This window comes from Heptranchias perlo, chromosome 15 (genome assembly GCF_035084215.1).
Source record: "Heptranchias perlo isolate sHepPer1 chromosome 15, sHepPer1.hap1, whole genome shotgun sequence".
NCBI lineage: Eukaryota > Metazoa > Chordata > Chondrichthyes > Hexanchiformes > Hexanchidae > Heptranchias > Heptranchias perlo.
This window is the reverse complement of record NC_090339.1, coordinates 44,674,692-44,963,049: the sequence shown is the minus strand read 5'-3', so window position 1 is coordinate 44,963,049 and position 288,358 is coordinate 44,674,692. Positions and strand designations below refer to the sequence as shown.

The 288,358-nt window shown below is 43.0% G+C and overlaps 1 protein-coding gene across 1 annotated transcript; it reads right to left on the bottom strand.

Annotated features, from left to right (window-relative positions):
• Positions 1–60,639: 60,639 nt before the first annotated feature.
• kdrl (kinase insert domain receptor like) lies at positions 60,640–228,567 on the bottom strand. The gene is made up of 30 exons (XM_067997139.1): positions 228,200–228,567; positions 204,720–204,816; positions 182,500–182,720; positions 169,800–169,927; positions 152,569–152,728; positions 150,992–151,131; positions 149,742–149,901; positions 146,202–146,319; positions 137,992–138,167; positions 130,656–130,812; positions 129,643–129,766; positions 122,884–122,992; positions 113,219–113,527; positions 109,082–109,228; positions 105,600–105,731; positions 104,666–104,772; positions 102,763–102,898; positions 101,367–101,471; positions 97,492–97,605; positions 94,913–95,001; positions 94,110–94,275; positions 92,897–92,994; positions 91,191–91,313; positions 90,979–91,090; positions 84,256–84,355; positions 82,793–82,898; positions 75,369–75,505; positions 75,089–75,179; positions 68,893–68,993; positions 60,640–61,597 (listed from the first exon to the last, which is right to left on the bottom strand). The coding sequence occupies exons 1-30, from the start codon at positions 228,267–228,269 to the stop codon at positions 61,384–61,386; spliced, it is 4,047 nt and encodes a 1,348-aa protein (XP_067853240.1). The 5' UTR covers positions 228,270–228,567; the 3' UTR covers positions 60,640–61,383.
• Positions 228,568–288,358: the final 59,791 nt, after the last annotated feature.

Here is a 288,358-nt window from a genome sequence, read left to right as displayed (position 1 = left end):
ATGGATGAGAGTTTCAGCAGCAGATGGGCTGAGACAGAGAGAGAGACAGGTGATATTACAGAGGTGGAAGTAGACGGTCTTGGTGATGGAGTGGATATGTGGTCGGAAGCTCATCTCAGGGTCGAATAGGATGCCAATGTTGCCAACGGCCTGGTTCAGCCTCAGACAGTGGTCAGGGAGAGGGATGAAATTGGTGGCTGGGGAATGGAGTTTGTGGCGGGAACCGAAGACAAAGGCTTCGGTCTTCCCAATATTTAGTTGGAGAAAATTTTTGCTCATCCAGTACTGCATGTTGGACAAGCAACGTGACAAATGAGAGGCAGTGGAGGGGTCGAGAGAGGTGGTGGTGAGGTAGAGCTGGATGTCATCAGCATACATGTGGAACCTGATGTTGTGTTTTCGGATGATGTCACCAAGTGGCAGCGTGTAAATGAGAAATAGGAGGGGGCCAAGGATGGATCCTTGGGTGACTCCAGAGGTAACGGTGTGGGAGCGGGAAGAGAAGCCATTGCAGTTGATTATCTGGCTACGACTAGATAGATAAGAACGGAACCAGGCGAGCGCAGTCCCACCCAGCTGGACGACGGAGGAGAGGCGTTGGAGGAGGATGGTGTGGTCAACCGTGTCAAAGGCTGCAGACAGGTCAAGAAGGATGAGGTGGGATAGCTTACCATGGTCACATTCACATAGGATGTCATTTGTGACTTTGATAAGGGCCGTTTCAGTACTGTGACAGGGGCAGAAACCTGATTGGAGAGATTCAAACACAGTGTTGCGGGAAATCTGGGCATGGATTTGGGAGGCGACAACAACATTCAAGAACTATGGAGACGAAAGGGAGGTTGGAGATGGGGCAGTAGTTTGCAAGGACAGAGGGATCAAAGATGGCTTTTTTGAGGAGGGGGCTGATGACAGCAGATTTGAAGGGGAGATGGACAGTACCAAAGGAGAGGGAACCGTTAATAATGTCAGCTAACATGAGGGTCAGGAAGAGAAGGTGGGTGGTCAGCAGTTTGGTGAGAATAGGGTCGGGGGAGCAGGAGCTGGGTCTCATGGTCAAGATGTGCTCGGAGAGGGCATGAGGGGAGATAGGGGAGAAACTAGAGAAAGATGCGAGTTCAGGGCTAGGGCAAGGGGGAACCTTAGGGGAAGTTTGGCTTGGCGGGCTAGGGGAAGGGGGGAAGCAGCAGAGGCAGCTGAACGGATGGTTTCAAGAAATGAAGTGGCATGTGGGATAAATTAAAAACCACACATACATTTGTTTTTTTAAGCCCGATGATTTGTACTATTTTAAATAGAACCACAACCATGTAATACATTTTGTGGTCAATTAGGACACTGTGGCCATTGATAGGCTTCCGTTTATGTAGATGATTGCATAAGGCCCTAATGTGGTTCAAATGTGGGGTTTTGCTTATTCTGGTCTGTGACTTTCTTTTACCCTTGAATTGTTAATAAAAAAATGGTCCATTGAGACCACTAATTAAATGCTATGACATTCATTTCCTTCTTTACAGAGTACAGGCGGGGGCAAAATTTCTGCAGAACTGCACGTACCCATAGTAATTCTAGGCACTGTTTTAATACTTACATATGCTACCTGGATTTTGGCTAGAAATTGTTTAGAATCATCATAAAAGACCATACAGGTTGTGGGTTCAATCTCCACATCAGGACTCGAGCACACAATCTGAGATAGCAACATTCTAGTGCAATGTTGAGGGAATGCTCTGTTGTCAGAGGTGACGTGCTTTGGATGAGATGTTAAAGGAAGTCTCCATCTGTCAGTTCTGGTGGTTGGGGTGGACATAAATAATTTCATAGCACTCGGCATATTGTTGACATAGATTGATTGCCACATTTACCTACATAACAATCACTGCACTTCAGAAGTAATTGTGATCGAAGTGACGAAGCAAAATAAATGCAAGTATTATTACTATATAAATAACCTGGGTCTCTTTTGGACTTCCAGTGAAAATTGCAATGGTTAGTCAATTGGGTATGGATAAACTGGTACTTCTAATATCTTTGGATGAGGCTGGCATATTTACCAATATTTGAAGATCCCAAGGGTAATTTTAACCTAACCTGCCTGGTGGGAAACCTATGGGATCATTTTGGCCACCCATTTTACACCTGCCTAATTTTACAGGACTGGGGGTAAAACAGGTGGTCGATCTGATCCTGTCAGTTTCCCGCCGGGTGGGCTACGTTAAAATGATCCCCTCAACATCTAAATAGAGGGGAATGATGGGATTAAGCATGGTGCTGTACTATTTTGGGGGCTGGGGAATTTAAAATGATTTCCCCCACACTTGAAAAACAGGACCTATCGGTACGGAGTCAGGTCATGGAGCGAAATTTGAAATTCAGGAGTATCTCTGAAAAACTATGAGTCAGCACTATTCCACACTCATCTCACTGGTCTTTTGGTGGAACTAAAAAATTGTATAGCTATAAAGTAAATGGACATCCTTTAAAAAAATCCTTCTAGTGTTCTCCCATCCTTCATTAAAGACACTGAGGGTAATTTTAACCCCCAAGAACGGGTGGGTTGGGAACAGGTGGGCTGTCATAATAGTAGATATTTGTAATGGGACCGCATCCCGGCTCCAACAAGCCCACTTCTAGGTTTAACCCAGGCAGGTTTGTATGTGTGTGCATAGCAGACATCAGGAAGTCCCGCCCCCACTTAAAGCCGGTGGGCCAATACTTAAAGAGGCAATGTATCTTGTACTTGAGGTACTTAATATTTTGTGTACTGGAAAACTTAAATGAATTTAACCTTACCTGTTCGGGTTTCCTATTGCTTCCGATTCATGTCAGGTGAAAGCAGGCGAGAAGGGCAAGATCCATGAGGTGAGTGCCTTTATTGCCCCCCTTTCTGATGTGCAGCTCCTTTCACTGCTGACAGGCAATCTGGTTGCCTGGTGCAAAACCCGAAAGCTCAAATACTCACCTTCAATTGAGTTGCGATCGAAGATTGCACTCAATTCACTTCCAGGTTCCATAAGAGACCATATGAAATAGAAGCAGGAGTAGGCCATTCGGCCCCTCGATCCTGCTCCGCCATTTAATGAGCTCATGGCTGATCTGATTTTTACCTCAACTCCACTTTCCCGCTCTTTCCCCATATCCTTTGATTCCCTTGCTGATCAAAAATTTGTCTAACTCAGCCTTGAATGTATTCAATGGGCTTGATGTTAGCAGGGCTGCGGGTTCGCGGCGGGGGGGGGGCTATTGGGCGCGTGGGTAACGCACCCGGTGAAATTAGTCTGCCCCCCACGCGATCGCAGCCTAATTGGATTCACTTACCTGGTCTTCTGGGTTCCCCACTGCTGATCTGTGCATCGGGCGGACTGCGCATGCGCAGTAAGCTCTGTCAGCTGGAGGAGCTCTATTTAAAGGGGCAGTCCTCCACTGACAGATGCTGCAACAAATAGAAAAAATTACAGCATGGAGCAGCCCAGGGGGAAGGCTGCTCCCAGTTTAATGATGCCTCACTCCAGTTTCATTAGATGGGGTGAGTAGGAGGGGGAGGACAGAGATCTTCCCCCCGGCGGGCGGGAGGAAGCGGCCTGCCTTTACCACCAGGAAGGCCTGGCTCGAGGTGGCAGAGGAGGTCACCTGCACCACCAACATATCGCCCGACTGCATACAGTGCAGGAGGCGCTCCAATGACCTAAGTAGGTCAGCCAAAGTGAGTACACTTACTCTTTCCCCTACACTCCGTCTGCCACATCACCGCCCCCACCCCACATCTCCTTCTGCACTGCTATCACTACTCACATCACCCCTCATACCCACTCAAAGCTCATCCTCATCTTACCTGCACTTACTCACCTCGCCAGTACTCATCCCGCCACTACCACTCAACCCAATCCTCATACAATCTCATGGCTCTATCTCATACTCACCCTCTCGTGCATCTCTTTCACAGTCAGCCTCACTCAACCTGCCACTACCTGTGCTGCAGCCACAGGGCATGCATCACACATGTGCAGTAGGCAGTGTAAGGCAAACATGTCATGAGCATGAAGGGGATGCACAAGGGTGTTTGAGGGTTTGTCATGGTTTTTACTTATATTGAATTTCTGACCAACTCACATTACATACTATACTGGCACCATTATTGCCACGTCTTTGCGAATCTTGTCTGGTTTGTGCAATAATGCCCTTTCCTGAGGATCACTATGAAGACCCACAACTGATGCCACCCATTGTGTCACTGCAGAGTGGGTGTAGGTGTATTTGCAGGGCTCTTTTGTGCAGACAATTGAGAGACGTCGACAATGTCCCCGGTTGCACCCTGGAAGGATGCGGAGGAGAAGTTGTTGAGGGCAGTGGTGACTTTGACAGCGACAGGTAAGCAGATGGTGCTCGGGCCAGCTGGGAGCAGCTTGGCATGAAGGAGGCTGCAGATGTCCACGACTACATGTCGAGTGACTCTGAGCCTCCGTGTGTGCACTGCTGCTCAGAGAGGTCCAGGAAGCTGAGCCTTGGTCTGTGGACCCTGTGGCGAGGGTAGTGCCCTCTGCGACGCATCTCTCTCTGCAGTTGCCCTCCCTCCTGCTGTGCAGGTGGATGTGTCACAGCACTCTGTTGTGGAGCTCCACGTGTCAGAGGTGGACGGTGAGGCTGGTGAGGCTGGTGATGCTGTTCGCCCTCCGAGGAGGTCATGACTGCAGCTACGGCAGCCCCCATCCGGAAGATGTACATCTGAGGGGGTCCGCAAGGTAGGTACATGTCTCTGGACCCCGGGGTAAGTGTGCAAGTTGGTGAATTTTCTTGTCAGGAGGAGGGTGGTGGAGGCCAAACTTTGTCCCAAGTGACAGAATGGCCTCCTGCAATGAGTGAGGGTCTCCCCCCACACCTGTCAAATGGACCTTTGCAGCTGCCACAGGCTGACAGCTGCAACACGTCCATTTGAACTGGGAGTGTTTCCCCCAGTATGGGAAACAGTCCTAGTTGTCTATAAAATCCCACCCCTCCTCACATATTCACTTAGTCAGGTCAATTAATGACCTGAAATACCTACGTAAATACTTTTAAGTGGCATCCCGCTGGCTTTAATTGCCTGCGGTATTCCCACATGCGGGGACTGCGCGCACGCCGGCGCGTCTGTGGGGAACCCGGAAGTGGGCGGGTTGGAGCCGGGCTCTGGACCCGCTCCCGGATTCCCCTATTTTCGGAGCCCCCCCGCCAGGAACGCACCCGATAGCGGGTGCTAAAATGAAGCCCAATGACTCAGCCTCCACAGCTTTTTGGGGTAAAGAATTCCAAAGATTCACGGCCCTCTGGGAGAAGAAATTCCTCCTCATTTCTGTCTTAAATGGGCGACCCCTTATTCTGAGACTATGCCCCCTAGTTTTAGATTCCCCCATGAGGGGTAACATCCTCTCAGCATCTACCCTATCGAGTCCCCTCAGAATCTTGTATGTTTCAATAAGATCTCCTCTCATTCTTCTAAACTCCAATGAGTATAGACCCAACCTGTTCAATCCTTCCTCATAAGACAACCCTTCCATACCCAGAATCAACCTAGTGAGCCTTCTCTGAACTGCCTCCAATGCAAGTATGTCCTTCCTTAAATAAGGGCACCAGAACTGTACGCAGTACACCAGGTGTGGTCTCACCAGCACCCTGTACAGTTGTAGCATGACTTCCCTGCGTTTATACTCCTTCCCCCGAGAAATAAAGGCCAATATTCCGTTTGACTTTCGGATTACCTGCTGCACCTATATGTTGACTTTTTGTGTTTCATGCACAAGGACACCCAGATCCCTCTGTACCGCAGCATTTTGTAGTATTTCTCCACTCAAATAATATTTTGCTTTTTTATTTTTCCTCCCAAAGTGGATGACTTCACATTTTCCCACATTATATTCCATCTGCCAAATTTTTGCCCATTCGCTTAACCTGTCAATATCCCTTTTCAGACACTTTGGGCCCGATTTTACCAGGGGTGCGGGTTGGCAGCGGGTGGTCAGTCGGGCTCGAGAAAAACGCGCCGTCCGAATTGAGTGCGTTGCGCGCGCGATCGCGGGATGATTGATGTAATTAGCCGGCAGTTACGGGTTCTGCGCTTCTCAGCTGCGTGCCGGCGGCCTGCGCATGCGCATTGACGTCTGAGCGATGGTGGAGCTCTATTTAAAGGGGCAGTCCACCAAAGCCCCTCCAGCCACAACCTACAGTCCATGAAGGATGGAGGAACGCAGGGGTAAGGCTGCTCCCCGATTCACGGACCACGCCCTCCAGGTGCTGCTGGACGGAGTCCGCATGAGGAGGGAGACGCTGTTCCCCACGGATGGAAGGAGGTGCCCTGGCAGTGCCACCAAGAGGGCACGGGAGGAGGTGGCCGCTGAGGTCACAAGCAGGGGCAACACCACCCGTACTTGGATTCAGTGCAGCAAGAGATTCAATGACCTCACCAGGTCCGGGAAAATGAGTACACTAACGCACTCTGCCTCACTCCGTCTTCCACATCACCTCAAACACCTCACAACCCCATCTCCACTGACAGCAATGCGCTCCCGCACCAATCCTCACAGCCACCCAACTATCATCCTCACAGTGCCTGCACATACCCACCGTCCCTGTCCCCACTCGACCACTACCACACACCCCAATGCCCATACAATGGGATGGCCATGTGGCACACGCATCCTCCCATCCATCTGCCACACGCTCAACCCACTCACACCAATGCTTGAAGCGTCTCACATTGTAATCATCACTCAATAACGTTTTTGTGTTTTGCCCTCACAGGAGAAGAGGGGCAGGAACGCACGCGATAGGGCACGCACCGGAGGGGGCCCGCCACACGAGGTGGCTCTGACAGACGCCGAGGTCGAGGCACTGGAGATCAGCCACACGCTGCATTGCCTGTCGGTGGCGGATGGCGAGGCTGGTTCTGTCGAAACGTCCGGTAAGGGAAAGCTGGCACTCATCACTCATGATCGCGAATGATCTTAGCATCACATGGCATATGCCGCAACGCCACATTTGGACACATGCCTGATATTGCTTTCTGTTCTCTTGCAGGGCCGTCTGCGATCGACGTTTCGGTTGAGGGCGATTCCTCAGAGGACATGCCCGTCTTGGAGGGTGCATCGTCACACATGAGCCTTGCATCCACCAGCGCAGATAGACACACCTCGGTGGGTCCCCCCCCTCAGTTAGTTGGGATTTTACATGGTGAGTCACCGCGCACACGTGATCATGAGCAGACCCTGGTGGCAGGGCCAGCCGCGGAGGGTCCGTGTCGGTGGGAGCACTCTTCTCCAGGCTCTGCTCAGCCGGACCCAGATGCTGAACCCAGGGGGCCATCAGTCAAAAGGAGAGTTGTCGAGGGGCACCAGCACATTGCTGAGGTACTGGGAGAGGTGCCACGCGCACTCTCCACAATCGCACGGAGGATGGAGGAGTCCAACTCCTGCATGAGGGGAATGGTGGCACAGGTGCAGGAGGGTATCGCCAAGATAGTGTCGCAGGGACGTGAAGGCATCTCTGAGATAGTGTCGCGGGTAGGTGTGGGAACGTCTGCGGTGGAGGACAGGCTAGCCTCCCTCGAGCGGCACACACAGCTCACCAATGAGTCCATCCAGGCCCTCACAACGGCTGTTCGGATTCAGGGTGAGCAACATTCTGCCGCCATCAACAGGTTGACAGATACATTGGAGGTGGCCTTGCAAGGTCTCACCCACGTCATCCAAACTGCCGTCCAGCAGGGTGGAAGGGGTGATGTGGGCCTTGGCCATGAGAGGGAAGATGGTGAACGGGGAAATGGAAGTGTGGACGCTACTCAAGGCGCCCCCACGTCTCACCCGTTGCCCCCCTCTCAACCAGTGCCCGCAATAGTCCATCCTCTCCAGGTGGCCGAGTCTGCCCCTGCACAGGTGCAGGAGGAGCAGTCTGTGGAGGTGCCCTCATGGGCACCGAAACCCAGGGGGCGTCGGCCCAAAGCATCTACCAGGTCAGGGCACGAACAGGAGCAACCTGCCACCACCTCTGCTGGAGCCACAGGGGTAGCACCACGTAGGGGTACCCGGAAACGAAAGCCTAAAGTTCCGTGAGCACACAGGGATTGCACCAGGGTGTTTGTCTATTTGTTTTTTTAAAATTTCCACTCTTTGAATGTCAACACAAAATAAACTCACTTTTTCTCACCAATGCAGCCACCTCTTGTCCATAATTCTGCGGCTTGTGCAATATGTCCCTTCCGTGCGCCTCATCATGACGACGACCATCCCGTCCCACCCATTGGGCATAATACAGTGGGTGCAGGTGTACAGGCACCACTCTTCTGTGGAGGGAACCTGTATGGACCCTCGTCTGTGCACGTTATGACATGTGAACGCCTCACACAGTGTGATGTTAGGAGAACCGTTGGCATATGAGTGCCTCCCTGGCCTGACGAGCACGCAGGTGAGCCGGTGTTCGGCCCATGGGTCGTTCCTCCTCCTCTCCCTCTTCCTCCTCCTCCTCTTCCTTCTCCTCCTCCTCCTCCTCCTCCTCATTGTCGTCCTCAATGTGGGTGTGCATGGGGCCTCCTCCAGTGGCACCCCTCTCTGTAGTGCCATGTTATGCAGGGCACAGCAGGGCACAGCAGACAACTATAATTTGTCCCACTTGGAGTGGCGTGTATTGGAGCGCTCCCCCGGAACGATCAAGGCACCTGAAGCGCATCTTGAGCACCCCTATAGCCTGCTCAATTGTAGACCTGGTAGCAATGTGGCTGTCATTATATCGACGCTACGGCTCGGTGATGGGGTTCCTCAGAGGTGTCATAAGCCACGTGTGCAGGGGATATCCCTTGTCGCCGAGGAGCCAGCCGTTGCCGGTGTTGGGTGAGTGGAAGAGGGGCGGGACGGTGGACTCCCTGAGGACGAAGGCATTGTGGCAGCGGCCAGGGTATCTGGCACACACGTGTAGGAATCTCTGGCGGTGGTCACAAATGAGCTGGGCGTTCATGGAGTGATACCCTTTCCTGTTGATGAACAGCCCTGGCTCATGTGGAGGTGCCCGTATTGCTATGTGGGTGCAATCGATTACACCCTGCACCCGTGGGAAGCCAGCCACAGCATGGAATCCAACCGCCCTCTCCGTCTGGCTGCGCTCATCCATGGCGAAGTCGAGGCCCTGCGGAACAACCCATCGGTGATCTGCCTTATGCACTTGTGTGCAGACGACTGACAGACCCCGGTGATGTCCCCCGTGGCACCCTGGAAGGATCCGGAGGCGAAGAAGTTGAGGGCAGTGGTGACTTTGACGGCGACGGGTAAGAAGATGCTGCTTGGTCCATCCGGGAGCAGCTCGTCATTAAGGAGGCTGCAGATGTCGGCGACTACCTGGCGAGTGACTCTGAGCCTACGTATGCACTGCTGCTCAGAGAGGTCCATGAAGCTAAGCCTCGGTCTGTAGACCCTGTGCGGAGGGTAGTGCCTCCTGCGACGCATCTCTCTCTGCGGATGCCCTCGATCCTGCTGTGCAGGTGGATGTGCCACAGCACCGTGTTGTGGGGATGCACGCCTCTGAGGCGGACGGCGTGGACTGCGAGGCTGCTGAGGCTGGTCATGCTGTTCGTCCTCCGAGGATGTCAACGCAGCACCCATCTGGCAGGTGTAGGTCTGCGGGGTTGTGCACGCTAGAAAAGTGTGTCCTCGCACAGGGGTTGCAGTTCCACGCCGGTGAATCTTCTTGCTTGGAGGAGGGTGGTGGAGGGCAGGCGTTGCCCAATTTTACGGAGTGTCCTCCTGCATTGGTGAAGGCTCTCCCCCCCCACCTGTGGAATGCACCTTGGCAGCTGCCACAGGCTGCTGGCTGCAACACGTCCGTTGGGAGTGTGAGTGTTTCCCCCAGTATGGGAAACAGTCTCATTTCACCGTAAAATCCCACACTTGTTAAAAAAACAGCTCAATCAGGTCATTTAATGACCTGAAATAGCTAGATAAATACACTCAAGTGGAACCCCACTGGCTTTAATTGCCTGCGGGATTTCCACCAGCAGGGGCTGCGCACGCACCCCCGCACGTCAGCGCGGAACCCGGAAGTGGGCGGGATCGAGGCCCGATCCGGTCCCGCTCCTCGATTTCGGGATTTTAGAGGCCCCCCCCGCCGAGAACGCACCAGAGACCGGGTGCTAAAATCGGGCCCTTTGTGTCCTCATTGCAACTTGCTTTTCCACCTATCTTTGTATCATCAGCAAATTTGGCCACAAGACACTCTGTTCCTTCATCCAAGTCATTGATATATATTGTAAATAGTTGAGGTCCCAGCACTGATCCCTGTGGCACTACATCAGTTACAGATTGCCATTTTGAAAATGACCCTTTTATCCCGACTCTTTGGGCTCAATTTTACCGTCGGGTTTCCTGTGGGTTTCCAGCGGGGGGGGTCCCGAAAATCCCGATATCCAGTCACGTGACCGGATCGCGCCACGATCCCGCCCACTTCCGGGTTCCCCGATGACGTGCGGGGGTGCGTGCGTGGCCCCCGCTGGTGGGAATCCCGCAGGCAATTAAAGCCAGCGGGATGCCACTTGAGTGTATTTATTTTGCTTGTTCAGGTCATTAACTGACCTGATTAAGGGACTGTGTGTGATTTTGGGGAAACATGGGACTGTTTCACACACTGGGGGAAACAGTCCCAGTTGAAGTGGACGTGTTGCAGCCATCAGCCTGTGGCAGCTGCAAAGGTCCATTTGACAGGTTGGGGGGGAGACCCTCACCCATTGCAGGAGGCCGCTCTGTCACTTGGGACAAAGTGTGGCCTCCACCACCCTCCTCCTGACGGCCAAAGTCACCAACCTGCACACTCACCCCGGGATCCGGAGAGATGTGCCTACCTTGCGGACCCCCTCAGATGTACATATTGCGGATGGGGGCCGCCCTAGCTGCAGTCATGACCCCCTCGGAGGGCGAACAGCATCACCAGCCTCGCCATCCACGCCGTCCACCTCTGACACGTGGAGCTCTACAACAGAGTGCTGTGACACATCCACCTGTACAGCAGGAGGGAGGGCTACCGCAGAGAGAGACGCGTCGCAGAGGGCACTACCCTCGCCACAGGGTCCACAGACCGAGGCGCAGCTCCCCGGACCTCTCTGAGCAGCAGTGCACACAGAGGCGCAGATTCACTCGACATGTAGTCGTGGACATCTGCAGCCTCTTTCATGCCGAGCTGCTCCTGGCTGGCCCCAGCACCATCTGCTTACCTGTCGCTGCCAAAGTCACCACTGCCCTCCACAACTTCTCCTCCGCATCCTTCCAGGGTGCAGCCGGGTACACCGCCGATGTCTCTCAGTCGTCTGCGCGGAAGAGCCCTGCAAATACAACTGCACCAACTCTGCAGTAACACAATGGGTGGCATCAGTGCTGGGTCCTCATAGTGATACCCAGGAGCGGGCATTATTGCACACAACAGACATATAATATGTGATGTTTGTTGCTCCGAAATTCAATATAGGTAACACCCATGGCAAACCCTCAGACACCCTTGTGCATCCCCTTCATGCTCACGACACGTTTGCCTTACGCTGCCTACTGCACATATGTGATGCATGCCCTGTGGCTGCAGCACAGGTGGTGGCAGGTTGAGTGAGGCTGGCCGTGAGGGAGATGCACGAGAGGGTGAGTATGGGATAGAGCCATGAGACTGTATGAGGATTGGGTTGCGTGTTAGTGGCGGGGTGAGTACTGGCGAGGTGAGTAGGTGCAGGTAAGATGAGGATGGGGTTTGAGTGGGTATGAGGGGTGATGTGACAGAGTAGTGTTGGCGGTGCCGAAGGAGATGTGGGGTGGGAGCAGTGTTGTGGCAGACGGAGTGTAGGGGAAAGACTACGTGTTCTCACTGTGGCTGACCTACTGTGGTCATTGGAGCGCCTCCTGCACTGTATGCAGGTGGGCGATATGTTGGTGGTGCAGGTGACCCCCTCTGCCACCTCGAGCCAGTCCTTCTTGGTGGCAGAGGCAGGCCGCTTCCTCCCGCCCGCCGGGTGGAAGATCTCTGTCCTCCCCCTGTCCTCCCATTTTAATGATGCCTCACCCCATCTGATGATACCTGGGGTGAGGCATCATTAAAATGGGAGCAGCCTTCCCCCTGGGCTGCTCCATGCTGTAATTTGTTCCATTGGTTGCAGCATCTGTCAGTGGAGGACTGCCCCTTTAACTAGAGAGCCTCCAGCTGACAGATCGTACTGCGCATGTGCAGCCCGCCCGACGCGCAGACCAGCAGCGCGGATCCCGGAGGAGCAGGTAAGTGAATCCAATTAGTGGATTGCCTGCTACAATCGCGCGGGCAACCCACTAATTTCACCGGATGCGGAGGCCACGCACCCAAAACCCAACCCGCCGGAAACCCGCAGGCCTGGTAAAATCAGGCCCTTTGTTTTCTGTTAGTTAGCCAATCCTCTATCCATGCCAGTATATTACCCCCGACACCATGAGCTCTTATCTTGTGCAGTAATCTTTTATGTGGCACCTTATCGAATGCCTTTTGGAAATCCAAATATACTGCATCCATTGGTTCCCCTTTATCCAACCTGCCCGTTACTTCCTCAAAGACCTCTAATAAATTTGTCAGACATGATTTCCCCTTCATAAAACCATGTTGAGTCTCCTTGATTGTATTACGAGTCTCTAAATGTCCTGCTACTACTTCCTTAATAATGGATTCTAGCATTTTCCCAATGATAGATGTTAGGCTATAGTTATCTGCTTTCTATCTCACTCCCTTCTTGAATAGGGGTGTTACGTTTGCGGTTTTCCAATCCGCTGGGACCTTTCCAGAATCTAGTGAATTCTGGAAGATTACAACCAATGCATCCACTATCTCTGTAGCCACTTCCTTTAAGACCCTCAGATGCAAACCATCAGGTCCAGGGTACTTGTCAGCCTTTAGACCCATTAGTTTACCTAGTACTTTTTCTCTAGTGATAGTGATTGTTTTTAGTTCCTCCCTCCCCTTTGCCCCTTGATTTTCTACTGTTATTGGTATGTTATTAGTGTCTTCTACTGTGAGGACAGATACAAAATATCTGTTCAATTCCTCTGCCATTTCCTTGTTTTCCATTATTATTTCCCCAGTCTTATCCTCTAAGGGACCAATGTTTACTTTAGCTACCCTCTTCCTTTTTATATACTTGCAGAAGTTTTCACTGTCAGTTTTTGTATTTCTTGTTAGTTTACTCTCATAATTTATTTTCTCCCCCTTTATTATTTTTTTAGTCATCCTTTGCTGGTTTTTAAAGTTTCCCCAATCTTCGGGCTTACCAGTAATCTTTGCCATGTTGTATGCTTTTTATTTTAACCTGATACCATCCTTGATTTCCTTAGTCTTTCCTCCTCACAGGGGTATATTTTTGTGAGTCATAAAATATCTTCTTAAATGCTTGCCACTGCTTATCCACCATCATACCATCTAATCTCTTTACCCAGTCCATTTTAGCCAATTCTGCCCTCATTCCTTTATAATTGCCCTTATTTAAGTTTAATACAATAGTTTCAGACCCAAATATTTCCCACGTGAATATCTGCGGATGCGTGGGATGCCCAGCTCCAAGTAAAAATCATGCCCACTGACTCATTCTGGGGTACAGTTCTACAGGCACCAATTGTATCCCAGTACCTTACCCAATTGGCCATCCTTCAGGAGACAGGAGAAATTATAATGGGGAATCAGGAAATGGCAGATGCGTTAAACAAATATTTTGTATCTGTCTTCACAGTAGAAGACACAAAAAGCATACCAAAAATAGTGGGGAACCAAGGGATAAATGAGAGTGAGGAACTTAAACAATTAATATCACTAGAGAAAAAGTACTGGACAAATTTATGGGACTAAAAGCTGACAAATCCCCTGGACCTGATGGCCTACATCCTAGGGTTCTAAAAGAGGTGGCTGCAGAGATAGTGGATGCATTGGTTATGATCTTCCAAAATTCTCTAGATTCTGGAAGTCCCAGTGGACTGCAAATGTTACCACGCTATTCAAGAAGGGAGGGAGTGAGAAAACAGGGAACAACAGGCCAGTTAACCTGACATCGGTCGTCGGAAAAATGCTGGAATCCATTATTAAGGAAGTGGTAACAGGGCACTTAGAAAATCATAATATGATTAGGCAGAGTCAACATGGTTTTATGAAAGGGAAATCATGTTTGACAAATTTATTCGAGTTTTTTGAGGATGTAACTAACATGATAGATAAAGGGGAACCAGTGGATGTAGTATATTTGGATTTTCAAAAGGCATTCGATAAGGTGTCACATAAAAGGTTGTTACACAAGGTAAGGGTTCATGGGGTTGTGGTTAATATATTAGCATGGATAGAGGATTGATTAATGGACAGAAACCAGAGAGTAGGGATAAATGGATCATTCTCAGGTTGGCAGGCTGTAACTAATGGGGTGCCACAAGGACCGTTACTTGGGCCTCAGCTATTTAAAATCTATATCAATGACTTAGATGAAGGGACCGAGTGCATTGTATCCACGTTTGCTGATGATACAAAGCTAGGTAGGAAAGTAAGCTGTGAGGAGGGCACAAAGAGTCTGGAAAGGGATATAGACAGATTAAGCGAGTGGGCAAGAAGGTGGGGGCAGATGGAGTATAAGATGAGGAAATGTGAGGTTATTCACTTTGGTAGGAAGAATAGAAAAACAGATTTTTTTTAAATGGTGAAAAACTATTAAATGTTGGTGTTCAGAGAGACTTGGGTGTCCTCGTACAAGAAACACAAAAAGTTGGTATGCAGGCACAGCAGACAATTAGGAAAGCAATTGGCCTTTATTGTAAGGAAGTTAGAGTACAAGAGTAGGGAAGTCTTATTACAGTTGTACAGGGATTTAGTGAGACCTCACCTGGAGAGTACTGTGTACAGTTTTGGTCTCCTTATCTAAGGAAGGATATACTTGCCTCAGAGGCGGTGCAACGAAGGTTCACTAGATTAATTCCTGGGATGAGAGGGTGGTCCTATGAAGAGAGGTTGAGTAGAATGGGACTATATGCTCTAGAGTTTAGAAGAATGAGAGGTGATCTCATTGAAACAAATAAGATTATGAGGGGGCTTGACAGGGTAGATGTTAAGAGATTTGTTCCCTTGGCTGGAGACTCTAGAACCAGGGGGCATAGTCTCAGGTTAAGAGGTTGGCCATTCAAGACTGAGATGAGGAGGAATTTCTTCACGCAGATGGTTGTGAATCTTTAGAATTCTCTACCTCTAGAAGGCTGTGGATGCTGAGTCATTGAATATATTCAAGGCTGAGATAGATAGATTTTTGGACTCTAGGGGAATCAAGGGATATGGGGATTGGGCAGGAAAGTGGATTTGAGGTCGAAGATCAGCCATGATCTAATTGGATGGCGGAGCAGGCTTGAGGAGCCATATGGCCTACTTCTGCTCCTATTTCTTATGTTCCTATGTTCTTATAACAACTAAGCCTGATCCTGTTCTCATCCAACATTCTCACACTTCCCAGGAGGACTCACGGGATAGCGATCAGGGCTTGGCTGATTTTTACCCTACAGAGTCAGAGGGGTCCGAGGCTAAGTGTAGCATCCCTACCATCTGGCTGAGATTAGTTAACTGAACACAGACAAGGGATTGAACTGTGACCTACCTGGTCTGTCTGGTTCAGTTCCACACATCATTTTAAAACAATTTACCTTTATTTATATAGCTTTATTGGTGAGACATGAAAAACATGTCCACAGATCCCAGACCATATAGGTGTTATAATTAATGGTTGTTGCTAGGATACAGCTTTATATTCAGAACAAGTAACACCAAAAAGTCATGAATCACAAAGCTATGAATTAATGAGACTTAAAGTAGTACTCAACAAGCTGTTATACCTAGCGTTGGAAAATGTTTTATTTTAAGTATTACAGGATTTTTTAAATCTCAGGCACTATTTTGCATTGCAAAAATTTATTGTATTGATCACTGGTGTCAGCACAAAGCACTGAGGTCAGACACAAAACAAGTACTTGCAGATTAAAGCTCTCCCTACTCCAACAATGTGCCTTAACCCCAAATTCATTTTCTGACAATTAATTTCTGAATACAGGCAACATCAATGAGGAAAACTATGTAGGGCAGATGAATCTTATTGATATGTGGTTACATCAGGAGATTTGTGTGTATTTGTGTGTGGCCGCTCTTCTGACAGTTACAAAATGACTTTTATAGATACTGCTAATCAAAAGCCAAATTTAATCCACATTGCTCTGTGTACTTAAAGTCGTATAAAAAAGATATAACAGAGAGATGTTTCCTATTTGACACATGAGAAAGCTACGTATCCATCAATCCATTTTTAATGTTTAAATGCTATGCTTATCTATTTCTGCACCTCCAATATTTCACTGTTTGTTTTGGAGCTGGGACCCACATCTTGGAGATTTTGATTTCTGATTGGCTGTAAACTGGTCCCAAATATTAATTTTTCAGCCAACAGAGAACCACAATATTCAAGATTGAATATTGCAACATTGGAGCATGCAAGTCAAAATGATGGCACTTTCCCTAGCTGCTGTCAGGTGTTCCCAGTGATTGTCTCATCAGCAGCCCACTGAACCATGCAATGCCAAAATGAATTATCTCATTGGCAGCACTACATGGGCTAAAAACTTTTGGCAGCATTCCTTGTAAATTAAGCTATAAAAAAGGCAACTTCATATGAAATACTGGATCAATGCACCTCAAAATAATGTATTTATTGATTTTCAACAATCATGGCCACTAGTGTCCACTATGAATAGGAAAATATAATATCTGCCTATAAGCAAAATGGACCCATTAGCTGTCACTTTACAGTATTGTGCATTGCAGGCAGGAAAGGTTTGGTATGATTCACATTATTCTGCCAGTTCACTGCACCTGGTTATCACTGGAATGCGGAAAGTCAGTGGATTTGTTGCCATCTTTAAAATAATAAAATCAACAAAAGAGAGTGGGATAGATTTTACAGTATTGAAAAAGAGATTTTTGCCCGTGGAAAAACTTTACAATGAACACTGACAAAGTAACAGTCAACAGGGTAGAATTTCCTCGGGGGTTATCCACTGCAGTCTGCGCCATAACTTCGTCAGAAGATTGGTAGAAATCCTGCAGGACCGGTGCGAACAGATGTTTCCACTGTATCTGCAGGGTTTCCTCCGATCTTTTTTCGAAGTCATGGCTGGAGGCTGGGAGAACCCTGTGGAAATTCCAGGCAAACCTGTTTTGTTTTGTTCCTGGTGCTTTGAATCAGATGTCTTTTCAGCATTTGACAAAGCTCTGCAACTGGACCCCTGCTGGTACTCTGAGCCCGCAGAAACAGTCGTTCTCAGTGAATGGCAGTTGACACGTGAAGGCCTACAGATAGGATTTGTGGCCTAGAATGACCAGTGCAGTTTAGGTGCCCGTTTGATCCTACTTGACATGCCTTTGTCCATCTTTTTACCACTTCGACCACTTCGACCAAATGCAGCTTGTGCTGAACATCCCAGGGAGTAGGTTGACCTGATTATGACCTTATTAAAAGGGTCCATCGTGAAAGAGGTATGTTTGCAGTCATCAAAGGAAAAGACCAGCCCACATAGTTGACTGCAGATCTTACAAGAAGCTGTTGGGGAGAAATGGCCTCTATCCCAATTCCTGAAAGCATTTAATGAGTATATGCAAAAAGAAAGGACATTGTGATGATATTCTCAAGTTTTGTCTCAATTGCTGGAGCACATCAGCAGGCAGACAGAGGAGGTGGTTCCAAATCTAAGGGCGATTAGGGAGAAACCCAGGTTTCTTTGCTGCGATGAAGTTATCCTCTAGACAGAGGAAGAGGAAAATGTTGATTTGAAAATCAGTCATTACATGGCAGCAATCTGTGGACTGTCATTGACTGAATGCCAAGCCATGGCATGATGCAGTCCCTCTCCCAAAGATGGAGGAGTCTCTTCATGTCCTTTATGGAACACAATTCCCCTCCACTGTTCAGCCTGCTGGTTGTCACTAAGTGGCTGGGAAAGAAGAGGATGAGTGTAAGACAGTATTTGTCACCATTTTGCTTATCCAAGTACACCTGAATGTCATTTGGTTTGTGCAATGTGCTTGCAATTTTCTAGCAGCTGCGCAGAGCACGATGCTTGATTTGATCTCTCAGATCTTGCTCATCTAGAACATTTGAGTAACATGCCTTCAAAGCACATTTTGAATGGGTGCACAGGAAGCTCCCTCATGTGGGATGGAGCTCTTAAAGGGAACAAACGTATAGTAATGATTAAATAAAAGTTGTCCCCTAAAGATGATTGCAAATATGCTTATTAATAAAGTTCCATAAATACTAAAATGACTCCAACAGCACTAAAAAAAATTACTGTAAATATTGCAACAAAAGCACATCAAAAGCCTGTTCCCTTTAAGAGCTCCGTCCCACATGAGGGAGCTTCCTGCGCACCCATTCAAAACGTGCTTTGAAGGCATGTTACTCAAATGTTCTAGATGAGCAAGATCTGAGAGATCAAATCAGGCATCGTGCTCTGCGCAGCTGCTAGAAAATTGCAAGCACATTGCACAAACCAAATGACATCCAGGTGTATTTGGATAAGCGAAATGGTGACAAATACTGTCTTACACTCGTCCTCTTCTTTCCCAGCCACTTAGTGATAACTACTAGCAGGCTGAACAGTGGAGGGGAATTGTGTTCCATAAAGGACATGAAGAGACTCCTCTATCTATGGGAGAGGGACTGCATCATGCCATGAATTGGCATTCAGTCAATGGCAGTCCACAGATTGCTGCCATGTACTGTCTGATTTTCAAATCAACATTTTCCTCTTCCTCTGTCTCGAGGATAACTTCATCACAGCAAAGAAACCTGGGCTTCTCCCTAATCACCCTTAGGTTTGGAACCACCTCCTCTGTCTGCCTACTGATGTGCCCCAGCAATTGAGACAAAACTTGAGAATATCATCACAATGTCCTTTCTTTCTACATATACTCATTAAATGCTTTCAGTAGCTGGGATAGAGGCCATTTCTCTCCAACAGCTTCTTGTAAGATCTGCAGCCAACTATGTGGGCTGGTCTTTTCCTTTGATGACTGCAAACATACCTCTTTCAGTATAGGCCCTTTTAATAAGGTCATAATCAGGTCAACCTACTCCCTGGGATATTTAGCACAAGCTGAGATGGCCTGTTTTACTCCTTGTGAAAGACCTTGACTGAGTGACTATCATTCCTAAAGTTAATGCTGAAAGGATAAATCTTTTGCTCTCGGAATAGATATGTCGGAGTGTGGAGATTCTATCACATGCTGGTTTCCAGCAATGAAGTGACCAGATAGCAACCATTATTTCCTCCTGCTTTTGCTTAAGCTCAGCTAACTGCTGCTACCCTGAATGAAGAGGATCATGCTTTAGAGCAAATCACAGACATTTAGGGTTCCTGTTATCCCTTATCATGGACATGTACCTGTCATTCCATCCCATCCCATATATAGATGGAAGCCTTTCTTTTGGTATTTTTCTTTCAATATCCAAACACATAGGAAGTCTCTCCTTTAATCAGTACAGTATTACTCCAAAGGTCCACATTCAACTACTCCTTCCACCACTGCCCTTCAATTTGGTCCTTGCCTCTACTTCCAGCTCGCTCTGCCTCTTCCAGGATTTTAGCTCCCAAAGCACCATCACTTGATTGACCTTGTAGTCGCTCTCACTCCTATTATTTCACTAGTTATCATCCTCTTAATGACCAGGACCCCACTTCTGGCACCAATTTCTGCCACCTATAGAAACAACTGGAGATCCAAACCATTTTCATGGTCAGATCTCATTAGCATTCCATCGACGAGCCGATCGTGCTATTGGAGCATCTTGCCAATGGAGGGGGTAGGAAATCTGGTGACTCCACCACGGATCCCAGTTGGTACTCGTAATCTAAATGAGAGGGGAGGCAATCATAGGGGAGGGCCGCACGGGGTCCGGTATCGGGGGGGCGGGGGGGGGGGGAGGTTGGTGGAATTAATGCTCCTTCTGGCCCCACAACAATCATTCAAAAACCTTTTATACCTTTTTTTGAGAGTCCTTTTAAGGACCGCCAGGTAGGCCACTCTACATCAAGTACCAATGGGCAGAGTGTGCTCAGTGCACGCTCTGCCCATTGGTACTTCAAAATTACATTGGAGTCCTAATATGTCATAGGACCCCGATTTACATGGGCTAATGTGGTTCCCTCCTGTTTCCACTGGGCACCTGGACCGCCCATTTCAAAGCTCTCACCAAATGGTGCAACTTCCTCATTCTCATCTTAAAATTGACCCTAACTTCCTTGGTACACTGCCAACTACTTTTAATGTAACAAGGGAAATGATAAACTTTCACATGTCAATCCTCCTGGCATAAAATAGCTTTTCCAATAACATATATCTAGGATGGCTTAAGATTCTCCTAACATGATGTCTAATCTGGCAGAAAACTGGAGCTCTTCTCTCTATCTGCAGGCAGGAAATAAGGGAGCCTCCAAACGCTTCCATCATGGAAGCAGTCACTTGAAAATTGACTCCGAGGGAAGTATAATCCAACCAAAGACACATCACCTCGTGACGAAAACCACCCACTGTGCCAGGCTACAGAAGTTATATTCCGCATTTGTTGGCATTTATGCTCCTTGGGAACTAATACAAAGAGACATTAGAAAGGGGAAAGCCATGGTATGCAAATAGTTAAAATGAAAAGCCATGTAGACTTGCTGTGATCTAATATGCATTGGATCTATATATTGATATTCATTACAAATATAGAGCTTTAGTGAAGTGGGGGCTCATGATAATGAGCTACACAATACATTCTGATATTTTTCTCTGCGTTTGCTTAATGCCACATTCCCTTGTCAGTTATTCATTACCTATCAACACAAAGACTAACACCATCTTGGTACAGGTCCAGTGAGGAAGATTAAAGATCAGACAGGGTAGTGAATTTGATGATATAGCACGTTTGCGCAGAGACGGGAAAGCAACACGCAGAGGTGTTAGGGAGAGTACAGATCAGATGCTTCTCACAAGTATGGGGAGAGAATTGGCAGATCTGTTACCTCTGCCCTCTCACACATCTTTTAATACTTGGTTATAAAGTAATATTGGAATTCGCTGGGGCATGTTGCCAAGCCATCCTATGGTGAAAGTATGATATGCAGCATATGAGAGGAAAGGGAAAAAAGTCCTAAAAATTATAAGAGGGAAAAAAATTCCTTGAGCCATCTTGATAATTTAAGTTGAAGAATCAATGAATCAATTCACAGCAAGGGGGAGGGCACTAACATAGGGGTGTGTCTACAGAAGTTGTCTATATGGACTTCCAGAGGCATTAGATAAGGATTCACACAAGAGATTATTAGCAGAAATAAAAGCGCAAGAATTGGACATGGTTGGTAGTTGATTGGAAGGTAAGAGACAGAGAGAAAGGATAAAGGAAATGTACTCTGACCGGATGTAGCAATGGTGTTCACCAGAGATCTGTATTGGAGTCTCAGCTTTTCACCATGTATATCGATGACTTGAATCAAGGAATAGAGAGTTGTATGTCCAAGTTTTCAAATGACACTAAGTTAAGAGGCACAGTAAGTTGTGTAGCTGGGAGCAGGAAGTTGCAAAGGGACATAGACAGATGAGTGGGCAAAACTGTAGCAGATGGAGTTCAATGTGGAGAAATATGAGGTCATCTACTTTGGATTCAAGAAAGACATTGGGCCCGATGTTAGCAGGGCTGCGGGTTCTCGGCGGGGGGGCTATCGGGTGCGTGGGTAACGCGCCCGGTGAAATTAGTCAGTTTCCCGTGCGATTGTAGCAGACAATCCACTAATTGGATCCACTTACCTGCTCCTCCGGGTTCCCCACTGCTGATCTGCGCGTCGGGCGGGCTGCGCATGCACAGTAAGATCTGTCAGCTGGAGGCGCTCTATTTAAAGGGGCAGTCCTCCACTGACAGATGCTGCAACAAATAGCAAAAATTACAGCATGGAGCAGCCCAGGGGGAAGGCTGCTCCCAGTTTAATGATGCCTCACTCCAGGTATCAATGCAAGGGGTGAGGAGGAGGGGGAGGACAGAGATCTTCCTCCCGGCGTGCGGGAGGAAGCGGCCTGCCTCTGCCACCAGGAAGGCCTGGCTCGAGGTGGCAAAGGAGGTCACCAGCGCAACCAACATATCGCCCACCTGCACACAGTGCAGGAAGCGCTCCAACGCTCAGTAGGTCAGCCAAAGTGAGTACACGTAGTCTTTCCCCTACACTCAGTCTGCCACATCACTGCCCCCACCCCACATCTCCTTCAGCACTGCCAACACAACTCTGTCACATCATCCCTCATACCCACTCAAACCTCATCCTCATCTTACCTGCACCTACTCACCTCGCCAGTACTCATCCCGCCACTACCACTCAACCCAATCCTCATACAATCTCATGGCTCTATCTCATACTCACCCTCTCGTGCATCTCTTTCACGGCCAGCCTCACTCAACCTGCCACTACCTGTGCTGCAGCCACAGGGCATGCATCACATATGTGCAGTAGGCAGCGTAAGGCAAACGTGTCGTGAGCATGAAGGGGATGCACAAGGGTGTCTGAGGGTTTGTTATGGGTGTTACTTATATTGAATTTCTGACCAACTCACGTTACATATTATATTGTCACCACTACTGCCATGTCTTCGCGAATCCTGTCTGGTTTGTGCAATAATGCCCTCTCCTGAGGATCACTATGAGGACTCATAACTGATGCCACCCATTGTGTCACTGCAGAGTGGGTGTAGGTGTATTTGCAGGGCTCTTTTGCGCAGATGACTGAGAGACATCGGCGATGTCCCCGGTTGCACCCTGGAAGGATGCGGAGGAGAAGTTGTTGAGGGCAGTGGTGACTTTGACAGCGACAGGTGAGAAGATGGTGCTCGGGCCAGCCAGGAGCAGCTTGGCATGAAGGAGGCTGCAGATGTCCACGACTATATGTCGAGTGACTCTGAGCCTCCGTGTGCACTGCTGCTCAGAGAGGTCCAGGAAGCTGAGCCTCGGTCTGTGGACCCTGTGGCGAGGGTAGTGCCCTCTGCGACGCGTCTCTCTCTGCGGTAGCCCTCCCTCCTGCTATACAGGTGGATGTGTCACAGCACTCTGTTGTAGAGCTCCACGTGTCAGAGGTGGACGGCGTGGATGGCGAGGCTGGTGATGCTGTTCGCCCTCCGAGGACGTCATGACTGCAGCTACGGCAGACCCCAACCGCAAGATGTACATCTGAGGTGGTCCGCGAGGCAGGTACATGTCTCCGGACCCCGGGATAAGTGTGCAGGTTGGTGACTTTGATTGTCAGGAGGAGGGTGGTGGAGGCCAAACTTTGTCCCAAGTGACAGAGTGGCCTCCTGCAATGGGTGAGGGTCTCCCCCCCGCCAACCTGTCAAATGGACCTTTGCAGCTGCCACAGGCTGACAGCTGCAACACGTCCATTTGATCTGGGAGTGTTTCCCCCAGTGTGGGAAACAGTCCCATTCTGGTCTAAAATCCCACATAATCCCTTAATCAGGTCAGTTAATGACCTGAAATACCTAAATAAATACTGTCAAGTGGCATCCCGCTGGCTTTAATTGCCTGCGGGATTCCCACCAGCGGGGGCTGCGCGTGCACGCCGGCGCGTCAGCGGGGAACCTGGAAGTGCGCGGGTTCGGGGCGGGCTCCGGTACCGCGCCGGGATCCTCCGGTTTTCGGAGCCCCCCCGCCAGGAGCGCACCAGATAGCGGGTGCTAAAATAGAGCCCATTATAATTGTTTCTCATGATTTTTTTTTTGCTTGGCTTTCTCATTGAGGTTATTTAAATGACACAAGTGGGCTGTGATATGAATGGCTTAATGTATCATTGAAAATAATGAGGTGGCTTGAAGCATTAATACATTTCATAAGTCACATAGGTGGATGATTCACTACCACTTCATTAAATATGTTGCAAGAAGTAAAATGGGTTTACATGCTAATACATCAGTCAACCTATTGTTAACTGGTTTAAATGACAGATCCCTTTTGTCCAACTGGATTTTCAAAAATTGTCCGTGCAAATAAAAATGAAACATTATTTGGTAAAATCAATGACTGAAGAACAAGCCGGGGCCTCTTATTATTATTCAAATACAGTATTTTACTTTTTATTTCTCATCAATTTTCCTTCTCTCCTGAAAGCATTGACTCGAGTACGGTATGATAATATGGGTCACAGTGACCCTGTGGTTCTTCATTCAAATGGTAATATTCATATGTGAGCCTTGACAATGAGTGTTAGCGTGCTGTTCAACTGCAGAGAGCATTACAGCGAAGCTTGATGCTGTCCTCGCCCAACTCCCACACACATGCACTTCCAGCAGTGGCCATTAGACAGCAGTGGGAACCCTGTCTAAAGCTGGCGTCAGTGGTAATGAGCCAATTGCTCTCTCAAATGTACAATGCTATTTAAATGGTTGTTACAGAAATGAGGTAACTGAACATGAGGTCTAAAAAATAGCTTATGTCTTAATCTATTATTTTATATTTTGAGAATGTTTTAATTATGCTATTTTCATGATTGGCACATTGGAGCAGTGAGATGTACTTTCCATTCAACTGAGCCCCTGGTCTCAATTATACAACTGCGGGAGGTACAGAGTGGAACCAGGCAGCTTCTCATGGGAGAGAGAAAGATCATTTATTTTTATTATTGAGGGATCAAGATAAAAAGCCAAAGTAAACAAGTAAGCACAGGGCACCACCAAGGATGAAAACAGTAAAAAAGAGTAGGTAAATCAGGAAACAGTGATTAGACGAAGCCAAGCTTGGATTTAATTCAAAAGCAAAATACTGCGGATATTGGAAATCTGAAATAAAAACAGAAAATACTGGAAATACTCAGCAAGTCAGGCAGCATCTGTGGAGAAAGAAACAGAGTTAACGTTTCAGGTCGATGACCTTTCATCAGAACTGCAGTTAACTCTGTTTCTTTCTCCACAGATGCTGCCTGACTTGCTGAGTAATTCCAGTATTTTCTGTTTTTTTTTTGAGATTTTAATTGCCTGAGGATTGTAGGAGGAAGGAAAGACCGAGGGGGGTAAGAGACTCTACAGTTTCGAGGTACTGGGAAAGAATGAATTCGATAAGACACTATGATGAATCTTGTTTTCAAGGCAGTGAGGGAGAGCAATAATGGCTGGGCTGCTGTTAAATGCTTCCGGGCAACCCAGATAAAGATTAAAATTGGCAGAGACCAAGGTATTTAAAATAACTCTAGTTTTGTGTTACTTCTTTTGCCTGTCTTCATTTTGAAAAATCCAATATTTTTATTTTAACAGCGTGTATTGATAACATCATCAAGGAATCAGGCTTGCAGGGGTTCTTGTGCTCAGTGGTGTCCTGGAGCTGAATTGTTTTTTTTCAAAAAATATACTTTATTCATAAAATTTGCAACAATACAGTTGTCATATCACATTTCAATCGTACACAATACAGATTATACAATTTGCCGATTACATCAAGTACAGTTCAATGAAAACATTGTACATAATTACAATTGTAAACAATTTTACAACACCAAGTTATAGTCCAACAAATTTATTTTAAATTAAATTCCACAAGCTTTCGGAGGCTTCCTCCTTCGTCGGGCGGATGGTGGAAATGATATTTTCGAATCCTTCGCATTTGAAAAACATAGAACAATGCCTGGTGATTACTGCCCGTTGCCAAGGCAATCACAGTGAGCAGACAGAAAGGTGTCATCTAAAAGGCCACTGAATATCCACATCAAAAAAAAAGAGAGAGAGAGAGAGAGAAGGAAGACAGTCAATGACCCGTTATATTAAAAACAGATAACATTTGTTCGCTGGTGGGGTTACGTGTAGTGTGACATGAACCCAAGATCCCTGTTGAGGCCGTCCTCATGGGTGCGGAACTTGGCTATTAATTTCTGCTCGACGATTTTGCGTTGTCGTGTGTCTCGAAGGCCGCCTTGGAGTATGCTTACCCGAAGGTCGGTGGCTGAATGTCCATGACTGCTGAAGTGTTCCCCGACAGGGAGAGAACCCTCCTGTTTGGCGATTGTTGCGCGGTGTCCGTTCATCCGTTGTCGCAGCGTCTGCATGGTCTCGCCAATGTACCATGCTCTGGGGCATCCTTTCCTGCAACGTATGAGGTAGACAACGTTGGCCGAGTCACAGGAGTATGAACCGTGCACCTGGTGGGTGGTGTCCTCTCGTTTGATGGTGGTATCTGTGTCGATGATCTGGCATGTCTTGCAGAGGTTACCGTGGCAGGGTTGTGTGGTGTCGTGGACGCTGTTCTCCTGAAAGCTGGGTAATTTGCTGCGAACGATGGTTTGTTTGAGATTGGGTGGCTGTTTAAAGGCGAGTAGTGGAGGTGTGGGGATGGCCATAGCGAGGTGTTCGTCATCATTGATGACATGTTGAAGGCTGCGGAGAACATGGCGTAGTTTCTCCGCTCCGGGGAAGTACTGGACGACAAAGGGTACTCTGTTGGTTGCGTCCCGTGTTAGTCTTCTGAGGAGGTCTACGCGATTTTTCGCTGTGGCCCGTCGGAACTGTCGATCGATGAGTCGAGCATCATATCCTGTTCTTACTAGGGCGTCTTTCAGCGTCTGTAGGTGTCCATCGCGTTCCTCCTCGTCTGAGCAGACCCTGTGTATTCGCAGGGCCTGTCCATAGGGGATGGCCTCTTTGACGTGGTTAGGGTGAAAGCTGGAAAAGTGGAGCATCGTGAGGTTGTCCGTGGGCTTGCGGTAGAGTGAGGTGCTGAGGTGCCCGTCTTTGATGGAGATTCGTGTGTCCAAGAAAGAAACTGATTCTGAGGAGTAGTCCATGGTGAGCTTGATGGTGGGATGGAACTTGTTGATGTTATTGTGTAGTCTCTTTAGTGATTCCTCACCGTGGGTCCATAGAAAGAAAATGTCGTCGATGTATCTGGTGTATAGTGTTGGTTGGAGGTCCTGTGCAGTGAAGAAGTCGTGCTCGAACTTGTGCATGAAAATGTTGGCGTATTGGGGTGCGAATTTGGTCCCCATGGCTGTTCCGTGTGTTTGGGTAAAGAACTGGTTATTGAAGGTGAAGACATTGTGATCCAGGATGAAGCGGATGAGTTGTAGGATGGCGTCTGGAGATTGGCTGTTGTTGGTGTTGAGTATATAATTATGAGTACATAATTACAGTTCATGACACTCTAGGGCGCCTCATTGCATTATACTCAATAAAGATTTTTGATTACAGATTCATTACAGGTACATTACAGATTCATTACAGGTACATTACATCAATTTGAATTTTACATTCTGCCCGAGGGGGTTTTTCCCTGATTGCAGCCCCTCGGTATACAATGGCGGGAAGGCTCTAAACGGTTGCCTTGCCCCACAGAGCCTTTGCGGCGGCCGCACCCAGCCTCAGTGCGTCCCTCAGCACGTAGTCCTGGACCTTGGAAGGTGCTAGTCTGCAACACTCGGTCGAGGACAGCTCCGTGCATTGGAAGACCAGCAAGTTTCGGGCAGACCAAAGGGCGTCTTTCACCGAGTTAATGGTCTTCCAGCAGCAGTTGATGTCTGTCTCGGTGTGCGTCCCCGGGAACAGCCTGTAGAGCACAGAGTCCTGTGTTACGGAACTGCTCGGGACGAACCCGGACAGATACCACTGCATCTCTCTCCAGACCTTCTTTGCAAAGGCACATTCCAGAAGAAGATGAGTGATGGTCTCGTCTCCACCGCAGCCTCCTCGGGGACAGCGCGCGGTGGCGCTGAGACTCTGGGAGTGCATGAAGGATCTGACGGGAAGTGCCCCTCTCGCCACCAGCCAAGCTAGGTCTTGGTGCTTGTTTGAAAGCTCTGGCAATGAGGCGTTCTGCCAAATGACATTGACAGTCTGCTCGGGGAACCAACCGACAGGATCCACCATCTCCTTTTCCCTCAGGGTCTCGAGGATGTTGCGTGCGGACCACTTGCTGATCGCCTTGGAGATCAAAAATGGATCGTGTTTGCAGGGACACGATGTGCAAATCTCCAGAGAAAGGGGGAAAAGGCGTGCCCAATGTGGCCCTCATCCTAATGTCCATCTTCGTGTGTGGCTGCATCGAGCTGTGCATAGACCTTCGGTACGCAAACACAAAGTGTCACTACATGCTGAGGTTCTACCTGTCCCCAGTGTAGCAAAGGATAGGCCTGGCCACGCTGCCACGGAACGCTCCATCCAGTTGGACCGTTCCGACGCACCTGTCCTTCATCGAAGAGTTTGTGCAGAAAAACACCTGGAGCTGAATTGTTGCCACGGTACTGAGGAGTTTTTTTTTTATTCGTTCATGGGATTTGGGCGTCGCTGGTGAGGCCGGCATTTATTGCCCATCCCAAATTGCCCTTGAGAAGGTGGTGGTGAGCTGCTTTCTTGAACCGCTGCAGTCCGTGCGGTGAAGGTTCTCTCACAGTGCTGTTCCAGGATTTTGACCCAGTGATGATGAAGGAACGGCAATATATTTCCAAGTCGGGATGGTGTGTGACTTGGAGGGGAACGTGCAGGTGGTGTTATTCCCATGTACCTGCTGATCTTGTCCTTCTAGGTGGTAGAGGTCGCGGGTTTGGGAGGTGCGTCGAAGAAGTCTTGGCGAGTTGCTGCAGTGCATCTTGTGGATGGTACACACTGCAGCCACTGTGCGCCGGTGGTGAAGGGAGTGAATGTTTAGGGTGGTGGATGGGGTGCCAATCAAGCGGGCTGCTTTGTCCTGGATGGTGTTGAGCTTCTTAAGTGTTGTTGGAGCTGCCAGTGGAGTGGAGGTAAGTGGAGAGTATTCCATCACACTCCTAACTTGTGCCTTGTAGATGGTGGAAAGGCTTTGGGGAGTCAGGAGGTGAGTCAGTCGCCGCAGAATACCCAGACTCTGACCTACTCTTGTAGCCACAGTATTTATATGGCTGTTCCAGTTAAGTTTCTGGTCAATGGTGACCCCCAGGATGTTGATGGTGGGGGATTCAGCAATGGTAATGCCGTTGAATGTCAAGGGGAGGTGGTTAGACTCTCTCTTGTTGGAGATGGTGATTGCCTGGCACTTGTGTGGCGCGAATGTTACTTGCCACTTATGAGCCCAAGCCTGGATGTTGTCCAGGTCTTGCTGCATGCGGGCTCGGACTGCTTCATTATTTGAGGGGTTGCGAATGGAACTGAACACTGTGCAATCATCAGCGAACATGCCCATTTCTGACCTTATGATGGAGGGAAGGTCACTGATGAAGCAGCTGAAGATGGTTGGGCCTAGGACACTGCCCTGAGGAACTCCTGCAGCAATGTCCTGGGGCTGAGATGATTGGCCTCCAACAACCACTACCATCTTCCTTTCTGCTAGATATGACTCTAGCCACTGGAGAGTTTTTTCCTGTTATTGGGCAGTTTCTGTTTCTGAAGCAGCCACTAACAACCGGAAAGCTTACTTTGGTACCCACCATTTTGATCACTGTGGAAAGATCATGCTGAACTTTCACGATACGGTTTCCAATTTATTTTTCCCATTTTCTCCCCAGCACTGTTGACTGCCAGCTGGGCTATGATTCCACAGGAGATTACAGCCCTCCAGTAATCTCACCCAAGTGATAATTCCTCATGTGTTAGCCTAAACAGTGAGTGTTGATAGGCTATTCTACCAGTCAGGATATCACGGAGGTGTCCAATCTGTTCTCGCCTGGTGTACTCGCAAGTACACTTTCAGCAAGGATCATTGGATTGCGATCAAGAGCAGTTGTGATTCCAACATCACTTTGGTTGAGAATAGCTAATTTAGCACAGACCAGGAATCAAACCCGGGGTCTCCTGCCACATCCACAGTCCATCATGGGGTGGGGTCTCAATTTTGTTTATTTATCTATTAGTTAATTCTGGACAAATCATTTTCTTCCCCCTTCCCTTTTTCAGACCTTCTTCTGCCATGTACCATTCCTTGAGTGGGTGAAAGAGTAGATGAGAGCTCTATTGATGCGGTTTTGCAGATGATCACTACAGGAGGCATGTGAGAGCAGCCTGATTCACTCTGCAGTATCCCATCTAGCTCTGTAGAGAAGAGCCTGACCTCTGCACTGTGCCTCCCTCTGGGTGCCGTGATTGAGATTGGGAACTGATTGAATGAGGAACTGTGGATTTGCTCCAGTATTCTGCCACAATTTGGCACTGCATGTTCAAACATTGGCATATCACTCCTCTATTAGTTCAATGTATATTTGAATTTTAATTATATTCACATGTGAGGCCAACTAGAGAGTAGGCACTTGTTACAGGGAGGGAGAGAAATGAAATAATAGTCTTCCTTGAACCTGCTCATGAACCTCCTAGTGATCAGTTTATAGTGGGATTGACAGAAATGTGGATGTATATTGGCTGTCTGCTCTCTTGGGCTCAGTTGGTGCTTGGCCCCAAGGAGAGTAAATGGAAAAAAACAGATGGAGTTTACCTCAAAAGAGAAAAGATGGTACTGGTTTACGAGACTTTAGGTAGACAGCCGGTTTTACCGGTCATATACTAATTGCTGTTGCACTTGGTACATTTATGGAAAAAGACGTGGACACGCTTGACGTTTCAGACACAAAGCCCTCTACACAAACAGATAAGGGATTAGAAACATTACAGCAGTTTAATAACTTTTGGAGGGTTGAGCAGGTTTATACAAAAGCTCGCTGCACAGTGATAAGGAGCTTCAGCGCGATGCTGGGCGATAACATTTTCTGGCACACACTGAAGTGAGTACTCTACCGACACAGTAGAACCCCATTCTTAGTTGTTTCTCTACATATTTAATAAAATTTGTAATCATTTTATTGCTGAGAGAAGCTTTGTTTTTTTTAATTATAGGAACATAGCTGTAGAATATCAATAGTCATTTTGCACAACAATCAGAATTTCCTTCATAGTAGTCAGCTCAGAGACCGTGACCTTCTTCACACAAACTTGTTATTGCATGTTGACAAATGGTTTTCTTGTTTTTTTAATGTTTGTTTGACTTACTCATCCAAATATGCGGGAATCTACATAGTACCATCCAATAAAAGTTCTTATTTCACACTGTGCCTCAATGATCGGCTGTTATCATGAGTGGAAAGTTGATATTAGTGCCAAGTTGTCACTAGGATTCAAGTAAAGCCTAATAGTGGTCATATAAAATTTCATAATCGGATAGATTTTGCAAGTCCTGGCACACGACAAGGTATCTCACATGCTGTGAGCAAGGACTCAGAAACTTCCCCTTGTGTCCATTTGGGATGTGAAGAATGCCCAATGATAAATTTTGTCCTAAATTTGGGTTGAGAGAGAATTTGAGCTAGACACCAGATGAAGAACTAATGATTCAATGGTGGTGGTAGTGGTGGGAGCAATTTGAAGTTATGATTTAAGAGTATGACACAAGACGTACACTCGCAAAACATGGAAGTATATTGGCTTACATGGGATTTTTGCCTATAGTACGAATATGCTACATAAGCCAAATGACAACACCAGGGAATGGAGTTCTGGCTTTATAATTCTTGTTGCTTTTTTGCTGTTTTCATGAAATATTTCTGTGCACTGCACAGAACATGAAGAATTCCTTTGGATGAGGCTGTGCAGATAGCACATTTAATTTAATCAAAGCCTTATAATGGTAATGGATTAGCAAAAACTGGCGAGAGCAAGCTCTATTGTTATCGTCTAACACAGTGCAGTGTTCCTTCCTGCATCTGTTAGGAGGTTAGACCAGAAAAAAGACATTTATTTCTGTCATATTTTTGATCAATAAAGATGGAACATTACATGCAGAAAAAAGCAACTATTACCATACCTGTTTTTCAGGCAGGTTGCATTCTTGTAAGCTTGTCAGCGTTTCTTTAAGACCGATGGATCTTGTTGAGAATTGTGATGCTGATACCTGAAAAGTGAATATTCTTGCTTTCTAACAACTTAATGCAGGAAAGAATGGAAGAGTGTAATACCTGTGCCTCTCGAACAGCATATCTAAAAAGCCAGGTCAGGTACATCCGGTGCAGACATAGACAAAAGTACCAGATACAGACACTAAGCAGTTTATTCATAAATGATAGGCCAAGATCTCTGCTGAACTTTTTACCAATATATTCATTCTCGGAATATGGGCATTGCCGGCATTTATTGCCATCCCTAGTTGCCCTTGAGAAGGTGAGGAGGGCCTTCTTCTGGAACCACTGCAGTTCTTGTGGTGAAGGTACTCCTACAATGCAGTTCACAGCGGAATGGTCCGTCCGGTTTTATTCTTCTTATTCTTTTTAGTGGTTTGATATAACTAGGCCACTTCGCGTTGGTGTGGGACTGGAGTCACATATAGGTAGTATTGCCCGGAGTCTCCAGGAATTGAGGACTAATCTCCAGGACACTGCTGTGAGCAACCCAGGAGAAAAATCATAGGGGCAATAAAAATTGTGTTTCAATAAACTTTTCTTTGAACACTTTTGTTTACTAGTCATAAAAATATTGGACATGGGAAAAAAGACTGTTTGTCTGACAGTCAAGAATCATCCAATCAGGTAATGAAGAGTTTATTCACTTTCCGATTGGTGTAGGAAGGCAATGCACAGCACATAGCAGGCGACCAATGGCGAGAATGTGGGGGCAGGGTGGTTGGAGGTCATGTGATTAAACCTCCAGAAATATGTCCAACCAGAGTTGGTAACCCTACCCAGGCTGGGTAAGGATGGCAGATTCCCTTCTTTAAAGGACATTAGAGAACCAGTTGGGTTTTTACAACAATCTGACAGCTTCATGGTCACTTTTACTGATACCAGATTTATTTATTTTAACTGAATCCAAATTCTCAAACTGCCATGGCAGGATTATGAACTCATGTTCTCTGGATTATTAGTCCAGGCCTCTGGATTACTAGTCCAGTAACATAACCACTATGCTACCGTACCCGATATAAATACTGCAGCTACTTTGTGTTGCACTACAGCATGGTATGTTCCTAGTTCCATACTATCCTGGACACCATATATATAAGATCCTATAGACAGAACAGTTACAGAGTAAGGGATAGCTACCATAGAAAGCAAGTAATCAAACCTGGTGTTTCTAGTGAGCAACTCTCAACCTGTGGCTCACATTAGCCTCGCACTTCCTTGTCTCCTAGGTTTTTTTTTTATTCGTTCACGGGATGTGGGCGTCGCTGGCAAGGCCGGCATTTATTGCCCATCCCTAATTGCCCTTGAGAAGGTGGTGGTGAGCCGCCTTCTTGAACCGCTGCAGTCCGTGTGGTGACGGTTCTCCCACAGTGCTGTTAGGAAGGGAGTTCCAGGATTTTTGACCCAGCGACAATGAAGGAACGGCGATATATTTCCAAGTCGGGATGGTGTGTGACTTGGAGGGGAACGTGCAGGTGGTGTTGTTCCCATGCGCCTGCTGCCCTTGTCCTTCTAGGTGGTAGAGGTCGCGGGTTTGGGAGGTGCTGTCGAAGAAGCCTTGGCGAGTTGCTGCAGTGCATCCTGTGGATGGTACACACTGCAGCCACAGTGCGCCGGTGGTGAAGAGAGTGAATGTTAAGGGTGGTGGATGGGGTGCCAATCAAGCGGGCTGCTTTATCTTGGATGGTGTCGAGCTTCTTGCGTGTTGTTGGAGCTGCACTCATCCAGGCAAGTGGAGAGTATTCCATCACACTCCTGACTTGTGCCTTGTAGATGGTGGAAAGGCTTTGGGGAGTCAGGAGGTGAGTCACTCGCCGCAGAATACCCAGCCTCTGACCTGCTCTCGTAGCCACAGTATTTATATGCCCCACACTAGCATGTGCAGGTTGGATGCCAGCTGACAACACAGAGAGTGTGAGCCCGAGCTCCATGTGCAGTTGCTTTTTGTAACCTTCAGGTGTCCAAACAGGGTGCAGTTTGTTCTCATGGTCAAAGGGTTAAAGGTGCACAATAGTTCTAGTCTCGGAAGGCACTGTGGATATATGACACATTTCCCTGGGTTCCTCCATGGTTATCAATACAGATTTGCATGGAATGTTTATTTCAATTTCCTTTTGTATAAATGCTAACCTAGAAAATGTGCAAAAGTTGACCAGCAGCTTTAAAAAAGCTGACAGAGCCCCAAAAAAGCTGATGACTCGATTGACCAATTGCTATTTCCTGGAAATACAATAGACCTACATGAAGTGCTTGCTGTGTGCTAGCCTTCAAACCACTCTATCCATTTTCTGGTCCCGTATGATTCAGGGATTGTGCACAGACCTGGAGTTGACGATTAATCTGTAGCTCCACCAATTAGCATTCGTGTCATCTTCCTGTCCTACCAGTTGCAGGAGCTATAAGGCAATGGTTGTGCATTCGTTGAGTGTTGAGTAACTAGGACTGGCAGCTACGAAAATATGTAGCGTGAAGCACAGTCAAATGGACTACGGATTTGAAACACTAATTGTCAGTATTGCTGGGTCAAGCATTTTCCTGATCCTGCTGCGTTCTCAAGGCAAGTCCTGCGTGTCCGTTACTCCTGTCCTTGCCAATCTCCATTAGCTTGCTGTCCTCCAACATACTCTTTGGTCCTCTGATTTTAACTTGTGTGAGCTAACATGTTTAGGAAGGGGCCCTGGATTCAGCACTCAAGACAAGTGCAGGTTTTGCATTGTCTGTGTCAGGCAGAGCCATCAATATACCACAAGGCTGCACCAGGAACTCACCATCAGAATTATGAGTTTTTAAAGTGACTTATTCATGAAAATATGTGGCAACAAAGCTTTAATTTATTTTTTATAGCTCTCATCGTCATTTTTGAATTTAAAAGGAATAAACTAGCTGTACTTTGATATTTTACAAAGTAAATAACATGGAACTTGTGGTTTTCGAATAAGATTTTCAGATTATAATGGCCTGGCATATTTTGAAGACTGGCAGTGCTGATAACAGTGTCACCCTATGGAAGTGCAATTTTATTTTGGAATGTGTCACATTTATAGAAGATAATTGGTATACATGTTTGTACAATTAACATTTTGAAGACTGCAATCTGTGTTGGTAACACAGAAATAAAGTAAGTTTTTCACAAAATATTCAAAGCATGTAACAAATTAAAATATTCTTGGGTTCAAATTCTATCAAAGCTGTATAATAGTTCCCATTAATAATTTACCTTTCCTAATGTTATATGACAGAAGTTATGTATAAAATTTAAATGTTCAATGAATACTGGGTCACATGAGGCCACAGAGCACTAGCACTCCAATGTGTCACATCATGGAGTGGTAGATGTTATAAATGGAAAGCCATGTGGTGAAGGCTAGACTACTAGGGCTTGGTCTTTCATTGTTTCCGAGCTTTTATTCATAGAGATTCCCCTTACACACACACCACACCCAAGCTCAGCTCGCCTATAAAAAGGATACCAGAGAGTTCACAATTGATACTCACCACCTGAATACAATTAAGATTCATTGATATAAATCATACAATTAACAGTAGGACACTCTGATTCCTGACACAGCAATGGCCTCATTCACAGGTCATCAAGAAAGAAGTGGTGAGTGGAATGTGTACCAGTCATTTCCCTACAATGGTTGTGCTCATAATATGGCCCAGGGACACCTTGTAACCCCCTCACTAATACCTACATATATTGGCAGACATATTGTCACTAGGCCTTCATTCAGCGCATGTTTGGTTGTGGAACGCTACCAGTGCTGGGATTCAGTACTGTTCTCCTCTTGTTGTCCAGTAAGATAGAAGAAGAGAGTATGATCAGGATGTGGTGAATGATGGCCAGCGCATTCCCAGCGCTGACGGGAGGAGGGGGGTGGGGATATGCAGGTTGGACAGTGAGGCACCATGAGGTCTCACCTCCAGAATTGTCCACCATTGTTGCCCAATTTTGGACAGGAATGCAGAGAAGAATCCAGTCCCTTAAATATTCCAAGCTTTTTTTATGTCACGGTCCATGGTTCTCTGGAATGCTTTGCCATCTGAGTGCCTCGTGACTGATGATCATCTAAGAGAGCTGTAACCTTTCAAGGCAGCAGTACAGAAACTCTGTGTAATGTGACTGTCTGAACCTTTTCCCTTATCAGTGCAGTATCAGACCTTTTAGTTGTTGTACTCAACTACATTGTGACATTCCTTGTTAAAAGTCTAAATAAATAAAGACTGGATTAGATCTTGTTCAAGGTTCCATTAAGACATAATTTGAATGCCTCCAGGTCTCAATGCAGCCTGAATTTGCAGAATTGAGTGGCCGGGTGGTCAGGTTAAGGCAGCACTTTACCACTTTTGCCACACAATATTCTCCCTTTGCTTTGCCATTAGTGCATTTCCCCAAACTTCAGCAGAGGATGTACAGGTAAGGAGGATCATCATGCATCATTCAGGCAAGCACCGAAATCAATTGTCAATGTCCATCAACCTGTTTATATATGTTTTGGTTGTGTCAAGATCAGGTTAAACTTGGCTTTATTAATGCTAAGACACTGAGGGAAAGTACAAAATGTATAATGCTGTTAACATTATGTTTGTGGAAGAATTTCACACAGCACAACCTAAACGTGAACCAAAAACTTGTTTACAATGATAGAATTCTATGTAATTCTATCATTGTAAACAAGTTTTTGGTTCATGTTACATTGGCACAGGCAGAATTTGTACCAAGGCATCAAGAAAACAATTAAGCCTTTTGAATTTTGAAAAGTTGAAATTCCTGCCGGCAAAAGTGATTTCACTGAAGGGAACCGGGCAAATGTGGTTGGAAAATTGTGAATTGCTGAACTTGCAGACTCCCCACCCATTTCATGCTGCACACATGGATCCTGACCTGGTTGTCTGCTGGCAATGCTCACTCCCACATAGAATGTATGAGAGCTTCATTTGGTGGCCAAAATTCTATTCAAATCAGGACATAATGGGCTCGATTTTAGGGTCGGGTTTCCTGCGGGTTTCCAGCGGGGGGGCCCCGAAAATCCCGATATGCGGTCACGTGACCGGATTGCGCCGCGATCCCGACCACTTCCGGGTTCCCCGATGATGTGCGGGGCTGCGTGCGTGGCCCCCGCTGGTGGGAATCCCGCAGGCAATTAAAGCCAGCGGGGTTCCACTTGAGAGTACTTACCTTGCTTGTTGAGGTCAGTTAATGAGCTGAATCAGCTGTCAAAAGAGGAAGTGTGGGATTTTACCTGCATCGCAGAGTGTTTCCCACACTGGGGGAAACAGTCTCTCTCCAACCAGGCGTGTTGCAGCCAGCAGCCTGTGGCAGGTGCCAAGGTGCACCCCACGGGGGAGAGCCCTCACCCACGCAGGAGGCCACCGCGTCACATAGGGCAACCCCTGCCCCCCACCACCCCCCGCCAAGCCAGAGGACAGACCGACACGAAACTGCAGCCCCAATCCGAGGAACCAGCCACCTACCCTGCACAACCCCTCAGACCAACACCTGCCAGATGGGTGGTGCGTGGACACCCTCGGAGGACGAACAGCATGACCAGCCCCAGCAGCCTCGCAGTCCACGCCGTCCGCCGCAGAGACGTGGAGCCCCCCAACACGGTGTTGTTGCATGCCCACCTGCACAGCAGGAGGGAGGGCTACCACAGAGAGAGACGCATCGCAGAGGGCACTACCCTCGCCACAGGGTCCACAGACCGAGGCGCAGCTCCCCGGACCTCTCCGAACAGCAGTGCACACGGAGGCGCAGATTCGCTCGACATGTAGTCGTGGAGATCTGCAGGCTCTTTCATGCCGAGCGGCTCCTGGCTGGCCCCAGCACCAACTGCTTACCTGTCACTGTCAAAGTCACCACTGCCCTCCACAACTTCTCCTCCGCATCCTTCCAGGGTGCAGCCGGCTACACCTCGGATGTCTCTCAGTCGTCTGTGCGGAAGAGCCCTGCAAATACACCTGCACCTACTCTGCAGTAACACGATGGGTGGCATCAGTGGTGGGTCCTCATAGTGATACCCAGGAGCGGGCATTATTGGACACAACAGACAGGATTCGCGGAGACATGGCAGTGGTGGTGCCAATATAATGTGTGCTGTTTGTTGCTCTGAAATTCAATATAGGTAACACCCATGGCAAACCCTCCGACACCCTTGTGCACCCCCTTCATGCTCACGAAACATTTGCCTTACGCTGCCGACTGCACATATGTGATGCATGCCCTGTGGCTGCAGCACAGGTGGTGGCAGGTTGAGTGAGGCTGGCCGTGAGGGAGATGCACGAGAGGGTGAGTATGGGATAGAGCCATGAGATTGTATGAGGATTGGGTCGCGTGTTAGTGGCAGGATGAGTACTGGCGAGGTGAGTAGGTGGACGTAAGATGAGGATGGGGTTTGAGTGGGTATGAGGGGTGATGTGACAGAGTAGTGTTGGCGGTGCCGAAGGAGATGTGGGGTTGGGGCAGTGTTGTGGCAGATGGAGTGTAGGGGAAAGACTTCGTGTTCTCACTGTGGCTGACCTACTGAGGTCATTGCAGCGCCTCCTGCACTGTATGCAGGTGTGCGATATGTTGTTTGTGCAGGTGACCCCCTTTGCCACCTCGAGCCAGGCCTTCTTGGTGGCAGAGGCTGGCCGCTTCCTCCCGCCCGCTGGGTGCAAGATCTCTTTCTTCGCCCTCCTCCTCACCCCATCTGATGATACCTGGGGTGAGGCATCATTAAACTGGGAGCAGCCTTCCCCCTGGGCTGCTCCATGCTGCAATTTGTTCCATTGGTTGCAGCATCTGTCAGTGGAGGACTGCCCCTTTAAATAGAGCGCCTCCAGCTGACAGATCGTACTGCGCATGCGCAGCCCGCCCGATGCGCAGACCAGCAGCGCGGACCCCGGAGGAGCAGGTAATTGATTCCTATTAGTGTGTTGCCTGCTACGATCGCGCGGGCAACGCACTAATTTCGCCGAGCGTGTTGACCACGCTCCCGAAACCCAACCCGCCGGAAACCCGCAGGCCTGGTAAAATCGAGCCCAATGAAGCAGCTCAGATTTTCTCGTTTTCTTGCTCATTTTCTGCCCAGGAGTAAACTCACTCATTTAAAATGTGGATTAAAGGCCAGCAAGGTTATTGCCTGTTGGGAAAAGATTCCATTGAAGGACAATTCTTTTCCTGCCATTCTATGACAAAATATGGGATTGGTTTCAATGTTTCCCCATGACAGGAATTCACACAAGAGGTTGAAGAAGAACAATGAAGGCATGCCAGGAAGAGCAGTTGGCAACTGAACTGGCCCACACATGCAGTAAGCCACCATTCATGTCTATAGACCCAGGCCCAGATATTTGCCAATGATGGAGAAGAACTGTTTCCACAAGACCAGATTGAGCAAGGAGGAAGTTGCAGAACTGTATTATTCAAATTGAGGATTTCTGTGAGAAATTTTAGCCATATGATGAAAGTTGGCGATATCTCCAGCATCACACCATTCCCACCAGAATCACTCACAGGCAGGAATTTCTACCTTTTGAATTACTTTGAAAGAGTTCTCTGAATACTTTGGCTTTCTGTTACCCTTTCATTTTCCTCATGCTTTTCATAGATACAATTTTACACATGTTTGGCTGTGGTATTCTGTGAAGTGCCTGCTAACGGGAAGCAATTCAATAGGAATTTTAATCATATAAAATAAGCTTTGGTAAAATAACAGACATCAGTATCATTAAAAAACAACTTAAGGCCAAGAAAGACTCAGTAATCCAAGCCCTTCCAGCAGTTTTTTTTGTAAAGTTTAAGTATAGGGTTGAAACCTTGCAGGCATTTAAAACCAGTGAGCTATGAACAGTTTCTGGAAATTGATTAGTGTCTGGCCACCTGAGCCTTTCAAAACAGAATACAGAAAATGACCAGAATTGTTTTTGTCCATTACTTTTTGACACAATTTTTCTTTATTTGTGGGGCTGTGAAGTAAATCACCAAAATGGCACAAGAGCACTAATTAAGTGGCATTCAACCTTAAATGTAAAGAACGTTGCACTGTAATTTATTGCACTGATTCTTCTGCATGGTTGAAGACATTGTTTGTTTAGTGCTAGGGCTTGGAATCAAATTCTCTAGAGAGCTGCATGATAAATATATAACAGAAACCAGGTAAAATGGGGACTGTTCTAAGTATTTGCCTGTGGAGGACATGTTTCACATCGTGACTAAGGTGAAGAAACAAGATACTGATTAGAGAGATGTTTTTGAGTTATTTTGACTGGAGCATTACTCATAGATTTCAATGGACTGCAACATTACAGCAGTACCCATTGATATTAATAGTCTGGTGTCACAATCGTGACAAACCAAACCAAAAATAAGGATTTGAATATACTTTTTAAAAATTCGTTCATGGGATGTGGGCGTCCCTGGAGAGGCCAGCATTGATTGCCCATCCCTAATTGCCCTTGAGAAGGTGGTGATGAGCCGCCTCCTTGAACCGCTGCAGTCCGTGTGATGAAGGTTCTCCCACAGTGCTGTTAGGTAGGGAGTTGCAGGATTTTGACCCAGCGACGATGAAGGAACGGCGATATATTTCCAAGATGGAATGGTGTGTGACTTGTAGGGGAACGTGCAGGTGGAGTTGTTCTCATGTGCTTGCTGCCCTTGTCCTTCTAGGTGGTAGAGGTCGCGGGTTTGGGAGGTGCTGTTGAAGAAGCCTTGGCGAGTTGCTGCAATGCATTCTGTGCATGGTACACACTGCAGCCACAGTGCGCTAGTGATGGAGGGAGTGAACGTTTAGGGTGATGGATGGGGTACCAATCAAGCGGGCTGCTTTGTCCTGGATGGTGTTGAGCTTCTTGAGTGTTGTTGGAGCTGCACTCATCCAGGCAAGTGGAGAGTATTCCATCACACTCCTCACGTGTAATTGTAGATGGTGGAAAGGCTTTGGGGAGTCAGGGGGTGAGTCACTCGCCGCAGAATACCCAGGCTCTGACCTGCTCTTGTAGCCACAGTATTTATATGGCTGTTCCAGTTAATTTCTGGTCAATGGTGACCCCCAGGATGTTGATGGTGGGGGATTCGGCGATGGTAATGCCGTTGAATGTCAAGGGGAGGTGGTTAGACTCTCTCTTGTTGGAGATGGTCATTGCCTGGCACTTATCTGGCGTGAATGTTACTTGCCACTTATGAGCCCAAGCCTGGATGTTGTCCAGGTCTTGCTGCATGCGGGCTCGGACTGCTTCATTATCTGAGGGGTTGCGAATGGAACTGAACACTGTGTAATCATCAGCGAACTTCCCCATTTCTGACCTTATGATAGAGGGAAGGTCATTGATGAAGCAGCTGAAGATGGTTGGGCCTTGGACACTGCCCTGAGGAACTCCTGCAGCAATGTCCTGGGGCTGAGATGATTGGCCTCCAACAACCACTACCATCTTCCTTTGTGCTAGGTATGACTCCAACCACTGGAAAGCTTTCCCCCTGATTCCCATTGACTTCAATTTTACTAGGGCTCCTTGGTGCCACACTCGGTCAAATGCTGCCTTGATGTCAAGGCCAGTTACTCTCACCTCACTTCTGGAATTCAGCTCTTTTGTCCACGTTTGGACCAAGGCTGTAACGAGGTCTGGAGCCGAGTGGTCCTGGCGGAACCCAAACTGAGCATCGGTGAGCAGGTTATTGGTGAGTAAGTGCCGCTTGACAGCACTGTCGACCGCACCTTCCATCACTTTGCTGATGATTGAGAATAGACTGATGGGGTGGTAATACTACTAGTAGATCTCCTGTGGTGCATATCATGGAAAATCAAATGACTGCTCCCCATGACCCCTGCTGTCATTGCCCTATTTCTCTTCTTTGTGCATGCCCCCATGTCTTCCTCTTTTGCTGCCCTCTTTCACGCCTCTCTTGCTGCCCACTATATTTGCCTCTCTCACTGCCCATCCCCCTCTCACACTGGTTCCTATTCCACTTCTCTCACTGCCTCCTTATTCCCCCTTCTCTTGCTGTCCCCTATGTCCACCTCTCTTGCTGCCCTTATCCTCTGTCTATGAATGCCTCTCTTTTGGGAATCTTTTGGAAGTCAGCAGATTTCTCCTTCGCCTGTTCCAGAATCTGGTTACAGGTAAGAAGACCACATTCACTTTCTGCTATCTCTCTCAAGGCTGATTTTGTGCTACTCTTCAGAGAGGGATGCCACTCTGTTCAAATTGGCTCAACCTTCTTTCCAACAATTCCTACTGCAGGATCTCCAGTGCTGCACCTGGAAGGGTTACATTTGTGACCTTAGTAGCAGTACAGCTTTAAAGCAAACAGAAGCCCTTTAAAAGCTGCTGGCACTAGATAACCTGCCTCTTTGTTTCATGCAGTTTGCTCACAGAGCACTGTGATGTTATGCAAAAGAGCTGACCTTAGATTATAGCAAGTATGAAGCTGACCAAGTTTCAATTGTATAATGTTTATGAAGCCACATACCATCATACTGAATAACAACTGTTTGAAGCATGTGTTTTCTAGGAACACAAAACAGCACATATAGCTTAAAATACAAGATAGATTCTGATCTGGGCCCATTTTCACAGTTTTCAAGCATGCATGTGAACCAAGAGACCCAAGAATTGATGGAAATCAGTCCTTGGGCCTCTTCGGCATCTCCACAGGCAGCTCGCCTGAGCAAAGATGTCAATGCCTCACCGGCAGCTGCCCTCAGCCAAGTCCCCGGAGGGGGGATTGGAGCAGGCTACGGGGAATGGTGGGGGGGTGGAGTGGAGCATTCTCGACCCCTGTAGAATTGGAGGAGCACTCCTGTTCCTTCTGGCCCCACACAATGGTTTTTTTTTAACAATTGTTTTTATTACTTACCTTACTTTGGCAGCTGGAGAGGGAGCGCTGAAGAATCCTGAGTGGGGCAGGCCTGATGCCTGTCCCACTCATCCCCATCGAATTTTGACAGACGTTAACAGACATTAAGCCCTAATTTACATATTTAAAGGGCCTAATGCTGGTTTTAGGCATCCATCTGGGATTCCTAAAAAAAGGTCCCCACGAATTTAGCAATGGGACCAACGCCTGTGCAGATTGAACAAAATTGGTGTATTTTGCACCTGTTTTACACCCAAAAAATGGGTGCAATGCACACCACTATTCACCCCTGCATGTCTAAAAACTGGAATGTATTCCTCCATTTCTAAGTTAATGTTCCTTCTTCTTTAGTTTCCCCTACTCAATCATATACTTATTTCTTAGCAAAAATGTTGAGTGGGTAACTTGCTCCTGGCTTGATCCCTTTGCTGTTCTATTTGAATCTGCCAGGAGATACCTATGTCCCTGGTGAAGTGGTTGCTTCCCTTTCCCTACTAATATCTTGACTGAGATAGGAAACTCACCATAACAGCAAATGCAAGCACAAGCCCATAACCCATCACTAAAGGCACTATCCACAAATAAGCTAATTACTGGGGATGAGTTGATGCAGTGGGTTGGACACTGGCCTTTTATCTCTCCGACCTGATTCACAGGTTACCTTTGTCTGCTAGCTGTAAGGGTCCTGTGTGAAATGAGTTAGGCCAATCTCAATCCAGTTCCTTGTCCATACCATCAGCACAAATCTGTCTCTAATTTGGCACAAATTGATACTAAAATGGAAATATTACTTAGAGATGTCACAGGATGTTCGATATGGAAAATGGAAGAATTTAATAGGAATGTTCTTTTAAGGCTGAGGCATTCTGAAGAGTTTGGGGCAGAGTAGAAAAAGATGTATTCTGCATCTAACTATGCTATACCTGACTGGGGATTGCTTAATGCTGACAGTGGGTGATTGATATGGAATGTATTCCATTTCCCAGCACTAATGTCTCTCGTCTTGATGAGCAAACTATCAGTGCCATCAAACCATTGGAGACTATAGAGTTAATATTTCAGAAATGTACAATGATAAACATTAACTTGTACAATCCTGTAACTCATTGTAATTTGTATTTATTATTTGGTAGCCAGTAGCTCTTTTTTTAGAATCGTATTTATGTTTATAAGGGATATCCAGATTAAATTTAAAGTATTTGTTTAAAAATTAATTCCTGTCCAAGGATGCATTGACAATACAGTAAAGTACAGGAAACAATATGAGCAAAATATAAATCAAAAGGATGTCTTCCTTGACATTCTGGTTTGCCTAGTTGACTATACTGAGATCTCTTAATAAAATGTAATCTTCTGTTTGAGGTTTGTGAGATAAGGTACTAACTGTTTAACATGTTAACAAGGTACAATTTGCACAACAATGTCCCTGCAGACAGAACTGATGCCCGATTATAACTTCACCCAAATGTCAATGAGGAATGTTTGTGGCTTTACATGAGATTGCAGATCATTATAAGGCTCAGGGAAACCCCACTATACTGCTTTCATTGAGTTTCATAAGATTTTTGACCTACTCACCAATGCAGTCCTCATGATGATGCTGGAAGTTAGTCCATGTACACAGCCAAATATTGGATTTTACCTGGGATGCGTACACCTGTTCTAAGATGAGTGTAAGGGTAGATGAGCGACTGAACCTGTCCTTCTTGGAAAAGGATTGAGACTGGGTTTCCACCGTTGCCTGTCCTATTCAATGTCTTCATCAATTATTGTAAACAATTTTACAACACCAAGTTATAGTCCAACAATTTTATTTGAAATTCACAAGCTTTCGGAGGCTTCCTCCTTCCTCAGGTGAATGTTGTGGCCACAACATTCACCTGAGGAAGGAGGAAGCCTCCGAAGGAGAGATTGTGCATTTCATATTGGGCAAACAAAAACCACACTGGGAGATGTAGATTTTCCAGCTTGAACTGGGAACTTTTAACACGGTGATGGGTTTCTGTGTGTGTCAGATGCCTTTCTGACCAAAAAATAAAACAACAAAATGCACAGGACAAGTGCTGTTCAAAATTGAAATAACCATAATTTCTCTAAGCATTAGACAATTGTTGACAACCAAATCTATTAAGCTGTGCCCAGTATATTTCTGCTCAGCATTGCAAGATTTATTAACAGGATAAGATCAGTTAAGTCATTCAATTCCCATTTTGCAAAAAGTGAAATCCAAGAATCTGTTAGTCCTGTGAGAGAGTTCTACTTTTGTCACATGCAGCTGTGATCAGACAGTGGGCGCCTATTGCTTCAGCGCTACACGGCCTCTCCAACATCCAAGATGGTGTCTTGGCTGCGCATACACGTTTCCAGCGTTACGTGCGCCGGACGCCATCTTGGTATAGAAGTTAACGCAGCGCAAATACCGAACTCCGGTAGCATGTAAAGTAAGGAGAAAATGCGTGCAATCAGTGTACAACGCTGATTGAAAGTGATAGACACCATTTTGGTACTTAACGCTCAACTCAACGCACAGTCTTATCCCCGACCATCTGAACATGTCTTAGAGGTCTGGAGGACCCCCCCCCTCCCACCCCACCAGAGCTATTTAAAGGGACCATGCAGGTCACTAGAGCATGCATATTCTCTAGAGTTAGAAGAATGAGAGGTGATCTCATCGAAACATATAAAATTCTAACAAGGCTAGATGCAGGGAGGATGTTCCCGATGGATGGGGAATCCATAACCGGGGTCACATTCTCAGAATATGGAGTATGCCATTTAGAACCGAGATGAGGAGAAATTTCTTCACTCAGAGGGTGGTGAACTCTCTACCACTGAAGGCAGTGGAGGCCAAGTCATTAAATATATTCAAGAAGAAGATAGATATATTTCTTAATGCTAAAGGGATCAAGGGATATGGGGAAAAAGCGGGAACAGGGTACTGAGTTAGACGATCAGCCCTGATCATTTTGATTGGCGGAGCAGGCCCGAAGGGCCGAATGGCCTACTCTTGCTCCTATTTTCTATGATTCTATAAGGTGTTGCTGGTTAGTTGCTGGATTATTGCTTCTGGCTGCTGGTGGAATAGGAAGTGTTTTTTGAAGCTCCCTATACTTACTGAGAGTTTCTAGAGTACATTTGAGAGTGGTTTGGCAGGTACTGCCTTACGGTTCGGAAAGTTACAACCGTGGTAAAACAACATTTCTGGCAATCATGGGTGGTCTGCTAGGGCTCCCATTGGGCATTGAGCAGGACTGGGAGCACGCAGAGAGGCCATGCATAGCAGGTCAAGCTGCGAGGAGAGGGAGGACGAGGAGGCGCAGGGCAATGAGCAGGAAGCCCTATCCAATGAGGGCCTTCTGGGACCAATTTTCTTAGCTCAATATGGCCAAGGAGGATTGCATCTGATGCCTGAGGTTCACCAAGAAAGCCGTGACCGACATCTGTCAACTGGTGTGGCCAACTGCAGCTTTAGAGCAGGGCGAGGACAGCATTGCCTGTGGCAGTGAAGGTCACCGTGGTGCTGAATTTCTACGGCTCAGGATCATTTCAGGCCTCTGCTGGTGACATGTGCAACATCCCCATGGTACAGGGTGCCATTGACTAAACGCACATTGCCCTGCATGCTCCGCATATCATCTCGGCCATCTTTGTCAACCGAAAGGGCTTCCGCTCCCTCAGTGTGCAGCTGGTCTGTGACCACACGCACCGAGTCATGGAGGTCAATGCCCACTATCCTGGGAGCAGTCATGATGCCTTCGTCATGCCGCCATGTGCCAGTTATCCTTCACCCGGCTCGGCTAGTCAAAGGCTGGCTATTGGGTGACAAGGGCTATCTCCTCACGCTGTGGCTCATGACTCCGGTCAGGAATCCACGCACACGTGCACAACAGGCCTATAATGCTGCCACACGCAACTTCGTGGAGCACACTATAGGCCTCCTCAAACAACACTTCCGCTGCCTCGACCAGTCTGGAGGAGCCCTGCAGTACTACTCTGAGCGGGTGGGAAGATTTGTGGCGCTATGTTGCATGCTGCAAAATCTCGCCATCATGAGGGACCAGCCTTTGCCACCAATGATCGGAGAAGACCCTGAGCCAGAGGTGGAGGAGGAGGAGGCTGAGGAGGAAGAGGCTGAGGAGGAGGAGGAGGAGAAAGAGGCTGAGGAGGAGCCGGAAGAGGAAGTGGATGAAGCTGCAAGGGTGCAACAGGGACCACAAACCTTGTCTGCAAGGGCTCTGCGTGCTCACCTGATCTGTGCCTGTTATCAATAATGTCAACTATATCCCCCAACTATATCAACTATATCCCCCAACTAACAAACAGTCCTACACTCCCTACCTTTCTGCTCCCACAAGACAAGATAATCAAATCGCCCTCCATTGCACATTGGTTTCCCCCTCAGCTCATTGCACAAATAAAAACCACCACCAAATGCAAATTCAAAGTCACATTTATCAATGAATAAATTAAATTATGCAAACAGAACAGAACTATTCACCCTTGTGCATTGCCTTAGTGCCTGATGTTCGTGAGCCTTTACCTATCCTAGTGCTCCTACAAGGTGCTTCCCCAGTGGCTGGAGCATGGGTGGTGGGAGGCCGTTGGCCTTCAATGGAGGAACGTGCAAATGGCCTTGGAGGACGACCTTGAGCAGCTCTGGGCCAGGAGGGCCTGGCTTCAGACTGCACCACCTCAGCATGTGCTGCAGCAGTCTAACCTGGCTGGCTGATAGGCAACAAAAAGGGCTTTGGCGGAGTGGCAGACGTGGGAGCAGGAATGCTGTTGTCCAGAGAGAGGACAGCAGGTTCGACTGCCATGGCACCACTGCCACTCTCCCGGGATGGCACCTCAGTAATTCTGGTGATCAGCTGGAGAACGGATTGCTGGAGTGCTGTGATGCCCTGGAAGCCCCGTTCCACTGTGGTCCCCAGAGCCACGTTAGCAGCAGTCTGAGCTTCCATTGCAGCAGCTTGTGCTTCCGTAGCAGGTGCCTGAGCTTGCACTGAAGCAGTCTGAGCAGTAACCATAGCTTGCAGACCTTTGGTGACATTGGTTTGTGCTGCAATGGAAGCCGTGACATTGGCCATCAAACGCTGATCATAGTGGGTTCCACAACTATGCTGATGGAGGTGACCACCCGTTCCATTTTGGAAAGGATGGGTTGCAAGCTCTGCGCTAAGCTCTGTTCCAAGTTGGAGCTGGACTCCTCCATGCCCCTTCTCATTGTATACAGGCTTTCTGGCAGACTTTCCAGTGCCCCAAGCATTTGGTGGTATGCGCCCATCAGCTGTCTTCTGTAGCCTGGCCCACTGAAGTCCTCATATGACTCCTCTGCGGCAGAACTAGTGACCGATCTCGCCCTCCGGCGAGCTGGCACCTGTGGAATCCATTCCCCCCGCCCTGGCTCCTGAGCACTTGTGCCCGGTGTCTCACCACATGCAGATCCCTCCTCTAACCTAGCCTCTACACTACTCGTAGTGTCAGTGAACTGGTGGAAGCAAGTGTCAGATCGAGTGTCCCCCTCCTCCTCCCCCTCCTCCTCCTCCTCCTCAGACGGTGCCGCCACATGTTGTTGGGTATCTGCAATGACAAAGGGAAACAGGTTGAGTTGTGGAGTGGGGAGAGGAGCAAGTAAGACGTGTGTGCTGACAGCATCTGCAGCACGTGAGTCAGAAAAGATTATGGGAGGAGGGAGATGTGGGAAAGGAGAAGGAGCATTAGATATGCAGAGACCCCCTTCATCGGGACCTCCAGCACAGCATGTTGTTACGGCTGCAGCGACGGCCCACCCAATGATCCGAAGCACTGTCTCTTCTGCTGTGGGGGGGCGTGGTTGGGGGTGAAGACGTGTAAGCGTCTCCTTCCACCTTCAGGTCTCCCCTGCTGCCGGCTGTTATGCGCCACCTTCTCCTGCAAGACAGAGGACAGTGTGTCAGTGAGTATCCTGTAAGGTGTGTGGGTGATGTGCCTGTCGTGGTCGAATAGCTGCCAGTGTGTATGACCTGTGAGTGGTGGTTGTGTGGCCTGTAAGTGTGGTACTATGCGCGTGTGAGATGCGGCATGCCAAGTGCAGCATTGCGTATGGATGGGCAGTGTTTGTTGGTGGGTGGGTGATGGGGAGTGTGATGTGTGGAGCAGTGGTGCTGTTGGTAGGATGTACCACTTGACACTTGCATTCACTCACCTTGACCACTCAAATCATTGAACTTCTTTTGGCACTTCACCCACGTGCGTGGTGCCATGCTCCTGGCGTTCACTTCCTGTGCCACAGACTGCCAACACCTGCGGAGCTGCAGTCTGGAGGGCCTCCTGCTACCTCCTGCTACCCTACGGGTACATGTTGGCCCTCCTATCGTCCACCCCTTCCACCAGGGCCTCCAGTGCATCATTAGAGAAGCGTGGAGCCCTCTCTTATGCTGATCCTACCATCCTTGCAGCCATCCTAGTGAACTGTGCATGTCCCATTTAAAATGTGCACCTGCACCTTTAAGAGGTGCAGGCTGCTGATGACGTGCGCTGGGCACGCCCCATTTCCAACTTCCACATTCACTGCTGAGAGGCTGCCTGAAGCTATCAGGCTAATTAGCAGGCAGCACAAAGTTCACGTGTTGCCTGTGTAGGGGCCATCGGGTGGGGGGTAATAGCGCATCATGTTACCCGTGCCCGAAAATGGCCCTTATCAAATTTTTTTCCCCAGTGTTCCTACATACATCATGTTCAACTCACAAATCCATCACATTACATCATCCCAGTTTCCCTAAAGAATTGTGAAATAAGCTGGAAGCAGAAAAAGGGGAACAGATTAAAATCACTTTAACTGGAATTAATAACAGACATGAAATACTGCAGAGAAGTGGAATGCACTGATGCAATGAGAGCAAATCTACCAGTTCTAGCAAATATCTACTGTACATCTGCCATTCATTTTGAGCAAGTGGTGATTTAAAATAACATGTTTCAACAACATTTTTTTAACGGAATGCCATTTTTTGTTACCCGGTTTTGTTCTTGCTCATTGGTGGTTGCGGGTCTATTTTTAATGGGTTCTCATTAACTCTTTTCTTGATTTCTCCATGCCTTGTCCCATTTGTGACCAAGAAAACAGTCAACTTCACCTTAGGCATCCACTCACGAAATCAGCTGTGAGGAAAAGCACAATATTGGCTTGTTCCCTCCCTTTGACACTTCCCCATGGTAGTGCAATTGAGACGGGGCCTGGGTGGGTGTGGGAGATTGTTCCATAGCGTAACACATGTCTCCTCTGACACTAATAGATTAATTTGCCATATGAAGATGAGAATTTTAAATTTGGAAGCATCGGAGGACCGGGACCCAAAATAGGTTGGCGAGGACAGGAGTGATGGGTGAGAGGAACTTGGTACAGGATAGATATGGGCAGTAGAGTTTTGAATGAGCTGAAGATTACAGAGGATGGAGGTTGGGAGGCCAGCCAGGAGCGCATTGGAATAGTGAAGTATGGAGATGACAAAGGTATGAATGATGTTTTCAGCACCAAATGGACGAGGCAGGGGCAGAGGCAGTTGGCGTGGTGGAGGTGGACGTGGGCGATCTTTATGGTGGAGAAAAACCTCAGCTCAGAGTCAAATAGGGTGCTATGGATGCAAATAGTCTTGTTCAGCCTGGGACAGAGGCAGCGGAGGAGGTTGGAATCGGTGGCAGGGGTATGGTGTTTGTGGCGGGGGCCAAAGACAATTTACTTTGGAAATTGTGACTCATCAAAGACTGGATGTTAAACAAGCAGTCCGATGACACAAAGGTTCGGAGGGGTCGCGAGAAATGGTGGCGAGGTAGAGCAAGCTATCATCAGTTTATATGTAGAAGCTGACCTCATGTCTGTAGATGATGTCACCAAGGGGCAACATGTAGATAAGGAAAAGGTGTGGGCTAAGGACAGGTTATTGGGGGACTCTGGAGGGAATGGTGCAGGGGTGAGAAGAGAAGCCATTGGTAGAGATATTCTCACTATGATCAGATAGGTAAGAGTGAAACCAAGTCAGGGGAGTCCCACTGAGCTGGATAATGGAGGGGAGGTATTGGAGGAGGATGGTGTGGTTGACCATATCAAAGGCAGCAAGGAGGTTGAGGAGGACAAGGAGGGACAATGCACCTTTGACACAGTCAGAGAGAATGTCATTCATGACTTTGGTTGGGGCCATTTCAGTGGTATAGGATGGGTGGAAACCTCATTGAAGAAATTCATACTGGAATTTGTGTGAGAGATGTGCATAGATCTGGGAGATGACAACACATTCAATGACTTGGAGAGGAAAGAAAGGTTGGGGATGCGTTGGTAGTTTGCATGGAGATCTGCCGAAACATAGGCAGCGAGCGCGTGGGATATTTTATTCTCCATCTTTCAGCATTTAAAAATAAGTTTAATAAAATGTTTTCCACTCATAAGGTCTCTCCATACCATTGATCACTGCCCACCTACAAAGAGCTGTAAGGAGCTCATTTCCAGGTCATTGCCATTCCAGCTCTGGAGGTGGTCACTGAGAACTACATGAATATGAGTTACTTTTCCTCTGAGTTTCCCTTACTTCATATTGGGAAATTCCTGGTATTTGTTCAATTCTTCCCCAGTGGTATAACTGAGATTTGGAATTCTCCATGTTGTGAATTGTAGGTTGAAGTTTAGATCCAATAATCTGTGGTACAATATGTTGCTGTACACCAACAGGCCACACTCACAGTGCCCTTTTGACATTTCAATTGCTTATTTTACTACAGTTGTCATTTAATAAACTCTAATTTATATGGTTGGCTGCTGACTCTATATTGGACCGCTTCCATCATTATGAATCAGAAAATGAAAGCCCGCAAGTAATAAAATATAATTGAACGACAAATTTAAATTGATAAAGTAACAACGAGATTAAGAGAGGTCGCAATTGGGATATTCTAGTAATTCATTCTGAAAAACAGGGAGGCAAAATGGGAGGTTGGAGCTAGTCCAAAGGGCATGTTAGAAACATATGTTTTTCATTTCCTTTACCAGCTTTCAATGCGAGTCATACATTTTTATTACTTTTTCTCACCAACTTTCTGTGCCAATGGTTTCTTCCTTTTCCTCCTCCTCTCCTGACGATTTTGGGGTAGAAATGCGACAGCGCTTCACCAGTTTTCCGGCATAAAATGGGTGTTAAACCTACCAATTTTGCGGTGGGACGTCCAATGCTAGAAGTGCGCCTGAAATATGCCTGAAATGAGGCAGCTGCCATATTGGTTCAGGTGCTCCTTAAGCATCCCTAGCGGCCACCTGAAATGAACCTTAGGCTGGTTATGATATGTAAATAGAGGTCCTGCTCTTGAATTAGGGCCCTTTTGGGAAATTAGTGCCTGAAAGCATCCGATTTGCTCATTCTTAAGCCCGCCCAGCAAAAAACGTCGGGAACGCATTGGCAGGCTGAAGCAGCAATATTTAAAGGGGTGTTCACTTCCATTAAGGTAAGTATCTGGATAGTTGTCTTAGGCTGCCATTTTTTGCCTGATTTAGTTGAGTAGTGGCAGTTCTAAACAGCGTCTGAAAACCAGGGGAGGGGGGAGGAGCCCTTCCAGCTTTTTTCTACATGCCATTTTTGGAAAGTTGAATTGAGTGTAAGTAACCTGCAGCCACAGTGCATCTCCCCTTTGAGAGATGTAAGTTGCCTTTAAATGATGTCAGGAACGGCCGATTTTCCCACCCCCATTAGGCAAGCTGACAATGAATAGAGCTAGTAGCATGGCAGCCCACTTATTTTATGATAATGAAGGTCCCTCGCCAATTTTGCTTCCTACTTGCACCCACGTGATTGTGTAGCGCCAATTCTGGGCCCAAAAATGGGCCCAGATGAATTTTTACCCCTTTGACTCCTTTCTGGAACATAGCCTTCCAGAACATGAGGCAGAAAGGGTCTGCTGATAAGGTTAGATGAAGTAGGGAGGGAGGAGGCTCATGTGGAGCATTAAAACCGATTTGGACCTGTTGGGCTGAACAGCTTGTTTCTGTGCTGTACATTCTATGTAATTCCTCTTTTTATAGAAAAGTAACCACTGCCAGCAGGGGTTGCTGGATAACAATCAGGGATTAGAACCATGGCCATTACCTTCACTAACACTGGAGAGCTGGGCCAACTGTAGCCCTCCTGTCGCCACCCCATTTGAGATCAGTTAACTCAGATAGGAAGTGGACTCAAAACCTTCCCAATCTGTGTGGCTCAGCTACTCACGGAAGATACTTGTTAAGCCATCAGGGAGCCTATAAGTCACACCTGAGTGCAAGTTTCAGACTTTTAGGAACAGAGAAATAAGTATTTACTTCAGGATCAATAATTAACTGATTTGCTACTGCCACTTGCTATACCTACACCTGTTCAATGCAACTGTACTGATCATGCCATCTGGTGTTTTTATTGGCACCTGGGGGATGAAGCAACTGAAAGTGGGAAGAACTCTGGTGTACTAATAAATTGGGAACTGGAAGACGTGAATTAATACCATGCTAAGAAAAACATGAGTCCATTATGCAATCCTTTGTGCAGAAGCCACTTTGAACATTTGGGTCATCAAATGTTCTTCAGTTGGCCCCGTCATTGCCATGTAAGCATTACTAAGAAGCGCGAGAAACAATAGCTCTACATCTGCTTAACTCAGACCCATGCTACGCATGATGGGGACAAAGGGGTAATTTTAATCTAACTTGCGGGGCGGGTAACCCATGGATCGAATGGTACGCTGGTTTTACACTCCACCCAATATTACTCTCCACTGACTTCAATGGAGTGTAAAATCGGATGGGGTGTAAAACCAGTGTAGCACCCGATCGCATCGTTCCCGACGGGCGGGTTAGGTATCTGATGTTCACAATCATTTCAATAACTTCCCAGTGGCACGTATTAGCACAATGCAATGCTCAGCACAACAATAGAAATGGTTCTAAAGCAAATGATAGATTCTTGCACTTGTGGCTGCACAAAGTACAAACCTTGAAAGTGTATGTAAAGTGTGATATTATAAAGTTTCTGTACAGCATTCCCTATTAGCCATTACATTGAAATTACTTGTGTAGACATTGGCAGGCTCTGGGGCTGCCATTAAATATTCTCTTCTGGTGGAGCTACTTCTTGGTTTAATGGTCTGGAAATTGGATCGTGCCCAAATAAACTGCACGTGCTGAATGAGGCTGGAGGCAGGACCACGGAATTAGGATAGTATCAGTGAGCTGCGGGCGTCAGTCGCAGCCACCTGAGGCAGCTCACCAATCATGGAGGGGGGAGCGCAGGTGAGTATGGAATTGAGGGGGTGGGGGAAGGCAATCTGGAGGAAGGTGAGCTGTGGCCTGCTTCTCCCAGCTCCACATTCAGGTATTGTTAAAAAAGGTACCCGTTTGGTGCTAAACTCTAGCGGTCCCTGCATGTAGACCTGTTCATCCTGAACGCAGTAGGTCTGACATCTGGTCTGCATGGCTCAGTATCACAATACATGGTGCATTTACTTGCTGAGTTATTGAGCACTGTTTCTTCTGAATTAATGAGAACATTAAAAAAGACAGAAACACAAATAATAATGCTATAAATATATGTAAACTTTATTTTTTGTTAATAGCTCCAGAAGAGCTTAGGTTATATGAAATACAGAGGTTTTCCAGTGCATACATTCTTACACAGATAATATATTGACATTCCTTTTTTCTTTCCCATAGAATAAATGGCAGTTCTCTGCTGTTCCTTAAGAGAAAAAAATCATCTAAAATGAGGTGTATGGGCACTTTAAAACAAGTGGTTCTTAGAGAAAGAAGTTGCCTTGACATGAATAGTTATCCATCTTTAATACAATGGATTAGCCTGTCCTGCAAGCATTAGTGTAGAATTCAGAAACAAACCTTTCACTCTGCATCACATTTCAGTTTAAAAGTAAAGATAAACTAAGGTGTAGAAAAGAAACCTGATTTATGGGTTGAGAGCTTCTAACATGTACATCAAGCTTTAGAATAGAGCCGGTGCTCTGTGTAAGGCTTATTCATAATCTGTCAGTAAAATATGTAGGAAAGGAACATTTTAGAGGACTGTTTGAGGCTTCCTTCTGTACAGTCTGAAAATTTGTTATATGGTATATTCTCATTTGTTATTATTTTCTTTGACAATATAATGCTAATTAGAAAAAGAAATTTCTTCTGTGTGCAAGAAGTGAAAGAGAGAACATCCTCACATTCTAATACCTAGGAAACATTCCAGCTTAACAGCTTTCAAAATTCTCATCTCTAACAGAAAGTTGGTATCCAAATGAGATTTCCAACAATCCACTTGACTGCTTCTATATGTTGTCCTATATGTGTAACCAGTTTGTGAGCAATGTATGCATGTGTCTGCGACTATACTGGAGCCGACTTATAACAGGATTTGTAAACCACTACATCATGCTTAACTAATTTGGAAACCGTTCCCTGCTTGAAAAGACCTCACCTGACTCTCGATAAGTATTAGTAGCCAAAATGCCCTTGAATAACTTCACACTACATCTTCTACTTGTAACTGCCATCTCTAACAACTCTCTCAGGGGATATAGGAGAATATTTCAATGACCAACTGGATATAATTCATTAATATTAAAAGTTTAATTTAATTGGTAACAAATGACTTATAATAAATGCATGTTATTAGTGGGAATTTCTAATTTTGAGCAAAGTCTCTGCCCGCTCTCTCCTATACTATACGTTCACTTGTCTGATGCCTGACAGTTCCATTGGGCAGGAGAGAGTCCATGAGAAGGTACCCTGCAAACATAGGAGGAAGTACATCTCACTGCTGCTGTGAAAGGAGAGGTTAATGAATAGCTCACTGGAGTTAGCAGAATAAAGGGAAAACAATAGTTGGAATAAAAAATTAACAGGAATAAAATTGTTCTATTTGAATCTTTTTTTTAAGGATGCTGTACTTGAACACTTCATAGGAATTGTACACAAAGTTGCTTCATTCTTTGTTTGTAGTTATACTATCATGTTTCTAGTGCACAATAATGTGAAGGTGGTAGCATAATTCTTGATTTGATTCAGGAATGCTGTAAAGGCAAGTGATGTGAGATGGCCTCCTGCATGGCCTTTTGCACTGCTTGGGCTTGGCACTTTGGTGGAGTATTACTGTAGTCATATGTGAAGCTGGGTTTAAAAAATGCTCGAGTGCTGCATTTGATCTCCAGCACACTTTTAGGAATTTACTCCAGAGGATTTTTAGTATTACAAGAAAGCAACTTCTGTGGATGCTGTCCTAATGTTAAAAGTCTGGGGGAAGCAGAACTCTGTAAAAGATTTCAGGTTAAATAAATATATGCTGTTGTGTGTATATGTATTAAGTGAAGCTTAATAGAGCAAGAAAAGGGATTTATCTCATCAGGAACAATATTAATACATTGACAATGGCGGAAAAGAATACTATATGAAGCTCTCTTGCATTTACCATATCTCTTGCATTTACCATATCTGTGAGAATTACTCTTATTTTATGCTATAATTTCAGGACACTGGAAAGGACTGAATTGAACATGAGAAATATCTGTGCTGGCAAACTAGACATGCAACTTCGCCACCTTGGCATTGAAACTGACTTTTACATTCTGAATAAACCCTGCACAGACATAAAGACATTCATTCATCGCATTTCAAAACCACATAAGCCTCTTACTTAAATGTTATTTGCTTTTCAAATGTTACTCACTATTAGTTACTTTATGCAAAATAAACAAGTTTCCAGTTAATTGTACATAAACAAAAACAAGCTACAAATAAGTGCAATGGAACGGATAGGATAATCGATGGCTGGCAGTCAGCCGCAGGGCAGGAATCCAATAGAGCGGTCCTGATGACATCGTAACCCAAGATAACAACTCTTGAGTGTTAATGAACATCAGCGGAATTGCAAGTTCAAATTACTGCCTGAAGCTCACTCCCAGATATTTGATATTCTTTATATTATATAGTCTATAGCTTTAGTTTTAAAATAAAAATTTTGAATAAGGAGTTAAGAATAGAAGAAAGCCTGCAACAAGAAAAGGCCATTTGGCCCACCAAGCTCACACCATCCAGAGCCCAAATATGATTATTTTATCATGGTCCTGCACCTCCCCTTTCCTACAACCTTTTAATCCCTACTTTAAGAAATCACAGCCTTGAAAGTATACTGTGTGATAATCATGCGCCAATGCTTAATGGATTTGTTTGATTTTCCTCTGTCCACTATTTTAGCAGCACAATTAATCTATTTATTTTAAATGGATTAACATTTCTGTAAGGTAATAGAGAGAGGAATTTCAGACTAATGCATTTTTGTTAGATAAGGATATCAAGGCATTATGGAACAAAGGCAGGTAAATGGAGTTGAGGTACAGATCAGCCACTATCTAATTGAATGACAGAACAGGCTCGAGGGACTGAATGGCCTACTCCTGTTCCTATGTTCTATTAAACATTCTATGCTATTTTCCTACAATGTAATTTCAAGGCAATGTTCTCCATTCTAAATCCCCTGGAAAAAGAATCATACAGTGCTGTTAATTTCTCTATAACCCTCAATTCTTTGTGGCCATGATGTATGGAAGAGAGGATGTGAATGGGTGATAAAAGTGATGGAGGACTAGAAATTATATGGGATAATGGGATGTTATATACCTTCAATTCTAATATTGCAATACAGAATAACTAGATTTGTGACTATACACTATATAACACAATACTGAATACTTTTTTATACTCGTAACATTCACAGTAGACCCATTGGAATCTGACCTATTTAAATTGTTCATAGGACATTTATGGGATTTACAGCATTCTGGGAGTTGTAGTGGATAATAACCTTTTTTTGCTATTTTCTCCTCACATATTAATGAAAGAACTCCAATTCCGGAGTTCCTATAAATCACTGTAAATTCACAGTAAGCAAAATATTCCCTGTTTTAGGCTACTGCAGCCCTTTTCCACTCAATTAAGCAAAAATAGTCATTCACAATCTGTTACTAAGGGACATCCCTAATATACTTGGAACGGTTTGGACAGTTAATGGCTTATAATTTGCTTCAACGAATGCCTGTGCAAAGTCTAGAGAAAGGGATACAGCAACATAAGATTACCTGAGACCTCTCTCACTCTAATTATTGATATAAAGGCATAGAATGATTACAGCCATAATAATTCCTCAAAGACTTTCTGAATACATCTTTTGGTAATATCCTGACTATAGGCTAGGAAGATGCAAAACATTAATAGCCAGGTTGCTTTATAAAATATATAAATTCGGTGCTAGAAATATTGTAATGTATATGGCTAGTTTTGCTAATATTGAAATTACTTTTTGCTTCAGTAACTCATTTCAAATATATATTTTTGATATTTTATTTTGCTGTTTTATTAAATTCAGCATTGGAATTATGTTAATAACACCAGGTGTAGTTAAATTAGTAAATTTACTTTTTAATAAATACTTGAATTTGTAGAATGTTAGAAGAGAAATAAAACCAATCAGCTCGATAAAGCAACATGTTCAGATTCAAAATGTCTCCTTGAATGAGAAAGCCATGGGGTAATTTTCCTTTAAATAGTTGTTCTGTTCCCCACCCCTCCGAAGAAGAAAACCCAGATACATTTTTATTCTTGCATCAAATATAACAAATATTAAAAGGAAAATAAAAAAAACTTGTGCTTTTTGTGAAAATAGTGCACTTCTGTTATTTAAAGGTTAATGCCCAATAATGACCCTCTCTTAAAGGGGAGTACAACCCAATTCTTTGATTATCCTTACAAAATACTCTCAGATTCTACAGTAATTGAAATTTTATTTTATATCACTGCTGATCAGTCTCACTTCCACTGTTCTAAAGTACTTGAGGTTGTTGTGTTATCCCTGCAAATGGCTATTAGTATTTGTAAAACATATTGTTTTCAGATTATTAAAAACTACTATTTCTGAAGCATTTGACACTTTCATTCTCAGCTTGAGGGATCAATGTTTTCTCCTTTTTAAAACATATAACTACTTTGGTCAACATTTTAAAGCATAATGTGCCTCTACCAGATGGAAATGCACGGTATGACAGTTAAATTGTGCCCCAGTAGGAACTGCCTGATTCTCCACAATAGGATTGGGGGTGTGGGGGCAGGGGGATGGGGGAGGATACAATTGAATTATTGTGCACAACTTGCACTCATCTGCATGAGATTAGAACAAATCAATTCTTATAGAGGGTGTGATAGCAATGCTGTATGTGTTCCACATTGTGCATTGGAGGGTTGGAGGTGAGCCATTGTTAATACTCAAGAACAATATGGATACAGGAGAAACTCCTGGTCTCATCTGTTCTGCATGTAAGGCCTGCACAACATTTCATAAAGATCAAGCATCTGTGGAAAAGAAAATCTTGTTTGAATGCCATTGGCGATTCTTGTTTGGAAAACCACCAGAATGTGATGCATAATGGTGGAGACATCCTCAGATCGACATAATCCTACAGTTTATGCGGCTTCAATTTCCACTGCTTTCATTTAGATTGGAGTAATTGAATTTTAATAATCCAACCGGTGTCTGCTGCTAATGATTACTTTTCAGAACTTTTATAGCAAAAGGTGACTGTTGGAAACAAATTGATTTCTTTTTTGTTGAAGATTTTCACTTTATATTGAAATGAATTAAAATGGGAATTCATCATGCTTGGAGTGGTGTAATGTCATTATCAGTGTGTCTACCCACAACGTTACAGGGGACATTCTAATAGAGTTTGTGCCTAGCAAAAGGTTCTTTCACTGCTTTTCAATTAGCCATCTTCTTATTGTCTTTTTTCCCTTATTTTCTCCTTCATTATCTCCTCAAATGCTCCTCATAGCCACCTCCACCACTGGAGTCAGGCACTCTGTGCCACATACTTCTTTGTTATCACCATCAATCCAATTTTTGTGTACAGCTTGCTAAGCTGTGAACAAATAGAACAAACCAGATGATATATGTTCTCTGCCTCTTCTCTATGAGTGGACCAGTTCACTTCTGCAAGACATATTTCATTTGGAGGCCCAGCTCAAATTCACCTGGTTGAGGCACGCAAGTCCTGGGACTTGAACTCACAACCTGTTTGTCAGGGACCTTGGACGATTAGACACCTCATTTCACACACCTCATCTAGTAATCAGAATTTCACTGAAGCCAGTTTATATGATGATGCTGGTTAAGATACAGTTGGATCTTTTACTTAACAATTAAAAAGCTAAGCAATTGTGAGAAGATACAAAACTAGGACATCTTAACTTCTTATGGGGGTCACAGAATGACATTGATACTGGATCTCTTACTGAATTAACTATTGTAAACAATTTTATAACACCAAGTTATAGTCCAACAAATTTATTTTAAATTTCACAAGCTTTCGGAGGCTTCCTCCTTCCTCAGGTGAATGTTGTGGAAATGAAATCTTCGAATCCTACGCATTTATAAATCACAGAACAATTCCTGGTGATTACTGCCCGTTGCCAAGGCAATCACAGTGAGCAGACAGAGAGGTGTCACCTACAAGGCCACCGAATATACAAACCCCCCAAAAAAAAGAAAAAAAAAGAGAGATAGGCAGAGACATAGAGACATCCGGAAGGAAGACAGCAACTGTCTTCCTTCCGGATGTCTCTATGTCTCTGCCTATCTCTCTCTTTTTTTTTCTTTTTTTTGGGGGGTTTGTATATTCGGTGGCCTTGTAGGTGACACCTCTTCATCTGCTCACTGTGATTGCCTTGGCAACGGGCAGTAATCACCAGGCATTGTTCTGTGATTTATAAATGCGTAGGATTCGAAGATTTCATTTCCACAACATTCACCTGAGGAAGGAGGAAGCCTCCGAAAGCTTGTGAAATTTAAAATAAATTTGTTGGACTATAACTTGGTGTTGTAAAATTGTTTACAATTGTCAACCCCAGTCCATCACCGGCATCTCCACATCATGAATTAACTATGTGAGAGATGAACATCTAGGAAATATATAACATCATCATTTGAACAAGGGAATCAGAACATTCAAGTAGAAAGCAAAATACTGCAGATGCTGGAAATCTGAAACAAAAACAGAAAAGGTTGGAAACACTCAGCAGGTCAGTCAGCATCTGTGGAGAGAACAGACAACTTTATGTTTCAGGTGCTGACCCTTCTTCAGAACAGTTGGTTGGCAAAATGGATGATGGAAATATGCTTTTTACGCAGGAAGAATCAATTTTTCAGCGACATTCCCATGATTCACTGGGATACTTTGGACATGTTCGGAATATTTCACTGTTACAATTTGATTCAATGTCTATATACCACAGCTGTGAGGTCACATGCTACACCCACATCCACTAAGCACTGCAGTAATAATGATACTGTCTGAGGTCGTGCTCAGACCTGGGGCTTTTCAGAAAATTAACTGCAAGTGTATTTTATAGTGAATGAATACTGGGGTTTTAACATAAGTATCTATGGTAGATTTGACACCCATCGTTATATGGCTCTGTCTACATCCCTTCAGCCAAAGAATAGTTCAGTTTACAATATTCAGGATATTGTGCTGTTGTACATTCCTCATTCAGAGGTTGCACTGACAATTGTGGTGCAGTAGCATTCAGAAAAGTCCGTTTATTCACACTGGCGGTGTGGTGTAGCGAACTACAGAATTGTAATCTGGTGGTGGGCTGTGGCATTCCAAAGTCTGATCCATAGGTAACAGCACTGAATCTTCCAGTGCAAAATCCAGGCCTTCATCCTCTGTACCACACACATCAGGCTGGAATGGGTTAGCGTGGTTCTCAGCCTCAGACAATACAGATTCTTTGCTTTTACTCACAGCTCTCATTCTGTTTTAAGGAAAAGAAAATGAAAGAAAAACAATTTATTTTGATTGAATCTTTTTTCCTGAGCATATTGAAGAGAGATAGTGAAGAAAAGATCATTCCAATTTTTTATATAAATTCTAAAAGCAAATGTGATCAAACAAGTAGCATTTTAGGACAGCACGTTCTGTAGAGCACTACAAATGCAGTGACTATATGTAAATAAAAGAACATATAGCACCTTACCACGTTACTCAGAATCACCACATATAAGGATAAATTCTCTGATCTGCGCTCCACAGTAAGAAGTCAAACACAAGGAGAGTATGGTTTGGACAATCAGTGCAACGCTGTTGTGGCCCTACCTCCAATGTACACTTCTTTCAAATACATCGAGGACTGCGGGATCGGTGAATTTATCCTATGATGAATTATTTTCGAATGCAGTGACTGTTATGTAGGCAAACATAGCAGCTATTCTGCATACAGCAAAATCCCATAACAGTGATGACGCGAATGATCAGTTAACCAATTCTAATGGCGTTTGTTGAAGGAGGAATACTCTGTTTAGTTAAAAATTCACTGGTATGCACTGGCAAAAAGATTGACAGATATATGCTAATAAAAAAGACAAGCCAATGAAAGGGTTGATTAGTGCATATTGGTAAATGACACCACAGAGATGGCAGAGCTCCGCTTTTATATTTATCCTGCCAGGGATGCTGTCTTTAGTTGAGACTGGTAATTATTTTGAATAATGCTTTCTCAAAAGTCCAATTATAAAGCTGAAACTAGGAGACCAATGCACTAATGCATTGTACAATGCTGTGCAGCAGTACAAAACAGTAGAAAGATCTGAAGCTCAGCCAAGACACCTGCAGATAGACTCCTAGCATAGGCAAGGTGGCAGTGCAAGAATATTGGAGGGCCCTCATGTATATCCAATTGGCCAGTCCTAGAGTAATACTGGCAAAATCTGAGATTATTCTGTCAGAAATGGTTCATGATAAGGTGTGGAGAGGAAACACCAAAAGAGTGAGCGAAACCTTTACTAGAACTTGAAGCGAGACAATAGCAAAACAAATATACTGTGGATTGTGAATAGGTATAAAAAAAGAGACAGTGAAACTTGCACTATATCCCATCTCTCAAAAACTTCTCAAAGCACTTTGCATTTAGTGAACCATTTTGAAGTGCAGTGACATGTAGAAATATATGGTAACCATTTATGCACAAGAGCCTAGTAATGAGATGATTAACCAGTTAATCCATTTTTGATGGCAATGCTTGAGGGAGGAATGTTGGCCAGGAGAATCCCTTATCTTCTTTAAATAATGCTATGAGATCTTTAACATCCACCAGAACCACTGGAACAAGCCTTGGTTTATGTTTCAGCTGAAAGGCAGCACCTCCCTTAGTACTATACTGGAGTGTCAGCCTAGATTATTTGCTGAAGTCCTGCACTGGGGCTTTGAACTCACAACCTTCTGACTTGAAGTACTATCAATCAAGCCAATCTGTCAATTAACAAGCTGAAAATAGATGCAAAGTAAGTGCCCAGTCAAGTTGTTATGATTAACTATCATGTAGATGATATTACTATTGGAAGCAGCCTTGGCTGTGTCAGAGTTCACATATCTGGCCAAAATCACTGATAGGACAAAACAAGGCCTTTCAGATGTGAACCTTATAAAATATGTTATTGAATTGGCTACATTCCAACGTACATAAGAATCACAAGTACCTTTTGCCAAAACCCTAATAAAATATTCTCTCGGTTAAACTGAAATGAGGAGAAATAGTGACTATTTTCAAACAAAGGGTCATTCATGAAAAGATGACACTTTCTTTCTTTGGCAAGTTGGGTTTTGTTCAAAGTTCTGTTGACTCTCGAAAACTAACTTCTTCTGAATCTCTGTTTTTAATTTTCAGGTATTAAAGTTGTCAAGAGATATAAGGGAAAGCATGAAAGTATCTATGTTGCTTGGAAAATATCCAGATGACTGGAATGTGAGATAAAAGACATGGTATTAGGGATAGTTGACCACACAATGAGAGATTTTGTGAGCCATATAGACTCACAGTCAGTGGTCCAATTGTACTTTGTGCTAACGGCAGGAAATGCTCTCTGGGAAGGGTTGTCCAACACTTAAATTACACTCCTAACCAAAGTTTTACTGTTTTTGACATTTAATATTTTTAATGATATTCTCGCAGCTCATCAGGATGATTAATGTAGCTAAGATTAACCTCCAAGATTAACCTCATGAGTACTACAGTAAAGTTACTGGGGCAAGAAAGTGCAGAATAGTATTTCATTCAATAAAGTAACTCTTTAAGCACTGGTGCCTAGTTGGAGAAAGTGGGGAGTGAACATCGGAGGACATTAAAAAAAATTATATTGAATTAGAGATGGCACTGTGTGAATTAAGGATCTGTATACACTTTCAATTGGTTTTGCAAATAAAAATTGAAAACCAACAAAGCATTCTTCAGAATGCCTGTTGCTTCATTGCTTAATAATTTCTTATGTTGTATAATGTTTATGAATCATTCTTCCCCATCCCATTTCTGTTTGTGAAAATCAAGCTTTGATGAGTGACAGTGAGCTGAAAGTACAGGTCAGAAAAACATTATCAGTGAAAACTAATACATATGTTCACATCACAGTTGCAACAGAACAATGAATGTCTAATATCAGAGGTGCAAAATTTCAGGCCAATGTCTTCCAAGCTCATACGTGAGGATGAACAGTTGAATAGAATATAAGTTATTTAGAAACCACAGAAGAAAAAAATAGATGTCTTAACTGGTGTTTGTCAGACAATATATGATAGTCGATGACATTACAGCCATTATTTTCAAGACAAGGCTGCTGCTATAATATGATTTTCTCCCCATTTATAGATAGCTTTGTTTTAGTGGAAGAATGGCAATTTTCACTTTTAAACTATGCTTGGAAAAATGTGATAAAAGGACACTGCTTCTTAACAAGATTTTATGAACAATAAACATACTTTTAAAGTGAGTCGTTACAATGGCCATTGATTTCTGGGGCCTGGATTCAAATCCAGCCCAAAGCAAAGGAATGAATATCTTCGCTGACTCTAAGGTTCCCACATAAATAAGCTTGGGCAGTTTTAATTTAATTTTTAGTGGGCATGGGCCCATACCACAAAACTACTGCTACTATAGCACCAACTGACAATCTCATTCAGAGTTACCAACAGATGGCTGCTGGGAAATGTAAAAAATGCCACAGTGGTGCAGTATCTGGTGCTTTTCTGAGGTTGGGGCGGAGTAGAGGGAGCTTTGCCATGAATCTAACTGTGCTGTACCTGACCAGGTAGAGCTTGGTACTGAGTGAGTGTGAGGAAACGGTTCCTATTTCCAGCACTAACAATCTTCACTTTGATAAGCATAAAGTTCACAAAAAAAGGGGGCTTTTGCCTCTGCCAGGGAGTTTTGAGACCGGTTTGGTTGTTGAAACTGTTATGAGCTGCTTTATCTGAATGCTTCACTCAGATTCCTCCATAACATCTCCAATCTCCTCCCCTGCCTCAGCTTATCTGCTGCTGGAAACCTCAACCATGCCTTTGTTACCTCTAGACTTAACTATTCTAATGCTCTCCTGACCGACCTCCCATCTTCCACCCTCCATAAACTTGAGTTCATCCAAAACTCTGCTGCCCGTATCTTAATTCGCACCAAGTCCAGTTCACTCATCACCCCTGTGTTCACTGACCCATATTGGCTCCCGGTTGGGTAATGCCTCCATGTTAAAATTCTCATCCTTGTTTTCAAATCCCTCCATGGCCTCGCCCCTCCCTATCTCTGTAACCTCCTCCAGCCCTACCTCCAAGGTCTCAGTGCTCCTCCAATTCTGTTCTCTTGTGCATCCCCGATTTTAATCGCTCCACCATTGGTGGCCGTGCCTTCAACTGCCTAGGCCCTAACCTCTGGAATTCCCTTCCTCAACCTCTTTGCCTCTCCACCTCTCTATCCTCTTTTAAGACGCTTTTGGTCACCTGTCCTAATATCTCCTTATGTGGCTCGGTCTCAAATTTTGCTTGAAAATGCTCCTGTGAAGCCCTTTGGGATATTTTGCTACATTAAAGGCGTTATATAAATGCAAGTTGTTGAAATCTGCCGCAACAAATTCATGCAGCAATAAATGCCTCATCTGCAGGCTAAACCTTTAGAATGCACAATGGTGCTCAACATTAATGAATTAACACTCAATGCTACAGAGTGGGAATGGATACAACTCAGCTCAGTTTTCAATCACCGTGAAAGGTACTTCATTTTGACAAGCTGATGGAAAAGTGGAAGGGGAGAATTATGTTTCGGTGTCTCAGGTAACTCCTAGTGGTAGGCTACAGGAGGAGGTGGTCAAAGCAGATTACCTTGATTAAAGTAAATGGGTTTCACAGTATTTGGTTAAGCTATGGGATCTGCCATATCCTGATCTCATGAAATAACTCTTCCAGATTACTCAGGAGAGATATTAAAAAGGGTTATAAACACTGGTCACAGAATTACTTGAAAAAGGAAATTTTTTTAAAGTAATAAAAAAAGTGGATTATAAAAACACACCAAGGTAAAACTCACCGGGGTAAATATTTACTGGGAGCCAGGAAGAGAGCGAGGCGGGGGGGGTTCCGAATGGGAAGTCCGGAAGTATGGGTTTCCTGGATGTCCTTACAATTTTGATGTAAAGATATCGTTCAATTTTTTTCAGTAGATTTCCCGCTGACAGCCAGCTAGATTGACAGGCTGGCCGTCAGTCAGATGGGAGAGCAGCCAGGGAGCAGATGCCAGGAGGTAAGTCTTAGATCGGGGTCGGGGGAGGGGGTCGTCGGTTATGGGGGTGTCGGAGATCGTGGGGGGTGTCGGAGATCGTGGTGGGGGGGTCGGAGATCGTGGTGGGGGGGTCGGAGATCATGGTCGGGGGTCGAAGATCATGGTCGGGGGTCAGAGATCGTGGTGGGGGCTGTCGGAGATCATGGGGGGGTGACGGAGATCATGGGGGGGTGTCGGAGGTCACGAGGGGGGGTCGGAGATCATGGGGGGAGTCGGAGATTGTGGTGTGGGGGGGGTCGGACATGGGGCGGGGGTTGGCCTATCGTGTGTGTGGGATCGTGGCAGGTAGGCTTATTGGACCTGGAGGAAACACTTCTACTCTTCCTGGCCCACAAACAGTGTAATAAAAGCACTTACCTATTAATCTGGGCTTTCTCGCCTCCTCTTACATGGTGTGAAGCAGAAAGCCCGGGAATCCCGGCCCCCAAGAGTTAAAAATAAAAGAACCTATTAAAATGGAGGCCAGCAGTCTCCTTAAAAGATTTCACTGACCGACCCGCCTCCTAAGAGTGGGTTGGTCACCCACCCCTCGACCCGCCTCCGTTAAAACCGGAAGTGGGCGGGTTTGGGGTCGGGTTTTACATCTTACAATTTTTACCTTCCCAGCCGCCCCCAACCCACCTGTTCGTGGGGTTAAAATTTACCCCATCGTTTCTGTTTGCCTCACAATTGAGGAAGCTGCTGAACAACAGCAGAAATCATGGCTGTTAAAACAGAAACAGGTGCAACAGATTGTTGTTAAACACAAACCTTTAAGTCATTGCGCTAGGTAACACCAATTACAGGCAGCAACAAATCAACAGGAAAGATTAGAGTTCAGTCCAAATGGAACTGAAATATGCATGATGATTTAGTCATAAAATACTGGCTGACTCATTAAATTGTATAGTATTATTGTCATGCCTCAGTCTCACATGTATCCATATTTATTAAAAATTATCAGTAGGCCAATTGCTGCTTTTAGTGAGGAGTAGCACAAACAGGTAAGTGGGAGGCTCGCTAGCATTCATGTAAGTCATGGGGAGAGGGTTGATTTAGGGAGGGTCTTTCATGAGGGAAGGGCTGAGGGAGCCCATAGCAGGGGAGGCCTAAACTTTCCTTGTGGGACCTGGCAGAAGTTAAAAAAACTTACCTTAAATAGCATCTTCTGGTCTCAGATTCTCTTCCCGTTGCCTTCACCTGGCGGGAAAGCTACAGTGGCTTCCCCACTTAGGCCAGAGTTAAAATTGTAGGTGGGTGCTCTTGCCATCTGCTCAGAAGAGCAGGTTAAAGATGGAGGGAACCATGAGGGACATCAGCAAGAAAGTCAATCAGGCAGGTTAAAATCGTCCCTTTGACGTTATCAAGCCAAATGTGTCTCTGTCTTCCTCTCTGTTCTATTCTTGTTAGCAACAATTCACCCTTTGTTGCGATTCTGAAATGAGATATCCATAGTATCTGGCCTTTGCTTGCGGAAATGATCTCAGCAGCTCTCTTTTCTGTTTTGCCATATTGAGCACCTGATAGCTCATCAAGAGCTGCGCCCAACTTCTATGGAACTTTATGTGATATATCCAAACAGATTTTTGTGGCATTTAGCCTACATTGCCAGTGACTTTTCCTTCCCTCTAGGTTTACTTGAGATGCAATTTAATGGCTGGCCAAGACTGCAGGCTGGTTCCTATTTCTGTATATGGCCTCCGACAACCTAATTTTTAAAATCCCTTTTCAGGGATAGATCACCATTGTTGTTGCTAATTCCTCCACCTCACCATTTTAATATTCCATGCACATATTCCGAGTTAGTTTGAGTATCTCTGTGGAGCATTTTATATCAACATTGACCTAAGACAGGGGCAAAATGCTACTTTTGTGCATTAGTGGATGTGCAAGGTCTCACTAGAGCCAAAACCGGAAAGCTTTGGGATGCAAGACAAATAGGGAATTTAAGTGACAGCCTTGGAAAACCAGCAATTGTTTTGATCCCTGAACAGCTGTGATGTCTATAACCTGTTAGTGACTTTAACGCATTTACACTGCTGGAAGGAAGGAGAATGGTCTCATCAGGTGGATGGCTGAAGATCAGGTCCCTGTATAGTAGGTGTATAATGGACTGTATGGCATGTTTGGCACTTTGCCCATCGGGAAAGGTGGTGAGGAGGAGGGTTTAGGAGGAAATCAGATGTGAGCTATAATTCAAAGTACAACTATTTTCAGTGTGTAAATATGTTATCTAACAGTGAATTAGAAAACAATATTAATTTACTTTTGGAGGACTTCCAATTTATTTATATATAATTTTCTGCTTTTTTCTTGCGGTGAATGAATAGAAAGGGGAAGAACATGACTCATAATCTTCCAATAAAGCACCTTTCCAAAACAACAGCCTTGTTTGTTAATGCAGCAAAAGTGTTGATGCATCCTGGCTCTTCCAGAAAGTTCCTTGTAATTAACTTTAAAGAACTGGGTGCACTTACGCTAATGTAATTATTCCAAAAGGGCGGGATCTGGTTTCGAGACGCTTCAGGCACTTCAGTTCATCAGAGGCCAGCACCATTCCACTGTCAGTTTCACCTTCCTGTGGACCATAACAGGTCTAATGAGAGACATACACAGACACAAGGCTGTGCAGTGTGCTGAGAACTGCCAACCTTAACTGGGCTTGTTCTATTCTACTATTTTACTCAAATCTAAACTACAGTAAAATTATTTATTTGGACTCATTCTATGTAAGTAACACTGAGGTAAAAGGTTTAGCCTTGTACTGATATGTTATTTTTTACTCAAATAATAGACCAATAAGCTGAAAAACAAGAGTATGGAAACAATCAATCACATTATCACTCAGCTCGTAGACAATTTGACCTTAAAAAAAAACTTGGATTCAGGATGAGAAAATAATGCACTCACGTCAAACTTTTCTCTCCACTATCATATTGGAGATATTAATTTGTTTAATTTAAGTAAGTTAATGAGTTAATATAGTGGAGAGAGGAATTTAATGCAAATGTGTTGGAATGATAACATTACTCACAGTCATTTCCAGGTCCTAGGGTTTGAGGAATGCTCTTATCAACTATAAACCATGTGCTAACTCTGTGCAGTGTGGACTGAATGTTAAGCTTGTAATGCTGATGGTTTTATTTTGAGAATTTGCATGCATAATTCCCATTGTTGATAGCACTCGGCAGAATAAGTGACCCAAGCCCTGGGCTTTAGACAGTGCCCATGACCTGATTTTCATAAGCCCTGGGAGCTGCCACTGGGATCAGCACAAAGTGTAGGTCTCCAACGGACCCAATAGGGACTGGCACCATACCACATACAAAAACAGAGAGGGCAGTGCTCGTACATGACAGGTCTCCACTTGAGCACCACCTTCGTAGTGCCCTAACCCACCACATATGAACCAGATAAGGTTAGCACCAGTAAATGCATGCTGCTGGTCTGACTGAGTCACAGTAGAGATTATTTCAAATACTTTTTACTATGTTTTATCCTCTGCTGATGAAGGTGGAAAGAATCCCAGTTACGTTATTTATTGCAACCCGTATCAGATTAGGCTCCATCCATTCCTTGATACTATGGCATAAATGCTATTCATGTCAGATTAATTTTTAACCAGTCACTGTTACTATGACATATTTGCTGTTCATAGTAGATTAGGCCCTACCCATTTACTGGTACTGTGACACATTTGGATGGTATTTGTTTTGTAGCATTCTATGTGGATAGCTTTCCTGGAAATTCTGATGTTCTTGAATTCTACTGCTACATCATCTGGGAGATTTGGCAGTAGTTTAAATAAAATGCTTTTGAACAGTTCTATTCTTAAATATAATTTAGTTACAGAAATTCAAATAGGAGCTACTGTTTGTTTTTGCCTTCCTTTTTAAAATTATTTTTCACTCTACTTATTGCCACATACCATCCATTAACAGGATGGACAGACAACACATCCAATGCCACTCTGTAACTTGATGTTCATTTAAGGCACAATGCGGGGGTTAGCTGATTAAAAATGTAATATATGTCAAACTGTATAACTAGTGGAGTCAAATAAGTTACACTGAATGCTAACCAGATCTGTACATATAGAACCCAGAGTGCTATCAAGGGCTACCAAGAGTACCTGGATGTGCTAAACAGCTTTAATTCTGAACTCAAGTTCTGATAGATTTTGTATAGGCAAATGATGAATTGCAAATAGCTCACTCTTTTACTTTTCCCTGCTTCTCTGTGAGAAAGTACCTCACATTTCTGCTTGTGCACTCCCCCTGGTGGCACTGGACAAGATCAGGGACCCAAAGCATTGTTAGAAAACTTGTGACCAACTACCTGTGACACAGTGTATTGGTTCACTAATGCGGCCCACCAGTACTTTTAATTTCCCATGTGCAACATACATGTGCGGACGAGCCAGCAATCAGAGATGAAGGATTATTCTCTAGTGGTACCTGCGTGGTGCAATCAGTTATGTTATGTGTTGGAAAAATAAACAATTTTAGTGTCAAATCCTTTACTAGGTCTCAGCTGTAACTTCTAAAAACAGACACTGGTATTTTAGCTGTGGGAATGTAAAAATAAAAAAGTAAGTTTGGCTATTCTTGTTGTTCCTTTTGTACTTTTATTCTAAAGGAGCTTTATATGGTCTGTGTGTGAACTACTGGTTCACCGTGGACAGCAGTCTGAATTTGTTGTCAAGAAAACCCACTGGACAACAGTAAGGCCGACTTTCATTTAGTCCGACCTCTACTGACTTTTTGTGCAACAGCAGGAATGCATGTTGGAGGCCGATGGCCCCTCCCAGAGCAGGGGCAGGGAAATTGCTTAATGCTTCCATTAACATTAGGGTGGCATGGGATTTTCCTTTGTAAAACTTTTTTGAAAAACACCTATTTTTTTCAGAACTTTACACTGGCTTACATATTGGTGCAGTTATACGTTTTACCTACACAACTTTTACAGAAAGTTATAAAAGTGCATGTATTACCCTGCGTAATATGATGTACGAATGTTTAATGAGCTTGTATAAAATTACATTGCTATTTACTGGAGTTGTGAACTTGTTATTTTAAATGGATTTAATGGACACCTACATTAAAACAGTGGACAAAGTAATTTCATATGAATACATTAAACATATGTACATTAATATTGCACAATGTAATTTCTAGGCGAATGAGTTCATTAACAAAGTTGTACTTGTTGGTGTATAGTGTTACATGTTTCACAAATCAGGATGTTTTGTTGGTGTGGGGATGGGGGAGGGGAGTTTGAGGAGGAGGCTACAGAGGTCATGTTTCCTGTGTGACACATAACTAAGTTGGTGTTTTTGTGCAGGAGGTAGTGTTGTAAACCTTTTCCAGTAATATTTGGGTCAATTGATACCTTTGAAAAGGAACTGGATCAATACCTGTCACGAAAAGGGATTGTGGTTTACAAAGAAATTAATAGATCTATTTCATTTAAATGGAGGTTAAAGAGAGAGCATGGAAATCTTGAGTGAAGTGGAGGGGGGCTGGGAAGTCCATGATTGAGATCCTACATGGACTGTGGAAGGAATGTCCTTGATGAGCCAAATGGCCATTTCTCATTGCAAGCATCATGTTCTTCAAATTTTTTTTTATTCGTTCATGGGATGTGGGCGTCGCTGGCGAGGCTGGCATTTATTGCCCATCCCTAATTGCCCTTGAGAAGGTGGTGGTGAGCCGCCTTCTTGAACCGCTGCAGTCCGTGTGGTGAAGGTTCTCCCACGGTGCTGTTAGGAAGGGAGTTCCAGGATTTTGTCCCAGCGACGGTGAAGGAACGGCGATATATTTCCAAGTCAGGATGGTGTGTGACTTGGAGGGGAACGTGCAGGTGGTGTTGTTCCCACGTACCTGCTGCTCTTGTCCTTCTAAGTGGTAGAGATTGCGGGTCTGGGAGGTGCTGTCGAAGAAGCCTTGGCGAGTTGCTGCAGTGCATTCTATGGATGGTACACACTGCAGCCACTGTGCGCCAGTGGTGAAGGGAGTGAATGTTTAGGGTGATGGATGGGGTGCCAATCAAGCGGGCTGCTTTGTCCTGGATGGTGTTGAGCTTCTTGAGTGTTGTTGGAGCTGCACTCATCCAAGCAAGTGGAGAGTATTCCATCACAATCCTGACTTGTGCCTTGTAGATGGTGGAAAGGCTTTGGGGAGTCAGGAGGTGAGTCACTCGCTGCAGAATACCCAGCCTCTGACAAGCTCTTGTAGCCACAGTATTTATATGGCTGGTCCAGTTAAGTTTCTGGTCAATGGTGACCCCCAGGTTGTTGATGGTGGGGGATTCGGCGATGGTAACACCTTTGAATGTCAAGGGGAGGTGGTTAGACTCTCTCTTGTTGGAGAGGGTCATTGCCTGGCACTTGTCTGGTGCGAATATTACTTGCCACTTATGATCCCAAGCCTGGATGTTGTCCAGGTCTTGCTGCATGTGGGCTCGGACTGCTTCATTATTTGAGGGGTTGCGAATGCAACTGAACACTGTGCAATCATCAGCGAACATGCCCATTTCTGACCATATGATGGAGGGAAGGTTATTGATGAAGCAGCTGAAGATGGTTGGGCCTAGGACACTGTCCTGAGGAACTCCTGCAGCAATGCTCTGGGGCTGAGATGATTGGCCTCCAACAACCACTACCATCTTCCTTTGTGCTAGGTATGACTCCAGCCACTGGAGAGTTTTCCCCCTGATTCCCATTGACTTCAATTTTACTGGGGCTCCTTGGTGCCACACTCGGTCAAATGCTGCCTTGATGTCAAGGGCAGTCACTCTCACCTCACCTCTGGAATTCAGCTCTTTTGTCCATGTTTGGACCAAGGCTGTAATGAGGTCTGGAGCCGAGTGGTCCTGGCGGAACCCAAACTGAGCATCGGTGAGCAGGTTATTGGTGAGTAAGTGCCGCTTTATAGCACTGTCGATGACACCTTCCATCATTTTGCTGATGATTGAGAGTTGACTGATGGAGCGGTAATTGGCCGGATTGGATTTGTCCTGCTTTTTGTGGACAGGACATACCTGGGCAATTTTCCACATTGTCAGGTAGATGCCAGTGTTGTAGCTGTACTGGAACAGGTTGGCTAGAGGCACGGCTAGTTCTGGAGTACAAGTCTTCAGCACTACAGCCAGGATGTTGTCAGGGCCCGTAGCCTTTGCTGTATCCAGTGCACTCAGCCGTTTCTTGATATCAAGTGGAGTGAATCGAATTGGCTTCTGTGATGGTGGGGATATCGGGAGGAGGCCGAGATGGATCATCCACTCGGCACTTTGGCTGAAGATGGTTGCAAACGCTTCAGCCTTGTCTTTTGCATTCACGTGCTGGACTCCACCATCATTGAGGATGGGGATGTTTGCAGAGCGTCCTCCTCTGTTAGTTGTTTAATTGTCCACCACCATTCATGACTGGATGTGGCAGGACTGCAGAGCTTTGATCTGATCCGTTGGTTGTGGAATCGCTTAGCTCTGTCTATAGCATGTTGCTTCCGCTGTTTAGCATGCATGTAGTTCTGAGTTGTAGCTTCACCAGGTTGGCACCTCATTTTTAGGTACGCCTGGTGCTGCTCCTGACATGCTCTTCTACACTCTTCATTGAACCAGGGTTGATCCCCTGGCTTGTTGGTAATGGTAGAGTGAGGAATATGCCGGGCCATGAGGTTACAGATTGTGCTGGAATACAATTCTGCTGCTGATGGCCCACAGCGCCTCATGGATGCCCAGTTTTGAGCTGCTGGATCTGTTCTGAATCTATCCCATTTAGCATGGTGGTAGTGCCACACAACACGTTGGATGGCGTCTTCATTGCAAAGACGGGACTTCGTCTCCACGAGGACTGTGCAGTGGTCACTCCTACCAATACTGTCATGGACAGATGCATTTGCAACAGGTAGATTGGTGAGGATGAGGTCAAGTGAATTTTTCCCTCATGTTGGTTCGCTCACCACCTGCCGCAGACCCAGTCTGGCAGCTATATCCTTCAGGACTCGGCCAGCTCAGTCAGTCGTGGTGCTACCGAGCCACTCTTGGTGACGGACATTGAAGTTGCCCACCCAGAGTAAATTCTGTGCCCTTGCTACCCTCAATGCTTCCTCCAAGTGGTGTTCAACATGGAGGAGGACTGATTCATCAGCTGAGGGAGGGCGGTAGGTGGTAATCAGCAGGAGGTTTCCTTGCTCATGTTTGACCTGATGCCATGAGGTTTCATGGGGTCCAGAGTCAATGTTGAGGACTCCCAGGGCCACTCCCTCCTGACTGTATATCACTGTACCGCCATCTCTGGTCGGTCTGTCCTGCCGGTGGGACAGGACATACCCAGGGATGGTGATGGAAGAGTCTGGGATGTTGGCTGAAAGATATGATTCTGTGAGTATGGCTATGTCAGGCTGTTGATTGACTAGTCTGTGGGACAGCTCTCCCAATTTTGGCACAAGTCCCCAGATGTTAGTGAGGAGGATTTTGCAGGGTCGACTGGGCTTGTTTTGCCTTTGTCGTGTCCGGTGCCTAGTGGTCCGATGCTGGGTGGTCCGTCCGGTTTTATTCTTATTATGACTTTTTTTATCGAGATTTTACAACTGAGTGGCTTCCAAGGCCATTTAGTGTGCAATTTTAGACACCTTTCCAATCTAGATTGACAGGTCCATATTAAATACTTACTTCATGTATCACAGTAGTCTTGTTTTCTACAGGAACCTCATCAAATGTTTTCACACTCAGTGGCCTCTTCTTTGCATTGTTGCAGTTGAGTCTATCAGCAAAAGGGAAAAAGAAAGGCAACTCAGTGTAGGCAGGTTGGTAATTTGGAACAGGACATGACACAATAATACAAACATCAGGGTATTTTTCCAGAACCTTTTACACAGGAAAAGAACTTTGTTTTCTTTTGTACAATTTAACGAGCAATTCTTGATTAGTTTAATAACTAAGGGTGCATTACCCAATGACTCCTGTGCAATTGTAATTAACTTTTGGATTTGATATGTCTTCTGGGGTGAGGCTGGGGTCTGCAGAGGAGATGCCTGAATCACCATCTGTTAGCAACATAGTGTTCAAAGGAATGTAATCCTTTCCATCCTACAATAAAGAAAAGAAAGCAAGTCAGAGAATGAGAATGTGCTCAGTATTCAGCACAGGAGACTGGCCAGCTCAAGCTGCATTGCCTCAGAAATCTTTTTTGTTGATTTTCAAAATTGAATTTTTGAATATTTACATACAGCTATATATTATTAAGCCATTTTTACATTTTGATTGCTTTGTGCTTGCAGGGGGAGAACACTGACATACTAATTTTGAGCCAGAGCTCTGCTGCAAGCAGTGCATTTTTGAGGACTTATGTAATTTGATTTTGATCTTAGCCCCTGGGGTTCAAATGGGCTGGGGTGGGGGTGGGGGGGACAGTGGGGTTCTCCTTCCATTGGGTGGCGTCACTGTCATTGTCTAGTTTGGGCTTATTTCTTGTAGCTGGAGGGAAAGTTTGGGGGAGGAGCTTGTGGCAAGTGAGCCTCCAGGGATGGGCCCTAGTTCTAGGTGGAGAATGAACAACACTTTGCTTCACAATCCTGGATACAATGAAAAAACCACATTTTTTTCATTAGATTAAAAAATAGTGCATTCAGCATTTAAAGGGAACATCTCATCCTTTCAAATGAATTTGTAATTTTTTTCACTTTTTGCAACTACTGTATACACAAATGGCACTCACAATAAAGCTTGGGGACCACTTATGGCCCACCTCTACCTCACCTGTAGCCCTTGGCAGGCTTGTTGCTCTGTGTATTTCTCAGGGGGTGATTTTAACCCCCAAGAACAGGTGGGCTGGGGGCAGGTGGGAGTTGAAAATATTTGGTTTTTGGGTCGCGACCGCAACCCGGCTTTATTTCCGGGTGTAGCTTGGGCGCATAAAAGTACAGGCTTCCCACTGGAAATGTAAAGTCCAAAAATTTTGCAGTTAAAATCACCCCCTCAGTCTCTGTTTACGGCCTGTCTGGCCATGGGCCGTCACCAGAGCCGGGAATTCAGTGGCATTCCCTTACTTTCTCTTGGTGTCCAATGGAAGAAAGCAAATGCATGCAACAGGAGGAGGGACTATTCCAGCATCCACAGAGCAAGTAAAAGGGCTCTATTAAAGTTTAGAATCTGTAAGATTGTTTCTCTTTCTTGTTTGTAAGTTTTTGTGCTTATTAAGGCGAAGGATCTTTGTGCTGGGATCAGACACTTTCCATTTTCCCGGACAGCACTCTGAGGTAAGTTAAAGGGATGGTTAGATCTGAAGTAATGCACCCACCACTCATCTCCAATTCCACAAGAGCACTCCAACAGTTCCACTGTGACATTTTGTTCATTTCCTAAATTAACCATTCTGCTGCTTCTCTAAGAATAAAAGCTTCCGTAGCAATTCATGCCAAATTATTAGAATCAATAATTTTAATAGAGGTTCTAATTTTTATTTTTTTGTGTGGGGAAGTTCCTAGCTTCCATTTGGTAATTACTCAGGTTGGCACATTTGAAGACAGGAACTTATCAAATGGGGAACTGTGGTTTTAGACCCACATCTTATTACTCCATGGTTCAGAATGTTGGAGCATTCCTGAGAGCAGACCACAAGCAAGACAATGTATGGGACTGTGAGCTCTTGTCAAAAAGTTAGCAACACAGTCCCACACAATGGCAACAGATGTACAATGATGATCTTACATTGCTAGCTGCCCTTTTTTGGAATTGTTTATCAAAATGTGAATTTTTACTTTTACATATTTCTGTTGAAAATACTCAGAAAGAGATTTTACTCAAGGATAGAGGGTATCTGCTGAGCCATCACAACACTTGGCTCGGAACCTATTGAAAGGGGTTGAAATCGTGTGTTCTTAGTAACAAAAGTGCGAATGCATACGTATAATATTCCTCTGCCTACTATTTTAATGGAGGCACTAAACCCTTTGAAAACGAATGGAATAATGCCCCTTTTAAATTAGTGGACAAAAGAATTTCATATAGATACCTATTGATGTCGCATATACAATTTCAACCTGTGAGAGGAAACTTGATATATACTTGTGGGCACAGTTTTCCTTTAATAGTAACACTTAGAATACATCTGCCTCTCCCTCTGAACCTCTTTAAATGTGTGCTCAGACTAATTCAAACTGATTTATAAAAATTGCTCTTGTCTTTCTCAGAGGAAAAGAATATAAGAATGTTTCTGATGTTGACAGACCAGTTAAAAAATGATTTACTTTTGGGAGTTGTCTGAGTATAATAAAGTATGAGCTTTTTGTTCTTCATAAATCATTGTTGATGAGGTTGAAAACATGTGGGACACATTCTGCAAGCAAAGCAGGACGTTACGAGTAAACTTTGAAACACAGTTTAAACATTGCTGTGCAGTTCGTGTCTCCGGGATACGCAGTTATGAATCGAGAATCTTGGGAACCATGTGCTCGGCTGCATTTTCTTTTTATAGCAAACTGACTGTATAACATGCAATTCTGCAAATGGGCAACATGATTCTTTAAGGCATGAGAATGCCAACATTTCACATTAGTGGGTTGTGATCTATGTGAGGGCTGTAATGTGTGTGGTGGGAGTAACTACATGTCTTAGACGGTGAATGCAGATATTTTTGCAAGTGTCAACTTTTGTAAAAACTGTTATGCCGCACAGTTTATTGATTTAACTTTTACGAACTGTTACACGCTGGCATATTCGAGCATGTAATTCTGACGTATTCACCAAAGCATGATCTGTGAAAAATAAAAACTTTATTTCTTTTAAAAATTCCCACTTTATATGTAAAAATACAGATTCCCTTTCTTTTTAATTTACTTACTTTCAAAATAAGTTTATCTATCCAGGAATTAACCATGTTAATTTTGTATTTCTATTTCAGTTTGTATTTCTATTGGAATTCTTATTACATGCTGGGCCTTATGCATCAATCAGGATTTTCACAATTTCTATTCATTTACTATGTACAACAGTTGTGCACTGCACTTCTGGATTACTGAACATTTCATCAATTAGGCCAGTTAAGTGGTTATTTAGTTTTAGAGAAGTGTTAAAAGATTAGTATTACAGGTCCATTTGACTAATATTTGGTTGTTCCTACTAATGGAATATTATTTAATGAAATGAGCTGTTGCAAAATCGCAGGCACCTGCCATTTTATTTGCAGGTCAAAAAAAAACATGAGAAAAAAACAATATTATGATTAAAGATTATGCTTGGAGATTTACAATAAATGAAAATCCTTGCTGGTGTGGGACTGAACTTAATGGTTTATCTACTGCAAAGTCATGTAACTTAACTGAATACAGTCATGTTAAAAGAACAGAACCTAAATAATAATAAAGATGAATAATACCAGAAAGGGTTGGGTTTACTACCATGTATACAAGCTTGCAGCAACTGGTGCTAATAAAGATGCTAGAAACATGTGGGAGTTGGACTTCCAATGGAGAGCAACCAACTCAAGTAACTTAAGTGGAGGTGGTGTGAGTTTTTCTAAAAATAAACATAAAGATACTACCATTAGAAAGCAGTTTCTGAAGGGAGCACTGTCACTGGATTTAACAGCTTTCTTTATCATTAACTTCGTTGTTAAATGTAGAATGCAGGGATAGTGTGGTCGCAGTGTATACTAATTCTTAATTTCTGTTGACAAGAATATGCTTACTTTTCAGTGGCTAAAAATGGTGGCATGCAATTGCAGAATTTGAAATTTAAGCAGAGACAATGAAGAGCTTGTTTGTTCCATCCTGCTATTTGTTGCATCTCTTTGAAAAGCCTCTTTCTGGGTCATATTCATTTGGTAGTGCATCTGTGTACTGTGATCTGGTCTCACTGTTTGAAATCCATTCCTGTATTCCAGTCTTCCGGCTTGATGCTGAGCAGCAGTATAATAATGGCAGCGGGTTAATTTTTTTCTGACTTTTCTTTAACTTCTTCTGCAGGCTGGAGGTCCCGCGGACGTCTGAAGCTCCAGTCCCCAACTTCTCCTCCCTGCAACCTTCAACTCCAGGTCCAACACTTCCTCCCTGTGGCCTCTAGCTCTAGGTTTCAGCCTTTCTTTTCCCTATAACTTCTAGGCCCCAATTTTCAAATTTTCCTCAGACCGCCTCCATGTCTTCCAGGCCCGAGCTCACCCCTAGGCCTCCTCCAAATCCCAAGCTCTACCTTCGGCCTTCTCAAGGTCCTGAGCTGTTCCCCTGTACAAGGCCCTCTCTAGGACCTGAGCTGTCCCTCTCCTCCAGTCCCCTATCGGTTTCCCTCTCCCAGGCTCCTCAAAACTTTATTGGGGTTATATTGGATAACCCCCGAAAATGGGCGCTGGGATCGCGTTGTGCGATTAACCCGCACCCGTTCGTTGCGATGCAGGCAGCACGTAATGGCAGGGGTCCCCGATATCGGGAGTGGCTAGCACTATTTAAAGGCAGTCTGCACATCTTAAAGGGGAGCTGCACTATGGCTGCAGGAAGCGGTGGAAGTCAATTGTGAAGTGAATCTGTGCTGCAATATATTGAAGAATGGCTGCGCCTATGACAGAGGGTGCACCAATGTGCTTGGATGATGCACGAAAGGCCTTGGAAGAGGTGGACAGAAGGAGGGGCATCTTATATCCGCAGTGGAGCAGGAGGCCCTCCAGTCATATGCTGAAGAGGCAGTGGGAGGAAGTAGCGGATAAGGTCAATACCAGGAGCATAGCACCAAGAACATGGATGCAGTGCAGGAAGAAGTTCAATGATTTGACACGAGTGGTCAAGGTGAGTGGGTTCAACTGTTAAGTGGCATATCCCACCAAATGCATCACTAGCCGCATCCGCTGTTCCCACATGGAATGGGTCGTCACCTCCATCAGCACACCTGTGGAACCCACCATGATACAGTGTCTGATGACCGATGTCACGGCTTACATTGCGGCACAAACATCTGCCATCAAAGGTCTGACTGCTGCATTCAAAGCTCAGGCTGCTGCTATTGTGGCTCTGGTTCCACTGTTGAATGGAGCTTCCAGGGGGGCACAGCAGTCCAGCAATCTGTTCTCCAGTAGATCACCAGGATTGCTAAGGCGCCACCTCAGGAGAGTAGCAGTGGCGCCATGGAAGGTGAACCTGCTCTCCTCTCTCAGGATGACAGCGTTCCTGCTCCCACCCCTGCCACTCCACCGGTGCCCTTGCTGTTGCCCGTCAGCCAGCCAGGCCAGACTGCTGTAGCCCAGGCCGAGATGATGCAGTCTGAAACCGGGCCCTCCCGGCCCAGAGCTGCTTGAGGTCATCCTCCAAGGCCATCTGCACACTCCTCAATTGAAGGTCAGCAGCCTTTCACCACCCATGCTCCAGCCACTGGGGATGCACCTCATAGGAGCACAAGGATAGGTGAAAGCACATGAACGACAGGCACTAAGGGAATGCACAAGGGTGAATAGTCTCATTTTGTTTGCATAATTTCATGTGTAAATTTATAAATGTGGATTTGAATTTGCATTTGGTGGTGGTTTTTAATTCTGCGATGAGCTGAGGGAGGAACCAATGTGTAATCATAAGGAGGACGAGTTGATGTTCATGTGGGAGAGGAAAAGTAAGGAGTGTAGGACTGTTGGTGAATGGGGAGTTGTCATTGAGGTTACTGGTATCACTCATTAATAATCTGATGACACAGAGCCCTGGCAGACAGGGCCTGTCTGCTTTGTTGTCTCCCTGCCTCTTCCTTCTCTTCCTGCTGCACTTCCTCCTCCTCCTCCAATTCCTCCTCTGTCTCCTCCTCCACCTCTTCCGCCACTTCCTCCTCTTCCTCTGCCTCTGGCTCAGGTTCTCGCCGGACAGGTGGTGGCAAGGGCTGTTCCCTCATAATGGCAAGGTTGTGCATCATGCAGCATACAATGACAAATCTTGATACCCACTCAGCTGAGTACTGCAGGGGTCCTCCAGAGCGGTCCAGGTAGCGGAAGCGTTGCTTGAGGATGCCTATGTGCGCTCGATGATATTCCGTGTGGCAGCATGGCTCTCGTTCTACACCTGCTGTTCACATGTGCACGCGTTCCTGACCGGAGTCACGAGCCATTTCATGAGGGGATAACCATTGTTGCCCAGTAGCCAGCCTTTGTCTTGCCGCGTTGGTTGAAATATAGGCGGAATGTTGGATTGTTGCAGGATGAAGGAATCATGACTGCTGCCAGGGTAGTGGGCATCGACCTGCATGATGTGCTGCGTGAGGTCGCACAACAGCTGCAAATTGAGGGAATGGAATCCCTTTCTGTTCATGAATATGGCCGAGTTCAGATGTGGAGCACGCATGGCAATGTGCGTGCAGTCAATGGTACCCTGCACCATTGGGAAGCCTGCAATGTGAGCAAACCCTCGTGCTCGCTCCTGCTGCTTGTATCTGGCAAGGGGGAATGAGATGAATCTGTTTCTGAGTGCGTACAGAGCCTCGGTGACCTCCCTTATACAGCAGTGCACTGCAAACTGCGAGGTATTGCTTATATCTCCAGCAGCAGCCTGAAAGGAGCCAGAGCCATAAAAATTAAGCACCACGGTTACCTTGACAGCCACAGGCAATGCTGTCCTTGCCCTGCTCTGAGGCTGCAGTTGTGGCTGCAGCAGTTGATAAATCTCAGTCACGACCTCTTTAGTGAACCACAGTCATCCGATGCACTGGTCATCGCTGAAGAGAATTGGTCCCTGAAGACCCTCCTTGGATATGGCCCCTGCTGAGTGCCCTGCTCCTCCTCTTCCTCCTCCTCCTCCTCCTCCCTCTTGCAGCTTGTCCTGCATGATCCCTTTAAATAGCTCTGGTCGGTGGGGGGGGGGGGTGGAGGGAGGTGGGGAGGGGGTGGTCCTTCATGTCGTTTAAGTCCTGTTCAGCTGTGCGAGTTTAAGAGTGGGAGTTCCAAAATGTCACTGGCTGCTTCAAATCAGCGTTGCACACTGATACGCGTCATAATCTCCCTACTTTACATGTTGCTGACAGTTGCTAGGGTAACCACTTTTACAAGGTGGCATCCTGCGCACGTCGCACTGGAAGTGTCCGCGCGCTTCTCGAACGCCATTTTTGGGGTTTAGGTGTCCGTGTAGCACCTACAAAACGGGCGCTACATGGCCCAATTTTGTCCCCTATGTCTTTCCCTATAGTCATAAACATCTTCTTTATAAATGGATTTATTATTTCACCAACTCTAGCACACTCGGGGAGTCTTCCCCCAAGATGCCACTTTCATTGTATAAAACACAGTAAACAGAACCATCACTGGTGGGCTAATAAAAAAATGTACAACTTCTTCTGACATTTCTGCTTTCAGGAATTCTTGTCACTTCCCCACTCTCCCCCCCACCCCCCATATTATCCAAACTGCTGAGGTTCTCCTACCTGCTGAACATTGGCCTGCAAAAGATCTCCCAGCTTTTCCACCAGTTCACTGAAGGTAGGCCTTTCTCCTGACTCTCCTTGCCAGCAATCTAACATTGTTTGATAGCTAAAACAGAAACACAGCAAGAATATTAACTGTCTTGTATAGTGACATGTTAAACTATTTAAAATAGTGCAAGATCTGAGAGAGATCTGAGTTTTTGCAGAAATTTGGGCTTGTTTTCAAGCAGAATCAAGTGCATTTGGGCCTAAACTGGAATGTGTCTGTATTTACCCAGTACAAGCCAGACTTTGTATAGTGTTTTCTGGGTAGGTATTTATGTCTAGTTGTTTGTTTATTGGTAGTTGTTTCTATCTATCTGTGGTAAAATTATGTTTTGGTTATACTGATTTAAAAGTCACACCTGTGGACTCCCATCATGGCATAGTTGGTAAAAGCATTGTGTAACTGAGTCATACAGGGGTGAAAAAATAAATTTACACTTCTAACTTTTACGTTGAATGCCTGAATGACAAAATTGATCTCATACGCAGGATACAGCCCACGATCTGCTGGTCATAAAACCTGTGCAAAGTGCAGTTTACACATCAGGGGGCAGAAATCCTGCAGAACCACTGGAGCTGGTGGAAGTTCGATGGTGCAGAATTTCCACCCACTTCACTCAACCCGTTGATGACCCTGTCCAAAATCCCAGGGACAGGATTGTTGAAATAATTTGGGTGGGTGCCTGTGCCCGTAGTGGTGTAACAGAGGAGCCCACCCCACAGAAATGATGGATCTAGGAGCGGCATTCTGATGCTCTTTGAAGTGCAGCTCAGACAGGCTGAAGGCAAAGAGACCAGAATTTTTAAAAAAAACTTTCAAGGAGCTCTATGGCCCCTTTAGTAATAACAATCAATCCTTCTGGGATTGACTGGCATTTACCTTTTCAGATTCAGGCCCACAATGGCCATCTAGGTCAGCTCTCAGCAGACATTGGTCTCACTGGGCCTACCAAGGGTAATGTTGGATGGAATTCCTGGAGGATAATTGGGAACGCCTCTGACATACCCCTCAAACTGCTGGAGCAGTGTATCAGGAGTGGGCAGAAAAAGAACCCGCCCATTCACCTCGAAGCCCAACTTTATCTTTTATCAATGAGGTGCAAACTTGGTGGATCTGGATTTTGCCGCAAATTCATAGAATCATAGAAATTTACGGCACAGAAGGAGGCCATACGGCCCATCGTGTCTGTGCCCCACTGGAATTATATTTCAGTTGCGCTCTCCCAATTTGTGCAATTTCTAGGCTTAGATTTTATTTAAATTTTATCTCCAGCTTTGCTACATCTATTTGATTCTTCAAAAGCAAACCTAGATGTGATCTACATGTTGGTTTTAATTATTTACGATTGTAATATTAACCAATTGGAACAATTCTCTGAACAAAAAAAATCCCCAAGAGATTAGTAAAGAAATCTTACACTTCTGGTGTGGAATATTCAGGGGGCTTCATCCTTGTTCCTTCTTTTAACCTGTGGCAGAATTCTTCATCTATCTGGACTCCTGGATATGGAGAGGCACCTACACCAGAAGGAATCAAATAAAGATAAAATTTACTTATTTTTCCACCAATTTTCTCCCATTCATTGACTCCACAAGTATTGGGCACCCTCAGGTACCTTGTCCAAATGGCCATTAAGAATGTGTGAGACTTGACAATGACCATCAGCAGACCAGTTGACCATGGTAGACAACGCAGTCAAGCTCAATCCTGTCCTTAACCAACTTTTCCTCCTCACCACCAAAGGTCTGGATCAATTATAGCACTCCCTACCTCTAATTTTATAGAAACTAACTAACTCACCACAGATTGGGGATTGAATCTGGACCATCCTGCTCTGTCAGGCATAGCTACTCAATACCTTAACCAGTTGAACCATCAGGAGAGTCTAATAGCTCCTGTTATATCATCCCACGTGTATGTTATTTTCAGAGTCACTACAGCAAACTGCAAAACAGGATCCATAAGGAAAATTTCAATGGAAGTCATATGGAAATGAAGCAATAGCTACGAGAGTGTCGTTCTCATCATCCCAATCCCTCCAGGGACACATCTAGGAAGTCGATGATGCCTGTCAATACCATTAAAGCGGCTTCATTTTTTTTCTAAAGTTGTAATGTGGCCAATTGCAGAGTGCTTGGGGAGAAAGTAAGAGATTGTGTGGTGATTTTTCTTTCTAATCTGCTATGGAATAAGCAAAAACATTTCAAAGCATTTTAAAAGACTTACAGGAAGCTACAGTAAGTTGTTTACAAACCATCAGAACAGTGAGTTTTAAATGTCGCTGGCTTAGGTTCAATGTGACTTACCTGTGGAAGAATGAAAGGCCCTTATGGTGCCTCCTCTCTCCCACTCCCCCAACCCCAGCACATTTGAACATATGACTGTGCTGATAAATCTCTGCAGAAACTCATTTGTGGAACAAAGTGCATTCAGTCAGTAGACTTATGAAATCATAAAAGTTTACAAAAGAGGGCTCATAGATTCTACATTGTTGTTAGTCACAAACAATATAGATTGTAGGGCAGTGTGGTGACGCTGTAGGATCAGGTAAGAACTTTCCACGTCAATGAGTCACTGTTCTCACTGTTGCTTGACAAGTTGTTAAGCAGAGGTCAGGCACTCCCTCACACAGTATTATCCTGTTATTTGGGGAATTTTTAATGGAATCAATTTACATAATAACCGAAAGAAGTGCAGCATTCTATATTTCTCACCTGCGTCACAAGAAATAAAAATAGTCCAAAAATTGAGGAACTAGATAGTGAGTCATGAGTGTTGGCAACGCAGCTTACAGGGAATGAGAGAAGTGTAAGGCTGTGACATCCATGACTGTTCTCTAACCTTCTTAGTGACTACCATTGGCAGAGGGTTGGCTGCTGTGGGTGTATCATGGACTAGGGAGACTAGCGAGAAAAAAAAAATTACTCGTCACAAAGGTCTTCAGGACTGGCTTGTGTCATATATCGTATTCCCTCTCCCCAATAAATTATAGATTTTATTCTATTCTAGTTTGCCCTTTTTTTTGTCATGTCAAAAAACTCACACAGCAAGATGGGGCAGAGTAGGAGTCTGGATCATGACTTGGGTTTTCTGGCTTGCTTCGTTAAGGATGAAAACCTCAATAACCAATACCTCCACACCACAAAATACAAAAGTAGGTGGAAAAAACAGACTTCTGTTTAAAATATTCTCCCTTGAAATTGGGGTCTTTGATTATTAGCATATGAATACTTAACCTGTTCATATGAAATTCCGTTGTTCATTATTTTGATGGAAGCCCTAATGCCTCTGTTAAAATAATGAACAAAGGAATTAAATACAATGTGTTAAGTATTAAATCAGTAATATTTAAAGATTCCAATTACAAAGAAATTGTCCTTGCATGTTTATTTTACATTTTAGAAATTTCTCAACCACCTGTTTCCAAAACTGGCCACAACCTTAATTGTTTCATTCATCCACCATATGCACCTTATAACAACAATTACACTCCCACTTTACTTCCTGAGACGAATTTTCCGTCTTTTGTATTTCAATATGTTACAGCCAAAGTATGTTACAGAATGAGGGAGTTCAATCAATACTGGATAAGTGGTCAAATGAATATGTTATTAAAATGAGACATTGATTTTCATTTGCGTAACCTATATCAACAGGTAAGGAAATCGAACTACGGGAATCTGAAAACCAATCATATGCCAGCCCTGCTTATATTTATCTAGCACCTCTAATATGGGATGGTAAATCTTGGAACAATAAGGTGTTTGGCTGTTGTGATATTGCTCTTTTGTTAGCCCTACTATCATACAAAAGTGTTTTTTTGATTGTCTTTCTTGCGCTGCCAAATGATGTTTTGATTTGATATTCCCTTTACATTCTATCAGGTGATCTTAGGTAATCACCATTTAAATGGATACCTCTCAACTCCACACACTGCTCTCTCTTATTTACTTTGCTTCCTGCCACCATGCATAGTTAAGACTGAGGACCTAACATTCCCATTGCTAAAAAAAGAGGGAATCTGGTTCCATGTCTGTCTCCGATGTTATGGAATCTTCATAAATTGGGTCATTACTGAGAACTATTAACTGTGGGAGAACTGTGCATCTGTGTTCAATGGCACATTGTTATTGCAAAACCAGCTTGCTATGTGAAAGGTCCATTTTGGTAACACAAACTGAAAACCACAGTCAGTCTGAGGGTTGACAAGGATATTCTGTGATTAGCTACAGAGACTCACAAATGATGTATGTTCAGTCAGCATGAGTGTGTCATAAGTGGATGTGTGCACACTGTTAACACCACCTGCGGATTCGCTCTGTTTTCTGATGGAGGAGGTTATGCTTCGAGTGCAACAAAAGGCATTCAAAAGGCATTTGCATTATAGGACTGCCTCAAGAAGCAGCACTGTAACACTGTCTGTAGCTCCTGGTAGTATTGGCCCACCCTATTTACATTGTTGGATAGACTCCATCGTACTAGAATACAAAAAACAATTGCATGTGTTTTTAAGTTGCTATTTGCAACCTTGTTTTCCAGCTGCTGTAGCTTCTCCAATGACTGGTGTCAGTAGCAGTGCTTTAAGGTAATCGGAGCATCAATATAGCAAAGGGTTCAGAAGTTGGAAATACTTCCTTCCACTACTTTGATCACTAACACTTGTGAATCTTCAGCAACATGGCCTCGGTCCCCAAGTTACATTTTATGAAAATGGAATAAAATTTCCATCAAAAGAGCTGGGAATTAGGCTTCCTACCAAGGTTACTAATAAAATCACTGCTCAGTTATCTGAATGAATAGAGAGAACTTTGTAGTTAATTAGGTAGCTTGGCTATTACTTCATAATTCCATGATTTATTAGGGCAGATTATCCTGTTATTGGACTTGACATGAAAGATTGCCTGGGTGTAGCACATAGAGGAAAATTGGGCAGGAAGATAATGGAGCCTGTCTGATTTTCCATCCATTTTAATTAATGGACAGAAAATTGGGCAGACACAATTACAGATGTGCAATCCTCCACTCCTGAATTTCCTCTGTGCACTATGCCCAGGAAATTCTTTCTGCCAAGTGCAACAAAAGGAAATTCTGCTCCATTCAATCCCTACCTATTTTGTAAAGGTAAGTGTGTTATTCTCCAAACTTATTTTACATAGCATTTCCAGCTGATGTTAACCCCAGGAAAATATTGATTAAGATGAATTTTCACCTACATACATGCTGTGTTTGCACAGTTTTGCCACCATATAGCTGTGATAGAAGCAGTACACAAGAATTTATAGGACCAGGCAAAGACCTTCAGACCGAACAAATCATCCATTCCATCCCTTTCTACAAGACATAATGCTGCGTTCCTTAAGTTTTCATTCTTAATTTAATATACAAGGTGAAAATTGTGGCTAGCGCTTTTATTAAGCCAAGCCAATCCACTCTATTGTGATGTCTGGGGGGAAAGAAAGGTGTTTGTAACCTGTTTATACACTTAATTAGATTTGAAAAGCTGTCCTGTCTGAGGAGCCAATTTGCTGTGGTTCATTCCACATTGTTTATTTTCTCAATGTACCGGCCCTGCCCATGCTCACTGTTCATCATGTAGAGACATTATCCTTTCTCCAATAATGATCTCATTTCACATGAAACTAAATCAAAATATTGGCCGCTCTGTGACACCAATCATTTCACAACATGTAGCAGCCCTGAAGAAACAGAAATATTTTATTGAATTGTAATGCTTAAAACATTTTTATGTCTAGAGAACAATTTTTTTAAAACTTTGCTCACTGAAAGGAGCATCTTACTAACTCTGAGGGATTTTTTAATCTGGGAGGTAGGGAAGCAGCATCAGTTCATTCCACTCATTCAGCTCAAACAATGCCAACTCTGGCCGTTGGGGAAGGATCTTTTGTCGTAAAGGTTGGTAATGACAATGGATGAAAGAAATTCAAAAGATCTCAGTAAACATTCACCGACTGGTGTGAAATTGTGATGAAGTGTGTCATGCAAAACTGGAAGGTAGAAAGATCCAGCTTCGATCCCAGTGTCATGCTGAATTGGCTGACACTAGCTGAGGTAGCACTAAAGGCACTAAATTAGCCTTCAGTGCCTTGAGCAAGAGAAGAGAAAAAAGAGTTAATCAAGGTTCCCACTCTGATTGGAAAGTGATTATGTGTGGATGTTGGGTGAGGGCAGGATTAGGTTTGGACTATAATGGCCTTCCCCATGGTTGAACAGCCTGCTGGCACTCAGTACCGAAGCTCAGAAATGAAGAATAGCAATCACAGTGAGGTGCACAGAAGCAGCTAATGTCCATGGTATTGTACCCCAGCATGCACGAATCATCACCAGGTGAGAAAATGTTTAACAAACTAAGAAATACGAGTACATTCCTGAGTACTGCAGAAATCTGCTACTTCTTTAAAATGAGCTTCGAAAAGAAGATTGCAACAGAGAAACAAATCAAACTGAAATCCCATTGAGATGGAATATCTAAACTACATACGGAATAGATTCAGTTCATAACATTTTCAAATTGCATTCTAAATCAGCAAACAAAATGGGATACATTGGCTTTTGAAAATACAGAAAAAATATACATGATGATTCGAAGCCTGTGAAGAACCAATAACTATAATTGTTAACACTCAGGGCCAGCCGTCAACACAACAAAAAAAACAATCCCTCTATTGTAACACATGAATATCATCAATGTATAAATAAAATCAAGTCTGAACCATTCTTTAAATTTCTGAGCCTTATCTAGTTCGCATGCTTACAATTATGCTTTGAAAATCACCCATTACATTCATTCACCCTGCAATAGCTATAGAAGTAAAAATATTTTCTCTGGCCGTCTTTTAACCTTTGGACAATCAGCGGGTTCAGGGGAATTTCTGTCTTTCTGGGTTGAAGATTTGTTTTAAGTTTACACACTGTGACACTGGTATTGGCATTAATATTATAGATCAAGAATAACTTTATTATCATAAGATTAATCCTAAACTACTAAATTAGAAACCTAACACATAATTGACATAAAATTAAGAAAATGTAAACACTTTATTGTTGCTGGCCTACCATGCATTTTTTCCAGTTGTATTATTTTGTACTCTTTCTGTCCCTTTTCATGTTAACTTTGATTTTACTCTTTACCTATTCTAACCTTGCTTCTTTCCTGTTTAAAATTGATAGGGGTGAAATTGGTCTTTGACGAAAGCACAAAACGGGCGATAGCGAGTTAGCAGCCCGTTTTACACCAAATCCAATTTTGTTTTCCAATGAAGTCAAATTCATCCCCATAACCTTTTATTTACCTCTCTTCCTAAGCTGCTCTGTGCCTACTACCCATTTTGGAAGTGAGAGCAACTTTAAATAAAATAAAAATCCCAGATATTGTAGATTGGTCATGCTAGATACAAGCAGGGAGGGAAGATTTCATTTGTTTGCTGTATGTAAAAGTAGTGGGAAAATTTGTTATATTTGTTATTTCCAGCAAAATTGCGAAAGCGTTCTAAAATAATTCATAGGGAATCTTTCTGCTATGGTTATTATGTCAGTAACACGTAATAACCAGAGGAGATCATCCTCCAGCTCTATTTTTTCAGTTTACATAATGGTGCCATTGCTGTACATTTTCTTAACACTTTTTAAAATCCTTTCTTTCAATTAAAATGCCAGGCACAAATCCTCAATTTAGATTAAGTGAGCAACTCATTTATTGGACTTTGCCATTGACATTTTCGAACCAAAAGTAAAGGCATAAAGATATAACAATGAAGGCACATTTGTTAAAACTGTGGACAACGGAATTTAATACACACCATTAACCTTTGCTATTATCACACAACACAATTTCAATCCAATAGCATTTTTTAGTATAATGAATTAAATATTCTTTGAATCCATGCATTATTAATTCTAATGTATAAGCTGAATCCTTGAAATATAGAGATCTGTATATAATAGAGCTTTGTACACAATATAAAAAGTAACTGAATACATCTTTTGAAGACGGCCTAATAATTTCAAAATTGGCATCTAATCCTGATTTTTGACATGCAGCTTCAGGCAACTTTTGGAGCATAAATGTAAATTCAAAATTACTTCCTGATGTTAATTATTCCTTATTTTTTTCCAGGCTTACCTAAGGAAAATATTTCCCACAACAGCACTCCAAAAGACCAGACATCACTCTGAGTTGTGTAGATTTTGTCAAATATGGATTCTGGTGCCATCCATTTGAGTGGGAGTCGGGCCTGCAAAGATGCACAAGACTGTATCAGTCGCTGGGCAGAATAGCAGAAAGAACTATGAATTCAGTTTCTGCGATAGAAAGGTGGCATACTAGGAACTTACATCTCCTTTTCGCACATAATCTGGGTCTTTGTAAATGTCACGGGCCAGGCCGAAATCACAGATCTTCACAACATTGCTCTCAGACAAGAGGATGTTGCGTGCTGCCAAATCGCGATGGATGCACTGGAATTACAACGAAATATTCAGGAGCTTAGAAACAAAGCCAATTTTATTCTTTTGATTGTGCTTTTTAAAAACAAACACTGACATTTATTTTTCTGTGTTTTGTTATGTTATCTTCTACCCTCACTGAAAGTGCAGGCCAAAAATTCCATTGCGAGGTCTCTGTCAATGTCAATACGTGTGCAATAGTAGTGCGGCTTGCCTCACATGCTGATTTTCCCTTCCTTTGGGGAAATGCCTGGCCTCTGCTTAGTTTCTTTTCTTGGGTGGCCTAGTTGAGATTGAGGACTCTGGTCCGCTGCAGGTCTGTCCGAGGCCCCCCAGGGATTGCCTACCTCCCCGCCCCCCTCCCCCATACGAGGTCCCAACCTCCAACTGTCGGTCAGATCAGGGTGGGAGTTGGCTATTTACCCACCCTCCAGCTGTGCAGCGGCGGGTTAATCGCTTGGCACTCGCAGCTCGCCAGTGACATGTAAATGAGGCCCAGGCCTCAAAATGGCACTCCGCCTAAGCTGCCCGTTCTCCGCCTGCAGTTAAAATTGGCCCTTCCGTGTGGTGAATCTGGAACACAGAATGTAGAACTCCAACATGCCATCCCACTTTGTTAAGATAAATTTGACCAGTGTATCACTGTCTGATGTATGTGTTTATGAAGTCTTGCGTCAGCACCAATAGTAAAAATGCAAATTTCTGCTGAAAGTAAAACCTGGGGGTGACTTTTAACCTCTAAGAATGAGTGGGTTTGGGGGGGGGGTGGACAGTGAAAATGCTAAGTTTATGGAGCCGGACCGCATCCCGGCTCCAACACATCCACTTCTAGGTTTAACCTAGGCAGGTTTTTCTGCGTGTGGAGAGCAGACACCAGGAAGTCACACCCCCCACTTAAAGCCAGCGGGCCGATACTTAAAAGGGAATGTACCTCATTGAGATACTTGAGGTAGTTAATATTTAGTGTATTGGAATAATAAAACAAATTTAACCTCATTTGTTCGAGTTCCCCAATGTCCCCGAATCACGTCAGGTTAAAGCAAGCGGAAAAGGCCAGATCCATGAAGTGAGTGCCTTTATTGCACTGCTTGTGAGCCCAGAGGAGCAGGTATACTTCATCCAAGCCCAACAAGCTCAACTGCCCGACATGATCCCCATGATTGGCCGACCATCCCCCAATAGTGGACTCTCCCCCTGCCTGATGGTGAATACCTCCCGATCCATGATGCTTGCTGACCCCCCCCGATCCCGATGGTGGCTGACCACCCCACCCGATCCCCGATGGTGGCTGATCCCTATAATGTCATCCACATACCCCCTCCACCCTTTCCCAAGCCCGATGATCTCTGTTCCCCCTCCCGTCCCCCTCTTTCATGTGCAGCTCCTCTCACTGCCAACAGGCAGCCAACCTGTCAATCAGGCTGGCTGCCGGGTGCGAAACCCGGAGTGCCATTGATGAGCCCCATTAAGGTCGGGATCACACCCGCCCGCTTACCTTCCAGATTTCGGACCAGGAAATCTTTCCCCCTGCTGCCTTCCTGGCTGGAAGTTAAAATTTACCCCCTGATGTTTGCAAGAATTGAGAATCAACTTACTTTTCTCGAAGCCAAAAACTCCATGCCTTTGGCTACTTGGAAACTATAACAAATCAGGTCTTCCATAGCCAGTGGTCGTTTGTACAGGTCTTCAGCATCTACAAAACAGATCATGAGTCAGTATCAGCTGGATGGGTGTAAATGTATCATAATTACCAATTCTTTGTTTTAAATACATCTTTTCTCCATTACAGTCAGCAGCTCCTACTCTGGATTTGCCCTCTCTGAATTGTTGGGTGGAATTCAAAACATTGGTGGCAGCACTGAAGCAACTGCACATTGTCCATGTGCAGTTGTTCAAAAGTCATGACTGTGACTTTAAAGGAACTGTGCAAATGCAATCTTACACATGTGCAGTTGCTTCCAAGCCGTAGTCATAGGTTTAGGTTTCTGCCTATGGATCTTCCTCAGCCATGTAAAATCCTCATTACTGACCTAAAGAGGTATGTTGAGAGCTTATGCAACTTATGGTTGGAAAAAAATGGCTCTATGTGGCATCCAGCACTAGCACCCAGGCATGTTTGCTGGTAGCAGCACAGAGAGAATTTAAAAGGGTGCAGATACCAGGTGGGTGGGTAGTTAAGATGAAAATCTTCTCTGTCTACCTGCTGTGAAGATTCTATATGAAATGAACTGTTACACAATCCAATGCCTAGTGGACCTGGGTCTACAGCACAAAATTGGCCTTACTCTGCATGTTACTGTGCTGTAGCTGACCTGAGAGTGCTTGATGCTGACACTGGTGCTCGAAATGGAAAAGTGTTCCATACCCAAGCATTGGCTTCCCTCACTTTGATGAGACAAACGATGTTGTTGGAAAAAGTATGCAGCCCTCTAACGATTATCATCTGAGTGAATTTGTGGGACAGTATTATCAGTTTGCAAGCTTATCGGGGCTATTTACTTCTGATAACATTAAGTTTACTGACAATGATAACATGATTATTAATGATAACATAAAGTACACAATGCGATCAGATTTGTCCAAGTGATTCAATAATATTGTAAAGTCCAACAGGATGTTTTGATCCTTTGGCAGGTCTATTTAGAGCCTTTCAGAGGGTCATTTGAGTTTAGTTTAAAAGGAAATACCCCATTCATACAATAAACTACTCTTATTATAGATTTTTAATATTTGTGTTGTTAATGAGAACAATCATGGCAATTAAATTATTCCCAATGTAGTACACACGAGGAAGGAAGATGAACTTACCTTCCTCTTCCTCTTCCGCATCACTGTAACTCTTATCTTCCACAAAGCCCGAACTTGTTGAACTTCCTGTACTCGCCACGCTCTCCAGTCTTCGCTTTGTGCTTTCCATTACGTCGGGGCTCGTCTCATCGACCAAGGTCTCAGGCTGGTTGACATTTTTCTGACACTGGAAATAGCAGACAGCAGGTTTATAATTTACAGAGACCACAGGAAGGCAGGTGCGTGCATTAGGTAGGACCATGCGTGATCAGGGCCAATGGTGAATAGATACCGTCCAGATGTGTAACAGCTGAAATATCCTTATGTGCTGTGACTCTGCTTGACTTCAGTGGATGGTGATATACACAAGACAAGACCTTTAGATTACAGACTGATAATTCAGATGACTAAGATTTTCTTTTTACTATTTTTCCTCCCCTTCTGGTTTGTATGATTCAATACCATTCCAGGTGGTGCATTGTGTTTATGTTTGTGTGTGTGGGCTTTTTAAAAAAAATCAACTTGAAGTATAAGAAGTTTCATTTTGTCTGCGAACTGGTTAATTCATTCAATTAAAATTCCGTTGCAAATTATTTTAATGCAGTTGTTAATCCATTGTATTCCAAACCAGTTAATGACTGCATTAGAATAATGTTGAATGCAAATGAGTTAGCCAGTGTGCTGCTAGATGAAATTATACACCTAAGAGTGTAATAAAAGAAGATGTATTGATTGCAGTTTTTGGGCTGTTAGATAGAACATTACCCCTCAGGTTACAAAAGTAACCTTGAGCATTCAATCATGCTCTCAGCTTTTGGCCTTACCTTGATTAAAATGAAGTCGTTTCTCTTGCTCCTGAGATAGTTGGATAGGTTTCCATACTTGCAATATTCCACAATTACCATCAGAGGGCCTAGTGAAAAACAGATAAATAAAACAACTTTTAGAGAACAGCCAGTGATTGCCTATCCCAAAGGATTTTTTTTTATCTGTACAGCACACTGTGCTTGTTCATACAAGCATGCCAACAAAAGGAGAATTGGATTAAAACTGGTGACTTGACTAAAAAAAGTTAATTTTTACAAAGAATTTATTATTCTTGGAAACATTTCTTCCTTTTAAATTGACAAGTTATGCTTGAGGAAACATCCACAAGAATCTACTATTCATAATGCAGATATTGAGCGATATGTAAGGAAACGCTTTTCAGAGCTCATCAATCAGAATGAGGTATGTACATGTTAGACAATAACTAGTTGGCTGTAGTGACCCACTTCACCATGCAAGTAATAACACTGTGTAACCCTTTTAGTACTTATAGTGATAGTACAAAGAGGTACACCTGATGGGTTCTCTATCTTTGCCAACTTGTCAGTGGTAGGTGCTACTGAAGGTTAGGCACTTCCCGGAGGGCAGAAAGAAAATAATATTGGGCAGCAAGTCACCACCAAAAAGGCCTGTGAGCAGGTGGGTTGGTTGCCTAGTCTGCTGGGAATCAGAGTCGACCTGAAAGAGGGAGTTAAAATCTTTCCTTGTTTTCCCCCGAAGACTTTCCCCCCTCCAACTTTCTCCCCTCTTCTACTGAAGATGCTGAACAATCCTGGGGTATGATTCCACAGGCACTAGTCACCTTCTGGTACCTCCCCATAGTGGGCATTCTTCATGTGTGAGCATAGACATTGAGTGGTGAAAGGCTTTTGTACCATGGGGACATTACAACCAAGACCAATCCTTTCTTCACTTTATGCCGCACACAAGCATTTTCCAGCAGGGATCACTAGATAATGATAAGGTATGGGAACCCTGGCTGATTTTTTTCCTCTTTAGTTTTAGCTCTTTGGCTAGTTGTAGCATTCCTACTGCCACACTGAGATTAGCAAACTCAGCAACGACTGGGGACCAAACCTGGGACCTTCCTGATGTGTGTGGCTCATTTCCACCCTGGGCAGCCTCCTTTTTTTAGAATAAATAGTGAGATATCATTGTTAATTTTTTCAGTTTGTTTATGTAACTTTATCAGTACGGAAACACATTTATTATAGAAAGGGTTGAACATGTAATAAAAATAAATGTTAATTATTGTAATCGACCGCAATTTGATTATTACCCTAAAGTAACCATAAAGAAAACATGAGCTAATCTTAATTTATTTGATTAAAAAAAATTCTCTTGTCCAGATTAATTCAAGTTCCAGACATTGGGGTTTAAATTAGTCAGGGGCCGTTTTCGGGTCCAGACTCGATGCTGTGGAGACAGCATGTGCCTGAAGCAAGAAGCCCGAGGAACGATATAAATTGGTCCTCGGGCCTCACCTGAATGAGCTTGACTCTTCACCGGCAGCTCGCCTCCCTCCCCCACAGGAGAAACCAATTTTGGGCCACCTGTCTCGACAGCGGTGGCCCTCAGGTAAGTTCCGGAAGGAGGATCGGAACAGACAATGGCAGAAGCGCAGCAGGTGGGGGGGGGTGGTGCGATCGCGAGGGAGCACTCCTGTTCCTCCTGGTTCCATAGGAAGGTGCTTTTGAAAATAAAATGTCAAAAAGTTATCTTTGGTTGGCGGCCGTGAGGGCCATTGAAGAATCCTGAGCGAGGCAGGCCCGATTCCTGCCCCGCTCATGAGGTGACCAGTTTTTTAAAGGGTCCTCTAACAGGCCTAAGGTCCCTAATTTACATGTTCAAGGTGCCTCACACCTGCTTATGCATCTATCCGGAATGCCCAAAATATAGGCCTCATGAATTTGGCAGTGGGTCCAACGCCTGCGCAGAATGGGCATAGGCCGTCCCACAGCTAAATGGATCTGCTTTGCATCTATTTTACACCAATTTATATTACATTATCTCTGCTATTCTAGGGTAAACAGAATGATGGAAGATGTGACATATAATACCGAGCCTCGCTTTGAATTATATTCTTAACAAATCAGAACATATATATTGGAGCCAGAGATTCAGAAAGCAATGTTCTGAATCTGAATCTAAAACTTGGATTGTGATTGCCTGATGTGCTCAGGTGTAATTTTTAACTTGGTGAACCACAATTGATTGACTGTCTGTAAGCAGGTCAGGGACATCCTTTATCTGGACGTGCAGCGAAGCAAACAATACAATGCATACAATTGGTTAATTTTTCCTTCACTACAGAAAGCCCTGCATGCCCTTATGTTATCTTATCCTTAATTAGGAAGTGAGGAGCAAGAAGGGAAGCCAGATGTTTGATAAAAAGGGAATAGACTTGTGGAGTACGTTAGCAGGGAAGGCCATAAAAGTATTCGGTATGAATAGGTTCAAGAGACAATTAGAAGTGTTTCTGGAGACAGAAGGGATATTGTGAGAAGGTGGGTGGTTCTGATGATCCATCAAAATTCTTGTGTGGTCTAATAGATGAAGAGTCTTCAGTCCTTACCGCCAGTCTTGGTACAAGCTCCCAGCATGTTCACTACATTCAGATGGTGGCCAATATGTATAAGAATTTTCAGTTCCGACATCAGCGCTTTGCATTCATTAGTGGTAGCCCCCTCTGTTAAAGAGAGAGATTGAAGTGAATTAACACAATAGGAAATGTGTTTGGTCTGTCTACAATGCAGGGTTAAAAAGCCAAGGTTGTGATACTGTTTTTAGAAGGATAACAGAACAATGAAATGATAAGACATTAACTTAAGATTTGGCCATGATCTCATTACTTCTAATAATAAATATCTGACTTACTGTGATAAACAGAATATATGAACATGAAATTCCAATCAATACATTAACAATACAAGAGTAATAAGTTAACAGTGGAATATGGAATGGCCAGAGCATGTTATTTATTTTCTTGTGTAGTAAAAAAAAATTGATGCTTTAGAATCCCTCAATTTTTCCTGCTCCTTGTTCTTTTAGACCGTGTGACACCTGGAGCACAATTTTAAAAGGGAAAAACAGGTGGGTTGGGGGCGGGGTGGCATTCAAAATTGCAACCATTTTGGACTCGCCCCCAACCCGCCTCCAACCTGTCCACTTATGGTTTTCACCGGGGCGGGTGACCAACTCACTCCCAGGAGGCGGGTTGGTGATTAAAACCTATCAAGGAGGCTGTGGGCCTCCATTTTTACAGAGTTTCCAATTTCAACCCCTGGGGACCGGGCCTTCTCTTTAACGCCACATGAAAGAAGGTGAGAAGGCCCGAAACTGACAGGTTGTGGGCCTGGAGGAGCAGGAGTGCTTCCCCCAGGCCCAACAAGCCTAACTGCAGCGACCCCCCCAATGATCGCGGATGCACCCCCCGATCTCCGACCACCCCCAACGATTGCGGACTCCCTTGATCTCCGACCTCCCACCAATAATCGCGAACCGCTGCAATGACCCCTGATTGCCCCCCCCCAACGATCGCAGACTCCCGCAATGACCCCTGATCCCAACAACCTCCCCCATGACTGACCCCCCCCCCACCCCTCCATGACCCCATGCCTACCGGCGACCCCGTGCCCACGTGCCTACCCATGTCCCCCAATCCATGCAAACAAAGACTTACCTGAAGACTTACCTGAACACGTCCTCTCCTTGATTGCTGTCCCGTCCGACTGAGGCCAGCCTGTCAATAAGGCTGGCCTGTCGGACGGCAAAGCGACAAAAAAAATAAGAGTCCTTATGTCAAAATCGTAAGGACGTCCAGGAAACATGTCCGCAATTTGACCCCCCCACCGGCCTTCTTTCCGGCTCGGGGTCAAAATCATGCCCCTAAAGTTAGGGTGGTCGGAGAGTGAGAGGGAAAACCTACTCCCCAGCCTCCGCCCATGATTGTCTTAGCCAGATGCTCATAACCCAGATGACAGTGACCTGGGAATGTTTCATGCTTTGATTTTTTTCCCTATCCTCTATGATGGGATGACTGTCCTCACCACATGGCAGAGTGAATGAGTTAGATACTCTGACTTGCATTGATATACCACCATGCATTGGTGCTGGAAAATTCAGTGTCATTTTGCTGCTGAAAAAAATCCTTATACCAATTTTGAGTTTAGCTAACACTTGAAAGCCAACTTCTTTTTGAGGGACACTCTCTGGTTAATCTGTTAGGTCATATTTTCTCTCCCTGTGAGACAGCTCTTGCCAAATTGGCAAATGAGCTGCCTCCCTTCCATAGAAACTTGGAAGGAAAAGAGATTGAAACTTGAACTGGGCCTTTTACAGGAGTACTGTGCCCTATTGTTGTAACAGTCCATTGAATGTCATATTTACTACTTTGCACAAAACTAAAAACCTCCCAATGAATACACCCTGTTCTGAGAATTATTGACGAGCATCCATAGATTAGAATAACCTATTATAGAAATCTCAACACTGTGGCTTTTATGTTTTATATGTTACATTGTGAAATCTGTGATTCTATGATTAATAATTGATACAAAAATTTTAACTGCAATTTTTATCTATCTGATTTTTAAAACACACGTAAAAAAGGCCAAATTCTCCTGGCAAGTTAAAAAAAAACCCTGTATTTATATAGTGCCTTTCAAAACCATAGGACGTCCAAGTGCTCCACAGCCAATGAATTACTTTTTAGAAGTGTAGTCACTGTTGTAACCTATAACCTTCTGATTCACAGGTGAGAGTGCTACCACTGAGTGAACACAATTAAGTGGTCAAAGGAACTGATATACTAATCTTGGCTCAGTGGCAGCCCTCTCGTTTCCGGGTCAGAAGGTTGTTTTCAAGCCTTACTCTAGGACTTAAGTGTCAACCTGGATTCTGTGCTCAAGTACAGTACTGAGTAAATGCTGAATTGTCAGTGGTGCCATCTTTCAGACGAGATGTTAAACCGAGACCCTATCTATATGTTGAGGTGGATGTCAAAGATCCCATGGCACTTTTTTGAAGAAGAGCAGAGGGTTCTCTCATTGCCCTGCTCAACAATCATCCCTCGACCAACACTACCAAAACAGATTAACTGGTGATTGCTGTTTGTGAGATCTTACTGTGTGCAAATTGGCTGCTGTGCTTGCCTAGGAAACAACAGTGACTCCACTTCAAAAGTAATTTGTTGGCTGTGATGCTTTGGGACATCCTAAGGATGTGAAAAGTTCTATATAAATGCTAATTCTTTCTTCTAAGCCATACAGATGAGAAAGCCTTAAGTTTGATTCCCAGTTGGTGCTGAGTTAGCTAATCTGAGCTGGGGCAGCAGCAGGAGTACTCCATGTGGTTTTGATACCCCTGTCCAGGGAGGAGAAAAATCAGGCAGGGTTCCTGTTTCTAATCGCTATTTCGTAATGACTGTTTCCTTGGAACCAGCAGAAGTCACTGCTCTCAGTGGAGGAGGGGAGAAATCTGGCAATAGAAAATAGATAAGTAGTGGGCAATCAATGAGGATGGACATTGCATCTAATATAAAATACTTTAAGAGCCCCTTTACTTGGCTGGCGGCTTCTAAAAATGCATCATTTATTGATGAATCCTTCTTTTCAGCTTTCGACCATTTCTCTTGCAATGTTCTATCAGCATTGCTAGATATCCTGAAGGACAATTATATAAGTGTAAAGAAGTCCGGGGAATTTCTCTGTTTAAAATAATTAATGTGCCAAACAAAAACGTACAAAATGGAATGGTCCAGAAATGTACCATCTAAAGGCCTTTAATTAGCAGACTGTTAACTGTGGGGGTAAAATTGGACCCGGGCAGGGACACAAAGCAGGTGGTATTGCACCGGTCACCCATTATACGCCCTGCCTGAAACTCAGCTCTGTTGCCTTCAATATAACCGAGTATCAGGTGCGTGCTATAGTGATTCCGCCTATTTTGCGTCCACGGCCAAGTCCAATTTCACTCGTTTCGTATCCCTGGCAGAAAAGACTATTCTTATAACATGATTAAGCAATTCTTTCACAATGATAACAATAATAATAATACAAAAAAAAACTGCCACCTAATTGTAGATGCAACCATGGTGGGGGATGGGAGTGAGATCAGAGGATGACTTGTCCCCCCAAATTTTTATTGCATGGGTTATGTCCCCCCATCTTTCCTCAGCTCCAAATTCTGGAATTACCCTAATTTTATACATGGGGTTGTGCTTCTGTACTTAATGTTGACTGAAAATCGATTGGCATTGTGCATATATATGCCAGCACATTACTTATTTGAGAAGGATACAGTGTGAGACTGGTAGCTGCAATAGCACAACAGCCAGTTAAATACACACAAAATGTCTGTGGTTGGCTGCACAGTACTTCATAGGCAGCTGAATTTAATAACTGTTGCATCTCCACAAAATCCATATTTATTGAGGGTGCAGGAAAGTACCTTTCAGCATTTTCACAGCCACAGTTTTACAAGTTGAAGATTTATCGATCCCGAAAGCAGATGCCTCCACCACTTTACCAAATGCACCAAGTCCCAGAGTTTTGCCTGTGCATTAGACAAAGAGAAACAGGTTCTGTTAATGGCAGATTTTTGATTAGCCTGCACAACTCGTGCCAGCAGAAAGATACAATTCAACATGAAAGATCCGGCAACATGCAAAATGAACCAAGCTTTGTAAAATGTTGGTAAGTTCCTGAAATTGATTAACCACGATAATGGTTCATTTATTAACCGGTCTAAACAATAAAGTATACACATAGAATCATAGAAAGGTTACAGCACGGAAGGAGGCCATTCGGCTCATCGAGTCGATGCCAGCTCTATGCAAGAGGAATCCAGTTAGTCCCATTCCCCCGTCCTATCCCCGTAGCCCTTCAAATTTTTTCCTTTCATGTACTTATCCAGATCTCTTTTGAAGGCCATGATTGAATTTGCCTCCATTGTCTCGTCTTACTGAAGACAGAGTAGAAGCCCGAGAGATGAGGTGAAAGATTGGGGTGGATTTTCCCCCTGAGCGGACTTCGGGCGGTTGACCGTTTTGAGGGGGGCTGGGGGGGCGGTGGGGAAGCCAATGAGGCAGTGGCCCAGGCTGGTTTTGTGCAGCCTGGACGAGCTCCCCAATAAAATAATGATGTACTTAACATTGGGATCTTCTTCGGCCGGGTTGCCAGCTGATACTGATTGCAACGCGCACAGCGCACGTTCTGTACAGTTCATTCCAAAAATCGCAATCAGGTCCTAAGTACATCATCTGCTCTGAGCACTCAAATTGCAGTCACTGCCTCCCGTGCATTGCAAGTAACACAACCAGCAGCTAGTACTGTTTAAGTTTATAATGAGCTGTGTTCACGGGGCCCCTTATTTGGCTGGGTCTCTGGGGATGGGATCCCGCAGGTCTGTGCGTTAATGCGGCCCTGCAATGGATCTTTTTTTATTGAGAAATCTAGATGAAGGACCAAAGCCCACAATTCAGGACAGCACCAAGCTTCAAAACAGTAGGAGGGAAGATGAGCTACAACAAGTTGTGATGCAGGCTTTGGTTTTAAAAGCTTGTTGATTGTAGGATGAAGAAAACGCTAGGGGAACATAAGGAGTTGCACGTTTTGAGGTCCTGGGAAAGAATGAGTTAGAGGAGGAAATGGTGAGCTGAGTCTAGAAGTCAAGGCTGTAACAAATCCAGCTTCTGATACAACTGGGGGAATGTTTTGAAGCAGTGAATTCAGATTGACATTACAACATCAAAACGAAGAAAGGTTTGGTGCCAAGATTAATTCATGCCTTTAGTCATATTATTAGGTCTTGTAAAGTGTCCTATCTGGAAATCTGTTGGACTTACCAAGCCTGAGTCTGTCCCTGGGAAACTCCCATTTACTTCCATCATATGGGAGGTGCTCACACTGCTCATCCAATGGCACTTCATCTGGATCCATTATGATTGACAGATATCCAGTTTTAACATCCACAGAGCTTGGCTGCAAAGATATTATGGGGTATTTGTCAGTTCACACTCTTGCAACTCATTCTTCTGTTACCTTCAAAATACTGCCTGATCAGCTCTCTTGATGGTTTACTGAGTAAAAGCACCATCTAGTGCATTATTGAACCATGCAGATCAGGAAAGTCCCAGGTTTGACCTCTGGCCTGTGCTGGTGGGGGCACCACAAAAGGCCTCGGCACACCTGGGCTAAGGAGGGGAAAAGAAATTAGCCAGGGTTCCCGGCACTGATAATAAACTAGTGAGTCCTGCTGGATGTTTGTGCATCTGTGAATGCTAATGTGATTTCCCCACATGGGTGAATAGGCTGTCAACATCAACTGACATAGATTTTCTGTTGATTTTACAGTGGAACTGAAGCAGGCATGGGCAGGAAATTACCCTCCAATTTTCTGCAGAAAGTAATGGGTGACATGCAATATGTCCACCCATTATCTGGGTTGGTATATTGTAATGACATTCAAATAGCAGAAAAATGTCATCTGATGTATTTTCTGTTATTTGCGTCATGGCAACGCTGCACATCAGGGATTCCTATTTGTTGTGGAATGGGGGGGGCGAAGAAGAGATTTAAACTTAAAGTCCAGAAAACTTGCAATTGATTACAGGGTGAGATTCCTGAAATTTAGATTTTTTTTATTGTCTTCTAATGGCAGCACTAAGGCTGCTGGCAATGTTATGCCATGGCAGGCCTCAGGGGGTCAAACTCCCACACCTCTCAGTCCAGGTGGGCTCCCAGTAGAGGTCGATGGAGCCTGCCAAAAATATTTAACTGAGGCTAGAAAACCTGTAAGGGTTGGGGTATAGCCTTGTGGCGGTTGGAAGGTCAGGCGTGCCAAAAATGAACCCAGCTCCACCAAAGCAGAATATCTGAGTAATTGTTTAGTGGTCAGACAAAAAGAACGACCATTTAGGTGCAGCACCTGAGGGATCCCAGCAACTATAGTAAGAAAGAAAGATTTGCATTTACATAGCGCCTTTCATGACCTCGAGATGTCCCAAAGTGCTTTACAGCCAATTAGGTACTTTTTGAAGTGTAGTCCCTGTTGTACTGTAGGAAACCCGGCAGCCAACGTGTCCACAGCAAAGTTCCACAAACAGCAATGAGATAAATGACCAGATAATCTATTTTAGGTATTGGTTGCGGGATAAATGTTGGCCCAGTCACTGGGCAGAACTCCCCTGCTCTTCTTTGAATGGTGGCATGGGATCTTTTATGTCCACTTGAGAGGGCAGATGGGTCCTCGGTTTGAAGCCCCATCCGAAAGACGGCACCTCCGACAGTGCAGCACTCCTTCAGTACTGCACTGATATATCAGCCTAGATTATGTACTCAAGTAGGACTTGAACCCATGATCTTCTGGCTCAGAGGTGAATGCTACCACTGAGCCAAGGCCGACACCTAGGTTTAAACCATGGAATCAGGTTCCACCCTTTCAGAAATAAGGGAAGAAAAGTAGAAATAAGAACAATTCCGCTTTTATTAAGTACATTGTGTAGAATACTGGTCAGGGCTCACACATCATTAACTAACCAGTGATGTATGTAATGGCCTTGGCAGTGTTTCAGATATTGTAAACAAGAAACTCTGAATGGAGGTGGATGCTTTATAGTCAGTCGGTATGAAGCAATGATGCCTCCAAAGTGGCATCAACTGAACAGTTTTTCCTCATCCAACATTTTGATCCTTTGTTCCATGGTGCAATATAAATTCACTGATCGGAACAATAATTTATAACCTTACCTTCTTAAGTTTACGGATAAATAGGGTGAGCAAAAGCCAGAAGAGTGTGGCTGCTACCCCAGTACAGACCAAGATAATCAACTCCAAGTTGGATTTTTCCTCAGACCCTAAAAAATAAGAAGTTAAAAGACATTAACAAAAAGTGTCATTGTTCATGGAAAAGATTTTAATATTCTCCAGAATTTAGATTGATTTAAAAAGGAATGAAATTTAGCAGTGCTTACAAACACAGCTTATCATTGCACAGATCACTTCTGGTAGGAAAGAAATCATATCGCTGGGTATCATGGCACAAAACTGCCATCAAACTGATTCAGTGATAGCTTCTGGCCTTTGAATGTGTGTGTGCGTACGTGGAGAAAGCAGCTTTACTGCATAACCAATAAACCTTTTTAAGCCAGCCTTCATATTTGCCATGGCAATAGCATATTCTCGGTGCAATACTTGCCACGGCACTAAAAAACACGTTCTTCACAGAAACACAATGCAATGATAGAAGATGGACTGTACCCATTATAACATGGACCATTTGTTTATGGTGACTGAATACATCAAATTCTGTATTTATTGTATGAGATTCTGGGATTTTTACTTGTGTTCTGGTATTAATTTTTGTGTTTTTTACCATCTTTCCATGAAGCTCAGAAAACACTGGCTATATTGTAGGAAAAGGATTGTGATATAAATACTGGGGTATAGGCTAGCATTGATTGGAGAAATGATAGATAAGTGCATGTCTGTCTGTGTGCGTGTGCGTGTGCGTGTGTGTGTCCATGCATGTGTTCATGCACTGAAGCAAAATATGACTTCCCACTTTCCACCATATTAATGAGAATTGTGCGCGGGGTGGGGGAGGGGAGGGACATTTTACTGCCATGGTCCACCATCTACAGTTTCTGTCATAAAGAGGAAGAACTTTCTTATGGATCCATACCTAGAACAGATATATATGCCGAGGTTTCCACAGTTCCCTTCTCATTCGTGGCCTTGCATTTGTATTCTCCTTCATCATCATGTTTGACTCTTTCAATGATCAAAGTTTTGCTTCCTGATTCCAGAAAAATGCCTGGGTTTTGGAAAGAAATCATATATATATATATATAATATTTTAAATATATATTAAATATACTAATATTTAAAGAGGTTTTGCTCCTGCTGGTCTGCAGAAGTGGTAATAAAGTAATCAAAAATAAAATCTTCATTCCTGTTTAAAGTCATGCTACTTGTTTCCATGGCAATATACAGTACAAATGAAAGCTAAGTTATAAATAATTAATGCTCTTTGTTACAGATATTCTGCCCACCTATTGAAATATAATCACCAATCATTTACATTGGCTCTTCTAGATGAAAATCAAGTTATAAAATTGCCAAAAAGGTTTTACCTTAAATTTCTGAATAGACATGAGCCGAGAAATTAGAGCGCTACATTGGCATACAAGTGCCTCATGTGTTCTTATGTCATTGCCCTCTCCATTATTTTAACAGAAGCAGCAACCCATTTATTTTAGATAGGTTAATGTCTCCATAGTTTACAACCCCGGTGTCCTAGTCAACCCTGAGTTGAGCATCCGATGCCAAATCCTCTCCATTACAAAGACTGCCTCCAATTTAAAATTCTCTTCCTTGTGTTTAAATTACTCCATGACCTTGCCCCCTCCCTATCTCTTTAACCTCCTCCAGCACTACAACTCCTGTTCTTCTGACTCCAGCCTCTTGGGCATCTCGCGTTCCCTTCACCCCTTCATTGGCGGCCGTGCCTTCAGCTGCCTAGGCCTCATTCTTCAGAATTCCACCCCTAGACCCATCCTTCCTTTCCATCTTTAAGATTCCTTTTAAAAATCTTCTATTTGATCAACCTTTTGGTCACCCTTCCTCATATCTTCTTTGGCTTGGCATCCATATTTTTGCCTTACACCTCTGTGGGACATTTTTCTATTTTAAAGGCGATATATAAATAAAAATACAGATATAGGAATATCATATGAAAATGCATTAAGCATTTGTATGTTAATATTGCCAACAGTAATTTCTAATCTGTAGTCTATAATGCTTCATTCAAGTGTCAATGGGCACTTGCAGTCCAGAACTGTCACAGATCAGTCCGATTTTCTTAATTTGTACCATTCTTTCTACCAAATTTCTGCCTTTGCCTCCTTTTCTGATGATGATGACTGCTTGTGGGGATACACCTTCTAATGCCTTCCTCAAATGGGCATGATTCATATGTGGATTTTGGCAGTGAGTATTAGGCTATAGGGGACATTACAGCCAGCTCTGATCCTGTTCTCACCTAATGTCTGCACTTCCTCTACTTGTAGCAACAATCGCTGGAGAGCAATCAGGAGTGGGAGTGTGATGTCCTTCACACCCTGTTAACACTCTCTTTCCAGGCTCAAACACAAAATCAGCTAATGTGGTATGAAAAATGGCCACTTTAATGAGGGGATGGCGGTAGTGCATGTGGAACTGTACCTCAGCAAGATTCACCAACTTCAGGAGAGGAGCAGAGAAAAAAACATTTGTAAAAATGGAAGAGTGTGGAAATCTGCCAATCGGCCTTTTTAAAATCTACATTTTAAATCCTGATGCAAAACAGGATATTTTTTGGCAAAGTTGTCAGCATTTGATATTCTGGTAAGGCAATGAAATAACACTGACTCTCCATGCACTCATCTGATTTTATTTTCATTCAATGATGTAAGAAATTTCTTACATTTTTTCTGTCATGATTTATTACACTGTGGAGGCTGCATTACACTTTCATGACATCTTATTAATGTGCTATATAAAAGGAAATTATATGAGGGAAAAGGGTACACGGAGCCGAGGCAGATGGGTAAACCATACTGTGCGTGTGTGATCCAAATGTTTGTTTTTATACGATTCACTGGTGGTGGTGCCAATTATTGTCTTCAAATAAAATCACATTTTGTCTTTAGTTTTTCTGGACAAGGATAGAACCCCAGCGGTAATCAAATAATGTTTGGCATTGATTGCACAGTTTTCCAATCCCTCTCCTCAGTTTTCTCTCTTCCTCTCCTGCATGCTCTGATTCATGCTGGGCTACAATTCCATGGGTGCAGGTATTCTTTATGTTTGAGCCTTTATAGTGAGTGTAGACAGGCAATTTAACTACAGAGGGCCTCATTGCTCAGCCTGATCCTAGTTCTCACCCGATCTCCAAACATGCACACTATTCAGCAGTAATCACTGGAGAGCCACCAAGCACAGGGATCCTGGTTGATTTTTCCTTTCTCTAACCCAGGGCTGCTGAGGAAAATTATTGCATTCCTACTGCAACTCTGGCTGAAATCAGATAACTTGGTATAGACTGGGGAATAAATCTGAAGCCCTCCTGATCGGTATGGCTCAGTACCATAGTAACTTTTTAGTTTGTCTTTGTTTTAAGGCAAGCACCATTAAATCTGGTATGTAAATGGCACTCCTTATTTTATGGTTGCCTATTAGTCAGATTTGTTTATAAGCTTCATGCTAAATGTGCACAAAGGTGTGATTTATATACTTGGAGAATTAGAAGGGTTGTGTTTACTTTGTGCAGTGACTCATTGTAACCACAGCAATTCTCCCCCTAGATTTAATTGTACATAGACAGATAAACAAAAATACAGATAGAAGTTTATACAAAAATGAAGAAAATACAAAAATTGGAAATGAATAGAAATTCGTTGATGGAACTAAATTGGACGAGGATAAGGTATTGGGAATGATAGAACATTTTCTAAGTCTCTCTCAATTTTTATGCACATTGAAACAATAATATGAACAGAATGTGATATCTCTTGCACTAGTATGCATTGAAATTGTGTAAAAATACCATTAATAATGCTTGCATTTGTACAACATCTTTAACATCAAAACATTTCAAAGCTCTTCGCGCAACATGAAGTAGTGACTTGTTACGTAGACACATGGGAATGTTTGTCAAAGTTATTGGTGAACATGACATTAGAATATAAACTATTACCAACAAGACAAATTTCTGAACTATAAACCCTTTAAAGGTTTGCCAAGAAATTTTCTCTATATGTTCCATATGTGAGAGGGTAGTTATTCTCTTGACAGCTGCCCCACATGCCTTAAATACCATTTCCAGATGGACAAAAGCTAGAGATGATAAAAAAAAATTAACAACTAATACTGTTTATGGATACAAGTATATGTATATTTAAAGAATGAGTTTTGAAATCTCCTTTTAATATTTTGTCTGGGGTTTAATTTTTTTTTAAAATTGTGAAACCCAGGTGAAGGATCAAGCCCCACAGTGCAGGATATCACTATATTTGAAAAGAGTAATAGAGAGCATTACCTCTCAGGCTAACTGACATGCCCATCTACTATCCTCATCACCTTGTCCAAAAACATGGAAGAAATAATAAATATCACATAATGTACCTGAAGCTGGTAGAACCTGTTGCTCATTTTTGTACCAGGAGATGCTGGGAGGGGGTCGCCCATTGACATCGCAGTTCAGAATCACAGTACTGCTGCTGTTGACTTCCTGGCTCGTCAGGTTCTTTTGCAGAACTGGGATGGTCTTAGCTGCAATGGGATAGAGAAAATACAACAGATTTTTGTTTGTATATCTATTTGTTATTTTTATTTTTTACGATTGTCTCCTCCTTTCCCTCTCCTGAAGGCAATGACTTCAATGTGATCTCCTGGACAGGTTTCGATCGGCTGAGGGGATGGAGAGGAATTTTCCAGAGTTTTTTCCCGCTTATTGGTCCTGGTTCTTTGCCTCCCCCAGGAGATTACATGGCCACAAGGGGTGGGTGTGGGGGAGGGTTTGCGGGGTTGCGGGAAGGCGTGGATGGGAAGGAAGTGTCTAGTCTTGATGCTCTAGGCGTCATGAGTATGGGACAGGCTTGATAGATCAGCTGGTCTTTTCCTGCCTGTCATTTACATATGTTCTTATGACTCTTGTCGGGTATGGTTTCATGGGAGACAATCCCCTTCTAGTACCTCTCCCAAATGACTATTCTTCAAATGTGGGCCTAGATGGTGAGTGTCATCAAAATATTTCACTACGGAGGGCATCGCAATCCTCAACTGAGTTCCACATACATGCACTTTCCAGCAAGAGTATTTGAATAAAGATCAGGAATTGGAATCCTAGTTGATCATTCCCCTCCTTAGTTCGAAGAGGGATAGTGGTATCAATTGTTGCATCTCCACTGCTTGCCATAAACATATGGGGTGATTCTATGATCTGGCACTTCTTTTAGGGAGTCATTTTTAAAATTTATTTTTTGTTACAATTGAATCCTGACGCACACTTCTGTCGAGAACAGTTCCCCACTGTATTCGGATCACAGAACCACCCCTATTCTTTTAAACATTAGGATAACAGAATTATATAAAATAAAGAAACAAAAAGAATGGAACAATTAATGACCATTGATTATACAGTTTGATTTTTATAACACTGCTTGAGATCCATCCACACAATGAGATAAGCAGATTGAAATATTTCTAAAGAACTCACTATTACCAGGAGGAAGTGGAAATTCCTTCCCTCTAGACCTTGCACTCTAGACCTTGCACTTTTCCAACCTGTCATTCAGCTGTTTTCAAAATAACAAAGTGTTTATATTGCTTCTTGTGTGCTCGTTCAATGGTTCAGCCAATGAAAGGACAGGGTCAATGGAGGGACAGTTAATTCGCAGAAGCAGTAAAACAAACTATAGGTGTAAAGGTGTCAGAATCAGGTGACATTCCCGGAAACCAGTGGCTCATCCTTTGTGAAAGTTCACCAGCCCTATATGTATAATATATGTTCAAAGAGAGATGGGAAAGGCAACCGTTTAGAGCCTTCCCGCCATTGTATAGCAATCAGGGAAAAATCCCCTCGGGCAGAATGTAAAATTTTAATTGATGTAATGTAACTGTAATGAATTTGTAATGAACCTGGAAAGAATCTGTAACGTACCTGTTATCAAAAATGTGTATTGAGTGTATTGCAATGAGGCATCCTAGAGTGTCATGAACTGTAATTATGTCCAATGTGTTTCATTGAACTGTACTTGATGTAACCTGCAAATTGTATAATCTGTATTGTGTACGTTTGGAATGTGATATGAGAACTGTATTGTAGGTATTGCTGCAAATTTTATGAATAAAGTATATTTTTTGAAAAAAAAATATGTTCAAAGAGATGAGAACTTGAGCTTTTTTTTAAACAGGCGGTCTAATCTACAGTCCAGCAGAAAGGATTCCAATAGTGAGTAGGTTCAAATATTTTAGGATTGACCAATAAAAATTCCTCTATTGATGGCTGCTCTGTGCTGAATGTTTCCTCTTTCATATTAGGTGGTAAATGCTTAAACTAATCTTTTGGCCTAAAACTAATATGGATGGAGCACAGCATGAAAATCTAATCAGAGCAGAGCACTAATCATAATTGTCTTTATTAAAGTTGATCTCTAGTAAGGAAATGTTGCTGAATAAGTATAATCGCTCAATGTGAATTCAGCCTGAAACCTAACCATGATAAAATTTAACGATATTTAAAAATTTGTAATACAGCTGGTGTGAAGCCGAAATGTTATAAGGCTACCTCTTTGAGGTCACCTCATGTTGTTTGCCAGAATTCGATGTGTCACCAGATCGGTGACTTCGCTTTCCAGTTATGCTGCCATTTTTACATTGATGTAATATGAAAATTAAATCACATTGACCTAAAAGCTGTAGTATACCTGGGCCATTAAACATAGTTTTACAGCTGTACAGGAATAACAATATCAATAATATTGGGGCTGTTTTCATTAGGAATCACAGGATGATTTTATAGAGGTGGTTAAAATTATGAAGGGATGGGTAGCTAGAAACAGACTGTTTCCAGTGACAGAGGTCTAGAACAAGGGAACATAGGCCCAAGGTTAAATGTAAGTGATTTAGGACAGAGAACAGGAGAGGTTTGTGAGATTGTGGAATACACTACCGGAGTTAGTGAACGAAGCAGAGACCATAGCCAGGAATTTCCTCAGAGCTGCTCCCACTCTGGCACAGTAACTTCACTGGACGTGTGGCAGAAACTCTGTTCACGTGCATAGACAGGGTTTCCCCACACTTCCAGTGAAGTTACGTCGGCAGAGTGGGAGCAGCTTGGAGGAAATTCATGACCTGTGTTAACATTTGAGGGTAGGTTATGTAGATAGGTGAAGGAAGGGGGAATAAAGAGATAAGGGAACAGAGCGGGCATGTGGAATAAGGACTACTGCTCATGTAGAGCATATACTCCAACATGGATTAGCTGGGCTGACGGCCTGTTTCCATGTTGTTATTCCTATGTAATTCTATTTAACAGGTTAGTGACTTTTTTTTGTCAGTTATGCTAACATACTCATCGTATAATACATTCTAACTATGCTATTCCATTTTCCCCCAAAATAAAGCCTCAAAATGTTTTAGCAGTTATGAAATGTAATTGGTTTATATTACTATCTTCAACTTAGCTTCCTTTTATATACAGACAGTTCTGGAAATTGGATGGTGCAGTAGGTTAGATGCTATTCTTTCACTTCAGGTTTCAAATCCAGACCACACTATGGATGAAAGTTTCCTCTGTCTGCTGGTTATAAAGGTCCTGTGTGAAATGAGTTTGGGCAGTCGCAATCCAGTTCTTAGTGGGTATGGGCCTACAGCACAGAATTGTCCTTAATTTGGAACTCATTGACAACCTCATTCCGGGAGGCCACACAATGGCTGGTCACTCTGGTTAAATAGGGTGTGTCCTTCTGAAGTTGGGGCTGTTGCAGCAGAAGAGAGGGAGTTTTACTTTCCATCTGGTCATGTTATAACTAAAGTGGGAATAATTGATGCTGATACTGGGTGCCTGAAATGGGAATTCCATTCCCCAGCATGAACCCCAGCTTGATGAACACTAACCTTAAAAGAAACATTACAAAGTATTTATTTCAGTAACTGTGCAATGCTGGATGTAATGGGTGGAGTTATGTTCAGGTACGATGTAGAATAACCCTACAGTTTAAATAGATAAATGATAAACAACTTAAAAACATCTTCCCTCTTTTAGCTTCAACTTTTCTCCACCAATTTTCTCCCCTGCTGTTCCCCTCCACTGAAGATGTTCACTCTTTGCTGGGATAGGGGCCCAGAAGGGCTGGTAGCTCTCAGAGACCTCATCCATGTGACCATTCTTCATGTATGAGACTAAACAGTGAGTGTCTCTAAACTATCCAACTGGAAGGTGAATCAGAGCTCAACTCAGTTCTTTCCACATCTGACATCCACAGATGTGCCTCCAGCAGGTTATTCCTAAATTGTGATCAAGTTCAGGGACCCTTGACCATTTTCCCTTTCCCCTACCCACAGGCACTCATGTGAATTACAGGCACATCAGCAGAAACCAGGCATCAAACCCAAGACCTCCTTAGTTGGTATGGCACAGCCACTAAAAGCGTAGGCAGCTAAGTCATGGGGGCAGATTTAAAATTGTCTTAATTGGGCCAAAATAAAAACAAACAGTGCATTTAAATAGCTAAAGTTGCTCATGTGGGACACACTTACGTTCTATGTAGACCACAGTGTGTTTCTCGTACTCCTTCTTGTAGGACCTGTTTGTTGCGTTGCACTTGTAAATGCCAGTGTTGCTTTCAGTCACGTTTCTGATACTGAGAAACGATGTGATAGAATAGTTTCCATAAACTTTCTGGGTGAAAAGATTCAGTTTAACCTCTGACGAATTCACCAAGGACTGGTAATACCATGCAACTTTCTTAGTGAAGTACTTTGTAACTCGACAGGTGAGATTTAGGTCGCCTCCCTCAGTTCGAGATTCACTGACATTTGCTTCGAGATGCAAGACATCTGGCAGATCTAATCCAAAACAGACAAAGGCAGTAAACAAAAGTGACACATTAGAATCCTATAGGCCCTTCTGCAAAATATCTTCAGTGATTCTTAACAAGAGGTAGGATTCTCCATGTAATTCGAGTAAAAAGAAACTCATACGCAAAGAACATTTATTTGATGGGACTGCAGTATAATTTGGGCCTGACAGCTGTGTGCCACACTAAACATGTATCAGTCTCAAAATCGATAGTCCTACAACTCTCTTCCATTTGCCAGGAGTTTTATATATGTAAATAATTTGTTTTTCAAAAACATAAAGTTAGAACTTCATTTCAGTGGCCCTTTTAAAAACACAATTATGAAACATTATCAATATTAACTTCCTTTTTAGTTTCTGTTTCTTAGATTGTAAAATATTTGTGTCTGAACACAGAGTGCTGATGAATCAATGCAGGGGAACTGCCTTGGATTAGTTACTGACGTTAAGATTTGTGGGAGTTGATTTAATATCAGTAGATACTGCCAGTAACTCAGGGTGATTCAGCTTTAACTATGCGAAAATGCATAGTTAAAGCTGAATCACCCTGAGTTACTGGCTCCCTCACAGTATTGGGTTTAGCAATTCTTCCATCAGTTCCCAAATGATATCATTAGGATTCACTCTCTGAACAAACAAGTACAGCATCCTTTTCTGCACTTCTTCCACCCTGCACCCTCACTGTGTTGGAATCAAGACTCATCGCGTAGTCTCCTGCTCTGACGTACTCCTTCCCAGGACCACAGAACTGTAGTACTCCTTGCCTGTCTCAGTTTTTATTTTTTCTTAGAATATTCAGATTCATTAAAACTCAAACTTGGAATTGCTTAATCACTACTTCTTAATTTATCTTGTCTTTTTTCGGTGGGATTAAATTTCCTCTGGTTGTGCACTGATTAATGCATTTAGAAAGGAAGAAGGAACTTACATTTATATTTACATTTCCTATATTACAACAATGACTACACTTCAGAAGTACTTCATTGGCTGTAAAGCACTTTGGCATGTCCTGAGTTTGTGAAAGATGCTATGCAAATGCAAGCCTTTCTTTTCTTATATAGCAGCATTCATGACCTCGGAACATCCTAAAGCACTTCACAGCCAAAGAAGTACTTCTGAAGTATAATCACTTGTCATGTAGGGAAATGTGGCAGCCAATTTGTGCACAGCAAGCTCTCACTGACATCAGTGAGATAAATGACAAGATAATCTCTTTTTAGTGATGTTAGTTGAAGGAAAAATATTGGCCAGGACACCGGGACAACTCGCCTGTTGTTCTTAAATTGCTAATAAAGATATATACAAACAAAACACTCCTTACCAGGGACAAAAGATGGGGTCTTTTACGTCCACTTGAGAGGGCAGACGGGCCTCAATTCAACATTTCATCTGAAAGACGGCACTTCCGACAATGCAGCATTCCCTCAGCACTGCACTGAAGTGTCAGCCTAGATTATATGCTCAAATCTCTGGATTGTAGCTTGAAACTATGACCTTCTGCATCAGAGGCAAGAGTGCTGCCACTTAAGCAAGGCTGACAGCTTACATTAAATCTGTGCTCTATTTTAATGCATTCATTAACCATTTTAAAATAGTGTTATGACAATTTTTAACCAGTCGCTACCAGAGGAAATAAAACCTGCAGCTCTTTTCAGCCTTGTGTTCTTCACTATGGGCATTGGTTCTTCACCTTGTACAAGAAATGTCCTAAGAATTGTCTTAAATGTGTCCTTAAAATTTGGTCAGACTGAACACTGAGAAAGGTAACAGCTATTGCTAATTTAACCATAAAGACATATACAAACAAAACACTCCTTACCAGGGACAAAAGATGCGGCAGTTAGATACAGGCAGATATAAGTATGTCACTTAGATGCATATGTTTCCCTGCGATCAAGGGAGGTAAGATTTAAGCCAGGGAGTCCAGATACTGTTGCCAATGCAAAAGATTAATTTATCCATAAGCAGAGGATCCAGGAGGAACCTCCACAGATGGAAGTTCATCATTTTGATGCTTCAGAATGCTAACACCATCCTCCCAGAGGAAGGAGAGACTACCAGTTCATTTGCACCAGCTCATAATATTGATAAGTTATGGAAACATTGCTAATTACAAACATATAGACTTTATTCAATAGACTGGCCATTTAATGCTGTTAATTGTCAGCTATCTAAGGAGTCTAATGCTAAATTAAGCTCAAAATTTATATCAACCGTCGACACTGATTTCAACGGTAAATTTATAATCAGCAAGCAGTTAATGCTGAATTACTTTGAAATGCTGAACTGACTTTGTAACCTCTAATATTTATATTGAAAATTAACCTATCTACTAATTATTTGTATACTCATTGTTTAAATTTAAGTGCTGCTAACTATGATTCTAAGGTTAATAAACAATGGTAAATTCATGACTATGGTCTGATTTCTTCTTTGATAATTGGAAACAAAGGCTTAATTCATTAGCTTGTGCAGATCCTGAAGGAAGATTGGTAGTGTAAATATTAATATAATCTGAACTGGTTGATGTTCACAGTTTGGCAAGCCAAATTTGGGCACCATTAGCCCCTAGGCATAAACTGGGTGGGGTACCAGATGGTTCCTGAACACAGAGTTAAGGTGAAGGGTTCAGGATTTGTCTGGTGCCTTTGCTAAATATTCTTGTCACAGTATATATCTCAGTGTTCTTGCAATCTTGATGTGTTAATAATAAAAAATGCAAATATGAGACCAGAGGAAAAATTACAAAATAATATTAAAGTCAAGTGAGCCCCTGTGAGCAGTTGAGAAGTCACAGTATCTGATTGTAGTGATATCACTGTTGGTAAGGCTGATATGCATAAATGCCTATGGCTTTCTTTTATGACTTTCTCCTTTATTACTTTAAAATGCAAATCCATTGCTGTAGATGTATTAATTGTATAATCATTCTATATGTTGGATGTTGCATTACTGTTATGAATCTTTTCAATAATATCAAACTATCAAAAGAACTTAATCCTTTGGAACACAAGCCCTGAAATTCTGATTGAGTGCCAAGGTGCATCAATTAACTAGGAACCTGAATATGGGACAGAACTTGGTTCTGACAGGATTCTGTCTAGTGCAAAAAGCCCAGAAAATTCCACATGGAGGAAGGGGTAGGGGAACAAGCAAGTCTACCCCAGGAATTCTTTCACATGGCCCCATTAGGCCAAAAGGAACTTTCACTAGCTCTCAGCTGGTAAGAGTTCCAGGTAGGGCCTAGTGAGGGTCCGGGGACTGCACTGGGGAGAGGTAATCCATCCCAGAGGGGATGGTTTACCTCTCCTAATATGGCAATGTGCTCCTGTGGGAGCTTTTTTCTGTCAATCTGGCTGCCTAGCTGGTGGGAAACCCAGAAGCACAAATGCTTACCTACAATTGAATTGCGATCGCAGATTGGGACGCGCTCATTTGACTTTCGGGTTCTCCATGCTAATATCTATGCATGCGCTGGGTTCCTAGCTCCGAGCTAAAATCATGCCCACTGTGTTAAAACCAGAGAAGCCTAAATTTTAATTTATAACATTGCATTATGAAGTTTCTCACTAAAGCTGATAACTTCTCCTCTGGCTGAGCAGAGACATTTGTGGATCAAGTTATTCGAAGCATAGAATCATAAGATGATACAGCACAGAAGGAGGCCATTTGGCTCATCGTGCCTGTGCCAATTCTTTGGAAGAGCTATCCAATTAGCCCCACACCTTTGCACTTTCCTCATAGCCCTGCAAATTTTTCCTCTTCAAGTATTTATCCAATTCCCTTTTGAAAGTTGCTATTGAATCTGCTTCCATCACCCTTTCAGACAGTGCATTCCAGATCATAACAACTTGCTGCATAAATTTTTTTTCCTCATGATGCCTCTAGTTCTTTTGCCAATTACCTTAAACCTGTGTCCTCTGGTTACCAACCCTTCTGTCACTGGAAACAGTTTCTCCCTATTTACTCTATCAAAACCTTTCATGATTGTGAACGCCTCTATCAAATCTCCTCTTGGACACAATACTCTAGCTGCCATCTAACCAATGTTTTATAAAGGTTTAGCATAACTTCCTTGCCTTTGTACTCTATGCCTCTATAGCCAAGGATGACGTATGCTTTTTTAACAGCCTTCTCAACTTGTTCTGCCACCTTCAAAGATTTGTGTACATTCACCCCCAGGTAGCTCTGTTCCTGTACCACCTTTAAAACTGTACCATTTAGTTTATATTGCCTCTCCTCATTCTTCCTACCAAAATGTATCACTTCACACTTCTCTGCGTTAAATTTCATCTGCCATTTGTCTGCCCATTTCACCAATCTGTTTACATCCTCCTGAAGTCTATTACTGTCCTCATTATTTACTACATTTCTGAGTTTCGTGTCATCTGCAAACTTTTAAATTATGCCCTGTATAACCAAGTCCAGGTCATTAATACATATAAATAGGGAATAATTCTTTCAATAGGGCGACTCAATGGGAGTTTCTTAAAGAGATGACAGTGCCCCTTTAAATCAAAGTAACTTTAGTGAAAAAGATTGAGAATCAAGGCAGTTCTTGTGTTCAATTTTCTCTGAAACACACTCTTCCACAAGTATAGATATGTGTTATAATTATCAATATCTGCTGAGCAAAATTCAGTGCAGAGAGGATGAGGGAGCAAGATTTGATTTACGCTTTTTCTCTCGATCTCTGGGTCCATTGTGAGCTGTTCTCCATGCAAGTACTCAGAAAATAGGATACAGCTAAACATGTATCCACTGGTGATACGGTGCCTGTGCAGTATTTAGTGAGATACTTGAGAGCAGACAGGGACCCAAACACAGAGAACATCCAAACTGCAGTGTCCACAGAGGCCAAAACCCCAAGTAGGTCGGTATTTTAGACAATAATTGGGACAAAACTGATAGAAAATTGTACTCAAGTGCTAGAATCCTCAGGGTTGTTTACTGAAATATAACAGGATAGCAGATGAAGCAATGGGTTAGAAATTGCCCCTTCATCCTAGGGATCTTGTTTCCAATCCAACCCAGACTGATGGGATGAAAGTTTCCTTTGTCAGCTGGCTGAAGGATTCCCTGTGAAATGAGCTTGGAGATTCTCAAGTCACAATGGCACAACACAAAACAGCACCTCATTTGGTATTAATTGGTGTTACTTTGGCAATTTCATTCAGCTATGCCACAAGATGTCTATTTTGGGAAATGGAAAAATATCACACTGATACAGTAGGAGGTGCCATGTTGAGGGTAGGACAGAGTAGAGGGAGCTTTACTCTTCATCTAACCATGCCATACCTGACTCATGCGTGCATGATGCTCCCAACTCACCAAAAAGAAGTAGCTGGAAGAACTATAATACAGCCTCCTTTTACCAGGAGAACAAACTGACCATGGTTATGAATTTCTTCACAACTGTTATCAACTGAGAGGAAATGAGTTGAGATACCAGCAAATATACCAGCAGGTAAATATCACCATTGTGGTGTAAAAATAGAATTATAGTTCGACTCAAGAACATTTACTCAACTGTAATATTTGGGGGCAATGTTCCCAGTGGCTCACTGTCCAAAATAATAACTAAGAATATATTTTCTCATGCATATAGTTACTATGGAAAAAATGATTTTATTTATTCGCTGCATACTTTTAGACTGTGTATATATTTAGATTTGAACCCTGAGGCCATAACATTATGCTGGAACAACATGTTTCTATCCAATTCCTCAGTGCATTTTTTTCTTCAAATTCTACTTACTAGTTTATGTAGAGATAATTCAGAAGAGAGAAACAAAGGAATCCTGGCAGGTTAGATGAAAATGGTGTTTCACTCTTCCTTGTGTGTTATTTTTCTTTGCCAATTTTCTCCCCTTAGGTTATGACTTTTCTGGGGGTACAGTTCTAAAGGTGTTAGTAAAACATCCAGGCATGAGCCAAGATAAGCTATCTGATTATGATGACAGCTGAGCCTGATCTCACTTGACCTCCATCTTCTAACATGAGTCACTGCATAGTGATAAGCAATGGGAACTTTGGCTGATTTTTTTTTCTCACTTCACTATCCCTTGGCATGGAAACCATTTGTAGCATCCCAATTGTTTCCCAGCAGAGTTTAGCTAACCCAGTACAGACCAAGAATTGAAACCTGGAACTTTCTGACTTGAATAGCTTAATGATGAGGGTGGCCATGGGTGGGGGAGAACATTGATTCTGTTTGTTTAATTTTTTGGTATGTGGATGTATGAGCGCATAAACATTAATTTTATTGAGTGTTCCTTTTCAGATCTGACAAGGATCTTAAGTTAAGTTACCTAGAAATACCTCCTTAGGAAAATGCTGCCACATATCATATAAAACAGAATAAATCTCAGAACTAACAACTTAAAGTAGATTTTCTCAACTATAGTGCCAGCAATACTTGCTCTTCAAATAATATTTTTGAACAGCGTCCAACAGGATAACAATGGTGCACATCAGCTGAAAAGTCAGTCCTTTATAGGCTTAAAGGGGTTATGTCATAGAATTGTATAATAGGAAATCCCACAAACCCTGAAGACAGTTTTGATTCAATTGAAAATATAATTTTGTGTGTTATTTTAAATTATATGAACAATACATAATCATTATATGGTGGCAGGCATAGGCGTGGACAGGATATACGTGAGTGGGTGAGTGGGTAGGGAGTCTGCCTAAAAAAAACGTACTCCCATCGACCATAACAACTAGGATGATATGCCTGTTTTGATAGTGTGGAAAGTTCTATATGTGGAACGTTCTGTATGTACAGATGTGCTCTGAATGCAGGCATGTTATCACAGAACAGTAACTGTAGTTTTAGTGTTTGTTTCACTGTATCTTAGGATACAGGCCAAAGTGTTGCTTAAGGTCATTATTGACTATAACAAAAGAAAGATGGTATGTGGGAGTCAAATTCAGGCCTGGTAACATTCAGAAAGCAAAATAAACAGTCTTTTGTTAACAGATAATTTAAACAACTGTTAATGTGAATACTCAACGAATACTCAACAAGATGAGAGACATTAATGCTGAGAAACAGAACATTCCTGTTTGAGATACCAAGAAATTTAGGGGTGGTTTTGTATTGTGGGCCTACAGGAACTGGGTTGAAATTGTTCAGACTCAATTCATGAAAGATTCTTCCAGTCAACAGAGCAAGAAGACTTTCATCCCATCAGCCTGGAATGGATTCAAACCCAAATCCCAAAAGAGAAAGAGGAATGTATTGACTCACTATACTACTCATTTCCCAGGGATTATTTAATTTTTAGCTGAACAGTTCTGTGGAGACCTGTATATCCAAATAGAGAAATCTATTCTTCTCTGAAATTTTTTCTCCACAGTCATACTTGTGAACAGCTATATTCATGACTAAGTGGTTTGTGTGACTTTTTTAAAAACTCAGTGTTATGATCGATGTAGTAAAATTAATGCCCAAATAATAATCATGCTATATGCAAAACTATACACTGAACAAATCCACAAATAAAGAGCTTAATCCTCAACAATCTATCACAACATATCACACAACACTACAGAAGCTATCAATACACTGACCAATTGTCTCTGACAACAGTTTCATTAATGACCCTGTTAAAAATTAAACAGCACAATTTGATCTCCCGTGGCATTGCTCAGGGAGTAAAACATTGGTTTGGTGTATATTTGCTAGTGTGCTGGCATATGATGGCACAGGAATAATAGTAAAAAGATATACAAGTTAAATTAAATTACGTCTAGTTGTGCTATAAAAAAAGATATGAAATCTTTAAATTGGAATAGCAGTACGATGAATATTTTCTATATTCTCTGTGTTGAGCAAGAATGAAATCTTTCCAGCAGCCATGCTACAAATAGATCATTCTATAAATGCTTCCTCCAATCTTCTGGCAGAATGGGAAGGCTGGTAAACATGTAAGTGAAAATATCAGTCACTTTGAGGCACAGAGGTGGAATTCCCCCCAGAGCGATTACCGGGAAGCTGGCCAGTAGAATGCAGTGCCAGCTGCCTGGTGTCAGTGATCTGTGTTATGGGGAAAGACTGGAGAGGCTTGGGCTTTTCAACCATGAAACTAGGCATCAGCGAGGTGATCGTAGAGATGTATATAAGATAATAAATGGTATCAAAAATGTAAATTCAGAATATTACATTCAATTAAATTTTGAGAATAGGACTAAAACATATAGATCCGAACTAGTAAAAGGTAATTTTAGGACTGATATTAGGAAATTCTTCTTGATGCAGGGAACGATCAGTATTAAGAAAGAACTTCCCAGTAGAGTGGTGGAAGCAAAAGCCCTGGATGCATCTAAGAAACAGTTGGATGCTGCAATGGGAGGACTGTAGGATGCTTCTGGATGAATGAACTAATATGGGTGGCAAGGTCTTGCCCATTCATAATTATCTTGTGAAGAATAAAACTTACTATCGCATCTATCCCTATCTCAGACCCCAATGCAGCCAAGAGTCAGCTAGGGGTTATTGGACTGAGGGTATCAAAGATTTCAATGCAGCTGCTACATGCTCCATTTATTGCTTCAACAAAGAAAAAGCTTACCTGTTGCAACAATAAAAGGACCACTGGAGTCTGCCACCGAAAAGGTACGTTTCACATTCTTTACTTACCTTATTGTGGAGCCAGGAAGAGCAGGAGTTACCCTTCCGGCTCCACATAAAAACCGTGGGCTGCTTCTAGCTACCGCTCGCTCTCCCTTCCGGATTGCCTCCCCCATATCTAGACTCTTCGAGGCCCGTGGCCAGTTTCAATGCTGGATGATCTTGCTGTCCCCACCTTCCCACCGTGATTGGCCAGCTGCATCTGGGGTCACAACGAGTGCCTGCAACAAGCCTGTAGTATCCTAATAAGCGGACCAATTTGCCATGGCCCTGCCGCCGGCTTCATTGGCGCGTGCACAGCACCGGGCACGATCCAATGTCTAGGTCGAGAAGTTTATAGAAGCTACATTTAGCAGCTTATTTATTATGTACAACTCTACTGGGGGCAAACACTAGGCAAACATACTTGTAACTGTGACTCTCAGAAACCATCAGCTCATTTTAAAACTGACGTTTCCATCTGATGTTTCTGTGTAACCAGCAGTGGAAGAAAGTAATATCTGATTGATTAGTTCTAACAGTTTCCAGTTCTGTCCTTTGACTGATTTGATTGTTGGTCACAGAAAACCTTCAACTGTAGCAAAATAAATAGATTTTTCCTCTGTTGTAAAATACTAACAAGCTGGCAAATAGGTTGAAACACTGATGGTCAGCTTTAATTCTTTACTTTTATCATGCAAAGTCTCCCGATGGCAGACAATTGCTTACCTGTGACGTAGAAGTTAATGTTTCTGTTGTCTACACCAAGTACGTTGGAAGCTACACAATGATAAATCCCCGAGACCTTGGCTTCAGCCACAATCAGAGTGCTCACAGTCTAAGAAAACAGAAAAAGGTTCCATACATTAGCTGAATACAGTAAAACTGCTCTTTTATCTTTTCAAAGTACATAAAATTGGTACAATGTCTTAGGTTAAGGGGAGAAAACGGGACTGCTGGAACCCGACAGTGCTTGACACACTGTTGTGGAATCTTGTGGCTGTTTGGTTTTGGAAACGGGGATCAGCAGTACAGATCTCTCTTTCTCTCATATAAAAAAGAGTTCCCATTTTAGATTATCCAATGACATTGAATGGGAACATGACTGGGCTCAGCTGTTAAGCTCCCTACATTCAAATAGCTTGCCAACACTCACTGACAAGGCTCATGCATGAAGAATGGCCGCTTTGCTGCCAACACCTGTATAACAAGGTAAGGGTCAGGGCCTTCAAAACAGAAAAGGAAAAACCCGGGGGAGAGTGGATGTTGTACCTTCAATATTTGAATACCATCAAGTTTCATTTGAGTATACGAATATACTGAACCACCTCACCATCTGTGCAACATAACTACTTCTAAAGAATCAATTTTCTTTTGTAAAATGAACACCTTGTCAATAGCACATTGATTTCAAGAGAATATCTGCTCAAGTCACTCAATACATTGGCCAAACGCTCAACAGTGCTTGTCTCACAGGAGGACTGAACAAAGACTGCACTTACTCTGTAAGGGGAAATGTTCTCATCAATACTCCTACAGTATTGCATAATTATTTAGAACTCTGTATGGGGAATTGTTCTCATTAAGAGGCTCCTACCATATTGCATAGTTATTTAGAAGTACTTGGACACATGACAACAATAACTTGCATTTATATAATGCCTTTAACACAGTAAAGTGTCCCAAGGCACAAACAGAAGTGTTATGAAACAAAATTTCATACTGAGTCACATAAGGAGATATTAGGACAGGTGATGAGGTAGGTTTTAAAGAATGTCTTAAAGGAGGAGAGAGAGGAGGAAAGGCAGAGGGGTTTATGGAGGGAATTCCAGAGCTTAGGGCCTAGACAGCTGATGGCATGGCCGCCAATGGTGGGGCGAAGGAATTCAGGACAAACATAAACAGGACAAACATCCCTTAAATGGGCCATGTCAAAACTATAAATGTAATAATTTCTGGTAGCTAATAACAAACATTCTGCAGACTCTAAGAACAAAGTTATATAAAATATTTGTAATCTGTTTTTATCAGCTGGTTTAAAATGTGATGAGTGAAGGTCTTTCTCTTTCCCTTTCCTACCTTAGTAGAAAGCACTGTTTGACACTCACATTAAATAGAAGTGGTAGCTGGCAGTGCAGACTGATCCCACGCTAGATGCTGATCCAAATTAAACTGCATTGTGAAAATGGCAAGGATCAGTTTAATTTGGATCTTGTCCAAGTATCGAGAGACAAAACCCTTTTCTGCTGGCTTGCACAAGCTGTATTTTACAGCTGCTCATTAAATGACTCTCTGCAGTCAACACAAAACCTAAGTACTGCAATGTCTCTGAAAGATAATTGATTTTAGACCATCCTCATCTGTCTAGTCATTTTCCAATGTGACCTCCCTTGTTCCTAGAATATAATGAGATCAATATGGCTCCACATCACTGCCACCTCCAAGGAAATAAATGCTCCAGTTGTACTTAATTTCTTTAGCAATAGTAAATCTAAATGGCTAAATAATGATTGCAAAAATTAAACAATAAGATACATGTTACTCTCAAAAGGCACCTATGACCTCATGTGTGATAGCTATTTTTGATTATTCTGACCAGGAGAAATTTAAAAAAATTATTATTAAGAAACTGAGGTGAAGAGCCAAGGTCCATAGTGCAGAACACCATCAACATTGAAAGGTAATGGAAGAGAAGAGGAGATAAATAAAAGAAGTAATGGTTAAACATACATGTCAACTTAGAATACTAACAGAAACTGATTAACGTCTTCAAAACAGCCATAAATATAGGATTATGACATGTAGTGTCACTGAAAATGTAGTGGGACACGACCTTGTCATAAATTATGCTGCAAGTGTACCCAACAGTGCATCACTTGTACAGTGGAAAGCGGTGGCAAAAATTGCAGGGTTTTACCCTCATTTCTTACGGAGAAATTGTGGGCGATTGGTACTCTTTGTTGTTAAATCTGATTATTAAATAGTTTTAAAATTGTTCATAAGCTTGTCTTAGTGACATAGGTGCTCTTTCCCCCCTCCCCAACTAGTTCCGCTAGCACTTTCCTCCCCTCTCATTCATGCTGCCAATCTTTGCCTCCCCTAGTTCACATTGGCCTTGTTCCTCTTCAGTTCACATCAGAATTCTCCTTCCTTTCTAGTTCACAGTGGAACTCTTCTCCCATCCTGTATCCCCATTTCACAATGGCACTCATTCCCCTCACCACCCCTCAGTTCAAGCTTTCATTCCTTTCTCCTTCCTACTAGTTCCCCCTTCTCCTTTGCAGCTGCTAAGTGCATAAGAATGATGTAATTGGACTTGCTAGCTGATTTTATTGCCCCCTCCATTCATACACCTATCTTTCTGGGCAAATTTCTAGCTTTTGCTTATCAATTCATGCAAGCTGCATCCAGGAATTTATTTTCTTTGAAAACTCTTTGGAACTCTGCTGTGGGAATTCCTGATCTTGTAAAAGTATCATGAGAAATCCATCCATTGTAGTATTCCATTCCCCAGAGCAGGAGCAGGCCCACCATCAGGTCGAAGCCGGGAGCAACACTGAGGTGCGGAGCCCGGAGCGATATCCCTTTTCTTCCGCAAACGTAGACAAACAGACACTGACCACAAAATGCTGTTTGTCCACATGTAACTTAGATGGTTGACATGTATGTTTAGTTGATATCCAGTTTGGGTTTAAGAGGATGAAGGGAGGTAAGTTTTGAAGTCCTGGGGAAGAATAAGTTAGAGCAAGAGGCAGTTCTATAAGTCTTGATTTCAACAATGTGAGTTTGGAGGGTAGGGAAAGTGCAAAATGATGTATTTGGAGCTTAGGAGAAAACAGATAGGAAAGTTCACTTAATATTGATGAAAAGCAAGAAAGGTTGGAATGGAGCAATGGAGCAAGGTAAGGGAAGGATCATCTAGCAGATTACAAGCTTTTTCTTGTATCCTGTCCTAGACAACGCTACAGAATGCTACTTTCACACGGTGCATAGCAGTAAGTCATGTATATGCATCTGGCAGAGCTGAAATGCATATGTATACTGTAGAGTTAGTGTATGTTGCACTTCCAACTCCTTGTACACATAGACCATGCATGTTGCTGATTGCAGAAGCTGCTTGCCCACCACAGCAGTGTGGTCAGTATTGTGGAGCTGGTGATGCAGGAATTGTCATTTGAGGGTGCAACAGGGTGTGGGCCTGCTGATGGAAGAGGCAGTATTTGATTAGCATAGATAAAAAGGACAAAGAGAAATATTGGATATCTGAAGTAAAAATTGAAAATTCTGTAAATATACATTCCATCAGCCTCGAAAAGAGGTTAACATTTCAGATGAAATGTCAGAAGTGGTATAAGGTTCCACCCAAATATTAACCATCTTTACCTTTCAGGTGCTGGCCAGCCTGCTGTGCATTTCGTGCAAATTGTGATTTTGATTTATTTAGTATCTCAAAGGGCTTGAGAAGCTACATAAATGTCACGCACATACGGTACAATGCCACATGTTTCCCACATATATCCCTGTGTGTTACTTTTCATATGCTGTGTAGCTAATGGCTTACAAATGTTCCTGGGGCTGTCCAAAATACTTCTGTGACATTTTGAGACTGCTAATACAATGGTCGGTGCCTGTTGTGCTGATTAAAATCAGGCACAGAGTCCTGATGCCTACTGTTTCAGGATATTTGATCATCTTTGTCTTTTGGGATTGAGTTATGTTTAAGTGTAGTGTTTTAAAACAAAATGAATTAACACGGGCTTCAAAAAAAGCCACAGGCTGCAAATATTGAAACTGTGTATTAAAGCCAGATGGGCTATTTTGTGGAATATCATAGCCAACTGTCTATTTCAAACTAATATAATGAGGATCAATTGTTTCATTCCGAACCCATTAGCCAAAATGGCCTCCAATCATTTTTGGAACATTAGGAGATGGTTTCTTTGAACCCACACCCAAGGGGGGAGGAGAGATAGCTGGTATTATTGACAGACCTATGAGCCAATCACTGACAAGGGAGGAAGTCAGCATCACAGCCTGACCTCTGGCTAAGGAGACAGAGAAAAGGGCAAAGGACACATGGGCAGTCATGCTTTAAAAACAAGACTGTCAGATGTAAACCTGAGATATTGATAAAATGCAGCAGGATAATATTTGTAATTAGAAATAGTCAGAAAGAAAGGTAATACCAAAAACAACTAAGTCAGCCCACAAAAGGGACAGGGTGCATAGTTTATTACTTTTTTTTCCATTTTTGAAGAGTGAAGTGAGATTGAGTTAAGTAAGTGGAATTTGCTTTGACTGTATGTTTATTGGCTGTCTGTGAAATGTTCGCATCTAAAGTGTTACAGTCTGCCTATTGAAAAATTTGTGAGTACATGTGAAAGACATGAGGGTGATTTTTAATATCTGTCTGCCTCTTTTCTGGTCGTAAAACGGGTGGTGTGCAGACCGCCCATCTGAAATAGGCGGGAAGCTGCTTAAATATGCCGCGGCCTTTGCCAAACCCCAGGAAATGCAAGGAGAAGGGTGGCAGCAGACTCTGGGGTAGTGGTGGCAAGTTCCCTAGGTCAGTGGATGGAAGGAGAAGGCATGGTAGTCTCCCTCGATAATGGTGCCGGAAACTTAGCTTTGCCCACTCCTGGGCCTTAATAAAAAAAGTTGCTACAATCTTCAGGCACTTGTCCTGCTTCAGCACCACTGCATCTTCCTGGCCCGGCAACGTAGCTCCCCTCTTGGTCGCAGAGGAAACTGGGCTGGGTTCATGGCAGGATCCGGGTGGCCGGAGGAAATCCCATCCCAACCTCTGCCTGGCAGGAGGAAGAAAATCCAGGTCCATTGCCCCATGAAAATCTACCTGGCTTTCATGTTTTGTGGAGCCACAATAGTGCCAGAGCTGGAAAGGTATGTGCAACCCCTCTGTCCATCTCACTAATGGAAGAAAGGCTATAAAAGGGAGATGGCTTGAGGAGATACAAGAGAGAGAAAGGAAACCAGGTAAAATACATTGAAAATATTTACCAACATTAAAATTGATAAAACTATGCTGAGTTACAATTCTGGATGGAACTAAAATAAATGAAGTGGCTAGTAGAAACTTAGCTATTCTGAAGAACTTTCCAATACCTCTTCTGGACAACATAGATTGTTACTTTCCTGGACAAATTAACCACAAATAAGTTAACTAGACACAGTCAGGAATGGTGTTGTCTCTGTTTTCAAATGCTGAAAGATACTGTTTTTGAATTCATCCTGGTTTCCAGTGTTTGAGATCAAAGAACATTTTAGCACTGGCACTCGAGGCCTGTTTTGGATTAGTTCAAAATTTTATTAGAAGAGACAGACAGGAGATTTATCTGCTTTCTCAGAGATGCTGAGGCCTAAGATTCTGCTGCTTTGAGGCATAGAAACACACAGTGCCTCCAAGCTCAAACTTAAACCTTGTGGCGAAGGGAAAGTAGGGTCGGATTGAGCCTTCAGTGCTCTAAATTAAATTGCGTTTGTGGCTAAAGTTTCCTAAGCTAAAAAGGAATAAAAATTGGTTATAGCAGTAAGTTCCAGATTCAGTAACAAAACCCTTAGTACTTCACAACTCCAGGGTGAGAATGTTCCCACTTGACATCTCATAAATAAAATTGTAGGGCTTCATATACACTTACTCTGAACCTTCATAAGTTGAGCCATGGGGTTTTATGTCAGAATTGACTAGACACTTTCCCCCATAAATAAAGCCATAGAATTTTATGCTTACTTTGCTTAGATTTTTCGTAAACCAATCTTTTTCCTGTTTTTCATTATAGCAGCTTGCTTCTACATATCCATACTCCTGATTCCTATCCAAATTGCTTGTGCACTGGAGAAGGACAAGATCAGGCTCAACTTAAGAAAAATGTTCTTGGGATGTGGGCAGTGCTGGCAAGGCTGCATTTATTGCCCGTCCCTAGTTGCCTAGTTCCCTAGTGGTGGGCGATTGTACAACTGAGTGTCTTGCTAGAGGATATTAAGAGTCAACCACATAGTTTGGGACTAGAGTCACCTGTAGGCAAGACTCAGTAGGGGTGGCAGGATCTTTTCCCTGAAGGACATTAATGAACCAGTTTTTACGACAAGCTGGCAACTTTCATGGTTTTCTCTGATGCCAGTCCACAAGTTAACAGATTTATTGCATTCAATTTGACAACTTGCCATGGTGGATTCAAACTCACAGGGGGGTAAATTTCACTCTGGGTGGGGGCGGAAAATTGTGGATCAGCCATTTTATTCAAATTGAAAGGAAAATCATGATCAACCGACGGCTGATCCACAACCTCCCGCACCCAAAGTGAAAATTACCCCCACAACCTCTGGATTCCTAGTTCAGTACCATAACCACTATATTACCACCTTTTCTGTTACATGTCCTGCGCTGTAACATCCTCAGGTTTTGTAGTGTGCAAATTTCAGCAACAACGCTAAACCTATAGTGTAAAAGCACCAAATAAAGATACATACCTTGGTTTTATTCTGAAATAGTTTCACTTTATGAGTAATATTCTCAATTCTGTTGCCTAGGTTTGTGAGAAAGAATGTCTTATTTTCTGAAATGTTCATTTTCATATCACTGTTTGTTTCACACCTGTTAACAGATGACAAGAAATGGTTACAAACAGACCCGGATGGCTTCAAAGGAAGAAAGCATTTGCAATTAATTTATAACATTTTGAGAAAAATGCCCACACTGTTGAGTGAAAATTCACTTTTAAGTTATACTCAAAGAAACATATGTGCTGATGAATGCTCAAAGAAAATAAAAGGCTTTCCCATGTTTGATTTCAGGCTGTTGGACTAGATGCCAGTGAGAGATTAGGCAGGCAATACAAGTCTGAAACCCAGAGGAAATCAGCCACACTACAGTCGGGGAGAAAAGAACAATTGGGTTACTGGGAATGGCTTTCCATGAGGGAGGAAGCCAGACAACAACAGGAAAGTGAATCATGCGTCATTTCACACAGGAAAGCAGCTTCACCTTCTGTTAGGCCAAGATAAGAATGCTCTCAAGGCCCACATAGGTGAAGGCCAGTGCTATCACAATCTTCTTTCTAATGTCACCTTCAGAATAAGACCTTCTACTGCCCCTTGACACATCTATCATGTCAACTAAATAAAGTCGATTGACTATAATGAGGCTCTACGAAAAATTTAATAGCATTGAAGGATTAGAGAGTAAAAGTCAGGCAGGGAAGACCTGTATACTTTATAAACTGTTGACCAGAAAACAAGAACCTTTTCCTTTGACCCAATTTAAGCATAAACTTTTGGACAGGAACAATGAATTCAGAAGCACAATGATATTTATGTATATCTTGTGAAGCGTAAACAGAAATTTGTTTGCTAGTTCCTGAGCCTGTCTGTCAGATTAATTGCCATCCATTTACTCATCCCACCCTTCCCATTTGTACCCTGAGCCATATTTATTGTCATAGGTCAGCATCTGTTGTGGGAAAAGAAGAGGCAATAAGTCTTACGTTGTATGGGACATCCTGATGTTGCAGGGCTGCCATTCCCAGTGAATTTTGGGAATCGGAGTTCCATGAGCAGTGCAGGTGAGATGATGTTTCTTTCCAAGTTGATAAACCCTTTGCCCTGGGAATTCCACTTCCTTTTCATAGATCTGTGGTTTTACTGATTGGTAAAATGGTAGAAAGAGATATTTTAATATTCTAGTGGTAAAAATTACACATTTCTTGAAAGGATTATCATGATTTATGTTACAAATGTGTTTGGGGAACTGTGCAAATAATTGTATTTCCATTCCATTAACAGTGTAATTATTGAAATTGCAGGGACTAGATGCCACCAGCTGAAGTTCCCTCACTCCCTCCAAACTATCTGCTGGCAATTATTGCGGACAGGACATCTCAGGCCCAAATATAACTTGATTCAGTGGAGCTGCTGTGATTTCTTAGCTTCGTGATTTGATTCAACACAAAAAAGAACTGTTCAATGTTCAGATTTTCAAATAGTGCTGTACACAAAAAGACCCTTACTGCTTTGATTTGATGCAACAGATTCTTGCGTATGGAACTAATCCAATAATAAGTCGTTTCAGTGCTTTGTGGTACCTTACCTATGAGTTGTTGTACTACAGAACCAAAGCAATAAATGAGAGTTTTATTTGCAGTGAATGATGGTCAGTTCGAACACACGTCAATGATTATTCGGGTACAATGGGGCTGATTTTTGTTTTCGTTGTTCATTGGGCAGGTGATTGCACCACCTTCTCAATGAATCTCGCTGGAGGACTGAATCATTTTTGTGATAGGGCCTCATTAGAATAATATGGGTGAGCTGCCACTGCTGAACGAACACTGACAGGCAGCTTCTTGATTCACATATATTCTGTGATGCCATTGTACAATTAGGGGTACATATTATGATCATGTTCCTGAATCCAGCCATTCTGGACAGCAGTCTGGGAGATCACTTGGAACATGAGCAATCTCACTATCCCGGAGGACCCACCTCAGTGCTCACTAGGCCTGAAAGGGCCCCCCACTACACAAAGACTATCATGAACACTGCTACCAGCTGTATGGAGATGCATTCCTTCCTCTATGGGGAAGTGCAACCCCACCCACGGAAAACACATCGTTGAAACACGCGTACCATCTGTCAAGTGGAATGAGTGATGTTTGGCCTCAGCCAAGAATCGTGGATTAAAATTGAGTCTAAATTAAAATTTAAAGGGGTGGAGAGAATTAAAGGGGAGTGTCACAAGGAAGGCGGGAGGGGGTGGGAAACGACAAAAATTTAGAATGGTTCTGGAGAGCATTAAAAGGCATTTCAATCCATCGGCAAACCTTTGCCATGGCTGGAGGGCCATGGCCAGGATGAAGGGAAAGGGGCCCATGGTTGCAGGCATCAGTCTGCAGACAAGTGACAGCTGGCAACAAAAAACAACAAACGAAAAGCTACAGGAGGAGCCTGTAAAAGACATAATACACTTGAGTGTGTGTGGGGCTTTTAAATGCAGGTCTGCCCGAGGCATTATCCCCCAGAAAATTTCACTGGTATGCTGGAGACTCAGTGCCCTGGGGCTGAGAATGGCTCGCAGCCCTTCCACCTGCCCCTTTTTAATATGTTAATGAAACTTACATTGGCATTCAGCGGGAGTTTTAGACATCCATCCTCGGCCTGGCTAGAATGTGGAGCATGGCCGTGACTGAGCAAAAATCCGGCGGAACTGAAATCAGGCCAGAAACGAGGCAAAACTTGCCCCCTTGTTACTATAGGGGAGAATTTCCATGGAGGTTCTACCACTCACCCACCATAACTTCGGTTATGTTGTTTATCCAGGGTTTCTGCGGCTCTTCAGCCAAAGTTCGGGGGGATTAGCAGGAGAACCCCCATGGAAATTCACCCCCTATATTTTTGGGCCATGGATTTTCGTATTTAAACAGGAACCTAACAAAGTGATTTTGCTGTCTGTGCTCTGGATGGGTCAGATTTAGTCTCTCGCCAATAATTGATGTTTGGAATTATGGTCTCACCTTCCATTGGCTGGTTTGTTTTGGACAACACTTGTGCTTTCTTGAAGGGACTGTTTAGCACAAGTAGACTACAGAATCTAAGTGTTATAGATAAAGTGCAGCTGCAAACAATCTTTACATATATAACAAGAGATTCGGGCCTATTATTTGCACTTGTGCATGTGTAGAATAGCTTAGAGCACCTTGCAGTTTATAGCTGCTTTTCTTCACTGTATTTTCAGTGTGATTAAGGACAGTGCTGTGTATCTTTAAGGAAATTCCATATTAAAGGATTTGATGTAACCCAGTCTTCTGGCCATAGTTTTAGATGTTTATGTACATGCCAGTGACTAAAAAATGTATTCAATGTTGTAAGAAAACAATCAAATAGTCACAAATGGAGCGGTTTCCACATGTGTACCCAGTGTAAAGCTACTCAACAATCATCTCCATGTGTTTTGCTGCATATTTTCTCTTGTCTGCAGTTCATTATCAAATACTATTTTTATCTGTTTTGGCCCAAACTGAAGTCAGTGAACTTTGCACTCAGGGCACTCTGACCCTGACTCAAAGTCAGGAGAGGTATAGTCTGACTGCAAAGATCATGCGAAGTGCAAAAAAAGAGTCAAAACTCTCCCTTTGGGAACCATCTAAAACAATATTATAGTCACTCTCAGTGGATTTTGCAATATGTTGTGCAATATCATGAACACTATCTGTGTTTCTATGAAATGGAGGTGTTACAAACTGTGTAAAATAGTAGGGAAAATAATTTTATATGAATGTATTAAGTATTCATATGCTAATTTTGCACAGCACAATTTCTACAAAAAATACAACCTACAGCAAAATTCTGCAAGATTTAGGCAATTTTCCATTTATACCCTTCTCCTCTACATTTAGTAATTAGAGACTACAAAATGTCCTGAAATTATGCTGTGCATTACCAACATAGGAATTCTTAATGCGTTTGAAATTCCTCTCTCCGCTATTTTTACCCCATTATTTTAACCTACTAAGAGAGGAATTTCAAACAAAGGTATCAAGAGGTCCAATGTTATCATCTCATGGCATAATTTCAGGACCTCTGCAACTAGTTTTCTTTCATCTATCTTCCTTTTATCCTTTCCTTCACCCCAGCCTGGCTTCTCAGCCCAGCTGAAACAGTTCTCCATAACTTATGGAGCAGTTCCTCTTACACCAAGGAGCACAAACAGAAATTCCAGTTTGTGGAAGGTTTTGTGGTAAGAAACGATGTCATGAATTGTATCCTTCGAAGGGCAGTTCTCATGCAAGCTATCAGATGTGCAATTGCTTGTTTGTTGCTCTGGTGCTGTGGAATCTACCCTGCAGCATAAACAAGACAGCTTCGACAGCACTGGTGCTCAAAAGGATTACAGACGCCCTTCTGCTTCAAACAATTCTTTAACATAATGAGGATGTAAAGCTCCAACTCTGCCTCCAGAGACTGGATTAGTATTTTGCACCGACTCTGTGGTGTCTCTTATCATGTGTAAGATGCACAGACAGTGATTCTCTTTTTGCATTGGTTTTCTTACTGTTTACAAGGTGGTTTACTTGTCTGATGTGAAGGTTTTCCAAGGCTATCCAAAGATGAAAGTTATGTCACATTACTTAAGGCAAAGGGTATTATTGATTTTATTATGCCGATTTATATATTTATGGTATTGGATCTGAGGACATATTAATTGTTGGCAGGTTATCTGTATTAACAGTACTAATTCACTATTATGTGTATTTTATACTGAAGTATTCATTCTATACCATCTATTACATGAGTTCTCCATTCATACAACTCTACATCAAAATTATGTCGATTGTACATAAAGGAAATCAGCAATGCAATATTAAAAATAACATCCTAGAGGCATATCAATTTTGCCTAACCAGATCTATGCTGGGACCTTCTGTGCCTCCTGTTAATATATCTCCAAGCATCAATACTTCTAATTCCAAACTTCAAATCTGACTCTTTTTTGCTTAAACTTGTCACAAAGCAATTGCTTGTCAAAATTTCAAGGGTTTCAATGTAAATTGTTGCTGGCTGATGAGAAATTTGACCGCTCATAAATACACTCACTGAATGTGTATAATCACTTTGTGTCCCCAACTATGAGCAAAGGATCCTAAGAGAAATTATGCAGAGTGGCTTAGCAATTATGTGGACTGCTGATAATTAGCATTGAAAGGACATTCGTACAAGTGAGCTGAAATTGTGCTGTGTGAGAGCTGTAATGAATGTGTTGGTCTCCACTCCTACGGATATGCCACATCCTGAATGGAGCAGGATCTCTTGGCGTAAGGAATCCCTACCCCTGCCTGCATTCCCTTGCCGTCATTTGCCTTGTAAGGGATAGTTGGAGGTGCCACCACTTACAAGGCAAAGAGGAAACTTCCGAAAATGGCGGAAGACCAGCAGAACCCCGAAGAATTTTCGGCCCCTGTATTTCTGGTGGTCAGTAATAAAGAGGTAAGAAGAAGAAACTGCAAATAGTGGAATCTGAAATAAAAATCAAAAATACTGAAAATATACTGCAGATCCATCAGCCCCTGAAAAAAGTTAAGATGACATAATGATACAGATCTAGATCCTTTGTCAGAACTTTACAGTGTCTGTGAAGAAGGGAACTCTATTAGTAAATATCATTAGTTGGAAGTACTGCACAATGAGTTATTCGATTCACCAACTCACACTAAAATATATATATTTGTTGGAGCCGCGGCAGCAGGATGACCCAAGTCAAAGGGTCCTCCTGCTGCTGTTAGTATGTGACTGCTTGTTAATCAAATCACCAAATAAGAAGCCTCCTATACTAACATTCCTAGGTTTGTATGTAGTATGTATCAATCAGCAACAGCTGAAACCCCTCTGGCATCATCGTCTGGTGCCAACAGCCTAGTAGCCTCTTCAAATCAGGGAGAGAAGCAAAGAATATCCACTTTGAACTGAATCAGAGCCAAGAATTAACTACTAGAGGATAGCTCTACATAATATACAGTGCTTGATATATGTTATGTAATTGTACAATATACAGTGATGGATATATGTTGTATATTTCTATATAACATACAGTGCTTGATATATATCAAGGAGCACAGAGCAGCACACCACTAACCTGGAAGATAAGAAGAAGATATGCTAAAAATAGTGGTTTGTTGATATCAAGCTTAGGTTTTAAAACCATACCGTCAGAAAAAGAGCTCACATTTATATAGCATCTTTCAGAATCCCAGAACGTCCCAAATCTAAAAGGCTGCTAAAACCTGAGGCACGCAGCCTCATTAACATATAATAATTACTGACCCATCTCAACAGCAGGTTACTCACCCAGCCCGGTTAAACCGGAAGTGGGCAGGTTCGCGGCGAATTGGGGGTCGGGTTTTAGAATTTAACCCCACCTCCCCACCCGCCCTGATGGGTTAAAATTCCCCCCAATGACTTATAGTAATAAATAATTATATTTAATTGTAACATCTTTTGTTTTTGGATGGGAGTATTTTTGTTTAAGCTGTGAATGCTTATCATCAGGGGCACATGCTTGAAAGGGCTACTGAGCTCAACAGCATGAGTAAGTTGAATTAACATGCACAGGTGATGCTGGGGCATCATTAGGTCATTAATGGTAATTTAACTTCCCCACACCATCAGACGCAACGGGTTCTATAATGGGCCGGTGATATGATCCGCCCGATTTCCACGTGAAGAGAAAATCTACTCTAATAACTCATTCATAAGCATTTACTATTCTAACAAAAATACTGCAGACAATTTTTGCTTAAATTCCTGTCATACCTATCTCAGCCTTTCCTGCAGGCACTGACTCTTGCTGGGGAATATCTCCAGGGGTGCCTGCACCCCAGAATCACCCCAAGGAGCTATATTTCATGTGTCAATATCAGCAGAATATTTGACCTCATAGCCAAGCACAATCCTGACTTCACCTCCTGTCCACAAATACACACTTTCTAGTAACCATTACTGGTTAGTGAGGCCAACAGTGATGCCATTATTGCCAACTCACTTTAGACCAGGCATTGAACCTTTGACTTTCTGATCTGTAGGGCACAATCTCATACTCTACAGTGCAATTACCAAGCCATGAGAGGAGCCTTCAATGATTGAATTTTTAAAATGTGTCTGGTTAGAAAAGCTGTCTTTAATTGTCCAGTTTATACAGGTTAGTAAAAGGGTATCTGGCTCTTGCTTTTAAGTGTATATAATCCTCTTGAAGCTCCACACTATCCATTTCTTCCTGACCTGCACTGTCCTTCTCTGCCAAACGATATATACAGCTTAATGTCCGACTTCCAGTTGTAAATTACGCACCCAGCTTCGATGCTGAAAGTGAATTCTTATCAATACTTTCAGAACAAGGGCATAAAACCTGGGAGCAATCAGATTTGCCTGTCCAGACTCCCACCACTCCCCAATAAGAAAGAAAAAATATGGTGCATTTTTGCAAGCTATCACCTCATGTTTTTAAAAATTCCCTTGACAGACAATTGCTCTTGTGGTCATGGAGCTTTATATCAAGCTTACTTCAAAAGAAGTTTCGCTGGTTGAAGTACTGCTTGTAATTATTAGCAGCATTCCATGCTGTAAAGCTGTTGTTTTTTACTGTGTCTGGTTTAGCTTTTTGTTCTTCAAGAAAACTACTTTGACAAGAAAGCAAAAAAAAATACTAAACATAACATAATGTGCAAACAATAAATCATTTACAAGCTACAAGGGAATGCTGCTGTACAAAAAAACTGCATCGCATGTTCTGAATTTTTTGGCAAAATTTATCTGACCCTCAAAGGAATGCTTGCTACTTCTAATGAAATCAAAATAGCTTGGGTGATTGTTTTTGCATTACTCACTACCCCCACCCCCGAGGCTCTTCCAGCTGACCCAGACCTGTGGGAGAACCTTCACCAGACGGACTACAGCGGTTCAAGAAGGCGGCTCACCACCACCTTCTCAAGGGCAATTAGGGATGGGCAATAAATGCCGGCCTCGCCAGCGACGCCCACATCCCATGAACGAATAAAACAAAAAGACCATTATGTATGCTGAAATCAAAGCAGAAATGTTGGAAATACACAGTAGGTCCATCAGCATCTGGAAAGAAATAAAAAAGTCAGACTAATGTTCTGGGCATAGTCAGATGAAGAGTTCTCAGAACATTAATCTGTCTTTTCTCCTTTCAGACACTGACCAAAATGTGTTTTTCAAGCACTTTCTGTTTTTATTTCAGATTTGTAGCATTTGCAACTTACTATCTTAGTGTATGTGCTGTTAGGCATGAATGGGTTGCAATTGACTTACCATATTTATGGACTCTTAGTGTGATGGTGAGGTTCTTCTGCAGATTATGCAGCTTGTTGTTTAGTGAAATAGTATAATTTCCTTCATCATTTTCTGATACATCCATTATTCTCAATGCATAGTGGTCTTGGATATAACAAGTCTGATTCTGTGTAATGAGTTTTCCATTTTTGTACCTGTTACACAAAACTACAGATTAGATGGACTAAATAAAGATGACCATTCTGGGTGCATTTTATCCCAATTGCAACATTTGAGTGTTAATATTTACTCTCTAAATGTGATCTACTTCATTGGCTCAGTTGTAGTACTCTCACATCTGAATCAAAGGTTCATGCCCAAGACCTGAGCTCTTAATTTATACTGACACTCCAGTACAATACTGAGGGAGTGCTGCATTGTCAATCAGTGCCATCCTTCAGATGAGATGTTACACTGATGGTTCATGTGCATGTTAATGATCCAACAGCACTATTGAAGAACAGCAAAGAGTCTCCCAAAGTCCTGACCAACATTCCTCATCACCAAAAACAGATTAACTGATTATTCATCTCATTGGTATTTGTGGGATCCTGTTGTGCACAACATGGCTGCTGCATTTGTCTATTGATAGCAGCCATTGTACTTCAAAGAAATTCATTGTGTATGAAATGCTTTGAGATGGTTCTGAAAGAAATGATAAGACACCATACCATTACTTTTCTCTTCATTTTCACATTCAAGTGATGCAGTATAATGAAGTGACACAGTTTATTAGCTGTGGAGTGCTGGAAGCAGCTAAGGTCTTAATAATTATTTTGGCCATCTCTCATGAACATTAACCCACACTTGGGCAACCCTCGCTAATGGTTATAAAAAAGAAAATGATGAAAACCATTCAGCATTTAATAAAGATAGATTAATGATTTAGGTGGGGCAATTCATCGGAATTCAGCTGAAGCATAATAACTGAAATGTCAGCTTGTCTTGTTCTTTTAGATGTTGACAGACCTGTTGTCCATTTACAGCATTTTCTTTTGTGATTTTAAATTTCCACGTTGACTGTATTTTAAAAAATCTTTTCTTTAATCTCTCTGCAGCCTTTGACTTGGTCGACTACAATGTTCTCCCCCAATGCCTCTCCTCCGTTATCCAGCTCAGTGGACTGCCCTCGCTCGGTTCCATTCTTACCTATCTGATTGTAGCTAGAGCAGCACCAGTAATGGTTTCTCTTTGCACCCCTGCACCGTTACATCTGGAGTATTACATCCTCAAGGATCTATTGTTGACCCTCTCCTCTATTTACTGCCCCTTGGTAACATCATTCAAAGACATGGGGTCAGCTTCCACATGTATGTTGATGATACCCAGCTCTATCTTTCCACCACCTGTCTCTATTTGATCCCAAGCTGAGCCTCCAACCTCATATCTTCTCCATCACAAAGACTGCCTATTTCCATCCTTGTAACATTGGCTGCCTCTGCTCCTGCCACAGCCCATATGCTGCTGAGACCCACATCCATGCCTTTGTCACTTCTAGGCTCACCTATTCCAATGCTCTCCTGCCTGTCTCCCATCCTTCAGTCTCTATAAACCAGCTCATCCAAAACTCTGCTGCATGCATCCTATCCCGCATCAGGTCCCACTCATGTCACCCCTGTCCTCGCTGACCTACACTGGCTTCTGTCCTGCCGACACCTCAAATTAAAAATTCTCATCCTCGTGTTTAAATCCCTTCCTGGCCTCACCCCTTCTTATCTCAGTAACATATCCTAGCCCTACAACATCCCCCAAGAACAGTGTGTTCCTCTGAATCTGGCCACTTGTGCATGCCTCCACCTTTTACCCCACCATTGACAGCCATGCCATCAGCTATCTAGGTCCTATGCTTTATAATTCCCTCCATATATGTTTCTGCCTCTTCACCTCCCTCTTCTCCTTTAACAGCTTCCTTAAAACCCACCTGTTTGACCAAACTTTTGATCACCCCCGCTAATATCTTCTTCTTTGGCTTGGTGTCCATTTTTGTCTGATTACACTTCTGTGAAGCACCTTGGGATGTTTTTCTATGTTAAAGGTGCTATATGAATGCAAGTTGTTGTTATTGTTGTTGTTGTTGTCATCATGTTGTTATCGTACAAATTGCTAGTTATTTGATAAATGGCGCTCTCTTTAGCAATGTTTATGCCATCTGCGGGGAGGACAGAAGACATTGGCGGCAGCATTCCCCTTGTACAAATATTCTCTTGCCAGCTAACATGAATAGCATTAACATGGTACTATAAACAGTCCAGTTCAATTCTTTGAACAGTGGCTGTTTCTTTTAGATCCAGGATTCAGTTTTTTTATCACCAATAAAATGGTTGTTTCAATGTAATATTTCTCCTGAAGAAGGTCCGCAATTAGCTTTGATCATTTTCTAGGATTGCTTTAAGGGGCTTTGTCATCATGAGAAGATGAATTAAATATCAGAACTAGACAATGACACCATTGTGTAAATGCATCACTGACGGTCTGTCACAAAGTACTCTCAACAAAAGGCTGTTGATACTTAGCAATTTGATGCAAAGTAAATAAGAATTCTACTTCAGAATTGAACTTGAACTGTGTGGTGTGATACTAAGCCTTACAAATCAACACAAGTCTAGACTCAAATCCTGGCTTGTGCTGACTTAATTGCCAGGGCAGTGATGGGGTGAACTATTAGGAAGGGGCAACTCAACCACAGTTCCTGTTCCTGCAAACCCAGATCATATGCTTAAATCTTGGTATGAAACCTGAACCTTTATCCCCTTGATATAGAAATAAGACTGCTACCAACTGAGCCAAGCTGACACACGACTTTAAGAGGTATTTAATACTGGCACTTGACTTTGTTTTTCTTACATTTCACCATCTGGAAAAGAAATTAAATATTTTATGAAAGTTCTTGGATAACCTTGTTTTAGTATATAAATGGCAGTAGGAGTGGGTACATTGAGTTAAGACAACTGAATTACTGAATAATTCCTTAAAGGAACTTCTCAAGTATGGCCCATTTTGTTTCTTTTTTGTTTTATTAACTGGTGCTGTTTTATTTTTAGTTTTCAAAGCTATTGTGCTTAATCACAGGAGTCTACTTATAGTCAGGAAACTGACTTCAAATGGCAATTTCCTTATGTAGGCTTTAGTTAAAGTGCTAGTATTGTTGATTTAGCGTGTTTGTGGGTATAATCATTCCTTGCGACAGCAATAACCTCTTGCTTGGAAAATTCCACTATATAGAGGTAGAGAAATCATGTTGCAGATGCCCTTTTTATATTTTCAGGTTAATTTGTATAAAACAGTGCTTGCCTCTATGTATAAAATTTTCTAAAAACATTGCGGCCCTGGCATTGGATGGGGACTGCTCGACCAGCAGAGTGGAACCCCTGTCTGGCTGCGGGTGAGGCCATGGATACCATCCCATACTTGGGAAGTTGGTAATTTGCATGACTAGAGTGGGTGCTTCAGGCCAGCAAAGGTGTTTCAGTGACGCCCACCCCAATCGTCTGATGTATAGCAGAGCAGCACAAAACCAATCTGATAGTAGGACACCAAGGCCCAGGAAGAGCTGACGAAAAGAATAATGTAAGTGGAAGTTCTGCTTCCAAGGGAGCGACTTGGGGGCATTTCAAAGGTAATCGACCCCACAGATTGATTCTTCTCTATTGTTAGAGCTTCTGAGGCCCTTTTCTGGTTCTCGATGAACTGCACACCAGCTCTCAGCTGGCATTAAATCTGCTGAGGCCATATAGGGGTAGAATGGGAAGATGTGGGGTGGGGCAAGGGTAGATTTTAAAGGGACATTACAGTTGAGGCAGAAACCTGATTTAAGCAGGTTGCACCTCAAATTCTTGGTGCGTTCGGGCAGCAATCACCCTTTCTGCCCTCCTCGGCCCTAGGAGTTTCCCTGTGGAATGTCCCTGTGGGTGGATGTTAAGTGATGACATGATCGAGAACAGCTGTAGTGCTTTCCACAGTTGAATAACCTGCTGACAGTCACTGTCAAGGCCCACACACAAAGAAATGCAACTGGGATAACGTGCCAGAGGGCTCTGGGCACCTGTAGAAACAGATCCCATCACGAATCAATACTTCTAGGAGAGGAGTGGAAAAAAATTGAAAAAGAGATCAATCACTGCTTCTACTTGACAGAAAGGCTATGAAGTGACTTGGTAGCTTCAGTAGCAGGGTTGCTTGATAATCAGGTGTTACTGGGTTCCATTTTCATGCAGCTTTAGTTGCCTGAGTTTTATCAGTTCTCAGCCTCAGCCCACTAGATAGTGAGCTACATGTTAATGGTTCACTGTAAATGGAAGAGGTAATGATGGTAACACTGGCAGAATACACTATTTAAACTACATGTACCATTTGCCAATCACAAAACTACTCTGATAAGATGCCTGTGCTACAAGACTGTACCACCTTCTCTGCTTAACAAGGTCATGTAGGAAGAATGATTGTCTGCCTTGAGGAAATCAGAGGAAAAAAATACATTAAAAAGTAGTTTATTAACATTCAGCATGCATCAGCTATTGTTTCGGCCAGGCATTTTGTAATTATGATCAGTGGTTTTGGCAGTAATTTGCAATGTGGTTAAAAGCTGTAATTTATCTATAACTGGGATGATCATAGTTCCCACGAAATTTCCTTCACTAGTGGCTGAAATATTACCCTTCTGGTTTGAAACTTGATAGGCTGCTCAAAAAATAAATAACCTGTCACAAATCTCTGAAAGATTTGTTTTTTAAAAAAAAAATAAAAGCCTTTTTTTTTGCAGGACAGGAGCCATTAATGAGGTTGTCAAGGTTTTTGATGAATTTTCATAATCCACAGTCACAAAGCGAATCTCAGAACTCAAACCACCACCCTTACCATATCTCACATATTGCAAAAGGTGGTAACCCTACCTGAAAGACATTGGATAAGAAAGTACACGAATAGATAACTTGAACAACTTAGAGATCACCTCCCTGAATTTCTGCATGGTTCCCTTGATTGCCCAGTGCAATTTTGAAGGAAATCATAGAAAAATGGTATAATTACACCATTTCTTTGAGGATTCAGTTAGTTTAGCATCTGTTGTGGGGAAGTTATTAGAATCTATAATTAAGGACGGTGTGACTGAGCACTTAGAGAAATTTGAGCTGATTATAGAGAGCCAACATGGATTTGTAAAGGGTAAGTTATATCTAACGGACCTAATCGAATTTTTTGAGGAAGTAACTAAAGTAGTAGACAGGGGAATGTCTATGGATCTAGTTTATATGGACTTCCAGAAGGCATTCAATAAGGTTCCACACAAGAGACTGTTAGCTAAAATGAAAGCTCATGGAATTGAAGGCAAATTATTGATCTGGTTAGGAGATTGGTTAGGTAGAAGACAGAGAGTAGGGATAATGGGAATGTATTCGGATTGGAAGGAAGTGACTAGTGGTGTCCCACAAGGATCTGTGCTGGCGTCTCAACTATTCACTATATTTATTAATGACTTAGATATCACAATAGAGAGCCATATGTCCAAGTTTGCTGATGTCACAAAGATTGGTGGCATAGTAAGTAGTGTAGACGGGAGCATAAATTTACAAAGAGACATTGATAGATTAAATGAGTGAGCAAAACTGTGGCAGATGAATTTCAATGTAGGTAAGTGTGATGTCATCCATTTTGGACCAAAAAAGGATAGATATGAGTATTTTTTAAATGATGAAAATCTTGGAACAGTGGAGGTCCAAAGAGATTTCGGGGTCCATGTACACAGATCACTAAAATGTAGTGGTCAGGTACAAATAATAATCAAAAAGGCTAATGGAATGTTAGCCTTTATATCTAGAGGGCTAGAATATGTAGGGGAGGAAGTTTTGCTACAGCTATACAAAGCCCGGGTTAGACCACATCTGGAATACTGTGTGCAGTTCTGGGCACTGCACCTTAGAAAGGACATATTGGCCTTGAAAGGAGTGCAGCACAGATTCACTGGAATGTTACCAGGGCTCCAAAAGTTAAATTATGAGGAGAGATTACATAAACTAGGTTTGTATTCCCTGGAATATAGATGGTAAAGGTATGATTTGATTAAGGTTTTTAAGATTTTGAAAGGAATTGATACGGTAGATAGACAGAAACTTTTTCTGCTGGTGGGAGAGTCTAGTACAAGGGGACATAACCTTAAATTCAGAGCCAGGCCATTCAGGAGGCAACTTAGGAAACACTTCTTCACACAAAGGGCTGTAGAAGTGTGGAACTCTCTCCAACAAAAAGCAGGAGGTCCTAGCTCAATTCATAATTTTAAATCTGAGATTGATAGATTTTTGCTAGCCCAGGAATATGCAGCCAAAGCAGGTAAATGGAGTTAGGATATAGATCAGCCATGAATGGCAGAACAGGCTCGAGGGGCTGAATGGCCTTCTCCTATTCGTATTTTCTGCCAAACTCCTGCTGGAAAAAAATCCAGGCCTTGACATTCTCTTTGTGTTCCTTCAAGGGCGGTTTTGTGTTTTTTCCACTAAAATCCACAATTACCATGCATGGTAGGCTAGTTGAGGGCAAAGTTGAGGCTGCTGCTGTGATGGGGGCGATTATGGGTTTCTATGGAAGGATTAGTTTGTTGCACTCCAAGGGCTCACTCAACTGGAGTTACCTTTGTGATCTTTGCGAATGACACCTCAGTTATCTGCTATAAAAGGAAGGGACACTGGCGAATGGGTGAATATTGGGACTGGTCTGATATACTATTTTTCTGGGGTTTCCTCAGCTCTTCTGCCAAAGTTATGACAGACAACCCTTGTGGAAATTCACCCCAGGGAGTCTTTACTTTCTGGTTGATTTGTTTAGATTCCCCAATAAAGGACTAGATTTTCGATCCATTCATGGTTAATGGGCAGAACATTTAGCCCAAAATTCCTGGCATGTTTAGATAACATCCACAATTTTTCCATTTTAAAAATGAGATGTTCTTTAAAACAATGTTGGCAGCCCAAGTCCTGAGGTGTCTCCTGACTGAAGCCCTGACTGCCATTGGTGTCCTGATCCAAAGTAGAGTCTAAGAGCTTTGTGGATAGTAAATTCTACCAGATACTGGACATCTAGATAACAGATACTTATCCTGCTGGATCAAGAACCCAGTACCTGTGAAAAATCAGTTAAAAATGCTCAACTGCATTTTAGCTGGTTTATGCAAAATTAAGCCCTGAATTGTATGAAAATTTTTGAACATTATCGAGAGTATGGATAATCATGAGTGTGGTTAATTGAGACTTTGGCTCATTGTAATTGGTTTAAGTGTAACAGCCAACAGATTATCAATACTATACTTCGGTATTTTTGAGGCTTTAACCTTACATGTTGTAATGTTATTACATTATGCTGTATCTAGCTTACCTACTTTGATCTGATATATGTCGGGTTACCACCTTTTGCCAAGTCTAAAACCAGGCAGGGGCAGAGCAATGGGGAACTCACGGCTTAAATTCTGAGTATTGTTTTCTGATAATGCAAATTCATAACAAGTCTTAATAAACTCAATAATTAATGCCTCCACATCATCAGACATAGAACAATGTGGAAAATGGACTTTTATTTTAAAAGCAGACTTTTGGTATCCCATTTACTTGTTGGAAATTTCTTGCCAATCCACTCAAAAACTGTTCCGTCTGGTCCAGCACCAGAGAGGTAACAACCTGCGACGCGCGTAGGTTGTAAAGTTTGAAAATGAAACATTGGTTTTGTGGGTAAATGTACTAACTGGTGTGATACTAAGCCACACAGATTTGGAGGTTCACAAGTTCAATCCCTGGCCTGTGCTGAATTAGCTGATCCCAGCTGGGAGATTGGTACAGGCCCTATGAACGCCTTCAGCAATCTGGGCCACGGAGGTGAACAATCATCCAGGGATCCAGCTTCTAATCACTGTCCAGTGATTCCTCCTGGAAAGTGCATGTCCATATAATTGGGTGGGGAGAGTATTGTCTCATACTATTATCCTTTTGTGAACAGCCTGTTGATACGTGCTATCTGGACTTACACATCAAGAATAGCCATTTGGAAAAGGTACCACAGCATTGTGAGTGCTTGTGGAACCATATCGAAGCATATCATCACCTTCAGGAAAAGGTGAGAGAAAATTGGAAAAGTTTTAAAAAAAAGACTCCTAAATCAATATGTTCATTAAGAAGTGGGGTTTGTGGAGGAATCAAAATTATGAACTTTACCAGATCACTTCCGGAGGCGGGAATGCGTTGACTTTCACAGATAGTTTTACGTGCCCTCGTCCAGCCAATACGTCCAAAGGGGTGCGTTTTTTGAACTCTGCTTTAATAAAAGGTTTATCTGCAATTGGAAGAGGAAGAAAACTATGAGGAGATCTGTGAGGCAGTGCAATGACATGATTAATTTTAGGCTGAGTGAAACCAGTTGTACCATACATACTATGGTGTAGAATCGACGTCATTTCTTGGGGGCTTCTGCATAGGTTATGGTGGACAATTGGGCAACTCTCACAGAAATTCCAGGTATTTACATTTAGCTTTACAGTTATTTTACAATGTTCAACATTTTTATTGTTTTCAGGAACATACTTTAAAGTAGGTTTAATGTACATCCCTAAAACTGTAGTGAGGAACGGAACTTTGACCAACTCCACTGTGATTTTTTTCATCTTATGTATAACGTATCAACAGCAATGTTGATGTGCATATGTCAAACCAACAGAAGGTTCTACACCTGCGTTGTTTTGTTCAGGGCCACAATTGCAAGCAATAAGAACATAAGAAATAGGAGCAGGAGTAGGCCAATCGGCCCCTCGAGCCTGCTCCGCCATTCAATAAGATCATGGCTGATCTGATCCTAACCTCAAATCTAAATTCATGTCCAATTTCCTGCCCGCTCCCCGTAACCCCTAATTCCCTTTACTTCTAGGAAACTGTCTATTTCTGTTTTAAATTTATTTAATGATGTAGCTTCCACAGCTTCCTGGGGCAGCAAATTCCACAGACCTACTACCCTCTGAGTGAAGAAGTTTCTCCTCATCTCAGTTTTGAAAGAGCAGCCCCTTATTCTAAGATTATGCCCCCTAGTTCTAGTTTCACCCATCCTTGGGAACATCCTTACCGCATCCACCCGATCAAGCCCCTTCACAATCTTATATGTTTCAATAAAATCGCCTCTCATTCTTCTGAACTCCAATGAGTAGAGTCCCAATCTACTCAACCTCTCCTCATATGTCCGCCCCCTCATCCCCGGGATTAACCGAGTGAACCTTCTTTGTACTGTCTCGAGAGCAAGTATGTCTTTTCTTAAGTATGGACACCAAAACTGTATGCAGTATTCCAGATGCGGTCTCACCAATACCTTATATAACTGCAGCAATACCTCCCTGTTTTTATATTCTATCCCCCTAGCAATAAAAGCCCAACATTCCGTTGGCCTTCTTGATCACCTGCTGCACCTGCATACTAACTTTTTGAATTTCTTGCACTAGGACCCCCAGATCCCTTTGTACTGCAGTACTTTCCAGTTTCTTGCCATTAAGATAATAACTTGCTCTCTGATTTTTCCTGCCAAAGTGCATAACCTCACATTTTCCAATATTGTATTGCATCTGCCAAATCTCCGCCCACTCACCCAGCCTGTCTATATCCCCCTGTAGGTTTTTTATGTCCTCCTCACTCTCCACTTTCCCTCCCATACTTGAGGAGCCCAGTAAGGAACGATACAACACAGGGTCTACATCCACAATTCATCATATGGTAAGCTGCATGGACAGTTGCTAAATGCAGGTCAAGCATTTCCCCGCAGGAAGAAAAAATATTACAAGGCCTATAGATCTGATAGACGGTCCTTGCTTTCTCTTCCTGGACATTAGGAGAAGGTGAGCGAACAGCACTGAATTCTGGCTCTGATAATATCCCACAGTCTGTTTTGGAGCCAAGGAGGCACATGGAAGAAGTCTGGAAGGATCAAATGTTTAGGGGAACTGGGTCACAAGTGGTTCCTGGGCTGTAATACGAGTAGCACTATTCTGCTCCATGTCTTTATTTAAAAGTTCTGATTTTTAAAAAAAAACTATTTTGATGCTTTTTTTATGCTCACAAAGTTAAGGGTTGTAAACATGAAAATGAAATACTTCCTGTTTCAGGCAGCCAGTAGCAGCGTCAAGTATTACCAGGTCAGTCTCATCCCCTCAGCCACTCCAGTCACATGATTTGGTGGGAGGACAGAGTGGAGAGTTCTAAAACAGTTCTGTTCATTCCAGAAGGGACTAGCACTTTGGAATGCCCTGAAGTCACCTGATCTAATGTTGTCTGATTCTGGAAAGCTCGCTACTGAGTATACAGCAATACCCAACCTTTCACTCCAGGGTTGAGGCAGCTCCAGGTCAATTCCCAGGATGATCTGAATGTTAGCCCATATTATAATGAATGGAATGCTTCAGCACGTTGATGCAACTGACAGAGCAGAAATGAATCTAACATGTGGACAGAAGCGTCCCCAAACTAATAACAAATACACATGTTACCATATTTTTCCAGGAAAGGCGCTGGTGGACTACTTTGAATAGAAGGCATTTTCCCTCAAATTTCCTTTCCATTTAATAAATATTATCCACTGCAAATGCATCTCCCATGGTGCTGCTCATAGGTAGTCCAGAGAACAGACTGCAGAACAGGACATTTGGATGGAGCATACAACACTATTTGGCAGGGGACACAGCCAGCCCAAAGTAGAAGCTGAAGGGGAGAATGGATCAGTGATTGAGGCTCAAGTTGTATCATGGATGGAAAAGGATCATTTTCCTGTGAATTGGTAAATGAGATTGGGAAAGTCATTTTCAAGACTGAGATCACTAGATTTTTGTAAGGGTATCAAGGAATATGGAGCTACAGCGGGTAAATAGAGTTGAGGTACAGATCATCCATTATCTAGTTGAATGGTGGAACAGGCTCGAGAGGCTGAGTGGCCTACTCCTGTTTCTATGAAAATCCTGGACCTTGGGTGAGCCTGGTGGTAGTAAAATGCAGGACATGGGGTGGGGTTCAAGCCAGAGAACAAGCTGGAATCCATGGTGATGCCTGGAGTCTCAGGTTGCCCCTTTACTATAAAAGATGATATATGGCAAGTTCCCATATCCGTCCATTGGTTGGACCTCTGACACATCATTGAGTTCATTAATTGACAGTGCTGTCAATGAGCTCTGGTATAAAATGTGATAGGTCAACAATCAACCAATTGGCACTTGGAAAATTACTCTACAGACACAAAAAAAGTGTACTTAACGTATTTACATCGATTCTGCTTCAATTAGTTACAATGTCATTTGAAAAATGTTGATTTCAAGCTGCATAAAGATTTTACACAAATAAAATAGTTTCATTGATCCTGTAATTTATTTGGAATTTACTTGTATTACAATGCTTAGCTTTGAGTTCCACCCGTTTTGAATTTTGATGATCGCTAATTGAAAGCCTGAATATATACTATAAGTTATATAGTATATAGTATGAAGTAATTGAAAACAATATGAAATGGTACAGCAAGCTGACAAGAGGCTTTAGAAGATACGAGCATTTCAGCATTCCCCATGGCTGAGTGGGAGTGGAAAATAATTTTGCTTTGCTTATTGACCTATTGTACAACCAGTCACCAGGATATGTCAAGAAATACCTGATTATGGTGTGGGTTGACTCACTGCACCCCTGTGAATGCCATTCCAACTCATAAATTAAATGTACAAAAGGCTTACAATTGCTTACCAATTACAGTAACTCTAGTCTTGTTTAGCGATATATTTTTATTCAATACTTTGCATACGTAGGTTCCTTTATCACTTTGCTGAATGTCCTTCAGAGTTAGAATACTGTGATATATAGTTGTGTTTACTCGAGCTTGGCTAATAATATTTGTCCGATTAGTCTGCAAATAAATAAAAAGAGTTATGCATCGTAATTCCATTACCCAATGCACAACAGCTCCTCACTGGAACATTGCCTTTAAAAGGACTCATTTAACACATTGATTATGGCTCTCTCACTGTGCCACTTATTGAGCACAGAAACATCAGCAGATATTCAATTATTAACACTTGCTGTTTGTGAATGTTTAATTGTTACATGTATTAAGCTGTATTTACTTCTCTGCAACTTTCTCTGCTCTCCTAAAAATGCTACCTCATGTTGGGCTATGGCTAGATACGAATGAAGTCACATTGCTTCATTTCATCTGTACATAAACCTCAGGGGCGAATTTCCATGGAGATTCTCTTTGTTCCACCACAATAACTTTGACGAATGTTCAGTGGAATTCACGTTTACGCGTGTAAATAGAATGCCTGGTGAAGTTACTGCAGCGGAGCGGGAGAAGTCCCAAGTAAATTCACCTCAATAGTATTCTGTAAGATGATGAAATATGGTTCCCTGCCTTCATTTCACCTCATGCTATTTTCTATAATGGTCACCAGAACGTGCAAGGGATACACTTTGAATATTAAAATGATTAGAGACAATTTGCACAGGATGAAAACCAATCTTCTGTGTATAGTCTCACATGGGAGGGGAGGAGGGGGCACATTGCTAAATATTCATCTGCAAATTACAGAGGGGGCAGTCAGCCCATAGGTCTTTTACAGCTTAAGATTTTCAGCACAACCCGAAATAACATGTCAGAAACACTTCTGTTAAAAATCTGAATGAAACTTTGTGCTGGTAAAAGGTTTGCATGGAATTGTAGGTGTTAGCCCAGAAATTGCTGTTGGCCTTAATGGATGAAGGCTCAACATGTTCATATGACATTTACCCTGCTATTTAAATACAGGTATTAACACATTTATTTTAAATGGGTTATGCCTTCGCTAAAGTAGCAGACAGAGGAATGTCAAATGGACATGTCAAAGTGTTCATCTGCTAATAATGCTAGCAGTAATTTCAAAGCTTTAGTGTCAAAATATTAATAAAAGGCTTCAGAAAATCAGGTAAATGTACTTCAAAATAACATAAGTCGAACTTACTGTTTTGCCAGGGTACTCCCACTGAAATTCCGGTCTGCCATTCAAAGGCATCTTCACTATGCACTTGATAGACAGTGTATGCCCAGACAGCACCTTGATTTTAGCACTGGTATTAAGCTGAACGTGTTTCACCCCTTCAACTGAGGATAAAATAAAATTTCATATCTCAAAATAAGCAATATAGCACATGGCCTTGGATTTTACTGCTTTCAGGAGTTAGAACACAAATGCCAAAGGAATAATGTGACATGTTCCATCTTTGCTATGGTGGCAAACTGACCCATCAAGTTCCAATTGTAATGCTGCAAATAATTTAGTTTAACAAACTGGAAGTGAGCCAGTTGACTTTTATATTTGGTGAACTTTTGTAGTCACCAAGGTGATGGATGTTAGTTAATAGACATGAGATACTTTTCCATGTGTTCCATCCAATGCTAGGATAAGGCACATTCATGTTGGATTGTAGCAAGGATTAGGTACAAAATAACGTTCCCTCCACTCTGCCTCAACAATGTGTTCTTACCCCAACCTTAGAAGAGCATTTCCTATTGCCAGTGCAGCATTTCTTTTATTCTGGTACAGAATCTCTTTGGAGAGCCATAAGCCCTCCTCCTTCCCTCTAGGCTTCAGTTATTGTGTGGTTATCTTGGTAAAGGTAGGTGAACGGCCAAGGCCCAAGGTGTAACGCAACACCATGGTTGAGAAGAGAGGAAGAGAGGATGAAGTAAATGATTAGGCCCTGGGAAGTTTGCATTTTAAAAGCATGTAAATTGCGAGGAGAAGGGAAGTCTGAGGAAGATATGGAGATTCATGGTCTTGAGGTGTTGCGTGTTAGATTAGTAGGCAGCGCAACAAGTCTGATTTCAACACATCGAGGAAGGAGGGAGGATAAAGTACTTTGTGTACTTAATACATCAAAATAAAGTAAAATAATAAGGGGAAATTTTAACTCTTACCCGATCAGCGGGAAAGGAGCGTGAGACCAGTTAAAATGGAACAGCTCAGTTTGCCGCTTCGTTCCCACCGATTCCCCATTTTAACGCCGCTGGTTTTGGCAGCAGATGAGACTCCCGCTGGAGTCTGTGACATATATCGGACCCCGATGGCACTTTAACCCGCTCCTGAGCCACGAGCACCTCACCAGTTAAAACTGTCGGGAAGCCAGCGAGGCCCTCTAAGTTAAGTTAAAAAACTTAGTGGACCTAGGAGGAGCAAGAGTGCTCTGTCGGGCCCTACAAAGAAAGTTGGGGCCCGTGCTGTCAGGCACCCCACCCCCAGCTGCGAGACCCTTGCAATACACCTCCTCCCGAACCTACCTTACTGCCAGTAGCCTTCTCTTGGTGCTGGTGGGCGGACTCCAGGCCGCTTGATCTTCATCTCCCTCCCAACCGGCCAGCTGCTGCTTTCCGTCCAAAACGGGCAAGCAGCTGACCAGTGGCATTCAAATAAGGCATGGCAGTTAAAATCAACCCCGTTTGCAACAAAGACTGCCGTGCGGGATCACTTTTCGTACTCACTGGCTTCCCGCAGGGAGTTGAAATTGGCTCTATAAATTCTGAAGGAAAGAAAGAACTCACCTTCTATGAGAATCATATAGTGAGATGTGAAAAGCTGATTGTCGACCACTGTTCTGCATTGCAGCATGGCTGAGCGGATATGTTCAAGGTTTCGAATAATAAAACCTTGCTTAGGATCCCATGTGCTATTTGCTCCATCAATTTCAAAGATGTTGTGGTCCTGTATCAGTCACAGAAATGATCATCTGTTACAACGAAGCCCATAATCAACAATATCTCTCAAAGATTATATTAGGATATCCAGTATATATATTGCCCTCACTGTAGTTGACAGGGCTCTCGACTGTGTCTGTCCTATTTCCCGCACTTCTGCCCTCAGCCCTTCCCCTCCCTCCCAGAACCATGATAGGGTCCCTCTTGTCCTTACCTTTCACTCCACTAGCCTCCACATTCAATGTATCATCTGTCGCCATTTCCGCCACCTCCAGCACGATCCCACCGCCAAACACCATCTTCCCCTCCCCTCCCCTTTCAGCATTCTGAAGGGACTGCTCCCCTCGCGACACCCTGGTCCACTCTTCCATCACTCCCAACACCCACCCTCGTCCCCACGGCACTTTCCATGCGAGCGCAGGAGATGCAACACCTGCCCTTTCAACAGCGGTTTACTTGTACTTCTTTGAATTTAATACACCGTATTCGCTGCTCACAATGCGGTCTCCTCCACACTGGGGAGACCAAACACAGACTGGGTGATCGCTTTGCTGAACACCTTCGCTCAGTCTGCAAGCGTGACCCTGACCTGCCAGTCGCTTGCCATTTTAATTCTCCATCCCATTCCTACTCTGACCTCTCTGTCCTCGGCCTCTTACACTGTTCCAATGAACTCAATGGAAGCTCGAGGAGCAGCACCTCATCTTTCGTTTTGGCACTTTACAACCTTCTGGACTCGACACTGATTTCAATAACTTCAGATCATAACCACTGCTCCCATTTTTTTTTTCTTTTTTTGTTGGACTGCAGCTGCTGCTTCTGCTGTTCTGTTGTTGCCATTTACAGCTCCTCTAGACCATCTTTTGTTTCTTAACTTGTCCCATTACCACCCTCCTTGCCTTGCACCATCATCCCTTTTGTCATTTAATCACTCTTGCCCTCTACCCTATCACAGACCTTCCCTTTTGTTCGTTCCTACCCTCCCTCCCCTTTCCCTGGCTCTGTACTTGCTTAAAAACATTAACTCTTTAACATCTTCCAGATCTGACGAAAGGTCTTCGATCTGAAACGATAACTGTTCCTTTCTCTGCAGATGCTGCCTGACTTGCTGAGCTTTTCTAGCATTTTCTGTTTTTATTTCAGATTTCCAGCATCTGCGGTATTTTGCTTTTGATATATATTGTTCTATGGTGTGAATTATTATGTGGTAACAATTGAACTTCTTTTGCATATACTTGGCTATTTAGAAAGTGCACATGAATGGATAATGAACAATTTAAGAATTTAAATTTTTGATTGAGTCTAAATAGATGAATTACTTTATGTTATAATGCACTTGTAGAAGTTAATGCTCAAATAAAGTTATAACCTCTTAAATTTATTTTTGTTTTTTCATTTCTAATCAAACAGAAGAGAGAAAAATATAAAATGTACTGTGTTTCATATTTAGCATTTGATGCTCAGTTCCATTATAGCTATGTGACATTTTGGACCTTGAAAATCTACCTTTATCTCTTTTCCAGTCTACTATATTCTTCCCCCCTTCACCCATCTTCTGTTCATTGTTAAGTCCTACATTGGGTTTCAGGCTCAGTCTAAAATGCCTAGACTCTCCTGTAACTTGTGAATTGTGCTCGCTGACTGATTGATTCAGTCATTGTTGGACATAAATGTGAGGTGATGCATTTTGGTAGATCGAATCGGGCCAGGACCTACTCCGTTAATGGTAGGGCGTTGGGGAGAGTTATAGAACAAAGAGATCTGGGAGTACAGATTCATAGCTCCTTGAAAGTGGAGTCACAGGTGGATAGGGTAGTGAAGAAGGCATTCAGCATGCTTGGTTTCATTGGTCAGAACATTGAATGCAGGAGTTGGGATGTCTTGTTGAAGTTGTACAGGGCATTGGTGAGGCCACACTTGGAGTACTGTGTACAGTTCTGGTCACCCTATTATAGAAAGGATATTATTAAACTAGAAAGAGTGCAGAAAAGATTTACTAGGATGCTACCGGGACTTGATGGTTTGACTTACAGGGAGAGGTTAGACAGACTGGGACTTTTTTCCCTGGAGAGTAGGAGGTTAAGGGGTGATCTTATAGAAGTCTATAAAATAATGAGGGGCATAGATAAGGTCGATAGTCAAAATCTTTTCCCAAAGGTAGGGGAGTCTATAACGAGGGGGCATAGATTTAAGGTGAGAGGGGAGAGATACAAAAGGGTCCAGAGGGGCAATTTTTTCACTCAAAGGGTGGTGAGTGTCTGGAACGAGCTGCCAGAGGCAGTAGTAGAGGCGGGTACAATTTTGTCTTTTAAAAAGCATTTGGACAGTTACATGGGTAAGATGGGTATAGAGGGATATGGGCCAAGTGCAGGAAATTGGGACTAGCTTAGTGGTATAAACTGGGCGACATGGACATGTTGGGCCGAAGGGCCTGTTTCCATGTTGTAACTTCTATGATTCTATGATTCTATGATTCTATGGTGCGGGGGTGGGGGGTGGTTACTCTTAGGAACGTTATATTGGGTCATTCTGTGGCATTATTCATGGACCAGGAAGACTTAAGAGTGCTCTAAGAAATAAACTGAATATTTTTAGTAATAAGAGCTGGAATGGCCAGCTGGAGGGGTGACATTATGCTGGGTGCTGAAGTTATACATGTGCAGAGAAACATTCATCGCTTCCATCAAACTTGAGTAATGAAACCATCATCCAGAATTTCACTTTCTGCCGGTTTACTCTCAGATATACACATACATAAAAGAAATGCAGCTGCTCTAACCATTTGTATTGCATTATAAAATATATAAACATGAGGGATCTTGGTGTGCAAGTTCACAGATCCCTGAAGGCGGCGGAACAGGTAGATAAGGTGGTAAAGAAGGCATATGGGATACTTGCCTTTATTAGCCGAGGCATAGAATATAAGAGCAAGGAGGTTATGATGGAGCTGTATAAAACACTGGTTAGGCCACAGCTGGAGTACTGTGTGCAGTTCTGGTCGCCACACTACAGGAAGGATGTGATCGCTTTGGAGAGGGTGCAGAGGAGATTCACCAGGATGTTACCAGGGCTGGAGCGCTTCAGCTATGAAGAGAGACTGGGAAGATTGGGTTTGTTTTCCTTGGAGCAGAGGAGGCTGAGGGGGGACATGATTGAGGTGTACAAAATTATGAGGGGCACAGATAGGATGGATACTAAGGAGCTTTTTCCCTTCGTTGAGGGTTCTCTCACAAGGGGACATAGATTCAAGGTAAAAGGCGGGAGGTTTAGAGGGGATTTGAGAAAGATCTTTTTCACCCAGAGGGTGGTTGGAGTCTGGAACTCACTGCCTGAGAGGGTTGTGGAGGCAGGAACCCTCACAACATTCAAGAAGCATTTGGATGAGCACTTGAAATGCCATAGCATACAAGGCTACGGACCAAATGCTGGAATATGGGATTAGAGTAGACAGGGCTGATGGCCGGCGCGGACACGATGGGCCGAAGGGCCTCTATCCGTGCTGTATAACTCTATGACTCTATGACTCTATGAAATAATCACAAAATTACACTTATTCATGCATGCAAGTCTGAAAAACATCAAGAGTAAAGGCAAAGCTGAACAACTAAAGTAAAAATCAAGCCCCTGGCTCCTGAGCAAGGGTAGGCCTTTGAAGTCAGAAGGTATTGGATGGATTTTCAAGGGAGCATGGACAATTTTATGGAAAATTTGAAGATTTTTGTAAATTATGCCTTTGTTATGTACAACTCCTATTTTTAAAGCAATTTCCTCTGGTTACTGACAAGACAAGAAGGTGTCGGAAAGCAAAATCATTTGAGCAATTTCATTGATTCCCCTTCTCCAGCTCATGAGCTGTTTTATTGGTAGCTCTTGTTGATTTTTGATTGGTAGTTTTCATACCTAATTATTACTTTCAATTTGTAGTTTTTGGGCATTGCTTGCCACTTGTTCTTTGGTAAGTTTGTAACCTGTTCAGTAGCAATTTGTTGCTTTTAATATATATGATCTTTGAGCTAATTAGGTGCAAGTGTGATGTACACTTTGCTTTTGTGACATTTCAAATGTGACACTTTCTAGTGTAATGCTTTGTGAGATAGTGGAAAAGTGATACTTTATGTGTAAGGCACAAAACTTTTAATTCTATTGGTAGGTTGTTTCCAGGGTTTCCAATAATCCAACATTGAATGATAGAGTAATAGCAACTGGATCTATCATGGTTGATACCAGTTTTACACTTAGGCAAAGTTCAGCAACTCAATCTCTGTTTATAACCTTCATCTTGTAAAACTGACCAACTTCTCTAATTTGGTCTTAGCCAGTTGTGTTTTTTAAACCATTATTGATGAATTTATTGAGATTTATAGTTATGCACTGTTGATTTGTCAAGGTGCCATTGACATCAACACCAGGTAAGTAGTTCATTGATGTGTTTAATGGAAGCACAGTGAGAACATACTCAAACCAAAACATTAACATTTACTGATGTTAAGGGAAGGTCTAGAACATCCATAAATTCTCATACTCAAATTCATGTGTCATTACAGATATGGGGGAGGGGAAAGTTCCTTTATTCTCCAAGCTCGACTGCCCGTCTTTTCATTGGCTGTGTCATTTTTTGTTCTCTTTATCTATATTCATACCTCCTGGAAACTGTCTTGTGATAAATCCGCTTAAGCACTTGAACTGTCAACATGCCTCCCAAGAGAACCACAGTCTCCTTCCAAACTCCTTGCATCACTGGGCACCCCATCATGCATGTTTGAATTAGAACCCAAGTTCAGTCTATCACCGTGTGTGTTGGGCAGCCTCCTGGGTTTAAGATATATTCTGTTCAATCTTTCATGATGTAACTGAACTAAAGTGGTCAGGTGTTATTATAGGCTGACGAATGTTTAGCATATTCAAATGGCATTCCTTGCTCTATTATTTTAACAGGGGCATTAATCTATCAAAATAAATGGGTTAATACCACCTTTAAAATAGTGGGCAGTGGAATGTCATATGAATACAATAAGGATTTTCCCACCAACAGCAAGTTTCCATGGTTTATAAATGTCATTAAAATCCTAAGATGTGCTCACATAGGTTAGAGTACATTAAAGGGCAGAAACAATTTGAAGAGCTCAGGAGATGTCCTAGCATACAAGAATGAAACTTCAGGGGCCCGATGTTAGCAGGCCTGCGGGTTCCCGGCGGGGGGGGGGGGCTATCGGGCGCGTTACCCACGCGCCCGGTGAAATGAGTGCGTCCCCCGCGCGATCACAGGATAATTGAAGTCATTTACCTGTGGTTACGGGTTTTCCGTTGCTCAGCTGCGCGCCGGCGGCCTGCGCATGCGCAGTGAAGTCTGAGTGATGGTGGAGCTCTATTTAAAGGGGCAGTCAACCAATGCCCCTCCAGCTGCAAACAAGAAGTAGCACACCATGGAGCACCCCAGGGGTAAGGCGGCCCCACGATTTTCTGACGACTCACTCCAGCTGCTGCTGGACGGGGTAAGGAGGAGGAGGGAGATGTTGTTCCACAGCGATGGAAGGAAGTGCCCTGCCTCCGCCACCAGGAAGGCATGGGCGGAGGTGGCCGCGGAGGTTAGCAGCAGGGGCAACACCACAAGAACATGGATCCAGTGTCGCAAGAGATTCAATGATCTCACTAGGTCCGGCAAAGTGAGTACACGAACGCATTCTCCCACACTCCGTCTTCCACATCACCTCAAACACCTCACAACCCCTTCTGCATTGCCACCACAGCGCTCCCGCATCAATCCTCACAGCCACTCAACTATCATCCTCGCCGTGCCTGCATGTACCCACCGTCCCTGTCCCCATTCGAACACTACCACACACCCCAATCCCCATACAATGGGATGAGCATGTGGCACACGCATCCTCCCATCCATCTCCCACACGCTCAACCCACCCACACCAATGCTTGAAGCATCTCACAATGCAATCATCACTCAATCACGCATCTGTGTTTTGCCTTGACAGGAAAAGAGATGCAAGAACGCCCGGGAAAGGGCACGCACCGGAGGGGGCCCGCCACACGAGGTGGTTCTAACGCACGCAGAGCTGGACGCCTTGGAGATCAGCCACATGCTGCATTGCCTGTCCGTGGCGGATGGCGAGGCTAGGGCTGCAGAAACATCCGGTAACGGAAAGCTGACACTCAGCACTCATGATCGCGAATGATCTTAGCATCACTTGGCATCTGCCGCACCTCAACATTTGTCCACATGCCTGATATTGCCCTTTGTTCTCTTGCAGGGCCATCTGCGAGTGCCGTATCTATGGAGGGCGATTCCTCAGAGGACATGCCGGTCTCTGAGGGTCCATCGTCACATATGAGCCAAGCATCCACCAGTGCAGATACACACACCTCGGTGGGTCCCCCTCCTCAATTAATTGGGATTGCACATGGTGAGTCACCGCGCACATGTGAGCATGAGCAGACCCTGGTGGCAGGGGCAGCCGCGGAGGGTCCGCGTTGGTGGGAGCACTCTTCTCCAGGGTCTGCTCAGCCGGACCCAGATGCTGAACCCAGGGGGCCACCAGTCAAAAGGAGAGTCGTCGAGGGGCACCAGCACATTGCCGAGGTACTGGAAGAGGTGCCACGCGCACTCTCCACAATCGCGCAGGTGATGGAGGAGTCCAACTCCTGCATGAGGGCATGGTGGCACAAGTACAGGAGGGTATCCGCGAGATAGTGTCGCGGGTAGGTGCGGGAACGTCTGCGGTGGAGGAAAGGCTAGCCTCCCTCGAGCGTCACGCACAGCTCAACATTGAGTCCATCCAGGCCCTGACAACGGCTGTTCGGATTCAGGGTGAGCAACATTCTGCCGCCATAAACAGGGTGACAGATACATTAGAGGTGGCCTTGCAAGGTCTCACACAGGTCATCCAAACTGCCGTCCAGCAGGGTGGAAGGAGTGATGTGGGCCTAGGCCATGAGAGGGAAGATGGTGAACGGGGACATGGAAGTGGGGACGCTACTCAAAGTGCCCCCACTTCTCACCCGTTGCCCCCCTCTCAACCAGTACCAGCAATGGTGCCTCCTCTCCAGGTGGCCGAGTCTGCCCCTGCACAGGTGCAGGAGGAGCAGTCTGTGGAGGTGCCCTCATGGGCACCGAAACCCAGGGGGCGTCGGCCCAAAGCATCTACCCGGTCAGGGCACGAACAAGAGCAACCTGCCACTACCTCTGCTGGAGCCACAGGGGTAGCACCACGTAGGGGTTCCCGCAAACATAAGGCTAGGGTGTTATGAACACAAAGGGAATGCACCAGGGTGTATGACAATTTGTTATGTTTTAATTTATAGTCGTTTACTGCACATACACAATAAACACAATTGTTCTCACCACTACTGCCACCTCTTGTCCATTCTTGAGCGGCTTGTGCATTAGGTCCCTTTCGTGGGGCTCATCATGACGACGAACACCTGGTCCCACCCATTGGGTCACACTACAGTGGGTGCAGGAGTAATGGCACCACTCTTCTGTGGAGGGGGCTGGTATGGCCGCTCCTCTGTGCACGTGATGAGGTCTGGACGCCTCAGACAGTCTGATGTTAGGAGAACCGTTGACATATGAGTGCCCCCCTGGCCTGACGAGCATCCAGGTGAGCCGGTGTTCGGCCCATGGGTCCTCCCTCCTCCTCTTGCTCCTCCTCCTTCTCATCGTCGTCCTCAATATGGGTGGCGGATGTGCATGGGGCCTCCTCCAGCGGCACCCCTCTCTGTTGTGCCATGTTGTGCAGGGCACAGCAGACAACTATAATTCGTCCCACTCTGAGTGGCGCGTATTGGAGCGCTCCCCCAGAATGATCAAGGCACCTGAAGCGCATCTTGAGCACCCCTATAGCCTGTTCAATTGTAGACCTGGTAGCAATGTGGCTGTCATTATATCGACGCTATGGCTCGATGATGGGGTTCCTCAGAGGTGTCATAAGCCACGTGTGCAGGGGATATCCCTTGTCGCCGAGGAGCCAGCCGTTGCCGGTGTTGGGTGAGTGGAAGAGGGGCGGGACGGTGGACTCCCTGAGGACGAAGGCATCGTGGCAGCTGCCAGGGTATCTGGCGCACACGTGTAGGAATCTCTGGCGGTGGTCACAGATGAGCTAGGCGTTCATGGAGTGACACCCCTTCCTGTTGATGAACAGTCCTGGCTCATGTGGAGGTGCCCGTATTGCTATGTGGGTGCAATCGATTACACCCTGCACCCGTGGGAAGCCAGCCACAGCATGGAATCCAACCGCCCTCTCCATCTGGCTGCGGTCATTCATGGTGAAGTTGATGTAGTGCGAGGCCCTGTGGAACAACCCACCGGTAACCTGCCTTATGCACTTGTGTGCAGACGACTGACAGACCCCGGTGGCACCCTGGAAGGATCCGGAGGCAAAGAAGTTGAGGGCAGTGGTGACTTTGACGGCGACGGGTGAGAAGATGCTGCTTGGTCCATCCGGGAGCAGCTCGTCATTAAGGAGGCTGCAGATGTCGGCGACTACCTGGCGACTGACTCTGAGCCTCCGTATGCACTGCTCCTCAGAGAGGCCCAGGAAGCTGAGCCTCGGTCTGTAGACCCTCTGCGGAGGGTAGTGCCTCCTGCGACGCATCTCTCTCTGCGGCTGCCCTCCCTCCTGCTGTGCAGGTGGGATGTGCCACAGCACCGTGTTGTGGGGCTCCACGTGTCTGAGGCGGACGGCGTGGCCTGCGAGGCTGCTGAGGCTGGTGATGCTGTTCGTCCTCCGAGGAGGTCAAGGCGGCCCCCATCTGGAAGGTGTTGGTCTGAGGGGTTCTGCAAGGTCGGTAAGTGTGTCCTCGCACCGGGGTTGCGGTTCCACGTCGGTGAATCTTCTTGCTAGGAGGAGGGTGGTGGGGGGCAGGCGTTGCCCTCTGTGACGGAGTGGCCTCCTGCGTTGGTGAAGGGTCTCCCCCCCCCCACCTGTGGAATGCACCTTGGCAGCTGCCACAGGCTGCTGGCTGCAACACGTCCGTTTGAAGTGAGAGTGTTTCCCTCAGTATGGGAAACAGTCTCAGTTCAAGGTAAAATCCCACCCTTCCTGATAAAACAGCTTAATCAGGCCTGTAAACGACCTGAACAAGCAAGATAAATACTTACAAGTGGCATCCCGCTGGCTTTAATTGCCTGCGGGATTCCCACCTGCGGGGTCTGCGCACGCACCCTAGCGCGTCCGTGGGGAACCCGGAAGTGGGCGGGTTCGAGACGGGATCCGGTCCCGCTCCGGGATTCCCCGATTTTCGGGGCCCCCCCACCGAGAACGCACTCGATAGCGGGTGGTAAAATCAAGCCCCAGAAGTTCATTCATATAATCTTAACCCAGAGATGTATCACGTCCCTGCTATGCACATGCACCATTCTTGTATCAGTCTTATACATTTTGAGTTTATTGTGGTTTGTGGCAGGTTTTTTTTTTGCTGGTGTTACATTGAAACTGGCAGATGCCATACTCCTACTATTGAATTGTGCATTTTGAACTAAACTCCTATTGTGCCATGTGATATTGAGTTTTATTTAATTTCACGTTATATAGAACACATCCACTGGCACCTGTTATGTTAGACAAGGTCTAATAAGATCCAACATCTTGTGGAAAGTGCTGCAAAATCTCTGCCTGCCCTCCCTAAAGTAATCAAGCAAAACCACAGAAGATCAGTACTTCCCCAAATTTCAACTACGCAACCCTGTTTGTTGCTTTCCACAAATCGCATCTTTCTGCTGCAGCAGTATAGGACCCACAGTCTTCCATGGAGCATTTAGTTAGCTGTGTCCATATTTATCATTGAAACCTTCAATTCTGCTCCTACAAAGTTATGCATCCAGCTAGGAATTAATTATATTAACTGGAAGCCTATTCCCCTTATCTATTGCTCTTATGGGGAAAAAAAAATCTCATCTCCATTCTCATTGATGCTTGTTAATTTTCTATCTGACTACTCTTGGTGTGCATTTGCAGCCCAAGTTAAACAGTCTGCTTTCATCTATGCTATCTTTGCCTCTCAGCATTCTAGATCATAATCCCCATGGCTTACTGACATAACAAATGACTTTGTAGTTCTGCCACTGATTTCAGTTGCTGGGAATAAAACTTACATACCTGTGAGCTTTTGGTTAACAACAAAATTCCTCTTACTAAACAAATCTGGCAAGATAAAACTAAAATATACCAACTCCTCCATTACAAGACTGAAGCTACCATCAACTAACAAAGGTGGAGAGATGAAGAACTTTAGATTGACTACTTATTTACCAGTAATCATTAGTTGCAATGACGCACGAGAGGCAATACATATCTGAATATTAATATGTAATGAATATTAATGGATGCCCTCTTTACAGTAAAGTTAATTTCACATCATATTAAAAGATGCTGAAATTAATGTGCCTGATAATTTTATTATTTTGTTTTGCCAAAAGAAATAAATTTTGTAGCCTATTATAGTTGAAAAATGTGTTGGACATCAAAACTAACAATTTTCTTAAATGATACATGATTGCCTAAAAGAGAGTTGACAGAATAATGATACAACCTGCCTAAATCTGATGAGCTTTTCATCTTTCTTTCAACAGACGGGAATTTTAAGCCACGGGGAACAGTAAGCAAACATTCTGGATGCAAACCAATCAGAGTGACTGCTTAAATCAAGTAAAGTCTGTTACACTGCAAGTCACATCAGAACAGAATTCATGTCAGCTCTGAAGATAAGGAAAAATATTTTTCATACCTTTCCAAACTAATTTGGAAAACTTTGTGGTGGAGTTAATTTCCTGCCCAACAGAGGCAGCAGGAAACCACGGCGATTTTAACTGCTCAGTCTTGTTTAAATGCTGCCCGTCCACTTGCCATATGGACCAAGTAGGAAGAGGGCGCAGAGCAGCTGCCAGCAGGAAAAGATTGGGTGGCCTATTGCCGCCTGCCAGCTTCCAGGCAAGTGGCGGGGAGGGGGTTTCGGGAGGGAAGAGGGGGAGTTCGGGGCAGAGGAACCCTCGATAATCCTGCTGCTCTAGACCTCACAAAGGAAATTCTTTTGACTCATCTGGAGGTCCTCTTCACCCTTCCCACCAGCTGCCGACCCCATCGTGGCAACACTGCTCAGGGACCAGTTAAAATGTCACCGGGGTCCTATTGGCATAAGAGAATCCTGATATGCAGCAATTAATTAAGCCCCTCACCTACTTTCGGCGGGTGCCTCATCTGCCTGCAGAGCCCTGCAGGTTCATTTTGGAGACGGCAGGAAAGGGTTGAATTTTGAGCGGGTAAGTCACCTGCTTGTTTTTAACTGTCCACTTGCCCGGTTTCTGCCGGGCAGGTAGAGTTAAAATTAACCTTTTTTCCTCCTAGAATCTGCCCTAAGGGATATTATTGTTGTATTTTTTTCCCCAATACTCGTTGCTGGGTGCTAATCAGTGCCAGAACTGTAAAGTACTTGTTTTGGAGACACAGAATTATCTAGTGGAAAGAATGTAGTGTTCCAATAACAGAGGATTTATTCTATCACGGATAATTAGTAAAGACATTTTAAAGAATTCATTTAGCAAAATAGAAGGGGAAAATTTTGGGGCCTTTTGTGGAATTTTGCAACACAACGAGGGATTAAATTTAAAAAAAATAAGAAAATTGTAGCAACTCTACAGTAATTGATCTGGAAGTATTTGAGAAAATGTAATTCATTTTGGAGTTTTCAAAATGGCAGATATTTGACATTTCCTGCCTGAGAAGGAGAGCCAATCACATGATGTCACTTATGACGTGTACACCCCCACTTCCATGACCTTTCAGACCCATCTAACAATGCACATTGAGATTCAGATTTCCCACATTGTGCTTGTCAGGATATAGCGCTGATTCTAAATGCAAATCTGAACTGTAATCCAAATCTGAATCTGAGGCCAAATCCTAATCCAAAGATCAATCCACCTTTGAACCTACAGTTTAACGTAACATCCAAATCCAAATCTGAAATCAAATACAAATCTGAAACTAAAGCTAAATCAGAATTACTCTGCTCCTAGCTGGATGTGACATTATGCGATAGGTTTTAACTCCAGGCACAGAAGGGGTGGGCAGCGGCTGTAACGCCCACCTGCTCCTGCTGGCGGGAGGCCCAGTCCATTTTGAGGGCCTGACCTCAATATCCTGCTACCAGCGAGTTGCATGATTCAAAGGGCTTTCCCTCTGCAGCTCGCCAGAGGTTGACCTATCCGGCGGGAAAATAGATCCGGGGGGAAGCACTCTCGCTCCTCCTGGCACCACAAAAATAATTATTTACTTACATTTATAGGGCCTCTTCCCTTTCACCACCCAGTTGTCTGTCTAAAATGTACTGGGGTCCTATGTATGTCACAGGACCCCGATTTATGTACAGTAATGAGGCTCCCGCTGGATGGCCCAGGCTCCAGCAAATATGGCGGTGGAGTGGTAAGTGGTGCACAGCAATTTTAACTTTGCTACAGTCCTGTTTCTGCTGGGTGGGCAGAGTTAAAATTAGCCCTCACATCTCTTGGATAGTAACTAGCGATTAGCTGGTCTGTGGTTTTGAATAGTCTGATCAGCACTACAAACCATATCATCTCCACCCACCAAAACAGGTCCACTCATTGAGCTTTTAAAAGACATCATTCATAGAAGTGTGATAGCTCTGGGAATAGATTTAAATTCCTGAGCAATAAAGGGCAGTACGTCCAGCGTGATAGTAGATTAAGAGCCCATTACAATCTTTTTAATGAAGCTATTTTTGAAGAGTTTCAATGAAAATTTCTCTATGGAGACTCTACAATACTTTAATCTGCCAAATTTATCCAGATCAGCCCAACACCAACATTGAACAACTTGGCTGAAATTTCACTTTACAGCTTCAGAGTTGGATTCAGATTTGTATTAGGATTTGACTTCAGATGCAGGTTTAGACTTAGATTGCAGTTCAGATTTAGAATGCAGTATTGGGAATTTTTCTTCCTTTCTTTCCTGCGGGTACTGATTCATGCCAGGATGCAGGCTGGTGGGTGGTAATGGACCTCTGTACCTCACCCAAGTGGTCACACTTCATGTGTGAACCGAAACAGTGAGTGTTAGCAATCTGTATGTGTGTGCATGGGTGACATCACATTCAAGTGCGTTGATGTGCTCACCTGTTGTCCCCACACAGGCATTTTCCAGCAGGAGTCACTGAATAGTGATCAGCAGCAGATACCTGGATGATGATTCCCCGGTGGTGCTGAGGGCAATCATTGCAACCCAACTGCTGCGCCAGCTGAGATCAGCTAACTCTACAAAGACTGGGAGTCATACTTGAGACCTGCTCATTTGTGTGGCTTAATACACCGGGAGGTGCCTTTATCCAAAGGCATCAGGCGAACCGTCTCAATATTGTTTGTCAATGTAACTTTGGGAAATGTTCACAAAAGGAAAAGGCCAAGCAGAACGTAAACAATTTCTTCCCCGTTTTCCTGGAACAAAGGGCGTGTTTAAAGTTGGTAAAATCCTTCGCTTTGGCGGAGGATGTTTGTAAATGGCACTATGAAGCTCTCCTGTAGTTTCCTCTTGCAAAGCAGGAAGCAGACAGCTTGTCTCTGTGTTACACTCAGACACTGGGTGCTGGGAACCAGCCCAAATGTCTCTACTACTCAGAAACAAGCGTCCGCAGGAGAGTTAAAAAATTAATTATGGTGATTTAAGAACAAATACCAAAGTGCATATTAAACATAGTTATTTAAGCTTTATTTAAAAATAATTTCCCTAATTTCCTGTGCAAGTCAGAAGACTGAGACATTCCATCTCACAGACACTTACACCATCGACACTGTTCTTTGGCCAGAATTATAGTAAACTTCCATATCTCTGAAAATTAATAAATATTTGGAGGCCGATATGGATGTAGTAAACATCTGCAAATTATTACATGTTTGGAGGGTCTGCGGATGTGATAAATAAACATATAGCATTTCCTGGGCAAAATAAGGAAATATTTAAGAATGATAAAAAATTACAAATAAAGATGTCATGGATTACTGAGAGCACTAAAAAGGGACTAAGGAGTAGCTAATAAGATCAGTCACATGCTGATGGATATTGTAAGGGAATCATTGGAAATAGGCATGGTGGCTGAAAATTGCAATAAGGTGAATATAAGGCCAATTTATGAAAAGAGGTATAAAGATAGCCATGGGGAATATGGGCTGGTGAGCCTGATGCATGTGGTAAAAGCCACCCTGAAGGAGGGAATAATGAATCACCTAGAGAAATATGGAATAAGAAGGAGTCAATATGGCTTGTTGGAAGGGGGGAGGTCATGTCTGACCAATCTCCTGGGGCTAGTAGAGAAGGGAACTCAGCGCATGTTATTATATTTAGATTTTAACAATGCTTTTGATACATTGTTACACAGGAGATTGATCCACAATGTTGGAAGTAAACGAATAAGGATCTTCTGAAATGGCTGAAGCAGAGAAAACTATGCATATTTGTACATGAAGTTAGATTGAGATGGAAGGAGGTGACTAGTAGAATGCCTCAGAGACTAGTCCTTGTGCCATTATTGTTTACTGTGATAGATTAAGAAGTTGGTTGACAAGTGGCAGATGCTGTTTAATGTGGATAAATGCAAAATGACGAGAGTTTGGAGGGAGAGTAAGATTCAACATATAAGATAAACTGTATTGGTCTACTAGAGAGATGTTTCTGGGGGTACTTGAGGATAGCTCACTGAACATATCACACTGTGTGCAGCAGTAGTAAAAAGTGCAAACAGAATACAGATTTGCATTTATATAGTACCTGTCACATCCTCAAGTGTTTTACAGCCAATTACCTTTTTGAAATGTAATGACTATTGTTTTGTAGCCAAATGCAGCAGCCAATGAGTGCACAGCAAGATCCCACAAACAGCAGTTAATCTCTTTTGGTAGTGTTGGTTGAGAGATGAATGTTAACCAGGATATCAGGAGAATTGCCTGTTTTTCTTTGAAAAGTTGCCATAAGATCTTTTATGTCCATCTGAACAGGTGGATGGGGCTGCAGTTTAATGTTTCACCCAAAAGATGCCCCTCTGACAATGCAGGATTCTTGTATAAAATACTAATCTTGCCCCTCTTGGAGAACTATAGTGATCACCGTAACATTGTGGAAAGATCTGGTCATTGGAGAGAGTACATTGAAAGGCAACTGAATTGATATGTTGAATTAGGCATTTGGGCTATGAAGAGAAGTTACAGAAATGGATAATTTTATACTGGAGAAAAAGGCTCAAGGAAGACAGCAATGTTTCCAAGACTCTAAGGGTTACAGGTAGCTTGGTCACTAATAATATATTTTCAATAATCATAAACTCTACAACAAGAGGTTTGAATTCAAGTTCAGAAGAGGGTAAGTGAACAGACCATTTAAATTTAACTGCTTTACACAGAGGATGGTAAATATATGGAACAGTCTACCTGTCTCAGGGGGCACTGGAGGTGAAGAACATCAGCAAATTCAAGAAAGAACTGGATAGATATTTGGCAGAGAAAGGGATTGAGCAGTAAGGGATTGAGCAGTGTGATAGATACAATGGTGTAAGTTATTTTGCAAACTTTGGGATTGGGCATAGGAACTGCAATGATCTCTTCCAGTCTTGTACATTCCTATGCTTCCACGTAAATCAGAATTAACCACAAATTTATGTACATAATAACTTAATAAAATCAGATCTTTTATCAACTTACAGAACCCAATTTCCCCAATGCAAACTTTGCATTGTATTGCTATTTCTCTCCACTTCCTCCCCATCTATCCTAAAGATGATGATGTGCTGGGCTACAGTTTCATGGGCATTGGCAGTCCACCACTACCTTGTGCATGAGCCTAGACAGCGAATGTTGATGGATTATTTGACTGTGGCAGCCATTACAACCAAGACCAATGTTCACACCCACACTTTCCAGCTTGCGTAATTGGATAGTAGTCTGACTGGGAACCCTGGCTGCTTTTTTTCCCTCTTTAGTCAAGGGAACTGAGGCTGATTGTAGCCACATCTGTCAATATTAGACCAATCCTAGGTATAAATTTTTGATTCATTAGCTGTGTATCTGTGACAAAAATATAAACATGATTAAAAGTATCAGGCTGTATCTGTCCTATGGACTACAGAAGATGGCTATGTGATATTTATCTGATCTCTCCTTTTTTCTCACCCTCTTTTCTCAATATGTCTTTTTATTTTTTTGTATTTCTCTTCCTCATGTCACAACTCACCTGGGTGGGGGATTTGTAAGTGCTTTCTCTTTCTATAGAACAAGATAAGGCAAAATGCAGCTATGGAAGCAGAAGTATCCCACCATTCATAGTGGTAGTGAACATTCTCTATTAAAACCATAGGGCCAAATGTTTAATAGATGGTTCTTGCTATTACTGTGAATGGTGAGTGCTGCTTCCATAACAACGTCTTGCTTTCTCTCACTCTTCAGGCAGACAAAGCAAGAGAAATCTTAGACAAAGTTAATACATGCATGAAATTATAATTTTCTGCTTAAGACTCCTGCCAGACTCAGGAGAGTTGGCATGCCTGATAGTGGTGCTACAATCACCACCGGGGCTGAGATCAGTTGAGTTAATACAGACCAAGGATTGAACTATGGAACTTGCATGCTCCTTAAGAACATTTATCCACATAGCTCTCAGAGTATTACTATTTCTAACAGTTTGTTATGCATCAGTGGATAAAATTTAGAGAGCAATCACACAGCAAGAGCATGACTACTAACTCTTGGTGGTGAAACAAACAACATTTTTTGGAGATAAAACTAAAATACAAGTGGTGGAAACCTGGAATAAAATCGGAAAATGCCGAAATTACCGCAATATTTGCTGCAATATGTCAGTCAGCATCTGAAAAGAAAAAAGGCAGATAATGATTTGGTTTACACGTGAAATGTTATCCTACTTTTCTCTTTTTTTTAGATGCTGGCTGGCCTATTTTCTATTTCCAGCATTTTCTGTTTTTATTTAGCATTTCTTGGAAGGACAATTTATGTTACATAGCTTGTCATAGATCTGAAGCAGTTACAAGAACTCTTCTTTTAAGCTTCTTACCGTCAGCAGAGTGACTTGTAGGTTTGGTGCTGTGACTCGGCAGGGGATCACGACAATCTCACTGCTTCCATCCAACTTTATCATTTGAGGATATGCTGGATAGGGCTGCACAAATGGACTTTGATGATCTTTTGTTTTTAAAATAAAAGCACACAGACAAAACACTGTTAGTTTTACATTAGGTAATAATTTATAATACTTTAAAGACACAGATGCTTCCTAAAAGATTCCAGCACAAGTGTGGTCAATATTGTCATTGTTTTCTGAAAGAGGATTTTAACCCCATGAATGCTGAATCTCCCTTGCAGCTTTTAAAGTTCCAACCTGATCCCTGTAATCACATGCAGGATGTATTGGATGAACTATCATTTTACCGCACAGGGTAGAAGCTCTGTAACGTAAGCTCCCAGGGTGGGAACAAGGGGCAGCAGGACATGGCCTGACCTACTTTGCAAGGCTGTTCACACTAGATGTTCTGATCTGACCCTTACACTGCTGTGGTGATTTAAATTGCCCATTGGTTTTCTTTTTCTTCCTCACACAGTGAATTTACGAATAAAACTATAGCCTTGGATTTAAAAATGGAATTGCAGCTGGCAGACCACAGAATTTGACTGCAAATGCACAGACAAGGAAAGTAAGTGTGCAATGTTACCTACATTAAGTACAACAAATCACAAGGCTGCACAATGAATTAAGGCATTTTGCGTTGTAATGATGCTGAGCGTTGGGAGTCTTGTAATTATTTTAATTCATAGGGCTAATTGTGTTCCCAATAGCAAGTTGTACTTGCAGGGAATATGGATCAGAGGATTGGGGTTACAGTGTTGTAGCCCTATATCTCAATTACATATCCTTTGAATGTGTCTTCCCTGCTGGGAGTCCGGAGTTAGTACCATTTATTTGCACTTTGCACTGAAAAGCAGAACTTGTGCAGGTTTGAAATTTGTAGAACAATTGGATTTCATTCTGAAGCAATCTCAGTAGGTTGCGAAGGCAATTTTGAGACAATTGCAACAAAAATCATGTTTTAAGATTTTCCTTCATGACAAATAAAATACATTGATTAATACAAGAACGTTTTTGAAATCCAAGTCAATAAACCCTGTGAATTAAATTCCATTTGTTTTGAACTGAGGGGAAGATTCACTTTGTCTCATGAATGGAAAATATTTGCAGACAGTGTCTTTGAGGTGTTGATGCTCACAGTGAGACAAAAAGGGTTGCCCTCCTTGACAATTAAAAGCACCCACCCAGAGAAGAATCACCGGAAACACCTAGCAGGAAATAGTTGAATGGTTATAACTCCTAATGGATCTGGCTGCAAACCTGACAGACCTGAGGAACGGTGCCTATATTAAATATCTATCCCGAGTATACACACCACAAAGTGAGTTCTCAGAACCTGTTTCTCTTTTACTGCTCGACTCTTCAAAACTGTCATTCAACCTTGCATCCTTTGAATGTTTAGCACATTGGGTGTAACTTGGGTTTAATTCCATCCCCTAATCCTGGCATGAATGCCTCTCCTCTCTATTGGCTCTTTGTGAATTGAGTTTGGACAGCGTCATCCCAGATCATGGCTAAACAGCAGCACACAATTATAATATACGAGTTGTACTGAAATCTTAACACAACAAATTCTGCCGCACACCTTTGCACCATGTTCAGTTACTGACATGAGAAGGACTTCAGGATAGCTACATGAATGCCATTAATGATGGTTCCTGCAGTTTCTGAAATGCAGCAGTGTGGTCAGTTGTGTCATACTACTGTTTCTATTTGGTAGGAAAGGAGCTGTAAGTACTGATCCTGTTGAACAGTGCATCAATCGCCTGTTTGATTCATCCGTGGTTATTTTGAAAGGTGTTGTAAAATTGGTGTTGTAAAATTGTTTACAATTGTCAACCCCAGTCCATCACCGGCATCTCCACATTTTGAAAGGAGGCAGAGGCATGACAGTTGAGGGAGGATGTGACCTTGACTGCCACTGGCAATGCTGCCCTTACAGTGGAATTTGGCTTCAGGTGTCCTTACAGCAGATTGTACAGTTCTGCAAACTGTCTATGTGCTGAACTGCACAGGCAGTCGGCCTCAGTCATTGACAGGAAGGTGTGCCATGGACTGCAGCTATGGTTGGTGGCGTAACAGCGAGTGTGGGAAGTGAAGTTCCAGTCTCAGCTCATTTCCCTAGCACATCTTTTCATCTTCTTTGCTTTCAAGTAAGAAAACTTGTGGTAGGGGCATATGGATGGCAAAGCTCATATTCACAATAAATTGGCCATTTCAAATCTTTAAGGGGTCCCTTCACCTACACAATAATGCTGCTGGCCTTCACTTGTATTATTTAATTTAAACATCCACGTGAGGTATATGCCACGACTTCAACTGAAAAACTGCAGCGGAAAAGATGATGGAATTCAGTAAAGGTGGTTTATTCCAATTCGACTGACTTGTGGTGGAATAACGAATATTTTGCTTCCTCCTAACCATCCATAGTTGATTGGTGAGCAATGGTTACTTTAAGCAAAGCCACCAACACATGGGTTGTTACCAGAGAAAACAGATGTAAAATGGATACTATTTACTGTTCAGAAGACAACAGCTGAATGTAGCCTGATGCCTGATGGACTCAGTGACGCACATCTTACTTCACTGGAAAACCACAGGCACTTTAAATGACCTTGAGAGGTTATGCTCTTACTTAGCACTTGTTTTGAGAATTGTGTTTTTTTACAAGAAACCAAAAATAGGAATGGCCATTCTATTTTTATATTTAATCAAAAACATGTGTGAAGAAAGCTGTCTGTATTGTACATAAATGTATTTATTTATTTAAGCCTGCTAAGAGCTACGTTGAATTTATATAGGGGGTGCTACAGTATGATGGAGTCACAATATGTTGTGCCATGGAATTATGTGATACAGATTCTTGTCCTTGATCCCTCACTTCTGGAATTTCCAACCTTGTGTCAGAGCAGTACAGGGAGAGGCATGGAAGCCCCCTAACTGTCTGCAGTCTCAAACGGGGGTGGTGCACAGATAGGGAGATTGTAGAAAGGCAAAGAGGAAAAACATTTCAAGTCCATCAGTCTAAAGACTTAAGCTTTCCCTAGAAAGTAAAGAGGCCAGTGGGTCTTGTATATTTGATTTTGGAGTATTGTGTTGTTTGAGCTTTTATACTGGAGCTATCATAACATTATTCCATCACTGAATCATTTATGTTATGTACCTTAAAGGAGGCTGAGCAGTTAAATCAAGGGTGATGCAGTTGCTCTATACCATGATTTAAGGCTCAATTTACAATGCTGCAGGAATACTTCTGGCAGCATAATCATAGTATAGTACAACCATCAACTTACTACAGTTACCAATATGGTAGTGCTCCCAAATTATTCCTGAAACTGGATCAATGTAAACTGGCTCATTTTGGATCTGTTCAGATGGTTCAGAATTCCATGTTGCTCTGATATTTTTGGATTTGGTTAGATCATGTGGTGAGTGAAGGCAAGCATAATTTTAAGCTTTCTTTCAAAGGCTCAGAAAAGCTGAAGGGATGCGGTCGCCTTTCAACTCTGGGACTTGGGTTCAAATCCATCTAATTCTGATGGGATGAAAGACTTCTCCGTCTGCTGGTTGAAAAAGTCCAATGTGAAATGATTTGGCCTGTCCAAATCCTGGTCTTGGTGAGCTCAGTGGAAGCACTTTCGCCTCTGAGTCAGAAGGTTGTGGTTTCAAATCTCGTTCTGGAAACTTGAGCATAAAATCTAGGATGACACTCCAGTGCAGTACTGAGGAAGTGCTGCAGTGTCGGAGGTGCTGTCCTTTGGATGAGTCGTTAAAACGAGACCCCGTCTGCCCTCACAGGTGGACGTAAAATATCTCATGGCTCTATTTCAAAGAAGAGCAGGGGAGTTCTCCCTGGAGTTCTGGCCAATATTTATCCCTCAATCAACATCAATAAACCAGATTGTCTGGTCATTATCACTGCTGTTTGTGGGACCTTGCTGTGTGCAAATTGGCTGCTGTGTTTCCTACATTACAACAGTGGCTACACTTCAAAAGTACCTCACTGGTTCTAAAGTGCTTTGGGACATCCTGAGGTTGTGAAAGGCGCTATATAAATATGCAAGTCTTTCTTTTCTTTCATGAGTCTACTATACCAAATTGCCCTTAATTTAACACTAAACTGTTCCACTCTAACATCCATACTCTTCACCTTGATGAGTGCAAAAATGATAAGAACAACTTTTAGCTATACTGTAAAAAATTGAATCTTTGACTCCGACTTTTCCCATTCCCTTGTATGAGAAATGCCCGAAGAATTGCCTTAAAAGTGTCCTCAAAATGGAGTGAGTAGTCAGAATGCTAGGAAAGGAAAGGGCCAAAGCTATGCATGAAGACTTATACAAACAAACATTCCTTACCAGATATAGAAAACAAGCCATCAAGACCACAGGCCATGCTTGTTAAGGGGGGAATAAAGATGTCTGGAAACTGTGCATGACCCCTTTGTTAGCAAAGACTTGAAGCTAGGGGGTAAACAAGTGATCTGGCATAACTAGGTGCTGGTGTTTCATTGATTTGGAGGTCATCAAGGCTACCAACAGGGCTGTGTGAGGTGATTGACACTAGAAGAGCTGAACTCTTTCAATGTGCATCACTCAGATTGATCTGTAGAATTGGGGAGGTTTAACTTTGGAAATTAAGGATATACAAGACTTTTATTTGACACCAAAGTCTCAGTTCTTAGTTCAGTTCTGGTTCTTATCGCAGACTTTGCAGTAGGCAGTGTAGAAGTTCTTTGTCTAGCATATGTAGAAAAGTGTAAAATTGGAAAGTGCATCTGAGAGAGCGAGAGAAAGAGAGAAAAAATGAGAGCAAAAGGTTCCTGAAGTTAAGGTTGTACAGCAATACTAGCCACATCCAAATACGCCACTTAGATGTACCTGCTACCTTGAGATCAAGGGAGGTGAGATTTAAGCTAGCTCGTCCAGATGCAGCTACCAGTGTGGAAGGAGAATTCATCCAGGAATAGAGGATCCAGGATAAACAGAGCCTTTACGACAACTACTTGCATTTATATTGCATCTTTAATCTGAAGACAGTGGTTCATCACTTTGATGTCTCAGAAGGCTAACATTATCCTCCCAGAGGAAGGTGAGGCAACCAGTTCATCCACCCCAGCTCGTAAGGACAAGGCTATACAATTTCTGGAAACATTGCTAACGACAAGCATATAGGATTTAATTTAATCAATAGACAGGCTATCTAATGTTAACTTTCAGCTATCGAAGGAGTCTAATCCTAAATTAATCTCACAAATTTATAGCAATCTCAGGCACTGATCTCTACTGTAAAGTTATCAGCAAGCAGTTAATGCTGAATTAGTGTGACATAAGTGTCACCTTTGTAATCTCTTTTACTTGTTTCATAAATTAACCCTATCTACTAATTATTTGCATATTCAATGTTTAGGTTTAATTACTGCTAACTATGATTCTAGGGTTAATAAACTATATTTAGTTTATGACTGTGGTCTGACTTATTTGATAATTGGCAAGAAAAGGTTAATTTATTCACACAGTAGCTTGTGCGGATCCTGATGGGAGGTTGGTAGTGTAAATGCTAATAAAATCTGAACCTGTTGATGTAGGACAGTTCAGCAAACCTAATTTAACTGTCATTCATTCCTAGGCATAGATTGGGTGGAACACCCCAGACGTTTCTTGAGGAGTTAAGGTGAAGGGGTTAAGGATTTGTCCAATGCCCTCGATGAATACTCACATCAGGGTATCGATTCCAGTGTTCTTACACCTTACACATCCTCATGTATAATTATTTCAGACTAAACAGTGCCATTCCATTTTTGCTACATAATTCATGACATATTGGACCTAATTTTATGCTGTTCCTGTGTTTGGAATTCTGAGGGTCTGCGGTGAACATATGCACTTCATACATAAACCTGTCTACTATGGAATTTATTTGATTCTTTTTAAACCTGGGAACCTGTTTTTCTACACCTCACATCTACAAGAACAATACAGTACTCAGTAATTTGGGTGCTCACTACTCTAAAGGAAAGACAGAGAAGGTCACAACAAATGTATCGTAAAATATACAATCTTACTTTAGGTTTGATGTAAAATGCTCATTAAACCTGAAAGGATTGAACTGAATAAGTAAAACTGGTCATGCATGTCATGAAATGGTCTTAAAAATTGTACATCAATGTTAACACATTGAAGTGGTTTAAGCTCCTCTTGGGAATTTTTAAAGTATGCTTAATTCCTGGGTTTGTCTGCATTGAAACCATACATGGCAAATAATACTATTTTGATGATATTACTCATTTCTCTATGCATATTGATGGTGATCTAAAATATTCATCCACATAAAGGTGTGGTGCATCCATCGTACTTCAGGTATTTCACTGCTTTGATAAACTTTTGATACTTTAAGGTGCAAGAAAGGCAGTCATTTCATGCTGGTTTCTGCTGACCTGGAGCCAGAAGTTTACAAGCACCTACTAATCTGTGAACTTCCCTTGCCAAAAGTAATTAACCTGCAATTGATCTAGGCCTGTGCCTCTTTTCAAATATACTTTGTGACTTTCAAGGAATAGGCCAAGTTAAACACAACTGCACCTTATCAGCAATAAAATATTACGCATTTCATGGTATAAATTTCCTGATATTATAAAACATCCAATTTACTGAGAACAATGCCACAAGAAATTAATTCGTTTATTAAAACAAATTGACGTATTGCATTTTTTAGCTGATTAAGGCAAAGGATATTAAAGCTTGGAAATGGAACACTTTCACAATTTGAACATCCAGTGTCAGCATTAAGCACTCCCACGTTAGATAGAGCACAGTTAGATGCATAGTAGAGCTCCATCAACTCTGTTAATCTCAGAGGTACATTTTCTACTGCAAAAGTGTGTCATTTTTCCAATAACCCGACCAATTATCCTGTAGCTTCTCTGAGTGAGATTGCAATTTTAATGCCAATTAGTGCAGTATTGCACAGTGGGCCCATGACCATCCTGAACAGCCAGGGATGAGATTGTACAAACCCATTCCAGAAAGAACCACTAGAATCAACAGAGAGACGAGGCTGTTATTCTAGCATTCTGGATGGAATTATAGTGGAGTTTGACTGACTGTGCTATCCAGTACCTGATCCAGTGTGTATTCCAGATGTCTGGCAACACCTCGATTTTAAAATTCTCATCCTTGTTTTCAAATCCCTCCATGGCCTCACCCCTCCCTAAATCTGTAACCTCCTCCAGCCCTACAACCCTCCGAGATCTCTGCGCTCCTCCAATTCTAGCTTCTTGCGCATCCCTGATTTTAATCACTCCACCATTGGCAGCCGCGCCTTCAGCTGCCTAGCCCTAAGCTCTGGAATTCCCTCTCTAAATCTCTCCACCTCTCTACCTCTCTCTCCTCCTTTAAGACCTATCTCCTTAAAACCTATCTCTTTGACCAAGTTTTTGGTCACCGGTCTTAATATCTCCTTATGTCGCCCGGTATCAAATTTTGTTTGATAATAGCTTCTGTGAAGTGCCTTGGGAGGTTAAAAGCTCTATACAAATACAAGTTGTTGTCGTTGAAGAACTGGGTAGAGCACCACCCTCCTGAAACTTTATTTTCTAATGTTGAATTTTGGCACTAGTATTATTCTTCTTTACATGGCTGTGTCGCTAACACTTCAGCTCTGATTTAAATGGCTTGTGAAATTGACAGCATACATCCAAAATGTTTCTTTCATCTTTGGAAAAGTTTATTTTGGGTGTGTGCTGTTGTTACTACAAAGTGGCCTTTGAATTTATTTAATAATTGCCAAATGACTTCAACTCAAGTAAATCAAAGAAGCTGGAAGATTGACTCAGTAAATAAATGTGCGAGTAAATGACGTTAGGTAGCATCACTTCTCTTGGAACTTCTTAGTCAGTGCCAGTTTTCAGCGATCCTGACACTGATGTGTCATATTGTATCAGGAAATTGAAAAAAAACAGGAGTGACAGGAAATAATAGAGAATGAACAGCATTTCCGATACATTCAGAATCCATTTCCCAAGCAGAAGTATCAAGAACTTCCTTTTCAGTAATCTGCACTTACATTATCTCAATTTACTGTGTACTCCATTCCAGCATCCCTTTCTGCATTTCCCTGAATATATGTTCCTGTATTTCTATTTAAAACTGTCAGGCTATGAGAAACAGTGGCTTTGAGTCTACACTGTGACCCCACCGCACATCCTTTATGTTGAAACCTATTATAGATTAAGAGTTTACTTCTTATTTGGTTTGTATATTCCAGTTATTGCTAAGTGCTGAGAATGATTTTTGAACCGATGTTCAAGTGAAGTAACTCAAGATTAGCACCTTAGTTTACAGTACTTTTCAGTGACCCAAGCCTGCATTTGTTGCTATGAAATTATCTGGAAGATGGGTTTGAATCTAGTCCAAGATGATGAAATAAACGTCTCTTCTCTCTCCTTGTAGTAAAGGGAATAAATTAAATGATTTTGGGTAGTTTTAACCCAGCTCCTAGTCAGGTTGAGCCCACAGCATAGAACTAATCATAATACAGCCAACGGGCAGCTTGTAGATTCATTCAGAAAGGCTGGTGTGGGAAATGGAAGAAAATCACATTGGCACTTTATTGAGGTAAAGCTGTGGGATCTTCATTGTCCCTTCTTCCTCTTGCAATACCTGAGCTTGGGGCACTTCACGTTCATATTGAATGCCAAAAGTGGAAAAAGAGTTCCATTCCTCAGCAGTTATATCTTTCACCTCAAGAATCCATCCACAATTTTTAATTTTTATTTTTGTGGGGTCAGGAGAAGCAAGCACATTGATTACCTATGTGATAACTAGACAAGTTCTAATGATCTGAGAACAATCTTAAAGCAAAATTACAAATAAACTGGATTTAACTACAACCTAATATAACTGGATTACATTTATTGCTAAAAAGTAAAGTCCCTTTATTTCATATCATAGAATCATAGAATGGTGCCAGCACAAAAGGGCAGCCATTTGGCCCATCGAGCCCATGCCAGCTCTTTGTAAGAGCAATCCAGTTAGTTCCATTCCCCCGCTCTTTCCCCGTAGCGTTGCAAATTTTTTCCCGTCAAGTATTTATCCAATTCCTTTTTGAAAGCCATGATTGAATCTGCTCCCACTACCCCCTCAGGCAGTGCATTCCAGATCATAACTACTCGCTGTGTAAATAAATTTTTCCTCATGTCGCCTTTGGTTCTTTTGCTAATTACCTTAAATCTGTGTCCTCTGGTTCTCGACCCTGGCAATGGGAACAGTTTCTCTTTATTTACTTAATCTAAACCCTTCATGATTTTGAACACTTTTATCAAATCTCCCCTCAACCTTCCGTGTTCTAAGGAGAACAACCCCAGCTTCTCCAGTCTATCCATGTAACTGAGGTCCCTCATCACTTGAACCATTCTAGTAAATCTTTTCTGCACCCTCTCCAAGGCCTTCACACCCATCCTAAAGTATGGTGCCCAGAATTGGACACAATACTCCAGTTGTGGCCGCACCAGTATTTTATAAAGGTTCAACACAACTTTGTTGCTTTTGTACTCTATGCCTCTATTTATAAAGCCCAGGATCCCGTATGCTTTTTTAACCACTTTTTCAAACTGTCCTGACACCTTCAAAGATTTGTGCACATATACCCCCAGGTCTCTCTGTTCCTGCACTCCATTTAGAATTGTACCATTTGTTTCATATTGTCTCCTCATTCTTTTTGCCAAAATGTTTCACTTCGCACTTCTCTGTGTTAAATTTCACCTGCCATGTGTCCACCCGTTCCACCAGCCTGTCTATGTCCTCTTGAAGTCTATTACTATCCTGTTCACTGTTTACTACACTTCTAAGTTTTGTTAACTGCAAATTTTGAAATTGTGCCCTGTACAAATCATTAATATATATCAATAAAAGCAGTGGTCCTAGTAACGACCCTTGGGAACACTACTGTATACCTTCCTCCAATCCGAAAAACAACAGTTCACCTCTACTCTCTGTTTCCTGTCATGTAGTCAATTTCATATCCATGCTACCACTACCCCTTTAATTCCATGGGCTTCAATTTTGCTGACACGCCTATTATGCGGCACTTTATCAAATGCCTTTTGAAAGTCCATATACACAACATCAACCGCATTGCCCTCATCAACCCTCTCTGTTTCCTCATCAAAAAACTCAACCAAGTTAGTTAAACACGATTTGCCTTTAACAAATCCATGCTGGCTTTCCCTTATTAATCCACAGTTGTCCAAGTGACTATTAATTTTATTCCAGATTATTATTTCTAAAAGCTTCCCCACCACTGAGGTTAAACTGACTGGCCTGGTTGTTGGGTTTATCCTTACACCCTTGCTGAATAAAAGTGTAACATTTGCAATTCTCCAGTCCTCTGGCACCACCCCCATATCTAAGGAGAATTGGAAGATTATGGCCAACACCTCTACAATTTCTGCCCTTACTTCCCATCCAGACTGGGTGACTTATCTACTTTATGTACAGCCAGCATTTCTAATACCGCCTGTTTATGAATTTTTAGCCCATCCAATATCTCAACTACCTCTTTTACTGTAACTTTAGCAGCATCTTTTTCTTTGGTAAAGACAGATACAAAGTACTCATTTAGTACCTCAGCTATGCCCTCTGCCTCTATGCGTAGATCTCCTTTTTGGTCCCTAATCAGCCTCACCCCTCCTCTTACTACCCATTTACTATTTATTTGCCTATAGGAGACTTTTGGATTCCCTTTTATGTTAGCCACCATTCTATTCTCATATTCTCTTTTCTCCTCTTATTTCCTTTTCCACTTACCTCTGTACTTCTATATTCAGCCTGGTTATCAATTGTATTATCAACCTGACATCTCAATCCGACTATTTTTCAATCTATATCAATGACTTGGATGAAGGGATCGAATGTATGGTTGCTAAATTTGCTGATGACACAAAGGCAGGTAGGAAAGTAAGTTGTCAAGAGGACATAAGGAGTCTGCAAAGGGATATAGATAGGTTAAGTAAGTGGGCAAAAATTTGGCAGATGGAGTATAATGTGGGAAAATGTGAACTTGAGCACTTTGGCAGGAGGAATAGAAAAGCAGTATATTATTTAAATGGAGAGAGGTTGCAGAACTCTAAGGTACAGAGGGATCTGAGTGCCCTAGTACATGAATCACAAAAAGTTATTATGCAGGTACAGCAAGTGATTAGGAAGGCAAATGGAATGTTGTCATTTATTGCAAAGGGAATGGACTATAAAAGTAGAGATGTACAGGGCATTGGTGAGACCACATCTAGAATACTGTGTGCAGTTTTGGTCTCCTTATTTAAGAAAGGACGTAATTGCTTTAGAGGTGGTTCAGAGAAGGTTCACTCGACTGATTCCTGGGATGAGGATGTTATCTTATGAGGAAAGGTTGGACAAGTTGGGCATTGGAGTTTCGAAGAATGAGAGGTGATCTTATTGAAACATATAAGATCCTGAGGGGACTTGAAGAGGTAAATGCTGAGAGGATGTTTCCCCTTGTGGGAGAGACTAGAACTAGGGGACACAGTTTAAAAATAAGGGGTCTCCCATTTAAGGTGGAGATGAGGAGAAATTTTTTCTCTCGCAGGGTCGTGAGTCTGTGGAACTCCCTTCCCCAGAGAGCAGTGGAGGCAGGGTCATTGAATATTTTTAAGGCTGCATTAGATAGATTCCTGATTAACAAGGGAGTCAAAGGTTATAGTAGGTAGACGGGAAATTAGGGTTGAGGTCACAATCAGATCAGCCATGATCTTATCAAATGGCAGGGCAGGCTCGAGGGGCCGAATGGTCTACTCCTGCTCTTAATTTGTATGTTCGTATCTGTCTTTTTTTGCTTCATCTTACTCTCTATCTCTTTTGTCATCCAGGGAGCTCTGCCTTTGATTGCCCTATCTCTCCACCTTGGTGGGAATGTACTTAGATTGTACCCGAACCATCTCCTTTTTAAGGTCGCCCATTGTTCGATTACAGTTGTTCCATTTAAATGAATGTTTCTCCCACGTGTTGTTGTCTCCACACTACATGCCATTCTGTGATGGAGAAATATCGCCAGAAGGTTCACAGGAGAGGCCTGGTGTAACTTGCTCACTGCTGCATCTTTCCTCTCTGTAAGGAAGCAGCGAGACTCCAGTCTGTATTTCCCCTGAATTACGGGCGCCAACACGTGCCCCACTTCTCCACAACATAGCACCTCAGAAGACCAACCCATCAATGGAGCCAGCAGAAGGAGTGAAATTCATAATTAACAAATAATTATGTTTTTAATAATAGAAACAATTGAATGAGAAATAACATGGAAATTCAAAATTCATTATCGTGGGAATATTGATTTGCCAATAAGTTATTAGCTCAATTAGACTATTATTCAGCCAAGTGTAGGCTATGTTGTCTATTATTTAGGAAGCTATTGTCTCAAATAAGCTGTTATTCTTTGAGCTGTAAGCTCATTTAGACATTCCCTTGTGTTATTTTAATGTATTTGGCAGTCGAAGGCACACCAAGCCACATTGTATCACACTCAGGGTTTTTCCTGACAGGGTTATCAGTTTGGAGCACACACAGACAGACAAGGCCCACAGTTACAGACACAGGATACTTTAAACTGGTTTCCTTACCTCTGACAAATAAATAGACCTGGGATTTAGGATTTTCATTGGCTGCAGAAGTGGCATATTCACAAGTGTAGTATCCAGTATCATTGCGATGAGCCTGCCTTAAAGTCAGAGTACTGCAAAAATACTTCCCTTTGTCATCACACTTGTAGTTGATTATGTTTAATCTGTCTTTTGCAACATCAGGATGATTGGGTCCGGACCAGTTCAAGGATGCCTGCCCCCTGTTGATAAACCACAATGGCTACAATTAATCACAGGCATAAGAGCTACGTTACTAGTACAGTTTGCTTTGCTTTGTTTTTCCATATTCATCTCACTAATGACTCAAACTTGAGTTCAGCCTTTTGTATTATAAAGCTCATCAGTTCCGCAGCTGGATTTTCCCATATGGGAAAAATACCATGATTACTTCCATTTATATAGCTCCTTATTACCTAAAAGTGCGGCACACTACAGGGGACACTCTGTGATCCCGCTCTCATAGTGGGTTAGACACTTGTCTCAGGAAGTGCAGGTTGGTGGATAGAGCTAAAACATTGTAGTCCTGATTTTCTGGCCCATGCTTCCTGAAGCCATGGCTCCTCACTGGGAGCATGACCTTGGGGAATTACCCATTATGAAATACTTTTGGAATGCAGGAGTCACACATGGCAGGCATTCTGCTCCAGCAACATCCTACAAATCTCAATGAGATAAGTCTTCAGTTAACCTGTGGTGGTTGAGAAAGTAATGTGGCTAGGACACTGGGAGTTCTCTCTGATGTTCTATGAATAGAGCCATGGCATCTTCAATGTCCACCTGAGCAGCAAACGGTACCTTGATTTAACATCTCACTCGAGTAGTGGCACCTCCAAAAATGCAGCGCTCCCTCAGTACCACATTAGAGCGTCAGCCACAGCAATGCGGCCAAGTTATGGTATGAGGCCCAAACCCAGGGGCGGAGCTAATGTCAAAGGAGTTTGTAGTCCAGATTTGGCTGACTTGGCACAGCATAACCACAATGACATCCTCCAATGCCATATTCCTATTTATATCAGACTCAAAATGGCAAAGCAATTGGGAAGTTAAAAGTTAAGTGAATAAATTACTTGCAGTCAGTTTTGACCGAGCCCTGAAATACAAAATTAGCCGACTGCAAAGTGATGGGGGATGGGGGGGGGCCATCATAACCCCCCCCCCCCCCAACGACTGGTTCTCCCACTGCTCAAACCTACAAGCTTACTCAGAGGGGAGAGTGCCAACAGCTGAACTAAATTGATACAATGGGCCAGAATTTTCCGTCAAAATAACAGCAAGGCTAATGGCACTCACCGTTATTTATGGGTAAATGGTACAGTAACTTCAGGCGAGAAGCAGATGTGCTGTTAAATGCAAAAATCCAAAAGTTGCTGTCCGAGTTGGGCCGCTCCACCATTAACTTCGCGAAAATGGCATCTCACCCTTAGCCTCCCAGTTTTTGTTTTAGGAACTTGCTGTATTTGCCCATTAAACTCGCCACAGGAAGTTAAGTATCATAATATCATAGTAGGTACAGCGCAGGATGAGGCCATTCGGCCCATCGTGCCTGTGCTGGCTGTTTGAAAGAGCTGCCCAATTAGTCCCATTTCCCTGCTCTTTCCCCATAACCCTGTACATTTTTTACCTTCAAGTATTTTTCCAATTCCCTTTTGAAAGTTACTATTGAATCTGCTTCCACCACCCTTTCAGGCAGTTCATTCCAGATCATTACAACTCGCTACATTAAAAAGAAGTTTCCTCATGTCACCTCTGGCTCTTTTACTGATCACCTTAAATCTGTGTCCTTTGGTTACCGACCCTTCTGCCACTGGAAACAGATTTACTCTGTCAAAACTGTTCATGATTTTGAAACTCTCTATCAAATCTCCCCTTAACCTTTCCTGCTTTAAGGAAAATAACCCCAGCATCTCCAGGCTCTCCACATAACGGAAGTCCCTCATCCCTGGTACCATTCCAGTAAACCTCTCTAAGGCCTTGACATCCTTCCTAAAGTGTGGTGCCCAGAATTGAACACAACACTCCAGTGGAGGCCTAACCAATGTTTTACAACAGTTTAGGATAACTTCCATGCTTTTGTACCCTATGCCTCTATTAATAGAATCATAGAAATTTATGGCACAGAAGGAGGCCATTCAGCCCATCATGTCTGTGCCGGCCACAAGAGAGCTATCCAGCCTCATCCCATTTTCCAGCTCTTGATCTGTAGCCTAGGATCCCATATGATTTTTTAGCAGCCTTCTCAACTTGTCCTGCCACCTTGAAAGGTTTGTGGACATATACCCACAGGTCTCTCTGTTCCTGTACCCCTTTTAAAATTGTACCATTTAGTTTATATTGCCTCTCCTCGTTCTTCCTAGCAAAATGTATCACTTCACACTTGTCTGCATTAAATTTCATCTGCCATGTGTTTGCCCATTTCATCAGTCTGTCTATCTTCTCCTGAAGTCTGTTGGAATCCGTCACATTGTTTATTACATTTCCGAGTTTCATGTCATCTGCAAACTTTGAAATTATACCCACTATACCCAAGTCCAGATCATTAATATATATCAAAAAGATAATATATCAAAAAGGTCCTAATACTTCCCTCCAATCTGAAAAACAACTGTTCACCACTACTCTCTACTTTCTGTCCCTTAGCCAATTTTATATCCTTGCTGCCACTGTCCCTTTAATCCCTTAGGCTTTAATTTTGCTAACAAGTCTACTATGTGGTACTTTATCAAATGCCATTTGAAAGTCCATAAACACAACATCAACCGTACTACTCCCATCAACCCTCTCCATTACTTCATTAAAGAACTCAATCAAGTTCGTCAAACACTATTTTCCTTTAACAAATCCATGCCGACTTTCATTTATTAGCCCATACTTTTCCAAGTGCCAATTAATTTTGTCCTGGATTATTGTCTCTAAAAGTTTCCTCACCACCCTTATTAGGCTGACTGGCCTGTAATTGCTGGGTTTATCCCTCTCCCCTTTTTTGAACAGGGGTGTAATATTTGCAATCCTCCAGTCCTCTGGCACTGTCCCCTTTTCTAAGGAGGATTGGAAGATTGTGGCCAGATCCTCTGCAAATTCCACCCTTGCTTCTCTCAGTAACCTAAGATGCATCCCATCTGGACTGGGTGACTTTTCTACTTTGAGTACTGCCAATCTTTTAAGTACCTCCTCTTTATCTATTTTTATTCTATCCATTTTGGCTACTACCTCCTCCTTTACTGCTACAATGGCAGCATCCTCTTCTCTAGTGAAGATGCATGCTAAATATTCATTTAGTACCTCAGCCATGCCCTCTGCCTCCACAAGAAGATCTGCTTTTTTGTCCATAATCCCTTTGACTACCCTTTTACTATTTATATGTTTATAAAAGTCTTTTGGGTTCCCTTTTACATTAGCTGCTAATCTATTCTCATACTCTCTTTGTCCTTCTTACTCCCTTTTTTAGATCTCCTCTGTACTTTCTGTATTCAGCCTGGTTCTCTACTGTATTATGAACCTTACATTCGTCATAATCCTTTTGTTTTGGTTTCATTTTAATTTCTATATCTTTAGTCATCCAGGGAGCTCTAGCTTTCGATGCCCTTCCTTTTCCTCTCATAGGAATGTATCTACTCTGTACCCAAACCAACTCCTCCTTGAAGGCCTCCCATTGTTCAATTACTGTTTTGCCTACCAATTTTTGATTCCAATCCACCTGGGCAAGATCCCTTTTTAACTCACTAAAATTAGTCCTCTTCTGGTTAAGTATTTTTCACATTTGATTGTTATTTGTCCTTTTTCATGACTATTCTAAACCTAATGATATTATGATCACTGTTGCCCAAATGATCCCCCACTGAAACATGCTCCATCTGCCCCACTTCATTCCTCAGAACTAGATCCAGCTCAGCTTCCTTCCTCGTTGGGCTGGAAACACACTGTTCAAGAAAGTTCTCTTCTACATGTTTCAGGAATTCCTCCCCCTCTTTGCCCTTTACACTGTTACTGTCCCAATCTATATTAGGATAATTGAAGTCTCCGCTTATCATTATTCTATAGATCTTACATCTTTCTGTAATTTGCCTACAATTTTGCTCCTCTAACTCATTTCTACTATTTGGTGGCCTGTAGTATACACCCAGTAGTGTAATAGCTCCTCTATTGTTCTTTACACTCGCAAGTATCTTTTCAACCATGTGACAAGTGTTAATAACTGCCAATCAATCTCTATGGCAGCAAAAATTAACTATTACAAGTGTGGAGTCTCATTCCTTCAGGTTTTGAATTTTTCAGGAGATCTTAAAAATGTGAAATTTTAAATAATTAATTTTTTGTCTTACTTTTCCTTTGTCTCTTTTCTCTCTCTTAATTCAATCTTTCTTTCCCTCTCTTTACTTATCTTTCTGCACCTGATTTGACTCCTCAGTCCTTCCCGTGTTTATTTCCCAATCCTTCAATCTGATTGGTTAAGGAGATAACCTGTTGCTTGCCCTGTTCACTCAGATTCCAGATGCTCTGTTTCCCTCGTTGTGCGTTATCAGTTCACAATTTCAACAAATTTGTGGGAAAAAATTTTTTGAGCTGAAGGGTGCAGTGGCACCCTTCAGCTCAAAAAAATTCTGGCCCAATGTGACTTTATGCATCTACTGCCCCATTGGGTGGGCTGTCCAGACTGATACAGGGCTTCACTGGTATTAGGTGCTGCCCAGTTGCCTGTCATCCATGATAGAAGTCAGACTAAAAATCAAACACAATGGGAAGAGGTTGCAAAGCCTGTAATAAGGATGGTACAGTATAACATATACAAGTTAATTTGCAGGTGAACACACTGGTATAATTTATGACATGATTATAAAGGGCAAAGAAATAAGTAATTCATTCTTCCAATAATAGAGGGCGAGAGAAATCCATTAAACCTATTTCTGTCTGTTCAAATTGAACCTACATTATTTTTTGATTTACTGTGTAAACAACAGCAAAGAAACCAGGATATGTATTTATAGTATATAATAGCACTGTGTAATTTCATGTAATGCAGACAAGGTAATTTTTCCAGAGCTTAATGTTGAGACAAAAAAACTAGTGACATTGATAGCAGGTGACATTTTGGGACAAAAAGCTGGTGAGATGATCAGTGGCTGGTGTAGCTTTATTTTTAAAATCAATGAAATGCCCATCAAGGTTGAAAAGACTAAAAGAGATGAAGTAAGTTTAAAAAGTAGTGAATAGATGATGCAAAGCTATCTTTTAAAAGCTTGAAGAGTAGAAGGTTGTTCAATAAATCTTGATTTCAACAAAGAGAGGATGCAAAGATAAGACTGAAAAAGGTGGAACATATAGGTGGTGAGATGGTGAGCGGCTGGTGGAAGTGGGATTAAAAATAGCAATATTATCAATGATCAGCAATGTGCCATCACCATTCATTTTTAAAAAAGCTTTTTCTCACAGAATTATAGTTTTCAATATTTGTAGTGCAGTAGCATTTTGAAAGATATGCAGTTGTTGGAAAGTGCCACTTGTATTGTGACTATCTCCAGCTACATTTGGATCGTAGCTGGAAAGATAATGTGGCTTGGGTGGTTTTAAAGAGCAGTGTCTTCACGAAAAAGCATTTGGCAGGCCTTTTTAAGTTTGTTTACTTAAATTACACCAAAGAGCATCAGTATGTAAATGAAGCCATTGTGACCAAAATGATTTTCTACACTTTCACCATCCCCCCACCCCCGCAAAAAGACTCTCAATATTTTCTTATCAAGGCACTGCCCCTTTACACATTATTGCAGAATGCTCTACCATCTGCTAACATCCCACTTTGCACTCTTCAGTTTATTGTTATGTAAGCACCCAGAGTAAAATAACCTCTCAGCTCTGTGAAATGATTGTAGATCATTTCTTGGTAAGGATAGGCTGGATTATGAAATGTGCCAGGCCTACATATTGTGCTCCTAATTCTAACTCTCTTAGTACTGGCATGTAGTTCAAAGATTAGAAATGTTCAGACATGATAGTTGGACTGCAGAAACTTGCTACCATCTTTCTTTGGATCCACTTTACAATTTAAATGATATGGGTTGTGTGGGATGGTGGCCAGGGCTGTAATGAAGCAATCACTTCACATGTCTTTGGCTGTTGTTTCCAAGGCTCACCACTGGGTGACACTTGGTTCCACCCACCATGTGTGCGATGAAGCTCATCAGGTATTTGGCTGGATCTTTCTATGTGAGAAAAATGTGATTTTATGAGGCTACTGGTCATTGGTTGAGCTCTCCAAAGTGCTACAGAGCAGCACTGGTGTCAGATGTCATCAAAAAGTTTGTCACTTATTCATCAAATTCTCAGCTGGGAAGTAGAATGTTTGGACTGTGGTTGTGAAAAATGGAAGAAGAAGTAAATAACTAAACAATACAAACAAGTTGTGTGTGGGGGGGGGAGCAGCTTAAATAATGAACCAGTTGAGTAATGAATGCACAGTAATGAGACTGATGTTGTCTGCAGATAATCCTAGCAGCAGAATCCTTGACATGCATTCATAGGGCTGGAATTTGGACCTCAGCCTTGATTGGTAAACCTCTACTGGTAGGTTTTTACCAGTCCTCAGTAGGGACATTCAGTAGCATTTTGAACAAGATAGAGACTCGCAGGAAGATTATAGTTCTGCTTCCACCAACTGCATTTGCCCCATTTCACAGGGAGTGATATTTACAGTGCCTGTAGAATCTTAAGAATATTGCCAAACAGCAACAGGTCATTTGGCCTATTAAGTCTGTGCCAGCATTTTATTCCAGTTGCGACCCTCATCTTGCTCTCTGCTCAGTGCCACCAGTTCTGGGGGAGGTGGGACCAGTACAAATTGGACGGTCTGCATCTGGGCAGGACTGGAACCAATGTCCTAGGGGGAGTGTTTGCCAGTGCTGTTGGGGAGGGTTTAAACTAATGTGGCAGGGGGATGGGAACCGATGCAGGAAGTCAGTGGGAAATAAAATGGTGACAGAAACAAAAGGCAGTAAGGGAGAGTGTACAGAACATGACCGGACAGATGGTCTGAGAAAGCAGGGCAAAGACCAAGGGAAGTCTAGATTAAACTGCATTTATTTCAATGCAAGATGTCTGATGGGCAAGGCAGATGAACTCAGGGCATGGATGGGTACATGGGACTGGGATGTTATAGCTATTACTGAAACATGGATAAGGGAGGGGCAGGACTGGCAGCTCAATGTTCCAGGGTACAGGTGCTATAGGAAAGATAGAGCAGGAGGTAAGAGAGGAGGGGGAGTTGCGTTCTTGATTAGGGAGAAGATCACGGCAGTAGTGAGAGGGGATATATCCGAGGGTTCGCCCACTGAGTCTATATGGGTAGAACTGAAAAATAAGAAGGGAGAGATCACTTTGATAGGATTGTACTACAGACCCCCAAATAGTCAACGGGAATTTGAGGAGCAAATATGTAAGGAGATTACAGACAGCTGCAAGAAAAATAGGGTGGTAATAGTAGGGGACTTTAACTTTCCCAACATTGACTGGGACAGCCATAGCATTAGGGGCTTGGATGGAGAGAAATTTGTTGAGTGTATTCAGGAGGAATTTCTCATTCAGTATGTGGATGGCCCGACTAGAGAGGGGGCAAAACTTGACCTCCTCTTGGGAAATAAGGAAGGGCAGGTGACAGAAGTGTTGGTGAGGGATCACTTTGGGACAAGTGATCATAATTCCATTAGTTTTAAGATAGCTATGGAGAATGATAGGTCTGGCCCAAAAGTTAAAATTCTAAATTGGGGAAAGGCCAATTTTGGTGGATAGACTGAGACTTTTTTCCCTGGAGAGTAGGAGGTTAAGGGGTGATCTTATAGAAGTCTATAAAATAATGAGGGGCATAGATAAGGTAGATAGTCAAAATCTTTTCCCAAAGGTAGGGGAGTCTATAACGAGGGGGCATAGATTTAAGGTGAGAGGGGAGAGATACAAAAGGGTCCAGAGGGGCAATTTTTTCACTCAAAGGGTGGTGAGTGTCTGGAACGAGCTGCCAGAGGCAGTAGTAGAGGCGGGTACAATTTTGTCTTTTAAAAAGCATTTGGACAGTTACATGGGTAAGATGGGTATAGAGGGATATGGACCAAGTGCAGGCAATTGGGACTAGCTTAGTGGTATAAACTGGGCGACATGGACATGTTGGGCCGAAGGGCCTGTTTCCATGTTGTAACTTCTATGATTCTATGATTCTATGATTCTAATATTCCTCTTTTCTAAGCAACTATCAAACACCTTAAAAAAATTTATGGATTCTGCTTCAACTGTTTGTGGTAGAGAATTCCACATTCTGACCACCCTCTGTGTAAAGAATTTCTTTGTCACCTGCCCTTTACTCCTTTTCATGATAATCTTAAATTCGTGCCCTCTTGTTTATGCTGCACCTTTCACATTGCTTTTATATACTCCCTATAATGGGTTGCCCACACAAAACTCCACACAATTCAGCAGCTGTGACTTAACTAAGGCTTTTTACAAGCTTTCCATACCTCCTTGATTTTGAACTGTACGGGGGTAATTTTTAAACAAGAAATCCAGGCAGTTAGAAATTGGAAAAAAAATCCTCTGCCTGGCTCGCTCGACTAGATTTTGAAGTGGGTCTTCAAATGGGCAGCGAGTGCTTCTGCCCGAATCAGGCAGGAGTCTTAATTAAAATATTTAAATCAGGGTCTCACGCCAGTTGTAGGACATGGCTGCAATTTTAAAGTACCAATGGGCAGAGCGTATGTGGCATATGGTCCGCCCATTTATACCAGGTGTTGTGTGGCCTAAACAACGGTTCTTAAAATGGAGTGCTGGTATCTGCCCAGAAAAGCTATGGTACAATGATTTTTGTGGCCACAAAGAAACCTTAAGGCACACTGCCAGCCACTCAGTGACGTCACCCTGGACTGACTCCCCTCCCCCACGTCGGGGCCTGACTTAAGGTTCCCAAACCTCCTGGAATGACCGTGAGTTTCCCGGAATCGGAGATTCCTCCACCAAGTGTTGCCTCCAGCAGCCTGGGAGATCAGCAGTTTAAATTTCCCGCCGCAGTGTGTCCTCCTTCTCCGTTACGTTACGGCTGTTAGAGAAGTCTCCGATTCGGTGACATCACCCGCAGAGCCGCGTGGAGCGCAGCTGGGAGGACTCGGGCATCGGGGAGTCTCGGCATTCGGAGGGGTGCTCTGAAATCCCACATTTCCCACGGAGCCAGGAGCAGCAGCAGCAAGGTGGTGAGTGGGAATGGCACGGAGAGAGGAGCAGCCAGTAAATGAGTAAGTGAAACCTGGGGATTTTACTACGGGTAAATGGCTTATTTCCACTGGTGGGCGAATGGGAAAATTAGGAAATGTAAACCAAGGATTCTCACTGGAAGAAACAAGGCAGGAAGAGGAAGGTTCTTAAACTGAGGGCTATTAGGCTGTGGGATAATTCACCACATGTGGCTATTGAGGTACAGACTAAGGGGGTGATTTTAAACCCCAAGAACGGGGGGTTGGGGGCGGGTGGGAGTTGAAAATAGTTGTTTTTTGGGTCGCGACCGCAACCCGGCTTTATTTCTGGGTTTAACTTTGCACTTAAAAGTACAGGCTTCCCACTGGGAATGCAAAGTCCCAAAACTTTGCGGTTGCGATCCAAAAAAACAACTATTTTCAACTGCCTGCCCCCAAACCACCTGTTCTTGAGGTTTAAAATCACCCCCTAAGACTTCATTTCAAAGGGAATGGGATATATATTTGAAAAGGAGGAATATAAGAAGGGGTGGGGGTGGGGAAAGGGGGTTATAGGAGAGAGTACCAGCACTGGAGACCAAATGGATTCCTTCTGTGCTGTAATTTCTATAATTCTATGAAAACTTTCCTCTATCGAGTCCGAGCTTAGCGAGTGGTTTAGAAATGTTGGTGCTGAGCTGAGTTTAGGACCATGTGCCTTGTGAGAAGTGCTCCAAACATTGAGCCCATTGCCCCTCGTGCAATCTCTTGGTTTGGTTCAGTTCGTCAGTCTGTGCCCCCTTGTTTTGATGGGTGAAGTCCAAGTACAGATCAGCTCTGACTGAGGTTCCCAGTTCAGGGTTGTCATCTTCACACGGAACTGGAATCCAGGGAGATAAAGAGAGAGATCGGGCCTGTTAAAAGTGGCATTGACTGAGGAACCTGACTGCACCTTGTGCAGTGCAGAAAGATTCTGGCTACGGTTTCAGGGTGAATATCAGGATTACTAGTAGTTATAGGTAGGAGATTGGGGCATTACACCTATTACTACCAATTACATATGAACTATCATTGAGTTATTGTATTACTGTTGGTTATGAGGGAAATCAGAGTGTTTCCACTTTACTATTAATTATCAGTGCAATTTCAATGAATTACCATTAGTTACTGGTAGAAACAAAGATCTTCCCACTTCTGGTTTCCCCTCTGTGAATTGCTCCCTCTCCTTTGGATTCCCCTCTACCCTGTCCATGGTTTGCCCTCTTTGCCTCATGGGTGATCTCCTGGTTCTTGGAACTTGTGGCACGTCAGCTGCTAGTGCAAAACCACGTGCAAAAATACTCAACTACAGGGGACTCAACCGTTATAAGGTAAATGCAATAACGTTTGTAGAAGTCATGTGATCAGATGTTACATGATCCAATGACGTAATCAAGCATCACATGGTCAGGTGTCATGCAGTCAGGCTGTCACGTGATCAAACCTCCAGGAATGCCTCCAACCAGAGTTGGCAACCCCAGCCCGACTTCAGGCATAGCTCCACGGAGGATCCACTGAATTCCGTGTGCATCCCAGCTAGCGGTGAGCTGCCCTTGATGAGTGCTGGCAGCCTGTCCAAAATATTTAGATGAGGCCTGACCATGAAGAGATCTCTTGCTGGAGTCACTGGGCAGCAGCACCCACTCCACCAACCGCCCAGCCAATGTGCGCTCCATTTGAAAATTGCCCCCTTGCCTCTAGACACAAAACAAGGAGCCCATTTGTCCTTTTTAATGGCCTTATCTACTTGTACCGTGACCTTTAATAACCTCTGTATCTGCACAAAGGTCTTCTTCCACTACTCCATTTAAAATCATGCCATTTAAGGTATATTTCTTTCCAAATTGGATTCATATTCTGCACGAGAAATGTACTGACACATCCTTTCTCAGCCTCGCAACAGAAAAAGGAAAGCGTAGAGTCAGGAAAAGAGCAAATGACAAATGAAGGAAAAATAGGATTTACAATTAATGTAGTCTCCCTTAAATAGAAATAATTGCAGTGTTTTTTGTAGAAAATCCAGGATCAGTGATTCTACTCAGAATAATTAGAGGCTTGGATGCTGGAAATATGGCATAACATCTCCACATAATCATTTTTTAGTGAGCAGAACTTTTCCTGAACTCAACTAAATTTATGTTTCATTTATCAACTTGGACTAGGGAAAATTAATCTTGAAAAGGAATAAAATACTTGGATATTAATGTAGCATTATAGATCTCATGGCACTATTTGAATAAGAGAGCAAGGCTCTGGCTAACATCCCTCCCTCAAACAATACCATCAAAAAATAAGTTATCCAATCATTCAGCGAACTGCTCTTTCTGGACATTATTGGTGTTAAATGGCTGCCACATAATAACAGTCATTGCACTTCAAAAGTAATAGGGGTAGAGTTTCCACTTTGGGCACAATCAGAAAATTGTGGTAGTTAGGTTACAGTTCAAGTTTTGGATAAAAATAATTTGCATAATCACAAACGTAAAATCTTTCATGAACCAACGTAATCGGGTAGCCTAATAGAATGCAATTGTTTATTTTTTTTCCATTAAAAAGTATTCATTGATGTATTTAAGAGTGGTAACCGGGTTCAGTTTTATTAATACAGCTGAAAAATGGGTTTATCACAAAAAATAAGCATTTTTAATAAGAGTGTCCAATCGTCCACCTGTGAGAAACCTGATTTACAATTACTGAAAATGACTTATTAAACTATAATGAACATCTACTACTTTCATTGGTGTACGCTAGTCAGTTTCTTAGTAGATTAAATATTTTTTTATATGAAAAAAACTTTACAAACGTGCCTAAGAAAATGAACGCAATTTGAAGAGCCTTCCCTAACCTGCGCAATCTCGCGAATTCGACCTGGGGGCTTGACTAGTTTTGTGGGCGGGGCCTGATCCAGGCGAATGGAATCTTAAACCAGCATAAAAGATCACGGAAAACACAAACGCAAGTGGTTTTGGGTGTTACTTACTTACATTTAAAATTCCCTGTTCTGTTTCGCTGATTCCGCCTGGATTGCTCTGATATTACTGGCATAAACTCTATCCCATTATATAAATGCAACTATATTATAATTTAATTAATTAACAATTAAATATAATCAGCAGAGTTGGGTAGAGTTCCAGAGGATCACAAAGGACCGGATGTGAAAATAAATCAAAAACAGAAACAATGAGGGATTGGAGATGGGCAGATGAGCACAGAATGTTTCACGGAGACTGCAGCTTTGCTTTTCTGCTCATCAAAGTATGGAAAGTAACTTCCCCCTGGAAGGCTGACAAGTGGAATTTTCCAACCAAAGGCTCACTAAGCAATTGGATATTGTACTCATTTTGACTAATAGCAGCTCTGCTGCATGGAGACTGTCACCTCAGCAAGGATTGTGCTATGCAAAGTGAGTTCTATGCCTTGGAGAATGGTGATATATAAAATGAAATATGAGGGCAGCCATTAAAAAAAAAATCAATAAAAATATTTTCTATATTGCAGTGAACTCCCTGATCTAAGTTGGACATCCCATTACATTCCATTTATGCTCTCACTCTATAATAATCTGTCTGGTTTTAGGATATGCCTATTTTAAACGTGCTCTCAGTATTTAAGAGATGAAAGATTTTTTTTAATGTAAGAAACACATTTCACAGATTATTCAGTCTCAAACTGTAACCTGTATTTGGAGGAAAGTATAAGCAAAACAGGTCAACAAGAGAGTTTTGTGGAATGATTTTAAAAGGCATCAGAAAATACTAAAATATAAAACAATGAACAATGAAAAACAATTTTAGATACAATGATTTTACAAGAGAAAAGGGCATAAGACTATTCTAAATTCATTGAGTTTTATAAGACAGGTTACAGTGTACACAAGAACATTATAATGCAGTAAAAAGAATATTCTCTGTCACATAACATTACATACAAAGCCCTCCATCCAGCATTGCATGTTAGCACAGACTCCCCAACCAGCTCAATAAACAGATACTGATTCCGAGATTATGCCATGCAATTGCAGTCTTTAAGCAATCTATTTTGTCAATTGGTGCAAAATTAGGGATTGTTTTGTGTTGTGGGCCCATGCCCACTAGAAACTGGACTGAGGCTGTCCATTAACAGCATTCTAGAAGGATAAGACAATAGACTAGGGGGAAACAAATATTCTCCTTTTACATAAACTGCCTTTGTTCTGTCACAAGACAATACCAGAGAGTTTAATTTGCAATAAAAACAATAAGGGTCAAGATTACCTCTGTGCACTATGTGCAGCAAAATTGTAAATGCAGACTTTGCAAACAGGGTTATGATTTTGTTATGCACAGCACACAAAAGAAAACTTTCCCCCTAGTCTATTGTCTTATCCTTCCAGAATGCTGTTAATGGACAGCCTAAGTCCAGTTCTAGTGGTTGATTCTTAATTGCCCTCTGAAATGGCCTAGCAAGCCACTCAGTTGTAAAACCTTGCTACGAAAAGTCATAATAAGAATAAAACCGGACGGACCACCCGGCATCGGACTTCTAGGCACCGGACACGACAACGGCAAAACACCAAGCCCAGTCAACCCTGCAAGGTCCTCCTTACTAACATCTGGGGACTTGTGCCAAAATTGGGAGAGCTGTCCCACAGACAAGTCAAGCAACAGCCTGACATAGCCATACTTACAGAATCATATCTTTCAGCCAACGTCCCAGACTCTTCCATCACCATCTCTGGGTATGTCCTGTCCCACCGGCAGGACAGACCCACCAGAGGTGGCGGTACAGTGATATACAGTCAGGAGGGAGTGGCCCTGGGAGTCCTCAACATTGACTCTGGACCCCATGAAACCTCATGGCATCAGGTCAAACATGGGCAAGGAAACCTCCTGCTGATTACCACCTACCGTCCTCCCGCAGCTGATGAATCAGTCCTCCTCCATGTTGAGAACCACTTGGAGGAAGCACTGAGGGTAGCAAGGGCACAGAATGTACTCTGGGTGGGGGACTTCAATGTCCATCACCAAAAGTGGCTCGGTAGCACCACTACTGACCGAGCTGGCCGAGTCCTGAAGGACATAGCTGCTAGACTGGGCCTGCGGCAGGTGGTGAGCGAACCAACACGAGGGAAAAACTTACTTGACCTCGTCCTCACCAATCTACCTGTCGCAAATGCATCTGTCCATGACAGTATTGGTAGGAGTGACCACCGCACAGTCCTCGTGGAGATGAAATCCCGTCTTCGCACTGAGGACACCATCCATCTTGTTGTGTGGCACTACCACCGTGCTAAATGGGATAGATTCAGAACAGATCTAGCAGCTCAAAACTGGGCATCCATGAGGCGCTGTGGGCCATCAGCAGCAGCAGAATTGTATTCCAGCACAATCTGTAACTTCATGGCCCGGCATATTCCTCACTCTACCATTACCAACAAGCCAGGGGATCAACCTTGGTTCAATGAGGAGTGTAGAAGAGCATGCCAGGAGCAGCACCAGGCGTACCTAAAAATGAGGTGCCAACCTGGTGAAGCTACAACTCAGGACTACGTGCATGCTAAACAGCGGAAGCAACATGCTATAGACAGAGCTAAGCGATTCCACAACCAACGGATCAGATCAAAGCTCTGCAGTCCTGCCACATCCAGTCGTGAATGGTGGTGGACAATTAAACAACTAACGGGAGGAGGAGGCTCTGCAAACATCCCCATCCTCAATGATGGCGGAGTCCAGCACGTGAGTGCAAAAGACAAGGCTGAAGCGTTTGCAACCATCTTCAGCCAGAAGTGCTGAGTGGATGATCCATCTCAGCCTCCTCCCGATATCCCCACCATCACGGAAGCCAGTCTTCGGCCAATTCGATTCACTCCACGTGATATCAAGAAGCGGCTGAGTGCACTGGATACAGCAAAGGCTATGGGCCCCGACAACATCCCAGCTGTAGTGCTGAAGCCTTGTGCTCCAGAACTAGCTGCGCCTCTAGCCAAGCTGTTCCAGTACAGCTACAACACTGGCATCTACCCGACAATGTGGAAAATTGCCCAGGTATGTCCTGTCCACAAAAAGCAAGTCAAATCCAATCCGGCCAATTACTGCCTCATCAGTCTCCTCTCAATCATCAGCAAAGTGATGGAAGGTGTCGTTGACAGTGCTATCAAGCGGCACTTACTCACCAATAACCTGCTCACCGATGCTCAGTTTGGGTTCCGCCAGGACCACTCGGCTCCAGACCTCATTACAGCGTTGGTCCAAACATGGACAAAAGAGCTGAATTCCAGAGGTGAGGTGAGAGTGACTGCCCTTGACATCAAGGCAGCATTTGACCGAGTGTGGCACCAAGGAGCCCCAGTAAAATTGAAGTCAATTGGAATCAGGGGGAAAACTCTCCAGTGGCTGGAGTCATACCTAGCACAAAGGAAGATGGTAGTGGTTGTTGGAGGCCAATCATCTCAGCCCCAGGACATTGCTGCAGGAGTTCCTCAGGGCAGTGTCCAAGGCCCAACCATCTTCAGCTGCTTCATCAATGACATTCCCTCCATCATAAGGTCAGAAATGGGGATGTTCGCTGATGACTGCACAGTGTTCAGTTCCATTCGCAACCCCTCAAATAATGAAGCAGTCCGAGCCCGCATGCAGCAAGACCTGGACAACATCCAGGCTTGGGCTCATAAGTGGCAAGTAACATTCTCGCCAGATAAGTGCCAGGCAATGACCATCTCCAACAAGATAGAGTCTAACCACCTCCCCTTGACATTCAACAGCATTACCATCGCCGAATCCCCCACCATCAACATCCTGGGGGTCACCATTGACCAGAAACTTAACTGGACCAGCCATATAAATACTGTGGCTACGAGAGCAGGTCAGAGGCTGAGTATTCTGCGGCGAGTGACGCACCTCCTGACTCCCCAAAGCCTTTCCACCATCGACAAGGCACAATTCAGGAGTGTGATGGAATACTCTCCACTTGCCTGGATGAGTGCAGCTCCAACAACACTCAAGAAGCTCGACACCATCCAAGATAAAGCAGCCCGCTTTATTGGCACCCCATCCACCACCCTAAACATTCACTCCCTTCACCACCGGCGCACTGTGGCTGCAGTGTGTACCATCCACAGGATGCACTGCAGCAACTCGCCAAGGCTTCTTCGACAGCACATCCCAAACCCGCGACCTCTACCACCTAGAAGGACAAGAGCAGCAGGCACATGGGAACAACACCACCTGCACGTTCCCCTCCAAGTCACACACCATCCCGACTTGGAAATATATCGCCGTTCCTTCATTGTCGCTGGGTCAAAATCCTGGAACTCCCTTCCTAACAGCACTGTGGGAGAACCGTCACCACACGGACTGCAGCGGTTCAAGAAGGCGGCTCACCACCACCTTCTCAAGGGCAATTAGGGATGGGCAATAAATGCCGGCCTCGCCAGCGACGCCCACATCCTGTGAAAGAATTTAAAAAAAGCAACACAAAACAATCCCTAATTTTGCACCAATTGACAAAATAGATTGCCTAAAGACCGCAACTGCACGGCATGATCTCAGAATCAGTATCTGTTTATTGGGCTGGATGGGGAGTCTCAATGCTAACACGCGGTGCTGGTGGAGGGCTTTGCATATAATGTTATGTGACAGGCATTTAACACCATAATTGCCAACCACCGTGCCATCTATCTGCATAACAGGTGCTGCAGCTAAATGTTGACCTTTTCATAGTGCATTTCCCACTGAGATAATATGACATGAGACTTTTCAATGCATCATGAAACTGAATGTGGAGACCCACTCAGCAATTTTAACATAATAGATTTTGCATATGTGTATTTGTATTTCGCCAAGTGATGCTCACTGCTGATCAAATTGGACTGATGAGCATAATGCAAAAAGGTAGGCTCGATCAGATGAGTAATGCTTAGAATCATAGAACTTTACAATACAGAAGGCAGCCAGCACATCAGAGCTGTGCCAGCTCTCTGAAAGAACTATCCGCTTACTCCCATTCACCTGCCCTTTCCCTATTCCCTTCAATTTTTTTCTTTTTCATTCTATACCGCATCAACTTCCTATGTAAAATATTTTTCCTGACTATTCCCTTAATTCTTTTAGCGATGATCTTAAATTTATACCTTTTAGTTACTGACTTACCAGCCAGTAGAAAGAGTTTCCTTATTTACCTCATCAAAATCCTTCATATTTTTAACACTATCAGATACCCTCTTTACCTACTCTGTTCGAATGAAAAGGAACTTAATTTCTCTAATCTCTCCTTATAACTAAAGCCTCTCATCCTTGGTATCATTGTTGGTGAATCTCTTTTGTATCCTTTCCATGGCCTTGACATCCTTCCAAAAGTAGGGAGTCCAAAACGGGACATATAGTTTTACTTGCAGCCAATGATTTATATCGATACAACATTACCTCTTCACTTTTGTACTGTATGCCCCTATTTATAAAACCTAGGATCCCATCTGCTTTTTGCCACTTCATCAACTTCTCCTCCTACTTTGCACAATGACACCTCTCAGAATAGAAAAAGCTGCATAAAGAAAAGTTAAATGTAAATTTAATGCATGTGAAGCTAATACAACAATGAAGCTGCTCCTGATATTTCAATATTATTGTTGTACTGTTTAACGATACTTCAGAATTACAATGAAAAAGCTGAAATCTTAAAAAAAACATAATGACCAACTCAGGGAGTATAGAATTCCATGGAGGTGCTGGTGCTCTATGGGTTATTGGTTGATCTCCTTCCTGTCAAATGATGTGAAGCACAATTCCCCAAACCCAACAGGGATCCTCGGAAATCTGATAATTCAGAAAAAATGAGCGCCGAAATTCTGGAGTCCATGCTCCACTGCCAGAATCTCAGTGGAACACAATTCCTGGCCACATGCAGCCATGGAGGCCAACTCCATTTCAAATCCCAGGGACCGGATCATTAGCACGTTAGGGACAGGCGTATTGCATCTGTAAAGTCACATCAGTAGCGCATGCATTGATCCGCTGGCAGGAAGGGGCAGTGGCATGCACACATTCCACTAAGAGCATCTGGCCATTGTCAGGCCAAAGAAAAAAGTGCCTCCAAAGGGATCTTCAGCTCTGATGGAAGCCATAACATTGGTACAGTAATGTAATCAATCCCCTCTGGGTTCGATTAACTTACTTCTGCCTTAACATAACAGGGAGCAGGATGGGAGAGATGAGATATCCTGAAAACAGGATATTTTCTAGGGTCTAGGGCCTTTTCCGGGGCCACAGTGGAACTCATGCCAAATCTCAGCTGACATGAGCTCTGCTGATGCCTTTTAAAGGCTTAAAGGGCAGAATTCCTAGGTAGCCAGGAACTCCCCTGACCTGCCCCATTGAAGTTGAGTGGGGTGGGCGGAAGATGCACTCATGTGCGTCCCCCCAAAATCATAAAATGGTTGGAGCTAAAAAATGGGGCCGAATTCAGGCTCAATCTAATTGCACCCCATTTTCCAGTGTTTTCACCAGAGATCCACTCCAGTTGCACGTTTGCCTGGAGAGGTATTTTGGGCCCAATGGGAACATTTTCTAATGATTCTGCCATTCCTATAAGATGATTTATTAATTAAAAAGTGTGGAATTTGTTCGCGTACAACGCATTCTCTGGGTTTGGATGATGTCCATATTATATCTCTCAGTTTTCCTATGAACCATTGACTTGCTGACCTCAAAGCAGCTTAACTAATTGTGCACAATTCCCATTTGAAGTATATTTTTTGCATTGACTGAAATGCTGATTCAAGTGTATGATTTAGCATGAATTGCAACCAAACACATTCTAGAAATAATATATTTTAGATTTCACTCAGGTGTAACTAACTTTAAAAACACAATGACATTTTTTTCTGCTAGAATTACATTTGCTTTTATTTCAGATGCAGCATAAAAACAATCATATAAATAAAATATAAAATAGTCACCTCTGTCATTTTTACCATATCATAAAATGAGTGAACTAGAAATGTTCTGATTAACAGTAGTGGGACACAGATAAATATTTGCCCTGTCAGTTTGAAAAGATACTGCAGGTTTAAAAATCAAGCCAGGTTACACATATGTAGGTAGTTAATCATCCTGTTTTCAGGATATCTCATCTCTCCCATCCTGCTCCCTGTTATGTTAAGGTCTTCCCACCCTGTCCCAGTCCTGTATACTGTTTATTTAACCCTATTCCTTCCCCTGGTTTTTAAAAAAAAGTTAGGTTCACATTGTGGCTTGGGTTGTTAAAAAGGTTAACTAAAAGTCATAGACCAGCCTCACAAACATTGAATTGACTTTCTTTTAACTCTTGTATGCTGCGTTTTTTTCCACTGAGACATGTCTTTGTGCAAAGTATTACTTATCTGACAGGATCTCCCTGAATAATGCACTGTTCAGTCCATTTTGATCAGTAGTGAGCATTGCTTGGCGTAAAACAAATATATTTGTCTTGCAAGCAATGAAAGAATGTTCAATGCTGGGCAACTCATCAATTAAATAGAACAGTTGCTGAGGGACTGATTTATTCACAATACATCCAACTGTGTCTGCTTAAAGATACTATTGCCTCAGAGAGTATAGTAGTGAATGACCAAGCTGATTTCAGGAATGTTTGTGGAATTTTGGCTTGTTCGCTTTGGAAAATAGGAAACTTTGAAATAACCTAACACATACTTATAAGCCTATAAAAAGTGGATTGATAAATTGATTCAGACAAATTGTTCCCCAAGATAACGGGTTCAAAAAACAGGAAACACAAGTTAAAAATGAGGAAATGAGTGCTCTTTAAAGTAAGGAATCAGCAGACGATGTGTGAGGGAAGTCCACGATAGAAGTGTCATACATGGATTCGATGAAGTGAGCTTGATGGGCCAAATGGCCTTCATAAAATAATGGCACATTATTACATTCTAAATTAGGATTAGATAGGGAAACCAAGTGGATCAGACTTGTAGAACAAGTTGAAGTGAACACAATAACTAGGTTCAAAACTAGATGGCGGGGGGGGGCGATTTTCAATTGCCGTTTCCCGCAATTTTCTGGTGGGCCTGCAAACGGGCGAGCAGCAAACCCGCGTGTTTCTGGCGGGAGGTTGCATACATCTGCAAATAGGGGTCCTACTCTTGTTGTAGGATCATGATTGCAACTTTTAGGTACAACTAGGCATTGAGCGACTTAGCTAGTGGTCCTCTCATAAAAGGGCCGAAGAATTTTTAAATTTTTGTTTTTGTGGGGCCAGAATGAGCAGAATTGATGTCCACATCTTGCCAGTGGTATTTAAATGAGGCCTGAGCAGGGAAATGGTTCAGGTCTCCCAACATTGGCTTTGAGTGGGGTGTGCGGTTGCTCTGCCGACTTCATGCTCGTTTCAGGCAGAAGTTGAAGATTCCCAAAACTGTTCTAGAGACAGAGGGACTAGGGGTATAGAAGGGTCTTGGAAGGTATTTAAGGTGGGGCTGAGATCGGCCAAAACGGGATTAATTTATGGGGCCCAGTTGTCTTTTCCTGTTCTTGTTTTTATGTGTATTATTTTGGACCACTTGGTAGCACTCGTCAAACCCAGAACCTTCAGATCCGTAGGTATCTCACTTAATTTGGACTGATATTCCTGCGCAGTGTTGGAGGTGCCTTCTAGGATTGCCACCTTCAGCTAAGTCCAAAATGGGCAGAGGACAGGGCATGGGATGGTATCAGAAGCGTAATTTCGGAGAATATTTAAAAAAAAAAATTCCTGGTTCCAACCTGTTTGCCAGCTCTTTGTTCCGATGCTGTAACATTTCTGGTTCCTTATCATTTCTTGGTATTTGTATTAATTTTAGTACAGTTTTGTATTAGTTCCTACATATATTTGGAGGCATTCCAACTATTCGAGTTATTATGTAAGGTATTTATTTGGATTCTTTCTCTCAAGATTTTTAGGGCTAGCTGCTCCTCTGTGGGTGGCACTGAGTATCATGTGAAGGTTTTAGTGGTTTTATATGTGCTGGAATAGTTCAAATTGGTCTGGTTTTGATATTTTATTGTAAAACCTGCTACAGTGGACAAAAAAAATGGCAAAATGGGCAAAAACCTTGAAAACTAATCATTTCCTGACTGGTGTACATTAAAAATAATTTAAAAAGCAGTTTGCTGGCAAAATAGTCCAATCAAAGAATGGGTGGGTGACAACCTTATTACTGATCTTTGGTTGAGCTATTAAACCAAAATGCCATCTGTCTGTGCTGATGTTTCAGATGGATGCTAAAGAACTTATGGCACTATTCAAAGAAGAATATGGAGATTTGTGTCCTGGCCAACATTCCTCCCTTAATCAATAGCACAAAAACACAGATTGCTGTTTGTGGGATGTTGCTGGTGCAGAATGGTTGTGTTGCTTACATGTCTACGGCACTTCAAAAATAATTAAATTGTGTGAAATACTTCAATACTTCTTATAACGTTTTGACGTGATAAGGTGCTACACAAATGTATTATGAAATGTTCAATAGGAGTGGATGGATGGATAAAAGACGTATCTTGTTCTTACATTAAGATGCTTGTATCATATGGTCAGACATAGAAAAATTAAATCCATGGGTTGAATGTGAATAGAGAGCAGTACTTATAACTAGTTGGCTTTATTTAATGTTGTCATATTGATTGAACCCACAGTAATGTATAACCATTTGCTTTGTGCTAGTTATGGTTAGAGAGGGAGTAATGCTTCAGCAGTAGTTGACCCAGTCACACTGTGTATGATATTTAGTCAGTTTTCAATCAGGCTGCATGATTAGATGGACCATTATGGTAAAACTAACAATCCTGTCACCTAACCTATTTTGATGTATTAGTTGATCTATATGGTAGAATCACCGATAGAATCTCTTAGATGCCAGTTAAAAAGGATGACACTCTGTAAAGAGAGAAAGCAGGTAAGAGAGAAGAGAAAAACAGAAAGAAGTATCTTATGGTAAAAAGGTAAATGTAACCTCACCTGCATGTGATTGTGAATGTTCCATTTACTTCAATGACCAGCTGCTTGTCAGAAATAGTCAGTTCTGGTGCAATCAGATTGACTCGAGGAGCTGAACCTGAACAAAGAAAAAGCATAGCATGCATTTAGTTACATACCATTCGCTGTGTGGTTCAAAAAAGGCCAACTTCACTGGAACGCTGATTATCAAGTCATGAGGATTTACTGTAAAGACACTGACAGTGACTGATAGCATCAACTTGAAAAGTGAATTTCATGCATTTCCTTGGTATGATAAGTTTACAGATTTTGTTGATACTTAATATCAGTCATCCATATAAAAAAGCAAAATAGAAGGTGCATGACTGATTCCTAATAGACCAAAACCTACATAAATTGGCAGTGCCAAAGTGCCATCAAGTGGATTAAACAATAAGAATTCTAAACAATTGTCTTTATGTCCAGAATGGAGGATCAACCTTGTAAAAGGCCTTTTCATCATCTCCCCTCTCTACTATCTCTGTGATGTTGCATGCCATCAAATATTCTTGAGCTGAATGAGTAAGCTGGGCTATGGGCTGCAGGCCACTATTGATGTCCTCCTATGAAATATCATCATCAATTGGCACACTTCAAATAGGGCTCACTGATCAGTTTTTGTTTCTTGCTGAAGAGGAAATGTCTCACCACATGATGCCCCATCTATCATGTGTCTGCACACAATGGAATTTATTAGACTAAATGGGGGAGAAATTGAACACACGACTGACCATTTTGCACCTGAGAAATATTCAGGTGGGCCTGTAAATGGATGATTTAGCCCATATGCATGAAACAGGATAAGGCTGTTTAAATATGCAAATGACACTCAAAAGCAAAATTCAGGTATTGATGGGTGGAGGGTACACTGTGCACATTCTAACCCAGTTGTACCAGGCTGAGTGGCCTAACTAGGGTCCTTAAAGGAACATTGGAGGCTGCTCAAAAAATTGTCCCAGGAAATGTTGAGTTTTTAAATCTTTGTAGGCCCAGGAGAAGCAGGAGTGTTCCTCCTGGACCCACAAATAAAAATCTGGCCTGCTGCAGGCCCATTCAAAGCCCCTCCCCAGGATCTCATCCCCCCTCCCAGGCCTAAATTCTATTTTGCTCTTCTATGGTCCCGATTTGTCATTATCTATGTAATTAATTTTTGTAACCATAAAATCCAGGTAAACTAATTGCTATATTCAAAAACAAGTCATCTTATGTAACAAGTAGCAGATGCAGACAGAGAAGACAAGTTTTCAAGTTTTGTTGAAAAATGTTGCCCAAGGCATTTTGTTTTTCTGCTTAGATGTCAAGAAACATGACTCCAGTTTCTCTCACACCCTGTTACTAGATTACCTATTTAGCAAATATTTCTGCCTGGTATTACTGCCAGTTTCTATCTTTGATACATAAGTACACGTTAATTAAGTGTACATGGGACATCAGACATGTATTTAATGCTTGTTTACCACTATCATTTTCTTTTCACGACCATAGGGTAAAAATTACAATTGGTGATATTGGCAAATGAATACTTATTAATTTCTAAGGCTGGACATTAGTTTTGGTGATATTGGCCGATGAACACTTAGCACTTTTGTATGACATTCCTCTGTCTGCTATTTCACTGATGGCCTTAATCCAATTATTTTATTTGTGTTACTGGGGGGAGTTTTAACCCCCCTACGACGGGTGAGAGTGTCAGTGTTGGGGGGTTAAATCAGTAAAAGTGTGAAACCCGCTGTGAACGTGCCTACTCCTGGATTTACCGCAGTGGGTTTGGGGGCATCCGAGTAACCTGCTCTGGAGAGGCGTGTTCGTCATTATAATATTTAAATGAAGCTCAGTTCCTCAGATTTTGGGAGCCATTTGAATTTAATGGCTGCGGGATGGGTTCCCAGGGATCGGGAAACCTAGCAGCTGAAGGGAGGTGGGAGCAGCCAGACCCAGCAAGTAAGTGCTTTTTAGAGCACTGCTTGTGGGCCAGGAGGAGCAAATCTCCTGCTGTGATCTCCCTCCCATTCCCCCCCACCCCAGGATCTGCTGCCCCCTGCGATCTCTCCCTTTCCGCGATCAGCCGACCCCCCCCTCCCCCTGGCAATCTTCAGACCCCCGCAATCTCTTCCCCCTGTCCCCCACGCTCCTCACTGCCACACTCCCAGTCCCCTCACCATGCCCCAATCAACTCCGATTGCCAGGGACTGTCTCGAGCGGTCCCCGTCTACGGTCTTCTACAGCAAGCTTTCTCACATGGCAGCCGGCCAGCCTTTAAATCTGGTCGGCTGCCGGGAGGGAAAGGGAGTAAAAAAAAAATCTAATGAGGTCCTGCCATCAAATTCGATAGGACCTCCACATTCCAGGATTTCCCAGCCACTAATAGGAGCCCCTGCTCCCTCCCCACCTCCCCGTAAATATCGGGGCCAATGTGTCCATTGAAATAGTGGGCAGAGGAATGTGCTACGTGTTCATCTGCCAATATCACCGTTACTAATGTCCAGCCTTAGATATAAACTTAAAGTGACCATCAATAAAAGAGGTTATTTTCTAAACTATGGGGATGAAAAGAACCCATGATATGGGATCAGAGATTATTTGATTAGACTCAGAACAATTTTGGGAGAAATGTTGGCCAGGACATCTGGAGCACTCCCTGCTCTTTGAATAGTGCCAATGGACCTTTTAATATCCATTTGAGCCATCAGAAGAGGCAGACAGAACTTTGGTTTAACATCTCATTTAACGAATGGCACCTCTTGTAATGCAACACTCCTCAGTACTGCGATGTAATGTCTGTTAAGATTTTTTAAAAATTCGTTCATGGGATGTGGGCGTCGCTGGCAAGGCCAACATTTATTGCCCATCCCTAATTGCCCTTGAGAAGGTGGTGATGAGCCGCTTTCTTGAACCGCTGCAGTCCATGTGGTGAAGGTTCTCCCACAGTGCTGTTAGGAAGGGAGTTCCAGGATTTTGATCCAGCGACGATGAAGGAACGGCGATATATTTCCAAGTCGGGATGGTGTGTGACTTGGAGGGGAACGTGCAGGTAACGTTGTTCCCATGTGCCTGCTGCCCTTGTCCTTCAAGGTGGTACAGATCGTGAGTTTGGGAGGTGCTGTCGAAGAAGTCTTGGCGAGTTACTGCAGTGCATCCTGTGGATGGTACACACTGAAGTCACGGTGTGCTGGTGGTGAAGGGAGTGAATGTTTAGGGTGGTGGATGGGGTGCCAATCAAGCGGGCTGCTTTGTCCTGGATGGTATATTATGTACTTAGGTCCTGGCTTGGGACCTGAACTCCAATCTTCTGAATCAGAGTTGAGAGTGCTACCAACTGAGTTGATCATCATTATTGAATTTTCAAGCAGTTGAATACAGGACAAAAAAAGTTCTGTCTTAAACTTGTCATTTTACCATTTTAATCAATCACTTTGTTGACATTTTCTTTTAGCTGAAGAATAGTTGCTAACTTGCATCTCTTCGCCAAGGACAGGAAGGCAGTATCTATATATTATAAATTTTGCAAAGGGCACACACTTCTTGTTCACAAACCTTGCTTCCTATTGTCACCATTTCGCATTACACCTTTGTGCCAACATTTACCATTATAAATTACTATGTCAAATGTCTCAATGTAGATAACGGTCCTGGCACTGGATGTCTCTGTGGAGTGAGTTTGTGAAGTCTCTCTCTAAACTCCGTTGCCATCTTGTATTTAAAAAAAACTTATAATCACAAACCGACCATGGGTAATGTTATCAGCAATTTACTATACAAGTTCAAAAAATTGTGCATTGTGCTCGGATAAAATCAGCTCTTGGTGGCTCTTCCAAGGTGGTGCAGTATCTGCATCTTACTTTCAAGAGATGAAGGAAAATCAGGCAGCTGGATGCAAAAGTAACCAGCCCAGTCTGTTTTCCTGCACACCCTTTCTAGATGAGCCATATGTAACTCTGTGGCATCTACAATGGTGAGAGGGAAGTTGAGGTGAAAATTCTTTCGGGACATGTCTTGACGTTAAACCTTCCACTTGCGCCAGTGACGGGCCAAATATATTGGCACAAAGCAAAATTGCAAAATCAATGGAAAAATTTTGTTTATCATGCCTTTTGGAAGGTTTTTAAAAATGAATAGTAGCTTTCAAATTGAATTATACAGAAACTACACACCTAGAAATTAAACACCTAGGAGGCCTGGAATGTATAAGAGGATACATTAAGATCTTACTTTTGACAAGCCTGAACTTCAGGCCACAGAGCACAAAAAAAAGTATCCTGTCCCTTTAATTATTTTGTAGCATGCTTGAACAAAAATGACACATATTATATAAGATTGCAGTAACTCCATCTCTTACTCTTGTATCCTTTCTGTGTCCTTTCATTACTGTTTGAAGTGCTTGGAATGCACTTTAACCAACAGCATTTCAAATGAATGTCAAGCTTTGATGAAACAAACCCTATGTAGATAAGAGTGTAACCTATAATCATGGCCTTAGCTCTTAAACGCCTCTCAAGTGGGAGGGAGGAGAATCTAACCTTTCAAAGCTGAAGCAGAAAAATGTTTTCTTTGCACCAATTGTGAATGCAAATTTTATTCATTAAAAATCATGCAAAACCTTAAACTACAAAGTGGCAGAGACTGGACTTGAATTGCTAAAATTATTTTTGTATGGTTTTAGCCATCACAAATCTTTGGCAATCAATTTAAAATTATCACCAAGGTAGTGAGGAGAGAAGGGAGGAGAAATGGCTTTACACAGAGGGTTATTGGATCACGCTTAGCAACAGGTTGAAGCAGAGGCTATTGGATCTTTTAAAGGGAAAATTAGATAAATATTTGAAGCCGAGGATGATACAAGATCAGGGAGAGGAAGCAGGGTAATGGGATTAGTTTTGGATAGGTCTAGCAAAGAGATGGGCCAAATGGCCTTCTCCAGCTGTAAACTTCTTTGATTCAAAGCAAATAATATTCTACTGTTTATGCCAGATACTAGGCCCATTTTACTGAAGTGCTTCTATTATTACAGCCTTTTAAAACTCTACAAAAGGATTATGGTTCCAAATGGACAAATATCAAACTCAGAGCGTACGCACACTTACTCAATGAATGGTGTTAAACTAATCGGGGGGTGTGGGGTGGGGAGGCTGAAAAGATCTAGGAATGATAATTTAAAATAGCACGTTCAGTCACTGTGGAGCAGCAATCAACAAAGCTAACAGAGAACCTTGCTATATTGCCAAATCATTAGAGTACAAGTCTAAGGCCATGATTCTGAAACTGTTCAGAACTTTTGCCTGGCCACACCTTGAATACTGAGTTTAGTTAATTGAATCATAGAATGATACAGCACAGAAGGAGGCCATTTGACCCATTGTGCCTGTGTCGGCTTTTTGAACGAGCTATCCAATTAGTCCCACTCCCCTGCTCTTTCCCTGCAGCCCTGCAATTTTTTTCCCTTTCAAGTATTTATCCAATTCAGTTCTTGTCCTATCAGTTCTGGTCATGGAGACACAAGGAAAACTTCCGTGGCCTGGAGATGGTGCAGGGCAGGGCTGCAAGGCTGACTGAGTTATGAGACCAAAATAGCAAAATCTAAGATGGCTCAGCCTTAAAAGGAGGTGAATTAGAGATATGCACAATATACAAAATGAGATAGAAAAGGTAAATTCAGGACTGCAAGATAAAGGGACGTTGGTACAAAGTGGTTAAAGGTAAGTAGGACCATAGAGGCGAAGATTCTGGAATCAATTAAGAAGGAGTTAGATGTTGTGATGATGACAACAATAGGTTTCAATGGAAGCTGGATGGGCTGAATGACCTCCCTCATCTGCATTTACCTTTATGATTTTTTAAAAAAAGAGACTGGATCCCTGGTACTTTTCTGCTGTCTAAAATGGCTACTTGGAGAGTGTACAAGGGACCACATTACAACCTCAGATTACACTGTATGCTGCAGAAATCATACACTATAGTGTAATGTGAAGCTTTTACAGTAAGTTAGCACTAACACCTATAGAACTCTGCCCTTGTATTTAATGCTGTACATAATCTTCTATGTGAGCACGATATAAGCATCCCTAAACCAAGTAATCGTGTAGAAATTGTTCCTATGCCATTATTTGTCATATCCTGTCACAGCTGAATACAATATGGGGGCAAAATTAATCTTTTAATGAAAAATGGGACATTGTTTTCATTCTCTATTAGCAACAATTCGCTAATTAAGTTGCCTCTCAAAAATCTCTAATTTAAAAGTGCTTTTGGAATTTTGTTAGCTGATTAATTATGAAGAAAATCAAACATTTTCCTCTAGTTTTCCATCATAAGAAGATAAATAACTTATGCATCCAACCCTGGTTAAAACATATTGAATAAAAATACAATATTGGGAGTAACCAAATGAATCATTGGGAGTGACCAAATAATTTCATCTTCCTTTAATTTCTATGGCAACAGTAACATCTATTTTTAAGATTTTTAATGGGGAAGTGCTATATTCTGGATGGATAATTGTTGTGTTCCAACCAACTTGTGCATTACAGTTAGTGGATAATAGTTCTGATGCTCTGTATGCTAGGCTCATTGCTTTAGATATTAAAAGCTATTGTGTCATGTGATAACTGAATAATATTGTATTCAATCTGAATATACAACCCTGTCACATCCACTAAACAGTACTAAAACAGAATACCAGGTCATTCATCTCATTGCTGTTTGTGGGATGTCCAGGAAGGGAAGTTGGGTGGTCAGCATCTTAGTGGGTTTGGGGTCAAGGAAGAAGGAGGTGGGTCTTATGAACAAGATAAGCTTGAAGAGAGCATGAGGAGGAGATAGGAGAGAAACTGAAGAATGATGTGGGTTCAGAGCTAGGGCAGGGGAGAGGTTTGGCTTGGTGGGAAAAGGAAAGAGGGGAAAGCAGCATTTAGATGCAGAGTAAAGCTTCCACTGCTCTGTTGCAACAACATGCCTCAGCCCTAACTTCAGATCGGTACCATGTTAAACCAATGTGACATTTGTCTGTTTTCCATAACATCCATTCTGTGATCTGAGTGAGATTGCCAATTTGGAAAGAAGAAAGAACTTGCATTTATATAGTGTCATTCATGTCCAGAGAATGTCCCAAAACAATTAGTAACCATTGAATTATTTTGAAGTGTAGTCCCTGTAGGAAAATGTAGCATTCAATTTGCATGCAGCAAGATCCCACAAATAACAATGAGATAAATGACCTGTTAAACTCTTTTTGGTGGTATTGGTTGAGAGATTAATGTTGGCCAGGACACCAGGAGAACTTCCTTACTCTTTAAATAGAGCCATGGGATCTTTTATATCCACCTGAACAGGCAGACAGGACTTCAGTTTAATATCCAAAAGACAGCACCTCCAACAATACAGAACTCCTTCAGTACAGCACTGGAGTGTCCACTCAGATTTTGTGCTTAAGTGCTAGAAATGGCCCTTCAACCCACAACTTCTGGCTCAGAAACAAGAGGATGACCACTGAGCCAAGCTGAATATTGGCAATTACTCAGAATTAAGAACAGTTTTCTGACATGCCTACTGGGAATTGGGATAAGACTGCCCAAACTTATTTCTGCCCATACTCATTTCCATTGAATCCTTTTAATCAACAGAAAGGAGAAAATGTCATTCCATCGTTCTGGGCTAGGCTTTAGGTCCTGTTCCAGGGTGAAGGACAGTGTTTAACTCACTGCACCCCCTAGTCCACTATTCTACTTTTAAAAGTTATTGATGCAAGACATTATCGTTATCTTGCTCTTCATGTTTCACATCAACATAAGATTTTTTTTGGTGTGGCAAAATTTAGGTCTGAGCATCCATGTTTGTCTAAACTAATAGCCCCAGGAGCACTTGCACTGTTTACTGGGCAAAGAAATTGGCCACTTTTGATTCAATCTTCTTATAAACATAGGAGAACCTCCCAAAAAAAATTAAACCACAGATCACTTCCTTTTTGTACTAAAACAAATGTAAAGGAAATCAGTTTTTATTAATTAGATACCTGGAGAATTTGTAAAAGGTGCTGGGAAATGATTACCAGGCTCCTTTAATTAGGGAAAATGATTTGATATTGCTCAGATCTGCTTAAAACCAACATATTTTACTATCTACAGAACTTTTTATGAAAATACAGGCAGAAAATGTAGAAATTTACTTCCTAAGGTTTGGGATGTGCTGGAAAAAAAAACTTGTTTGATCAATAGAAAACTGATTACAAATAGTCAAAACTGTGCAGAGGTCTATTAGATTTTGTATTCTACTGAAGGCTCCCTTTTAGTTATGAATGGGATTAACAAATTATGTCAATGGAGATTTTAATATCTCAGATATTAAAGATATGAAGTGTGCAGGTTGTTGTATTACTTTCAAGAGGGAAAGGAAGGGGCATCTCTTGTGACCTGACGCACTTTGGAAGTCAGCCTTTGGGAGGTTCGAGAGAGAGAAATATGCACCAAAAACATCCTCGGTTGTGAGGGGGGGGGGGTTCTTCTGATCGATCGCCATAACTTCAGCAGAAACCCCATAGAAATGGGTTTCCTTTGATCTTCTGATGGAAGTTATGGCAGTTGATTGGGAGAACCCTGGAGGAAATTCCGGACGGTTACATCAGCAACAAGCTATTCCTTCTATGCTGGCACACAGCTTGATTTCCTGGAAATTTCCCACACCTGAGTCAGGTTTTAATCAGTGGAACAGATTGCATAAAAACACCAATTGTAGAATCATTCATTCTAAAAGAATCACAGAATAGCGAAGGCACTTCACCCATTTGCTCACAGAATAGGCCTTCAAAGACTGCTATCACTAAAGACCCCCTTTATCATCATTTCTAATACCACCGCACACCAAGAGTCCATGTTGGAGGGACCTCCAGCTGTGGCAACATGTTTTATTTATTTTTTGGCAGCTCAGTTCCTTCCATATGCAGCCTTCAGTGAAAACAATATGCTTTCTATTTAAATTTCTCCCCTAATTTATATATGTTATGAAAGGGAAATGGTCAAGTGAAATAGCACACAATACTTTTAGCCTTGAAGAGGCTAGACTAGTTATAAAAAAACATTTCCCCTTTGCGGGGTCACCATGGCACACAAACTAGGTGCAAGATTCCTGCTTTCTAACTCCTGAGAAAGGAAAGCTGGAAATCATCCAGCTTTACATTACAATTAGATGGCAGTGGTACGAAGCATCTCCTTTGTTTAAAAAAGATTTCAATGAACTTACATACATTACTGGGAAAGCATATTGTCCCAACACGGTCTGGGTGTGCGGTGGTATTAGAAATAATGATAAAGGGGGTCTTTAGTAGTAGCAGTCTTTTGGTGCATTTACAGACTATACGGTACTTGAAGATGTAAACGGTGAGGGTCTTGCATTTAGTTCTAAGTATGAAGGGTTGACAGGTCAGAGTCTTCCCTTCATAAAAGATGTTTAAGTTGAGCAGGTGTGTTGGATCTGGGCATCCCCATTGTGTAAGCCTTTAGAGGACAAAGATTAATTTGAATAATATACATGCTGCAATCACCTTAAATGGAGGAAAACAGGTGTAGACTATGATTGAAATGATGGTAAAGAGTTATGCAAATCCCAGCTGCATGCAAGTTGTCCCAATGTTCCAACTCCTTTAGAGACACCTGCCTCCCTACTTGAAATTTTGGTTATCCAACTCAACCCACTATGTGTAACCGAGTTCTTATGAGATGAGTAATAGCAGTGGCTCTGTTTTTCTGCAAAATACTGTATTCACAAAACTGTCAAGAATTTCTTCCTTGTAATTAAGATGTGTTTCTTTTGACGAGTCTTTTTTGTTAAATTGTTAAAGATTGTCAAGTTGATTTAGTTAGGAACAACTAATGATTATTGCAGCTCATCTCACGTCACAATTATGTTATATTAATATACTCAGAATACCTGACCCTCAGGGTAAGGCAGATGTAAAGAACAGGAATGAGTGGTTAATTAATGCTTCTTTTTAAATTCAGTCAGTGAAATTCACCACTAAGCTAGCTGTTGCAGCAACAATGTAGTTGATGGCTGTTTGGAAACACAATCAGCTGTTATCAACAAGTGTTGTAATGTGTTCTCTTAGTTGGCTGGTGGTAAAAATCAGTGCCAGGTGTAGTACCAAGCCATATAGACTAGACAGGCTTGAATCTTGGTTTGCAGTGAGTTAGCTGAGACAACAGCTAGGGCACTACCATTTACATCAGTACCTCTTGGCTATGAAAAAGAAAATCAACCAGGATATTCTCCAAGTGACCCCTGCTGAAAAGTGCATATGTGTAGGTGTCAGATGAGAATAGGAGACTTTAGCTGGAATGGCCTCCATTATTGCTCAGAGATAAAGAATAGTTACTTGGCTTAGTCAATTCATGCTGGGGTACATTTCCATAGGTGCCAACAACCCTTTGATACTTCATGCCACTTTTTTTTATGTGAAAACTTCATTCATGAAGGATATATCAGTCAAGTCCAAAACATCCTTTACTTGATGTGCACACATAAGCATTTTCTCCAGAGGTCATTAGGTAATAATCAGTAACAGGAAGCTCATTCTCCCTTCCCTAGCACTGAGGACAATTGATTGAGATCAGTTAACTCAACATCTAGGATTGCAACGGGATCTTGATAAATTGGGTCAGTGGGCCGATGAATGGCAGATGGAGTTTAATTTAGATAAATGTGAGGTGATGCATTTTGGGAGATCGAATCGGGCCAGGACCTACTCCGTTAATGGTAGGGCGTTGGGGAGAGTTATAGAACAAAGAGATCTAGGAGTACAGGTTCATAGCTCCTTGAAAGTGGAGTCACAGGTGGATAGGGTGGTGAAGAAGGCATTCGGCATGCTTGGTTTCATTGGTCAGAACATTGAATGCAGGAGTTGGGATGTCTTGTTGAAGTTGTACAGGGCATTGGTGAGGCCACACTTGGAGTACTGTGTACAGTTCTGGTCACCCTATTATAGAAAGGATATTATTAAACTAGAAAGAGTGCAGAAAAGATTTACTAGGATGCTACCGGGACTGGATGGTTTGACTTATAGGGAGAGGTTAGACAGACTGGGACTTTTTTCCCTGGAGAGTAGGAGGTTAATGGGTGATCTTATAGAAGTCTATAAAATAATGAGGGGCATAGATAAGGTAGATAGTCAAAATCTTTTCCCAAAGGTAGGGGAGTCTATAACGAGGGGGCATAGATTTAAGGTGAGAGGGGAGAGATACAAAAGGGTCCAGAGGGGCAATTTTTTCACTCAAAGGGGGGTGAGTGTCTGGAACGAGCTGCCAGAGGCAGTAGTAGAGGCGGGTACAATTTTGTCTTTTAAAAAGCATTTGGACAGTTACATGGGTAAGATGGGTATAGAGGGATATGGGCCAAGTGCAGGAAATTGGGACTAGCTTAGTGGTATAAACTGGGCGACATGGACATGTTGGGCTAAAGGGCCTGTTTCCATGTTGTAACTTCTATGATTCTATGATTCTATGAACATCGACAGAGGATTAGAACCTGGGACTGGATAACCAGTTAGTCACCACACTGGTCTCCAATAGGGATATCATTTATACCATCAACACATTGAGAAATGTCAGCATTTTCATGGTGTTTTTGATTCAATTTTAAAAATTTGTTTTATAAATTATTTCATGTTAGGGTGATTATTTGCTTCAGAGAGGGGGACACACCAAAAGTAAACTGCATAGTGCACGCTCCGAATAATTCAATCCTAAAATGGCAGTCAGGATTCTATGTACATCATAGTACCCCAATTTACATATTAAAAGGAGTCTACTGCCTGAAAAAGCAGGGTGGTTGTTGGTGTTAATAGGCTGGTAAGTCTACCGAACCTGTTAATACCAATTCAGGAAGTTAAAAATGACCACCCTATTCCTCTTGTCTGAAAGTGCAGCAGTCTCTCAGTACTGCACTGACATGTCATCCGAGATTATGTGCTCAAGTTCTGGTGTGGCATTTGAACCTACAACCTTCTGATTCAGAGATAAGAATGCTATCACAGACAAGCTGCACAGCTAATCACTCCCTGCCAATGCTAACCTCCTTAAGCACTGTAACCAGCCTTGCTCTCTGCCACAACCAAAGAAACCCTGAACCAGCCTTGAGGTCAGGTGTCAGGGCTTGAGGTTCAGTCACAGTGGGGGACTCTGGTAGTAGTAGGCAGATCTGCTTCAAGGAGATAGGCTCTCCCCTCCACACAGTGCCAAAAGCCTTGTTCCTAACCATTTATCGGAAGAAGCTTCAAGTAGTTAAGCATTTTTAGTACTTTTAAAATCAGTAAGGAAGGAACACAGCCTGGTACTCCATGAGAGTGGCCGCTAGACTCTAGGCAGGGTTGTGATGGTGGGGGTGGGGAAGTACGATCATGGGGTGGCTTAGAGATGACCGCAATGGAGCTCAAGGTTGGGTTGGAGACACGGTGGAGGGAAGGAGGTAATTGGTCAATGAGGGGAAGGCAGCAACCACAAGAGCATAGCAGGGAGGAGGCAGGTAGCATTAGGTCTGTAGCCCATTTTTAGTATTTCCAAGATGGATGCCAGAGTGAAGAACAGTACCACCTGTCTTGGAAATGCAGTTGGGAGGTCTTAAAATTAAAGAAACCAACAGTGCCACCTACCTCGGAGGACTTGGTTAGGTAAACTGAATCAGTAAGTTTTAGAATGACAGAAACAGCATGATGGGAAAAGTATACAGATAGTCGTATGACAGAAAAGTGTTACAGAAATTAAGTGTTACTTGACAAGAAGTGTGCACGCACAAGACTTCTAATGTATTAGCAACTGGAGCGAGTGGTTTTTAATTTTATATCACCATCCTTGACCTATGGTATTCCACCAGAACCACAGGTGACTTCTAAATCCATAGCACTATAAATCACTAGGTCAAGCCTAGTATAATAGTCATATTCTTATGCCACTTTAGGAGTTTACACTGTTTAACAGAACCATATGAAAATGCACCTTTGATCAAAACATAATATAAGTTTCCAACTTCTTCCATGTTTGTCACCTTTAGTTCTATAGGGTAGACATTTTTTTTCCAAGTCTAAAACTAGATAGTAGGCAGAAAGGGAGAGGACAGGAGGTGGGATTATAACTACAGTTCTGATGTTTGTGATGCTGCTAATGAAAATTCATTAAACATAGTGACTTATGTTTTAAAGAGAAACAGACTTTACAGTTGAAGTAATGTTGTGCAAAGTTAGTAATAAATGTGTTAATGAGCTTCCACTGCTTGCTATAGAAAGAAAGCACTTATATAGTACTTTAATACAACCTCAGGCTGTCCCAAAGTACTTCACAGCCAATGAATTACTGCTGAAATGTAGTCACTGCAATGTAAGCAAATGCAGCAGTCAATTTGCACCTAGTAAGGTCTCAGAAACAGAAAATGAAATGAACAATCAATCAGTGAATTTGTTTTTGGTGCTGTTGGTTGAGGTAGAAATCTTGGCTAGAACATTGGGAGAACTCCTTGCTCCACTTCAAATAGAACTGCAAGAGTTTTTTTTTCATATATATACGTCCACCCAAACAGACAGGCAGGGCTTTGGTTCAATGTCTCAGTCGAAAGCCGACAACTCCAGAGATGTGCTAAAGGGTCAGTCTGGATTATGTGCTTAAGTCATGGAGTGGAGTGGAGCTTGAACTCAACTTTCTGACTCAGATATGCGAGTGCCACCAACTGAGCCAAGTTGACACTTGCATTCAAAATAAATGAGTTGACGTCTTTGTTAAAACAGCGGGCTAAGGGAACTGCACACAAATGCATTAACATGTTTGTTACTAATGTCACATAGCTCAATTTCAACTCCTTTGAGTGTATAGTTTACATTTTAGAGAAATTTCTAGACAGTCAACCCAAAAACTGGACTTTCTGGTTCAAACCAGGAAGGTGAGAATACTACTCTAGTCCCGTCCCATAAGCAAGCTTGGGTTCTTCGATGTAATGCAGTGTTATTCATTTTAGTTCCTACAATTCACCTTTTAACTTGAAGCAGAATAAAAAAAATACCACCTCATTATTTGTGCTAACATCACTTGGGACAAATATTTTTTTCATTTTCAATGAATTTCACCAGGAACTATGTCATATTTAAATAAACTCTGAATTGAAGGTTGAGTAAATTGGAGACAAAACTATTACAAATCTTATAAAACGTTGAGCTCTGACCCGGTAATCTATTCAACACTTAAGGAGGAAATCCTTTGTCACGGCCTGAGAGCAGTAGGAATAATTTGCGGAATTCCCTTATCTATAGTGCAGACTGGCCACAGACTATTTCCTGTCTCTGCAGCTTATTCATTTCATGCCACAGCAACTAGTCTCAATTCTGATTTGAAATGATATTACAACACCACAATGAAGGACAAAGGACTTTATTCCTGAACTATGCTTTAAATGCAAAACTTAAAACTATTTTCTTTTTCATCTCACTCATTTATTAGCTAACCCTTCACATTTTAATTTATGAATTCAATTTTAACTGTGTGCATTTTAGTGATTTTTTCAATGTAGCCAGCTTATATCACAGAATATACAGTGAACTCAGTCAAGCTCCAAAACACCACCAGTCAAATAAAGATGACCTTCCAAAATGGCTAATTATAATAATTTGTAAACATTTTAACCAGAGTAGTTAGAATGTGGAATACGCTACCACAAGGAGTAGCTGAGGTGACTAGCATAGATGCATTTAAGGGGAAGCTAGATAAACACACGAGGGAGAAAGGAATAGAAGGCTATGCTGATAGAGTTAGATGAAGAGGGGTGGGAGACGGCTTGTGTGAAGCATAAACACCAGCATTGACCAGCTGGGCCGAATGGCCTGCTTCTGTGCTGTACATTCTATGTAGTACAAAATATAAACATTTGGAAAGAAAACACTCACACTATTTGTCTTAAGTAGCAATATGTTGTCACTTTGGGGAATTGTGTGAATGGTGCATTCACCAGTTTTGATCCGAGGGCTTTTTAAATTAATTGATCAGTTCTTCCTTTATATTATAATCCTTTCCATTGCCAGTCAAGCTTCATCTCTGAACTACGGCAGAGATGCAAAATCTCCCAGTTTGCTCGGAAATAAAAAAAAAATTGAAAATGGAAGCAAAAATGTCAAATTATATCTGGGCATTATAGAATCAATAATGGCCACAGTTTTTACTTCTTCATGTTACCTGCACTGATCTACGGAATTATCCAACACACCAGTCAAAACCATCCAAAAGCATAGAATCATACAATCAGAGAATCAGAGAATGTTACTGCACAGAAACAGGTTCTTCAACCCATTAAGTCTATACCATCCACAGGATGCACTGCAGCAATTCACCAAAGCTTCTTCAACAGCACCTCCCAAACCCGCAACCTCTACCACCTGGAAGAACAAGGGCAGCAGGCACATGGGAACAACACCACCTGCACGTTCCTCTCCAAGTCACACACCATCCCGACTTGGAAATTTATCGCCGTTCCTTCATAGTCGCTGGGTCAAAATCCTGGAACTCCCTTCCTAACAGCACAGTGGGAGAACCTTCACCACACGGGCTACAGCGGTTCAAGAAGGCGGCTCACCACCACCTTCTCAAGGGCAATTAGGAATGGGCAATAAATGCTAGCCTCGCCAGCGACGCCCACATCCCATGAACGAATAAAAAATAAATCGGTGTTTTTCCTCCATATAAGTCACCTAGTTTAATCTCACTCTTCTTTTTGTTCCCTATATCCTTATTCAAGCAACTGTCTAATTTCCTTTCACAAGTCCATATAAAACTCTACTTCAACAATTATTTGTAGCAGAGAATTCCATATTCTGACTACCTTCTGTGTAACATTTGTTTCTGACCTCTCCTTTAATTATTTTTGTGATTAACTTAAATGTATCACTTCTCATTAATGTCTCATCAACCAGTGGAAGCAATCTATCACTATTTATCTTACTATAACACTTCATATTCGTTAAGCCTTCAATCTTCTCTGCTCCAATGAAAACCTCTCTAACTACTCAAGACTCTAACGAATACCCTCATCCTGGATAATATTCTTGTGAATCTATGCTACACCTTGTCCAACATTTTTATATCCTTCCTATTAATGTAGTGCCCAAAAATACACACAATACTCTAACTCAGTTTAGCTAAGATCTTGTAGTTCAACATCACCTCCTTGCTTTTTCATTCTATGCCTCTAGCACAAAACAAAATTCTATCAGCCTTTTTAATGACCTTACCTATTTGCACTACCACTTTTAATGATCTGTGTATCTGTACACCTGAAGTCCAACTGCTCCTCTACTCTGTTTAAAATCTTAATGCACTGTGATATTGTTTGCAGGGGCCAGCAGCACAGAGTATTTTTGTGGGGCCAGGAGGAGCATTCCTCAAAATTGCAATTGGGGTTCTACATATGCCTGTTCCAGTACAGCTTCACACTGGCATCTACCCGACAAAGTGGAAAATTGCTCAGGTATGTCCTGTCCACAAAAAGCAGGACAAATCCAATCCGGCCAATTATCGCCCCATCAGCCTACCCTCAATCATCAGCAAAGTGATGATAGCACTGTCGACGACACCTTCCAAGCAGCACTTACTCACCAATAACCTGATCACCAATACTCAGTTTGGGTTCTGCCAGGACCACTTGGCTCCAGACCTCATTACAGCCTTGGTCTAAACATGGACAAAGAGCTGAATTCCAGATGTGAGGCAAGGATGACTGCCCTTGACATCAAGGCAATTTGACTGAGTGTGGCATCAAGGAGCCCTAGTAAAATTGATGTCAATAGGAATCAGGGGGAAAATTCTCCAGTGGCTAGAGTCATACCTAGCACAAAGGAAGATGGTAGTGGTTGTTGGAGGCCAATCATCTCAGTCCCAGGACATCACTGCAGGAGTTCCTCAGGGCAGTGTCATTGGCCCAACCACCTTCCAGCTGCTTCATCAATAACCTTCCCTCCATCATAAAGTCAGAAGTGGGGATGTTCGCTGATGATTGCAGAGTGTTCAGTTCGATTTGCAACCTCTCAAATAATGAAGCACTCTGTGCCCACATGCAGCAAGACCTGGACAACATCCAGGCTTGGGCTGATAAGTGGCAAGTAACATTTGCGCCAGAAAAGGCCCATCTCCAACAAGAGAGTATCTAACCATCTCCCCTTGACATTTAATGGCATTACCATCGCCGAATCCTCCATCAACATCCTGGGGGTCACCACTGACCAGAGACTAAACTGGACCAGCCACATAAATACTGTGGCGACAAGAGCAGGTCAGAGGCTGGGTATTCTATGGCGAGTGACTCACCTCCTGACTCCCCAAAGCCTTTCCGCCATCTACAAGGCACAAGTCAAGGGTGTGATGGAATACTCTCCACTTGCCTGGATAAGTGCAGCTCCAACAACACTCAAGAAGCTCAACACCATTCAGGTGCCTGCTTGATTGGCACCTCAGCCATCACCTTAAACATTCACCCCATCCACTACCGGTGCAGTGTGTACCATCTACAAGATGCACTGCAGCAATTCGCCAAGCCTTCTTTGACAGCACCTCCCAAACCCACGACCTCTACCACCTAGGACAAGGGCAGCAAGCGCATGGGAAAACCACCACCTGCACGTTCCCCTCCAAGTCACACACTATCCTGACTTGGAAATATATCGTCATTCCTTCATCGTCACTGGGTCAAAATCCTGGAATTCCCTACCTAACAGCACTGTGGGAGAACCTACACCATAAGAACTGTAGCGGTTCAAGAAGGCGTCTCACCACCATCTTCTCAAGGGCAATTAGGGATGGGTAATAAATGCTGGCCTTGCCAGCGATGCCTACATCCCATGAATGAATAAGAAAAGTCATAGGATCCCAATTTGTATATTAAAAGAGGCCGCCCACGTGAAACAGGCGGACACTCTGGCCACCAATCTAAAAAGGTCCCTACCAAGATGGCAGTTGCCACAGGGTCCATGTAAATATGGCAGTCAGTGACCCAACACCATTTTCAGGCCACCACTGAACATTTATGCTAGGTGGCTGCAGTCAAAAATCGACACCCAAATTTCCACCTATCCCAGACTTCTTTTTTATCCATCCTCCTGAAGGCACTAGCTTATGCTTGGGTACAGTTTCACAGGTGCCAACAGCAATCCACTAATTTACCTAAATGACCACGTCACGAACAAGCGCAATCCTGTTCTCACCCAATGCCCACATCTGCATTTTCCAAACAGGATTCACTGGATATAACAATCAGGAGCAGGAGACCTACATGATTTTTTTTCTCCTCACTGGCTCAGGGGTGCTTAGACTGATCGCGGCTCCCCTGGATTAGATCAGTTAACTCAGCATAGACTGTGAATTGAATGGGGATCTTCTAGTACATATGGTTCAGTACCACAGTGGTACTTTTACGCATTATATAATTCGGATTTAATGGCAAATGGGTAGTCTTATTTAAGCATAGAATGAGATTGGAGAATGAGAATTATGATTAAAAATGCAATACAATCAAATTATGGTCATCTTTTTATTATTAACCCCTCTTATCGCTCACTTTGTCAAATATTCACTGCTGGGTTTGCTGACTCCTGCCTCGAATTTGTAGCTAAAATACCTACGTACCATATGCCAATTGGAATGAGTGACGTTGAGCCTTTGCCTGTGACCAGCAAGAACACCAGTTAATGTCGATGGAACCCTATGTTTCCACCTCCCAAACCATTTTCATCCCTTCTTGAATTGAACTCCAGGAACCAAGTTAAAATTTCCTTGGCCTTAAACATACATTGCTCCCAGTGAATGCACAGCCTTGCTAACAAAGTCAATGTACAAATGGACTCTCCCTTGACCACTGTGGAATGAAAGTGTACAACAACTACACAAAATATGTACACGTACAGGTAAGCTTTTGGAAAAATATTTAAAAGAAACACAACACCACGGTAGCTGCCTCTTAATAGGAACACCTCAACGGCAAGCAAATGTACCCTTTATCCAATTACTCTTACTAAGCAAACATTACAGAATTCATGAGGAGTGAATCGATGTCTGATCCCTTTAAATGAACGTTTCCACTGACACGTTGTCAATTAACTGGCATGTACTGTATAAAGTGTTCCGAAGCTTTCAAAGAAAATTCAGTAGTGTGGGTGAAGGTACAAGACTTTACAAAATCTAGAACAATACCGCGGTTAACTTTTAACTTTCAGGTTGCCTTCGCTACACTTTTCATACTAGGTTATTGGGATTCATTGTCGCAGCACTATGGCAGGTCATGCGGAGAGTGTTTATTTTGGAATTTCTTTAAACTACAGCAGTTCTGCAATAGTTTTATGATCCTGGACATCAGTCTGTCGGGACTATTTGAAAATGTAATCCCATCAACGGAAAATGATCCCCCCTTTTGATCTAAGGAGTATCAGATGCTGTTAGCACAAACTTAAGAACTCCCTCTGTGGTTAGACTGTAAAAATGTTGTTGAGCGCTATCTACACTGTTCATTTATCTGGCTCACTTCACTCATCCCAGATGTTAGAAGTGGTCTGGCACATTCTCTTACTACTAATAATGCCATTTAAAAAAGTAGTTTTTCCAGAGAATGATCACATTTTATGACAAATTTAAATTAAAACTGTTTATGCTTAAAGGATGTTAAAAAGAGTTCCCAAAGCTGAAGACTGGAAAAGTGGACAGATTGAGATTAACCTTTTTGAATGGCTACATGGCAAATAGAAAAGGGCAAGTGGAATGAATATCTATGCTGTAAATGAATAGGGTAAGGGGACTTGTAGATTTCTGTTTCCAAAGGCTATTGCTTCTATGCAACCTCAAAAGGGCGCATGCACACATGCCACAAATGTCTCGCCAATGTCAGCACTAATGGACACTCCAGCATATTTTATGCTATCCAGTAAAGGACTGGAAGCTGGTTAAAACATGCGTGTACTTTCAGGTTTCTCAATCTTTCATAAAACATCTCCAAGTGTTCATTGTTATTTTATGGATGTATTTTACTTTGTAATTTAAACATCCTTTGTCTTTTCATTTCTCCAGTTCCTGGTCTGGTTACCTCCCTTCCTCCTCTCGCTATTCACACTATGAGATGGTTATTTATGCTATAGTGTGGTTTAATGGGCACGAGCAACCTCTGATGCAACATAGTCATTCTTCATGTGATCCTGAATAGTAAATATCAGCAGCTATTGAACTATGGTGCTGAGGGGGGAAATCACAGTTAAGTAGACCTAATCCTCACCTCACGCCCATGCATGTGCTTTACTTGAATATAAATACTTTAAAAAGTGTTTGGTTCATGGCATTTAAAAAAACAATTGGACAGAATGTGCAATATTGTGAGAACACTCAATTTGATCAATGTTTTTCAGTCTTTTTTCTTAAAGCCAAATATAGTTTGTTAATTTTGAAGCTATTGAAATAATTACAAAGCTGAAACAATATTTTCTCTCATGTATTAGTTACTTCAAACTACAGGGGGTTTTCTGCAATGTTACTAGGTAACGAAGGATGGCACTCAGATATTTTATCAGAACATTTTTATAAATTTTGATTTCATCTCCCATGGGACATAACATGAAAACCCCAAGACAAAAATTACACTTTAGGATAAGTTTAGCGTTCTATGCTCACAGTTGGGAGCTATGCTCAAAGGAAGCATAAGCCAGAGTTAGGGCTCTAACACGATAGTTCCAATTCGTGGATCCATCCTCACTTCAGACATGAGTCCTTGCGGGGAGCACAAGATCGCTGACTATACTCTGTAGAGTGGCACCTGATTAGTGTAGAGGTTACAAAGTAATAGAAAATTCTGTGGTAATGGGATTTAATTACACAACTGCTGGAGTCCACAGAGAAAAATCTACCTGGATGTGAAGTGCCTTGCAAGAGAATTTACCAGATTAAATATGGGTGTTTGCAGTAATGCCACCTTTGCATGATGTCTTGATTATATTGCTCAATATGCAATCCCCATTACTTTAAAAACTCTGAGCAAACTCAATAACGTTCATCAGAATCTGTCAATTGTTTACATGGTAGGAATTCTGGCATTTGCCAGTTTTAAGTTTTAAGTTTCATCAATGGTCACTGTAGCACAATTTAAGGCACAGGCAGTTTCTGAAGAGTCCAGAAATTGAGCTTGCACCTCCCTAAACATATGACAATCACGCCCTTTAAAAATGAGTTTCTCCCAGTGCCTGGCTTCAGCGGTGATAACCTACATGGTCAAATAGTCTGCTGATGCTCATTGTCTAAACTCTCAGTTAAGAATAAGCATTGGGACAAGGGTAGTCCAGCAAGAGTCAGCACAGAATAGGGTTAGGGTTGGGGTGGGAGGGGGGTTGGGCGTGGGGGGAGGTCGATGGGAAATGAAGGAAGGGAGCGAATGAGTTACATTTCGAACAAACTTGTTGGTGACTTGGTGACTGCATGTAACACAAGATCCTGCTGTAGGTCTACAGAATTCACATTAGTTTATTCCAGAAAGACATCTGGCATAAAAAAAAATTCATTTGCATTGTTTATTCTAGTTGCACTGCATCACAAACATAGTTAAACTTTTTTTTGTCAAAAATATACAATTCATGAAACCTTTCAAAATAATGGCCTTGAAATTATTCTGTAGAATAGTAGTATACAAACATTTAACATTGGTCTGAAATTCTATTGCCCATTTATTTAAAAAAAAAGTTAAAGCCTCCACTAATGTAGTGGAGAGAGGAATTTCAGACAAATGCATATGTTATTGGCCCACTGTGTAACTTCAAGGCCAAGATAACAAACCTTCAACAATCTCAGGCATTAGGCAATTCAATATAGTGAGATAACAGAAGTTTGGAGTTGGGAACTCCTGATGGTGACGGTCTAACATTGCGGAAGAAATACTAAACCGTATTAACATATTTAATTTAACACTAATTAAAGATTTTTATAAATTTAAACTTAAGAAAATAACGCAGTTAAAATTATTCATATCCAAATCTTCTAGAAGTAAATATACGACCTGTGGTTTGGACGAGATGGTAAACTGAGATCTTATCTACCTGTGTTCAGGTAGATGTTAAAGATCTCATTGCACTATTTAAAGAGCAGGAAGTTCTCCTGGTGTTTTATCCAACATTCCTCCCCCAGCCAATATCATCAAAAACACATGAACTAGTAGCACATTGTTATTTGGGACATGTTGCTGGTGCAGAATGACTTCAGTGCTTAACTACATAACGATAGTCACTGCACTCCAGAAGCAACTCTGTGTGAAACCTTTTGTGGTATTTCAACATAATAATATTTGCATTTATATACTGTTATAAATAATATAGGCAATAAAACCAGAAAATTTGGACATGCATAGCTGGTCTGTCAGAGCCTGAAAGACAGTTTAGCGTCTCGGATTGACGGAGGTCATGGCAAAGGGTCTTTACCTGAAACGTTAATCTTGATGGACTTACTGTGTACTTCCCAAAATTTCTGTTTTTATTTCAAATTTTCTTTTTATCTCCTAATATAGGTACGTAATTAATGGTGCATTCCTCACGCTAATTATATCTGATCTTAAGCAGCTTTGTAGACTGCTCTGACACATGCCTATAATCAGTTTTCCCTATATTTATAGCCCAATTTGTACCTTCCGAATTTAAAGAAAAGCTTACAGACTGAATCATGTATATGGCTAGAGGTTTGAATCTTTCAAGTACACTTAGTGCCCCTTGTATAAAAGTAGTTTTGATATCAAAACAACAGATTTGATGGAAAGAATTTGCCTCACCTCCTATTGATACTTAATCAAAAATCAATACAGAAGAGGCAATTGCTCTTATGTGACTTGCTATTATGGCTTGCATTATCCCTTGCTCCTTCAATTCAGCACTGGACGGGTATAATCAAGCAATCTGAAGGACTCAATAGTTTTGTTTTTCTTCATGACTTGGACCCGTTACATTATTCTTCCCAGATTCAAAAGATTTGTTTACCAAATTACAAGTTTTAGATATCTGAGAAAATGGGGAAGCAGTCATCAATATCATGAGCACACCAATCACAACATTTGCTTTGCTAACCACATTAGTGCCCTTGCTTGTTTAGTAGGTTAAGGGTTAATAGAAAGCAACTTTTTTGACAAATAGCTGAGTTGGGCTGAAAGTTGGTAAAGCATAGGCAGAAATGCATGGGGACTCTAAATCAAGCCAATATTTGTGTTTAATCAAATACATGTATTATGACTTTAATTGTGCACTTTTTCCCAAATGACCTCGTCACTGAAAGAATGCCCGGGTGAATGTGTCTATAAAAACACTCAACACTTCAGGCGAGAGGCTGGGAAGTGCTCACATACCGTTGAAAACTCACTGTTCTGCGGTGAGCTTAAGAAAACAAGTACAAGGGATTCCACATTAATATGTGATTAATAATCAGAGCTTTAATCTTTCAGTATTTTCTTACCTTGGATTAAAATGAATCCCCATTGAATACAGAAGACTGTTGCTATGAAAAATCTAGGATACATTTTCATTCCAGCTGAAATGGATATTCCTATCCTGGATCTGTTCTATGTGCAATCCCAATAAGATTCCTACAGAAATGTCAGTGCAATGCAGGTTATGCACTCAAAAAAAGATCCCAAGAGGCAGGTGCTGTGTCTTCTTCTGACTCAGATCTTGAGTTTCTCACTTTATGAAACTTTCAATTTCCCACAGCTCTTAAAACTCCCAAATTCTTCATCATAACTCCACCACAAAGCCAATTCCACTGAGGGACAGGAACATTGTTAAAAGTTGCTTGGTTGTTTCCTATCTGACTGCACAGTGCAATGAAATCTGAGCTGAGTTTAGGTGGTGCTGGGCTGTTTCTCAGCCTCCAGATCCTTTATAGTGTAAAACAGCGGGAAGCAGCTACGTCAGCCACTGCCAGAGGGAGCCCATTTACTGTCAGAACTCAAACAGCAGCAATGCTAGCTGCTACTATTAAATACACTGCAGTAAAATGTGGACGCTTTCATTCAAGACTCAAGGGGTTGAAATGTACCTGCCCATCTTCTGTATGGATTCTCTTGTGTTTTCCTTCTCTCTCGCTCATATCTTTTTTTTTAATTAAAAGAGCCAAAACACAGATTAGATTCAGGGGGAAAACAAATTCTTAACTTAAAGTTTCCAGATTTAAATTTTTACATTTTAAAGTATGGCAAGAAGTAGCTGAATATGATTGCACAGCATTAAATTATTCTCCTAATGCAACTCTTGTAGTTCCAGTGTCTTTTCTCATTTATCTCTCTCCTTCTTACTTTTGTTCAGGTCCAGTTTGACGCACTTTATTTCCTGCTTAACACTTTTTTCCTTTACCTTTTATTTCCACGCAGATTTCTAATTTTTTAAAAAAAACCTTTCATTGAGAAAAGAAATCCACATATTTTATGTCACTGCACAGTTTTATCACGTGGCACTTACAAGGGAATAGAAAGAAGGACATACCTACATTTATATAACACCTTATCACACTATAGAAATGTCCGTTACTTTGTGAAGTGAATTACTTTTGAACTGCAGTGACTGTTGTTCTGTCGGTAAGCATGGCAGTTATTTTGTACCAGTAACATCCATCAAACAGCAATAAAATGAATGGCTCAGTAATCGATTTATTAGGTATGATGTGGAGATGCCGGTGATGGACTGGGGTGGACAAATGTAAGGAATCTTACAACACCAGGTTATAGTCCAACAAATTTATTTTAAAATATTTTAAATTGTGATTTTAAAATAAATTTGTTGGACTATAACCTGGTGTTGTAAGATTCCTTAGATTTATTAGGTGGCAATGATTGACAACATTGGCCAGAGACTATGAGAACTCCCTGTTCTTCTTTGAGTAACGCTATGAGTTCTTAGAGTACAGGCAGATGAGACCTTGCTTTAATGTCAGCTTTAACAATGCAACACTCCCTCAGTACTGCACTAAAATGTCAGCCTGGATTATGAGCTCTAGTTCTGGAATGGGGCTCAAATCCACAATCTTTTGACCCAGGAGCGAGAGTGTTACCAATTATGCTAAGCTGAATACATTAGCATTGGGGTTGTTGACATAATTATACCCATGCTAATTTTATATTTAATTTCCTCACTTTTTTGCCTTTCTTGTTCTTCACCATCTCCTTTCTGCCCGATCTTACTTTCATTAATTCTTGCCATTTTTCCTTCACTTTGAATCTAATCTACTATTATTAAATTTTCTTTTCTGTCGCTCTTTCCTTGTTCTCATTTTCTTTTCATTATGTGTTTCTCTTTTTCAGTCTTTTCCTTTTTCTTTGCTTATCTATTTCCTTTTTTCTGGTTTCTTTTATATTTGGCTGTTTACCCATTATTTTCATACCCATTTTTTCTCAATTGTCCTTTCTATCTTTATCTTTGTTCCCTTCTTTGAAGTGAAGTTCGAACACTGGCCAATTTTCCTCACCTTGAGGCCAATTGCAGTACTCCTACCATTACCGTGGCTGAGGTCAGCTAACTCAGTACAGATCCAAGATCGAAGTTATGATGTTTCTGAACTGTATGTTTCAGCCACTCACTTTGCAGTATTTCTTAATTCATTGGAACAAAAACATGGGCAGCATAAATGGGAACGGTGAGGTATGGGTATGAAAAGAATCAAGCTGGTTTCTCCCTGTCTGAAAAAAACAGTAATTGGTGCAGTTAATTTTTTGCAGTCTGTTCTTCAATTTCTTTTACAGGTCAACGTCACAAATATTTTCCAAGGCTTCCAATCCCCGACTTTTTTTTCTCATAGTCGTGAGCCTCCAGCTTCCAATCTTTCTCGTTTGCCTCTTAATACCTTCTCCCACCAATAGACTTTCAACTTCCAGCCTCTCTTCACACATCCCCATCAGCTTCCAATTCCTTCTGGCTGCTGATGTTTCTCCCGCTAGGCTTCCAACTCCAACCTCCGAAGTTTCCAAATCCCATTTCTGGGCTTCCAACTTGTGACTTCAGCTCTCAGTCTCCTCTAGGATGCCAGCTTCCAACTTTCTTCTATTTCCCCTCCAGCTCTATCCTTGCAGCTGACTACATACTGGCTGCTGGTGACAGACAGTGCACTGGGTGGTGGTAGCTGCTGAGAACTGGTGACAGACTGCTGGTGACAGGCTGCAGACTGGAGCAGTTTTGGCTTGCTGCTGGTGGATGGGTGGCATCTGGCTGCTGGTCTGCTTCTTGCTGGTGTTTGGCTGATTTCTGGTGGCTAGTTGGCTGCTGGTGGTGAACTAGCTGGCTGTGATTTGGATAGCTACTGGTGGTAGACAGGTCACTTCTAGTAGCTAGCTGTTGGTTTTGGATGGGTGACTTCTGATGGTTGGCCGCTGTTTTATGCTAGCTGGGTTTTGGTTGCTGGTAGTGATTAGCTGGCTGCTGGGCTGACCTATTAGCTGGCCATTCTGGTCTGTGTGGCTCAGCAACTTACTGGATGAAATCACTGAGCCACGAGGCAGCATTTTTTCTATGTTATATAACATGTATTTTAAATATTATGAACTGGCACACACATTATAAATTATTTATGTATACTATTCGGTATCCTGTGGCATTGCACATGGCGAGTTAAAACCAAGTGTAAGTCTTCAGGGGAGGCAGGGTGAGAGGGTGGGGTATAATCTGACCAGGATGCAAAGATGTAATCCAGTTCCCATTTTAAAGTCTCACTTTGTGATTTTTATATATCATAGTAGGCACAGCACAGGAGGAGGCCATTTGATCCATTGTGCCTGTGCCAACTCTGAAAGAGCTGTCCAATTAGTCCCATTTCTTCATAGCCCTGTAAATTTTTCCTTCAAGTATTTATCCAATTCCCTTTTGAAAGGGATTATTGAATCTGCTTTTACCACCCTTTCAGGCAGTGCATTCCAGATCATTACAACTCGCTGCGTAAAAAATGTTTCCTCATATCGCCTCTGGCTCTTCTGCCGATCACTTTAAATCTGTGTCCTCTGGTTACTGGAAACAGTTTCTCCTTACTTACTCTATTAAAACCGGTCATGATTTTGAACACCTCTATCAAATCTCCCCTTAACCTTCTCTGTTCCAAGAAGAACAACCTTGGCATCTCCAGTCTCTCCACATGACTGAAGTCTTTCATCCCTGGTACCATTCTAGTAAATCTCTTCTGCACTTTCTAAGGCCTTGACGTCCTTCCTTAAGTGTGATGCCCAGAATTGAACACAATACTCTAGCTGAGGCCTAACCAGTGTTTTATAAAAGGTTTAGCATAACTTCCTTGCTTTTGTACTCTGTGCCTCTATTAATAAAGGCCAGGCTTTTTAAAAAAAAACAGCCTTCTCAACTTGTCCTGCTACCTTCAAAGATTTGTGTGCGTGCACTCAAGTCTCTCTGTTCCTGCAACCCCTTTAAAATTGCACTGTTTAGTTTATATTGCCTCTCCTCATTCTTCCTACCAAAATGTATCACTTTACATTTCTCTACTTTGATTTTACATTACAATTTATAGTTAAATGGCACAACTTATGGCAATTTAGGAAACAGAGAAGTAGAGTTGATCGGATCACAGAATGTTCTTTGCAGTGCAGACCAAGGAGCTGGGAAGTGCAAGGCTGAGGTGTTGCAGTGCCACCACAGGAGAGAGGCTATAATTACATTGTGACGAGTTTACAATACAGTTGTCATTATAAATGTGAATATAGAAATTTACAAAGGAAAAAGTTGACAGAAAAGTATGAGAAAAACATAACTGGAAGTAAGGTTTTAGACAGGAAGTGTGTGCAGCCGTAAGATTTTAATATATTTTAGATATAAGAAAAAGGTATACACCAAGTTGCTAGAAAATACACCAAATTAGCCATAAACATTCTCTGAGGGGTGGGATAGGCCCCAGAAAGAAAATCTCATACGTGATTTACAGAATACCAACCTCTAGAATTGCTACTACACTGCTGCCTCTGATCATCACTTCCCCCATATATTGTAACAGGGCTAAACTGATATCCATGGCACAGCTTGGTGGAGCATGACCATGACATGCCACCACACTGTCATGAAATTCCTTTTATAAATGGAAAATTATAAGAGTTCCATTGCAGTCAAACAGCTTAAAACTGCTCCTAGTATAAAGAGGTCTCCTCCTGGCCTAAATTTATGTGCAGTTAAATCCCACCTGAATCTATTCTTATCACAACAAAAAGGTCATTTTAATGTTGCTTTTTGAAGTCCGGTAATTAAGTGGTTCTTCTATAATACAAGTTACAAGCAAATTTTGAATTGGAGCAAGGATGCTTTACTTTGAGAGCAGAGCGCTGAATAAGTATGATCGTTCTGTGCATGAGTAATAAAACTGTTGCTAATGTTTCATGCATACACATCGCATTACCATGAAATTTACATACTAATTTAATGTCTATTAAGAAATTTGAAAAATATGTATGGGTGTAAATTCAGATAATTTGCATTCAATTTCATGCTTGTGAACAGGGATGAATTAGGACCAAGGAATCTTTTATAATTTGTAATCCAATGTTCCTCCTAATTTATCTCCACCGATCTTTCTTTCTTAGTGCGAAGTGTAGGATGATGCAGTACACTGAGTTCTTTGTAGACAACCCTTTTGGAATGCTACCCTTCTGCCACCTGCAAAGTGGTCGAGCTGTGTTGAAAGGCATTCATCCTCCTTTTTGCCCCCATCACCACCAGTTAATAATTACAATCTTATTATCCCAAGTGATAGTAATCATAAACTGGTGCGTGATAAGCACGGGATGATAAATGTTTCCTTCAATGGCAAACCAGACTGAGAATCTGATTTGAAGCTGAGATACAAATTCATGGCTCCTGGTCAGGAGTCCAATGCTTTGGCATCATGGGGGCAATTTTCAACTTCTGCCCGAAATGGGCAGGTGTGCTGCCCGCTCATTTACAGGCCCGCCTGAAAATTGCATCAAGTGGGCATCCACAGGGCAGCTGAGGTGCTCCTCAAAACCCAGCCGATTGTTTCTCATGATTGCCATGAGGTTCATTTACTACATCACACCAAGTGGGTTCTTTATTGCTTCAGTCTCTTTATATTTTCGAAACGTTTCTTATAAATTCACAGCTTCAAGCACCGACTGTGGAATTGATTCAAACTGGCATATATTTAATTACCATAAAGGGAATAACTTATTTAACCATCAGATTCTACATTATAATCCCAAAGCATATTGATCTCTAGTTTGTAGGATACGATGGAAAAAAGTAAATGTGGAAAAAGTAAATGCAGAAAATTACTTTAAAGTAAATTATGTGAGTCAGACAAGATCACAGAGACTCAAACCAGTAAAAGGCAATTTTAGGACTGATATCAGGAAGTTCTTCACACGTAGAGTGATCTGTATGTGGGCTTCCGGAAAGAAGTGAAAGCCCTGGAATCATTTAAGAATAAATTGGATGCTGCAATTTAAAAAAAAAATTTGTTCATGGGATATGGGCATCGTTGGCAAAGCCAGCATTTATTGCCCATCCCTAATTGCCCGAGAAGGTGGTGGTGAGCCGCCTTCTTGAACCACTGCAGTCTGTCTGGTGAAGGTTCTTCCACATTGCTGTTAGGAAGGGAGTTCCAGAATATTGATCCAGCGACGAGGAAGGAATGGCAATATATTTCCAAGTTGGGATCGTGTGTGACTTGGAGGGGAACGTGCAGGTGGTTTTGTTCCCGTGTGCCTGCTGCCCTTGTCCTTCGAGGTGGGAGAGGTCACGGGTTTGGGAGGTGCTGTCGAAGAAGCCTTGGCGAGTTGCTGCAGTGCATCCTGTGGATGGTACACACTGCAGCACCGGTGCTGAAGGGAGTGAACGTTTAGGGTGGTGGATGGGGTGCCAATCAAGCAGGCTGCTTTGTCCTGGATGGTGTCGAGCTTCTTGAGTGTTGTTGGAGCTGCACTCATCCAGGCAAATGGAGAGTATTCCATCACACTCCTGACTTGTGCCTTGTAGATGGTGGAAAGGCTTTGGGGAGTCAGGAGGTGAGTCATTCACCGCAGAATACCCAGCCTCTGACCTGCTCTTGGAGCCACAGTATTTATATGGCTTGTCCAGTTAAGTTTCTGGTCAATGGTGACCCCCAGGATGTTGATGGTGGGGGAATTCGGTGATGGTAATGCCGTTGAATGTCAAGGGGAGTTGGTTAGACGCTCTCTTGTTGGAGATGGTCATTGCCTGGCACAAATGTTACATGCTACGTATCAGCCCAAACCTGTTGTCCAGGTTATGCTGCATGAGGGCATAGACTGCTTTATTATCTGAGGGGTTGCGAAAGGAACTGAACACTGTGCAATCATCAGCGAACATCCCCATTTCTGACTTCATGATGGAAGGAAGGTCATTGATGAAGCAGCTGAAGATGGTTGGGCCTAGGACACTGCCCTGAGGAACTCCTGCAGCAATGTCCTGGGGCTGAGATGATTGGCCTCCAACAACCACTACCATCTTCCTTTGTGCTAGGTATGACTCCAGCCACTGGAGAGTTTTCCCCCTGATTCCCGTTGACATCAATTTTACTACGGCACCTTGGTGCCACACTCGGTCAAATGCTGCCTTGATGTCAAGGGCAGTCACTCTCACCTCACCTCTGGAATTCAGCTCTTTTGTCCATGTTTGGACCAAGGCTGTGATGAGGTCTGGAGCCGAGTGGTCCTGGCGGAACCCAAACTGAGCATCGGTGAGCAGGTTATTGGTGAGTAAGTGCCGCTTGATAGCACTGTCGACAACACCTTCCATCACTTTGCTGATGATTGAGAGTAGACTGATGGGGCGGTAATTGGCTGGATTGGATTTGTCCTGCTTTTTGTGGACAGGACATACCTGGGCAATTTTCCACATTGTCGGGTAGATGCCAGTGTTGTAGCTGTACTGGAACAGCTTGGCTAGAGGCGCAGCTAGTTCTGGAGCACAAGTCTTCAGCACTACAGCTGGGATGTTGTCGGGGCCCACAGCCTTTGCTGTATCCAGTGCACTCAGCCGTTTCTTGATATCATGTGGACTGAATTGAATTGGCCGAAAACTGGCTTCCGTGATGGTGGGGATATCGGGAGGAGGCCGAGATGGATCATCCACTCGGCACTTCTGGCTGAAGATGGTTGCAAATGCTTCAGCCTTGTCTTTTGCACTCACGTGCTGGACTCCGCCATCATTGCGGATGGGGATGTTTGCAGAGCCTCCTCCTCCCGTTAGTTGTTTAATTGTCCACCACCATTCACGACTGGGTGTGGCAGGACTGCAGAACTTTGATCTGATCCGTTGCTTGTGGAATCGCTTAGCTCTGTCTATAGCATGTTGCTTCCGCTGTTTAGCATGCATGTAGTCCTGAGTTGTAGCTTCACCAGGTTGGCACCTCATTTTTAGGTATGCCTGGTGCTGCTCCTGGCATGCTCTTCTACACTCCTCATTGAACCAGGGTTGATCCCCTGGCTTGTTGGTAATGGTAGAGTGAGGAATATGCCAGGCCATGAGGTTACAGATTGTGTTGGAATACAATTCTGCTGCTGCTGATGGCCCACAGCGCCTCATGGATGCCCAGTTTTGAGCTGCTAGATCTGTTCTGAATCTATCCCATTTAGCACGGTGGTAGTGCCACACAACATGTTGGATGGTGTCCTCAGTGCGAAGACGGGACTTCATCTCCACGAGGACTGTGCGGTGGTCACTCCTACCAATACTGTCATGGACAGATGCATTTGCGACAGGTAGATTGGTGAGGACGAGGTCAAGTAAGTTTTTCCCTCGTGTTGGTTCGCTCACCACCTGCCACAGGCCCAGTCTAGCAGCTATGTCCTTCAGGACTCGGCCAGCTCGGTCAGTCGTGGTGCTACCGAGCCACTCTTGGTGATGGACATTGAAGTCCCCCACCCAGAGTACATTTTGTGCCCTTGCAACCCTCAGTGCTTCCTCCAAGTGGTGCTCAACATAGAGGAGGACTGATTCATTAGCTGAGGGAGGACGGTAGGTGGTAATCAGCAGGAGGTTTCCTTGCCCAATGTTAGTGCATTCTGCGTAGTTTTTCCTTTGTTGGATAGTCATACTGGGTGTCTCTTTAATAAACCTTGCTGTTGGGAATAAGATTAGAATACTTACTGACACACAATACTTAAAAAAAAAAATTCAACCTACCTAGGATAACAAAAATCAGCTGTGTCTTAAGGCACAAGATGTTGTTGCTCAAACGTACTCTCAGGCTGTGGTAGGACAGGGGTATACGCCATAACTTCCCACAGTTTCCACCTCAGCTATATTGTCAAAGGGCAAGCCACCACTTTGGATCAGGAGGGAATACAATGAGGGTGAGCCACCATCAAGGAATGAAGAGCCTTATGAGGAGACCTAAAAAGTAGGATAATATGAAATATCTTTAAAACAGGGATTAAAATGGAAAATAGCCAATATTTTAAAGTGGAACTTGACTACCTGTGAGAACAGGATGAGACTTGAATTCCCAAATTTATTTTTAAACTCACAGTATTCCTATGCTTCAAAGAATAAACCTACTCCCTTGAGTTGTGTGCAGAACCAGAAGCATATTGTTTAAAGAATATGGTGCCTTGAAACTGATAAAAAAAGAACACAAATAAATAATGCTTCCTGCTGTCCTTTAGACATCAAATGAGTCAAGTATTTTCCTCAGATTACAGCAGAAAAAAAGTTTTAGCAAAATTACAGTCTAATCCTTCTATTCTGAGCAAGGGTATCCAATTTCTGCAAATTTGTGCTGGACTAGGGATTGTTTTTAAGCTCTCAGCCTGTATACACTTGCAACTGGATTGAGACTCCCCAAATTCAATTCACATTACTTTTAACAACTGTTGAAGTCACGAGTCTGGACTCAATTTCAGTGCAAACCCCAATTATTTTTTTTTGTTCTCAGGATGTGGGCAATGATGGCAAAGCCACATTTTTTTTTGCCCATTCCTAGTTACTGTGTGAGGATGGTGATGGGCCTTCTTGAACCATAGCAATCCTTGGTGTTAGGTAGGGAATTCCAGGATTTTGATCCAGCAATAATGCAAAAATGGCAGTATATGTTTAGGTCATGATGGTATGCACCTTGGAGGGAACCTCAAAAGCGAGTATGTTCCCATTGTATTGCTGCTCTTGTCCTTCTTGGTGATAGAGGTCATAGGGCTAGGAGGTGCTGTCTAAGTATCTTGGTGACGAAAGAACACTGTTCTCACTGTGCCACCTAGATCCCTTACCGCACATAATCAGGTCCAAGATTCTGAAACCAGGGGCAGGATTTTAACTGTGGAAAAACTGGTTAGAGGCGGGGGCATTGAAAATTGCAACAAATTCAGATCCGCTCCCAACCAGCCCATTTCCAGTTTTCACCAGATTGGGGCAAGGGTTGGTCACTAAAATTTTAAGGAGACTGTGGGTCTCCATTTTGAAAGGTTTTGCGATGTCAACCCCTGGGGGCCAGGATTCCCGGGCCTTCTCCTTCACACCACATGAGAGGAGGCGAGAAGGCCCAAAACTGCAGGTAAGTGGCTATATAGCACTGCTTGTGGGCCTGAAGGAGCAGGAGTGCTTCCCCCAGGCCCAACAAGCCGACCTAGAGTAACCCGCCCCGCCCCCGATCGTGGATCCACCACCCCCCACCACCAATCCAACCCCCCCCCCCCCACCCCCCGGCGATTGCAGATCCACCCCCCACCCCCCGGCCCCCGATCGCGGATCCAACCTCCCTCCCGCCCCCGATCACGGATCCAACCCCGCCCCAGCATCCGTCCCCTCCCCCGCATTGCGGATCCAACCCCCCACCCCGACTATCGTGGACCCCCACGATGACCCCCGATCCCGACATTATTTTCCGATGCTGACCAACCTGCTGTGCAATTCCAGTATTTTCTGTATTTATCACTTTGTACAGTCAGATGGTGAGGGAAATGAACAGAACCACACAGAAAATCAGTTTGATTAAAATTTGAATATTGAATGTTATTAAAACCCCTGGAGAGGAAACATTTTTTTTTTAAATTGTGAGGTAGTAAGTAAGCACAGATGGAACATTTACAGTTACTGGGCCTGAGCAAAATCCAATCCCTTGTATAATTATCCACTTCTGATGATCAGTCTGTCTGTGTGGATTTTGCAGTGAAAATGGAGGATTAATCTTTTCTGCATGAATAAACCCCCTGCTGTTAATATTCTCATCCATTTTTTTTAAAGCATAAAGTACTGGGGGTTATTTTCTGTCACTGCTTAACATGCGGCATACAACAAATACTCAACATAGCACATAAGAAATTAGATTTCATTGCTTCTAGCATCAGAAACAGAGTAAAAAGTATACTTGTACCATCTTGTCAGTTCATTTATTTCAGTGGGTGAAATTCTCTCTCTCTCTCTCTCTCTTTCTGGACAATATAAGCAGAATTCTGCAGCAGGTCAAGGCCAACATCGACAACAAGTGCAACCGAACTCTGTTTCATGAGAATATGAGAATATAGGGACTGATAATTTGATTTTTGGTGCCCGTAGTGCTGATGTGCAACAGGTGGAAGCAACCCATATTACAAGGTGCTCAGACCTGGCGTGTGCCTGTTACGCATCACGTGGGATAATGTGGTGGTGCTGAGGGCCCATGCACCAGGCATGCATTAAGATCTCAAATAAATATTAATGAGCGTCTTACCCAATAATCTATTCTTCGCATCTGAACAGGGCTGCTAGAGCTCAGCGCCCATGTCAAACAAGTGCTGGATGGTTGGCCGTTCAGCCGTGTTGGTGCCTGTTCCTGAGAGGGGAGTCTGCCTGGTAGTTACATCAAGTGGCTGCGTGTTGACCCAGTGAAAGCATTATTTATTTCATGGTATCTTTGGATTTCTATACTGCACCTAAAGCTGCATCCCATTTGCTATCAGTGGATATTAGACCAAGGATGGATAACTGAGCTCTTCCTAAATAGGACCTATGGATATCCTGCTGGCCATCCCTCTCCATTTGCTGGTTCTGAAAAAACAGCAGCATCAAAGAAGGCATGAAGTACCAACCAGTCTAGGTTTCCAAGCTAATTGCAACCTGATGCACCTTATACAACCTGTGACAGGCTATTGCCATGGAACAGGTGGAGAAGTATGGAACCTGCTTCAACTAGTCATCAGCCTGGCCATCAGTCACCTTGGGCTCGATTTTCGCACCCCCGAGCGGGTGCGTTCGCGGTGGAGCGGCTGCGAAAATCGGGGATTCCCGGGGCCGGTCTGGAGCCTGGCTCCAACCCGCCCACTACCGGGTTCCCCAGTGACGTGCTGACATGTGCGTGCAGCCCCCGCATGTGGGACTCCCGCCGGCAAAAGGCTATGGGCCCCGACAACATCCCAGCTGTAGTGCTGAAGACTTGTGCTCCAGAACTAGCTGCGCCTCTAGCCAAGCTGTTCCAGTACAGCTACAACACTGGCATCTACCCGACAATGTGGAAAATTGCCCAGGTATGTCCTGTCCACAAAAAGCAGGACAAATCCAATCCGGCCAATTACCGCCCCATCAGTCTACTCTCAATCATCAGCAAAGTGATGGAAGGTGTCGTCGACAGTGCTATCAAGCGGCACTTACTCACCAATAACCTGCTCACCGATGCTCAGTTTGGGTTCTGCCAGGACCACTCGGCTCCAGACCTCATTACAGCCTTGGTCCAAACATGGACAAAAGAGCTGAATTCCAGAGGTGAGGTGAGAGTGACTGCCCTTGACATCAAGGCAGCATTTGACCGAGTGTGGCACCAAGGAGCCCTAGTAAAATTGAAGTCAATGGGAATCAGGAGGAAAACTCTCCAGTGGCTGGAGTCATACCTAGCACAAAGGAAGATGGTAGTGGTTGTTGGAGGCCAATCATCTCAGCCCCAGGACATTGCTGCAGGAGTTCCTCAGGGCAGTGTCCTAGGCCCAGCCATCTTCAGCTGCTTCATCAATGACCTTCCCTCCATCATAAGGTCAGAAATGGGCACGTTCGCTGATGACTGCACAGTGTTCAGTTCCATTCGCAACCCCTCAAATAATGAAGCAGTCCGAGCCCGCATGCAGCAAGACCTGGACAACTTCCAGGCTTGGGCTCATAAGTGGCAAGTAACATTCGCGCCAGATAAGTGCCAGGCAATGACCATCTCCAACAAGAGACAGTCTAACCACCTCCCCTTGACATTCAACGGCATTACCATTGCCGAATCCCCCACCATCAACATCCTGGGGGTCACCATTGACCAGAAACTTAACTGGACCAGCCATATAAATACTGTGGCTACGAGAGCAGGTCAGAGGCTGGGTATTCTGCGGTGAGTGACTCACCTCCTGACTCCCCAAAGCCTTTCCACCATCTACAAGGCACAAGTCAGGAGTGTGATGGAATACTCTCCACTTGCTTGGATGAGTGCAGCTCCAACAACACTCACGAAGCTCGACACCATCCAAGATAAAGCAGTCCGCTTGATTGGCACCCCATCCACCACCCTAAACATTCATTCCCTTCACCACTGGCGCACTGTGGCTGCAGTGTGTACCATCCACAGGATGCACTGCAGCAACTCGCCAAGGCTTCTTCGACAGCACCTCCCAAACCCGCGACCTCTACCACCTAGAAGGACAAGAGCAGCAGGCACATGGGAACAACACCACCTGCACGTTCCCCTCCAAGTCACACAACATCCCGACTTGGAAATATATCGCCGTTCCTTCATTGTCTCTGGGTCAAAATCCTGGAACTCCCTTCCTAACAGCACTGTGGGAGAACCATCACCACACGGACTGCAACGGTTCAAGAAGGCGGCTCACCACCACCTTCTCGAGGGCAATTGGGGATGGGCAATAAAATGCTGGCCTCGCCAGTGACGCCCACATCCCATGAACGACTAAAAAAAAAATTAAAGCCGGCGGGGTGCCACCTAAAGTACTCATTAAGGTATTTCAGGTTGTTTACAGACCTGATTAACAAAACATTTTAGGAGGGGTGGGATTTTGCAATGAACTGAGACTGTTCCCCGTACTGGGGGAAACACTCCCAGTTCAAATGGACATTTTGCAGCCATCAGCCTGTGGCAGCTGCAAAGGTCCATTTGACAGGTTGGGGGGGGGAGGGGAGACCCTCACTCATTGCAGGAGGCCACTCTGTCACTTTAGACAAAGTTTGGCCTCCACCACCCTCCTCCTAACAATAAAATTCACCAACTTGCACACTTACCCCGGTGTCCAGACACATTTACCTACCTTGCAGACCCCCTCAGATCTACACCTTCTGGATGGGGGCCGCCGTAGCTGCAGTCATGACTTCCTTGGAGGACGAACAGCTTCACCAGCTTCACCGGCCACCTCTGACATGTGCAGCCCCACAACACAGTGCTGGGACACATCCACCTGCACAGCAGGAGGGAGGGCAACAGCAGAGAGAGATGCGTCGCAGAAGGCACTACCCTCGCCACAGGGTCGACAGACCGAGGCTCAGCTTCCTGGACCTCTCTGAGCAGCAGTGCACACGGAGGCTCAGAGTCACTCGACATGTAGTCATGGATATCTGCAGCCTCCTTCATGCCGAGCTGCTCCGGGCTGGCCCGAGCACCATCTTCTTACCTGTCGCTGTCAAAGTCACCACTGCCCTCAACAACTTCTCCTTCGCATCCTTCCAGGGTGCCACCGGAGACATCGTCGACGTCTCTCAGTCATCTGCACAAAAGAGCCCTGCAAATATACCTACACTCACTCTGCAATGACACAATGGGCGGCACAGTTGTGGGTCTTCATAGTGATCCTCAGGAAAGGGCATTATTGCACAAACCAGACAAGATTCGCAAAGACGTAGCAGTAGTAGTGAGAATATAATATGTTATGTGAGTTGATCAGAAATTAAATATAGGTAACCACCATGACAAACCCTCAAAGACCCTTGTGCATCCCCTTCATGCTCACGACACATTCGCCTTATGCTTCCTACTGCACATATGTGATGCATGTCCTGTGGCTGCAGCACAGGTAGTGGCAGGTTGAGTGAGGCTGGCCGTGAAAGAGATGCCTGAGAGGGTGAGTATGAGATAGAGCCATGAGATTGGATGAGGATTGGGTTGAATGGTAGTGGCGGGTTGAGTACTGGCGAGGTGAGTAAGTGCAGGTAAGATGAGGATGAGCTTTGAGTGGGTGTGAGGGGTGATGTGACAGAGTAGTGTTGGCAGTGCAGAAGGAGATGTGGGGTGGGGGCGGTGATGTGGCAGACGGAGTGTAGGGGAATGAATAAGTGTACTCACTTCGGCTGACCTACCTAGGTGACTGAAGCGCCTCCTGCACTGTATGCAGGTGCGTGATATATTGGTGGTGCAGGTGACCTCCTCTGCCACCTCGAGCCAGGCCTTCTTGGTGGCAGAGACAGGCCGCTTCCTCCCACCTGCCCGGAGGTGGGGCGGGGGGGGGGGGGGTGGTGGGAAAGAGAAGATCTCTGTCCTCCCCCTCCTCCTCACCCCATCCAATAATACCTGGAGTGAGGTATCATTAAACCTGGGAGCAGCCTTCCCCCTGGGCTGCTCCATGCTGTCATTTTTCCTATTTCCTGCAGCATCAATCCGTGGAGGACTGCCCCTTTAAATAGAGCTCCTCCAGCTGTCAGTCTATGCTGCGCATGCGCAGTCCGCCCGCTGCGCAGCTTTCCAGCGCGGAACCCGGAAGCACAAGTAAGTGGATCCAATTAGCCTGCGATTCCGTGCGGAGCACACTGATTTCACTGGGCACGTTACCCATGCGCCCAGTCGACCCCCCGCCGCCCTCCTAATATTGGGCCCTTTGTATGAATCTGTGAGCATGCAGATATCTTGTGCTGGCTGTATGCTTGGTGCTTGTTGCTTGCCACATTTCATGGCCCATGGGGCAAATGCATGGACATGGCAGCTACATAAATGCCATATGCATTTGGAAAGCAGTTAAACTGTTGGCAGAGTGCTGCACATACTTTCTCTGTGATGCTCCACTAAATGTACACTGAAGTGCTGTGACACTACATTGTAAGGAAACATTGTAAATTTAAGCAAACCTTGGCAACCTTCCTGGGACAGCAAATATCTTCCTCACTTGTTCTTGGGATCTGATCACAGGTGAGATAGCATTCATTATTTCTGTTAGCTCCATCCAAGCTGCCCTCACACTACTTTTCAGAAGGGATTTCCTCTCCTGTTCCAAAAAAGACAACCCTTCTCTCCAGCATCTCCTGTAGCACAACCTCCAAAACTGTATTCTGGTGTTGCTTATCATCCTGGTCTTGATGCAACTGCTTTACCCTCTCAGTGCTAGTACAATTTTAAGGTATCCAAGAACTACTTGGACCAGATAATGGTCCCTTTGCTTTATGTGATGTGAGCCAGGAGCACTCACATGAAGTCAGCTGACAGCAATATTAAAAAAAACAACATTCTCACTACCACAACATAGTGACTTTGTCATTGACATTATACACTCTGTGATTCAAGGACATCTCAATCTAAATACTTTTGAAACATCATATTAAAAAACTGGTAATTGTAAACTATTTAAAAGCAATTTGCTATGCTAATTAACCTTTGAGTCCCTATGTGGGGTTTATCTATTTTCAATATTAACTGCTACTTAATAAGTGGTTGTCGTACCTGACTTTTTCAGCCAGGTGAAACAGCTAAGTGTTAAATACCAGGTAACTGATTTACCAATGCTGGTGTTCTGAGTCATTTGGCACCAATCTTCTAATTCCCATTGAATTGAAACTCATTAACTCTCATGCGTACCTTGCACACTTGATCTGCAAAATTAGACTCAGATTTTTTGCAAAAGCAGCAGATTAACCAACTGAGATCCAGGGGGTTGAGTAATTTCCTGCAGGTGAAGTGTACAAGGTGTGGAATGTATAGATAATAATGAACTAAAAATCATTAAGCATTGGATGATTAGTATCAATTGGTAGCATTTGGACTCAAATCACTGGCATTGGTGCAGCAGACATTGGTTCCAATAAAATTGCAATGGGAAAACTGTATGGAAAATGTGAGAATATGGCAGGAGGGAAATCCTGTGACTGGGTGCAATTTTGAAGAGCTTTCTTCGGCCATAAAATCAAGGCACTTTAGAGGACCTGTATTGGGATTATTGAATTTCAGAGCTCTTTGTATTAACACTGGCTGATTTTTCAGCTGTAAATTCACTCATTTATATGGGTGAGCTGCCAGTGGAAGTTGTGCTGGCTCAGGGCTGCCAGGAGCATTTGGGTTGATAAATGAGATGCATGTCTTCCATAACTGAGTCCTCCACCATGAACATCTTAGGCAGTCACCACTAAGCAGAATCTTAACTAGACCTGTCATATCAACACTGTGGTTAGAAGAGTAGAGTAGAGAAGAGGCTGGGTAGGGTACTCTGCAATAATGGGCCCGATGTTACCAGGGCTGCGGGTTCACGGCGGGGGGGCTATTGGGTGCATGGGTAACGCGCCCGGCGAAATGAGTCTGCCACCCGCGCAATCGTAGCATAATTGGATCCACTTACCTGGTCCTCCAGGTTCCCCACTGCTGATCTGCGCGTCGGGCGGGCTGCGCATGCGCAGTAAGATCTGTCAGCTGGTGGAGCTCTATTTAAAGGGGCAGTCCTCCACTGACAGATGCTGCACCAAACAGAAAAAATTACAGCATGGAGCAGCCCAGGGGGAAGGCTGCTCCCAGTTTAATGATGCCTCACTCCAGGTATCAATACATGTGGTGAGGAGAAGGGGGAGGACAGAGATCTTCCCCCCGGCGGGCGGGAGGAAGCGGCCTGCCTCGGCCTGGCTCGAGGTGGCAGAGGAGGTCACCAGCACCACCAACATATCGCCCACCTGCATACAGCGCAGGAGGCTCTCCAATGACCTCAGTAGGTCAGCCAAAGTGAGTACACGTAGTCTTTCCCCTACACTCAGTCTGCCACATCACCGCCCCCACCCCACACCTCCTTCAGCACTGCCAACACTACTCTGTCACATCACCCCTCATACCCACTCAAACCTCATCCTCACCTTACCTGCACCTACTCACCTTGCCAGTACTCATCCCACCACTACCACTCAACCCAATCCTCATACAATCTCATGGCTCTATCTCATACTCACCCTCTCAGGCATCTCTTTCACGGCCAGCCTCACTCAACCTGCCACTACCTGTGCTGCAGCCACAGGGCATGCATCATATATGTGCAGTAGGCAGTGTAAGGCAAACGTGTCGTGAGCATGAAGGGGATGCACAAGGGTGTTTGAGGGTTTGTCATGGTTGTTACTGATATTGAATTTCTGACCAACTCACATTACATATTATATTGGCACCACTACTGCCATGTCTTTGCGAATCTTGTCTGGTTTGTGCAATAATGCCCTCTCCTGAGGATCACTATGAAGACCCAGAACTGATGCCACCCATTGTGTCACTGCAGAGTGGGTGTAGGTGTATTTGCAGGGCTCTTTTGTGCAGACGACTGAGAGACGTCGGCGATGTCCCCGGTGTCACCCTGGAAGGATGCGGAGGAGAAGTTGTTGAGGGCAGTGGTGCCTTTGACAGCGACAGGTAAGAAGATGGTGCTCGGGCCAGCCAGGAGCAGCTCGGCATGAAGGAGGCTGCAGATGTCCACGACTACATGTCGAGTGACTCTGAGCCTCCGTGTGCACTGCTGGTCAGAGAGGTCCAGGAAGCTGAGCCTCGGTCTGTGGACCCTGTGGCGAGGGTAGTGCCCTCTGCGACGCATCTCTCTCTGCGGTAGCCCTCCCTCCTGCTGTACAGGTGGATGTGTCACAGCACTGTGTTGTGGAGCTGGTGAAGCTGGTGATGCTGTTCGCCCTCCAAGGAGGTCATGACTGCAGCTACGGTGGCCCCCATCCGGAAGATGTACATCTGAGGGGATCCGCAAGGTAGGTACATGTCTCTGGATCCCGGGGTAAGTGTGCAAGTTGGTGACTTTGATTGTCAGGAGGAGGGTGGTGGAGGCCAAACTTTGTCCCAAGTGACAGAGTGGCCTCCTGCAATGGGTGAGGGTCTCCCCCCCACACCTGTCAAATGGACCTTTGCAGCTGCCACAGGCTAACAGCTGCAACAGGTCCATTTGAACTGGGAGTGTTTCCCCCAGTGTGGGAAACAGTCCCAGTTTGCTCTAAAATCCCACCCCTCCACACATAATCCCTTAATCAGGTCAGTTAATGACCTGAACAAGCAGAATAAATAACGTCAAGTGGAACCCCGCTGGCTTTAATTGCCTGTGGGATTCCCACCAGCGGGGGCTGCGCGCGCACACCGGCGCGTCAGTGGGGAACCCGGAAGTGCGCGGGTTCGAGGCGGGCTCCGGTCCCGCTCCGGGATTTCCCGATTTTTGGGCCCCCCCCGCCAGGAACGCACCCGCTGGCGGGTGCTAAAATGCTGCCCAATGGCTCATCCCCTGATGCATAAAGCTTCTCCATTATCTACAAGGCTCAATTCAAGACCTTAATTGCGTACTCATCTCTCTCCTTGATAGATGCAGCCACAGCAACACTCAGGAATCTCGACACCATCCAGGACAGAGCAGTCTACTTGATCAGAGCTCCTGCCATGGCCTCAATATCCAACCCATCCACTATTAGTGCACTGTGGTTGCAGTATGTATTGTGTACAGAATGCACTGCAGCAAGTCACCAAGCTTCTACAGCATCTCCCTTCCCTGAAAACTCTACCACCAAAAAGGACAAGAGCAGCAATGTCATGGGAACACCATGACCTTCAAGTTGCCTTCTAAGTCACACACCATTCTGACATGGACATATATTACAGTTCCTTTCTCTGCGCTGGGTCAATATCCTGGAATTGCCTACCTGAAAGCATTGTGGGAGCACCATCACCACAATGACTGCAGCAGTTCAAGGAAAAGCACCATCATCACCTTCTCAGGACATCAAGGGATGGACAATAAATGCAACATCGTCCACATCCTGGGAACAAATAAAATAAATGGCTTTCACTCCTTTTACAGTAGGAGCAAGACACAGAGTAGGGCTAAAAATAGGGTTTTTGATCCATTTCTGCTTACCACTAGGCTTGTTTACTCATGCCTACTTTTTTGTTTAATTTTATATCATGGGGAAATTTTATTCGTTACTAATCTGGCTGACAAACTGGATGTTGCATTTATAGGATGTTGCCTTGTTTAGGTAGATGCCTAGAAGATTGAATACTGCTTGCATGTTTCATAGAACTGGTAATTTTTAGCTAAAATATTTTCACCATTCGGATGCAATTATCCTAAGGATGGATCATTTCATAGGATGATTCTTTTTGTTGGAACATATTAACAGAAATATTCAGACAAATGAGTCATTCAGACAAATAGGCTTTGAAATATGTGTTTATTATGCAAATTTTGTAGGTATAGATAATAAATATGTGGGAGTGAGTTACAAAATTGGAATTAATTTAAGAAGCTGTGATGGTGATACAAAAAATAATACGTGATTTAAAGCTGGTAACTCAAGCCCAAACATTTGTTATTTTAGTTCATTTTAATCTACATTTTCCATGAAATTAAAAAAATGTATGTTCCTTCACTTTTATGTAGGAGCAAATCAAGATGTGGGTGAAAGGGTTTTAAAAGTGACGAACCTTAAGGTCCACATATTTGACAGGTACTGTGACAGCATGTCTAGACTTTTGATGTCCCCATCTCTACTACTAAAATAAATACCAGAACCACTTCTAGCTAATTTTTTGCTCATGTAAGAACAGTCACTATATTTCAAAAGTAATTTTGGGCCTTACATTATTCTGCGTGAATGTTTGTGTCCAAATGCTTAAATTTTGTATGAAATTTGTTTGCCTCTATTTCAACAAAGGTATTACGGTTACTGCCACCACCAAAATAATTGTAAACAATTTTACAACACCAAGTTATAGTCCAGCAATTTTATTTTAAATTCACAAGCTTTCGGAGATTTTCTCCTTCCTCAGGCAAATGTTTCAAGAGCTCCTTGAAGCCTACGCATTTATACATATTGAACAATACATGGTGTTTACAGACTGCCCCTGCAACTGCCCGTTGCCAAGGCAATCACCGTGTTCAGACAGAGAGGTGTCACCTGCAGAACCCCCGAATACACATTCAACAAAAAAACAAACAGGGAAAAAAAACAGAGAAAAAAAAACACAGAGAGAGGCAGAAACATCCGGAAGGCAGAGAGAGCCAGCAAATGACCCATTATATTAAAAACAGATAACATTTGTTCGCTGGTGGGGTAACGTGTAGCGTGACATGAACCCAAGATCCCGGTTGAGGCCGTCCTCATGGGTGCGGAACTTGGCTATCAATTTCTGCTCGACGATTTTGCGTTGTCGTGTGTCTCGAAGGCCGCCTTGGAGTACGCTTACCCGAAGGTCGGTGGATGAAGAGACTACACGATAACATCAACAAGTTCCATCCCACCATCAAGCTCACCATGGACTACTCCTCAGAATCAGTTTCTTTCTTGGACACACGAATCTCCATCAAAGACGGGCACCTCAGCACCTCACTCTACCGCAAGCCCACGGACAACCTCACGATGCTCCACTTTTCCAGCTTCCACCCTAACCACGTCAAAGAGGCCATCCCCTATGGACAGGCCCTGCGAATACACAGGGTCTGCTCAGACGAGGAGGAACGCGATGGACACCTACAGATGCTGAAAGACGCCCTAGTAAGAACGGGATATGACGCTCGACTCATCGATCGACAGTTCCGACGGGCCACAGCAAAAAATCGCATAGACCTCCTCAGGAGACTAACACGGGACGCAACCAACAGAGTACCCTTTGTCGTCCAGTACTTCCCCGGAGCGGAGAAACTACGCCATGTTCTCCGCAGCCTTCAACATGTCATCAATGAGGACAAACACCTCGCTATGGCCATCCCCACACCTCCACTACTCGCCTTTAAACAGCCACCCAACCTCAAACAGACCATCGTTCGCAGCAAACTACCTAGCTTTCAAGAGAACAGCGTCCACGACGCCACACAACCCTGCCACGGTAACCTCTGCAAGACATGCCAGATCATCGACACAGATACCACCATTACACGAGATGACACCACCCACCAGGTGCATGGTTCATACTCCTGTGACTAGGCCAACGTTGTCTACCTCATACGTTGCAGGAAAGGATGCCCCAGAGCATGGTACATTGGCGAGACCATGCAGACGCTGCGACAACGGATGAACGGACACCGCGCAACAATCGCCAAACAGGAGGGTTCCCTCCCAGTCGGGGAACACTTCAGCAGTCATGGACATTCATCCACCGACCTTCGGGTAAGCGTACTCCAAGGCGGCCTTCGAGACACACGACAACGCAAAATCGTCGAGCAGAAATTGATAGCCAAGTTCCGCACCCATGAGGACGGCCTCAACCGGGATCTTGGGTTCATGTCACGCTACACGTTACCCCACCAGCGAACAAATGTTATCTGTTTTTAATATAATGGGTCATTTGCTGGCTCTCTCTGCCTTCCGGATGTTTCTGCCTCTCTCTGTGTTTTTTTTTCTCTGTTTTTTTTCCCTGTTTGTTTTTTTGTTGAATGTGTATTCGGGGGTTCTGCAGGTGACACCTCTCTGTCTGAACACGGTGATTGCCTTGGCAACGGGCAGTTGCAGGGGCAGTCTGTAAACACCATGTATTGTTCAATATGTATAAATGCGTAGGCTTCAAGGAGCTCTTGAAACATTTGCCTGAGGAAGGAGAAAATCTCCGAAAGCTTGTGAATTTAAAATAAAATTGCTGGACTATAACTTGGTGTTGTAAAATTGTTTACAATTGTCAACCCCAGTCCATCACCGGCATCTCCACATCATGACTACCAAAATAATTGACAAAGGAATTTCATACAAACACTTTAAACATTCCTATGCTAATATCACAGAGGGTGATTTCACCCCAACTATGTGAGCTGCTATGAGACAGTTCAACAATATGATAAGACACTATATAAATGGAAGTATTTCCTTCCTCTTGTTTTCGTAGATTTTTAAATAAATCTGAATCTGCCCAATTCTGAGCAATTTAGATTTCCTCTTCAGATTCAGGACTCTTTGAACAATTTGAAGCTTTTCAAAAATAGTGTAACGCCAAAGATTTTAATAAGCTCCTATTGCTAAACATGTGTATACACAAACTTAATTACATAGTCCCCATCCTGTTACAGGTAATGTTCAGTGAATAAACCCTTTAAATTCAGAATAATTAAGTCACATATTTTTGGGTTAACAAAACTCAAAAAAGTGGTCCTCTGTTCTCATGTAGTTTTGACATTTTATCTTACATTAGTTAATGATCTTTAGCGGATTCTTGGAAAGAATGTCTGGTCGCTGATGTAGATTTGACTTGTAAAAGTGAAGCTATGAAAGTGTTAACAGTGTGGCTTGTGTAGCTAAACAATTAGCATGACAAGAAATTGTACAAAAATGTTCCCATGAATAAAGTTCAGTTTACATTTTTTACACTCAAGTCTGAAATCTTAGTACTTTCTGCATGAAACCCTTAGGACAAAGTGTAAGCAGCAGATCAATGTGCAGGCATCGAGGCTGATAATTGGACTGCAGGTATACACACATAAAATCTCCTAATACGCTTGGGGAATGGAGCCATGACATGGTATGGTTGTAAATAACACTAAAATCTTTAAGGGAATTGGTGATGAGACAGGCTGAATGGAGGAAACCATGTCTGGGATATAAATGCCTGTGTCTTTTTCAGCGGTGAGATGAATTCTGGCACTAGCACATTCTTCCACGTAAAATGAAAAAATATATTAAAAAGCCCACCAGTACAATTTCTAATACAGAGAGCATTGCAGAGATGGACAAAAGCAAACAATAACTAGAATGGATCCTTCTTATTATCATGCCTAGATAGCCAGTCAAATATCTATTATTGAATGACAGATAAGATTGACCATTTTCAATCTGGAATTCCAGTCTTTTTATTTGAGCTGCCAATAGTTTAATTGACACTGAAGCAAGCCTTCCAGTGGCTTAATTTTACTCTGTTTACTGACTTGCACATTTGACTTAATTTAGATGGGTTCAGAAAGGTAGAAGTGTAATGAATCGTTCCTTAATATTGTCTTCCAGCAAAAAGCACCACGTGTTGTGGGACTGGGCAGTAAGATCAGGATAGTTCCAGATTTGATTGCTGGTCTGTGCTGAGTCGACTGATCTCAGCTGGGGCAGTGTTGCAGTGCAATAATTGGCCTCAGCATCCCTGGAAAAAGTCAGCCAGGTTTCCTGTTCCTGATGACTAATCAGTGACCCCTGTTGGAAAACATTAGATAAGGATAGGATTCTGCTGAGGTTTCATGCTTCTTATCTCACATAGCCTAGCCACACTAATATGTGAAGCATGGTCATTTGGGTTAGATATCAGAGGACTATTAGTGTTCATAGAACTGTGAGTCACCTCTTTTGGTTATTTCATTTCCTTCTCTGTGTATTTAGCTGGTATACAATTTATAGCTGGTATCTGAGATATTCCTTATGGAAGCACATCTTTATGCTGCCATAGTTGACATTAGCAGAATAGCTTTCTGCAGAGAAGGCAGATCTGAAAGGAAACATCTTTTTGGGAGAGAGAACAGAAAAACAAAATAGCCATACCTTCAACAGGGTTGGTGCTTTTTGATTTTTTTTTCTCATTTGTGAAATAGGGAGAGTGTTTTATATTAAAAGTAACCCCTCCCTTACACGTTCTTTCTTCTTAGATGCATTTAGCTGCATCACCTTATAGTGCTATCTAATTTCCACTCTCCTGCCAATTTTGGAACCAGGAAATTGGCAGTATTGTGTATTACTCTGCACAAGTCTGGACAGAAAAGCCACAAAATGTGTTTGACATAATTACAAACTCAACAATAAAATGGCATGATTTGAGCTTAGAAGAGGGAAGGTGAACAGACGGTTTTTACTTAAGTACTTAACACAGAGAGTGATGAATATATGGAAGAGACAGCCTAGGGAGACAGCGAATAGACAAATTCAGGGGAGAACTGGACAGATATTTGGCAGAGAAAGACATTTTGGAACATGAGCAATACAGCAGAAGGAGGCCATTTGTTCCATCGTGCTTGTGCCAGCTCTTTGAAAGAGCTATCCAATTATAGAATCATAGAATGGTTACAGCACAGAAGGAGGCCATTCAGCCCATCGAGCCCGTGCTGTGTTCCGATTAGTCCCACTCCTCTGTTCTTTCCCCATAGCCCTGCAATTTTCTCCCCTTCAAGTATTTTTCTAATTCCCTTTTGAAAGTTACTATTGAATATGCAGTCCTGCATATTGTTATGTTTCATCTACCCAACTGTACCAATATGATCTGATTCATCAAGCAGTTAATTAGGATTAAAATATAGAACTGCCATGGCTAACAAAAATGGCAGAGCAAGCTCAATGGGTTTAATGGTGTGCAGGAATTCATATATAGGAACATGTATTCCTATATACATGTTCCTATTCATATATAGGAACATGAGTTGCTATTTCAGAGCTCTGAAATAGCAACAAGGCAAATGCATGCATTAAAAAAGTGACTGAATCTAACAATAAAAATCACAATATAAAGCGAGTGAAATCTAATCCCTACTCTGATACATATTTCTTTACAAAATTTGAAATGATTCTGATAAGGTCTATAGATACACACACAGAGGATTTTGTTAATAAGCTTCTGTTAGAAGTGACTTACTAAATAAACAATTGTGGGTGGAGCAGGGAGTGCATATTGAAGCACAAGTGAGATGTGCCACTCCAGCAATTTCTGGGCCATTCACTTTAAGTCCACTTTGTTTTTAGAATTCAAATTTTAATTCAATTTTATCTGAATCATTTGAATGTTACGTTAATGATAAAAAAACAAACAATTTCCCTTGATATGAATAAGACATTCCATTGTACCTATACATTCCCAATATGAATCAGGATGTGGAGATGCCGGTGATGGACTGGGGTGTACAAATGTAAGGAATCTTATAACACCAGGTTATAGTCCAACAGTTTTATTTGAAAATCACAAGCTTTCGGAGGCTTTCTCCTTCGTCAGGTGAGACACTCAGAGCAGATATTTCTGTGCTAAGAATGTAGGGAGCCAGAGTGCAAGATGGTTACATTTAATTTGAAGCAGGAAGATCTACAGTAATACCCTATCAGTTTTAATACAAGCTATCCCATACTCTATGCTTCTATTTTACTATCTATCCACTAGAGGGCTATTGATTTAGAGACTTTGCCACCAACCTGACCCTTTTTTTCTACCATTTTCTTCAAAGAGCATCACCATCAATGGAACACTACACTCCAATTCAACTCCACATCTGCAATATGAAAAAAAATCAGTTCAAGAAGTGTTAAATATTGTCACTTATTATAAGCACGCTTATTTACACTCCTGTTCCTTTGGTCATGTTTAAACCATATAAAATGCTAAAGCATTCAGGCTATTGACAAGAAATCTTTAGATGTCGCTGTGACATTTGTTACATTGGATTGTTTAACATTTTACGACTGTTCATTTTCGATTCCCTTATTACACGTGTCAAAGTTTAAAAAAAAACAAAATATGTTGATATATTTCAACTTTAATGTGCATTTTTATTCACAAGAGAGGGAATTCTAACCCCCACAACCTCCTGGCGGGAACGGTTAGAGCGGGGGAGTTTGTGCTGTGTGACTGATGTGTTCCTGCCCCTGACCATCTCAACTAGCCTAAATTGAGGCACAGGAAGAACACCTGCCCCAGAGGAACAGGGGCCTTATTTAAGCGGCAAAGCTGCGACCTGGTCACATAATCGGGATGCGGACGCCATTTTAACCGTGGGCCTGACTAAGGGGCGCACGGTCTCAAACCCCCCCCACCCAGTGAAAGCTGATGGCAGGCAACATCCTGCTGGTGAAGGCCTAGTTAAGCCCTTTTTTGTTTGCTTTTTAGAGGCTCCTTCCTGGCCCCACAAGGATACCTCGGGCTTCCTCCACCCCGGGCTCCCCCCTCCCCCGATCGCGGACTTTACCGATCCGGGAACCGTTTCCATGGATCTCTGGTGGCAGGCTGACCCTCTGCCAATTTTGACTCTCGCCCATCGTTGGCGACGTCATTCACGCTGACTTTGGGCAGGAGTCAGTATCGGAGCATTCAAATCAGGCCCGGGTGTTAAAATCTCCCGGGCCTCAAGCTCCAGGGAAGCGGATGCTTCGCCACCTGCATCGGCCCCCAGTTCCACCAATTCCTGCTCCGAGTTAAAAATCAGGGTTTATGTATTTATATGAGGGTGGGTAAAATGCTGAGGTCAAAATTTCACTGTAGCGCTAACTAAATCTGTCCATATACTTAAAAGCAGTCAGCATTCATTAACATAACACTTCTCTTTCATATAATTTGAAAAACAAAATCAGGAAGCCCAATTTGCTGAAATCTGTACTGAAACATTAGCACTGTATACCAAGATATAATACAACATTGCCAATTGGAACCACCTAGGGACACAATTTCAGTTCAGATTTAAGATTGTTCGAGCTTGTGATACAATTAAAATCTATCAGACCTTTCTGAGGATGTTGTCCCTTAAAGCCACAGCCATCTGCTTAAGTAGAAGAACATGCCAGTGCATGCCAATAATCCATCCCTTAAAGGCACAGACATCTGCTCAACCAGAAGAACACTCCAATGTGCAATGATCCCTTCCTTAAAGGCACAGCCATCTGCTCAAGTAAATGGACACGCCAATGTTTACCAATAGTTTAGCTGTTAAAGGCATGACCATCTGTACAAATAGAAGAGCATGCCAATATGTATCAGTCGTCTCTCCCTTAAATGTACAATCATCTACTAAACTGGATTAATTTTGATGCACACAATGTTCATTTTTTTCATCTGAAATACTGTGATTATCTTCCTTTCTTGGCTTGAAAGATAAAATTCATTTGGTTGAGTCCAGCAATAATTGTGGCAGTTTATGCAAAATGTATTTTTTTATTTTAGGTTTATCTACATATTTATGTTTGTAAATTATCTTCCGGCACCGGATGTACCATGAGTCCGGGAAGGGAGGAGATCAGTTTTGGGGGGGTGCGGGTGGTGGCCAGCAGTGGTCTACAGTTTTAATGTCGTGCCTGCCCTGCTCAAAATTCTTCAGTGGCCCCTGTGGCCATCAACCAAAGGAGAATTTGAGAGAGAAAATAAATCCTTCCGATAGAGTAAAGTGGAACAGGAATGCTCCCCCGAATCCATAGAGTCAGATGAGGCCTGAAGACCAATTTCTATTGATCCTCAGACCTCTTGCTTCGGGCGTGCACTGCCAACGCAGAACTGAGTCTGGGCCCTTTTGGGCCCCTTCATATCTTGTCTTTTCTCTTCTCAAATGCTGACTGACTTACTGTATTTTTCCAGCATTTTCTGTTAATACTTCAAAGTTGTAAGTGGACTTGTAAAGAATTAATCTGAAAAATAAAAGCATCTATTAATCACACTATTAAAAAAACTGAACTGCAAGTTGCTTTTGGTCAGTATTTTAACAATAATATACATGACTGAATCAACTGGGAAATGGGCTGAATAGGTCAAGAGCTGCTTTGGGTGTGGATGCTTGTGTTCCTGTTCAGTGGCTGACTAAGACTTGACATTAATTACGTGTGCTTGCAGAAACAAAAGGATGTGACTGGCTCCAGACAACTAAACCTTGCCTGTACTGGCTGGCTCAGACAAATGGCTCTAATGGATGAGCAACCTCCTGTATTTATCATTAACTTCACTTGATGAAGGAAGCATAAATCTTCCTTTAAATAACTCTATAAAACCATTGTAAATGATTCAAACTATTGTTCATTTTGTGTCAAGACCTTTCCCTCATTGTTGTCTTCAATACGAAAGGCCACGTGATCCGACAAGTACTCCAGTAAGGTACCATCAGTTCCTGCATGTGTCTATCTCAATACTGCAACGTAATCCAAGAATCATACGTGGGAAAACTTGAATCCTGTCGGTCTTGTTTTGTTAAACATGTATCATTAGCTACAGCTGGATGTAATGTACTAAGGTATAGAGGGATATGGGCCAAGTGCAGGCAATTGGGACTAGCTTAGTGGTATAAACTGGGCGACATGGACATGTTGGGCCAAAGGGCCTGTTTCCGTGTTGTAACTTCTATGATTCTATGATTCTATGAACTAATTGTGCTTTTCTCTGTAGTCTTATCAACTGCATAAATTAATGCTGTTTAGTTTTTTTCTTTGGTTGTAGGATAACAGGCTAACTGACTGCATCTGCACCGACATATTTTTAAACCAAAAGGTGTTGCATAGGCGTATTTAGGTATCAACTGAGCAGCATTGATGTACAAATAACTGTGAATTGTATACTGTACTCATTCACCACCCTACATACATTCCAGTCTACGAGACGCGCAAAAGCTGTGAACAGCTTCGACAAAATCTGGCACAGCCCCAGAAAAGTTGACAACTCAAAGAAACAATGTACAACTGAAAAATAGTTTTGAATAAAGGCCTACAATAAAGAAGGTTGAATCAGTTAAATTCCTTTTGATTACATTGAATTTCAGGATTTTTGTTAGTGTTTTGGGATCACATTTTGCAATTCAGTTTGTTCTTATGTGAAAACTGAAACCCAGCAGCCTCACGTATACCACATAAAAATTAGTTAGAATGAGATTTGTTATGACTTAATATGCAGTTGTACCCAATATTCCATCAGTTGTATGATAGGGAAAAAAAACAATAAAGTGCACAAAATTGCAACTTTTGCAGTGGTGGATACGGAAATGTTTGATGGGGGAAAAGTTCCTGCCTACAATATACAGAGGTGCCAGTGGTTCTGGGAGTGTACAAAAAGGAGAAGGGGGCGCTAAGTAAAACCACTGAATCTACAGTGTTCTGCACTCGGGCAAAGGAGGTCTCTGAAAATATACAGTTAGACCTCTGCTCCCTGATGCTGGGATGCTCGGGAACCTTTTAAAAAAATTAATGCAGAGGTGCCAAGCTGTTCATTAACTTTAAAAATAATAATATTTTTAAAAGGTGGCTTCATACTAATTGCAGTTATACTGTAATGTGTGTGAAGCCCAGATAGTGTAAAATTGCACCCTTAAGGTGGTCTCACAATGCATATTGGTCTCCTAACAGCACTGTGGGAGTACCTTCACCACATGGACTGCAGCAGTTCAAGAAGAAGGCTCACCACCACCTTCTCAACAGTAACTAGGGATGGGCAATAAATGCTGGCCCTGCTAGAGGCACTCATATTCCCAGAATGAAAAAAAATCCTGCTAAAATTTGAATCAATCTCAAATTGTAACTTCATACCACAGCTACATTGCACATTGTGCATAAATGTGATCCAAAAGCAGCAGAAGCTGCTCCAGACAGGAAAAAACATTTTAATTTGATCTTCCTCGGAAGACCTTGCGCTGAACCCCCACTCTTCAATATATAAACACAAATGTATGCATGTGTGCACACACAGCACAAAGAATGCATGATCCCGAAATGACTTTAAAAAATAGAATATCCCCCAGGGATTTTTTTTGGAATAAAGCCCTTCATACTACAGCCTAGTAATGGAAAATTACAACAACCATTTCATAGAATCATAGAATGGTAGAATAATACAGCACAGAGGGAGGTCATTCGACCCATTGTGCCTGTGCTGTCTCTTTGAAAGAGCTATCCAATTAGTCCCACTCCCCTGCCCTTTTCCCATAGTCCTGCAAATTTTTCCCCTTCCAGTATTTATCCAATTCCGTTTTGAAAGTTATTGAATCTGCTTCCATCACCCTATCAGGCAGTGCATTCCAGATCATAACAACTCGCTGCGTAAAAAAAATTGCGTAATCTCTGATTCTTTTGCCAATGACCTTAAATTTGTGTCTTCTGGTTACCGCCCTTCTGCCACTCATAACAGTTTCTCCTTTTTTACTTTGTCAAATGATTTTGAACACCTCTATTAAATCTCCTCTTAACCTTCTCTGCTGTAAGAAGAACAACCCCAGCTTCTCTAGTCTCTCCATGTAACTGAAGTCCCACATCCATGGTACCATTTTAATAAATCTCCTCTGCACCCTCTCTAAGGTTTTGACATCCTTTCTGAATTTGACTTCATATCCACTTGTAAATTCCATTATAACACATCCGAAATAGCACGCTCAACGGAAGTGCTAGCTTTCCACTACATGGCCACTTGTGCTGATTGTTGGGCGGACCGCGATTCAGGTGGCCAGAGCTGCCACCGGAAACAGGTGGGAGCCTTATTAATATATGCTAATTGGGGGCTAAATGACATAGATACGACCACCTATGACATTTTTGTCTCAGCCTGCATTAGTACCATCAGTTCCTGCTCCCACCAGAAACCATAGGTGGCACAAGCCAGGAGGTGGACATTTCCAATGATATTTAAAGGGCTTCTCAGCTGGTCTTGGGTAAAACTGGAGAAAATTTTGGGAGATATTTTGCTTGTATTAGATCGTGTTTTTTCTGCTACTTAGATGATATCAAAGTGCGTGTTGTTGTTTTTGCTGGACCTTCTGAACTCTTAGGGGTCTTCTAGCAGTGTATTTATTTCTTCATGGGAGGCATTCTGAGAATCTTAAATTGGCAAGAGGAGAAAGACCAAGAGCAACAGTACCAAGAGAAAGTAGAGTTGCAGCTGAAGGGAAACCAAATTCATACAAATTAGACCTGGCAATGAAACTGGCATGGGTCCCACCATTTGTCTGATTTATGCTGTACTCCAAATTCACCACCCTTGTTTAGCAGTAACTCTCCTTTCAATTTTCCTTTGCTATTGGAAATTCCTAGCTTCTACTCGACACCTTCCCACATCAGAAAGGCCGAGATTCAGAAGTCAATGGGGTCAATTTTCGGATGGCCGTGCGTTCGTGGTGGGGGGGCTCATAAAATTGGGGATTCCCAGAGTGGGTCCGGAGCCCGGCTCCAACCCGCCCACTTCCGGATTCCTCAATGATGCAAATCGGTGCACGTGCAGGCCCCGCATGCGGGACTCCCACTGGCAATCAAAGCCGGTGGGATCCCACTTAAGATCATTATCTGGGCACTTGAGGTCGTTTACAGACCTCATTAGTTGGAGATTTTCGGAGGATTCAGATTTTGGACTACCCAGAGCGTGTTTCCCATGCTGGGGGAAACACTCCATGTTCAAACAGACGTGTTGCAGCCAGCAGCCGGTGGCAGCTGCAAAGATCCATTTAACAGGTGCGGGGTAAATCCTCATTCATTGCAGCAGGGCATTCTGTCACCTCAGACAAAGTTTTGCCTGCCACACCGTTGTCTCCACACTCCAAATGATTAAATCATACCCTAAACTCTGCTGTCCAAACACATTTACCTACTTTGTGGACCCCCTTACATTCACACCGTCAGGATTGGTGGGGTGGGGGGGGTCCATTGCTGCATTCATCACTCCATTGGAGAACGAGCAACATCACCAGCCTCGCCAGGAATGCCGTCTATCTCCGCCACGTGGAGCTACACAACACAGTGCTGCGCAACAGACACCTGCACAAAGTAGTCGTGGAACTACACATACACTAACTGTAGGGTGACCCAATGAGTGGCATCAAGGATGTTCATGGAGAACCTCGTGAAAGGGCATTATATGCCAAGCCAGTCAAGAATGGCCAAGATGTGGCAGGAGTGATGACAATGTAATATGTAATGTGAGTTGATCAGAAATCAAATATAAGTAAAAGCCATGACAAACCCTCAAACACCCTTGTGTATCCCCTTCATGCTCACGACACGTTTGCCTTACGCTTCCTACTACATATATGTGATGCATGCCCTGTGGCTGCAGCACAGGTAGTGGCAGGTGGGGTGAGGCTGACCATGAAAGAGATGCATGAGAGGGTGAATATGAGACAGAGCCATGATATTGTATGAGGATTGGGTTGAGTGGCAGTAGTGGGATGAGGACTGGCGAGGTGAGTAAGTGCAGTTAAGATGAGGATGAGCTTTGAGTGGGTGTGAGGAGTGATGTGATAGAGTAGCGTTGGCAGTGCAGAAGGAGATGTGGGGTGGGGGCGGTGATGTGGCAGACGGAGAGTAGGGGAATGAGTAAGTGTACTCACTTCGGCTGACCTACTTATGTCATTGAAGCGCCTCCTGCACTGTATGCAGGTGCGTGATATGTTGGTGGTGCTGGTGACCTCCTTTGCCACCTCGAGCCAAGCCTTCGTGGTAGCAGAGGCAGGCCACTTTTGTCTGCCGGGGAGAAGATCTCTGTCCTCCCCCTCCTCCTCACCCCATCCAGTAGGACCTAGAGTGAGGCATCATTAAACCTGGGAGCAGCCTTCCCCCTGGGTTGCTCCATGCTGTAATTTTCGCTCCTTTCTGCAGCATCAGTCAGTGGAGGACTGCCCCTTTAAATAGGGCTCCTCCAGCTTACAGCCTATGATGCAGGTGCGCAGTCCATCTGCTGTGCAGCTTTCCAGTGTAAAACCTGGAAGCCAAGGTAAGTGGCTTCAATTTACTTACGATCGCGTGGGGAACCCACCGATTTCACTGGGCGGATTACCCACGCACCCAGTCAACCCCCCACTGGCAACCCGCCTCCCTCCTAATATTGGGCCCATTGTGTGGGAGGGACCAAATATGTCACTTGGAGTAAAGCATCCCCTTGAGCTGATATGCTGATAGATTATTAATCATTGAACAGCTTACAAAAGTCATAAAGGGCTCCTTTTTCTGACTCTGGTTGGTCATTATGTTTTGTATTGAAGAGGTTTATATTGATCCACATCAATATCAAAATTTTCTGAAATCTAACTCAACCATTTTATTTCTAATAATGAGCTGTATGGGCAAATATTACAGGTGTTATTATTCTCAATTCAATATGCAGTAATACCCTGCCCGTGACAACAAATAACAGTGACTTAAAAATTGTGACAGGATTTGTGGTGGGGAAACTTTTAGAGACAATAATCTGAGACAAAATTAATTGGCACTTGGAAAAGTATGGGCTAATAAATGAAAGTCAAATCCTTTAACGGATTTGTTAAAGGAAAATCATGTTTGATTAACTTGATTGAGGTTCTTTGATGAAGTAACAGAGAGGGTTGATGTTGTGTATTTGGACTTTCAAAAGGCATTTGATAAAGTACCACATAATAGACTTGTAAGCAAAATTAAAGCCCATGGAATTAAAAAGACAGTGGCAGTGTGGATACAAAATTGGCTAAGGGACAGAAAGCAGAAGGGACAGAGAGTAGTGGTGAACGATTGTTTTTCAGACTGGAGGGAAGTATACAGTGGTGTTCCTCAGTGGTCGTTATTAGTAACATTGCTATTTTTGATATATATTAATGACCTGGGCTTGGATATACAGGGTATAATTTCAAAGTTTGCAGATGGTATGAAACTCAGAAATGTAGTAAACAATCTGAAGGATAGTAACAAACTTCAGGAGAACATAGACAGACTGGTGAAATGGGCAGACACACGGCAGATGAAATTTAACACAGAGAAGTGTGAAATGATACATTTTGGTAGCAAGAATGAGGAAAGGCAATATAAACTAAATGATACAATTTTAAATGGGGTACAGGAACAGAGAGACCTGGGGGTGCATGTACAAATCTTTGAAAGCGGCAGGAAAAGTTGAGAAGGCTGTTAAAAAGCCATATGGGATCCTGGGCTCTATTAACAGCGGCATAAAGTACAAAAGCAAGGAAGATATGCTAAACCTTTATAATACACTGGTTAGGCCTCAGCTGGAGCGTTGTGTTCAATTCTGGGCATCACACTTTAGGAAGTATGTCAAGGCCTTGGAGAGGGCACAGAAGAGATTTACTGGAATGGTGCCACAGATGAAGGACTTCAGTTATGTGGAGAGATTAGAGAAGCTGGGGTTGTCCTCCTTAGAGCAGAGAAGGTTAAGAGGAGATTTGATAGAGGTGTTCAAAATCATGAACGGTTTTGATAGAGTAAATAAGGAGAAACTGTTTCCAATGGCAGAAGGGTTGGTAACCAGAGGACACAGATTTAAGGTGGTTGGCAAAAGAACCAGAGGCAACATGAGGAAACATTTTTTTATGCAGCGAGTTGTTATGATCTGGAATGCACTGCCTGAAAGGGTGGTGGAAGCAGATTCAATAATAACTTTCAAAATTGAATTGGATAAATACTTGAAGGGAAAAAAGTTACAAGGCTATGGGGAAAGAGCAGGGGAGCCGGACTAATTAGATAACTCTTTTAAAGGGCCGGCACAGGCATGATGGGCCAAATGATCTCCTTCTGTGTTGTATTATCTGAATCATTAATGTGTTCATAATGTATCCCATTGTCTGTTTTTTTTAACTGAAGTGGTAACCCATTAAAATAAATCCATAATGCCTCCTTTAAAATAGCAGAGGAATTAGATACAAATGAATTAAGCATTTCCAGGCTTATAACATTGTATTGATATAAGCCTGGAAATGATGCTATGCAATATATTGCAGAGTATCATTTCCAGGCTTATATCATTACAATGTTCCAAATATGGAATAAAGGATGTGTATTGTAGCACAACTGAGGGAGTGTGATGATCCTGCAGTATATTTTTTATTTGAATGCCCAAATGACTGAATTGAAGCCAAACCTGAGATATGTTTAAGTGCGCGGGGGTAATTTTCAACTTAGATGGGGGTGTAAAACTAGTGGTAGTAGATCAGCTGTCCATTATTCATTTTAATGGAAAGAAAAAGCCAGGCAGGGTGTATAACGGGCAGCTGATCCACTACCGCCAGTTCTTGCCCCTGCCAAAGTTGAAAATTATCTCCAATATATTGTGTCTCCAAGTGACATTGGTCAAGCCCATTGTTATCAGTTAGTAAGCAATGTATAATTGGGTTATTATTACTAATCAATCTGTAGCTTCTGTCCAAATGTCGTTCATATTTTAATGAATTCTGATTAACCTCTGTGGGTTTGTTATGTGCCTGAACTTCTACTTTGTAATATGCAGCATGGGAAATTTGGAGCAAATCCATTCAGATTTTATATACCAGAAGGTGTTGTACTATAAAAGCTAACAAGGTTTTCCAGTACTCTGGGGGTTCAACTTATTTTGCAAGGCAACCTGATTTAATTCTTATAAACTGGTTTACATCATGTCCTGTTGGCTGGTTATAAATACAATAAATGAGGAATGCAGAATAGTGGATGTGCACAAAGGATACATAATAATGCTTCAGACTATATATAGAATAACAGATATTTGGGAGTGTTTCCAAGGTTATGAGGAAATTACTGCCATGAAAGTGTAGTTGGAATGCTTTCCAGCAGCGTTTGAGCACAGTTTATGTTGACGGTTTCAAATGTGCTCCTGTTAATTTGGGTGTGATTATAGGTCATTCTAGCCTCCTCAACAAGGTTTCTCTCTCTACCCCTCCAAGGTTCTTCATTGTATCTCCTCACAATGTGGTTTTCTATTTCCACCCTTCCCACAGCAAATTTGCACTTTCTTCCCTTCCCACAGCAGGATCTCGTTCTCTCCTCCTTCATCAAGTCTCTATCTCTCCTTCCCTAAAAAGGATTTCTCTCCCCCTCAACAGGCTATCTCACTCCCCTCCATGCCATTAAACACTATTGCCCCCCCCCAAAAAAAACAGGTTCCCTCTCTCTCTTATTTTTAATGCTTATCATGTTGTTAATAATGCTGGTGGATGGTGAACTGTTAACAGCTGAATTTTGTTTTAAATTGTCATTGAGTTTCACAGCCAACTTGTGAGTTTTGGTTCAGTGACAATCTGTAACAACTTGGCCCCCAAAAATATGCAACTGTTCCAGCATACTCCCACCATAACTTTGGTGGGAGCATGCCAGAACAGATGGAAACTAGACCGTAACTCGGTGCAACTGGTTCCCCACCTGATACTGGAATTTCCAAGGTGGCCTTGTGGAGGCAAAGCCTCCACCCGCCTCTTATAAGCCCTTCATCGTGTGGGGCCAGGGAATCCCAACATTGGGAATTCACCTGTCCAAGATGTCTAGAGGGACTTGATGTAGGGTCAGCGTAATCATGCTTGGTCTGATGAGGTGCAACTTCATCCCACCGGCTCATGTGGAGATCGCCTGGCTGGGATTGGGACCTGGACTCCTGAAGATTTGGCCATGAAATTTTGTTTTTAGGTACCTACATATTTCTTCCAGGGCATGGAGCCTGGCACCCCGTAGCCCAGGAATCTTCTTTCAGACTTTCCAGCTTCTGTGGCGGGGGAAGTGGTGGGTGGGGGGAGAAGTTCCTCAGATGCACCTCTAGCTCATCAAAGTCATTTAAATTGCAGGATCTTCCCCTGACCCTGACCCTGACCCTGCAAACTTTGATGGGGTCAGCAGCAGAGATTGTGTTCAGGTGCATCCTAGCACTTATGCCAGGATGCACTCTGAAGAGTTGAAGAGTTGAAGAACACCTGAAGAATTTCAAGGTCCTTATCTGTGAAGTAGTTATTTTAGTGGTGAAAGATCCCAAAACAAGTGAACTGTTTTAAGGATTTCGATATGAAATGAAAAAAATCCCTAGTGAAACTTAAGAGTTTCATGACAAGATCATAACATTCAGGATAAAAAAACTCTAACTGCACTGCACTTAATAAAAAAAACACACTGTTGAAAAGAGTGTGTTCTTCAGTTTCTCTGTTTCTTATTTTAAATAATATTTGGAAAGATGAGACTGCAAATTTTCTACCCACATTTTTACTGAATATTTAGAAAATTTCCTCCAGCTCTGAAACAGTGATTGAACATTTTTCGACTTTACTAAAAGCTGTTTATGGAGCATTTTGGCTATTTGTCAAATGTTTTAAAATTTTATGAGGCTTTCTTATTGCATTCACCTAGCATTGGACTCACTTACATTTACTTTCACCCACCATGGGCTTCTGTAACATTAGCCTCACTCAGCATTATGTTCCACCTGGCTCCAACTTCAATTAGCATTACTTTAACCCAGCGTGGGCCTCACCTAGCATTGGTTTCACTGGATTTGGTTTTCCCAAATGCGGCCTTCACCTAAGGAATTGATGTCACCCAAGGTGGACTGTATTTAGGATTGACTTCACTGGATTTGATTTCTCTTAATGTGGCCCTCACCTAGCATTGGTTTCACTGAGTTTGATTTCTCTCAATGTGAGCCTCACCTAGCATTGGTTTCACTGGATTTCTCTCAATGTGGATTCTCTCAATGTGGGCCTCACCTAGCATTGGTTTCACTGGATTTCTCTCAATGTGGATTCTCTCAATGTGGGCCTCACCTAGCATTGGTTTCACTGAATTTGTTTTCAGCTATCATTAGCTTCACCTAATATCGTTTTCACTTAGTGTTCATTTCACCAAAATGGCATCACTTAGCAGTTTTCTCTGATCTGAATGGACGGTTAGTTAGCAGATCACATAAAATGATAATGAAGGGAGGAGACTCATTTTTTTCAATATAAATAGATTGAGAGTTTCTTTGCACTAAACTTTCATGTGATCCTAAGGCAAAATTGGTGAAGAAGGCTGGTTTTCCAAATGTACATCCCCTTTCCATCTGTTATGGGCTGGCCCTTAAGGGCATCAAATCAGTTCCAGTCTGTGACATGGGGAGTGGGGAGGAATATGAATGGAAAATGACAAATCCATTATTCACATTCAGTTTTGATTGGGAGGACATCCAATTTGAATGAGGTGGGAGGGCACAAGCCTCCAGTGCCTACCTACCCCATGCAGCTGAAAAACCCCGTGTTTGCCTGCCAATGGCGGGGGGGCAGGGAGGGGATTTGTCCAGGTAACCCCAGGCCCCAGCAATTTGGATAGTTTCAATGAGGCTATTTCACTAACTGTCAGTCATCAGAAAAGGATTTTTTTGATCATGTTCAGAGGGACATCCTGTAACTGTGTGCAGCACTTTTTTAAAAAAGAAATTATCTTAGACAGGTAAAATCCAGGTGTTGAGAGACAGAAATAAAATCATCCATTAATAGATTTTCCTGAGTTTTTCTTGTAATTTGGTACTCAAGGTGAGGGGTGCTAATGCTGGGAATTGGGACTGATTTTCACTTCAAGCACCCCGTTAAGCATTAAGCACTCCCAGGCCAGGTGTAGGACAGATGAGGCTCGAAATTTGGCCATGAAGCACCCATTTTTCAGGTGTTATGCAGTTTCCTAAGGTCCCAAAATGGTGCTCAGAATGCGCGTGCACGTGCGCCGGATGCCATCTTGGTAAAGGTATTTGCATACGCGCAGATAATGAACTCCAGTACCATGTAGAGTAAGGAGAATGTGTGTTAGATCAGTGTGCAATGTTGATTTAAAGGGATAGATACTATTTTGGCACTCAACGCTCCAGCCAATGCATTGACTTCACCACGACGAGGTGAACATGTCCTAGACAGCCTGGAGGGCCGCCATCAGTGCTATTTCAAGGGACCATGCAGGATTTACAGGTTAGTTGCTGGATTATTGCTTCCAGCTGTTATGCACCACTTTCTCCAGCAAGATATCGGGACGTGTGTCGGTGGGTGTCCTGCATGATGTTTAGGTGATGTGCCTGTCATGGTTGAATAGCTGCCAGTGTGTGTGACCTGTGAGTTATGGCTGTGTGGCTTGCAACAGTGGTAATGTGTGAGGGTGAGAGGAAGCATCTGACTGGAAGAGTTGAGTACTGATTGAAAGAGTTTGTTGGTATGTGGGTGATGGGGGGGTGTAGTGCGTGGAGCAGTGGATGTGGCTAGTGGTGCAGTTGGTAGGAGATGCCACTTCACAGTTGACCTCACTCACCTTGATCACTTGTGTCAAAACATTGAACTTCTCCCTGCACAGTATCCATGTTCATGGTGCTATGCACCTGGCATTGACTTCATCCCCTACTGCCTCCCACTGCCTCTTGAGCATATGTCTGGAGGGTCTCTTGTCCCCTTGTGGATTAAGATGCACCTCCTTCTGTCCACGTCTTGCACCAAGGCCTCAAGTGCATCATCAGACAAACTTGGTGCACGCTCTCTCACAGGCCTGGTACAAACTCAGATCGGCAGATTGGTGAGGTCTGGCGTGCAGATTGGAGGATGTGGGATTTCGTAGTGTGCAACCTTTATTCAATGTTTTAACATAACTCAACAGTTTGTAAACATAGGGACGGGACCTGCATCTATGTTTTATAGGAACATAGGAACAGGAGTAGGCCATTCAGCCCCTCGTGCCTGCTCCGCCATTTGATAAGATCATGGCTGATCTGTGATCTAACTCCACATATCCACCTTTGGCCCATATCCCTTAATACCTTTGGTTGCCAAAAAGCTATCTATCTCAGATTTAAATTTAGCAATTGAGCTGGTATCAATTGCCGTTTGTGGAAGAGTTCCAAACTTCTACCACCCTTTGTGTGTAGAAATGTTTTCTAATCTCACTCCTGAAAGGTCTGGCTCTAAATTTTAGACTGTGCCCCCTACTCCTAGAATCCCCAACCAGCGGAAATAGTTTCTCTCTATCCACCCTATCTGTTCCCCTTAATATCTCATAAACTTTGATCAGATCACCCTTTAACCTTCTAATCTCTAGAGAATACAACCCCAATTTGTGTAATCTCTCCTCGTAACTTAACCCTTGAAGTCCGGGTATCATTCTAGTAAACCTACGCTGCACTCCCTCCAAGGCCAATATGTCCTTCCGAAGGTGCGGTGCCCAGAACTGCTCACAGTACTCCAGGTGTGGTCTAACCAGGATTTTGTATCGCTGCAGCATAACTTCTGCCCCCTTGTACTCTAGTCCTCTAGATATAAAGGCCAGCATTCCATTTGCCTTATTGATTATTTTCTGCACCTGTTCATGACACTTCAATGATCTATGTACCTGAACCCCTAAGTCCCTTTGGACATCCACTGTTTTTAACTTTTTACCATTTAGGAAGTACCTTGTTCTATCCTTTTTTGATCCAAAGTGGATGACCTCACATTTGTCTACATTGAATTCCATTTGCCACAGTTTTGCCCATTCACCTAATCTATCAATATCGCTTTGTAATTTTATGTTTACATTTTATGATGTCTGATCTCCTTTCAGACTCTGTGCGGACCCATATCTTATTTTTTTGCAAATAAGAGGTGCAGCCTGCCTTGAAGAGGTCCAAACAACTCATGCTATATCTGGACCCCTATGCTGAGGAGAACACTGAACATCTGCAGCTAGGCCTGCAATCAGATAAATGAGGAGGCAGCACGAATCGGGTGTGGATTAATCGCGTACTGCGACCCCTGCGCCCGGATTCGGGGTTTATCGAATTTAACCCCCATGCAGTGTAACACTCCCTCTAGTCTGCACCAACAATGTGCCTCATCCCCGATCTCAGAAAAGTGCCTTACTGCACCCAATGTGATATTTTTCATTTTCCACACCGATCTTCCTGCAGCCTTTCTGAGTGAGATAATCGATTATTGCCAACTAACTTCAGTTCAGTTCTCCTTCCAATCTGAAATGTGACATGTTAAAATGGAACAATTTTCATGAAGAAGTGTTGCAAACCTTTTTTTCTCTATTCCCACTGCTGCCTTGGGACCCCCCCCCCACCCCACCCTCTGCGATCTTAACTCCCCCTGCAAGTTACCTTGCTGGCAGCTGCCCTGGCCCGATATTGAGGCCTCAATCCAGCGAGCTACATCGGGCCGACTGTTCAGAGCCCTGAAGCTCGCCTGCCAGATTTAAGTGAGGCCAAGGCTGCAAAATCGTGGCGGCCTCTTCACCGCAGGAATGGGCAGCTGACCAACAAGCTCCAAACATCAAAATAGACCCCGCTCAGTCAATATATTCTAGCAAAGAATAAGCAGCTTTTCCCCTTCAATGTAAGTGATGCAGTTTTGTTCCAAACCCTTGATTGACGAAGTGCTAATCCAGGGCAGATTACAACCTATCAGTATCTGCAGGGTCTGCTTTGAATAAAGCTTGTATTGTGTTACACTGCTGTAACATTCAGCAGTTCAGATGATATTAACCGCAAAAAACAATACTTAAATTGACCAAAAGATCCACTGAACCTTGATATTGTTATAAAGCCTCGTAACCTAAACCAACCGTTGCTACTGATACTATGCACAATTTTTTGCCTTATAACCTTTCACTTCCACTGAATTTAGGTTCTTATCTTTCTCTGATGCTGTTGCTATATAAGCACTCACATTAGGATACTATCACAGTACTGAAAAAAAACAAGCGACACAACAGGTTTTATTCTTTGTCTGGTATGATGACATTCAATATCTGGTATGCAGTAAATTGTTATATTAGTGTTAGCATGTTCATGTCCTATGGTGAACCAAATGGTGCTAAATGCCTTTGAAAGCATAAGATAATTAGAATTCAACATATAATCATGTACCAGCTAGCAATAATACACTGTGAGCCTGCACTGTCCAATTCAAACAGAAAATTATTCCTTTAAATTCTTTTATGCAACAGGGTGCTTCTATAGCTTTGAATGAAGGGCATATTGCTTCCCTCCATTTTCTCTTTGGCTCGGCATGCCCTCTGCAGGTTGAGTTCATTTCACTTGCTTGTCCTCTCTTAAAGCTGTATGTCCTCATTACAACAACAACATAAACTCTGTAAGTTATTATGTCACCCCTGGATTTTTTTCCACTTCTTAAACCTCCTTGTACCATGCATTTTTTTAGGCCAATCAACTACTATATCTGACGACCAGGAGGTGCATGAGACTAGCCCGGGGTGATTGCCCTTCTAATTGTTCTCCTTGCTGCTTTTGGAAAAGAAAGATAAACTTGCATTTATATAGCACCTTTCTCAAATTCAGGATTTCCCAAAGCACTTTACAGCCAATTAAGTACTGTAAAAAACACAGCAGCCAATTTGCACACAGCAAGATGATCTGTTTTTTTAGTGATGTTGGTTGGTCAGGACACTAGAGAGAACTCCCTGTTTTTCTTCAAAGTAGTGCCAAAGGATGTTTTATGTCCACTAAGAGGGCAGATGGGGTCTTGGTTTAATGTCTCATCTGAAAGACAGCACCTCCGACAGTGCAGCACTCCCTCAGTGCTATACTGGAGTATCAGCCTAGATTTTATGCTCAAGTCCCTGGAGCAGGACTTGAACCCACAACCTTCTAACTCAGAGGCAAGAGAGCTACTGACTGAGCCACCTCACCTGAATTTGCTCAGTTACAGTGGCATGGTTGAGTATGAGAGCTACCGTGTGGGCAACCACTAATACAAGCCCATGCTGTGTAATGCATTGGTGCTCCAACATGCAGTGCCTCTGTGGCTTTCATCCATGTAAAAATGTGAGAAATCTCTTCTGTTTTATATTTAAAGCAAGCTGTAGACCATAGCCACTTACTTGTATGGGATGTCTTGTTGATCTGCTGCTTTTCACAGACGAATTCTTATCCCTTTTAGTGGTGTCAGGTATTTCTCCCTACACAGTGAGCATAGATCAACATGGTTTGGAGAATGGCCTAGTTCGGTGCAGGGATATATTCTGCTTACAGCAGCTTGACCAGAAATATGGAGGTATTAGTCCTGACCCTGGGGGAAGCCTCATCCGTCACCTGCCCCCAACCCCTCAATATTTTCATGCCTTACAGTTTCCAAATGGCCTCCTCAAGGGCTTGTAATGCCTGGGTCCTCTTCTAGTTCTGGTCTCCTCCCTTGGGCTATCTTGTCCTGCTATCAGATATCTGACTTGATACAGGTCTTTAAGATTATGAAAGGGTAAACATAGAGAAGATGTTTCCACTTGTGGGGGAGACAAAAATTAGGGGACATAAATAAAAAATAGTCACTAGTAAATCCAATAGGGAATTCAGGAGAAACTTCTTTACTCAAAGAATGGTACGAACATGGAACTTGCTACCATAAGGAGTAGTTGAGGCAAATAGGATAGATGCATTTAAGGGGAAGCTCAATAAACACATGAGGGAAAAAGGAATAGAAGTTTGTGCTGCTAGGGTTAGATGAAGAAGGATGGGAGGAGGTTTGGGTGGAGCATAAACACTGGCATGGACCTGTTGGGCCGAATGGCCTGTTTCTGTCATGTACGTTCTATGTAATTCTATGTAATTCCTTCAAAACTCTTAATAAAATCTGAATTAAAAAAGAAAGTTATGGGAAGTGATTTTGCAGTGGAAATGAGCTAAAGTTTAATGCTGACTGAAGATGTTCATGTTCCACACCACTACTATTTTCTGGATAGAGAGATAAGTTACCTATTTAAATACTTTCCGCTCCTGTCAGTGGTATTGCTCGTTTCAGGCATAGAGCATCTGAATATTACTTGTGAGAAAGGGGAAGAAGAGGTATACGGCTGAGCAGTGAAGTGTGATCTGATAGAAATCCCCAATGGCTATGATTTTGCACAGTTGGAGACCTGCCACATTGAGGATATGTCTCCAGCTCATTTAAAGAGACTTTTATAAAGAAAAAACCTCCAGTATTAAGCAATTGGGAGTTGTGTGGCTGCCAAGGCAAAAATGGTATATTAATCGGAAACCAGGTAAGAAAATCCAAAAATCTCCTGGCATAGAGCCAGCAGACCAGAAAATAGGAGCAAGGTCTTTGAAGGTAACTGCATTTCAATGAACTTGTTGTTTAATTAAAGGAGTGTTACCGTTATGGTAGTAGGTAGTGCAAGACACTTTATCATGTTTGTGTACAGAGCAGAAGTGGCAGGTGAGTGGTGATTGCAGTGTTATCATGCTGCTGACTGCAGGTATTAGTAGAAATAAATAATCCCGTTCCACTGTTTTTCTCCCATTGTTGTTTTAACCTCTTCTCCTGAAGGACTGGCTGTTACTACCATAGGATTCTGCAGCCATTCAGTACTTGCCCTCTGCTGCAGTTCCTATCATGTCTTCTCTTGCAGCCGTGGTCAGCTTCTGACCCTTTTCTGTGGTTGTAGCCACTAGGACTCCTCCACTTGTAACTACTTTCTGAGGTACTGGGACTCCTAGACCACTTCACTGATTCATCCTTCCCTGAAATGCTCCCTAACCCCAGTGCTCCTAAAGCCCCAGGAACCCTCAACCCATGCTGCCAAATTCCAGGACTCCCTTCTCATGTTACCAGATCCGAGGACCCAGTGCTGCCTTTGACTCATCATGAACAATGCCACGGGAGGTCAGTAGATTTTGTTTATGTTTGGAGGCTGTAGAATTAAAAGAGAAAGTTTTTATTGTTCAGACTATCAACCTGTAGATTTCTAAATTCTTTTGCTGTGGTGTGAGGAGTGAATTTGCTGATACTGCCATAGGAAATGATTGACAAAGAGCTTGAAATAGGTATTAAACGATTTTATGTAAAAACATTTCAGAGAAATTGAAATTGATGTTGATGATTGATCACTCATCTATTTCATGCAGCATATACCACCAAAGTGATTATGTCCTGGATTGTTTCCAGTCTGCAGATTGCCATAGGAACTTCACTGAACAAGTAAATATAGTTTAACAACTAGACTGGGATTTTGCATGGTAGATCTGATTTTAGGATCACTCTTTTTGATGACAATAGTTTAATAATTATCTGAGAGCAGAAGAGGAGGCAAAAAAGGGCAATCTTTTGTTATAGAGATGATCATAAAACCACAAGATAGAGCCTTCTCCACCCACACCCTCAGCCCATTTGATTTTATCCTTCCAGAATACTAAACACGCCATCTTTGTACTACAGCATCTAACTGTTTCTTAAATGAGTTCAATTTGCTGGCCTCTACCACCCTTCTTGGTAAGGAGATGGCGCTTTATCAATAACAGTTTATGGTCACTTAATGGCAATCCTCAGAGAAGAAGGCACTCTATTAGATCAAACTGATATGTTTGTAGAGAGATATAAATATTCATAATTTCAATGTAGATGAATTAGCAGGAAGAGGCCAGGATAGAAATAAAAGGTGTCACTTCATTACATTAGGGCATCTGAGCTCGAGGAAGGATTAAAGTTAAAATAGTTACCTAAGAATGCATGCATTTAGAGCAAAGTTAATATTTTATATCATTCTGTTCTGCATCTGCTATCAGAACACTCAACACCATGGCAGTTTCTTCAACGGCAGTTCTGGATGAGCTGGAACATGAGTCTTCATGACTATCACTCAAACTCTATCAGTGCAACTCTGCGACTGATCAACAGAAGATATTTTTCAAGAGTAACAAGATGATTAAGAACCTTATTCAAAAGCTTTTGCAGATTTTCACAAGTGTGCTTTTGTTTAAGCAGATCAGTTTGTGAAAGAGGGCCTTCAACACTTGTTACTTTTTATCCCCCTTCTCAAGCTGAAACAGCCTACGAGAGTGAACTGTATCAAGTAACTGGGCCAGGAACTTTTGCTCTTTATAGTGGCAGGTAGGTTTGAGTGATGGGCAGCCTTGACAGAAGAGACAATAACAATCTAATTACTAGTACCGTCCACAGTTCTGGTCTCCATATTATTAAAAGGATATAGAGACACTGGAGAAGGTACAAAAAAGATTTATAAGGATGATACCAGAATTAAGAGGTTATACTTATCAGGAAAGGCTGAACAGGCTGGGGATCTTTTCTCTAGAAAAGAGAAGGCCTAATAGAGGTCGAATTAGGTGACCTAATAGAGGTCTTTAAAATTGTGATGGTGTTTCATTGAGTAGACGTAGAGAAGACGTTTCCACTTGTGGGGGAGACCAAAACTATGGGCCATAAATATAAAATAGTCACCAATAAATTCAATAGGGAATTCAGGAGAAACTTCTTTGCCCAAAGAGTGGAACTCACTACCACATGGAGTAGTTGAGGTGAATAGCATTTAAAGGGAAGCTAGATAAGCACATGAAGGAGAAAGGAATAGAAGGATATGCTGATAGGGTTAGTTAGAAGAAACTCGTGTGGAGCATAAACAGCGGCATAGACCAGTTTCTGTGCTGTAAATTCTATGTAGTTAGTTATTCTGATCTCCAACATATATTCCATCATTTTGTACAGTAGTAGCTTAACATGGTAACATTTAACAAATACTTAAAACACAGATACTTTAAAAAAAATTACATAAATATTGAAGGAAACTATTGAACATAGAGCGTGACACTGCTGGACTCCGTCTCATCTTAATTAATTTTCTCTTTCACTTTCCAGTAAAGTAGGTTTCAGTGATTTCTGAGAGCCTCCAGTGCTGACTTTTTACCTGTTCTTTTACACCATGGTTTTCCTTTGAGTTTAACATTATACAAAGCTGTTGGTTTTCAAAACTGATAGAAGACTTGCGGCCCAGAATATTTTGACATTGAGATCGCAGTTCCTTGTTGATGCAGAATAGGACGATAGGATTGAATAAGACTGGAAGTTCAAACAAGAACTCAGCCATTGTTTCAAAGCAAATATTTTGCTCTGGCATGAGGGTTACAATTGCTCCTATCAAAACAAGAATAGAAATATCCATAAGTTGTTAAGCAATGGTTCATGCTGCCAATGTGATTAAAGTTGCACATTCTATTTGTTGAAATTGTTCATTCAGGCACAGTTCACTATAATTTCAAAATTTTGTTTTAGACCAATAGCCATTGCTCCTGATTGTAGTGTAGAAAATGTTTGACAACTCATTTTGATTTTCCTTTCAGAATGTCGTACAATTCCATATCATTTGATATTCCCATCCTTGGTGCGAGAGTTATGAAGCGCTACTCATCTTAAGTACAAACACAGAAAAGCCTCTGTTCTAACACACTATCTTAAACAACCACGCAAAAGAGAAATGTTGCAGAGATATTATTTCAAATGGTTTTGATGTGAAAGAAGATACCATGTAATAATGAAGGGTTACTATGCACTGCCTATCTTGTGATTCCTTGGAATAAGACTGCCATGTTTGTATTGAATTTAAGACAGGCAGTTTTATAAATTGGGAATTGGACCAGCACCACCCAAACTCATTTTATACATGACTGTGAACAGCTGTGAGAGAAGAGACATTCTCTGCATTGTGCACCAGGAAGGACTACATTTAAAGCTGCAGCACCCTATACTCCAGAGCTTTTAGAGAAAGAAGTTGGAATTATTTAAGACTTGCAGCCAAAAATGGTCAGGGTAATTTTCACCTTCACCGCTTGGGCAGTAAACTGGTGGAGCAGTGGTGCTCACAGAGCACCGGTAATGTGCTGCGCCAGGACCTACAGCTCAGTGCACAAACTTGCTCTCAAGCCTAATTAAATAAAGGAGATGCACATGGATGCACTATTGGCCATAGCCAGGAAGAGATCAGGACGTCAGAGTACTTCCTGGGCCTTAAAGGCACTAAAGAGACAGGTACAGGTAAAGCCCCAAGGGAGAGCTAGAAGGATTTTGTTTCTTGGCAGGTAATGGGGCAGAATTATTGTCTGGACACCTTCTGATGAAGAGTGGTAAGTTTTTAAACTAATGTATGTGTGGCAGAAGCTGTGACTTGCATGTTGGTAGTCTACATGTTAATATAAAGATTCCATCCCCTGTGAATGAGCCTGTGCTATGGTTGGGATGGTGGTAGCACCCTAAATAGCAGTCCGAGTGCCTTGAAGGGAGCTGGTAAGAGGGCAGCACTGTGGTGCCAAGCAGTAAGCACAGGATCAGGGAAAACAAGTATGAAGATGAAGAAGAATAGTACAGGAATTGGAGGAGAGTGCTGGTTTGAGGCTTCCCGTTTTATTCCAGGTTGTATGGAGCCGGTGGACTGTTAGGAAAATGGTGGGAATCCTAGACTGTGGCTTCGGAGAGGCCCAAGTGAATGACTTAAGTAGCTATTGAGGAGCTAGCAAGAAATATAAAAACAGATTGTAAGAGCTTCTACAAGTATATAAAAAGGAAGAGATTAGCAAAAGAAAACGTGGGTCCCTTAGAGGCAGAAAAGGAGAAATTATAAAGGAGAATTAGGAAAAAGCAGAGATGTTAAACAAATATTTTATATCTGTCTACACAGTAGAAGACACAAAAGACATACTGGAAATAGTGAGAACTAAGAGTCTAATGAGAGGGAGGAACATAAAGTAATTAAGATTAGTAAAGAAAAAGTTTCAGAAAAATTAATGGGATAAAAGCCAACAAAACCCTTGGATCTGATAGCCTACATCCTAAGGTTTTAAAAGAAGTGGCTGCAGAGATAATGGATGTATTGATCTTCCAGAATTTCCTGGATTCTAAGACAGTCCTCATGGATTGGAAGGTAGCAAATGTAACACCGCTATTCAAGCAAGGAAGGAGAGAGAAAACAGGGAATTATAGGCCAGTTAGCCTGACATCAATAGTAGGGAAAATGCTAGAATCCATTATTAAGATGTAGTAATAGGACACTTAGAAAATCATATTATGATTAGGCAGAGTCAACACGATTTTATGAAAGGGAAATCGTGTTTGACAAATTTATTAGCAGGTTAAATAAGGGGGAACCAATGGATGTAGTATATTTGGATTTTCAAAAGGCATTCAATAAGTTGTCACGTAAGAGGTTGTTACACAAGATTAGGGCCCATGAGATTGGGTGTAACATATCAGCATGGATTGAGGATTGGTTAACGGACAGAAAACAGAGAGTAGGAATAAACGGATTATTTTTGGATTGGCAGGTTGTAACTAGTGGGGTGTCGTAAGGATCAGTGCTTGGGCCTCAGCTATTTAAAATCTATATTAATGACTTAGATGAAGGGACCGAGTATAATGTATCCAAGATTGCTGATGATACATAGCTAAGTACGCTGTGAGGAGGATGCGAAGAGTCTGCAAAGGGATATCGACAGGTTAAGTTAGTGGGCAAGAAGGTGACAGATGGAGTATAATGTGGGGAAATGTGAGGTTATTCGCTTTGGTAGGAAAAATAGAAAAACAGAATATTTTTTAAATGGTGAGAAACTATTAAATGTTGGTGTTCAGAGGGATTTGGGTATCCTTGTACACAAAACACAGAAAGTTAACATGCAGGTGCAGCAAGCAATTGTGAAGGCAAATGGTACATTGGCCTTTATTGCAAGGGGTTTGGAGTACAAGATTAAAGAAGTCTTGCTGCAATTGTACAGGGCTTTGGTGAGACCACATCTGGAGTACTGTGTACAGGTTTGGTCTCCTTACCTAAGGAAGGATATACTTGCCTTAGAGGCGGTGCAACAAAGGTTCACTATATTGATTCCTGGGATGAGAGTGTTGTTCTATGAGGAAAGAATGGGCCTATACTCTCCGGAGTTTAGAAGAACGAGAGGTGATCTCATTGAAACATGTAAGATTCTGAGAGGGCTTAACAGGGTAGATGCTGAGAGGCTGGAGAGTCTAAAACTATGGGGCATAGTCTCAGGATAAGGGGGAGGCCATTTAGGGCTGAGATGAGGAGAGATTTCTCCACTCAGAGGGTTGTGAATCTTTGGAATTCTCTAGCCTAGCGGACTGTGGATGCTCAGTCGTTGAGTATATTCACGGCTGAGACCGATAGATCTTTGGACACTCGTGGAATCATGGGGTATGGGGATCGGGCGGGAAAGTGGAGTTGAGGTCGAAGATCAGCCATGATCTTATTGAATGGCAGAGCCTACTCCTGCACCTATTTCTTATATTCTTCCAACTCTAGTTTTTCATCCCTGGTATCACCCTGACAAATGTCATGCCAATTTTTTCCCCAGTTTTCTATACTCCTTTTCTGAGGTATAATTTCAAAAGTGCCAGCCTCCCTCCAATACCTCACCTAAATAGTCATTCTTTATGCATGAGCCTAGACAGTGGATATTGAGAAGCAATCCAGCTACATGGGGAGGATTGACATCATAGCTGAAGCCAAGCATGTCTTCACCTCAGATCCATACACTTAGGAACATAGGAACATACGAACAGGAGTAGGCCATTCAGCCCCTCGTGCCTGCTCCGCCATTTGATAAGATCATGGCTGATCTGTGCTCTAACTCCATATACCTGCCGTTGGCCCATATCCCTTAATACCTTTGGTTGCCAAAAAGCTATCTATCTCAGATTTAAATTTAACAATTGAGCTAGTATCAATTGCCATTTGCGGAAGAGAGTTCCAAACTTCTACCACTTGTTTTCTAATCTCGCTCCTGAAAGGTCTGGGTCTAATTTTTAGACTGTGCCCCCTACTCCTAAAATCCTCAACCAGCGGAAATAGTTTCTCTCTATCCACCCTATCTGTTCCCCTTAATATCTTATAAACTTCGATCAGATCACCCCTTAACCTTCTAATCTCTAGAGAATACAACCCCAATTTGTGTAATCTCTCCTCGTAACTTAACCCTTGAAGTCCGGGTATCATTCTAGTAAACCTACGCTGCACTCCCTCCAAGGCCAATATGTCCTTCCGAAGGTGCGGTGCCCAGAACTGCTCACAGTACTCCAGGTGCGGTCTAACCAGGGTTTTGTATCGCTGCAGCATAACTTCTGCCCCCTTGTACTCTAGTCCTCTAGATATAAAGGCCAACATTCCATTTGCCTTCTTGATTATTTTCTGCACCTGTTCATGACACTTCAATGATCTATGTACCTGAACCCCTAAGTCCCTTTGGACATCCACTGTTTTTAACTTATTACCATTTAGAAAGTACCCTGTTCTATCCTTTTTTGATCCAAAGTGGATGACCTCACATTTGTCTACATTGAATTCCACTTGCTAGAAAGGATCGCTGGATTACAAATCAACAAGAACTCTGATTTTTCTCGTCATTAGTCCAGCAGTGCTTTTATAGTACTCCTGCTGCAACTTTAGCTGAAATCAGTTAACCCAGCACAGGTCCAGGAATAGAACCTGGGACCTCCTTGGTTGCTATGGTTCACATTGAGTTTTCGTTTCACCAACCGACATTGTAATAGTTTAATAAATATATATACTTGTTTATAACCTACCTGGAGTGTGTGCAATGAAAGTTATTAAAAAGATTGATGAAAACATTATTGCAAGCTTTTTGTTGGTAGCTTGGCTTCTCTGCATTGCCTGAGCACTTCTGAAGGTGGTGTATAGGATGTGAAGGAAGAAGTACAGAGTAAGAGGGAAAAACACAATCATCTTCACAATCATTTTCACCTTCATGCTGTCATCGTCTGTGATCGTGAAGCAGGTCTGGTTCACACTGTTATAGTGAGGTTTCTTCTCATTCCAGGAGTGCTCAAAAAGTTCCTCAGCAAGAAGCACCATACATGGGAAGACCACCTGGAAAATTATGAATACACTGTGCTCTACAATTTTCCGGCCACATACAATCGTGAGATAGATGGAGAAGGTTATGCAGGACACATAGTAAAAGGAAAGAGTATTTGCTATCTGCTTCACATGGACGATCAACTCACAAACAGAAGAACTAAAGCGCCACTTGTAATGGAGGCACCAGTCAATCAACAGGGGCCATGACAACAAACTGCTGATGTTGCAGATCGTGCTTCCTACAATGTAAACCACGATGCTTTTCTTGATGCAGATTTTCTTTCTCTTCAGGCACATGACAGTGGCTACAAGAATAAAAGCATTCATGCCAAGACCAGGCAAAAGCAGCAAGCTTCTTGTAAAAGCGCAAAAATTAAAATACATATTCATGTTACAGCACGGAGTAAACATAGTATCCATCATTTTTTTATGCAGACAATACAAAACACACAGCATCTGGAAGCTTTCCTCTGCTTTGAAAGTCTCTTGCTATTGCTAATTTATATTGCTTCACTGCAGTTTAGGCTGTCGCACTGGGACTAATTATTAAAGATTTTTTGACTAATAATCTTCCTTTTTACATGGTCATGGTTCTAATTAAAATAATAATTAGTTTTTATCAAAGGAAAACAAATCTTTAAGACCCAGCTAATGATGCAGTTACCATTAAGCTTAACCTACACGTACAGTACCTGTTGAAACTGGTGTTTACACCTGTTCTTTTGCAGCAATATTGCTTTAGGGCTGATACTACAAGGCTTACAAGGGTATTGTATTTGAACTCTCTGGAATTTTATGGTTTACTTATAACAACAACAAGAGCAGTAAGCTTCTTGTAAAAGCGCAAAATTTAAAATAGATATTCATGTTACAGCACGCAGTAAACATAGTATTCATCCTTTTTTATGCAGGCAATACAAAACACACAGCATCTGGAAGCTTTTCTCTGCTTTGAAGGTCTCTTGCTATTGCTAATTTATATTGCTTCACTGCAGTTTAGGCTGTCGCACTGGGACTAATTATTAAAGATTTTTTGACTAACAATCTTCCTTTTTACATGGCCATTGTTCTAATTCAAATAATAATTAGTTCTTATCAAAGGAAAACAAATCTTTCAGACCTTGCTAGTGATGCAGCTACCATTAAGCTTAACCTACACGTACAGTACCTGTTGAAACTGGTATTTACACCTGTTCTTTTGCAGCAATATTGCTTTAGGGCTGATACTACAAGGCTTACAAGGGTATTGTGTTTGAACTCTCTGGAACTTTACAGTTCAGTTATAACAACAACAACAACTTGCATTTATATAGTGCCTTTAAAGTAGCAAAATGTCCCAAGGCGCTTCACAGGAGCGTTATCAAACAAAATTTGACACCGAGCCACATAAGGAGATATTAGGACAGGCGTGGTCAAGAGGTAGGTTTTAAGGAGTGTCTTAAAGGAGGAGAGAGATGTAGAGAGGCGGAGAAGTTTAGGGAGGGAATTCCAGAGCACAGGGCCTAGGCAGCTGAAGGCATGGCCGCCAAAGATGGAGCGATTAAAATCGGGGATGCGCAAGAGGTAAGAATTGGAGGAGCGCAGAGATCTCGGAGGGTTGTCGGGCTGGAGGAAGTTACAGACATAGGGAGGGGCGAGGCCAGGAGTGATTTGAAAACAAGGGTGAGAATTTTAAAATTGAGACCGGGAGCCAATGTAGATTAGCAAGCGCAGGGGTGATGGGAGAACGGGACTTGGTGCGAGTTAGGATATGGGCAGCAGAGTTTGGATGAGCTCAAGTTTATGGAGGGTGGAAGATGGGAGGCCAGCCAGTAGAGCATTGAAATAGTCGAGTCTAGAAGTAACAAAGGCATGGATGAGGGTTTCAGCAGTGGATGAGCTGAGGCAGGGGTGGAGACGGGCGATGATATGGAGGTGGAAGTAGGCGGTCTTGGTGATGGACTCGATATGTGGTCGGAAACTTATCTCAGGGTCAAATAAGAAACCAAGGTTGTGAGCAGTCTGGTTCAGCCTCAGACAGTGGCCAGGGAGAGGGATGGAGTTGGTGGCTAGGGAACGGAGTTTGCAGTAGGGACCAAAGACAATGGCTTCAGTCTTCCCAATATTTAGTTGGAGGAAGTTTTTGGTCATCGGACAAGTAGTGTGACAAATGAGAGATAGTGGAGGGGTCGAGAGAGGTGATGGTGAGGTAGAGCTGGGTGTCGTGTGGAATCTGACGGATGATGTCGCCGAGGGCAGCATGTAGATGAGAAATAGGAGGGGCCAAGGATAGATCCTCGGAGGACTCCAGAGGTAACGGTGCGGGAGCAGGAAAAGAAGCCATCGCAGGTGATTCTCTGGCTACTTCTGGGTAGGTAAGAACAGAACGAGGCGAGGGCAATTCTACCCAGCTGAACGACAGAGGAGAGGCGTTGGAGGATGGTGGTGTGGTCAATCGTGTCAAAGGCTGCAGACAGTTCGAGAAGGGTGAGGAGGGATAGTTTACCACAGTCACAGTCACTTAGGATGTCATTTGTGACTTTGATAAGGGCCGTTTCAGCACTGTGGCAGGGGCGGAAACCTGATTGGAGGCCATAAATATTTGTTCTTGAATATGCTAAATATAAATTTACATTTAATGGTCTCACAATGTATTATTGATGTTTTCTGAAGTACCTCAACTGAAAATGGTAATTACAAACATTCAAAACAATTTACATTATGCCACTTCAATACATTTTAGGGAGAGGATAGACTATCCTGGCAAATTAAGCTTTTCGTCTCATTTTGAAGGCATTGGCTTCTGCTAGATACAGCTCGATGATAATCTTCATGGTCGAGTCTTGACTGCATGTCAGCAGGCTATTTGACATCTAGTCCCACCTGACATATACATACAGACATGAACACACATATATATTTTTCAGCAGTAGGAACTATATAATGATCAGTATCCTGAACCCTGGTTGATTTTTCCTGTCCCTAACCCAGGGATTCTGTGACCAATTGTAGCCTCCTGCATTGCCTGGCTAAGGTCAGCGAACTCAACAAAGACCAGTGACTCAACTTGGGACCTTCCTGGTCTGTATGGCTCTGTACCACAGTATGCAGTGCATTAATCCACTCATCCATCAGTGCGGCAGCTAACTTGGACCTTTGTAAAGGAGGATTGCGTTTCGAAAAAGATGTGTTAACATTAGAAAAGTGAATGTTGTGATGCTAGCACTACGCCTGCTGAATTAAACTACCTACATGTATAGAAACACACATTGTATTGTTTGATTGAGTAGACTTAGTGCTAGCATCGCAATATTATAAGATTTTGAGCTGTGTCAATTACACTTCAGCTGTCACATATGCAAATTTCTGTGTTACACTTAGAATAGCATATAAAAAATGATCTCCAATCATTTCCAATTAGCAGAAAAACTTCTCCACCAACAGAAAATATTTTTAAATTGGCTACAGGAGCCACAGATTTAAAAAAAAAAGAAAGCTGGTCTTTTTTTTATTCGTTCATGGGATGTGGGCGTCACTGGCGAGGCCAGCATTTATTGCCCATCCCTAATTGCCCTTGAGAAGGTGGTGGTGAGCCGCCTTCTTGAACCACTGCAGTCCGTGTGGTGAAGTTTCTCCCACAGTGTTCTTAGGTAGGAAGTTCCAGGATTTTGACCCAGCGACGATGAAGGAACAGCGATATATTTCCAAGTCGGGATGGTGTGTAATCCTGTGGATGGTACACACTGCAGCCACAGTGCACCGATGGTGAAGGGAGTGAATGTTTAGGGTGGTGGATGGTGTGCCAATTAAGCGGGCTGCTTTGTCCTGGATGGTGTTGAGCTTCTTGAATGTTGTTGGAGCTGCACTCATCCAGGCAAGTGGAGAGTATTTCATCACACTCCTGACTTGTGCCTTGTCGATGGTGGAAAGGCTTTGGGGAGTCAGGAGGTGAGTCACTTGCTGCAGAATACCCAGCCTCTGACCTGCTCTTGTAGCCACAGTATTTATGTGGCTGTTCCAGTTAAGTTTCCGGTCAATGGTGACCCTCAGGATGTTGATGGTGGGGGATTTGGCGATGGTAATGCCGTTAAATGTCAAGGGGAGGTGGTTAGACTCTCTCTTGTTGGAGATGGTCTTTGCCTGGCACTTGTCTGGCTAGAAGTAAAGGGAATTAGGGTTTACGGGGAGCGGGCAGGAAATTGGACATGAATTTAGATTTGAGGTTAGGATCAGATCAGCCATGATCTTATTGAATGGCGGAGCAGGCTCGAGGGGCCGATTGGCCTACTCCTGCTCCTATTTCTTATGTTCTTATGTTCTTATAAATGTTACTTGCCACTTATCCGCCCAAGCCTGGATGTTGTCCAAGTCTTGCTGCATGTGGGAACGACTGCTTCATTATTGGAGGGGTTGCGAATGGAACTGAACACTGTGTAATCATCAGCGAACATGCCCATTTCTGACTTTATGATGGAGGGAATGTCATTGATGAAGCAGCTGAAGATGGTTGGGCCTAGGACACTGCCCTGAGGAACTCCTGCAGCAATGTCCTGGGGCTGAGATGATTGGCCTTCAACAACCACTACCTTTGTGCTAGGTATGACTCCCGCCACTGAAAAGTTTTCCCCTGATTCCCATTGACTTCAATTTTACTAGGGCTCCTTGGTGCCACACTTTGTCAAATGCTGCCTTGATGTCAAGGGCAGCACTCTCACCTCACCTCTGGAATTCAGCTCTTTTGTCCATGTTTGGACCAAGGCTGTAATGAGGTCTGGAGCCGAGTGGTCCTGGCAGAACCCAAACTGAACATTGGTGAGCAGGTTATTGGTGAGTAAGTGCCGCTTGATAGCACTGTCGACGACACCTTCCATCACTTTGCTGATGATTGAGAGTAGACTGATGGGGCGGTAATTGGCTGGATTGGATTTGTCTTGTTTTTTGTGGACAGGACATAGCTGGGCAATTTTCCACATTGTCGGGTCGATTCCAGTGTTGTAGCTGTACTGGAACAGCTTGGCTAGAGGTGCAGCTAGTTCTGGAGCCAAGTCTTCAGCACTACAGCCAGGATGTTGTCGGGCCCATAGCCTTGGCTGTATCCAGCGCACTCAGCCGTTTCTTGATATCACATGTCGTGAATCGAATTGGCTGAAGACTGGCTTCTGTGATGATGGGGTTATCGGGAGGAGGCCGAGATGTATCATCCACTTGGCACTTCTGGCTGAAGATGATTGCAAACGCTTCAACCTTGTCTTTTGCACTCACATGCTGGACTCCGCCATCGTTGAGGATGGGGATGTTTGCAGAGCCTCCTCCTCCCGTTAGCTGTTTAATTGTCCATCACCATTCATGACTGGATGTGGCAGGACTGCAGAGCTTTGATCTGATCCGTTGGTTGTGGAATCGCTTAACTCTGTCTATAGCATGTTGCTTCCGCTGTTTAGCATGCATGTAGTCCTGTGTTGTAGCTTCACCAGATTGGCACCTCATTTTTAGCTAAGCCTGGTGCTGCTCCTGGCATGCTCTTCTACACTCCTCATTGAACCAGGGTTGATCCCCTGGCTTATTGGTAATGGTAGAGTGAGGAACATGCCGGGCCATGAGGTTACAGATTGTGCTGGAATACAATTCTGCTGCTGCTGATGGCCCACAGCGCCTCATGGATGCCCAGTTTTGAGCTGCTAGATCTGTTCTGAATCTATTCCATTTAGCACGGTAATAGTGCCACACAACACGTTGGATGGTGTCCTCAGTGCGAAGACGGGACTTCGTCTCCACGAGGACTGTGCGGTTGTCACTCCTACCAATACTGTCATGGACAGTATGCAACAGGTAGATTGATGAGGACGAGGTCAAGTAAGTTTTTCTCTCGTGTTGGTTTGACCTCTAATTGACCCGAGAAGGCATAGCAATTGCACCTTGTGACCTTAAAGGGGCACACAAAGATACACACAGTTGTACTTCAGCAGCAGAGTGATATATTGGGCATTATATGGTATGATGCGTCTGTTCTCAGCGTATCCTCTGCCCCAACATGAGCATCGCCTTGGGAGAGCTGCTAGTATTTTTTTTTAAAGAGTAAGGACCAGGATAGAGCACTCATGGATTATGTCTCAATCCTTGAGATGTACTGAGTCATAGACCATATTGGGTGTTGATTTACTGCCCCATTTTGTTTTGCTTCTGTAACTGGGATCTGAAACTTAAGTGGGGAATATTGGGACAGGGAGGGGGATCCCAGACCGTGTGTCTCTGTGGTACACTGCATCAATGCTTAACATTCTGTACAACTAGGCCATCATTTATGGGGTTGAAATCCTTTTGTGGGCTATTTTTAGCACACTAGTTCATGGCCCAGAAATTGCTTTTAAAGTAACGGTGAGTCTAACAGTGCTCACCATTATTAGTGGCAAAATCGAAGAACGCGGTAACTTAGCGAGCGCAATTAAACCTAATGACCGCGGCTGTTGCTGGTTCGCCGCTCGCAGCAATTTATGGGGCAGTATGTTGGTGTCGAATTCCCATGTCCACTATTTGAACAGAACTATTAACCTGATTTTACTGGGTTAACAACCTTGTTAAAACAGTGCACGCAGGAATCTGATGCAAACACATTAACCACTGCGCTGGAAATAGTGAACAAAAGAATTTCAACCCCTATATCTTTAAAATATAAGCCCAGAAATTATTTTTGCTGATAATACTGGTTTAAACCACTTATTTTAAACAGGTTAAACCACCACTAAAACAGCATGAAGAATGTCATGGGAGTGTGTTAAGTGTTCATCTGGTAATTTTTTGGGCTATATAATTTTTGTCTCCGTAAAAAATATTCATAGAATAAATAATCATATTCATTTTGGTGCCTGAATGGGTTATTTCTACTCCTGAGAAAGTCCGCTGTGTCCGATTATGTATCTTTGAAATTCTTAAAATAAACCCAGCAATGCACTGCTGCTGATGTGATAGCCCATATATATGTACAGAAGATCATTGTAATGTAACATATCTGGTATTTATTCAAAGCTGTGTGACCTCCTGGCCCTGTAATTATTCCCATGGAATTGACTTGATGTGGAAGTTCTTATCCAGGCATCATTTGAAGCCAAGCGGAACATTTTTTGGCAAACTAGTTATATGTTCATTGGGATTCAAATAGATCACAAGCTGAGTTGGCCAAATTATCAGCATTCTTCTGCTCAACATTCCTATGAGATTAAAAGAACTCATTTTAACTCCTGGCCCTTAAAGGTGCATTGACATCAATTTGTCAATAGGGTCAATAGAAACTCCTGACTGTAAATAAAAAGGGGTAACATTTGAAATTAAGTTTACTGACAGATAGTGACTTTAATTCAAGCTTTATCTTAGTGGAAAAAAGCCTGATCATCAAACAAAGGCTCCCATTTCAATAATAGTGGGGGTTAAAATGGATAACCCCCGAATCCGGGCCCGGGGGTCGCGGTGCGCGATTAACCCACACCCGGTTGTTGAGATGCAGGCAGCACGTGAGATTCGTGCTACCTGGTCATTCATCTGATATCTGTGAGCAGCCAGGCCAAGCTGCGCTGTTGAGTGGCTGCTCACCAGCAGGAGGCCCAGATAGCGCGTGAGTGGCTAACACCACGTAAAGAAAGCCTGCACCTCTTATTTGCAAAATATAAGATAGGGGTCCGCACGGAGTCTGAACGGAGATCAGATATCACACACGTAAAACATAGGTGCAGGTCCCGTCTCTATGTTTACAAACTGTTGAGTTATGTTCGAACATTGAATAAAGGTTGCGCACTACTAAATCCCACATCCTCCAATCTGCACGCCAGACCTCACCAACCTGCTGATCTAAGTTTGCACCAGACCTGCGAGAGAGCGTGCACCAAGGTTCTCTGCTGATGCACTAAAGGCCTTGGTGCAAGATGTGGACAGGAGGGGCATCCTATATCCGCAGGGGGGCAAGTGGCCCTCCAGACATATTCTCAAGAGGCAGTGGGAGGCAGTAGGGGCCGAAGCCAATGCCAGGAGCACAGCACCACGAACATGGATGCAGTGCAGGAAGAAGTTCAATGATTTGACATGAGTGAGGTCAACTGTCAAGTGGCATCTCCTACCAACTGCGCCATGAGCCACATCCACTGCTTCAGGCACTACACCCCCCCATCACCCACAAACTCTTTCCATCAGTACTCAACTCTTCCAATCAGATGCTTCCTCTCACCCTCACACATTACCACTGTTGCAAGCCACACACCCAAAAGTCACAGATCACACACAGTGTCAGCTATTCATCCATGACAGCCACATCACCCAAACATCCTGCAGGACATTCACCGACGCACGTCCCGCTTCCTTGCAGGAGAAGGTGGCACATAACAGGAGGCAGCAAGTGGCCGTGGCTCCATGGAACACGAACCTGCTGTCCTCTCTCAAGATTTCAGCATTCCTGTCCCACCCCTGCCACACTGCCAGTGCCCTTGCTGTTGCCTGTCAGCTAGCCAGCGCACTTCCTGTA

Bases quoted from the DNA above. Each gene is read 5' to 3' on its own strand.
- kdrl (XM_067997139.1), bottom strand. From the start codon at position 228,269: ATGAAAATGTATCCTAGATTTTTCATAGCAACAGTCTTCTGTATTCAA. The intron at 104,773-105,599 runs GTATGGATCCAT...CTTATTTTTTAG, and splicing joins GGCATATATATCTGTTCTAG to GGTCTGAGGAAAAATCCAAC. The intron at 101,472-102,762 runs GTAAGTCCAACA...TCTAATGCACAG, and splicing joins CAGGGACAGACTCAGGCTTG to GCAAAACTCTGGGACTTGGT.